This window comes from Myotis yumanensis, unplaced genomic scaffold (assembly GCF_028538775.1).
Source record: "Myotis yumanensis isolate MYYU_CA2020_CCGP unplaced genomic scaffold, mMyoYum1.0.hap1 SCAF_23, whole genome shotgun sequence".
In the NCBI taxonomy this organism is placed as follows: Eukaryota; Metazoa; Chordata; class Mammalia; order Chiroptera; family Vespertilionidae; genus Myotis; species Myotis yumanensis.
This window is the reverse complement of record NW_027223774.1, coordinates 11007865-11293483: the sequence shown is the minus strand read 5'-3', so window position 1 is coordinate 11293483 and position 285619 is coordinate 11007865. Positions and strand designations below refer to the sequence as shown.

Below are 285619 nucleotides of genomic sequence, written 5' to 3'. Positions count from 1 at the left end.
GCCTGGTCACCCCCAACTGCCCCCACCCCGCTGGCCTAGTCATTCCTCACTGCCTCCCTGCCGGCCTAATTGCCCCCAACTGCCCCTGCCCCTGCTGGCCTGGTCACCCCCAACTGCCCCCCCCACCCCCCCCCCCCCCCCGCTGACCTGGTCACTCCACGCAGCCTGCTGTTCAGTCATTTGGTCGACCCTCACTAACCCCCCTGCTGGCCTGGTCATAGGCAGCCATCTTGTGAGGGCATGAGGGTCAGTTTGCGTATTCCCTCTTTATTAGATAGGACACCTAATTACTTCCTTAAACAATACAGGCCTAACTTTGGCATACCACCTGCCTCACTGCTTCCTAAAATGAGACATAAATATTTAACTGGTCATGGCTGGGTAGCTCAGTTGTTAGAGCATTATCCCAATACCCCAAGGTTGTGGGTTCGATCCTCAGTCAGGGCACATACAAGAAGCAACCAATGAATGCATAAACACATGGAACAACAAATCGATGTTTCTCTCTCTCCCTTCCTCTCTTTCTAACTCAATAATTTGTTGTTTTTGTTGTTAATCCTTACCCGAGGATATTTTTCCATTGATTTTTAGGGAGCGTGGAAGAGAGAGGGAAAGACAGAGAGAAACATCGATGTGAGAGGAACACATTGATTGGTTGCCTCTTGCACGACCCCCAAACAGGGCCAGGGCCAGGACCAGAGCCAGGGCCCTGAGGATTCTGCAACCAAGGTACACGCCCTTGACTGGAATCAAACCCAGGATCCTTTGGTCCACAGGCCGATGCTGTATCCACTGAGCGAAACCGGCCAGGGCTAAATCAATACATTAAAAAAAATTTTTTTTTAATCTTTAACTGAACTGACCTAGTCTCAGGCCTAAGAGGCTGATTCAATGAGATCTGGAGCAATCTGCCAACTCAGTACAGGTTCAAGCTTACACCAGGTAACGCACGATGTTAAAATACTCTGCAGTATCTCCTGAACCGCTGGCCGGGTCTCAGGCCCCTGAGATACCGACCTCGTTTCGTTAATGAACCCTTCAAGTTTGGGACGAAGGCTAAGGATTGGATTTCAATCTATTGCCTGGATTTCAATCTAGTGTCTGTATAATTATTATAGAATTTGCTACTATCATCCTATTTATTTTTTAAATTTTTTAAAATGTTTTTATTGAGCCCTGACCAGTTTGGCTCAGTGGATAGAGCATCGGCCTGCGGACTCAAGGGTCCCTGGTTCGATTCCGGTCAAGGGCGTATACCCTGGTTGTGGGCACATACCCAGTGGGGAGTGTGCAGGAGGCAACTGATCGATGTCTCTCTCTCATCGATGTTTCTGACTCTCTATCCCTCTCCCTTCCTCTCTGTAAGAAATCAATAAAATATATTTATAAAAAAGTTTTATTGATTTCAGAGAGGAAGGGAGAGATAGAAACATCAATAATGAGAAAGCTGCCTCCTGCACGCGCCCTAGAGGGGATTGAGCCTGCAAGCCAGGGATGTGCCCTGACCTGGAATCGAACTTCGACCTCCTGGTTCCTGGTTCCACGCTCAGCCACTGAACCACACCGGCCAGGCACTATCGTCCTATTTAGATGTGTGCTTTCTGGGTGACATTGTGCCCTGCCCTTGACTTTCAGCACATCAGCTACCCAGGCAAATAGTATCCTCACATTGGCTCCGGGGCCTTATCATCACAGGGTGAAGTGCAGTGTGAGCCCGTTTGTTACGTCTCGTTTTGGAATGCAAGTACCTGACTCAAGCGTCCATTTCAAAGACGGCGACCTCAGATGAACACACCGCCAGTCATGTGACTAGAGAAAGAGCCAGGCCACTCCCCCAGGGTCCCAGGGTCCTTTGTTTTATTTATTTATTTATTTATTTTTAAAAATATATTTTATTGTTGTTTTTTTTTTACAGAGAGGAAGGGAGAGGGATAGAGAGTCAGAAACATCCATGAGAGAGAAACATCCATCAGCTGCCTTCTGCACACCCCCCACTGGGGATGTGCCCGCAACCAAGGTACATGCCCTTGACCGGAATCGAACCCGGGACTCTTCAGTCCGCAGGCTGACGCTCTAGCCACTGAGCCAAACTGGTCAGGGCAGAGTCCTTTGTTTTAAAGACCTTGGTTGGCCCTAGCTGGTTTGACTCAGTGGATAGAGTATTGGCCTGTGGACTGAAGGGTTTGATTCTGGTCAAGGGCACATGCCTGGGTTGTGGGCTTGATCCCAAGTAGGGGGTGTGCAGGAAGCAGCTGATCAATGATTCCCTCTCATCATTGATGTTTCTCTCTCTCTCTCTCCCCTCTCCCTTCCTCTCTGAAATCAATAAAAATATATATATTTTTTAAAAAGACCTTGGTTGATTTCAATATCTGACCATTGGGGATACTTGTTTGTTTTCTCTTCCTGGGCTTTAGTTTTATTTTTTAAAATATGTTTTTATTGATTTGAGAGAAAGAGACAAACATTGACCGGTTGCCTCCCACACGCACCCCGACCAGGGATCCAGCCTGCAACCTGGGCGTGTGCCCTGACCCGGAATCGCATCGGTGACCCTTTGGCGCACCGGATGACGCTCCAAGCAACTGAGCCGCACCTGCTGGAACAAGGATTATGACAAATGGTCTGGTGGAAGGAAAGAGATGTTAGTTTGGATGAAGCACCCATCTTATGTAAAAACTGCTGTTTGACATTTTAACCCTGCTATTCCGGCTTCTGTAAACACTTGCCTGCTGAAATAATAAGGAAAAAAAAGACCACTCCCATCCAGAGAGGCGAACACTATGCCCCAGACAGAGCTGTCAGTGCTGGCGCCAGGCCAGGCCTTGAGATGGGGTCTCATGGCCCCTTCCCAGCACACAGGCCGTCTTTCTCAGAAGGCCCGGGGGTCTCGTTCCAAATCTGGGAGACAAAGGGCTAGAAAAAGTGTAAATAGAGAGAGCTTCCCCCATGTTGGGGGGCTCAGAATTTGAAAGACACATTCCCCTCTGGGCCTGCGCAGAATTTAATAATGAAATGTAACTCCCTTTCTCTAAGCGTGGCTTGGTTTTCTCCGGTCTTCTGTAACATGGAAGGTCGTCTAGTATACTAATATGGAGGCGATAAAGCATTTACCGTGTACAGAAACGGCTCAGCTTTGTGGGGTGAGAGTGAACCCGAGGGAGGTGACTGTGGTTTGGGAAAAGAGTGGATAAGGGGGTGTTTAGTAAGATGCCGTGTAGAGGGGAGGTGGCCCATGGCTGTGAGACTAGTCCATCAACCCCCATTGCCGGAGACCAATTCCAGCATGACAGCAGGGCTGCATCTGGGAATGGCTGAGGGCATTTCCCCAACCCCGAAAAGGGATTATCGCTTGGCTGCCAGACAGCTAAAAGGCATCTTAATCCACATGTTACTACCTCCTACTGGCCAAACACCTGAACAGCGGTAGGCTAACTCCCCCATTCAAACAATGTTTCCGTAGACCAGCGGTTCTCAACCTGCGGGTCACGACCCCTTTGGGGGTCGAACGACCCTTTCACAGGGGTCGCCTAAGACCAGGGGTCCTCAAACTTTTTAAGCAGGGGGCCAGTTCACTGTCCCTCAGACCATAGTAGGGCCGGACTATAGTTTAAAAAAAAAACTATGAACAAATTCCTATGCACACTGCACGTATCTTATTTTGAAGTAAAAAAACAAAACGGGAGCAAATACAATATTTGTATTTGCATGTGGCCCGTGGGCCGTAGTTTGAGGACCCCTGCCTAAGACCATCAGAAAACACATATATAATTTTATATTGTTTTTGTGATTAATCACTATGCTTTAATTATGTTCAATTTGTAACAATGAAATTGGGGGTCACCACAACACGAGGATCTGTATTAAAGGGCAGCGGCATTAGGAAGGTTGAGAACCACTGCACTGTATACCCTTTGAAGTGTATATCTCTGCCTCGCCTCAGGACAAGTTGTGTTAATAAAAAGCATGGGGTCCTGGGGACGAGGAGAACCTAAGGCCTTAGACTTAAGACCTGAGAACTTAGCTCCTTTAGCTAAGCTCCTCTGACCCCCAATGCCTTTCAAAATTATATTTCGTCTCCAGACTATTAGTCTCTGGACCAGGGGTGGGCAAACTTTTTGACTCGAGGGCCACAATGGGTTCTTAAACTGGACCGGAGGGCCGGAACAAAAGCATGGATGGAGTGTTTGTGTGAACTAATATAAATTCAAAGTAAACATCATTACATAAAAGGGTACGGTCTTTTTTTTTTTTTTAGTTTTATTCATTTCAAATGGGCCGGATCCGGCCCGCGGGCAGTAGTTTGCCCACGGCTGCTCTGGACTCTTATTTAACATCTACGCACAGCCTTCTCCAGATTTCTGAACCCTTCTTGATGCTGGGACAAGAACCCCAGCACCCCATAATAGAGACGGAGGAGGGAACGAGGGTCCCAGCGAATTGGAGGAGGGCAGAATGAGTGGCCCCAGGGTCAGTTAAACAGGAGATCAGCTTACCTGCCACCACAGTCCTGGTGATAGAAGTCTGTGGGGCCCTGTCCAGGCCTGGGCGGCTTCAGTCTTCCGTGGCCAGTCCCAGGACGTCCAGAGAGTGGCCTCGCTGGGCTGACTGAGGTCCGACCTGGAGTGGCCAGACTGCAGTCCGATTCCCAGTGGCCTTCCCTCCCGCACCTTGGGCAGGGCCCAGGCTGGGGTCTCGGGTTTGGGCAGGACTTGGCTGTGTCCTTCCTTGTTGCAGTTGAGGCACGGGCCCGGAGGAGGCTTAGCCTCGGTTGGAGGGCCGGCACTTCGTTTGGGGTTCATGAGGGTGGGGCTGGGAGCTGGAAGGCCTCCTTCTGGGCCTCCGCCGTGGCCTGATCTCGCCTGTGCTTTTGGATTTGGGTCTCCTGGCCTCTATTATTAAAGGCCTGAAAGGCCAGGTTAGCAAGGTCTTTTCGAGGGGTTTGTGGACCTGTGTCTAGTTTTCAAAGTTTATGGCCCATGTCGGGGGCTGATTGGGATAAAAAATGAGTGTTCGGCCGAAACCGGTTTGGCTCAATGGGTAGAGCGTCGGCCTTCGGACTGGAAGGTCCCAGGTTTGAATCCGGTCAGGGGCATGTACCTGGGTTTCGGGCACAGCCCCAGTAGGAGATGTGCAGGAAGCAGCTGATCCATGTTTCTCTCTCATCAATGTTTCTAACTCTCTATCCCTCTCCCTTCCTCTCTGTAAAAAATCAATAAAATATACATATATAAAAAAAAAATGAGTGTTCGGAAGAAGGGCTCCCTCTGGGGAGAAGAGTCCAAGGTGGTAAGGTCCTAAGGCCTCCGTGAGGCGGGAGAGGAAGAGAGCTGGGTTCCATCAGGGCCTGAGTGATTCATCAAGTTTGTCAGAGTTGACCGCCTTATGGGCAGCGAGACAGGTGACCATGTGGCTACAGAGCCGGCGCCCTGGAGAACTGACCCGAGAGTCCCATCTCGGGTCAGTTTGGGGGACCATGTCAGCCCCAACCCAGCTGGCTGCCGGGTCCTGCCTATGGGGGGAATGGGCGTGGTCCTGGGCTGATAACCAGCCACGCTCCCCCTCTGGGGTGAGAGAGGAGGACAGGAGGACACAGATGTCGTTCCAGGTCAGGCCATAGGACGGGGTCTGGCACTCAGAGTCCTTAGTAAAAGGAATGGTGGGGTCAGTGGGGAGAGGTCAGACGTGGAAAATGGGATGTGCCCCCGGACTATACCCTCAGCCCGGGCACCTCTCGGAGGGGAAGGACGGGGGCTGGAGGCTGGGTGGGCGAGGAGGTGGAGTCTGAAGACAGGGGGGCAGTCGGAGGAGAGACATAAGGGGAGCTCCGGGGACCTCTAGGGGAACGGAGAATCGAGTGATGGGAAGAGTTGAAGGGAGCGTCTGAGGGACCTGGCGGGCGGGGGGGAGGACGGATCAGAAGGCTGAGGTGGGAAGGCCGGGGTTGGCAGCAGGATCTTTGAGTGGAGATGTAGGATTTGACAAGTAGAGCAAGTTTGACAGACAGAAGGAGGATTGCGGCTTGTAAAGAAGGCCTGGGCGCAGGGGACCGCTGACCACTTCCCATTGCGGTGACAGAAATAGTCGGGGTCCCAGAAAATGTAAAAACCGAAAGTTCCATTCTCAGGCAGGTGTGAATCATTGTCTGATTTTGTTTTCATTTAAATTCGTTATTGTTTAAAGTATTACGCAAGTCTCCTTTTTCCCCCATTGACCTCTCCCGGCTGCACGCCCCCCGCACCCCCATTGTCTAGTTTATAGTGTGGCCAGGCAGAATCAAAATAGAAGAGAAGGCGCTTTGGCTGGGCCTCCATGGAAAGGCCTAGAGCAGCGGTTATCAACCTGTGGGTCTCGACCCCTTTGGGGAAACACAGACCATCGGAAAACACATATATAATTACATATTGTTTTTGTGATGCATCACTATGCTTTAATTATGTTCAATTTGCAACAATGAAAATACATCCTGCATATCAGATATTTACATTACGATTCATAACAGTAGCAAAATTACAGTTATGAAGTAGCAACGAAAATAATTTTATGTTTGGGGGTCACCACAACATGAGGAACTGTATTAAAGGGTCGCGGCATTAGGAAGGTTGAGAACCACGGGCCTAGTGTGTTAAGATTACGAAGGAGCCGAACCGGTTTGGCTCAGTGGAAAGAGCGTCGGCCTGCGGACTGAAGGGTCCCAGGTTCGATTCCGGTCAAGGGCATGTATCTTGGTTGCGGGCACATCCCCACTGGGGGGCGTGCAGGAGGCAGCTGATCGATCTCTCTCATCGATGTTTCTAACTCTCTATCCCTCTCCCTTCCTCTCTGTAAAAAATCAATAAAAATATATTTAAAAAGATTACGAAGGAGACATCCCAGAGGTGTGTTGGGGGGCGGGGGGGGGGGGGCCGAAAAAGAATCCCCCATGGTGTAAGTTTGGAATAGGAATTACTAATTTAAGCAACAAAGGGAGGCCCGGGAAGCTAGACTAGAGGGAGGCCACCCCCACCATCCAGTCAGGCTCCAGAGGGAGGAAGACAGTCTGATCTTCGAGGACAGCGTCCCTGCGATGAGGGAGACCGTGGGACCTGGTCCCGGCCCGAGCCCGAGGCCAGACTGGAGAGGCTTTCTGACCCAGCGCCAGGTCTTTGACTGAGACGGAAAACGGCAAATCAGAAATCCCGAAGGCTGACCCCCGGGTCCCTCGCAGGAGCTGAAATGAGCCAGTGTTGAGTGCGGGGTTGGCAATGGGGAGGAGAGGTTCCTGACCCTGCACCCTCCCTGGCTGGGTCCGGAGGGCCCATAAGGGCGGGAGGCTTCATCGAGGCCGGAGATCCCGTCACCCAAGGAGGATTCAGAGGTCAGCCCAGGACGAGCTCCACTGCCTGCTGCTCTCTGAGTAGCGGACTCGGGGTGGCTGAAGACGGGGCAATGCTCCCCTTCCCTGTAGAACTGTCCCGGGTTTCGGCACCAAATGTTAGGGTGGCTGAAGGAGGTGTGCATGCGGCCGAGAGTGGTAAAGAATGATGAATTTATTAGGTCACCTGGAAGCCCCGAATGGCCCCAGCCCTGTTGCTATGATCTTGCCTCTTCTATCTTTTTAAAAAAATATATTTTATTGATTTTTTACAAAGAGGAAGGGAGAGGGATAGAGAGTTAGAAACATTGATGAGACAGAGACATCAATTCAGCTGGGGGTGTGCAGGAGGCAGCTGATGGATGTTTCTCTCTCATCGATGTTTCTAACTCTCTATTCCTCTCCCTTCGTCTCTGTAGAAAATCAATAAAATATATATTTTTAAAAATCTTTCACTTAAAGTAAATTTTAAAAATATATATATTTTATTGATTTTTTACAGAGAGGAAGGGAGAGGGATAGAGAGTTAGAAACATGGATGAGAGAGAAACATCGATCAGCTGCCTCCTGCACGCCCCCCACTGGGGATGTGCCCGCAACCAAAGTACATGCCCTTGACCGGAATCAAACCTGGGACCCTTGAGTCGGCAGGCCGACGCTCTGTCCACTGAGCCAAACCGGTTAGGGCAAGAAAGTGAATTTTTAAATTGATTTTTAGGGAGAGAGAGAAACATGGCTTTGTTGTCCCACACATTTCTGCCTTCATTGGTTGATTCTTGTATGGGCCCTGACCGGGGACCGAAGCCACAGCCTAGGGGTATCAGAACGCTCTGACAAACTGAGTCACTGGGCCAGGGCTCATCTAAAGGGAATTTCTAACTCTCTATCCCTCTCCCTTCCTCTCTGTAAAAAATCAATAAAATACATATTTTTTTAAAATTAATTTTCTTTAATTTACTGAAGGGTCCCAGGTTCGATTCCGGTCAAGGGCATGTACCTTGGTTTCGGGCACATCCCCAGTAGGGGGTGTGCAGGAGGCAGCTGATCGATGTTTCTCTCTCATCAATGTTTCTAACTCTCTATCCCTCTCCCTTCCTCTCTGTAAAAAAATCAATAAAATATATTTTTAAAATAAAGATAAAAAAAATAAAAAGGCAAGGCTGTGGGGAGCAGGGTGCCCTTGAAAGATGAGCTGAAGGAGGGGTGGGAGGGCGAGTTATGACGTTATCCAGGAGAAGAGAGGCCCCGAAGTGGGACAGCATGTGCAAAGGCCCTGGGGAGGAGCACATCTGCTGTCGAGGAAAGCGAGGCAGCCGGTATCCTTTCCTCTCTCTCTAAAAGGTACGATTTGGGACTGTGTTCCTCCCCTGCTCAAATCCCTGCCAAGGTCCCCGGCCCCGGGCCTGCCCTCCGTTGGCTGGGGAGACCTTCTTACCCTCCCTCCCTTGCTTTCTCACCCCTTTGTAGGGTGTCCTTCAAATCCAGCTCAGTTCTTTTTTTTTTTAAATATATTTTTTATTGATTTTTCACAGAGAGGAAGGGAGAGGGATAGAGAGTCAGAAACATCGATGAGAGAGAAACATCGATCAGCTGCCTCCTGCACACCCCCGACTGGGGATGTACCCGCAACCAAGGTACATGCCCCTGGCAGGAATTGAACCCGGGACCCTTCAGCCCGCAGGGTGACGCTCTATCCTCTGAGCCAAACTGGTCAGGGCCAGCTCAGTTCTGACACCACCAGCACGGAGACCGCCTCAGGCCACACAGGCTAAGGGCTCAGTCCCATGACTGTTCTCACCTCAGATGCCAACCACAAGTCCAGGTTGTCACCTGTGCTTCTGGCCGAGCAGCTATAACTCAGAGGTTCCCACCCCCTGCTTCAGTTTCCAGTGTTCCAGGAGAGCATGCTACTTTTTTTTTTCAATTCTCACCCCAAGAATATTTTTTCCATTGATTTCTAGAGAGAATGGAAGGGAGTGAGGAGAGGAGAAAGAAGGGGAGAGAGAGAGAGAGAGAGAGAGAGAGAGAGAGAGAGATCGACATGAGACACATCAATTGGTCGTCCCCTCCACCCCCCTACCCAGCACACACTCCTACCGGGTGGGGAACCTGCAAGCCAGGTACGTGCCCTTGACCTGGAATGGAACCCTTTGGACCGCAGGCCGACGCTCTAATCACTGAGAAAACCGGCCAGGGCTAGCCTGCTACTTTTTAAAAATATATATATTTTTATTGATTTCAGAGAGGAAGGAAGAGGGAGAGAGAGATAGAAACATCGATGATGAGAGAGAATCATTGATGGGCTGCCTCCTGCACGCCCCCCACTGGGGATCGAGCCCACAACCCGGGCATGTGCCCTTGACTGGAATCGGACCTGGGACTCTTCAGTTCGCAGGCCGATGCTCTATCCACTGAGCCAAACCAGCTAGGGCTGACATGCTACTTTTAATCACCAAAATGCTGTATTTCCTGTGCAGCAGTATTTTGTTGACAGTGTGAAACTCGGGTCATTTATGTCTCGAGCTGCACGCAGACAGCTGCCGGCTGCCTCCTGCTCTCCGCCGGAACCAGGCTCGCTCGTTCAGAAAGCTTTCTGCCCGCGGCCCTGGATGACGAAAGTCTTACCAGGATCTTTCCCGTGGATCGTGTCTCCTTTCCTGGCTCAGCCGGGGGGTGAGCACAGCTTCCTCTTTATTCAGTTAAGCTTTTTATTTTGAGATCATTGTGGGTTCACATGAAATTTTAAGAAATAATACAAAGAGATCTCGTGTGCTGTGGCTCGGATTCGCCCCCCGGAACCTCATAAAACCACAGTACAGTCAGTTCTCCTTATTCACATCAGTTCCTTTCTCTAAAGCCGCCGTGAACCCCCGAGTTCACGCATCCTGAGCCCCTGCTCCTGGGGAAGTACAGGTTAGGTTCCCGCTAGCTTCTGGTCACAGTTTGAGGAACCAATCAGTACATAACGCTGTTTCATAGGTGCCTAAAGACACCTTGTATAAAAACAATCCTCCATCTCACACCCAGCCACTCTGGAAGACAGTATGGAGTTTCCTCAAAAAACTAAAAATGGAACTCCCGTTTGACCCTGTGATCCCACTTCTAGGAATATATCCCAAGAAACCAGAAACACCAATCAGAAAGGATCTATGCACCCCTATGTTCATAGCAGCACCATTCACCATAGCTAGGATCTGGAAACAGCCTAAGTGCCCATCGGTAGATGAATGGATTAGAAAACTGTGGTACATCTACACGATGGAATACTATGCTGCTGTAAAAAAGAAGGAACTCTTACCATTTGCCACAGCATGGATGGAACTGGAGAGCATTATGCTAAGTGAAATAAGCCAGTCAATGAAGGAAAAATACCACATGATCTCACACATTTATGGATAACAAAGACCATTATAAACTTTTGGACAAAAATAGATACAGAGGCAGAGCTGCCTGGAACAGACTGTTGAACTACAGTGGGAAGGCCGGGGAGGGTTGGGGGGCAGGAGGGGGGTGGTAAGAGATCAACCGAAGGACTTGTATGCATGCATATAAGCATAACCAATGGACATAAGACACTGGGGGGTAGGGGAGGCCGGGGATTGTCAAGGGCAGGGGGGAAAATAAAGGAGACATATGTAATACTCTTTGTAATACTTTAAGCAATAAAAAACAAAACAAAACAAAACAAAACACAAAACAATCCTCACCCAAGGATATTTTTCCATTGATTTTTAAGGAAAGTGGAAGAGAGAGGGAAAGACAGAGAGAAACATCGATGTGAGAGAAACCCTTCGATTGGTTGCCTCCTGCACGAACCCCAACCAAAGCCCGGACCGGGGAGGATCCTGCAACCAAGTACCTGCCCTTGATGAGAATCGAACCTGGGAACCTTTGGTCCACAGGCTGACGCTCTATCCACTGAGCCACACCAGCCAGGGCTAACAACAGTGTTGCTCACTCCCTTGAATTCAGGCCAACCAGGCCATAACTTCTGCCTAAACCAAGCTCATCTAACACTTAAAAAACCATGTATGCCCTGGCTGGGCAGCTCAGTGGGTTAGGGGTTGTCCCAATAGACCAAGGTTGTGGGTTCCACCCCCGGTCAGGGCACATACAAGAATCCATCAGTGAATGCATACAGAAGTGGAACAACAAATCGCTGTCTCTCTCTCTCTCTCTCTTTCTCTCTCTCTCTCTCTCTCTCTCTCTCATGAATAAATACTATTTTTTTAAGTGTGTATTTTCTCGAGAAGGCACATCGCTCAGGAACGCCGGACACCACCTCCGCACGGCGCTTGTGGGCCATTTTTAACAGCGGTCACCAGCAAAACCCGCAGAAATGTGAAGCATGTGGCTCTAAACTAAACAGACCGTGAAAAGACACTTGTTTAGAGTCTGAGAGCTGGACGGAGAAGGCAGAGCTTCACCTTGGCCGACCCCAGCGGGGAATGTGTGCGTTGGGCAACGCGGATTCTTTTCCTGCCACTCTGTGCGCGTCGGGGAATGACGGATGACGTTCCGGTGCTGACAAAAGCACAGTATTTATTCTGGGATTTTTATGTGTTTGCCTCACAAATAGGGAATCGGCAAGTGATGCGGATCGGCTGTTTAACGTCAAAACCAGGATATTGACATTGATATGGTCAAGGCCGTTCCCATCCATCACCTTTCGTAGCCGCCCCCACTTTCTCTGCTCCCACCCCCTCAGTAGCCCCTGCGACCGCAGATCTGTTCTCCATTTCTAGGATTTTGTCATGTCAAGAATGTTATGTAAATGGAATCACATAGGCCCTGGCCGGGGAGCTCAGTAGGTTAGAGCATTGTCCTGATACAGCAAGGCTTCAGGTTTGATCCCTGGTCAGGGCACATACAAGAAGCAACCAGTGAGTGCGTAAATAAGTGGAACAGCAGCCCTAACCCATTTGGCTCAGTGACCAGAGCGTCAGCCTGTAGACTGAAGGGTCCCGGGTTCAATTCCGGTCAAGGGCACATGTCCAGGTTGTGGGCTCGATCCCCAGTAGGGGGCATGCAGGAGGCAGCCGATCAATGATTCTCTCTCATCACTGATGTTTCTATCTCTCTCTCCCTCTCCCTTCCTCTCTGAAATTAATAAAAAATATTTTTAAAAATAATAATAATATTCCATTGTACAGATGGACCACATTTTTTTTTATCCATTCATACATTGATGGATCAGGCTTGATTCTTCTTTCTTTTAACTTTTTATTTATTGATTTTAGAGAGGGGGGAGAGAGAGAGGAAGGGAAAAAGTGAGAGAGAGAGAGAGAGGGAGGGAGGGAGGGAGAGGATAAAACATGAATTCGTTGTTCCACTTATTTATGCATTCATTGATTGATTCTTGTCTGTGCCCTGACTGGGGATGAAACCCACACCTTAGTGTATTGGGACGACGCTCTAACCAACTGAGCTACCCAGCCAAGCTACCCAGCCAGGGCTAGGGCTTAACTCTTTTTTGAAAAATATTCATATTGATTTTTAGGGAGAGATGAAGGAGAGGGAGAGAGAGAAACATCAATGTGAGAACAAAACATCCATTGGTTGCTCCTGCACACCCCCCAGTGGGGATCAAGCCTGCAACCCGGGCATGTGCCCAGAGCAGAATCGAACCAGCAACCCCTTGGTGTTCAGGACAACACCTGAGCCATAGCCGCCAGAGCTAGGGCTTGACCCCTAAGGTCTGAAACAAAGCAGAGAGGATGAGGAAGATCAATCACCATCTTTCTGTCATACTAAAATATGCGTATTAATAATGACGTTTTTGCTTTTTTATTTTTTCAAAATATGTACCGAAATACTGGTGTAGTCAGCCTTGCTGGTAATGCCACTGCCGACTGTGCTCCGCTGTTTGTATGGTAAAACTCATCAGGAGTTTTCTAGCTCCAAGAAGCAAGGATCCGAAATCTCAAAGAGAAACATTTACTGATTCTCATTAAGTGCAGGTGCTGTTTTAAGTACTTGACTCATTTGACCCTCCCCCCCCCCCACAGCCCCATGAAGAGGGACGGCTACTATTGGCCCCATTTGACAGATGGGAAAACCGAGGCCCTCCCCAGAGGTCGGGCAGCCAGTGAGTAGGGAAGCTGAATTTGAACCCAGGCCCTCCGGCTTCAGCGGCCTCCTTGTGCTCACAACTCCAATAAATTCCACAAAGGGAGTCAGCCTCCGGGAGGTCATGCGTCACCACCAGAGGCTGACAAGTCTGTCATTTCATGTTCAAAGATTCGGCGATTCTAAGGCTTCCTGGATACCAAGGGACGTGTGGACGGGTGACATGGCATCTGGGTGGGCATTGGATGGGGTATGAGGGCTCAGGGCTAGCCAATAACAAACGAACAAACAGGAAATGAAATGAAATAAATGAAATGAAATGAAAGGAAAGGAAATGAAGAGGACACTCAGTCTTCCAGCTCAGGCTTTTGCACTGAGACTCTCGGGCCACTGAAGGCGAGAGGACGCGCTGGCTGCACACAGACCTGCTTGCTCCCTGGATCTGCCACTTCCTGGCTGTGTGGCCCCAGAGAAGTGACTTCGGCTCTCTGAGCCTCAGGCCCTCCACCTGCCCAGTGAGGGGAGACACCCCGACCTCCTTTGAGAGCCTGCGCATCCAGGGCGGAGTACAGAACCTGACCTGCAGCAAGAATTCAACAAAAGACAGCTGGATGGCCTTGGGGGGAGGGGCAGGGGTGCCTCAGTCTCCTCATCTGTAGAATGGGATACTCCTAACGCTACTTTTTATTGGGAGGATGCTTGCGAGGGCCCTAAGGCAGGACTGTGCCTGGTAATGTCACGGGAAGGGGACAGGCCCAGGGCAGGTCTGCCTCGGGCCGGCCTGTGGTGTGTGGGTTCTTGACCTCGTGCAGGAGAGATTTCACAACACGAGTCCAGGTGATGGTGAGAGTGTGTTCCTTAAAGCCGGGACAGTGACACAGGAAGGGCTTAGCATAGAACAGTGGTTCTCATCCTTGGCTGCACGTTAGAATCACCTGGGAATCTTTTTCAAATCCTGATTTCTGGGCCTCATCCTCGGGCAATTCTGTTTTTTTGTTACTAACGTTGTGGCCCCACCCCATCACAAAGAAACAGAATTTCCGGAGGACGAGGCCCAGAAATCAGGATTTTAAAAAGATTCCCAGGTGATTCTCATGTGCAGCCAAGGCTGAGAACCACTGGCATAGAAGAAGCTACAGGAGATGGGGCTGCTTTGGCTCACTGGGTAGTCAAAGTCACAGTGACAGGCGTGAGCCAAGGTGGGCTGCTGTCAGCTCACTGGGAAGTCCGAGAAAAGGGGGCCTGCTGAGTGAGGCGGGGGCCACTAGAGGAGCCGAGGAGGGTGTGGCATCACTCTCTACTCTAAAAATATTCTGCTGCCGCGGTGGGAACATCTGCTGGGGGCAAGGAGGCGACTGCTCGTCCAGGTAGCGGCCGGGCCAGGGTGGTAGCTGTGGGGGCGGGGCTTCTGAAGCATTTTGAAGGTTAAGCGAACAGGATTTCCTGCTGCCGGGGATGTGAATGGGAGAAACAAAGGAGACTCAGGCATCCTTTCAAAGTTTGACGTGCTTGGGCCCTCACCAGGTAGCCACACACAGGTGCCTGACCTGGGCTGTCAGCCAGGGCCAGGGTTGCATCACCAGGAAGGAAAGGCAGGCCAGGCCTGGCTCATCTTGACAAGACGCAGGCTCCGAGCCAGCCTCGTCTTTCGCCTCCCATTATCCCTCTGGGCTGGGCTGGCCTCCCTCCCCAGGCCAGAACAAAAGTAATCTCTCCCATCTCCACCTGAATCATTCTCAACCAGGTTGGTGAGGCTCCCACACCCTCCTCCAGGCCTGTCTGCCCTCAGGTCGCTGATCACTACTAACAGACGCTATCTCGAGATCTCGGCTGTTCTGTGCCCGATGTGAGATAGAGATCCAGTCTCCCACCCCGTGTGCACGTGTGGTATGTGAGAACATGGCCCCCTTCCCAAGCTCCGACTCCCTCTCCCGCCCGGTGGGAATAGAAGGGCCATCTGTAGGTGCATTATGGGCCCTTGGGAGTCTGGCCAGCTGTTTGGTCAAGGAACAGCCAAAAAGAAACTTCCCAGATCGTAAACAGCTGGTGTTTGGATGTTACACAGCTTGCACGCAAGCACACCCACCCTGCACGCCCGATTCATCACCCTATTTGCTTTGTTGTCTGGACGCTTTATAACTCTGTATTGAAAAAGCCTGTGTTACCCTAGCTGGTTTGGCTCAGTGGATAGAGCTCAGTCGGCCTGTGGACTGAAGGGTCCTGGGTTCGATTCCAGTCAAGGGCACATGCCTGGGTTGCAGGCTCGATCCCCAGTGTGGGGTGTGCAGGAGGCAGCTGATCATTGATTCTCTCTCATCATTGATATTTTTATCTCTCTGCCTCCCTTCCTCTCTGAAATCAATAAAATATATATTAAAAAAAAAAAAAAAGCCTGTGTTGTGGAGACTTCCCTGGCAGGCCGCCCCCGTGTGCACATAAGTCCTAATAAACTCATGTCTTTCGCAGTCAGTCCTCGGATTATTTCTTTGGAATCAGCAAGCAACATCCTGAGGCCTTCTCGGACCTCAGCTCTTTGCAAAAACAGTGCATAACCTGACTCCTTTCCCCATCTTCGAGGACTTCTGAAGCTGTTTCCCGTCCCTCTTTAGACCACTATCTCATTCAGTTGTTTGTATATATTTTTTTATGGATTTGCAGGCGTTCTTTACATATTGTGGCTAATGATCAGTGTTAGTTACATGTGTTGCGAATATCTTCTCACAACTCGTGGCTCCTGTTTTCATTTTGTTTGCGGTCTCTGCTGATGTCTTACTTGCTCTGCAGTCTTTTCTTTTATGGTTCGTATTTGTTGTATCCTAAGACACCTTTCTCTACAATACCACCATAAAGAGGGATAAGAAAGTTCTTGACATACTCCTTTGGAACCATCTCCAAGGTAAGAAAATTGTGTGATCAATATGCCGTCATTTGTATTAAAAAGTGGGAAGAGGAAGAAAGTGTGTGTGTGTGTGTGTGTGTGTGTGTGTTCATCATAATTTATCTCTGGAAAGATAAGAAGAAATTGATTATACAAGTTAATGGTTGGGGGATAAAGATTCAGGGGCACAGTTATTTTTTATATGTTTTTATTGATATTAGAGAGACAGGAAGGGAGAGGGAAAGAGAGAGAAAGAGAAAAACATCAATGTGAGGGAGAAACGTTGAATGGTTGCTTCTTCATTGATTGGTGTACGCCTCCACTGGGGATTGATTGAAACCAAAACCTAGGAATGTGCCCTGACCAGGAACTAAACCCAAGACCGTTCAGCTCACGGGATGATTCTCCAACCAACTGAGCCACGTGGGCCAGGGTAAGGGGCGCTGTTTTTTCACTGTATCCACTTTCGTAACTTTTGAACTTTGAAACCATGGAATAAATTACCTTTCAAAAACTGAACTAATTAAGATTATTTTTAATACAACAATCTTTCACAAAACTCTTTGCCCATGTTTCCCTCTCAACATTTTTTTTTAAATGTATTTTATTGATTTTTTACAGAGAGGAAGGGAGAGGGATAGCTCAGCTGGCTAGAAACATTGATGAGAGAGAAACATCCATCAGCTGCCTCCTGCACACCCCCTACTGGGGATGTGCCCGCAACCAAGGTACATGCCCTTGACCGGAATCGAACCCGGGACCCTTCAGTCCGCAGGCCGACGCTCTATCCACTGAGCCAAACCGGTTAGGGCCCTCTCAACATTTAAAAACATTTTTTTTTTTTTATTGATTTCAGAGAGAGGAAGGGAAAGGGAGAGAGAGATAGAAACATCAATGATGAGATAGAAACACCAATTGGCTGCCTCCTGCACATCCCCTACCGGGGATCGAGCCTGCAACCCCTACATGTGCCCTGACCAGGAATCGAACCGCCAACTTCTCAGTGCATGGGTCGGCATTCAACTACTGAGCCACATCGACTGGGTTCCTTTCAATATGTTGTTTTGTACCATGAGGTCTTCGGTCCCCTGGAGATGACTTTTGTGTGTGGTGTAAGGTAGAGCTTCCGTCTCCCACCCCATGTGGATAACCCACATCCTTCCCCCGTGATCCGAAGGGTGACTTCTGTCGCCCAGCACCTCTCCCTGGGGCGGTCCTGGCCAGGGAGCTGGGCTGGCTAGGGCATCGTCCTGATACGCCAAGGTTGACAATGCAAATGGCTACTTTGGTTATACAAAAACCTGAGGACCTGCTGGGCCTCGAGCAGGCGCTCCGCCACCCTTTCAGCAGCTTCCCTGTTGGGGGGGCTGTCTCAGGTCCCTCCCTGTCCCCCGCTTAATCACTGGGGTTCCTGCGAAGCCCGTGTTGTGGTCCAGGGGTGGCCAAGGCTCAATCCAGCCTCAGAATACGCTTCTTTGACAGCCACACGTTAAAAACAAATTCTTAAGAAAACAGTAAAACAGCAGAAGACTTCACGTTATAAAAATTCCAGCCCTGGCCGGGTAGCACACCAAGGCTTCAGGTTCAATCTCTGATCAGAATCAACCAGTGAATGCATACACACGTGGAACAACAAAATTCTCTCTAAAAATCAATAAATAAAAAATTAAAACAAACTCTACATTGTTAATGTCTCTCTTTTTAAAAAAATATATTTTATTGATTTTTCACAGAGAGGAAGGGAGAGCGATAGAGAGTTAAGAAACATTGATGAGAGAGAAACATCGATCAGCTGCCTCCTGCACACCCCCTACTGGGGATGTGCCCGAAACCAAGGTACATGTCCTTGACCAGAATCGAACCTGGGACCCTTGAGTCCACAGGCTGACGCTGTATCCACTGAGCCAAACCGGTTAGGGCAATCTCTCTCTTTTAATGTATTTTTATTGATTTCAGAGAGGAAGGGAGAGGAAGAGAGAGAAACATCAATGATGAGAGAGAATCATTGACCAGCTGCCTCCTGCACACCTCCTACTGGGGGTCGAGCCCGCAACCCGGGCATGTGCCCTTGACTGGAATCGAACCCTGGACCCTTCAGTCCGCAGGCTGATGCTCTAGCCACTGAGCCAAGCCGGCGAGGGCTCAATGTCTCTTGAAAAGTCAGAAGATCTAGCCACGCTGGGCGCACATTTGCACACGGACAGGCAGCTGCAGTGAGGGAAGCAGCAGGTGGGCTCCACCTTGCAGGCCCACCACCTGGCGAGGGCTCAGGGGTGCTGGGTGGTGCACCTGCCTTCTCCCTCCCAGCAGCCAGCAGCCTCGCTTCCCACAGTCCCTGAGGAGATGGACGCATCGGAAAAAGAATCGCCCTGAGCTCCCATCACCCCACCCGCCTGGGTGCCCACCACACTGCCTTCCCGTCATTCTTAGGAACGAGCCAGCAGCTCCTCGTGTCCCTGGGGCACCCCTCCCCCTTCCCCTCCCCCTCCCCTCCCCCCACCACGCTTTCCCGCATCTTCGGGTTTCCCCTCGTCTATGGCACCATTCCCATCAGCATAAAAATGCTGCGATATTGTCCATTTCAAACAAAAACACCTCCTTGCTCCCACACCCCACACCAGCTGCTGCCCTGTCTCTGCCTTTTCCCAGGGGCTTGTGGGGGCTGGCGCCCCGATCCTCGCCCCCGTTTCTGCAGAAGCCCCTCTGATCGGTTTCCCCCTCACCACTCCACCGGCCCTGCTGGGACCTTGCTGACCACCCTCTTAGGAAATCCATTGGCCAAAGGGTTAGCTGGGCCCCCAACCAGGGATCGATCCCAAAACCCAGGCATGTATCCTGACCAGGAGTTGAACCCGAAACCTTTCAGCGCGTGGGACAATGCCCAACCAACTGAGCCACACCGGCCAGAGCCAGAACTTCATTCCTCTTTGTGGCTGACGAGTAATTCCATTGTGTGGCTCTCGCCGATCTTCTTTATCCACCATCAGTGAATGGGTGTCCTTCCTGGCCTTTGCGACTGGTACTGCTATGAACATTCACATGTCAGGTTTTTGTGTGAAGACAAGTTTTTGTTTCCTTGGGCTCACATAGCGATTCTGTGCATAAATTTTATTTCTCTTGGCTAAGCAAGTCGAAGTGGGATTGCTGAGTCATAGAGGGAGTGTAATGTTTAACTTCATAAGAACCTGCCAGACTGTTTGCGGGAGAGGCTGCACCATTTTGCACGCCCATCTGCAACAGGAGAAGTCGGGGGGGGGGGGGGGGGGGGGGGGGGGGAGGGTGCCTCGCCAGTCGCACGGGTAGTTAAAGGGCCGTTCTAACAGAGCTCAGCGATCTCAACAGCAGTTAAGGTGCGAACACTCTCTCTTCCTGAGCTCTGCACCAGGCTGCTCCTTCTTGTCATTGTCTGAGGTCTCCTCTTTCGCCCCCACTCAGCCACCATCTTAGCTGACCTCATGGTGAGGGAAAGAGAGAAACATCAATAATGAGAGAGAATCATTGATTGTCTGCCTCCTGCACGACCCCTACTGGGGATCGAGCCCTTGACTTGATTGAACCCAGGACCCTTCAGTCCACAGGCCGATGCTCTATCCACTGAGCCAAATGAGGGAGGGCATTATTGCTGTTTCTATCTCTCCCTCTCCCTTCCTCTCTGAAATAAATTTAAATAAATAAATATATATATTTATTTATTTATTTATTTATTTATATATATGCATACACACACACACACATACACACACACTAGAGGCCCGGTGCATGGATTTGTGCACTGGTGGGGGGCATGGCCTGTGGGGATCAGCCTGCTGTGGGAGCGTGCTGAGCAGCTGTGGACCCGCCCTCTGAGCAGCTGCTGAATGAGGAAATTAGTTCTGAGCCGATATTTCGGGGTAATGTCTTGGGTAAAGGTGTGTTCTGTGTCCTGGAGGAACCTGGCAGAGAGCTTTGCACCCCAAAGCCACTCGGTGAATGTCCTTGATGTGTGATGCCAGGCCGGAGACACCATCGGGGATGTTCAGGACAGCTTCCCGGGGGGTCCACAGTCACGTACCCCCTTGCCATCCGCCTATGCCAGCTCCCCGCGCTCTTTCTAGAACACACCTTAGAGGGCCTGCATCAGCTGGTGGGGTCAGGCCAGTGTCTGGATTGTCTCAGGTATTTGATAGGTGCAGAGACTTGGCCTCACCCTGGGCCTGCTAGCGGCTGCTCCCCTGGGTCAGTGCACCTCATAGTGACTGGTCGACCGGTCGTTCTGGTCATTCTACCGTTCAGTCGCTGGGCTTTTATATATATAAATATATATACTAGAGACCAGTGAGCCTCGGAGGGAGCATGTCCCTGCCCACACCTTGACTTCAGACTTCCGGCCTCCAGGCCTGGAGGGAATCCATTTCTTCTGTCCTAAGCCACCCAGCGTGTGGTCGTTTGTTACAGCAGCCACAGGAAACGGATACAGTTCCCGTGTCCTAACGACCTCAGCATATTCCTCCACCTGCTCCTTCCCTGGGGCCCATCTCGGGGTGAGCTCACCTCCCACCCCATCACCTGGCTGCAGACCCGAGCCTCAGCTTGGACGCCTCCCCCGCCGCCGTGACCCGCCACAAGTGGTCGGTCTCAAAGCCCTGTTGCTTTAAGCCACGAAGTTTGTGGGCATTTGTACAGCAGCCATAAGAAACCAATACACTGTCACAGTGATCGTCTCTGTAAAGGACTCCCCCTCCGAGCCTCCATTCCCCTGTGTCATGATCATCAGAGCTAGCACTCCATGAGTGACTCATTCAATTCCCAAGCGCACCCTGTGAGATAGAAACTATTATCGATCCATTTTCCAGATGAAGAAACTGAGGCAGGCAGGAGAGGTGAAGTGACTTACCCAAAGGCCTCCCAGCAGGTATGTATGTGGTGGAGCTGGGAGACTGAGGGAGGCTGAGTCACATTCATAAGAGCTGCCAGGACGACTGGTATAGTTCTCAGCTTGCCAAGGGCGCCCGTCACGGATGCAGCCAGCGGCCATCACTGCTCTCAGTGGGCACGGGCTTGGGGGGAGGGGGGAAGCGGAGCACTGCCACCAGAGGGCACCAGACACACAGGCAGGGGTGTTTTCTCATCACAAGGGCCAGAAGGCCACTTGCTGGCATTTGGTGGAGGGGCCGACAGCCTGGCCATGCCCGGGACAGATGCCCACATGAAGAATTGTCCTCCCCGGGGCCAGCAGTGCCACTGCAGGAACCACTGAACACTGGGCCCAGCGCCTGCCCTTGCAACAACCGTCCAAGCTAGGTTAAAATAAAACAAGGATTCCGCAGCTGCCTGCCTGGGCTCAAAAGTAGCCAGAAGAGCCCAGCCGGCGTGGCTCAGTGGTTGAGCATCGACCTATGAACCAGGAGGTCATGGTTCGATTCCCAGTCAGGGCCCAGGTCCAGGTTATGGGCTCGATCCCCAGTGTGGTGTGTGCAGGAGACAGCTGATCAATGATTCTCATCATTGATGTTTCTGTCTTTCTCTCCCTTCCTCTCTCTGAAATCAATAAACACATATTTGAAAAAAATAATGCTTTAAAAAAAAACAGCCCTACCCAGTTTGGCTCAGTGGATAGAGCATCGGCCTGTGGATGAAGGGTCCCGGGATCGATTCCAGTCAAGGGCACGTACCTCGGTTGCAGGCTCCTCCCCAGCCCGGGCCCTGATCAGGGTGCCTGCAGGAGGCAGCCCATCAATGTTTCTCTCAAATCGATGTTTCTGTCTTTCCCCCTCTCTTCTACTCTCTCTGCAAATCAATGGGAAAAAAACTAGCTCAGAACAAGCCTGGCTCAGCCACTGACCAGCTCTGTGACCTCAGGCGAGTCTTTGAACCTTCCTGAGCGCGTCTGAAAAATGAGGGAGCATCTCTCCCTCGTAGCTGAGGAGTAAAGTACCACGTGTCAACGCCTAGAGCGACGCCTGGGAGGTACTCAGTGCTGTAAGTGTTCGCTGTGAATATTAGTATCTGAGTAGCACGTGCCCGGCTCTAAACCTGTCACCCCTTCCAGTCCGGGGTCCCTGTGGCAGGGGCAGGTGTGAACGTGCCTCTCGGCACAATCAGTGTTTGCGGACTAACCAGGGAGTCCCGAGTGCCCTGGCTCCCAGGGAAGACCGACACGGGGCCAGGAGGGGACCACAGGTTTATTGGGGGCTCCACACACGCACTCACGGTGTCACACGACAACGGCACGGTTACTCAATACACACGAGGTGGCCTCTGCCCGCAGCTGGGGCCCAGAGGCAGTGGGGTGCAGTCTCCTCCCTTGCGGCCCAGACCCAGCTGGGTGCTTCCTCCTGGGCAGCTGAGGGAGGGGCTCCGGGGTGGGCCCCGGGCCTGGAACGGGGAAGCGAGCAGGCAAGTCCATGGGAGGCTGGGGCGCAGGGGCCGCCGCTCACTCCAGGGACTGGAGCATCAGCAGCTGTTTCAGCACCTTCGTCTGGCTGGTCTCACGGATCTCGCCGGCCAGGAACATCTCGTCCACGACCGTGTAAACCTGAGTGGAGGGAGGTGACAGGGGAGCCGGCGTGAGGGAAGGGGCCCGGATGCTGGTCCCGACCTGGGAGCTGGGGGCTCCGAGGCCTGAGAGCTGGGAAATGGGCACCAGCAGAGGCATGGAGGTGCCAACGGGGGTTACGGCCCACCCCCTCCCCTGCCTGTGGCCCCCACGGCCTTGACGTCACCAGGAGCCCACCTTGTAAAAATTGAACACCAGGTCCAGTTCACAGACGTTGTGGAAATATTCGTTTAGGACCTGGGAGAGGGAGAGAGACGGTGAGAGACGGGCAGGGAGAGAGACACACAGACAGGAACAGAGGTCATCAGACAGAGATGGCAAAAGAGACCGAGCGGGAGGGAGAGGGAGACAAAGAGGGAGAGGGAGAGAAACAAGAACGAAGATCAGATGACGACAGAATGACATGGCAAAACGAGACAGACTGAGGGAGAGGGAGAAAGGAATGGGGAAAGTGACATGTGGGCACGGAGACAGACGGCTGCATAAAGGCGACAGTGGGCTGCAGCAGAAACAAGGACCAGAGAAAAGGGGAAAAGGCCATGGCTGGTTTGGCTCAGTGGATAGAGCGTTGGCCTGCAGACTGAAGAGTCCGGGGTTTGATTCCCGTCAAGGGCACATGCTCGGGATATAGGCTTGGTCCCCAGTGGGGGGCGTGCAGGAGGCAGCTGATCTATGGCTCTGTCTCATCATTGATGTTTCTATCTCTCCCCTCCTCTCTGAAATCAATAAAAATGTTACAAAAAAGGAAAAAAGGAGAGAAACACACAAAAAGCAGGGAGGTGGGTAGAGAAAGAGGGGGCTGTGGTCGAGGAGGGTCTGCGCAGCGGGACCAGGGACGGTCCCCGTACTGGAGGCCACCGGGGGCCCAGCCCGCCCCCAGGCACGCACCTCCACGAAGTTGTGGATGGCCTCCAGGTAGGCCAGGTTGTTGTCGTTGACGTCCACGCAGATGCAGAAGTAGAGGCCGGCGTAGCGTCGGTAAATGATCTTGAAGTTCCGGAACTGCGGGCAGAGAGACGGTCAGGGACGGGGTGCCCCAGAGCCCAACATGCTGGGCAGAGTGGGCCAGAACATCTCCTCCTTTCTCTCACGCCCCCTGAGGCCCTGCTCTGTGCCTGGCCCTGTGCTGGGGACACCGTGATGACGGACATGGGCCTGGCCCTCCCCTCCTGGCTCCCAGTGCAGTGATGAGAGACCCATCCTCAGACATCCTCAGAGAGGGCAGGGCTGGGCTGCAGGAGCCGAGAGGGGGCAGCTAACCCCGCCTGGTGGCCCAGAGGGCTTCCTGGAGGAGGGGGCGCCAGACCTGAGGTCTGGAGGATGAGCAGGAGTGAATGGGCAGGAGTGTTCCAGGCAGAGGGAACAGCCTGTAGAAAGGCCCAGAGCCCAGCAGGAGCCGGGCAGGTCCCACAGCACCCTCCCCACCTTTCCGTGGCTCCCCAATGCCTCTGGAGAGGCAGAGTCCTTCGCCTGGATGACTCATTCATTCATCCACAGACCCTGGCTGAGCACCGACGCGGGGCAGGCTCTGCCGGGCAGCAGTCACCACTTATAACCAAGCCTTGCTCCTAACTGAACTGTCACGGAAAGATTACTCCAGCAGCACACACAACCAGGCGTAAGTGCGCATGGACGGGGACACAGGCGCTAATTGTATGTGTAAGATGGAGAAACAGGCAGGGACAGACAGAGATGCGTCCTGGGTTGCAAGCACAAAGCCACCAGCCACCAGCTGAAACCCCAGCACCAGGCCTGGCAGGCGTCTGGTGCCACCTGGCGGCAGCTGCGAAGGCCAACGTTAGCCCTGGATGTTTATTCTTTCCAGCTCATCCTTTGGTTAGTTTCTGACCTCATTACAGTGCTGCCCGCACATAACCCACGGAATAACAAGCATGTGTCAGGGTGCGTACTCCACTTTCCTTTCTTTAAAAAATTTTAATTGATTTTTAGAGAGAGAGGAAGGGAGAGGGAGAGACAAAAGTATGGACGTGAGCCCTAACCGGTGTGGCTCAGTGGATGGAGCGTAGGCCTGCGGACTGAAGGGTCCCAGGTTCGATTCCGGTCAAGGGCATGTACCTGGGTTGCGGGCACATCCCCAGTAGGAGGTGTGCAGGAGGCAGCTGGTTGATGTTTCTCTCTCATCGATGTTTCTAACTCTCTACCCCTCTCCCTTCCTCTCTGTGAAAAATCAATAAAAAATAAAAAAAGTGACGTGAGAGAGGAAACACACGCCACACCCGGACTGAGCCTGCCACCCGGACACGAGCCCTGACCGGGCGTCAAACAGGACCTTTCGGGGCCTGGGAAGACGCCGAACCCGCTGAGCCACAGTGCCCAGGGTTACTTTTCCTTTAACTGACACAGATTGTGACTTTTTTTAAAAAAACGCTGGAGACCCCTGCTCTGTAGAGAGGGCTCCAGTCTCCCGGGCAGGAAGCTCTGCCTGTCAACCTGGCGGCCCGGGCAGAGCCTGACGCTGAGCAGCACTCTCTGAGCCTCCCTTCCCGGCTACCCCTTCCCCCTCCTTCCTGTGCCCGCGAACCCACTGCCAGGCTTCGCCGAGGTCGGCCGGACCCACGTCCTCTGCTACACACTCGGCTCGGTCTCCTCCTGCAGGCTGAGGGGGTCCCCTCTCTGAACGCCTTCGGCCACTGGGGCCTGTCCCAGCCCTGACCACTCCAGCTGTCAATCTAGGGACAGGGTCATCTCCCCACTGGACACTGAGCCCCCGGAGGGAAGGCGGGGCTGTCACCATGGTGTCCCCAGCCCTGGACACTGATAGGTGCTTCAGGAGATACAATAATGTCCGCCCTGCCCCCCCCCCCCCCCCCGCAGGGGTGTCCACCTGTGTCCTGCCAACCCCTCCCCCGGACTCTGACTCTGCTCCCTCCTGGACAGACAGACACCTCACTGCTGACCTGCACCTCAGCCTGCTCTTTCCGAAGCCGGTCCTGTCTTAAAGTGACGGTGCCATGCTACCGGTGGGCCGCTCTCTCTCCCGCTCCACATCTAACCATTGGTCCTTCCGCTGGCTCTACCTCCCGGTCTTCTCGCCACCCTCTGCTTCCACACCGGTTCCACTCACCTGCACCTGTCACCTGGACTCTGGCTGTCGCCTCCCGCGGCCTCCCTGCTTCTGCTCTTGCCCCCGTAGAGGGTCCCCACGTCGGCCCATGTCCCTCTTCTGCTCAAAACCTTCCATGGCTGCCACCTCACTCAGAGGAAGGGCCCACGTCCTCACCACAGCCCACAAGGCCCTGGCCATCTGCCCCTGTTATCTTTGTCCTCATCTCCTCCTGTCCTTCCCCGGCTGGCCTTCCTGCTATTCCAAGAATGCCCCAGTATGTTCCCGCCCCAGGGCCTTTGCACCTGCCAGTTCCAGGAGCTTGGAATGTTCCTCTCTCAGACAACATGTCCTTCCCATTCTTCAACCCCTTCAGGCAGGTCTTGGCTCAGATGTCACCTCTTCAATGAGGGTTCTCTGATCAAGCCATTTAAAGCCGCAATCCAGCCCCAGCGCACACACCCGGCCCTGGACACTCGCATCCCCCACGCGCATCCCGCCAGCGCTGCTTGATGCTCCGGGCCCCTGTCACCACCTGACACTGTATCTTTACCATCAGCTCTTAGGGCAGGGACTCAGTCATGTCTCTTACGTTCACTGCAGTATCCCAGCGGCCAGAGCAGCGCCTGGCACACAGCAGGCTCTCCATAAATATTTGCTGAATTCTTTAGGACACCCAGCCTGGTCTCTTGAACAGGCTAACACCATGGGAACTAAAGGTGGAGACTTCTCGATGAAAAGAGACCAAAGCAATGCAAGACTGACCGGCTTTTAACAACCAGTATTGATAATTTGGGGGAAATTTAAATATTCACCAAGTATTAGAGTAATATTTAAAAAGTATAGCCCTGGCCAGTTTCGCTCAGGACTGAAGGGTCCCAGGTTCAATTCCAGTCAAGGGCATGCGCCACAGTTGCAGGCTCAGTGCCCAGCCCTGGTTGGGATGCCTGCGAGAGGCAACCAATCGATGTTTCTCTCTCACATCCATGTTTCTCTTTCTCTCTGTCTCTCCCCATCCCTTCCACTCGCTCTAAAAATCAATGGAAAAATATCCTTGGGTGAGGATTAACAAACAAACAAATAAATAAAAAGTATGATGCATTTTATCAGGTCTGATAATACTATTGTGGAAATGTAAGGAAAGGCCTTTATTTTCTAAGTCATAACCTGAAATATCATGATGACCGTAACTTAATTGCACATGCTACTGTAAGGGATGGTTCGTTATACTCTCCTCTCTAGTTTTGTGAATCTGAACATTTTTATAGTAAGTTTGTAAAAGGCAACCCAGCCCTAGCTGGTTTGGCTCAGTGGACAGAGCGTAGGCCTGCAGACTGAAGGGTCCCAGGTTCGATTCCAGTCAAGGGCACATGCCCGGGTTGTGGGCTCGATCCCCAGTAGCGGGTGTGCAGGAGGGAGCCGATCAATGATTCTTTCTCATCATTGATGTTTCTATCTCTTGCTCCCCCTCCCTTCCTCTCTGAAACCAATAAAAAACTATATACAGTGTATATATATATACATACACACACACACACACACACACACACACACACACATATATACAGTGGGGCCTTGACTTACGAGTGTCCCAACTAATGAGTTTTTTGAGATACCAGCTGTCTCTCGGCCGGTTTTTTGCATTGAGTTGATAGAGTAATTTGAGTTAACGAGCTCCTAACGAGCTCGGTCTCGGAACGAATTAAACTCGTAAGTCAAGACCCCACTGTGTGTGTGTGTGTGTGTGTGTGTGTGTGTGTGTGTGTGTATAAAAGGCAACCCCCCCAAAATTCTTCAGCCCAAAAAAGAAAAAGGTAGAGCAAAAAGGCATAATATTAATACTGATTCAATCTGGGTAGTGGGTGCATGAACCTTCACTCAACTTCTCCCTCATTGTACGAATCTGTATGTTTGAAAAGTTTCACAATGCAAAGTATCTAAAAAAAAGGAAGACAGCAAGCTAACAGCCTGCTGAGTGAATGAACGTGGGAAGGGAGGAGGGTCTGGGGGGAGGGCCTGAAAGGAGGCATGGGGGCCCGGGGTCTGTCACCTCCACGAAGTTGGTGTGTTTGGCATCTCGGACCGTGACCACGGCGTGCACCTCCTCGATCAACTTCTGCTTCTCATCGTCATCAAACTGCATGTACCACTTGGCTAGGCGCGTCTTGCCCGCTCTGTTCTGGATGAGGATGAAGCGGATCTGGGGGCAGCAGGAGAAGGAAGTGAGAGAGGCAGGGGGAGAGGGCCGGCGCTACAAACACCCAACAGCCCCGCCCATCACCGCCAGGGAGAGAGGCCACCCCTCCCTGCCGCCTGCCTTCCCTGGGCCCAGCCAGGCCACTGGCCACACGCTCCCATCCCAGCTCCCTCCAGCCCCTGCGGAGAGATTTCTCCTCCGCAGAGCAGCGGGCTCTGCCCTCAGCTCCCGGGCCCTGAGTCCAAGCAAGGCCCCACCACCTCGTTTGCCTGGCCCTGGACACGAGACCTGCCTTCCTGAGCACCCATCTCCCCACCGGCAAGACAGGTTTCCTTCTCGGGCTATTTTGCAGGTTAAATCAGTTTGTAAAAACAGGTCAGTGGCTGGCACACAGCAGGCACTCAATAAATGTTTGCATTTCAGACGCCTTTGGTATAGGTCTTGGCAGTGCTAACTTCTTTTTTTCTTTTTACTTACTTTTTTTTTTTTTTACTTATTTAAAAAAATCCTATTATAATATAAAGATGTAATATGCAAATGGTTGTTACATAACGACCAACTGTATAATGACTGGATCACGGATCAGCAGGAGGGTGGGGCAGCAACAGCTACAGGAGGGGGCAGGGCAGCAAGCTACTGGCACACGGATTTGTGCGCAGGGCGACTAGTTGAGATATAATTCACATACCATAAAGCCCACCACACATGTATATAGCTCAATGGTTTTTAGTATATTCAGACAACTGTGCATACATCACCACTAATTCCAGAAACATGTTCATCAGCCCAGAAAGAAACCCCCCGCCCATTAGCAGCCACCCTCCCTCCGCCAGCCCTCAGCAGCCACGAATCTTTCCGCCTCCATGGATTTGCCTGTTCTGGACATTCCCTAGAAGTGGAATCGCACAGCGTGTGACTTGTGTCTGGCCTCTTCACTCGGCACGATGTTTCCAAAGTGCATCCATGTTGTGTCCCCCTCTGTGGATAGACTTCATTTCCTTTATCCACTCAGCAGTGGTTGGACACTTGGGTTGCTGACATTTCTGGGTGATTATGAACCATGCTGTTCTGAACATTCATGTGTACGTTTTTATGTGGATGTATGTTTGCATTTCTCTAGGGTGGAAACCTAGGAGTAGAATTGCTGGGTCATATGGTACCTCTATATCTAACTTTCAGGAACCGCTAAGCTATTTCCCAAAGCCTCTGCCACTTCTTCAGTGACACAACCGCTGGGTGCCTCAGTTTATCCACCTGGAAAATAGGGCCACATAAGGGTGTGATGAGGAGTAAACGATATAGGAGAAGTCCCCAGAACAGTGCTTGGCTCGGGTTATTAGTATGCACACCGGGTCAGCTATGAGTATCATCAGTGATGGCTAGAAATTGGGTTTTTATGATTAAAATTAGCTATTGTGATGACTGAGGGGCATTTGACCGAGTGGCTAAGAACTCAAACTCGACAGTCTGAATGAATCTCGGCACTGCTCGCCCTGAGTCCATGGGCAAGTCACTGAGCCTCTCTGGGCCTTAGTTTTCCCGTCTGTATAATGGACATAACGACAGTCCCTCCCTCGTAAGACTGCTGCACAGGTTACTAAACATAAGGGTCGTAGTACAGGGACTGGCACATACTAAGTGACACGTAAGTACAGTGGAACCTCCGTTCTCAAACTCAACTCATTCTGGAAGGCTGTTCAAGAAGTGCTATGTTCGAAAACCAAGTCATTTTTCCCATTTAGAAATCATGTAAATTGAATGAACCCATTCCAGACCCCCAAATGATTCCCTGTTTTAAACTTTCTCAGTTGCCTGTGATCGCTGTTCCAGGAGCACTTCCACGCCTGTAGCAACATCAGCACTCTTGGTGGCCTCCTTATGGTTTAAAATTGTACGAATCGTGGATTTCGCCGATCAGACGCCTGAACACCTCTATCACACTCTGCAATTTTTTCTTTTTTCAGCTCTATTGTTTGTTCTCACAACTTTCCTTTTCACTTTGCTGCTGCCACTAACCTTCTTAGAACCCAGGGAGACTTATGTGAACAGCGCGAGGTTTAGCGGTAAACTGACTCACACTGGAGCCTTCTCTCCGTTGTCGCCTGACTGATCACACAGGTAACAGTATGACAGGGGTATCGGGTCCAGAACCGAGGTCTGTTCGACAACCGAGACATTTTCCCATGAACAACTTGGTGGAGAACCAAATTGTTCAAGAGGGGAGACGTTTGGGAACCGAGGTTTGACTGTGTTAGTTCTTCGTAATATTATCATTCACCGTCGTCTGACTGAGAAAACTGCGGCCCAAGTTCACCCGGATAGGAAGCCTGCCTTTGGGCCCAGTTCTTTTTGAAACAGGCATGCTTATGCCCATTTTATAGATAAAGAAACTGAAGCTCAGAGAAGGGAGTCTCACAGCCAGCAAGCAGAGCTGGGAGTCCAATGGCTTTGCTCTGAGCTCCCTTACCCTGCGGGGGGGGGGTGGGGGGGGGTAGGAGGGAGGGAGAGGGGAGCCCCCGCCCTGTCGCAAGAGTCTACTCTTTCCTAAATCTCGCTCTCCACATATTCTATCCACTTCCCCCCAGCAATCCAGCTGGCTAGGACAGGCTCTTACTACCTCTTTCCAAGAATCCCTTCTGCTGAGCCAGGGAAAACCACTTCCCAGCAGGGCAGGGGTCAGGGGCCGGAAGGAAAGGCGCCTGCGTGGGGGTGGACCTCTAGAGGCGGAGACACTCGGGGCCTCCAGGAAGGAGAGCTAGAAGCAAACCTACAGAGTTGAGGGGGAGCTGTTCCGACACCCACCATTCTTCATCTCTTTTCCCAGCTCCTTGCCCAAAAAATCCTTTCTTACGATCCAAAAGCCCCAGCCCGGGGGTCAGGTGCCAAATCCCATACCCAGTCCTTGCTCCAAAGGCCCAATCTCTCACTTCCGTGCCTACTCCGACCCCCCACCCCACCCCGCCACTCACCTCCCCATTGGGAAGACCTGTCACATTGCACCCCATTTCATGTCTAGTATCCATTCCCTTCCGCCAAGCCTTCTTCCCCTCCGCAGCACGCTTTCCCGGACTCCAAAGGGCCATTCCCTACAGTGGTCCACTTCCCGCCTCCACGTCCCAGTCTCTCACCAACAGCATCCCGCCCGTTTCAGCACCCCCTTCCGCCTGCAAAGCCAGCTTCCTGCCTCCGGAGACCCTTTCTCTTTCATCCCGATGTCTCTCTCGTTCTCCCACGCTCCTGCCACGCTCCCAGAGGGCCCTCCTCTAGGGACGCCCCCTCCCTGCCTCCGATTCCTTCTTTCTACCCTCGAGACCCTGCTTCGGCAATTGCCTCCCGGTTTCAGAACCCCCCAGTCATCTCCAATGTCTCCCACTCTACAGCCCTCTCCCCTTGGCACCTTATCTCCAACGACCCGTAGCCTCCAGGCCCCCGATGTACCCCCAAGCCCAGAATCAGCGCTCAGTTCCCGGCTTCCCGGCCTTTGATCGGCCCCAATTCCGAGAGCTCGCGCCCGGCCCAGACCAACGCACCGCAGCGGGGGGGGCTTGTCAGTGCCCGACCCAGCCTCCAATCTGCACGTGGGCCCACTCTCCTCCCGTCCCCAACGCGAGCGCGCCCCAGTTACCATGGCGACCCCCGTCCGGACCCCAGCTGCCCCGGTCCCGCGGCGACTGGGCGGCTCCCGCTCTGCAAGGTGTTGGGGGATCCAGGGCTAGAGCGGACTTCCGGCAGAAGAATCCGCTCGCCCTCTAGCGCACAGCCCGCTGGGAATTGTAGTCACAAGAATGGGTTTGCGCGTCAGGGTGGCAAGGTGGGGAAAAGAGACGGTCCTTCTTCCCAACATCCTGAGAATTTGTCCGTTTTCCTTTGTCCGTGTTCCTCTGTCCGTGTTCCTCTCCCCGTTTCCTCATGCATGCTAGGAGTTGTGTCTTCGGAGGACTACAATTACCGAAACCCTCGGCGGTGAGCAAGCTGAGCGTTGCATTCTGGGAAAAGTAGTTCTCATGGCCCCTCCTTCAAGGCGGGATGGGCATGCTGGGAATAGTAGTTTTAAATAAGAAACGGCGTGTGGGACGCTGGAAATGTAACTGTGTTGCAGTGCTCACCCAGGGCTTTGTTTAAAATACGTTGAGTGTTTCCCTATGGGAGACGGAGAGTAGTATAAGAGCGTGAACTGTGTGTGTGCAAATTCTGCCGTTGCATTTCCTAGCCGTGAGACTCTGGGCCAACAACTTCACCTCTTAATTTCGTCTGTGAAATAGGAGAAATCAAGGGGCCGCCTCGGTAGGATTGTTTGAAAGCTTTGATAACTTCCAAAGTACCTAGCACAGTGCTTGACACATAGTAAGTGCTCAATAAATATTAGCTAACATCATGAATATTCATCGTTAACATCGGGTAATAGGGATCTTCTTACTTCCTGTCCAGAGGTACAGTCTTCTTTAAGCTACACAAATAGGCCAAGGGCTTTCCCTCCTCGTGCCTTTTGGAAGGCCTTCCCCCATTCATTCTAAGGCTGGCTTCTTTTCTTTTTTAAAATGTGTTTTTATTTATTTTAGAAAGAGAAAAACATCCATCGCCCCCTACTGGGGATGGAGCCCACCAGGAATAGAACTGATGACCTACCTCTGCCCATGGGACAATGCTCCGCGGAATGAGCCACACCGGCCAAGGAGAGACTGGCTTCTTTTCTCCCTTTAGTTAAAATACCACCTCCACAGACCTGTTTAGAGGCCCTACATATAAAGGTTCCCCTCTCATACCCCCAAAATTATGTAGGTAAGTAGTTAGTTTGATTTTTTTTTTCGCCAGAGCTTAATATATTTTATTGATTTTTTACAGAGAGGAAGGGAGAGGGATAGAGAGTTAGAAACATCGATGAGAGAGAAGCATTGATCAGCTGCCTCCTGCACACCCCCTACTGAGGATGTGCCCGCAACCGAGGTACATGCCCTTGACCGGAATCGAACCTGGGACCTTTCAGTCCTCAGGCTGATGCTTTATCCACTGAGCCAAACCGGTTAGGGTTAGTTTGATTTTTTTATAGCCTTTATTACAACTTTTTTCTTTATTACAACTCTCAGTGATTTTATTTGGTGTGTGTGTGGATCTCCCATTAGGTGGTAAGCTATTGAGGGTAGGGAGGCTGTCTGTTAACTGTATCTACCTTACCTAGAAGATGACGGCACATGGAAGCACTCACAAAGGTATTACCGTTGATACTGAACGGAGACTTGCCCTAATAAAAACAAAGCATATCCTAGAACAATGTCAATTTAAAGTGTAGTATTGGCAGAAGAACCAACACAAAACTATTGAATTAATCACCAAGGCAAAAAGAGGTCAGTGATGCCGGGCCGCTGTCGCTCAGTGGTTGAGTGTTAATCTATGAATCAGGAGGTCAGGGCACATACATGCCTGGGTTGTGAGCTCCATCCCCAGTAGGGAGCATGCAGGAGGCAGACAATCAATGATTCTCTTTCATCGTTGATGTTTCTCTCTCTCCCTCTCCCTTCCTCTCTGAAATCAATAAAAAATATATATTTTTCAAATATATTTTATTGATTTTTTACAGAGAGGAAGGAAGAGAGATAGAGAGTCAGAAACATCGATGAGAGAGAAACATTGATCAGCCGCCTCCTGCCCCCCCCCCCCCAATGGGGATGTGCCCACAACCAAGGTACATGCCCTTGACCAGAATCGAACCTGGGACCCTTCAGTCCGCAAGCCAACGCTCAATCCACTGAGCCAAACCGGTTAGGACAATAAAAAAACATTTTAAAAAAAGAAGAGGTCAGTGATCATTTCTGTCCTGTGCACTATGCAGTCTCCAACAGATTTGCGACCAGGATAAAGTAAGCAAGGTGTTCAGGGTGGAAACTTTTAAAAGACACTCCCACTGAGGTGCTGATCCAGCCCTCGCATGAGCTGAAAGTGAGCACCTCCTTGAAGTTCATTCTCTGGGCACTTTGCTTGCTCCACCTTAGACCCAGCCCTGATCTCCAGTGTTTAGCTTAGTGCTGGCACTAGTCTAGTATTCAAGAAACATTTTTCTGAATGAATGAATGAGTGAACAGGAAGCAGGAAAAGAGACACTGTCCCCACCCAGGCAGCCTTCAGGGGAAATTAAATGACATTATGCAAATAAAAAAGTTACTTAGGAAGCAACAGTTGACATTTTGTATCTCACACAGTTTCTAGCTTGGAGGCTCTCATGTGGTTGCTCACTCGTGGGGTTGGCTGCTTAATGCTGCCTATTGAAGGCCTCAGTTCCCCACCAGGGGGCCCTCTCCTCGAGGACATGAGTGTCCCCACGTGGCAGCTGTTCCCCCCAGAGTGAAGGAAGGATCCAAGACAGGGCAAGGCAGACGCTGCAATGGCTTCTCTGACCTAGGCTCAGAAGTCACCCTTCGTCATTTCCAGTGTCTTACTGGTACGTAGATCAGCTCTGTCTAACGTAGGAGGGGACACAAGCACCAGGTGTGAATCACTGTGGTTCACCCTGGAGGCTGGCTACCGCAGGTGCTTAGCAGTGGTTCTCAACCTTCCTAATGCCAGGACCCTTTAATACAGTTCCTCATGTTGTGGTGACCCCCAATTTCATTGTTACAAATTGAACATGATGAAAGCATAGTGATAAATCACAAAAACAATATGTCATTATATATGTGTTTTCCGATGGTCTTAGGCGACCCCTGTGAAAGGGTCGTTCGACCCCCAAAAAGGGGTCTCGACCCACAGGTTGAGAACCGCTGGCTTATAGGGAGGCCCCTGGACTAGCTGAGGTTGGGAACAGCATCCCAGAGGCAGTGGCATTTACCTGAAATTAGAAGATGAGTGGAGCTCTGGCCAGTGTGGCACAGTTGGTTGAGCATCATCCTGTACACCAAAAGGTTGCCTGTTTGATTCCCGGTCAGGGTTCGATCCCCAGTTGGGATACACAACGGAGGCAACCTATTGATGTTTCTCTCTCTCTCTCTCTCTCAAAGGAAGGAAGGAAGGAAGGGAGGGAGGGAGGGAGGGAGGGAGGGAGGAAGGAAGGAAGGAAGGAAGGAAGGAAGGAAGGAAGGGAGGGAGGGAGGGAGGGAGGGAGAAGTTAACCAAGCAATGATTAGTGTGTGTTGGGGGACAGAGTGCCCAAGCAGGCAAACAGACTTAGCCTCTATCCCCAGGAATCTCACAGCCGGGGCAGTTTGGAGTCTAAGGTGACATTCCACGGACATGGACAGAAAGGATCAATCCTAATAGTGTAGTATGGACTCTGGAAAGATTCTCTCCTTTGCAATGTCATTCAGCATGCTTGTCATTGGGGAATATTAGAAAAGACAACATATGCATCAATAGGGGAAAGGCGATTAGTCCAAATGCAGTCACATAAGATATTAGGCAGTGTAGATACAGAGGCAGAGCTGCCTCAAACTGATTGTCAAACTGCAGTGGGAAGGCCGGGGAGGGTTGGGGGGCAGGAGGGAGGGGGGTAAGAGATCAACCGAAGGACTTGTATGCAGGCATATAAGCATAACTAATGGACATAAGACACTGGGGGGTAAGGGAGGGCAGGGGATTGTCAAGGGCGGGGGGGGGGGGGAAGGACACATATGTAATACCCTTTGTAATACTTTTAGCAAAAAAAAAAAAAAAAAAAAGATATTAGGCAGTGGTTCGGTTGAGTGAGAGATCTCAGTGCGTCGACCTGGACGGTCCCCAGGACATGTTGTTGGAGAAACAGAGGTGTGGAGTGGTGCCTACACATTGTAGCATTTGATTTTTCCTTTTATTTATCTTCAACTTTATTTTATTTATTTGTATTTATTATTATTTTTTTAAATCCTCACCTGAGGATATATTTTTCCATTGACTTTTTAGAGAGAGTGGAAGAGAGAGGGAAAGACAGAGAGAAACATTGATGTGAGAGAAACACATCGATTGGTTGCCTCCTGCATGAGCCCTGACCAGGGCCCGTGCCAGGAAGGAGCCTGCAAACAAGGTACATGTCCTTGACAGGAATCGAACCTGGGACCCTTTGGTCCACAGGCCGACGCTCTAGCTACTGAGCCAAACTGGCTAGGGCTGTTTTTATTTTTATTTTTAATATATTTTTATTGACTTCGGTGAGGAAGGGAGAGGGAGAGAGAGATAGAAACATCAATAGTGAGAGAGAATCATTGGTTGGCTGCCTCCTGCACGCCCCCTACTGGGGATGGAGCCCACAACTCGGGCATGTGTCCTGACTGGGAATCGAACTGCGACCTCCTGGTTCATGGGTCCACGCTCAACCACTGAGCCAAGCCGGCTGGGCTTCAACTTTATGTTATATAGAAAATATTTATATCCACAAGTTGCAATATTAGTGCGATAAACTTCAATACATTATTCATCTTATATTCACTAATTGTTGACATCCTGCCACATTTACTCTCGCTCTCAAATCAATCAATTAAAAAAAGTCACTAAACATCTCAGCAATATTGTTACAGGTTTTTTTTCTGTCCCAAAATCCAATCTAGGATCACAGGTTGCATTTAATTGTCACATCCCTTTAGCCTCCTTGAATCTGGAACAGCCCCCTTATCTTGTCAGCATTTCAAGACGTTGGCATTTTTGAAGAGCCCACATCAGTTATTTTGCAAAATGTCCCTTAATTCGGATTTGTCTGATGTTTTCTCATGATTAGATCCAGGTTTGACATTTCTGACATTTTGGCAGAAATATCAAAGAAGTGATGCTGTGTCATTCTCAGAGCATGTCATGTTGGTTTGTCTCATTCTTGGTGATGTTAAGTTTGATCATTTGGCTAATGTCTGCCACATTATTCTTTTCAGAAGTTATCTATATATATGAAAGGCTAATATGCAAAGTGTCCCCTTGGGAGTTCGACGGAGAAACCGGGAGTTCGATCGCTCGCTATGATGTGCACTGACCATCAGGGGGCGGCACGGAATGAAGGAAGGCCCTGGCCAGCAGCTGGGGAAGAAAAGCCCCAGCCGGCAGCCAGACGGCCCCTATCGGCCCTGATTGCCGGCCAGGACTAGGGACCGCACCAGTGCCAGAATTTCATGCACCGGGCCTCTGGGATGATTTATTTCAGTGGTCACCAACCTTTCAGACCTCACAGACCACCAGTGGTCCACGGATCACCGGTTGGCGACCACTGCTCCAAAGTTTTCCTTAAACCAGTAGACGCCAACTTTTCAAACCTCATGGACCACCAGTGGTCCGCAGACCACTGGTTGGCGACCGCTGATTTATATACCAAAAGCATAAACAACAAAAGAAAAAATAAATTAAACGTTATGAAAACTTAAAACTTTTCTGCATCAAAGGACACTATTAGGAGATTGAAAGACATCCCATAGAATGGGATAAAATATTTGCAAAGCACATATCTGATAAGGGATTAATATCCAGAGTATATAAAGAACCACAATTTAAAAATGAGCAAAGGACTTGAATAGACCATTCCCCAGAGAAGATCTACAGATGGCCAATAAACACATGAAAAGACGCTCAACATCACTAGTCTTTGGCGAATTGCAAAATCAAAACCATAGTGAGATGCTACTTCACAACCATTAGGATGGCTATAATCACACACACACACACACACACACACACACACACACACACACCAAAACAGAAAAAGCAAGTGTTTGCGAGGATGTGGAGAAATTGGAACTCTCATCCATTTCTAGGGGGAATGTGTTATGGTGCAGCCACTGTGGAAAACAGTTTGGTGATTTCTAAAGAAAGGTTAAACATGGAATTACCATCTGATCCAGTAATTTTATTTCAAGGTATATAACCCAAAGAATTGAAAGCAGGGACTCAAACAGATATTTGTATGCCAATGTTCAAAGCAGTTTTATTCACAATAGCCAAAACCTAACTGTCCATCAAAAGCTAAATGGATAAACAAGATGTAGTATATATATATATACAATAGAATATTATTCAACTTTAAAAAGCAATTAAGTTATTTTTGAAAAATATATGTTTATTGATTTCAGAGAGGGAGAGAGAGAGAGAGATAGAAACATCAATGATGAGGGAGAATCATCGGTTGGCTGCCATCTGCACACCCCACACTGGGGATTGAGCCCACAACCCGGGCATGTGCCCTGACCAGGAATTGAACGGTGACCTCCTGGTTTATAGGTCGATGCTCAATTGCTGAGCTATGCCAGTCACGCAGCAATGAAGTTCTGATACATGCTACTACATAGATGAACTGTGTGTGTGTGTGTGTGTGTGTGTGTGTATTTGAGAGAGAGAGAGAGAAACATCAATGTGAGAGAGAAACATCCATTGGCTGTCTCCCATATGCATCCCAACTAGGGAATGAGCCTTGAACAGACAACCTAGGTATGTTCCCTGACCGGGAATCGAACCTGCAACCTTTTAGTATGGGACAAAGTTCCAACCAACTGAGCCACACCTGCCGGGCTGAACTTTGAAAACTACATGCTAAGTGTAATAAGATAGACACACAAACAAATGTTATATGATTTCATGTATATGAGGGACCTAGAACAGGCACATTTATAGGAAGAGAAAGTAGAACACAGGTTATCAGGGGCTGGGGCATGGGAGGGAGGCAGACAGGGAGTTACCGTTTCATGGATACAGTTTCAGTTTGGTCTCGTTAAAAAGTTCTGAAAATGGACAGCGGTAACGGTTGAACAACATTGTGAATGTACTTAATGCCACTGAATTGTACCCCTAAACGTGGTTAAAATAGTAAATTTTATGTTATTTACATTTCAACACAATAAACAATGTTACACAATTTATGTTAAACAAAAACCTTCACAACTCAGTAGTAGCTATCACCAATATAGTGCTTACTATGTTACAGACATGATTCTAAGCAAGTCATTCACTGAAACCTCAAAACAACTTTAGCCTGGCTGGCGTGGCTCAGTGGTTGAGCATCGACCTATGAACCAGGAGATCACAGTTTCTCAGTCATGGCACATGCCTGGGTGTGGGCTCAATCCCCAGTAGGGGGTGTGCAGGAGGCAGCTGATCAATGATTCTCTCTCCTCATTGATATTTCTATCTCTCTCTCCCTCTCCCTTCCTCTCTGAAATCAATAAAAATGTTTAAAAAAAACACAACTCTATAAGGCAGTACCAATATTATCAACACCATTTTACAGATGAGGGAATTGAGGTACAGAGAAGTTGAGTAACTTGCCCAAGGTCACACAGCTTGTAAATAAATGGTGGAGCTGAGATTCTAGTCCAGGCATTCTGCCTCCAGATATGGTGCCTCTATCCTCTATACTATGCTGCATTCATATAAGTGTATAGAGAGATCTGGAAGAAAGCACACTCTGGAGAGGCAAGTGGTACGGGCTTGGGTTGTCCAAAGAGACTGCATCTTTATATATATACTAGAGGCCCGGTGCACAAAATTCGTGCAAGAGTAGGCCTTCCTTCCTCCGGCTGTTGGCACTGACTTCCCTCTGGCATCCAGGACCTGGGCTTCCCTCCAGCACCTGAGACCCAGGCTTCCCTCGCAGCCCTGGCTTCGTCTGTAGGTTGTCCGGGAGGACATCTGGTCTAATTAGCGTATTATGCTTTTATTATTATAGATATGTATAAATTTATTTATTGATCAGAGAGGAAGAGAGAGGGAGAGAGAGATAGAATCATCAATGATGAGGGAGAATCATTGATCGGCTGCCTCCCGCACGCCACACACTGGGGATCCAGCCCACAACCCCGGCATGTGCCATGACCAGGAATTGAATCCTGACTGCAACCCTTGACCAGAATCAAACCCGGGACCCTTCAGTCTGCAGGCTGACACTCTATCCACTGAGCAACACCAGCTAGGGCAATTTATGCACTATTGTATAACTGGAAATAATTTAGCCCTGCCGGTGTGGCCCAGTGGTTGAGCGTGGACCTATGAACCATGAGATCATGGATATTTTCCGGTCAGTGTACGTGGTCAGGTTGCGGGCTCGGTCCCCAGTAGGAAGCATGCAGGAAGCAGCTGATCAATGATTCTCTCTTACCATGGATGTGTCTACCTCTCTCTCCTCTCCCCTCCTCTCTGAAAGCAATAAAAAAATATTTTTAAAAAGAATGTAATTGCTCTGGCCGATGTGCTAAGTGGTTAGAGCATTGCACCAAAGGTTTTCTGGTTTGGTTCCTGGTCAAGAGGTATGAGGTTGCAGGTTCACTCCCAGCCCCCATCAGGGCACATGCTGGAGGCAGCCAGTCGATGTGTCCCTCTTACATCTCTCTCTCTCTCTCTCTCTCTCTCCCTCTCTCCCTCCCTTCCTCCCTTCTACTCTCTCTGAAAAAACAATGGAAAAAGTGTCCTCAGGTGAGGATTAACAATGATGACAAAAAATTAAAGTAAAAATAAGAGATAAAAAAAGAAAAGAAAAAAACAAATATATAACAATAAAAAATGGGCAAAAGAGTTGAACAGCACCACAAAATGCTATTCAAATGGCATATATATATATATATATATATATATATATTCTATCTATCTATCCATCTAGATATGAAAAGGTGCTGCCTTGGCCGGTGTGGTTGGGTGTCCCAGGCACCAAAACTTTGTGGGTTTGATTCCCAGTCAGGGCACATGCCTGGGTTGCAGGTTTGATCCCTCGCAGCAGATGGATGTTTCACTCTCACATCGATGTTTCTCTCTTTCTCTCCCTCTCCCTTCCTTTCTCTCTAAAAATCAATTTTAAAGTCTTAAAAAAAATAAAAATACAGGCAATAGCAAGTGTTTAGGGAAATTCTAATGCATGGCCCCAGGGATGTAAATTGGTATATTCACTTTGGGAAACTGGTGAAAGAAAGTGAATGACACATGCCCACCCGGTGACCAGTAATTCCACTCTGAGATCCATACCTAGCAGAAATGATTGCGTATGTTTATTAAAAGACATGTTCTAGATTGCTCATAGCAGCACTACCCGTAATAGCTAAAATGTGGACACTACCCAGATGCTCACCAACAGTAGAATGGATAAATGCATTGTGGTTCATTCACACCGTAGAATACCACACAGCATTGAGAGTGAACGATCTCCATCTACACACAGTAATATGGATAAATCTAACAAAAAATGTTGGTCGAAAGAGGCCACTTAGTGTATAATTGCACTTATATAAAGTGTAAAAACAGGGGAAACTAATCTACGGTCATAGAAATCAGGGAAGTGATTTTCCTTCTTGGGAAGAGGGGAATGACTGGAAAGGAACAAGGTGGGGGAGAGCTTCTGAGGCATTTGTCATATTGTTTCTTTTCTCTTTTTAAAAAAATATATTTTATTGATTTTTTACAGAGAGGAAAAGGAGAGGGATAGAGAGTTAGAAACATCGATCAGCTGCCTCCTGCACACCCCCTACTGGGGATGTGCCCGCAACCAAGGTACATGCCTTTGACCAGAATCGAACCTGGGACCCTTCAGTCCGCAGGCTGCCGCTCTATCCACTGAGCCAAACCGGTTAGGGCATATTGTTTCTTTTTAAAAAAATATTTTTATTGATTTCAGAGAGGAAGGGAGAGAGATAGAAACATCAATGATGAGAGAGACTCATTGATTGGCTGCCTCCTGCCCACCCCCTACTGGGGGCGGGGGATCAAACCCACAACTCAGGCATGTGTCCTTGGCCGGAATCGAACTTGGGACCCTTTAGTCCACAGGCCAATGCTCTATCCACTGAGCCAAACCAGCGAGGGCTGTCATATTGTTTCTTTATTTTTTTAAAAAATATATATTTTATTGATTTTTTACAGAGAGGAAGGGAGACGGATAGAGAGTTAGAAACATCGATGAGAGAGAAACATCGATCAGCTGCCTCCTGCACACTCCCTGCCGGGGATGTGCCCGCAACCAAGGTACATGCCCTTGACCGGAATCGAACCTGGGACCCTTGAGTCAGCAGGCTGACGCTCTATCCACTGAGCCAAACCGGCCAGGGCCATACTGTTCCTTAATCTGGGTGCTGGTTATAGGCATGTGTTCTCTTTGTGAATAGCTGATTTGTGCACTTGTCAGTATGCATGTTATATTTCAGTTTAAAAACATTTTTATTTATTGATTTGAGAGATTTGTTGTTCCATTTATTGATATATTCATTGGTTGGTTCTTGTATGTGCCCTCACCAGGGATGGAATCCACAACATTGCCATATCAAGATGACGCTCTCACAATTGAGCTACCCAACCAGGATGAGTCAATTTTTTAAAAAAATGTTTTTATTGATTTGATAAAGGGAAAGAGAAACATCGATGGCTGCCTTCTACACGCCCCCTACTGGGGATGGATCCGGCAACCAAGGGCATGTACCCTGACGGAGAATCAAACCTGCGACCTTTTGGTGCATGGGACGAGGCTCAGGCAACTAAGCCACAGCGGGCAGGGCCGATATTTAAAGTTTATAGGAATTGAGAGGTTCATTATCAATTCTTGCATCATCTATCTAGCGCGTGCCCACTGCACTGGTCTTTAGGCGCTGAGATAATGCAGGGAGCCCGAGCATCTCCGCCTCCCATTTCTCCTCGGTGATTGGCTGACCTCCTGGCCAATGGCGGAAGACTACACCGCTCTCTGCGTCTCCCGCAGCATCAGCGAGCTGCAGCTACGCAATTCAGCTGGTAGGTGGCGCTGTGAGCACACCGACGCCTCCGTGGAGTGCAAACTTGGTCCCCACCCTCTCTGATTCCTTCTGATTCTGAGAAATGGAGAGAGACTATGCTCCAGCACCTCCAGCCTCTTTGCAAAATTCTTTTGTGGCTTTTTCCGCCTGTATATCTCTCCCATGCTGGTCCGGACTCCCAGGCCCCGCCTTGTACCTACTCTGGCTTTTGGGTCCCAGTCATTGGGGCCTCCGGGGCAGTGCCTAGCAAATCTTGACAGCAGCCCAGGCCGGCAGTCTGAACTTCTTTCTGTCGAATAATTGTTTACTGGGCTATTTATCCTGGAGTGGAGGCTAGCGGTGTGTACGCGGGCGGCTGCCCCAGGGAAGCCTGCTTCCTGTGGTTGGCTTGTTCAGCTGACACCCGCCCTCTTTAGCACGGGAAAGAATTGCAGAGCTGGGAGGACTTTCCTTGATGGTTCTATTAGGTCATCCAGGGAAACCCTGCCGGAGCCCCTGCCTTATGCCTGGATCTATACTGGGGACATCAGCGGTGACCGAGAGTCCCAGCCCTGTCCTCACGGGGCTCACAGTCTGGTGGGAGAGAAAAACCCATCACCAGACATGGACAATCCAGGGTGCTCAGGGCTTGGATGAAGGGCCCGAAGGGGCTGTGTTTGTGGGAATCAAGATGGGCAGTCTGGCCCAGCCTGGCAGATCAGGGAGGGCCTCCTGGAAGAGGGGACATCTGAGCTAGCACCTGAAAGAGGGGTAGGAGTTAGGCATGGGACAAGGACTGTCTTTTTAATTACCATGCATTTCCCCAGGGCCTGTCATCATCTTCTTTGTTTAACATTGGATTCTTTTATTTATTAACAAATATTTATTGTGGATTATTTGCCAGATGGAGGAACTAGCCAGAGTCCCTGGCGTCAAAGGGCTCACACATAAAATGGTGATACCAATACAGAACTTCAAACTCTGATGGAGTGCTATGAAGAATGACGAGAGTGCCCTTGCTGGTTTGGCTCAGTGGATAGAGCGTCGGCCTGTGGACTGCTGGGTCCCGGGTTCGATTCCGGTCAAGGGCACATGCCTGGGTTGCAGGCTCGATCCCCAGTAGGGGGCGTGCAGGAGGCAGCTAATCAATGATTCTCTCTCATCATTGATGTTTCTCTCTCTCCCTCTCCCTTCCTCTCTGAGACCAATAAAAATATATTTTTAAAAAAGAAAAGAATGATGAGAGTAATCTATCCACTTGTCTGGGTTTGAATCGCAAATCTGCCACTTAGCTGTGTAACCTCTCTGTGCCATAGTTTAGTAGAATAATAACTATAGTCTAAACATTAACTCACTTGATCCTTCACAACACCTTTTGAGTAAAGTGCTTCAGAATGTTGCCTAGCATAAAGTGCCTATTTTTATCAAAGAATGATGGGCCAGGACAAATATGGGAGGCCACCCTGAGGAAGTGACTTCAACTTGAGACTTGAAGGATAAGGAGATGATGGGCTTAAAAAGGGGGAGGGGCCAGGCTGGGGTGGCTCAGTGGTTCAGCATCAACCTGTGAACCAGGAGGTCACAGTTGGATTCACCGTCAGGGCACATGCCCGGGTTGTAGGCTTGAACCCCAGTAGAAGGCATGCAGGAGGCAGCCGATCAATGATTCTCTCTCATTATTGATGTTTTCCTCTCTCCATTTCCTTTCCTCTCTGAAATCAAGAAAAATATATTCTAAAAAAAAGAGAGGGGGTATCTAGGTTCAGTGAATGAACCTAGTCTTCTCTCTTCTCTAGGGGCTGCCAGTTCACAAATTTCCCAAGGTTAGAAAAAACTGGAACACTGCATTGGAGTTATAAAGACATTAATTGGAGAGAGGGGAATCTGGTGCCCGCTTCCTCCATTCTTTCTGGTGTTCCCTCAAGCAATTTCAAAATCACTTACAAACTAGGGTTGGCAGTAGTAGCCTAAAGAAAATCTAGCCCGCCCATGCACTTGGTTGGCTCCCAGTGCTTAAGACAAACTTCAAAAAAAAGGTCACTAACATCTAAGAATGAGATTTCATGCATTAAAAATGCTAAATTTTTGCCCGGATGGCATGGCTCAGTGGTTGAGCATTGCCCTATGAATCAGGTCATGATTCCCAGTCAGGGCACATGCCCAGGTTGTGCTTGCTCCTCAGTGTGGGGCGTGCAGGAGGCAGCCGATCCATAATTCTCTCATCAATGATGTTTCCGACTCTCTCTCTCCCTTCCTCTCTGAAATCACTACAAATATTTTAAGTGCTCATTTTCTTTTTTGAAAAAAAGGGGTCATGGAAACAACGCTGATCAGCAATCAGAAAACTTTAATTTAAATATGTTTTTATTTATTTACTTTTTTGGTAAGAGAGGGAGAAATAGAAACAGATCCCGGGCACGTTTGATGGGGAATCGAACTTACGGCAACCTCCTGCTGCATGAGAGGATGCTCAACCCACTGAGCCACACCGGGCCAGGCCATAAATCTTTCATTTAATGGGGTGTCTTAAAACTTGAGCGCATGTAATTTTTATCATCGCTTATAGAGCCAGGCATGATTTTCAGTGCTTTACAACTATAACTCAATTCTCACGACTCTACGAGGACGGTAAGATTATTATTCCATTTTATAGATGAAGAGACTGCGGAGAGAAACGCAAAGCGCAATGGGGAGCACAGCCTTTCTTCGTGCATTCCATAAATACTGACTCGGCGCCCGGAACGCTCATCGTCCGTGATCCGTATTTCCGGGGGGGGGAGAGGGGGGGGGGACACGGGACCCAGAGGAACCCCTCCTCAGTTCGGAGGAACTCCAGTGTTAAGGCGGGCAGCTTGCCGTCCCTACTATTTCCCCTCCGCTCGCCCACGCTGACAGTTGCTTTGCAGTCATCTGTGCAATGCTGGCCGGAAAGCCAGGGCTCCCCTCCCGGCTTTCTGGAGACCGCAGAAACCAGAACCAGTAGCCTGCATGCGAGCGTTGTCTGCAGATTTCCTTCACCGCCGGGGAAAGAGCACGCGCTCCCCAGCCCCGCCCCTTCGCCAGCGACGACCAATGGCGAGGCTCGGTTGGGCTGAGGCGGGCCAACCCCTCCTCGTGCTCCCCAGTCAACTTCTCGGCTGGGGTGCGCTCCCCCCTCCTTAGCCCCTCCTCACCGCCCCACGTTACGTCTTCCCCTCTCTCCTCCTCGGTTACCCCGGGAGCTGCAGCTCGCGCGGCCAACCCACCTCCCCTGGCCTCTCATTGGCTGGTCAGGTCCCGCGCGAGCGGAATCGCCCCCGCCCACGCAGGACGGGCCGTGCCTCCCTCCAGCTTTCTCCCGGAGCCGGCGCGAGGACGTGGGGGGGGGGGGGGGTCGACTGTATCTGAGGCGCGCACCTCCCGCCGGCCACTCCCTCCGCCTCGCGCCTGCAGCTGCGGCGGCCCGCAGCCCCGGCCGCGCACGCGCACTGGCCCACCCCACGCTGCCCGGCCGCGGGGCGCCTCGCGCTCCGTCTCGCGCGCCGCAGTCACTGCAGTAGCGGCATTTTGCTGGGGCGCACGCGCACTGCGCCCTCCGCCGCGGCCGTTCCCAGCGCCAGGCCGCGACGGCGGCAGGGACCCCTCGAGGGTGCACGCGCCCCCGCCTCTCACCCTACTCCGCGCCGGCCGTGCCCCCCGCGGCGCGCTCCCAGGGGCCGTTATCCTGCAACGGTCCCGGCGCCACGCACGCGCAGTAGCGAGGGGGGCGCGCGCGAGGGAGCGGTGGCCGCAGGAAAGAGGTGCCGCCGCCGCCGCCATTGCGAAGGAGGGAGGGAAGGAGCGAGCGAGCGAGGCCGGTCCGCCCTCCCCCTGGTTCCCGCCCCTCCCCCTTCCCCTCCCCGCCCCCCCGGCCCCGAGGGAGAGCCGCGCCGCGGCGGGAGCTGCAGGAGGCGGAGGAGGGAGTCCGCGAGGGAGGGTCCGCCCGGCCCCCCGCCGCCGGAGCCGCCGCCGCCGCCGGAGCCGCCGCTAGACGAGGAGCAGCAGAACATGGCGCCGGGGCCGCCGTCGACACAGCCGGGATCCCGGAGGCCGGGGACGCGCTGAGGGCGCCCCGCTGGTGAGTGCGCGAGCTCGTGGGCCCCGGCGGCGAGGCCGGGCGCCGCCCCGCTGCGGGGTCCTGTGGGAGGCGGGGACCGCGGGGCCCGAAGCCCGCGAACAATGGAGGATCTGGAGGGGGAGGGGAGGGAGCGGCCCCCCAGCGCCCCGGGCCCCGCCGGCCCCGCCGCTTCGTGCTGGGGCCCGGCTCGCGGCGCCCGCCGGCCCTGCGGACGTGCCCCTGACCGCCCCGCCTGGCCGTCCCCGAGTCCGCCTCCGCCCTCCGCCCGGGATCTCGGCATCTGCCTCGCCACCCCCTCCCCACACTCTGCTCCCCATTCCGCACCCCCTCCCCTCCCGCCTTGGCCCCTCCTGGACTCTGCAGTGCTCGTGGGACCCCCCTTCCGCAGTCACCCTTCTGCGCCCCTTCATTCTGGACCCCCCGCTTGGACATCCGTGACCTCCCTGCCTCTCCTCCGACCCCGCTCCCTCCTGCCCTCCTCGCTGACCTGCCTGCTCTTCCCCTTCTCGCAGGGTCGGTTGCCTCCCCAGGAGCTGTCCCTCTAGGACCCGCGGCCCCACCTCCTCGGAGAGCCTTCCGAGACCCTGTTCGTCTAGCCCTGCCGTCCCCGGGCCCTCTCCCTGGGCTTGATCTCTCCTCCGTCCTGGGCCCCGCTGCCCACTCGCAGCACCTGCTGCTCCCCCGGGGTGCCCCTGGCTCTGTGACCTTCCACACCTCAGCTCCGGCCCCGGCTCCCTCATGCTGTCCCCTCCCTCTCCTCCCATCTTTCTTCTTTTTTTTTGTTATTCAGACCCTTCCCTCTCTTCCAGACCTGTCTGCCTCCCGGTTCTTCTACCCCTTGCCCAATTCCAGCTCTTGCTGTGCCCCCTAACCTGCTTGCTTTTCGACTGACCCTGCCTTTCTGGAGGCAGCCTCCTCCCCATCTCTGACCCTGCAGAGCTCTCGTTTCTGCCATGCACGTCTCTGCCGACTCTCCCTAGCCCAGCCCGACTCTCCCTAGCCCAGCCCGACTCTCCCTAGCCCAGCCCGACTCTCCCTAGCCCAGCCTCGGTGCTGCCCCGAGGACTCAGTCTGCCCCAGGGTTCTTGAGGGTTTTCTCTTCCCACCTCGTCTTTGCCATTCTTGAGCCGTTCCATTCATTTGCTCCCCCTGTCTTTGACCTGTCTCCCCTTCAGTTCTTTCCTCTTTTTTTTTTTTTTGCTCCAAGTCCTCTCGTCTCCATTTTGGCCCTTTACCTCATTAAAGCACCGATAACTTCTCTCTGACCCATCACCCCCTTCCCTTCATCTCATAGACCGGCCCCCAAGTCCTTTTTGCACCTGCTCTTCCGTTTGTTCATTGCTGCCCCATCCTCTCCAATGTCTTCCTCCCAGCTCTGCCTCCTTGGAGCTGTCCACTTGCTCACCTATGGTTTTGGACCCGTTTCAACTTTCCCTACGGCTGTCCCTGCTTGCAGTGGTCCTCTGTAACCCCGGGCTTCTCCTAACCGCCTCCACCTCTGCGGCTTCTCAGCTCTGAGATGACCGCCTGACCTTCTCTCCCCCCACCATCTTGATTCAGCTCTCAACCTCCACTCTCTCCTTTCTGGTATTTGCCCTCCCCACTTTGCCCTGCCTCATACCTTCTTTTTGAGTCCTTCCCTGAATTCTGCCCAATATTAGAGCTGTCTTTTCAAGCATTCCTTCCCATCATCGCCTGCCTCCCCACCCCCAGAATCCCCTCTTGGAGCCTCCCGAGTTTTTGGATGGACCTTCCTCCCTTTGAAACCCCTCTCCCAGTTTTGTTCCTCATTGGTTTCTTTCCTCCCTTACCTTCTCTTTCCCCTAGTATCCTGCCGGGCTCTTCCCATTAAATGATCAGACTTGCTTCTCCTAGCTCCCCTCCCGGGCCCCACCCATTCCCCACTGGGTGCTCCCCGTCTTCAGGCATGTCTTCCTCTAGTTCCCATGCTCAGCTTTGGAGAGGAGGGGGCCGGGTTGGATCTGGGGTTCTCTAGGCTCTGATTTAGACTGCACGTTCCCTCCGCTCCCTGATCCTGAGGGTTTATCCTGAGGAATCCTGTGAGATCTGGGTACATCGGTGGGTGGCTGATTGGTCACTGCTCTCTGGAGTCTGGGAGTGTCCCCCCATCTCCCCATCCCCCGTTACTAAGGTTAGTGGTGGTAGGAGGGCAGATCTCTTTCCAGCGCCCCATTTCTTTTCCTCTCCCATTTTGATCCCCTGTCCCTTCAGTTCCCTGGGCTTTGATACTTTGTGTCCCTCAGAAAAGGAGAGTGCAGCTGCTCACAGGTCTTGCTTCTCTTTTTCCCTCCCCCCCTTTCTCTGAGCTACTGTAAAGAGACAGTTGTACCCTCTCCCCCTTCCACCTCCAAGCCAGCACCCTTTGGGAGAACTTAGAAGTGTGCTTTTTGTTTTGTTTTGTTATGCAGCTGACAAGTCGTATTTTTGTTTTACCCCTGTCTGGGGAAATGCCAGTTCTCAAGTTCTCCCCAATCTAACCAGGGGTTATGGACACACTTAGTATTTACTGCTCTGGGTCTGCAGAGGAGTCGTGCCTTCTCTAATGGCCTCTGGTTTGCAGTGTAACTTGTGGGAGGGGTAGGGGAGAGTGGGCTTATTTCTTTTTTACCTCTGCCCCAGGAAGGCTTCAACTTCCTGGTCTTGAAAATAGTGAGGGCCTGGGTTTGGAAAGCTCTTTGCGGTTGTTTGTTGAAAGAGAGTGCCAAGTGTCACTCAGATTTCTGCCCTCTGGTATTGCAGGCACTTCCACCCACAGGAGTTGAATGCCTCCGGGCAGATTCATGCTGGATTGTGGGGGGAAGGGGCTCACTGCTGTACAGGGTTATATCGGTGGGCCCTGACATGCCCCAAGCCTTTTAAGGGACCTGATTTGGTAGTGAGAAAGCGGTGCCAGAAACTGGCAGATTTGGTTGGATTTTTGGTCTTATTACCTGGGAAATGGAGCTTAGCCACCTTTCCTTGAGCTGTTTTCTTCAGTGATCTTATGTTGGGGGTGGGGTTTAGGAAATTCATTCAGAGGAAGAGGTGGTTTTTACAGAAAAGCCATCCAACTATTTTCCTTCCTTAACTTAGGAGAGGGAACCTTTTGCATGTCCTAGGTTTATTTATTTTACTTCTTAAGTAAATCAAAAGCCTGATTTCCCCCCTTAGGAATTAGCCTAGGGCAATTGCATATTAAAGCATCCATCCAGCTGTGAAGGAACATTTACTGGAAGGACTCTATTTCTTAACTGAGTTATGATCAAACTTTATTTACTTCAGCACTTATTTAAAAATAGTTTTATGTGAACACATTTGAAATAAAAAAACATTGACTGTCATCTACAAAATTGGACCATTGACCGACTGACTCATCACATGTTAGAGCATTTGTATGTAAGACAATGGGCAGGGCTGGCTGGGTAGTAGATCCATATGGCTCTTTTAGCTTCTAACTTCTTAGAACTTTAAATTTTCTGACAAGCAGAGGCTGGTAATTTTAATTATGTATGGCATGTATCTTCACCATTATTGACTTAAGAATTTTGATTCATTTCCCCTGGTTTCTGTTAATTTCTGAATTTTGGCCTTGTGAATTATGATTAATTCTCTGAATTTTATGGTCCCCATGTTGGTATAAATAGTTGTGTGTTTTGTGTGTGTGTGTGTGTGTGTGTTTTGGAGAAGAAGGGAGAGGGATAGAGAGAAACTTCCATGAGAAAGAAACATCATCGATCAGCTGCCTCCTGCACCCCCCCACTGGGGATCAAGCCCAAAACCAGGGCATGTGCCCTGACCTGGAATCGAACCCGTGACCTCTTGGTTCTAAGTCATTGCTCAACTGCTCAGCCACACCGGCTGGGCGGTATAAATAGGTTTTAAAAAATCTTAATGTGGAAATGGCAGCTAATTAAGAATACAAACAACTATGTGTGCAGTACTGCTCTGTGTGCCAGGGTGTTAGCACCACTGGCAGGATAGAAAATTTCTGCATGCCCAAAGCCCAAGTTTACATAATAGGAAGAGAGGAGACAGAAGAACAAAGAGCTGATTTTTCTTCCTCACTGGTAACTGATGTTCCAAAGACTGTCAGATTTCTCTGATGGTAGCAGAGGCTCTAACCCCAGTATCAGCATTTGCTCTCATGATGGAATTGGTGCTACAGAAATCCGAGGTGGTAGCCTTGGCCTTCTGGAACAGTTAATGTGCCAGGTGGGGGTAGGGTGTGGAGCAGGAGATGGTGGTAGACGACTGTTTTCAACCTAGTGACATGTCTTCAAGGGCTTTTGCCCTGCCTAGAATATCTTTGCAATACTGGCCTGCTCAAAGTTCTCTTCTTTTTTTTTAACCCTTTTTTCTGGTTATGTTTCCCGTCCCTTACATATCTCCCCTTTTTTTTCTTTGCACGATATATTTTTCTTGGCATGAAACATTTAAGACAATAAGGCGGGGGGAAATAGTCATTCCTTTTGATCCAGACACATGGAAGGAGTGGTCCACGTGTAGATCATGGGCCTGATGGTGGCTTTTGGCAAAGAACAGGCTGGGAGGAGTAAGAGTTGCACAAATGACTAAACCACAGCTTCAGCCCTAGCCTGTTTGGCTCAGTGGATAGAGCGTCGGCCTGCAGACTGAAGGGTCCCAGGTTCCATTCCGGCCAGGGGCACATGCCCAGGTTGCAGGCTCAATCCCCAGTGTGGGGCGTGCAGGAAGCAGTCGAGCGATGATTCTCTCTCATCATTGATGTTTCTCTCTCTCCCTCTCCCTTCCTCTCTGAAATCAATAAAAATACATTTAAAAAAATAAAATAAACCACAGCTTCATAGGTATTTATTTATTTAGTCAGTCTGTACGTGATGGGAAAACGTATGAGGTCAGTACAGTTGGAGATTGAAAAGGTGAGAGTGGTTTTTCCTCTAGTCTCCTCTGCTTTTCCATCATCGGTTTGTGGGGTTCTGAGGTGTTAGGCCTCTTGCAGGGCCTTCCTGTGACCTGCTGTATTGTCATTCACCACCTGGTGATCTGAACTGCCGTAATTTACCCAGTCAGTGGGACATTTTGTGGATCATCTAGTCCAGTTATTTACATTACCTTTTCTACACTTTATAAAATAGGTAAATTTGGAGATGCTCTGCTTGAAGTGGGAGGAAGTTGATTAGCAGAAATCCCTTGAGCTTGGAACAACACAGTTTGAAAATTAGTGCCTGGTCTGGCCTCCTGATTTACAGGTGGGGAAATGGAAGGCTTGCAAAAGGGGTATGGGGACAGGCTTCCTATCATAGTTGAAAGCGTACTAGACATACTGGTGGGAGACCTTCTGGTCCGGGCTTAACCCAATTAGTTGGAATGTTGGGCAGATCGCTTCACCTCTTCGGACTTCACATTTCCTAGTCTGAAGTGTACTGTTCCGTCTAGCTGATTGTAGATTCTTGTTCTGAGTCACATATCAGATTAGAGCTGGGACTGGACTCCTGGTGTGACTCTGACTACCTCTCTCCCAGATTATGTTCTGTAACCCAGAATTGGGGGTAGGGGCTCTTTCCTGGGGATGCAGTATAATGAACTGGATTACCTTTGTTGTATACTTTTTCAAATGTAAAATAAACATTGCCTCTCTTTCATCCATTTGCAAGAAAATTAGTTTCTAATTTAGGGGTAAAAGGGGCATCCAGATTGTATTAACTATAACTACATAACTAAAACCATATACCTCTTTAAAAAACAATATGGAATTTTTCAAGCTGAGTCATTGTTAACGTAGGCTCTCAAATAGCAATGGTCTGAATAGCACTTGAATTGCTGTCGTTAAGAAATGCAAACAAATCATTCGTGTTCATCTTCCTGAAAGTTTATTTCTATTTAAATTTTGATATAGTGCTTCATCTATGAAGAATTCTTGAAAATAACTTAATAACAGTCTAATTTTCATTTATTTGCTGCTCTGATAATTAAGAAACACCCTTAAGTTGGTAGATTAGCAGAGAACCAGGTACTTTCAGCCATGAAGCTGAAAAAGTAACACTTATTTTAGTTGAAAACAGCCAGACTTGCCTATCTCTTTCATCTTCCTTTATTTAAATGAACATTTTCATTTTATGAAATTTCCAACAGTTGTGACTGTGGCATTATGCATCTGTAGGTATTTCATACCTTTTTGCTCTCTTAGAGTCTCTGCATTCTTTTTGGAAAATGCCCTTTTGCTGGTCACTGTAGTAATATTTGTACTTGGTAATAGATTTCGAACTATTTTTTAAATATTTTTTTTATTGATTTCTCAGAGAAAGGGGGAGGGAGAGAGAGAGAGAAACATCAATGATGAGAATCATTTGATCGGCTGCCTCCTGCACACCCCCTACTGGGGATCGAACCCGCTAGCTGGGCATGTGTCCTTGACTGGAATAGAACCTGGGACCCTTCAGTCTGTAGGCCGATGCTCTATCCACTGAGCCAAACTGGCTAGGGCAGAATTTGAACTATTAAAAGGCAGCTTCCTATGGTGCAAAGAATGTTGAATTGATAATGAAGAAACCAGTGTCCCAGCCCTGGCTCTTATCGCTTACTGGCTGTGTGATTTTCATTTCTTTGGGCTGCAGTTACTTCATTTAAAACAGGTGGGGAACATCTGGCTGTGGACTGTATAAGGCCCACGAAATCAATTGGTCTGGCTCTGCCAAGGCATTAGGGGTGAGTTAGTTAAATGTGTAACCAAATATAGCAGGCTAATTTTTTAAAAAATATGTTTTTTATTGATTTGAGAGAGGAAGGGATTGGGAGAGAGAGAAACATGAATGATGAGAGAGAATCATTGATGGGTTGCCCCCAGCCTGCCCCCCACTGGGCATGTCCCTGACCAGGAATTGAATTGGGACTTCCTGGTTCATAGGTTGATGCTCAACCACTGAGCCACGCCAGTTGGGCTAGCAGGTTAATTTTTATGTTGATAATTTTGTGTGGCCCGTGAATGATATAAATATCCAAATGGCAGTTGTCAGAAAAAGGTTCCCTACCCCTGATTTAAAAAATAAAGGGATTATACTAGTTGGGTGCCTTTCCACCTTGTTTTATAGCGAATAATACTCAAATGTCTTCTTTCTTTTTGAGGAAGCGGACCCTCTCATATATCTTTCATTTTCCATCACATCTAGCAAAATACCTTGGACATAGTAGACCCCAGTGCATAATAGTGATTGAATTCACACAGGTGTCAAAGCCTTTTTTCTTTTGATGGGGGAGATGTGTATACTAACTATAAGATCATTTTTAGGCTTTAAATTCTTAGAGGGCAAGCCTTCCTGGTCAGTATTTAATCTTCATACATATGTACACACATGAATCCTAAGTGTCTTGTCCAGGGTTACACAGATACTAGGTGGTAGAGCTGTGTTATGAATCTATGTCTATCTGGTTCGAAAATTTGTGCTTATTTTATTAGACTGCCTTGTCTCTGGGATATAAGAAGAAGCTATAATTCATCCCCTTGAGGAGTTTATAGTTAGTTATAAACAATTAACTATATACAATACTAGAGGCCCGGTACTCGGCTTCGTGCACCAGTGGGGTCCCTCGGTCTGGCCAGCCCCTATTGGGGCCAGCTGGCAGGGGGAGGGAACGTGGGAGGTTGGCTGTGGAAAAACACTGACCACCAGGGGGCAGCTCCTGCACTGAGCACCTGCCCCCTGGTGGTCAGTGCGCATCATACGTTCGGTCAGCCGGTCATAATGGTCACTTAGGCTTTTATATATACCAGTATAGATAGGGTAGGGTGAGGGAAGTAAATGGTGTGTAATCCAATATGATTGGGGGGGGGGGCGGGGAAAAAACCCCAATATGATTAATTTCTGGTTCCTTGGGAGGCAATCCCGTAGTAATAAAGATTTTCATATTCAGAAACTGAGCACACGTAGGTTCTACATCATAATATTTTGAAAAGAATCTATAGCCACAAGTACCAGCTTGTCTTTCTAGCCAGCATATTTTAAAAGTTAAGCATTTTATTTCTGACCTGGATTCAAACCCATGTATAACAAAACTATATAAGTAAACTTATCTAACAGAAAGAAGATAGAAATGTTTGGTCCTGGAATGACTTTTAAATTTATGTTTTCTTTGGCAAATAGAAAAGTACCTGCGTAGCTCTGAACCGAGAGATTTTCTTCTTTGAAGAAAACTCTAGGCAACTAGAACTATATAGGTAAAAATAAACTTTGCCCCTTGACTTATTTATGTGGAGCTCACTATAATCTTTTTTTTTTTAACTGCAATTCAAAAGTTATTAAATAATGATGGTGGGCTGTTGGCCAGTTTCAGCTAATAGCCTCCTGAAGTGTAAAAAATCATACTTCTCCCCATCTCCATTTCAAGAAAGGTCAAAACTGTGGCTTCATCTATTGCAGCCTGCACTACTTAGGAATAAGACAAAGGAAAATGATTATCTTTAATTGCCACAGGCAATTAAAAAGGATTCTTTGTTCAGTAACAAATTGATTGTGTACAAATGAAAGCCAGCACTGCATTAATACAAGATTATTAGATTCTTGAAATCTGCATCTTCAGCCAGAGTGGCTTTCACTTTAAGGGAATGTTTTGCTGGGAATTGGGTACCTAAATGCATGGCCGTAAAAATAGCACCAGGTCTTTATTTTTCAAAAATGTTTATTAAATATGTAGATGCAAGGTTGGTGGATGCTATTTTTTTCCTTTCTGTTTTGTATTTTTATTTTATACATGCTATTTTTTTTGATACCAAATCATTGAATACTTTTTAAAATGTTGCAGGCCTGCCGAAACTGGTTTGGCTCAGTGGATAGAGCGTCGGCCTGAGGACTCAAGGGTCCCAGGTTCGATTCCGGTCAAGGGCATGTACCCGGGTTGCCGGCACATCCCCAGTGGGAGATGTGCAGGAGGCAGTTGATTGATGTTTCTCTCTCGTCGATGTTTCTAACTCTCTATCTCTCTCCCTTCCTCTCTGTAAAAATTCAATAAAATATATTAAAAAATAAAAATAAAATAAAATAAAATGTTGCAGGCCTATAGGAAATACCTTCCTCTGATTGGTCAGTCAGTTGAGGAATGTAGATAAAACCTTTGATAAATGAGGGAAAAGGGGAAAGGGCCCCTGACTGATTCAGGAGTGGGTCTCAGCTATTGGCATATGCCCAGAATTAATAAACAGTCACAAAAGCTTAAAAATGGCAAAATTAGCTAAAGCAATTGTGATTTGATGTTTTGTGTGTGTATCCAAGGAATACATATGTTTTCTTGTGTACAGATCCCCTTTTAACATTTTTTTCTTTTCTTTTTTGTTATTAATCCTCACCCAAAGATCTTTTTTCTATTGACTTTTAGAGAGAGCGGAAGGGAGGGAATGGTATGGAGGGAAGAGAGAGAGAGAAAGAGAGAGAGAGATAAACATTAATGTAGAGAGAGACACATTGATTGGTTGCTTATTGCAAGTGCATGCCCTACCCCCAGTGGGACCAGGGGTTGAACCTGCAACTCAGGTACATGCCCTTGACCAGAAAGTGAACCCAAGACCCTTTGGTGGGAGGGGGAGAGACAGAGAGAAACATGGATGTGAGAGAGACACATCAATTGGTTGCTTCCTGAATGGCCCCCCCCACCCCCCCCAGGGCTGGGGCCAGGGAGGAGTCTGTATCCAAGCAAGGTATGTGCCCTTGATCGGAATCGAATCCAGGACACTTCAGTCTGCAGGCCAACACTCTGTGCACTGAGCAAAACTGGCTAAGGCCTTTTTTTTTTTTTTTTAAATTAAGGTACTACTTACGTGTAGAAAAACACATAAATCTTAAGTGTACATATCTGAATTTTTTACATATTGTACAAACCCCTCTTTTATATGCTGGGGCATAATTTACTTTTCCACACAATTCTTAAGTTGAAAATGATTTGGGAGTCTCTATTTGAAAGGCACAAATATGAGTGTGTAAAATGATATTTATAACTTTTCCAAGTTTGTTTAAGGTCACATATCTGATAAAGAATGTGATGATACCTATCTGGTACAAATTACCACAAGTATTGGAAAGCATTCTTTTGATAACAGATCTTCCCTATCTGTGTTGTACTTCCAGATTTTTTGGTCACTGCTGATACTATCGTGATGGGTAAACTGTGGACTTTTTGAAAAGCAGTTTGGTAATGTTTTAAGAGACATACAGTCCTTGACCTACTTATCGGGATCTGTATGGACCAAGAAATAGAGCTGAGGATAAGGATTGTCTACAGAGATGTTAACTATAGTGATGTGCATAAAAAAGTAAAAGAAACAATCTAAATGTTTTAGCTCTAGGGCAGTGATTTTCAACTGGGGTGTCAAATTTTTTTTTAAACGTGCAATACCTGACGGATCTCTTTTCCTTTATATTGTCAAATTAAAAAATGACAATAGCCAACACAACAATAGCTGTCTGGCGTGAATGAATCAAAGTTATACCTATTTTTTTTGACAGATCAGTAACAAAGAAAAATTTATTTATTTTTTTAGTGTGCCACAGAATTTTAGTAAGTAGCTTATGTGTGCTATGAGATGAAAAAGGTTGAAAATTGTTGCCCTAGGGGAATGGTTGCTTTATGGAAAAGTACGAAGTCATTCAAATAGATTGTTTTAGAAAATTCTTGACATGGAAAGGTGCGTACAAAATAAAATTTTAAGTATGAGAAAAAAGCAGGGTATAGAACTATAAATAGTAAGATTTCAGTAACTTTAAAATATAAGTTGGAAAAAGTGGAAGAAATACGCTAAAGTGCTGTTAGTATTGATCTCTGTTCTGTTGAATTTTGAGTGAAGAAAATTTTTTTCTGAGTTTTCTACAATGATTTTATTATTTTGACTCAGAAAAAAAGGATATATATATTTTTTACAGTGTGGCTGTATTATGTTTGGTTTTTCTTATAAACACTTGAAGGAAAAATTGAGCTGAAAAGCAAGAAATTAACAATAGTGCGATCTGATGGACTCTAGTGCCATTGAAGGTGAGGTGATTACCCTTTCTTGGAACAATATTGAATTAATTATTAGCAATATGAATCAGTTAATAACAAAAATATGCTTATTGTGTACCACTACCGAGTGTTCCCTCATATCCTCCTAACAGTAATCCTCTGAGGGAGGTGGTATTTCATTTTCTTCTGGGGAACTGAGGCTTCAGAGAGGACTTGCCCGAGGCCACATGGCTAGTAGGTCCCTGAGGCAGTCCGGTTCCGAGGCTCTGCCCTGAGCACCGTTCTCTGTCACCTTCTCCCATGTGCTTTTCACTGTCAGAGGCGAGGAGAACGAAAGTCTACTTCATGTGTAATAGCTGCAGTTAAACCCTAAGTTCTCTTTTCAGAAAGGTAACCCTTCCCCCACCATATTTATTTTAAGAGAAAGGAGCTATTAGTTTATTACTTTTTCCTTTTCTTGGTGAAAATAAAAGAAATTTTGGCCATGAAATTAGTTATATCTTCCCTTTCATGAGCCAAAAGTCTTTAAATAGATGAGATTTAAATAGTTCTATTTATTTAATATGTTTAATTTTATTTAAATATTTAAATAATGAAGGGCTATGAAGCAGAAGAGGGAACAAATTAGTTCTTTGTAGCTTCAGAGGATAAATGTTTTCCTTTTTCTCCCCATTCAACCAGCGTTTGGGTGTCTGCACTGTTTAGAGTACCAGTTATACAAAACACGCCTCCTCCTCTCTCAGAGGGTTTATACACCACTTATAAAACAAAAGCAATTCTTTCCTTACAGGTAACACAAGGAACATCCTGTTTCTGTACCAGAAAGTAAAAAATTCAGAAGACCAGTGGCCTGATTTTTCCTCCTGATCTTATCTTAGAGAATTAAGTGTGACTAAACATTTCAACTGAAGAATGCATTGACTAGGACAGTGGTTGGCAAACTGCTGCTCACGAGCCACATGAGGCTCTTTGGCCCCTTGAGTGTGGCTCTTCCACAAAATACCACGTGCAGGCGCGCACGTACAGTGCAATTGAAACTTCATGGCCCATGCGCAGAAGTCGGTATTTTGCGGAAGAGCCACACAAGGGGCCAAAGAGCCACATGTGGCTCTCAAGGAGCAGTTTGCCAACCACTGGACTAGAATGATAGATTTCATCTTATTATGAGAAAGAACCTTTTAAGAAAGTGGTCCAAGTTCATATTCATGTTTTATCTTGAATAAGAAATAACTTGGAGACTTAAAAATTTACCTTCTTTGTTTTTATTATTGTTTAACAAGACATTTGCATACACATATACCTGTTTATTTACTGGTAATTTCTTTCATGAGGGAGAGTACCAGCAGACCTGACTTCAAGTGCAAAGTGAGGGGGTTTACATTCAGACATGAGGAAGAAATTGTGAAATCACTTTGGAAGCTCCACAGGACTTTTTTGTTTTGTTCCCACATTTATTCTGTGTACCTGTCACATTTATTCTAGAACATGTCAATAGGAGCACAATGTTAGTTGAAATAAAGGAATGAATTTTTTGGAGAAAGCAGGAGAAAATTAAGTCTCTGGAGTCTTGCAGCCCTTAGATTCTTGGAATTCCTCAAGCGATGTAAAATACCCTTTATGCTGTTAATACTCATTTTGCTTTTCACCATTTTTGTGACCTTGGACAAGTCATTTATTGTAATTTGAATTCTTGTCTATAAATAAGCCTAAATACCTACTCTGCCTGTCACAAGGCTTTTTGTGTTGCAATTCCAGATTTTTTTGAGAACTAGATGCCAAGAATGAGTGTGGAAACTCTGTGAAGCTGGAAAGCAGTTCAGTTTTCTGGGAGAACGAAAGAGAACAATTTGCTTGATTAAACTGTTTAGGTAAACCAGCGTGATGGAGTGCCACAAAGGCAGCAGCAGGGTGGAAGTCTGAGTCAATAGAGCAGCACATGCTATTGATCTGTTATCTTGTAACTTGCCCCCAGGTAGCAGTCACTTTTAGGATCTGATCAGTAAGTGTCTCACACATCTAAAGGTTAGAGGTCATAGGCCAAGTAGCAGTTGTTGGGATCTGTTTGGTATTCATAACGTTAGGACTGAGGCCTCAGTTACTTTTTCTCTCATCATGACACATGGCCACATTTTGAGTGCTCAATTGATAGGGATTGTTATTCTCAACTGGGAAGTTAAGTATTCATTGGGTGCCCGTTCAGTGAAATTCACTGCCACCTGCTGCTGGGAATTCCAAGAAGGCAGGTAGACTGATTGCCGAACTCTCTTATAATAGAGTTCTTTTCATCCTTTCATTTTTCTCTCTATAAGAAAAACCCTGATGTTGGCCCTGGCCAGTGGGCTCAGTGGTTAGAGCGTTGGCCTGTGCACCGAAGGGTTGTGGGTTTGATTCCCGGTCAAGGGTATGTACCTCGGTTGTGGGTTCACTCCCCACCCTGGTCTGGGTGAGTGCAGGAAGAAACCAGTCGACATGTCTCTCTCACATTGATGTTTCTCTCCCCCTCTTCTCCTCTTCCCCTCCCTCCCTCCCTTCTACTTTCTCTCTGAAAAGCAGTGGAAAAATATTCCTCAGGTGAGGAGTAACAAAAAACCAACAAACAAAACAGGACTGTTGCACTCCTCTGCTTGAAAATCTTTTGTGTTGCCCACAAGATAAAGTTCAGATCCTTAGTGTAGCTATAGAATCCTTAACAGCTTGGCCAGCCCTACCTTCCCAGCCCTACACTTACTGGTCTCTAGAACATGCTGTGCTCTTTTTTCTGCCTCTGTGTTTTTGATGAAGCTGCTTCCTCTCAAGAGGGCCCTTACCAATCCTTTTCAGATCGGTCCATTTCCTACTCATCCTTCAGCATCTCAAGTGTCTACTGTTCTCAGACCTTTCTTCCTGGATTCCCCTCAGCTCTGTTCCATTAGCACTTTGTTGGGGATGTTATGCTTAATGCTTGTTTTTGTGTAGCAATATGGTTCTGTGTCAGCAGTCACGAAACACCCATGCTGTTCCCTAACCCTGTCCCCCAGCCACCCAGTTGCCCGCCTCAGTGTTTTACCAGAGATATTTTTCCTTCCAGCAATACTTTGTGCACATACAAACAAGCAAATGTAAATACGTGTGGCCTCCGCACCCCTTTACAGGAACAGTAGTATACTATAATTACTGTTCTGTGTCTTCCTTTTTTTCACAGAATGTTTTGGGAGATCATTCCGTGCTAGCACAAAGGAAGCGTCATCATTCTTTTTGCAGCCTCACAGTGTTCCATTATACAGATATGCTGTAATTAGCCAGTCTCCTATTGATGGGCACTTGATTTGTTTCCAGTTCTTTGCTTTTGCAATCAGCGCTGTAAGGCAATCTTGAGTATGTATCATTTTGTACATGAGAGATTATACCTGTAGGAGAGATTCCTAGAAGTGCAGCTCTAGACTTTATGTGCCACAAGAGAGATTTTTCTTTTTCTCTCTCTTGTACTTTTTGAAATGGGAATTGTTGTTTTCTGTTTTCTACTTTGCCTAATAAGCTGCCTGATTTGGCATGGGTGCCTAATTAATGCCTGAATGGATAGAATAATCTAGTTGGGTAGACATGGCAGATTTTGGAAAAAATTGAATACTGATAATCCTAAATCCTGTATGGTCCTTGGCTAAACCATGGAGTTTACTGCAGATATTTCCATGGTGTTGGGCATTACAACAGCCCATAGGACATGATTGGAAGGGGTCTGCTAGCTCGCTCAGCTTGGGACAGTTTGGACTTTTCAAAATCCCTCTTCCAACATGACAGTCAACACAATCTCTCTCTCCCCTGTGAGCCCACCCTAGGGGAATCCTTTGACTCTCCATCAGTGAAACTAGGTCCTCAGAGACTTCTGCAGTAATAACAACCAATGCTTCCTTAGCCTTTTCTATATGCCAGGCACTGTTTTATGCACTGTACATGGGTTACCTTATACCTGTTTTGCAGATGAGGAAACTGAGGCAGCACATGTTAGGTAGTAGGCAGAGTAAGAGAAAAGATAGTGACTCTCTCCTCCACTCCCCCTCATTAGGAAGTACCAGACCGTTATACAGCTCTAACCAGGCTGGTTTTATATGTGTGCTCTCTCCTTTCTCTCGGGTTAACCACCTGTGATTTCATGTATTGACCTTATTATTGGGAAATGCTTCTTCCACTGACAGGTATTTGGATAAGCATAGTGCATTCTTTGGTTTGTCCCGTTGATCCCTAGTTTAGCTTACCTGTTAAAGATTTCCAGAATGATCTAGCAGTTAATTCCAATTTTCTTTCCCCCTCTTTTTTAGTGAGGTCCTAATTGGACTTTATAGTCTCGTTTGTTCATTTTAGGGTATTTTCATGTAAGCTTATCTCAGCAAAATATAATCAAAGCCTATTGCCCAATCCATTTCTGTAATGCCTCCTTGAAGTGTTTTGGTTTTGGGGAAATAGCACTGGAAGTTTTGGGATTGCATGATACTGAGGGGAGGGGCCACTGGCATGTGTTGGCTGTCATCAGCCACCCTGGAATGCTCACATTCATACCCATTTCAAATGCACGCCTTCCCAGACCACCCCTCTTTATTTCCAAGGTCTCAATTAATTGGCACCAGGGCCTCTTTTTTTAAAAAAAAAAAAAATTTTTATTGATTTAAAAAAGGAAGGGAGAGGGAAAGAGAAACATCAATGACGAGAGAGAAATCATTGAACGGCTGTCGTACTGGGGATTGAGCCTGCAACTCGGGCACGTGCCCTTGACTGGAATTGAACCTGGGACCCTTCGGTGTGTAGGCCCATGTTCTATCCACTGAGCCAAGCCAGCTAGGGCCAGGGCTTCTTCTTACTGTCCTTTACAGTAGCCACTGGCCACATGTTTCTAGTTGAAATGTAGCTCGTGGGACTAAGAGATGGAATTTCACATTTTATTTAATTTTGATTAAACTTTAAATGGCTGAAGTATTAAAGAGTGCAGCTCTAGACTTTTATGTGCCACAAGAGAGATTTTTCTTTTTCTGTATCTCCTAACTCTGGCACAGGACCGTGCTCTTTTTGTATTTGTTGGATGTCTGATAAATAGCCCTCAATGGCTGAAATAAGCAAAGTGAAAATACTCCTTAAATTCTGCTTCCCATTGTTAACAGTTTTGTTTTATTTTTTATTTTTTTAAATATGTTTTATTGATTTTTCACAGAGAGGAAGGGAGAGAGATAGTCAGAAACATCGATGGGAGAGAAACATCGATCAGCCGCCTCCTGCACATCCCCCACTGGGGATGTGCCCGCAACCCAGGTACATGCCCTTGACCGGAATCGAACCCGGAACCCTTCAGTCTGCAGGCCGACGCTCCATCCACTGAGCCAAACCGGTTTCGGCAACAATTTTATTTTAATGGTAGAAAAAATTTCCCATTTTTATTGACATTGCAATGATTTCTGCACAGGATTCATCCTTGATTCTAGAAATTGACATCAATCAAGGTGGTTGTGCGTTTGGGAGTTTTAGGAGATGGAGGCTTAGAATGCAGGTCATATATGTAGAAGCACTACTAGTATCACTCAAGTACCTTTATAAAGGTTGTTGTGACATAATGGAATTTTGTCCTAATGATTAGAGCCCTTAGAGAAAGTCTGGGAGAGGATAAATCATCCTCCTTCCCTCTTCCATATCCCAGATAAATTTTGCCAGCTTTTTTTGTTTTTTTGGTTTTTTTTGAGGATGAGTTGGGTGTTTTTGGCTTGACTCCTTCTTGGGGTGGTTAGGGTATTTGAAGAAAGAATAAAGAAGATTTATTACTTGCAGGCAAGACTGAAGAAGCAGAAATGGATCTGCTTAAATTTATTTTCTGTTCCATAGTGGAAGCAGTGCATAGGTTCTTTCTGTAAACTGTGTGTGTGCACGTGCACACATGCACATGTGAAAGCACGTGTGTGGAAGCTCATGTTTGTTTTTTGTTTTTTTTAAATATTTTTATTGATTTCAGAGAGGAAGGGAGAGGGAGAAAGATAGAAGATCAATGATGAGAGAGAATCATTGATTGGCTGCCTCCTGCCTGCCCCCCTCGGGATCGAGCCCAAAACCCAGGCATGTGCCCTTGACCTGGAATCAAACCTGGGACCCTTCAGTCAGCAGGCCGATGCTCTATCCACTGAGCAAAACCAGCTAGGGCTCATATTTGTTTTTAAAGATGTCACTGAATTCATTTTTTTTGTTAAATTTTCTTGAATACCTAATAGTTCTTGCTACTCCAAATTCTGTCTGTTTTGATAACTTCTATTCTGAAATGATGTGTTTGTTTACCTTTGAATAGGCTTATGAGGTTGGGAGATGGGGAGGCATCTATGGAGAGAGTGATGATAAATGATAAAACCGTGGTGCTCAAAAGTAAAGGAAAGAATTTTTTTTATAAGTCTTTGAGTTAAGTGGAATGTGGGATCTTGGATTGGATCCTGGAATAGAAAAGAAAATGAATGGAAAAAACAGCAAAATCAAAATAAAGTCTGTAGTAGTCTGTAGTTTAGTTTTTGTACCAAAGATAATTTCTTTGCTTTGACACTTATACCATGGTTACGTTAGCATTAGGGGAAGCTGGGTGAAGGGCCATATGGGGACTCTTGTAAGATCTGGAACTTTTCTGTCCATCTAAAGTTATTCCAAAATAAGTTAAAAAAAAAAAAAAGCCAAGAAGAGCAAGAGCATTCAAGGGCCGTGACTTCACCAAGGAGGGAGTGGTGTACATAAATTTGGATTATATAAGGGTCCTCCAGGAGCTCTGCCTGTCTGTCTACTTCCCTCCTTAAACTCAATGTTCCAGCCTTGTTGGATGATTGGAGCTCTCCCAGAGATCTTTGCTTCTGGGCCTTCTCATATAGTTTCCTTTTTTAGGGTATATTCTTCTGCCACCACCAAAAGAACCACTAAACGGGAAAAAAACACGCACACACAGGACGACTTAAAACCTTAACTAATACCTTTTAATCCTTTAGGTCTGGCTTAGATTTTTTTAAATCTTCACCTGAAGATACTTTTCCATTGATTTTTAGAGAGAGTAGAAGGGGCGGGGGAGGGAGAGAGACATCCATGTGAGAGAGACACATTGGTTGCCTCCCACAGGAATCCTGACTGGGGCTGGCCTTGGAGTCAAACCGGCCAGGGCTGGCTTAGATTTTGTTTTTTCTCAGAAAGACTTCCCTGACCCTCACTGGTCAGCCCCGTGCCTGACTTTGCCTCTGAATTTACCCCTAACGTGGTACTTACTGTGTTTGAATTGCCTGCGCTCTTTTCTCTTCTCCAACTGCATCTTAAGCTCCTTGAAGGCAGGGGCTGTGCTTTTCATTATTTTACCTCTAAGCATATAACTCAGGAATCTAGGCATCATTGATGCTCAAGAAATGTTTCTTGAATAAATAGCTCCACAAGAGCCCTAACTGGTTTGGCTCAGTGGATAGAGCGTCGGCCTGCGAACTGGAGGGTCCTGGGTTCGATTCCGGTCAGGGGCATGTGCCTTAGTTGCGGGCACATCCCCAGTGGGGGGGTGTGCAGGAGGCAGCTGATCGATGTTTCTCTCTCATTGATGTTTCTGACTTTCTATCTCTCTCCCTTCCTCTCCGTAAAAAGTCAATAAAATATATTTAAAAAAAAAATAGCTCCACAAGAAGATGCAAGACTCCTGCTCACAGCCTCTCGGGCTCCACTGGCAGTTTCCCTCATGCCCTTAGGCAATCGGGGCTATAGTACGCTATATATGAGCATGTGTGTGCTAGACGGCCAGATCCCTGCCATCGAGAGAGAAATCAGGACTGCAGAGATGAGAAAGCAATTGTTTTTTACAGGCTTTTCCCTATATTTCAAGCTCTCAGAGGCCCGATTTAGGAAAATACTTCAAAACCTGCTAGTCATGCCCTGACTGGTTTGGCTCAGTGGATAGAGCGTCGGCCTGCTGACTCAAGGGTCCCAGGTTCGATTCCGGTCAAGGGCATGTACCTTGGTTTCGGGCACATCCCCAGTAGGGGGTGTGCAGGAGGCAGCTGATTGATGTTTCTCTCTCATCGATGTTTCTGACTCCATCCCTCTCACTTCCTCTCTGTAAAAAATCAATAAAATATATTTAAAAAAACACACCCTGCTAGTCATGTAGCATTATCTTTTCCTGTACATGTGAATTTGTATCTTGTTTTACCATAAGAGATAAAGTGTAGGTTGTTTTCAGTCTGTTCTTTAGTAAACCTGTCAACAACGATTAATCATCTAGAATGTGTACAACCCTGTGTGGAATATATAATATCAGATATGGCCCCTGCTTTTTTATTGTTGTTAATCCTCACTTGAGGATATTTTTCCCATTCATTTTTAGAGAGAGTGGAAGGGACGGGGAGAGACAGAGAAAGAGAGAAACATGGATGTATGAGAGACACATCGATGGGTTGCCTTCCGCACAGTCAGGGATTGAGCCTGCAACCCTTCAACTGTGGCCGATGCTCTAACCACTGAGCGCTGGCTAGGGGATGGCCCTGCTTTTGCATTTCTTACATTCTACTTGGGGAAGATAAAATATTGTTGCCCCCACATGTTGTTACTGTGGCTTAACAGAATGAATTAGGTAGCAAGAGGGTGGTGAGACATTGCAAATACTAATGCCATCTTCTTTACCTTACATTTCCCTTAAAATCGGTATGCCTTCTAAAAAACAAAATGGTTGGCAAACTTGAGTTTCCTTCAGTTAGATGTGGCTGGAAGTGCAGATTCTAAGCAAAGGTTATGCACTTGAGCATCTTTGACCTTTAAGGGCTAGCGATGGGGGAGGTTCCATGACGCTGGCGAGTGTATGAGCCAAATTGTGGTTCTGTTTATTTTCTGTGAAGAGAGGATCTGTAGCTTCATTTAATTCTCAAAGGAATCCATGACCCAAAAAAGATGAGAACTGCTGGTTTAGAGTAACACTGAGACCCGTGGCCTCGTTTTGCCTCCCTTTTACTTCACCGATTTAGATGGGGTGCTGTGTTTTGTTTTTCCCCAATACTTGTTAGAAGTCCTTCGTGCAAAGAATCCTACTGTTGAACATCTAAGAAAGGAATGTGTAAATTTTTTGGAAGCTTAGTATTTTGGCTCTTAAGTCTTCATGTAATGGCTCATTGTGTAGCAAAAATATTTTTTTTGGTTCGATTTACAAATATTGTGAAATGATTACCATAATAGATTTACCTAACATCCACCTATTGATATAAATATCATAAAAATAAGAGAAAGGAAAAAATGTTTCTCCTTGTGATAAAAGCAAAATGTCTTTATCATGTTTGGCCCTGGCTGGTGTTGCTCAAGTTGGTTGAGCATCATCCCATGCACTGGGAGGTCCCTGGTTCAGTTCCTGGTCAGGGCACATGTCCAGGTTGTAGGCTCAGTCCCTAGTTGGGAAGGGTTGGGGAAGGGGGGTGCAGGAAGCAGCTGATTGATATTTCTCTCCCTCTCCCTCACTCAAATCAATAAAAATATGTTTTTTAAAATGACTTTAAACAAGTCTTTATATTTGAAATAATGATTACTGCTTTCCTAGATCCAGGTAGCTGAGCAGTGGTCATAGAAAGATGGAAATGACTAGGTCCTAGGCCAGTGATGGCGAACTCATTTTTTTGGTTGATTTTTCTTTGTTAAATGGCATTTAAATATATAAAATAAATATCAAAAATATAAGTCTTTGTTTTACTGTGGCTGCAAATATCAAAAAATGTCTATATGTGACACGGCACCAGAGTTAAGTTAGGGTTTTTCAAAATGCTGACACGCCGAGCTCAAAGGGCTCGCCATCACTGTCCTAGGCCCTAACTATGCTTTCGGTGATACGCATGTAAGTGTTCAGAAGGGTAGCTAGTAGTCTTATGGGGACAACTATCATGTAGTGTCATGACTGCAGTCTTGGAGATGTACAGGGGAGAATAGGAACATGAGGGAAGGTTATCTAGACTTTGTTTTATTGAAATATCACTGTTGATTTATCTCATCTCACTGATGTGTTGTAAACCTTTGCATCTGAGAGTGTAACATGTTAGGTACTTAGGGCCATTGCCAAGCTTGAGAAGTCCAATAAGAAACATGATAGACAGTAACTGAGGCCCAAGCCTCAGTCATGGGACTCTTTTTTTAAAGACTATTGACACCATTCCCCACCTCCACCCCTCCCACCCCCTTGGACAAGAGTACAGTCATGGGTTGCTTAATGATGGAGATACATTCTGAGAAATGCCTCGTTAGGTGATTTCATCACTGTGCAAATATCATCGAGTACACTCTATCCTTCTGCACACCTAGGCTCTGTGGTATAGCCTATTGCTCCTAGGCTACAAGCCTGTATAGTAGGTTATTATATGAATACTGTAGACAGTTGTAACTCAATGATAAGAATGTGTGTATATAAACATAGAAGTACAGTAAAAAGTCTGTATGAAAGATAAAAAATGATGCACTTAACCATGAATGGAGCTTGCAAAACTGGAAGCTGCTCTGAGTGAGTCAGTGAGTGGTCAGTGAATGTGAAGGCCTTGTATACCACTGTAGACTTTATAAGCACTACACACTTATGCTCCACTAAATCAATAAAAATATTTTTTTCAATAATTAACCTTAACTTACTATAATTTTTATTTTATAAACATTTAAATTTTTTAAACTTAAAAAAATTATCTTTAAAAGTTGCAAATATTACAGATACCTCCTTTATCCCCCCATTGACCCCTCCAGCCAGCTCCAGCCCCCTCCCCAGGCCTTCACCACTCTGTTGTCTGTCCATCTGTCCATGGGTTATACATATATGCATATAAGTTCTTTGGTTAATCTCTTCCTGCCCTCCACCCCCTTCCCTTTGAAGTATGTCAGTCTGTTGCATGCTTCAATGTCTCTGGATCTATTTTGTTTGCCTTTTTATTTTGTTCATTAGATTCCACATATAAGTGAGATCATGTGATACTTGTCTTTCTCTGACTGGCTTATTTTGCTTAGCATAATACCTCCAGGTCCCTCCATGCTGTTGCAAAGGATAAGAGATCCTTCTTTTTTATAATTGCATAGTATTCCATTGTGGAAAGGTACCACAGTTGTTTTTATCCATTCATCAACTGATGGGCACTTGGGTTGTTTTCAGATCTTAGTTATTGTAAATAATGCTGCTACGAACATAGGGGTGCATATATTCTTTCTGATTGGTGTTTCAGGCTTCTTAGGATATAGTCCTAGAAGTGTGGGAGCACTGGGTCAAATGGCAGTTCCATTTTTAATTTTTTGAGGAAACTCCACACTGTTTTTCATAGTGGTTGTACTAGTCTGCATTCCCACCAGCAGTGTACTAGGGCTCCTTTCTCTATATATCCTCTCCATCACTTGTTTGATGATTTATTGATGGTAGCCATTCTGGCAGGTGTGAGGTGGTACCTCATTGTCGTTTTAATTTGCATCTCTCTGATAATTAAGTGACATTGAGCATTTTTCAATTTTTAAAAACTTTCTGACTCTTAAAACAACACTTAGCTTAAAACACAAACGCATTGTACAGCTGTACAAAAAATATGTTCTTTCTTGCATGGCCAGAGTGGCTCAGTTGGTTGCTGGTTTGATCCCTAGTCAGGGTGTGTGCGGAGGGCATCTGATCCATGTTTCTCTCATCTCTCTCATATCCATGTTTCCCTCTCTCCTTCCTTCCTTCCCTCCCTTCCTTTCTTCCTCTCTCTAAGCATGTTCTCGGATGAGGATTAAGGGGGAAAAATACTTTCTTTTTTTATATCCTATTCCATAAGCTTTTTTCTGTTTTTAAAATTTTTAATTTTTCTTTTAAAACATTTTATTAAAAACTAAACATAGACACACTTTATTTCTTATTTTTAAATATATTTTTATTAATTTGAGAGAGGGGAGAGGGAGAGATAGAAACATCAGTGATGAGAGAATCTTGATCAGCTACTTCCTGTACACCCCCTATTGGGGATTGAGCCCGAAACCCAGGCATGTGCGGGCCGGAATCAAACCCAGGACACTTCAGTCCGCAGGCCGATACTCTATCCACCTAGCCAAACTGGCTAGGGCTAAACACACACTTTTAACTGATGCTTGCACAGTGTCAGGATCCTCAACATCACTGTCTTCCACCTCCACATCTGTCCCACTGGAAGACCTTTAGGGACAATAATGCCGGAGCTGTTTCTCCCAGTGTAACAATGCTTTCTTTCGGAATTCCTCCTGAAGAACTTGCCTGAGGCTCTTCTTGAGAAGGTGCCACTCTTTTTTTTTTTTTTTTTTTAATTGTTTTTATTGATTTCAGAGAGAGGAAGGGAGAGGGAGAGAGATGCACCCCTCTTCTGGGGATCAAGACCGCTACGCAGACATGTGCCCCAACTGGGAATCAAACCATGATATCATGGTTCATAGGTCAGTGCTCAACCACTGAGCCGAGAAGGTGTCATTCTTGAGAAATATGTCCATAGTGGTTTTTTTCTTGTGGTTTTTTAAAAATATGTTTTTATTGATTTCAGAGCGGAAGGGATAGGGAGAGATATAAACATCAATGATGAGAGAGAATCATTGATCGGCTGCTTCTAGCACACCCAACACTGGGGATCAATCCTGCAACCAGGATATATGGCCTGACTGGGAATCGAACCATGACCTCCTGGTTCATAGGTCGATGCTCAACCACTGAGCCACACAGCAGGTCATGTCTATAGTGGTTTGCTTGTGTTTTTTGGTTGGTGTTTTTTTCATCATACATTTGCTTGTAAGCAAATAGTGCACCATGAACAATTTTGTATTAATGAAAACCTTTTAGTGTTAGGGTCCGTGTTTTCAAAGTTTTTAAGGAGCTTCTGCTTAACCCTTTACTGTGAATATTCTTGGGGGTTCTTTTTCTTCTGCAGTTTCCTCTTGCTTCTTCTTTAGCTGTGTGTTCCCATTCCAGTTCCAGCAACTCCTCATTAGTCATTTCCTCAGGAACCACCTCTAGGAGCTTCTCAGTGTCATCCTCATCCACACCCAGGTCAGCGTCGTTTGCCACCTTAACTGCAGCCTTGTTGAGTTTTGTGTCCTCTTCTTCCTTGGGAAATCCATTGAAGTCATGGGCTACGGCATCACCAGTGATAGGAATTTTTTTAGCTTCGTTATAATCTTATGGAACGTCCATAATGTATGTGGTTTGTCATGAACCAAAATGTCATTATGCAATGCATGACCTTTTTGCCCTTTGTCCCTCAGCAAGTATTTATGGGACACCCAGAGGGTGTGTAATTCTGGACTGGACCCTTGTACCGGACTGTTTACTTCCTACGAGACAGCAATATCTTTTGATCTCTCCCAGTAATCAGTATGGTCACAAGATCCCCTCTGCTGAGAGGTAGTATAGATGGGCTTTGGAAGTCACAGTGCCTGAGTTCCAAACCCAGCTCTGCCGTTTTTCCAGCCGGTAGCCTTGAGTCAGGTCAGTTGATCCCTTTGAGCTTCAGTTTTCTCACTGAATGGGGATATAACTGTTTCCTGCCACACAGGAATTTTGCATTATATTCTGCATACCAACTGCTTTGCAGAAGGCCTGTTACATAGTAGGGCCCAATACATGGAAGCCATATTGTTACTTATGGGTGAGGATTATAAATCTTGGAGAAATTCCTCATTTTATTTATTCACTAAAGATAATTACTGTCACTCAGAAGAAAGTATTGAACTTATGTGAATGGGGGAAATGGGCATTCCTGGTTAGTGTTAGAAACAGTTGGCTAAGTCTTTTGCGGGGGAGGTATTCTTCCATAATTATTGCTAGGGCAAAAGTTCTTAATATGGGGTTCCTAAATTTTTGTGTAAGTACATTTTTCTGAGGGGGAGATTCCACAATTTCATCTGATTGTCAAAGGGATCCTTAACTGCCAAAAAATGAGGAGTTGACCGCTTGTGTGTAGAGCCACAGTTAGTACCTTGGATCCTGAAATTGTCCATCATAATAATATTACTGAAAAAACTTCTCCAAATAAAAAATATAATGAGGATATAGCGTGAATACTCAAAAGCTTTTGTGTCTGTGTTTTTTGATTGTTTGTTTTGTGTGGGGGTTTTTTGCAGGGAGGATGTGGGACAAGGAGGGAAGAAAGAGAGGTATCAGGAAGATATAAGAAACTGCCTAAAAAATAAATGCCAGCTTCTAATCCTAATACGCAGTTCTTTCCAGAATTTGATTCCAGGTTGTCACTCAGCCTCCTCTTCTCTGCATCATACTTCCAGCAGACTGGACCACTTGCTTTCTTCTGAACCACCTGTGCAGGTTTTGTCAGTTCATGTTGGTTCCTCTGCCTAGATCTAGACCAGCCATGGGCAAACTATGGCCCGCGGGCCGGATTCGGCCCGTTTGAAATGAGTAAAACTAAAAAAAAAAAAAGACCGTACCCTTTTATGTAGTGATGTTTACTTTGAATTTATATTAGTTCACACAAACACTCCATCCATGCTTTTGTTCCGGCCCTCCGGTCCAGTTTAAGAACCCATTGTGGCCCTCGAGTCAAAAAGTTTGCCCACCCCTGATCTAGACTGTCTCTTCTTCCATAATTTGCAGGTCTAGTTCTCTGTGCTCCAAAGGTCCTTCCTGATGCCGCCTTTCTTTCCTTTTTTATTTTTTTAATGTTGCCCTTTCTTGTCATTGGCTTGTTAAGTCCTTGAGAGTACTGACTCCCATTCATCTTTTATCCTCCACAGGCACTGTCCTTTGTAAGGCGTTAGGCACTAAATAAAGGGTTATGGAACTAAAATGAAGAATGATGCATGAGCCCTGGCCCGTATGGCTCAATTGGTTGGGCATCATCCGTGCACCGATAGATTGCTGGTTCGATTCCCAGTCAGGGCACATGCCATGGTTGCAGGCACTGTTCCCTAGTAAGTGGCGTGCAGGAAGCAGCTGGCCGACATTTCTCTCTCACATCAATGTTTCTCTCCCCCTCTTTCCCTTTCCCTTCCTCTCTCTCTAAACATCAATTTTAAAAATCTTAAAAAAAAAAAAAAAGAGTGATGTATGAGAAGGAAATAAATACCTACTTAAGGGAGGGAAAGAATATAGGTTAAAATTACTAAAAATATAAAAAATGATCAGATCCAGTGTGAGTTCTGAGTTTTGGGAGGTAGTTTAGAAACCCTTTTATAGCCTCAGTGGCAGCCTGGATTTGGGGAAGAACCCACCCTGAATTAGGAGGCAGGAATGTGGGGGACATGTAGCCAGGATTATGGCCTTAGCCACGTCCTATCACTTCCGGACTGGGGTTACCTTCTCTGGAAAGTGGGTTGGACTTTTTTGGACATATAGTAGCAGTGCTATTGAGCATCTACCAGGTTCAGGTACCATTCTATGTCCTGAGAATACAGTAGGAAACAACCACATAAGACCCCTTGCTTCTGTTCTAGTGGAATGTGCTAGGTGGGAGTTAGTCCCTTCACCAGCCTTAAAATTCTGTGATCTGGAGAATGAGCACCAAGCTCTGCTTGTGATTGTTGTGACAATGAAATGAGAAAGCACTTTAAAGATTATAACGTGATCTTCTCTTATTTATTATGAGTACTGCCACCCTCCTTCCTTTTGACTTATAACTTAAAACAGATTAAAAATGTACACCAAGGTCACTGCCAGCATTTTTACATTAGCAGGTCCCCAATGAGGTTTTCATACTACATTGTAAGCTAATTAGCGTAGGAAGATTGGATAGAGCTTTTTACACCAATAGGAGTATGAAGTAATGATCCCAGGGTTTAGATAGATTTAGGGATTTAATTCTTTCCATTGTAGGTGAATCCATCAACAGGATTGGCATATAGATTTGCAGTACCACCTTATTAACTAAAAATGTATTTGAGGAGAGTACATTTACTTACTAGTATTTTCAATCTGTTTCTATAATTGGGTTTGTTTCTGCCTTTCTATTGAGAGCTCTCTGTGTGCCCCTCCTCCTTTTTTAAAAATTTCAGACCAGCTCTTAGATTTTTAAAAATATATATTTTTATTGATTTCAGAGAGGAAGGGAGAGGGAGAGTTAGAAACATCAATGATGAGAGAGAATCATTGATTGGCTGCCTCCTGCAAACCTCCCACTGGGGATGTGCCTGAAACCAAGGTACATGCCCTTGTCCGGAATCGAACCTGGGACCCTTCAGTCCTCAGGCCGATGCTCTATCCACTGAGCCAAACCAGTTAGGGCAGCTCTTAGATTCTTAAATTCAACTTCACTTTGGTGAAAGCTGCATGTGGGGAAAACCAATTTTCTATTGATTTGGGATATTTTTTACCATAAATTTAAGATACAGTTGTTATCCAAGTGCTTCCATTTGTGATTAGGCTGGGGTTTTTCTTTTGTTGTTGTTGTTTTTTTCACCCTCACCCAAGGATATATTTTAAAAAAATATTTTTATTGATTTCAGAGAGGAAGGGAAAGGGAGAGAGAAATAGAAACATCAATGATGAGAGAGAATCATTGATAGGCTGCCTCCTGCACGCCCCTGCTGGGGATCAAGCCCACAACCTGGGCATGTGTCCTTGGCGGGAATCTAACCGGGAACCTTCAGTTTGCTGGCCGACATACTCTATCCACTGAGCCAAACCGGCTAGGGCCAAGGATAGTTTTCTAGAGAGAGTGGAAGGGAAGGAAGAGAGCCGGGAGGGAGGAGGGATATCCACGTGAGAGAGCGAGACATCAGTGGTTGCCTCCCGCACATGCCCCCCCTACCGGGGCTGAGGAATCTGCAACCCAGGTATGTGCCTGGGAATCGAACCCGCAGCCCTTTGATCCGAGGGCCGATGCTATAACTACTGAGGCAAACCAGCCAGAGTAGGCTGAGTATTTTTAAGCACAATTCCCTTGCTCTTACAGTTGTCCCCAGTACCCTCAAAACAAAGAGCAAATGATGCAATTAGGATGCAATCCAATGCCTGTGTATTTCAAGGAAAATTACTTTCCAAACAACTCAGAAGCTCATGGACAAAGTTAAGCTTCCTTTTAGATCTAGCAAATTTATCAAAAACAACCTGATAGAGTGAGATTCTTACCTGAGGTTGTTTTTGAGTGTGAAGCAATGACATGAAATTTCTAGGGTGGCTTTAATTTATGAATGAAATGTCATTCCTGAGTCATTCCTTGAACTGTTTATTCTTGGAAATTTTAAATGGAATGGATGTTGTTTACATTGTATCCTGGTGGTTTTCCCTTCTAATGAAAGGAAGGACCCACTGTCTCCTGTCACATCTGACTACCGTTTTGTGAGTTTGAGATTTGAGACAAAAGAAATGGATTTTCACCTGTCCACTGACTTTTGGTATAGACATTTTAATCCCTTTAAATTGGAGACTGATTTTCTTCCAGTAGTAATTTTATGAATGTTCTTGAGGGGCCAGCCCCTTCAGGATTCATATGACAGTGCTGTCTGATCAATAAGAAAGATAATTTTTCTAGAGCCTTGAAACAGTATTTCCAAATAATTAATTTTTTTGGTGATTTTTTTCAGGTGTACTTTCTGTGTGAGTAGGAATGAATTTTTGCAATGGGATGAGAAAAATGAGGTTAAATTTAAGGGCAAAAACTTATAGCATCTTCTCCCTTCCACAGTTTGAGAAATGAAGAAAGATGCAAATGAATTTTTTCTCAGACAACTGAAGTTATATTAATTCTTAATTACAAATTACTAAAGTTTAAAGACAACCATTTTTCATCAGATTTCACTTTGGAAATAGTCTTTGTTGTTAAAGCTATGTAGATACTCTGTTTCTTCTGAGTCTTGGGTGACATCAGTGTTCCCGTTGAGGAGATAGCCTATTGAATCTTCTGACCCTGGGTGAGTCATTTGATCTTGTCTCAGTGCTCTTATCTATGAAATGAGGAGAATACCTAGCTTCTCAGGTGGGTTTAAGAATCTGTAAGGCAAGCCCTGGCTGGGTACTTCAGTTGGTTGAGTGTCATCCCAATGCACCAAGGTTGTGGGTTTGATCCCCAGTCAGGGCACATACAAGAGACAACCAATGGGTTCATGGATGGGTGGAGCAGCGAATCAATGTTTCTCTCCTCCCTCCCTCCCACTCTCCTTCCCTCCCTTTCTCCCTCTTTCTCTCTCTCTCTCTCTCGCCCCCCCCCCCCCCTCAAATCAATAATATAAAAAAGAAAAAGAAAAATAGCCCTGGCTGATGTGGCTCAATTGCTTGGGCTTTGTCCCATGCACTGAAAAGCTGTCCGTTTGATTTCCAGTCAGGGCACATGCCTGCGTTGTGGGCTTGATTTCCGGTGGGGGGCGGAGGGGGGGGGCGGGGGGCATGTGGAAGGCAGCCAATATTTTGCTCTCTCTCCCCTTTCTTTCTAAAAATCAATAAACTATTAAAAAATAAATAAATAAAAATAAATCTATAAGGCAAGGTATATAATAATACTTTGAACAACATAAGGCACACATTGTGGGGAGTATATTATTAAAGTTTTGCTTCTGGGTAGGTGAGAGACTACTTGCCCCCCACCCCTACCCCCCAGTGCAGAACTTTGTTAAATGCAAGGGGATTATAGCAATAGTAGCTTCTAGGTGCATAGGCTTCAGAGGCAGGCAGCTATAAGGCACACAAAGCTGGATGATCTAGAGCAGCGGTTCTCAACCTGTGGGTCACGACCCCTTTGGGGGTCAACGACCCTTTCACAGGGGTCTCCTAAGACCATCGGAAAACACATATATAATTACATATTGTTTTTGTAATTAATCACTATGCTTTAATTATGTTCAATTTGGGTTTTTTAAAAATACATTTTATTGATTTTAGAGAGGAAGGGAGAGGGAGAGAGAGAGATAGAAACATCAATGATGAGAATCGTTGATTGGCTGCCTCCTACATGCCCCCTACTGGGGATCACGGTTGCAACCCAGGCATGTGCTCTTGGCTGGAATCAAACCTGGGACCCTTCAGTCTGCAGGCCGACGCTCTATCCACTGAGCCAAACCAGCTAGGGCATAATTATGTTCAATTTGTAACAATGAAATTGGGGGTCACCACAACATAAGGAACTGTATTAAAGGGTTGCGGCATTAGGAAGGTTGAGAACCACTGATCTAGAGTCACTTGACCTCTTTGAGCCTTTCTCATCTGTAAATGGGGGTTATAATAGTACTTGCTTTTTTCGGTTATTGTGGAAAATAAAGTGAAATCAATGTGCATATTGTTTATTTGGTACTGTGCCTGGCTCGTGAATATTTGTTAGTCTATAAAAGAGAAGTGACCAAAAAGGAAAGCAACTGGGGTGTGTGTGTGTGTGTGTGCGCGCGCGCGTGCAGAGCCAGTTCTAGGGTATCCTCTGTTCCTTCACTTACCCCACTTACCATGAGAGGACTTCACATTGGCTTGGTACTCCTCTTTGATTGTCTTTATTTTTTTCCTGGTCCCCTCAGTAAGTATAAAATAAATGATGAACCTGAGGCCCCATCATTGTGAATTATTGGAGAAAGATGTGATTGTCTATGGCAGTGGTCAGCAAACTCATTAGTCAACAGAGCCAAATATCAACAGTACAACGACTGAAATTTCTTTTGAGAGCCAAATTTTTTAAACTTAAGCTGTATAGGTAGGTACATTGTTATTAACTTCATTAGGGTACTCCTAAGCTGGCCTTTGCTAAAAACGTCCTCAATCTGATTGAGGTCCATTCGCTGAGGCCGACCCCTTCCAACTCTCCCATCCACACTCGTCTTGTATACTTGTTTCGTCTATCTCCTTTCTGAAAACTGACTTCTGTGCATGGGCCACGAAGTTTCAATCGCACTGTATGTGTGCGCCCACACGTGGTATTTTGTGGAAGAGCCACATTCAAGGGGCCAAAGAGCCGCATGTGGCTCGCGAGCCTCGGTTTGCCGACCACTGGTCTATGGTAATTGCTAAATTTTTGTGTACTCCAATTTGTTGGGTTGATTATGTATGAAACATTCAGTAACTCCCATTTTACCAGACCTTTTCATTTGCCAGTTTGTTTGCTCTTTTATTCTCACCTCAGGATGTTTCCATTGATTTCCAGAGAGAGAAGGGAGAGAGAGAGAGAAATGTCCATCAGCTGCCCTCCCGTACACTCCCCCATCAGGAATCAAACCCACAGCCTTTGGTGCACAGGACGATGCTTCAACTAACTAAGCCACCCGGCCTGAGTTCCTCCCCCCCACCCCCAATTTTGCGGCGGGGGAGGGAGAGAGAGAAACACTGGTTGTTGTTTTCCTTATTTATGCATTCATTGGTTGCTTCTTGTATGTGCCCTGACTGGGGATTGAATCCACAACCTTGGTGTATTGGAAAGATAATTCTAACCAATTAAACTTCCTGGTCAGGACTCATTTGCCAGTTTCTGAAAGAAGTTTATTATGCCTAATACTTGGGCATGATTTCCTACGGTAAAGTTATTAGAGGTAATACTAGACCAGTTACAAATGTTCAGGCACTTATTTATTAGGCATTTTGGCAAAATATGAAAATGACAGCGGCTGATGGCCCACTTTCCTTCGTCTGGAGATGGGTGATAGTCAAGCTCCTTGTGCTCTTGCTCGGGTTTACATCTTCTCTAAGGTTTCCATTTCATAAGCATATTCTGTGAATGGAAAAGAAAACTGGGTCGACAGATGGCGTGATGAAGGGCCATAGAGGTATGGTTTTTTAATAGTTGTTAACCTCCGGAGTTAGCAGTTTTTATTTAGTCTTTTTAAAAATGTAGGTCCTCCCACACTTCTTACCTTTATCTTGGTTTAATTTAATACTGGAAAATGAATTTAAGGGAAAACTTACAGATGCCTAATTGCTCTTGGAGTTTTGGAGTTGGAAGTTTGAATCTGCATTAGATGGACTCAGTTCTTCATTCGTCTAAGAAAGGGAAATTGTGTTCTGGACAGGTTTTTTTTTGTAATGGGGTTTTTAGACTAGATTGAAAAGTAGAGGCCCTCATCAGAAGTGTATCGATGCCCTGGCTGGGTAGTTCAGTTGGTTAGAGTGTCATTCTGCGGTTCAATCCCTGATCAGGGCACATGCAAAAAGAAACCAATGAATGCATCAGTAAGTGGAACAACAAACCAATGTTTCCCTCTCCCTCCATCCCCCCCCCCCCCCCATCTCCAAAAATCAATAAAACAGAAAGAAAGGGGAAAAAGAAGTATTTTGATAGCCTTTATAGGTTCAAGGGTGGCTTCGGCAAGGAAGAGGCAAAAATCCCTGCCCCATGTGCCAATTGAACTCTTCCTCAGTGGAGCTTTGGAATCCTTAGTGAATGGTTTGGGTGAGATTTTTTCCAAGTTGCTTTTTAGAACTAGTGACTATTTTCTTGGCTTTCACTCCCAATCTCTCTGAATTACAAAGCTTTATAATAGTCATAATCCAGACACCAGTTATCTAAGAAGTACCTACTGACTATTCAGGAGGTTCTGGGGACACATTGAAGGAAACACATATAAATGGATTCTCCCTACTCTATACAAACTCAGTCAAGATATGTGAAACTGACTTTCTATTTAAAAATGTACAGCTAGCCCTAGCTGGTTTGGCTCAGTGGATAGAGCGTCAGTCTTTGGACTGAAGGGCCCCAGGTTCGATTCCGGTCAAGGGCACATGCCCAGGCTGTGGGCTTGATCCCCTGTAGGGGGCATGCAGGGAGTGGCCCATCAATGATTCTCTCTCATCACTGATGTTTCTATCTCTCTCTCCCTCTCCCTTTCTCTCTGGGATCAATAAAAGTATATTTTTAAAAAAATGTACAGCTAAACATATTGTAAATATACAGCTAAACTAGCTTCATAGGTTCTAGAACTCAAAAAAATTACATGGGAATATACCTAGGGAGATGTTTTCTAGTTTTTTGTTTTATGGGATATTTCTTAAAAATCGGTGTTCTTCATGCTCCATCTTAGTTGATATTGCTATTTTTATTTCCTCATCATTACTGTTGTACCAGTTATTGTCCAATCAGGAAAGTAGAAACCACTCTGTGGATACTTCAAGCAGAAAGGGATTTAAATGCAAGAGGTTTGTTACAGAGGTGTTGGAAGGGCTGGAAGCACAAAAGGAGGGAAAGAGGGTGTCTGTGGAGGAGCAAGAAGGAGAAAGGAGTTTGTTACCCAAAGATCAGGAAGCTGCCTTCGGGCTGGAGCCCAGGAGTCTGCACTCACAGGCATCTGCGGATGTGGCTGCTACTGCTGGAGCCATATTGCAGGAACCCAGAAGCCAGCACTCCGCTGGTGCTGCTAGAGCCCATGGTGTGTGCAGTTGCCTGCAGTCCTTCACAGTTGCTCACTGCTGCTGCAGACAGACCCGAAGCAGGAAAAAAATGTTGTGTGTCTCTTCCTGCCACCAGTCTCCAGCCTTGGACAGAACCTTAATGGGAGGCCAGCTGGCAAAGGAGTCTGGGAAATATATACAGTAGTTTGGAGGCCTTCAGTTCTGGTGATACAGAGAGGAGTATAAGAAGTGCATGTGTGGCCAAAGAAATGGTGTCGTTGCTTGGGGATGATGAATTTGCCATAGTGGGGATGGGCAGGGAAGGCGTCATTTTAAACTGATGACTTTCAGACAGGTGGAGATGAGGAATGGCATTCCAGATAAGGGGTAGAGCCTGTGTGCGTGTGGTAAGCAGGAATGCACAAGGCATGTCCAGGGAAGTGTGTCGGGAGCATGGACTTCTTGTTGAAGGATAGTTGGAAATAAGGTTGGAAAGGTAGATTGGAGTTAAATTGGGGTGTAAGTGTTATAACAAAAACTTTTAAAATTAACTTGGAGCACAGTACACAGTGATTTGGTGTGGGAAAGGCCTATGCAGCAATTCATGGTATTCCAAGCTTTGGAATGAAACGGGCACAACTAAGGCCGTAGTAGTGGAGGTGGAGAGGAACACTTCATTCAAGGTAGGCTTGTAGTTGGTAGAGCTGTCAGTGGGTGGGGCAAGCCATTGAAATAAATACATTTTTCTACATCAGTTGAATGTATTGGTTATTTTATGATCTTTGAAGGTATTCTCTACTTTTCATGGTTTGGCCTCTCTCTGGGTTGATGTCCTGGTGACTAAGACTCATCATGATATTGTCAGAATCTCTCCTGAAGTGGTACTAAATTCACTTTGATTATAAACTGTATTAATAAATCTGAAACCTGTGTAATCTCTGCAGGGGCCTTGATAACTTGAGACAACACTTATTACTCGGAGATGCCTTTTTAGCTTTTTCTTTAAACACAAATTCACTTAACTCATTTAGCAGGTAATTACTGAGCCAGGTATTATGTTTGGTGCTGAGGTAGGATGGAATTGACAATTAAACAAGAAACACATTGCCTACCCAGTGTTGCTCAGTGGTTGAGCGTCGACCTATGAACCAGGAAGTCATGGTTTGATTCCCAGTCAGGGCATATGCTCCAGTTGCAGGCTCGATCCCCTGTTCAGGAAGCAGCCAATCAATGATTCTCTCTCATCATTGATGTTTCTCTCTCTCCCTCTCCCTTCCTCTCTGAAATAAAACAAACAAACAAACAAAAAACAAGAAACACATTAAAGGAAGAATATTATTCGGCTTAGAGCCTTTGCCAGTTGCTCTTTACTCTGCCTGGAAGACTCTCCTTCCAGATTCCCATATTACTGATCCCCTCACCTCCTCTTTTGTTGTTGCCCCTTGCTAGATTGTGAGCTCTCTGAGGACAAGGACCTTTGTCTCTTGTTCATCGCTGTGTTCACAGTGCCTAGCACAGTGCCTGGCACAGTTGTAGGTAATTTACAAAAACAATGTAATGAGTTTTTTACTGAGTGAGAATAAATGAGTGGGACATTCAGAGAACGGAGGGAAGGACACAGTGGCTAGAGTCTAGAGAGAAAAATAATGGTGGAGATGTGATCACATAGGGACATGTAAGATTTTGGGTTTTAGTACAAGGATGGAAGCTCTAAGCAGTGGTTCTCAACCTTCCTAATGCCACGACCCTTTAATAACAGTTCCTCATGTGGTGACCCCCAACCATAAAAGTATTTTCGTTGCTACTTCATAACTGTAATTTTGCTACTGTTATGAATCGTAATGTAAATATCTGATATGCTATGGGTGTTTTCCGATGGTCGCGACCCACAGGTTGAGAACCGCTGCTCTAAGGGGTTGTAAGCAGGGGATTGACAAGATCAGATCTTTACTTTAAAATGCTAATTTGCTGCTCTGCAAAGTATGGATTGCAGAGGGCAAAAGTAGACATAGGAAGGAACACAGGAGGCTGTTGGGGTCCAGGTGATCTAGCTTCCCTAGCAGCAGATATGCTTGCTTTCTCAGCCATTGAATTTGAGTGTCCGTTCCAAGGGCAGGAATTGATTGTATCAGTCCAGTTATAATTGCATGGGCTTAGGTTATCATTAGCCCCAGGAGACCTACCTGTCTCCTTGAAGAACATCATTGTTTAGTGATCCTGCTGACGGATGAAAGCTGTCAAGATAGCTTGGCTGTGAGATGCCATTTAACTAGTCTGTATCTGTGTGCCTCCCTGCCTCCTGTAAGGTTTAATGACCTAGTTAGGGAGAAAGTCCAGACCTCTTGGCTGCTCTCCAGGTGTCCTACCACTAAAATGTTAGTATTACCTTTCTCAGACTTCTTCTGAATCATTTCCTGGCACTGAAAGTGGCTTTTTAAACTTTGATTTTGTCATTTTTGAGACTGTTTGTACTAGTACTTTTCGCTGTCGGAATTTGAGTTCTTTGGTTATTGGAAGAAGCCTTTTCAGTGGGCTTTGCTTTTTAAAACAGAGTTGAGGAGCCTGTGGTAGGAGGAATGGTTCAGCCTCCTGACATGTTAGTTGGCAAAGTAGTAGAGGCAGCCTTAATAAAGGTCACTTTGGAAGAATATTAGTTGGGTACTTAGCATTCTTGGCATTCTTGTGGAATGATACAGGTTTATGGGCTTTTTATTAAGTTCTTAAAATTGAATGGTCTTTAATTAGAAGCAAGCACATATAAAACTTTGTGACTCCAGACAACACTGGTCTTACTGTACTAGATTATAGAGTGAGGTTTGCGCCTGTAGGAATACGGATTTTGGAGGGAATGGAGAATGGATGTGAGAAGGCTGTATCAAACACATCTAGCTCCGTCCATGCCATCTGTTCACTGCACCTTAACAGTGTGGAATGTGGACATGCAGCTTTTAAGCTCAGTTGCCTTTTGATTGCTCTTGACTAGGCTTTTAGCTGTCATGATTCAACTGGTTGAGCTGAGCTTTCTGTTAAATAGTCAATCTGGAAAATGGAGTTCAGTAGCCTAAGATTTTTGAACTCATCTATAATAATAAAAGCATAATATGCAAATTGACCAAATGGCCGAACAACAGAACGACCTTCCGGACAACCATGCTATGACTCCCTCTGGCGCCAGGCCAGCCAAAGCGGGTGTGATGCGATTGGTTGGGGACCCAGCCATTGCCCCATGATCGCCCTGCAGAGGGAGGCCCAGATCACTGACCAGTGGGCTGCAGCAGGTGGGTGGGGCCTCCCTCTGCCGGGTGATAGATTGCAGGGCTCCCAGACTGAGAGGGCTCAGGCCGGGCTGAGGGGACCCTCCCTCCCCACCCCCACCCCCGGGCACGAATTTCATGCACCAGGCCTCTAGTGTATTTATAAGACTTGACAAGCCATGGTACATAGATTTTAATCGCCATCTTTGAAATGGCCCACTCTTATGTTTTAAATAAGACAGTGGAGGAATATATAAATTCAAGGGCCAACAAGTTATTGCACCCCCTCAATTAAGAAAAAACAACCAACAGTGAGAGAAACCCCACCCTACTCTATTGTATATGATTCTTCTTTTTAAAAAAAATATATTTTATTGATTTTTTACAGAGAGGAAGGGAGAGAGATAGAGTGTTAGAAACATCGATGAGAGAGAAACATCAATCAGCTGCCTCCTGCACACTCCCTACTGGGGAAGTGCCCACAACCAAGGTACACGCCCTTGACTGGAATTGAACCTGGGACCCTTTAGTCCACAGGCCGATGCTCTATCCACTGAGCCAAAAAGAAGTTAGGGCTTCTTCTCTTTTTTTTCGGGGGGGGGGGGGGGTGTTAATCCTAACCTGGGGATAATTTTCCATTGATTTTTAGGGAGAGGAAAAGACAGAGAGAAACATCGATGTGAAAGAAACCCATCGATTGGTTGCCTCCTGTACGAGCCGACCAGGGCCCGGGCTGGGGAGGAGCCTGCAACCAAGGTACGTGCCCTTGACGGATTTGAACCTGAGACCTTTGGTCTGCAGGCCAACGCTCTATCCACTGAGCCAAACAGGCTAGGGCTGTGAATGATTCTTCACTGGGCAGAAGGGGCTCGGGGGAGTGTGTATCATCTCTTCAGCCTAGAGTGTAACCCAGGATGTCTTTAATGAAGAAGACTGAAGGGGTGGTGTGTTTGCTACCATTTTGGTGTAAACAAGTTACATAAGTTTACATGGTGACACCTGTGCTCTTGAGGGTAACTAGAGGGATTATCCTGTTAGGAATAGCAAAATTAAGCCCAATAGGCTCCCTTACACTATTCACTAATCGGGTTTTCTGAGCAGAAAGTCAAAATAATCGATGAATGCAAGAGCAGGTGAGTGGTCTGAGGAGTAGAAGTAAGGGAGCTGGGTTGAATAACTCTGTTCATCACCATTTTTTTTTTCCTGCACACTGTAGTAGTCCCATTAGCCATGCTAGAAAAGTTCTCATTTAAGGTTCTTAAATAGTTGATGCTGTGGGTGGTCAAAGTCAGTCTGCTGATCAGGTTTAATAATGGTGGTTTACTTTACTATTCCATTCTGCACTAGAAATTAGCAGTAGCTATTTCTTGTACATTGATTTCAAGACTTTTTGAAAGAAAGTAGCTGTGGTAAGTCCTCAGGGCCATGTGTGACCAGGGGAGTGATAGAGAGGTGAGGTCACTGAGGGAAACACTCAGTGGGTTTATGTTGGGATGAAACAGTGTGGGGGCATTCTGTGCATATGTGACTGAGAAAGGTATGTTCTATCCTAATGAGAGTATATTTTTGATCATCTGAACCCAGACAGGGTTTTCTGAATAGCAGCCCAATACACGAGGTCCAGGTGATTTCCTCTAGTAGAGAGGACAGCTATCATGAAAGAGGAGGCTAGACCTGTTTTCCTTCGAAGTCTGAGAGCTAAAGTGTAGTGATAAGAAGTTAACTCTGATCTTCATGAACATTACTGGCCAAGAACTTTCAAGGAATGGTGGTTGATAAGGAAGGAAGAACTGGTTTCTATTTTGGTCTGTTATCTTAGGGAAAATCATGAAGCTAGCATTTTATAGAAAATGCCATTTGTTCTAAATTCCTTATATGATCGCAAGTGTTTTCTTAGTTATTTTTGGATTCCCCAGCAGGACATGCTACTTGCATAGTTTGAAATTTATCTTGAAGTAGTGGGTGGCAGATAGGTATTATATAGAACATGTAGCAGAAGCTCATGAAAGTGTGCATATGGTGTGGATTGTCACGGTAACAAATGGTACTGGCTGAATGTCACTCCTTTTTGTCACCTTCCCAGTCATTTGGATTCTAGGATCTTGATTAATCTTATCATCTCTTCCCCAGGTGGGGGTAGGGTGGGAGAGGCCTAGTTAGAGCATCGGTCTCACAGCAGCTTCCCTTCTCTTCAGCTTCACATCTGTTACCTGAAGGAGCTGGCTGCCAGCTCTCCTCAGCTCCGCCTTCAAGGGGCAACAGAGCAGTTCATCTGCAAGTTCTTTTAGTTGTTAATTCCAAGAAGAATCTTAGGAATTTTTTTTTCTAATTGACCTATTTTCTTCAGATTTTGCTTCTTATTTATCTGCCCTTTCCCCTTGGCAGACTCCCTTGACAGTAAGACACAGGGTCATCCGTTTAAGTATGGGAAGGAAATTATGCCCTTGAGCACAGTCAGAAAGAATCTGGCTCTCCCGGCGTTTCCTGTGAGCCACCGCTAAATTACAAAGACGGAGCCCTGACAAGGCTTTTCAAAGGGGCATTTTACACCACCACTGTGTCAGTGTTTCCATCATAAGCAGTTGTTTTTCATGGTGCTTATTATGACTAGGTTTGAAGTAGCCTTTGCATGGGAAACATTTGCCTACTGGGGTGAGCATAAAATAGCAGACAGCCAGTGTGGCTCAGTGGTAGAGCATCGACCTATGAACCAGGAGGTCATGGTTTGATTCCTGGGTTGCGGGCTTAATCCCTGGTAGGGGGCATGCAGGAGGCGGCTGATCAGTGATTCCTCTCATCATTGATGTTTCTTTCTCTCCCTCTCCTTTCCTATCTGAAATCAATTAAAATATATTTTAAAAATAAAATAGCAGGAGAGGGGGGTGAGAACACAAGGGTAATTTTCAGAAGTCCCCTTCTCAACCCAGACCTGACCATGCTATTCTTGCTCAGAATCCTGAGGGTTTCTCAGGTGATGACGTCCAGATTCTCCTCAGTGTGACAGGGCTCTCCACAGATTTGTCCCCAACCTCTCCCTCTGTACCTGCCTTCTGCTCTCTTTTCCAGTTCTCTGGCCAGGACAGCACGGTAGAATGGGAAGACCTTACTGGAGGCGTGAATGGCTGGGGGTGGTGCCAGGGGACCTGGGTTCGGGACCATGCTCCATCTCACTTGCTGAGTCATTTCCTTTCTGTCTCAGCAGGCATTGATCTGGGCAAGTTTCCTGAGTGAGGGGAGAAGAGTCTGGGGACAGACTGGGAGGCTCTATTTGACTCTTGTCTCTTGGCAGAATCTTAGGAATCAGATCACCAAATGTCTTACTATTAAACGGCTTTTTGAACCATGATGTTTTTGAGCTTTCAAAACTATAGATATTAAAAAAAATTTTTTTCTTTTTATGTGGGATCCCAGTATATAAAACAGATCAAATTGAATCACTCTGTTTTAAGGCTGGAAGGTCTGATGCCTTAGTACTGAAAAACTGCCAGTTACATCTGGGACCAGGGTATTGCTTTTCAATGTTTCTTCTCACTTGTTCCAGGGAGGGTTAGAGTCACCTGTTTGATAAGACCCCAGGCAGGGGTCTAGTATAGGGGGAAGAAGAGTGGATCTCTGTGGGTGATCCCTAGAGGTTGAGAGAGGGCCATGTTCAAGCCCTAGCTCTGCTTGCTAGCCATGTGAGCTTGGGTTTCTTCATTTTTCTGAATTCTATCCTTTTAAAAAACTGTAAAGTGTGTAAAGCATGTACAGTATGAAAACTTATGAGGTGAAAACTCATGTAACCAACCTAAGTCAAAAAAATAGAAGGAAAACTCGACTTGTTCTTTTTTTTTTTTTTTTTAATCATATCTCCTTTCCTAGCTTCACAGTAGGAACCTGAAATATGTTTTTAAAACATCAAGGTGATTGGCCGGCCGACTGGCCAGCATGGCTCAGTGGCTAGGCATCAACCCTTGCACCAGGAGGTCTGGTTCAATTCCCAGTCGGGGCACATGCCCAGGTTGTGGGCTCGATCTCTAGTGGGGGGGGGGGGGGCCACATACAGGAGGCATCCCATCTCATCCAAAGTTTCTCTCTCATCTATGTTTTTCTCTCTCCCTTCTTCTCTCTTTTTTTTTTTTTTTAAAATATATTTTATTGATTTTTTACAGAGAGGAAGGGAGAGGGACAGAGAGTCAGAAACATCGATGAGAGAGAAGCATCGATCAGCTGCCTCCTGCACACCCCCGACTGGGGATGTGCCTGCAACCAAGGTACATGCCCTTGACCGGAACCGAACCTGGGACTCTTCAGTCCCCAGGCCAGCGCTCTATCCAGTGAGCCAAACCGGCTAGGACTCCTTTCTTCTCTCTAAAATCAGTAAAAACATATTTTTCAAAATCAAGGTGATAAATATTTGATTAAGAAATATTTTTCATAATAATTTTTGTTAAGAGTGCCTACATACACTGTCTTTTCATCCAGAAAAATCTAGCTTGTTAATCTAGTTAGCTATATTAACTTATATATTCATCTCCTCAGTTATACATACCTCAATTTGCAGATTTTCACATATGATTAATTTGGCCTGGTGCACAATTTAGTGCTGATCCTTGTCCCTTTCCATGTTCTGTCTTGTAGTATTCTTTTTTTTTCTTCTTCATTTCTCTCAGACTTCTGTTTTTAAATTCATTTCAAGCAAGGCAAGTGTAAGTAAATGTGGAGGCCAGAAAATGGAAAGGAGAAATCTGAGTATTGATTTGGCTTGTGTGAATCCTGAATTGTTTAATCTGTGGCTCCAAATTGTTCCCTACTAAAATTTGCTGGATTTAGAAGTTGCCTTTGTTTGTTCTGTTTCTGTATGACCATTATTCTTATCATCAATACAGATGGAATAACTTTTATTACTTACTAGAGGCCCGGTGCATGAAATTCATGCACTCGGGGGCAGGGGCGGGTCCCTCAGCCCGGCCTGCGCCCTCTTGCAGTCCATGAGCCCTCGGGGGATGTCCAACTGACGGCTTAGGTCCGCTCTCCACAGGGAGCACGCCTAAGCTGTCAGTTGGATATCTTTAGTGCTGCTGCGGAGACAGGAGAGTCTCCCGCCGCTACACTCGCTAGCTGTGAGTCCAGCTTCTGGCTGAGCGGTGCTCCCCCTTTGGGAGCACACTGACCACCAGGGGCAGCTCCTGAGTTGAGCATCTGCCCTGGTGGTCAGTGCATGTCATAGTGACTGGTCATTCCGCCATTGGGCTGAAACCGGCTCTCTGACATCCCCCGAGGGGGGTCCCAGATTGCAAGAGGGCACAGGCCAGCCTGAGCGACCCCACCGGTGCACAATCAGGGCTGGGGAGGGACATGGGAGGTTGGCCAGCCAGGGAGGGACTGCAGGAGGGCTCCAGGGCATGCCTGGCTCGTCTTGCTCAGTCCCGATCTGCCGGACCCCAACAGCAAGCTAACCTACCGGTTGGAGCCTCTGCCCCCTTGTGGTCATTGCACATCATATCGACTGGTCGACCAGTCGACTGTCTGCCCCCTGGTGGTCAGTGCATGTTATAGCGAGCAGTTGAGCGGCCTTAGCACCTCATTAGCATATTATGCTTTGATTGGTTGAATGGCCAACTGGACGACTGGACACTTAGCATAATTGGATTTTATTATATAGGATAGTTGCCTGTTTTAGAACTGGCAATTTATAGAATAATGCAAATGAGTAATGAGGAATAATTAGAAATAATGGGCTAAAATCCTCATGCCATCTTAGAATGCCATTGGGGATTAGAATAGTAAGGCTTACTGTTGGACTTGAAAATAACCTGACCTATTTTTCCCAATTGACAGAAATGCCTGTTTCTTCAGCGCTGTCCTCTGCAAAGCACATTTAGCTGGACAGTGCCACCACTCTTGCATATTCAGAGAAATTTTTTTGGTGAACATTCTTTGAAAAACTATTTTTCTACTGAGAAGTTAAAAAAAACTGAGTAGATCATAAGTGCTCAGAAATAACAGCTGAAATAATTTTATGTTTTCTTTACCATTTCAAAAATCAATATAAAATTGATCTGAATACCAGGAAATTCAAAGGTAAGACCTGGCTGTATTGTGTGTGTGTGTGTGTGTGTGTGTGTGTGTGTGTGTGTGTGTGTTTAATCCTCACATTTTTACCATTGGTTTTTAGAGAGAGTGGAAGGGGGGGGGGGAGAGAGAGAGAGAGAGAGAGAGAGGGAGGGAGAGAGAGAAAGAGAGAGGGACATCGATATGAGAGAGACACATCAATTGGTTGCCTCCCGCACAGGACCCCGGGGGTTGAGCCTGCAACTGAGGTATGTGCCCTTGACTGGAATTGAACCTTGGACCCTTCAGTCCACAGGTGGACGCTCTATCCACTGAGGCAAACTGGCTAGGGCCCGGCTGTGGTTTGTATATTGGTTTGGTAAGAATCTTAGCTCACAGTATTAATGGTACACAGCCCGTGAGACTGAGGTTTATTGGAGTGCCTTCAGTTTCAAATTGGCTTTGGTTTTGCATTTTCTTTGCTGTGGAATATTTTTACAGCTTATCAGAAATCCTGTTTCCTTGTTGTTTTTCTTAATATAAGTAACCCAGAGAAATTGTGCTGCATCACTGAGAAAGATTTCTCAGCGTTTGGTTTTGTCTTTGTTTCTAGTTGCTTTGATCAGGTAGCTTGATTAGAACTCCAGAGCTACCTGGTAGAAAGCTGGTGAGGATAAAGTTCAAGGAAGTGCTTTTGCTGAAAGCAGCCCCCTTCATTCATCAGGGGAATTTGATTTCATGCTGTGAATAACTTGGCTTAGAAATTGTGTTTCTTTGGGACCGGCTTGTAGAGTTCTGCACACCTCAGAGCATGAGAACTGTGTCAGGGTGAAGAGTGGGCTGCTTGCTTTGTTCCGTGGGGCTGGCTAGGTGGTAAGATGGCTGCAGAGTTCTGTTTTTCTGCGCTGGAATTGAGAGGTGACTTTTCCAGGGCTTGGGGATGGGGGCAAATGAATCCCAAGGAGCAGGAAATGACATTTGCAAAAATGACAAATGGCATGTAAAGAGTCAGAGACTCTTTTCTAGTTGCTTTTTTAAAAAACTAACTGTAGCCCTAACTGGTTTGGCTCAGTGGATAGAGCATCGGCCTGAGGACTGAAGGGTCCCAGGTTCAATTCCGGTCAAGGGCATGTACCTTGGTTGCGGGCACATCCCCAGTAGGAGGTGTGCAGGAGGCAGCCAATCGATGTTTCTAACTCTCTATCCCTCTCCCTTCCTCCTCTCTGTAAAAAAATCAATAGAATATATTTTTTTAAAAACAACTAACTGTAAGCCATCCCTGGCTGGTGTTTGTTAGAGTGTCAGCCCGCCCACCAAAGGATCACAGGTTCAATTTCCAGTCAAGGGCACATACTTGCATTGCAGGTTCATTCCCAGCCCAGTCAGGGCAGGTGTGGGAGGTAGTCAGTCGTTTCTCAGTCTTTCTCTCCTCTCTCCCTCTCTTCCACTCTCTCTAAAAATCAATGGAAAAAGTATCTTCAGGTGAGGATTAACAAAAAAATATTTTTAAAAAACTAACCATGTCAGATTATTTTCAAACTAAACATCTGAGTTATCAGTCCTTGAAAATTGTTTTTGAGCCCTTGTGTTTGCCTCATTGGGCTCTCTGGAGAGTGCTGTCCATTGAGTTGGCAGAAGGTATAGTGAGAGCTGAATGCATACATATACCCAGTGTCCAAGAATAGCCCATCTGTTGTGTGAGATTCCGTGTTTCAATACCAGATGGTTAAATACTTAAATCAGTCTTTCCAAAGATCCAGATGACCCATTTCAGAGATTTCCTGTAACCCGAGCCCTAGGGATAGAGTGAGATTCTTGGGTTCTGAGGAAAGCTTCCCTCCTACACTAAACAGCAGTAGGTGTGCTCTGCTTCCTTTGTAAATCCATAGTTTTCTGCCCCATTCCCCGTGTTGTTACTTTAATTTGCATTGGACTGGAAGGTAAAAATGTAACTGCCATATTCAAATGGAGCTTCCTTTATTTTTAAATATATTTTTATTGATTTCAGAGAGGAAGGGAGAGGGAGAGAGAGAGAAACATCAATGATGAGAGAGAATCATTGATCCGCTGTCTCCTGCACTCCCCCTACTGGGAATCAAGCCCGCAAGTCAGGCATATGCCCTTGACTGGATTGAATCTGGGACCCTTCAGTCCACAGGCCTATGCTCGATCTACTGAACCAACCGGCTAGGGCTAGAGCTTTCTTTTATGTAAAATGATCCACTTAAACAAGTGATGGTGAACCTTTTGAGCTCGGCGTGTCAGCATTTTGAAAAACCCTAACTTAACCCTGGTGCCGTGTCACATATAGAAATTTTTTGATATTTGCAACCATAGTAAAACAAAGACTTACATTTTTGATATTTATTTTATATATTTAAATGCCACTTAACAAAGAAAAATCAACCAAAAAAATGAGTTCGCATGTCACCTCTGACACGTGTGTCATAGGTTTGCCATCACTGTCTTAGACTATGTTGATTTGTTGGGTGAAGAGTTGAGATAGCAGTGTTAATACAGTAAATAACACTGGTGGGATAAAAGATTATTTTCATATTCAATTCTCACAGGTAAAAGTACAGCCCTGGCTGCCCTTCTCATCTTCTACCTCCCATGCATGAAAACTAGTTTACTCAGTCCCAAACCATATTTGTTGCTTTTCCATTTTGGTCACCATTATCCATGCCCTTTCACATTTTTAGACTTGGGCCATCTCTCCAAGCCCTGCCAATCTTTTACGTACCAATTCTAATTTTACTTCAGCTCTGTCTGATACCTTCCCCAACCACCCAGAGCTGAATCTCTTCCTTTCTCTGGGCCCCAGGAAATGGTCTATGCCATCTATTGTCTTGTGGTTTAGTTATAGTTGAGTGAAAGTATTACATCTCAAGTACACTGTAAGATTCTCATCAGCAAGTACAGTGTTCCATTCATTCTTTGTTTCAACACATCATCTTAGCTCTATAAATCTGTTTTTGATTTGGTTGATGGACAGCTCAGTTCTCAATTCTAAAGATTAGAGACTAGAATAATCCAAAAACACTTAACTCCTTTGAAATATCATGAAGGAAGGAGAAGATTTAGCTGCTCTGTAATTGGGGTCATCAGTTCTCTTCTATTCAGTAGTAGAGTTTGTTGAGTTTGATGTCCTTTCATAAGACACTTTTCATGTGGTGAAGAGATGAGCAGAATAAGGGCATTGCTTCACAGAAGTCACACAGAGGAAATGAAGACTACATAGGTTAGGTTCACGAAGATGATAATTTCTATTTACAGCTAAGTACCCTAAAATGTCATTTGTGCACATCACTCACTTAAAGGTTTTATAAATTCATCTTGATTTCACAGATGAATGAATTGGGTGAATAAGGACCTTGAACTCCACTTCCAAAAACCTTAAGAAAATTTACTTTAATGCTTATTGATATGAAAATGAAAATGTTGGGACTTTAGAGAATATTTTGTTTAAATTGAGTGGTTCAGTAGACCACAGAGTAATGTTCTCTTACTCGAGCTTCTATATTCAATCCTTCCTGGCTCATTTGGAAAATAAATTAGTCTACAAAATTCTCCTTTAGGAGTCTCTTACAGAGAAGATGTTTCCTAGTTAGAGCCCTTTCTTTTCTCCTGTAGCTCTGAGTCTTATCATGTATCAACTTACTGCAAACATTTTAACCAACTGCTGAGGGTAATTCATAGCTTTGAAAACCCATTCAGAAATTTAAGGTGTTGCCCTGGCCGATGGGCTCAGTGGTTAGAGCACCAGCCCATGCACTGAAGGGTCTTGGGTTCCAATCCCTATTAAGGGAACGTACTTGGGTTTCAGGTTCGTTTCCGAGCCCCAATGTTGGAATGGCCAATTGATGTGTTTTCTCTCGCATCGATGGCCCCGTCTCAAAAAATTAATGGAAAATGTATCCTTGTGTGAGGATTAATTTTTTAAAAAAATTATGGTAACAAGTATTTTCTTTTCTTTGCTAACAGCTCCCTATGAAATTATTTCATATTATATTATTATATATTATTATATAGCTATAATAATACTTTATTTATAACATTTGTATTTTGTTTACAAATACTTATGATTATTATTATATAATATTATAGTATTATTAGTTTGGTGGTATTCTATATATGTTGTTTGGAAATAAATGCATTTTCAGAATTTGTTGACCAAACTCATAGGGAGAGGTGGTAGTTTGGTTAAGGACCTGTGTGTGTATCATGGAGCATTCCAGATCACAGAGCCCAGAAACATTTCCTCTTGGGCTGGGTGGTGGACATGGGGTTACAGAGTAGAGGGTGAAACACTGATAGAGTTGTTGACAGTATATATGCACTTTAGCAGCCATAGTAATGCTGGATCACAGGCATTTCTGTGTCCTGTGAAATGTGTACTATGTTGGGAATGTTACCACTTCTTGCCCTGGGTGTTTTATAGAGGTGTAAAAAACACCCTCCTCCTACCTTCCAGTTGAGGTGCCCTTTGGGGAATTGGTGTCTTGGTTAAACACATCAAATAAACACCTCTGGGAATCTGGTGGCAGGTTCTAAAAAGTTCTCATATGTTTGTATTATGTTTTCATGACATATATTTGTGACAAAGAATTGAAAATACTCTAGAATTATTTTTCTTTCTGAAGTAGTTGACTTATGGCATAAAATTAAATGTTAAGTTCTGTGTTTTTTATTTTTCTGATACAAGTAGCTCTGTAAATCTGAAAAATAAAAGGAGTTACTGTTTTAAAGAATATTTTTGCCCCCTCTGCAGTAACTCTTCGGTTTTAAAAGGATTAGCATTGGCAGATTATTAGAATAGACATTCAGATTTTGCTGTTGGAGAAACTTAGTTGCCCACTAAGAACACCAGTTCCCATCAGATTAAAATTAAAGACATGCGTTGTCTTCTACTTTCTCTTTCTTTGTGGCGGTCAGATCATTAAATTTAGTGACTCAGCTAATTTTTTTTTTACCCACCTCTTAGAAAAGTTGAATGTGTTTGTGACCAAGCACTTAAGGTTATTTCCTTTAAACCAAGTGTTTAAGACGTTTTTAGATTTATAACAGTCTTTGTTTACTGTGTAATTCAGTCCAATTGAGGAACTAGTAAAACTGCATTATCCAGACATCAAAGACAGACATGTAAGAAGAGCATACTTATACCAGGAAACCTATTAGGTTTCTAACAAGTGGAAAGTTACCAGGTGTCCAAAAATTAACCACTCCCATGCCAGTTTTTTCTTTTCTCTCTATCTCTATCTCTATCTCTATCTCTTTTTGGTGTGGCTTTTTAAAAGTTCGTTAGCATTATGGGTTTAAAATATCAGTTGCTACATTCTTGAGTTGAGAATGTTTTTTTCTTTAGCTTCCTTCAGATAACTGAGACTAACTTGAATGGACTAAATAAAGTAACATGCCATTAAAAAATTGTAACTAAGCAGGTATTGAATGGATGATAGTTCAAAATTGAGACAATATCTTTATTTCTTGAGGTTTAAGAGCAGATCAGGGTGTGTTTTCCTTAGATTCCTGTGAAGGGAGATTATTTGGCCACTTGACAGAGAATACGTGGACTGATTTGCCAGGTGCATGCAGCAGTCACTTGAAGTAGGACCTGTGTCACCAAGTTGTGTTTCAAGATTGGTCAAATGGGTGGCCTTGACTCCTGCTAGTCCCTGGGATTAGGAATTGATAGAGAAGGGCCCTGTATTGGGAGCAGCACCCTTGAAACCTTCATCAACATTCCCATCTGAGTCTCCGTTTTAAGAACCCAGGCCTCCTCATGGGTTGAAACAAAATTGTATATGTGCGCTACAGAGTCATGTGCAAAAGCACTTAGATTTCCCAGCTTTCCTTTTCAGGTATTTCAGAGGATGTGTGTAAACATACTTTATTTAGGTATTCATAAACATCTCATAATTTTACTTAGGTAAGCAATTCCCCAGGGAGGTGGGGTGAGGCTGGGGGTGGGGCTCGGGAAGATTTATTTTGTCTTGTCTCTCCCATGGGTGCCTGCTGGAGTCTGGAACTTAGCTTCTTTAGGAGCACGCCACTAAGGTTATCTGGAGGCCATTGCTTGCAGTGGCTGAGATTTCTCTTTTGAAAATAGTCACGAGTTTTACATACCACATCAGCCACGTTTTGTTTCCATAGGGGGTTTGACTTTCTGGGTATCAGAGGAAGATATGGGTGTTTTGGAAAGGTCTGAGAAGTTATCATAGGGGACAGCTGTGCTCTCCCATTCATTGCCCCCTAGTCTCAGCCAGAATAACGTTTGGTGGTCTCACTTCCGGCAACATTTCTTATGAGATAGGCCACAAAAACATAGTAAGGTTGTGGAAATATTGGGTACCTACCAGACATAAATGAGATTCAAGAGAAAATTGCTCTGTTTATTTTAAATTCTCCTCTTTGGGTGCTCTCAGGAGACCGTCTATTTGGTTGCAGGTTTTGCAAAGTCTTATTTGTGCATCTAAGTATATGGCAGTGCAACATAAACAGTAGTAGTCAGAAGACCATTTCTGTAGAGGCAGCCAGAGACTACACATCTGACTTATTTAGCTGGAAAGTTTCTAAAGAATTTGTAAGACATCATAACATTGTATTACTTCATCTGTTCAAACTCTAAGTCCTGTACGGTGCCACTTTTCAGCCACAGTCTGTGCTTCCACAACCTTCAGGAAAAAAAGCTAAGCTCTCTGAAAGTGGCTTGATCTGGCTCCTGCTCACCAGCTAGTGCATTTCTCCCATCTCTTCCCCACTCACACTTGGTTTCAGTTGGTTCCCCCATTGCCCATGCTTTTTTTTCTGGAGAGAGAGGGTCTTTGCTCATTTCATTCCGTCAACTTCAGGTCTCACCTGAGATGGAACTTCTTTCACAAAGGTTTTCCTAAATCTAAAAGACTGGATTTGAAGACTCTTTAATATGCTCTCATAGTCATTCATTTATCCACTTTTTCAGTAAATATTTGTGTCGAGCACTGTATCATAACTGAGGACGCAGAAGTGAACAAGATAGGCCCTAGCAGGTTTGGCTCAGTGGATAGAGCGTCGGCCTATGGACCAAAGGCTCCTGGGTTCGATTCCAGTCAAGGGCACGTACCTTGTTTGCAGGCTTCTTCCTGGCCCGGGCCCTGGTCAGGGTGCATGCAGGAGGCAACCAATTGATGTGTTTCTCTCACATCGATATTTCTCTCTGACTTTCCCTCTCTTCCATTCTGTCTGAAAATCAATGGAAAAATATCCTTGGCTGAGGATCAAAAAAAAAAGAATTGAACAAGACAGTTGGGACTTGTCCTCACAGAGCTTATGTTCTTTTTTTCCTTCTTAACCGTTTGAGTCCCAAGCAGCGTGATCGCGCTGCTGAGATTTTATGTCGAGAAAACATACGATTGCGTTTGAGTCCCAGGGGGTATTGAAAAAACACTGTCGAAGAATCCCAAACAGCGCAACCGCGCTTTCTCTAAATGAGTACGAAAAGACCCAAACAGTGTGATAGCGCTTGTTTTATTTTATGTCGAGAAATACCAAGCAGTGCGATTGCGCTGCTTGGGACTCAAACGGTTAATATATTTTTATTGATTTCAGAGAGAAAGGGAGAGGGAGAGAGCAAAACATCAATGATGAGAGAAAATCATTGATTGGCTGCACACCTCCCACTGGGGATGGAGCCTGCAACCTGGGCATGTGCCCTTACTGGAATTGAACCATGACCTCCTGGTTTTAGGTCAGTGCTCAACCACTGAGCCATACTGGCCGGGTGAGCTTATGTTCTTGTCAGGGAAACCACACCATATTCACACATTATAAAACTTTTTATGCTGTAGCTGGTTTGGCTCAGTGGATAGAGCGTCAACCTGTGGACTAAAGGGTCCCGGGTTTGATTCTGGCCAAGGGCACATGTCCGGGTTGCGGGCTCATTCCCCAGTGAGGGGCGTGCAGGAGGCAGCCAATCAATGATTCTCTCTCATCGTTGAAATTTCTCTCTCTCTCTCCGTTCCTCCCTGAAACCAATAAAAAACTATGTTAATAAATAAATAAATAAATAACTTTTTATTTGGAAATAATTACAGACTTGTAGAAAGTTGCAAAATTAAAATAGCACAAAGGAATATCCTATATACTTTGCCCACATTCATCTATTATTGATATTTTACCTCATTTGCATTCTTACTCTCTATATAAACTTAGTGAGGGTTTTTTTCTGGACCAGTAACATACATTATGACCTTTCCCCCCAAAATATTTCAGAGTGTATTTCCTAAGAGCATGGCTGTTCTCTCAGATGATTGTTAAATCAACTTCATAAATTTACATAAGTAAAATTCTTTTATTTAATATTCTGTTATAGTCCAGTGTTGTTAATTGATCTAATAATGTCCTGTATAGCATCACCCTTTACCCCTCTCTGGTGCACAATTCAGTCTAGGGTCAGGTAATTGCATTTAGTTAGGATGTCTCTTTTTAGCCTCCCTTAATCTGTAATGTTTACATAACCATTGTTTGTCAATTATGATGTTGCTATTTTTTTTAAAGTATAGGGTGCCCCCCTCCCCCATTTTTAAACAGAATCTGGCTCATTTTGTGTTTTTCTGATGTTTCCTTGTGATTAGGATGAGGTAATGGATTCTAGGCCATCATACTGCAGAGTGATGTATCCTCCCGGGGGATCACATTTGAGGCTCATGATGTTCTTCTCGCCCTCTTTGGTGATGATAATTTTCATTACCCAAAGTGTTGCCCAGTTTCTCCACTGTATAATTAGTGTTGTTGTTTTTATTTTTTCCTTTGCAACTAGTAAGTAGCCTTTCAGAGGACACCTCAATTACGTACAAATACGCTGCTTGCTCCTCATCAAAATCCCCCCCTAGATTTAGCATCAAGTGGTGATTCTTGTCTGATCCAGTAGTACGACCTGAAGGTTTCTTTATTTTGCAATGGCTTATAATTCCTTACTGTACTTAGTTTGGTGCTCAGACTGTCTCAGATTTGACCTGTGGGAGCCCCTTTGACTGGCTCCTGTATCCTTATGAAGCATTCTATCATTTTTTCTAGCACTTCCTTTCTTGCACAACAAGATGTTCCAGGCTCATCTTGTACTAATCCTGCCCTATCCTTGGAATCAGCAGTTTTTCCAAGCAGCCCTCAAACCCTTGTTTTAGCACTTAGCACATTGCTTACTATATGTCTTCCTCTGTTAGAGGACTTTGTACCTCTCTGAGGGTACATTTATGGCATTCTTATTCACTCTTACATCTTCAACCAGTATTAGGTCTGGAACATTCATTGTTTACTGTATTTGTTGAATAAGAATATCGATTTCTGCTGTAGTTCAGTGATTATAATTGAATTCCAAAATGATGATACTGATGGGTTTTCTTTTTTTCTCCATCTAGGAAGAAATGTTGGCTATTTGGCGATGAGAAGTGGCAAAAACTGACCTTGCACTGGTACACAAGCACTACAGGACCTGACACTGCTGCATGGACAGCCAGCCCCTGCTGATAATGTTGGGAAGCCATCGGGTCCACTGGAAAACACTAATCTGATCTCGGAAGTGGCTGATTGTGGCAGGATGTGTCGACGATGATGATGGCAAGAAAGCAAGATGTCCGCATTCCCACCTACAACATCAGTGTGGTGGGATTGTCTGGGACCGAGAAGGAGAAGGGCCAGTGCGGCATTGGGAAGTCTTGTCTGTGCAACCGCTTCGTGCGCCCAAGTGCTGATGAGTTTCACTTGGACCATACCTCTGTCCTCAGCACCAGTGACTTTGGTGGGCGAGTGGTCAATAATGACCACTTTCTCTACTGGGGAGAAGTTAGCCGATCCCTGGAGGATTGCGTGGAATGTAAGATGCACATTGTGGAGCAGACTGAATTCATTGATGATCAGACTTTTCAACCTCATCGAAGCACGGCCCTACAGCCCTATATCAAGAGAGCTGCTGCGACCAAGCTCGCATCTGCTGAGAAACTCATGTACTTTTGCACTGACCAGCTGGGGCTGGAGCAGGACTTTGAGCAGAAACAAATGTCAGATGGAAAGCTGCTAATTGATGGTTTTCTTCTGGGTATTGACGTTAGCAGGGGCATGAATAGGAACTTTGATGACCAGCTCAAGTTTGTCTCCAATCTCTACAATCAGCTTGCAAAAACAAAAAAACCCATAGTGGTGGTCCTGACTAAGTGTGACGAAGGCGTTGAGCGGTACATTAGAGATGCACATACTTTTGCCTTAAGCAAAAAGAACCTCCAGGTTGTGGAGACCTCTGCAAGATCCAACGTAAACGTGGACTTGGCTTTCAGCACCTTAGTGCAGCTCATTGATAAAAATCGGGGAAAGACGAAAATCATTCCTTACTTTGAAGCTCTCAAGCAGCAGAGTCAGCAGATAGCGACGGCAAAAGACAAATATGAGTGGCTGGTGAGTCGCATTGTGAAAAACCACAATGAGAACTGGCTAAGTGTCAGCCGAAAGATGCAGGCCTCTCCTGAGTACCAGGACTATGTCTACCTGGAAGGGACTCAGAAAGCCAGGAAGCTGTTTCTCCAGCACATCCACCGCCTCAAGCACGAGCATATTGAGCGCAGAAGGAAGCTGTACCTGGCAGCCCTGCCATTAGCTTTTGAAGCTCTTATACCCAATCTAGATGAAATAGACCACCTAAGCTGCATAAAAGCCAAAAAGCTCTTGGAGACCAAGTCAGAATTCTTGAAGTGGTTTGTTGTGCTTGAGGAGACCCCATGGGATGCCACCAGCCACATTGACAACATGGAGAATGAGCGGATTCCCTTTGATTTAATGGATACGGGCCCCGCAGAGCAGCTGTATGAAGCCCACTTAGAGAAACTACGGAACGAGAGGAAAAGAGCTGAGATGAGAAGGGCATTTAAAGAAAACCTGGAGACCTCGCCTTTCATAACTCCTGGGAAACCTTGGGAAGAGGCCCGTAGTTTCATCATGAATGAAGATTTCTACCAGTGGCTGGAAGAATCTGTATACATGGATATCTATGGGAAACACCAAAAACAAATTATAGACAGAGCAAAGGAAGAGTTTCAGGAGCTGCTTGTAGAATATTCAGAATTGTTCTATGAGCTAGAGCTGGATGCAAAGCCCAGCAAGGAGAAGATGGGGGTCATTCAGGATGTTCTGGGGGAGGAACAGCGATTTAAAGCATTACAGAAGCTCCAAGCAGAGCGCGATGCCCTTATTCTGAAGCACATTCATTTTGTGTACCACCCAACAAAAGAAACGTGCCCTAGCTGCCCGGCTTGTGTGGATGCTAAGATTGAGCACCTGATTAGTTCTTGGTTTATCCGGCCATCTGACCGGAATCAGAAAAATTCACTTTCTGACCCCAACATTGATAGAATCAACTTGGTTATCTTGGGCAAAGATGGTCTTGCCCGAGAGTTGGCCAATGAGATTCGAGCTCTTTGTACAAATGATGACAAGTATGTGATAGATGGTAAAATGTATGAGCTTTCCCTGAGGCCAATAGAAGGCAACGTCAGGCTTCCTGTGAACTCTTTCCAAACGCCAACATTTCAGCCCCACGGATGTCTCTGCCTTTACAATTCAAAGGAATCTCTGTCCTATGTGGTGGAGAGTATAGAGAAGAGTAGAGAGTCCACACTTGGTAGGCGAGATAATCATTTAGTCCATCTCCCACTGACACTGATTTTGGTTAACAAGAGAGGAGACACCAGTGGGGAGACCCTGCATAGCTTAATACAACAAGGTCAGCAGATTGCTAGCAAACTTCAGTGTGTCTTTGTGGACCCTGCTTCTGCTGGCATTAGTTACGGCCGCAACATTAACGAAAAGCACATCAGTCAAGTTTTGAAAGGACTCCTGGACTCTAAGCGCAACTTAAACCTGGTCAGTTCTACTGCTAGCATCAAAGATCTGGCTGATGTTGACCTGCGAATTGTCATGTGTTTGATGTGTGGAGATCCTTTTAGTGCAGACGACATACTCTTGCCTGTCCTTCAGTCCCAAACCTGTAAATCTTCCCATTGTGGGAGCAACAACTCTGTTTTACTTGAACTACCAATCGGACTACACAAGAAGCGCATTGAACTGTCTATTCTTTCATACCATTCCTCGTTTAGCATCAGGAAAAGCCGGTTAGTCCATGGGTACATTGTTTTTTATTCAGCCAAACGTAAGGCCTCCCTGGCTATGCTACGTGCCTTTCTTTGTGAAGTGCAGGACATTATCCCCATCCAGCTGGTCGCACTCACTGATGGCGCTATAGATGTCCTGGACAACGACTTAAGTCGGGAACAGCTGACTGAGGGGGAGGAGATTGCTCAAGAAATTGATGGCAGATTCACAAGCATTCCCTGTAGCCAGCCCCAGCATAAACTTGAGCTCTTCCACCCGTTTTTTAAAGATGTGGTGGAGAAAAAGAACATCATTGAGGCTACTCATATGTACGATAACGCTGCCGAGGCCTGTAGCACCACGGAGGAGGTGTTTAACTCTCCTCGGGCGGGCTCTCCGCTCTGCAACTCAAACCTGCAGGATTCAGAAGAGGATATCGAGCCCCCTTCTTACAGCCTATTTCGAGAAGACACATCACTGCCCTCCCTGTCCAAAGATCATTCTAAGTTCTCTATGGAACTGGAGGGAAATGATGGGCTGTCTTTGTTCATGAGCAACTTTGAGAGTAAAACAACTTTGAACAACAAAGTACCTCCACCAGTCAAACCAAAGCCTCCTGTCCATTTTGAAATTACAAAGGGGGATCTGTCTTACTTAGAACAAGGCCATAGAGATGGACAGAGGAAGTCTATGTCTTGTAGCACCTGGCTACCTCCAGATGGGTTCGATCCTTCTGATTACGCCGAACCCATGGATGCTGTGGTCAAGCCAAGGAATGAAGAAGAAAACATATACTCAGTGCCCCACGACAGCACCCAAGGCAAGATCATCACCATTCGGAATATCAACAAAGCCCAATCTAATGGCAGTGGGAATGGTTCTGATAGTGAAATGGACACTAGCTCTCTAGAGCGAGGTCGCAAAGTTTCCATTGTGAGCAAGCCAGTGCTATACAGGACAAGATGCAGCCGCCTAGGGAGGTTTGCTAGTTATCGAACCAGCTTCAGCGTGGGGAGCGATGATGAGCTGGGACCCATCCGGAAGAAAGAGGAGGACCAGGCATCCCAAGGTTATAAAGGGGACAATGCTGTCATTCCATATGAAACAGATGAAGATCCAAGGAGGAGAAATATTCTTCGCAGTCTAAGAAGGAACACTAAGGTAAGACACCAGTTTAGAAATGAGTCATAGAAGTAGCTTGCACAGACAGTATCTTGGTGAGAGTTTACTGATGATGATTTTCAAGGACAGCTTCCTCTGGTAAAAATCTCTGTGTGTGTGTGTGTTTACGCTTTGTTTGACTTAGCATATAAAAGTAAGCAGTGTTGCCTGGCTGGTGTTGCTCAGTGGTTGAGCTTTGACCTGTGAACCAGGAAGTCACTGTTTGATTCCTGGTCATGGCACATGCCCTGGTTGCTGGCTCGATCCTTAGTAAGGGGCATGCAGGAGGCAGCTGATCAATGATTCTCTCTCATCATTGATGTTTCTATCTCTCTCTCCCGCTCCCTTCCTCTCTGAAATCAATAAAAATATATTTAATACAAAAAAGTAGGCAGTGTTTTTGATAGCTATTGCTGGTGTTCTCAATAGGAAGGACCTTGAATAGACAGCTTGACTTGTCTTTGTTCAAAATGATAATTACCAAAATGAGCAGAAAGTGTTGAACTTGTCAGTATTCTGACAAGTTGCCAAGCTAGTGACGATATGCTTGTTCTTCCTTCACTTAAATACCAGAATCCAAAATTGTGTGCCTCAGTCTTACTGCTAAACAAACAGCTCACTCATACATGTCTTACTGGCTCCTCTTCCCGATAACATTTTAGGTTAGAAAAAGTGATGATTATTTTATTGGCACAAATCAGTAAAGGGTATTCAAGTACGTAAATGAAAAATAAGGATCTTACCACCGTGACTTCTAAACCTGTCCCATATTTACAGTGTCAGAAAGGGGCAAGGCTGTATCATTTTTGTTCTGTTCCTCTCCCACTCTGAGCTGATATTAATAAATATCATAGGCATTCTTTTCCTATCTGTTTTTCCCTCGGTTTGTTTTTCTGCTTGGATGCCTTTATCTGCCTTTTGTATTTTGTTCTCCAAAGGTTGGTAGTGAACAGACCCATTGAAAGCATGAAGCCAGAAAGTAGCCTGACCTACGTCCCAGTATTTCCTTAAAGGTCCTGTTTAATGATACTGGGATCCAAACATTTTGAACGTTTTGTCTTCTCTTCCTCCTCCACTCCCCGTGTTGCCAGAACAGCTTCTCTAAATGCTGACGGGATTCAGATTTGTGGGGGTGTTTGCACACCTGGGAATTAGGAAAGTGGCATAATAGCACACTGCGAATTATAACTGTTTTTCTGACTTCTGTTTTTAATACCTGTTGAAAATAATGCTTTTAAAACACAATTCCCAAACAAACCATGCTTTAAACTGTAAAGAGCACACACTGTGTAGGCTCAGCAGAAAACGGCTGGATAGGGTGAGCACCTGAGGTCGCTGCATCCATGTTGGTAATGAGCACTTTTTACCTAAGAACTTCTTTTTTTAAATACATTTTTATTTTAAATATATTTTAATTGATTTTAGAAAGAAAGGGAGAGGGAGAGAGAGATAGAAACATCAATGAGAATCGTTGATCGGCTATCTCCTGCACCCCCCACACTGGGGATTGAGCCCACAACTGGGGCATGTGCCTTGACCGGGAATCAAACCATGACCTCCTGGTTCATAGGTCAACGTTCTACCACTGAGCCACGCCAGCCCGGCTACCTAAGAACTTCCTTATTCTGGGTTGCTGGGTCAGCATGCAAGAAAGTGATTGACCTCCCATCTATCTTAGTTATGTGGGCCACACCTCTTCAAGTCCAATAAAAATGATATCTCTGGCGCAAGAGCAATAGCGTGCCAGAAGTCAGTTTAAGAGTATCCTTTGGAAAGAGTGAGTAAAAGGTGAAATTGTCTTTTCCTGCCTTGGAAAATGGTGCTTTGAAATGAGTGTATCTGCTTTGTCATCTTAATGCAGAGATAAGCAAAGCCTTGATTCTCTTCCCGTTTGGAGCAAACTTGCAATTAAAATTGCTGCCATTAATGCAGACTGACACTTGTCTTACTGGAAAAGCAAGATACCATGGGCCAGAGGATGTCATGCCAGCCCCTACATGGGGGATTTGGCCTTTGATTTTTACTGTCATGACAAAGCAATAAGTTTATTTTAAGTGAGGGGGGAACCAGTTGGTAATGGAAAACACACTTAGTGCCTCCTGCCAGACACCACTGGGGAAATGGCACAGACCTATGCACCCAGTCGAGGCAGCAAAACCCATGCACGTTGTGAAAATAGGTGCTCTGCTGGCGGGTAGAGGGGCTAAGTAGGGATGGGCTGTGTTGGGGCAGAGCAGAAATCCCATGTTGGGAGTAGTTAAGGTAGTATAGTATGTGGTTAGCTCAGGCTCTGGGAAGGGGGACGCTAAATCCCAACTCCTCAACTTCCTCACTGGGACTTTGGGCATATGATTCACCTCTCCACATCGCTTCTGCAAAAGGGGAGAACATAGTAGTACTGTCCTCATATGGTTGTGGGGAATGGAATGAGCACACTGCATGCTGGGAGCATTAGTTATGATATTTAACTAGACCTTAAGGAATGAGGTATGAAAAGGCTGGAAGGTGAAAAAAATGCATGTTGTATTCAAAGAAAGGATAAAAGTGGTCAGGTCTAGCTGTGGGCTTGGGGGACCAACATTTTCCCTCCCTTTTGTGCAAATTTTAACCCTATGCATTACTTAGCTACTTTTTCAGCCCTTACCCTAGCAACAGCCCCAACAACAACAAAAAAGCTATGCTCTGGGTACTGAAGTGATGTGGAGAAGAGAAATTGCTCAGCCTCTTGGCTCATTTGCTGGATTAGCTCTTTACTGTAAAATTGGACTTGGAGTGAGGGACTCGCTTTCATTTCTGCTAATGAAAGTGCAGACTGTAGAGCTGACTCTCATTCTGGGTCCTTTTCCCAGCTGAACCATTTAGCAACCCACCCTCATAGTGGGAGTCTTCCGCACTCAGCTGAATGAAATTGAAAATCTACGATTGCACTTGAGTGGGGTCTATGAATAGATGCTTTGTCTGTAAAGAGCTGTTGTTGCACATGGTCTCTGTCTCCCAGTGCCATGCGTTTGCAAAGAGGAGATCAGGACTGGCAGGGTCTTATTTTAAAGCAAAAACACAGGATGGGGTGCCTTGCTCCACAAAATGTGCCTTTTGGGCAAGCTCAAATTGCTGAATTTGGTGTGTTTGACCACAAATTAAAGAGAAGCCATTATTAGTTATTTACCCTTCTATCTTATGTGCTCTTATTTTTGTGGTTTTTTTTTTAAAAAAAGACAAAACAGAATGATAAAGAAAATCTTTCACTCACTGGAGCCTACCACATGACAAGACAACCTATTGAAAAGCAAACCAATTCAATCACGCATTGTTTGGTCTATAAGGCACCAAGTACCCAGTTTGACAGTTTGTGTTCCCCCCAGTGAATTGGCTTATTTCATCGGATTCAGTGAATTGGCTAGTTGTTGTGGCTTTGTGTGGACACAGCTCTCATTTTGTGAGGCCTAGAACGGAGTTAAAGTTTCTAGTGTGAATAAAAACCAGCTGGGGGATTGGGCTGCTCCCTCCCCAGGGAGGGATGTTGCATTTGACAGACAGGCTGAATGGTATGGAATAAGATTTTTTTGACCTGCTCAGAAAAGACTCTCAGTGTGTGCTTCCAAAGGGCTGGTCCTACTCAGTGAGCTGTGAGGCCAAATAAATATCCTGGTCTTAAAAATGGGGTGGGGGCACTGACCTGACCTTGGATTTTCTAGTTTTTGAATGAATTGTATTTTTTAAGAGCAATACTTTTGCTCCAAAGCTCATGCTTATTCATTATTTTAGGAAGGAGACAATGCAGTGCATAGGCGTTTAATGAGCACTTGTGCTGATCTAGCTCAAGTCACAGGGATGATAGATGTTAAGCATGAACTCACATGCATTTTGAATGTTACCAGAAGGGAGGTACAGGGTACTGTGGAATTGTGTAGCAAGTATATCTGGGAAAGCTCTCCAAAGAAATGATACATAAAGCTGAGACTTCTAGGGTGAGGCAGGCAGAGTCAGTGAAGATGGGGGTTTCATGAGGGGAGCTTTCAAGAAAACAGTATGAAACTTGGAGCTGCAAAAACATGGCATGTTCAAAGAGTTGAAAGAAACCTAGAGTGGCTACTGCAAAAAGTGAGGTAGAACCAGGCCAAGTAGCAGGGCTGTGCATACCATACAAAGGGTTTTGTACTTTGCTACCTTTTTAAATACCTACCTATTGTGTACCAGGTACTTACCAGGCATTTTCATAATAGTTTTCATCTATTTCTCTTATCAGTGATTTTTTAAAATTTTGGGTTTTGGAGATGAGAAAATAGGCTCAGAGAGATTAAATACCCTGCCCAAGTTAGTCAAGAGGAGGAGCTGAGATTTTCGAAGCCTGGTCCACTGACTTCCACTTCCGGTGGGTTTTTAGAATCCAGTCTACTAGAAAGATGGTACTATTCAGTAGCCAGGCACACATTTGGACCACTCAGTCAGTCAGTCGAGTCAATTTGTTCCTTTTAAACAAATTATCTGAAAAAAGTCCATTTCCCCACACTGCCTCCTAAGAACAGCATGGTGCTGTTTGTTTCTAGCTTCAGAGTCTAGTTGAGTAGAAGACAAAAAAGGCATGGAGACACTGAAATAGCAGCTGGAACTCTGAGAAATTATTTTGAACTGGTGTCATTCGTTTCTCAGTTTATTTTAAGCCTAAAGCACTGCTGTAGTGTGTTTTTGGTAATAAAAATAGACTATCTTTAACTATTTGCCTTTAGCTTACAGCACACCTGCTCTATATATATATATTACAGTAGGCAACCCAAATCTCTTTTCAAAGAACAGGGGATTGCTCTGATCTTCACCGAGTCAACTTATTCCCTCCAACACCTAGTGATACTGAAACATCTTTGTAAGGTCCAGATTATTTCCGCTCTGGTCAGGAATCACCTCCACTTCCCTAGAGAAAGGCCTTCGGAATTTGTTTTCTCCAATGTTGGAGAGCAGGGAAGCAGGTAAAGACTGGCGTGTAGCTCTGGGAAGTCCACATTCAGTGAGTATTGAGTCAAGAAGGATGTTTGTAAAAATGTTCCTGGGCCCTGGCCAGGGTGGCTCAGTTGGTTGAGCATCGCTCTGTGCACCAAAGGATCACCAATCCGATTCCCGGTCAGAGGATATGCCTGAGTTGAAGGTTCATTACCCTCCTGGGATGCATACAGGAGGTAACTGATTGATGTCAATGTTTCTGTCTTTCTCTCTCTCAAATCAATAAAAACATATTTTTTAAAAAACTTTCCTGGAACTAGTATACCCTGACACCCCCCCCCCCCCCAACTCAGCCCCATATTGCGTTGGCCTTTCAGTCTGAAACAGCAACAGGGATTGACTCATATTTGCTAGACGTCATGCCTTTATTTCATTTTATTTTATTTTATTTTAACCCTCACCAGAGGGTATTTTTTTCATTGATTTCAAGAGAGAGTGAAAGGGAGGGAGAAAGAGAGAAACATGGATTTGAGAGAGACACATCAATTGGTTGTCTTCTATATGTCCCCCGACCAGGGCTCGAGAACCTCCAATCAAGGTATAGGCCCTTAACCGGAAATTGAACCACGACCCTTTGGTCCATGGGCCTACGCTCTAACCACTGAGTAAACGGGCCAGTGGTTAGAGCCTTTAATAGAGCAAAAAATTATTGGTCTCAGTTTATTTGGGGCACTGAGGGGACAACCTGCCTTTCTTTTCCCATCATGCGAGGGGATTAGGGATGCTAGGAAAGCTGAGACTTAGTGATACTTCCTGTTCCCTCCCTAAATACAGATGCCCTGAGATGGTGAGTGACCCCATCCTAGTACTGACTGTCAGCTTGAAGGAGACAAGTCTGAGCACTTGTGCTTTCATAATAGACTTTGCCAGTAAGAACAAATCCACCCTCGGGTTTTCTCTTAAACTTGGGCTTTGATTTGATCAGAGACAGAAGGTGGAGCACCAGTTAACCAAGAATGCATTTGGGGCATGAGCAAATAGCTTCATTGGAGAGGTCTTTTTGAGCCCTAGCCGGTTTAGTTCAGTGGATAGAGCATCGGCCTAAGGACTGAATGGTCCCAGATTTTGTTCTGTCAAGGGCACGTACCTCAGTTGCAGGCTCCTCCCAGCCTGAGCCATCACATCCGATATTTCTCTCTGTCTTTCCCTCTCTCTTCCACTCTCTCTGAAAATCAGTGGGAAAATATCCTTGAGTGAGGATTTTTTAAAAAGAAAAGAAAAGGTCTTTTTGAAGCTCTATGGGAAATGTGAGAGAATCATAGCCAATCAGAACTCGGTCATGTGAATGTGGAATGCAAGAAAGTGCTTTGAGTAAACCTGTAGTGACAGTGACACAGTTGATGGAATCTTTCTTTTATTTTTTTAATATATTTTTATTAATTTCAGAGAGGAAGGGAGAGAGAAAAAGAGATAGAAACATCAATGATGAAAGAGAATAATTGATTGGCTGCCTCCTGCACGCCCCACACTAGGGATCTAGCCCACACCCGCACATGTGCCCTGACCAGGAATCAAACTGTGGCCTCCTGGTTCATAGGTCAACGCTCAACCACTGAGCCATGCCAGCTGGCCAATGAAGGAATCTTTCGATTTTTTTATCGTACCGGCTACAGTTAGTCCAGGGTGTGCCATCACATAACTTGACAAACCATGCAACCATGTGTGGGACCTTCTAGGACTTTGCTTATATCAGTTTCACTTGGAAAAGGGAGAATTGTCCCCACTCAGAGGTCACTGTCCCTGTTCCTCCTTTAAAAAAAAAAAAAGAGAGAGAGAGAGAGAGAGAGAGAGAGAGAATGTTTTTTTATTTCCTTTATTAGAGATGTTACCAATCATTTAAAAGGCTGGGCTAGGTGGTACAACTCTAGCGGCCGTATTTTCTCACCCTAAAATCTGGATAACTAATTTGACATGGAGACCAGGAGAGAATGTCTGAGGTTGACTGTTCAGCATCACTACATAGCTATACGTGCTGCTCCCACAGAAGGTAGAATCCTCTTTATCCAGTAAGGGTGACTGACCTCTCCATTGGCACCATGAGAGACTCTTCTTTGTGGCTCAGTTGGTACTTAACTCATCTGATACCTGGATCAGCTTTGTTTACTGTGGATATATGTCTTTTCTTTTCCAATTAGATTGTAAGTTCATTGAAGGTGAGAGATGACTTTAGTCCTCGTGTTAGCTCTGCTGCTAGTTTGCTATGTGACCTGGGCTATAATTCATTCAAAAAGAAAAATGCCAAGATTCTTGCCCTCTAGAAACTTAGCCCAGTAGGAAAATGGCCGTACGTGTATCTAAAGTACTATCCCTGTTTGGTGCCCTCAGAGTCATACAGGGAATTGATTGTCTGTGATACAGTACTGTCTGTGTGAACAAGACCTCTGAACCTCACCTCTTCACATCCTAGTGAGAACAGCACAGTGTGAGAAGAAAAACCTCTGTACCCACAGTGATAGGTCTCATCTAAACCTGAAAAGCTATCAAGAGACATTAGCCCCATGCATTCTTAGAAACTGGTTTTGTTCAGGAAATGTATAAGTGCCTATTACATGTCAGACTCTGGAACCCAGGTATTGTATAGTTTGATAGAAGGGGCCCTTCTCCAGCCTGTTTGTTATTCCTGGGCTTGAATTCTAGTCTTTTTCTTGCCCTTGTGGACATGGAGGGGCAAGCGACAGACGTCTTCCCGCTCTGGCAAAGTTGGGACTTTCCTGTTAATGCTCTTTTCTCATTTCGGAAATGCCAAGAGGCCAGAGGCAAATTCCAATCCCCGTTTCTTTGCAGTACACTGCCATAAACTAGTGGTTCATTGCTATTTCCTTTGCCACCTGATAAGTATCAAGACTAAGAATCAGCCGAAACTGGTTTGGCTCAGTGGATAGAGCGTAGGCCTGCAGACTGACAGGTCCCAGGTTCGATTCTGGTCAAGGGCATGTACCTGGATTGCGGGCACATCCCCAGTGGGAGATGTGCAGGAGGCAGCTGATCGATGTTTCTCTCTCATCGATGTTTCTAACTCTCTATCTCTCTCCCTTCCTCTCTGTAAAAAATCAATAAAATATATTTTTTTAAAAAAAGACTAAGAATCAGGCACAGTGTTCTTAAGGAAACTGAAGTAAAAACAGTGGACTGTCATTCATTCAGAAAATATTTATCCAAAAAGGCAAGGTGTGGATGATTCAAGTGGACCCAGTCCTTTGTTTATGTCAGTGGCATTTCGTCATGAATCTAGTCCCTGTTAGGGAAAGAACCGTGGGGCTTTGGCATTCATCGATCACTAGCCTCTGCGTCCTGCATCCTGGCTGTCTCAGTGCTGGGGCTGAGTCTCTCTGGGCCTGTTTTCTCATCTGTAAAATGAGGCTAATAACCCTCACTTGAAGGCTGGCTGTGAAGTTCAGTTAATTGCGCAGAGCACCTAGCACAGTGTTCTGCACATGACTGCTCCTAATGAATCACTATTATTTTCCGGTTTTGACTCAGTCAGACTCTAAACTTGGAGACACAGATGTGTAGATTATTCTCAGGGCTTGGTTTCCTCTGGCTAGATTCTTTTTCTCAATTTAGCCTGCTAAGTGAGTGCTCCCAAAAGAAGATGGATGTTAGCATGCTGTTACTTTCTGCTCTCCAAGGACCTGCTGCTGAAAGGGCTCTAGTGACTCCTAATGAGTGACACATGTCTGACCGGGGACTGAGACATCTGGCAGGCCACTCAGAAGAATGGCATTTCCATCTTCCATTTGCCCAGGACTCTTCAGATACCTGATGTGGTGCTTGTTGTATCAGCAGTCTGGCCCAACTCTTGGCATGCACCACAGTCTGATTTGCTTACTAAGAAGGTTTAGAATTAGTTGCACAAGAATTCCTTACCTTATTTTGTAACACCCTCCAGAGCCTTCATTTATTTCAAGGGGGTATGTGACAGTGTAAATCAGAGTTTGCTTAAACAAGAGAGAGAGAGACAGAGACAGAGAGAATGAATCCATGTCATTCAGTAAGGGGAGTTGACGCTGTTAAAGCTTACTCTCTGTTTCTGTATTTGTAAGTTGAAGTGCTAAACTAGATCTCGACCCTTCAAGGTGAGGGGGCTATCTATGAGACGTCTCATTTTAAAGCCTTCCATCCGATGGCAGAATCTCCTTGACGGGTATGGCAGGTGGGTTGCGGCCTCTGCTTTGAATACTTACACAGCAATTCCCATCCTTTTTAAACAGCTGGGGTTTTCTTGTTTTTTAACTTTCTGTTTATATTGGCCAAAATTGCCTTTCTGTGTATTCCTCTTCTCTTTCCCAGCATGACCCTTGGAAATCGTGTAAACTCTGTTCTCTTTCCATGAGATCGTCCTATAGCTATTTGAAATAGTTGTCATAGTGCCCAGTCTTCCCTTTCTCCAAAGTCCATGCTCATAAATATTGTTGATATATTTGCTCCAAAATAATTCAATCCCTGTATTTTGAAGCACACATAAGGAAAAAATGATCTAAAATATGGGAAATTTCCTAAAACCACAGAAATATAACTGAGATTTTGGCCTTTGTTAAAACACCATCTAAAGAGGTGGGTAGCCCTAACCGGTTTGGCTCAGTGGGTAGAGCGTCAGCCTGCAGACTGAAGGGTCCCAGGTTCAATTCCGGTCAAGGGCATGTACCTTGGTTGTGGGCACATCCCCAGTCGGGGGCATGCAGGAGGCAGCTGAATCGATGTTTCTCTCTCATCGATGTTTCTAACTCTCTATCCCTCTCCCTTCCTCTCTGTAAAAAATAAATAAAATATATTTTAAAAAATAATAAAAATAAAGAGGGGGGTAACAAAATAGGATCAAGGTAAATGGACCCAGGTGTAACTTCAGTGATTCAGTTCATTTCCAAGTTAATAAGACCAATTTAGAAGGGCAGGTTACTTACAAATTTGTACAACCTGTAAACTTAAAAGTAGGGGTCTCTACATAAAAGCCACTAAACTAGCTTCTAGGTCTGAGTCAACTGTTCCCTTTCCTTATCCTGCCCATTCTCATTCCTTCTGATACCCTTTATAGAGAAAACAGATCACTTCCTGTTTAGTCTGAGATTCTTTGAGGACTTCCTGTGCAAACAAGTGGCAAGAAAAAAGAACAGCAGCGGATAAAATATATATGAAAGAAGGAACAAGCCCATTTCTAGGCTGCGGGCTGACATTACCTGAAGTGACAACCCAAAGGGAAAGACAGTCCAGTCTCTATTTCATACAACCTGCTATCAGCTAACTGATTCAGTATGGAGGAATGTGAATGGATCCTTAGGACCCAGAGAAGAGCCACACACTCCACAAGCCTGGCCCTGGCCCAGGCCCACTGCAGTATGCCCATTCCTTGTGAGACCAGTGACATAGCCTCTCAGGTTGTGGGGAGTAGCTGCCGATATCTCCCCGTATAGACTGCCAAGGCAAGCAGGCTCTGACTTCACACTTTTTACAAAGAAATAAGGAAAAACAAATAAATGATTTATGATGTATCTTTACATGAAAGAACCAATCTAGACTGTCTCCCTAGCATCCTCTACTTATGTGAGGTGCAACATAAAGAATTTAAGCTTTTGCCCTAACCGGTTTGGCTCAGTGGATAGAGCGTCGGCCTTCCGACTCAAGGATCCCGGGTTCGATTCCAGTCAGGAGCATGTACCTTGGTTGCGGGCGCATCCCCAGTGGGGAGTGTGCAGGAGGCAGCTGATCGATGTTTCTCTCTCATCGATGTTTCTAGCTCTCTGTCCCTCTCCCTTCCTCTCTGTAAAAAATCAATTAAATATATATATATTTTTAAAAAGAATTTAAGCTTTAGAATCTAACAGACCTAGGTTTGAACCCTGACAGACAAGTTCTGTGACTTTGGTTAAGTGACTTAGCATCTCAGGGACAGCAACCTGCTCACAAGACGGACGTGAGGGTGAAATGATATGATGGAAGGGAAGTGGCTCAGCACCCAGTATCCAGTAGTTGCCCAACAATGTGAGTTCTTACTAAAGGGAAGATGGGCTGAGAGCTTCTATCTGTATACATGTTTGAAGCCAGATCACAATGAATCAAACAATATTCTCTCCATTCTGTTTAGCCTATTAGCTCTAGAATCTGAAAATACAAAGAAGACTCTGGATTTCGGTGATTCTTTTTACCAATCTCAATTTGGCAGAATTTTGCTCTCAAAACTAATAGCAGCACTGTTCTTCAATAAAACTGAGACTTCCAAATTAGTTGGTCTTAAGGAATTTTAAAAATGGAACTTTTAACCTGCAAGGAAGCTATTTCTAATCACCATAAAGCCTTCTAACCATAGTACTAGTACCTAGACAATAAATTTTAATCTTATACTCCCCTCTCCCCCAATATTAGAACAAGATGAGGAGGTGTCTTCTAACAATCTAAGTTAGCTAAATAATTGAGCCTCCATCAATTGAATACTTACTATGCAGCAGACACATGCTTAAGTGCTTTCTATGAATTATTTCACTCCAGACTCACAGCAGATCTGTGGGTTTGGGTGTTAGGAACCCCATTCTACAGATGAAGCTGAGTCCTAGAAAAATTCAGTTACCTACCCAAGTCTGGCTAACTGCAAAACCTGTGCTCTTGACCAATGGGTTCATTGTGTTTTTTCAAAAGTTCTTGGGCTAGGCAGACGATGACTGTATGGTTGGATAAATGATTAAAGATACACTACAATCTGGGTAACTCCTAACAGTAATAACTACTGACAGGATCTTTGGAGACAGACCCTCCTGTGTTCGAATCCTAGCACTGCCGCTTACTAGTTGTGTCATTTAGGTATGTGACATTTTTCCTTGGTAAAATGGAATATCATGAGGTTTAAAAGGAATAATATTTGGGACTTGCTTAGTACATAGTAAGCTCTCAAGTAGTTGCAGCTGCTACTCCTACTGTTTGAGGAAGGTTACTGCTGAGAAAGAAAAGACAGAGTTATCTTTGATGAGTTCGTTTTTGCCCTTTTCAAATGCAGAAGCCATTTATACCAGGTGATGTATCTAAGGGAATTCTCACTGGGGGCTTTCAGCCTTAGCAGAATACATGGTCTATCTCTGTTCTGGAAAGAGTAAGTTATTAGTTTTCAATTCCATCTTTTATCTTTTTAAGAGTTTAGTCATCTTTGAGTGTATAACATCTATTGCCATTCGGGATGTTTGGAAAACTTCCTGTTTATGCCAGTGCACCCCTGATAAAGGCTGTGGATAGTCATTTCATTGTTATTAAATAAACATGGCCTGCTTCTTATAAACACCTTTGTTCTGGCACTGCAGTCTCTTGCTCAAGGTGTGATTATGAGGGAGCTTGCTGGCAGCTTGTGTGATACTTGGAGGCTAGAAAATGCAAACTTAGTGAGATGAACAAGTGGGTGTCTCTATCCTGCTTGGAACCTTTCCAGCAGTTTCCGCACCACTGTGAGTTCTCCCCGGGAAGCCTTCCTGATGTGTAGGTGCATGATGAGACTCACTTTATTTTTCTGCTTTCTTTTCTCTTTCTTGGACAGAAACCAAAGCCTAAACCCCGGCCATCCATCACAAAGGCAACCTGGGAGAGTAACTATTTTGGGGTCCCCTTAACAACCGTCGTGACTCCCGAGAAGCCAATTCCTGTTTTTATTGAGAGATGCATTGAGTACATTGAAGCCACAGGTAAGTGTGTTACCTCAGAGCCAATTACAGCTTTCACTGTCTACACAGCATGCTTTCCAGAGGCTAAGCCCTCTAGAGATTCTGGAATCAGCTCTCGCTTAGTGTGAGATGCGTTCTGAGAAGGAGCTGAGCAGTCCTGACAGCTGTCGGGTTCCTCCCTCCATCTCCATAGTTGTGAGGCTGTGGTGCCAGGTCCAGTAGAGCCTTCAAAACACGGGAGCTGTCCTGTTCTCAAGGCTGCAGTTGTGGCCCATCTAGGTGTCTTCTCTGTGTCCCCCCAGCTCCTTGTCATAGCATGCAGCCTGCCTGCCTGTCAGCTTCTTGAGGGCAGGGAAAGGGTCTTATTTCTCATTGTGTCCTCAGTACTAGACTAGACACAAAAGGTAATACATTTTGGTTTAATAAAATGAATGACTAGTTGTAACTGTTATAGTGTCTGAGATTCATGTTTTGAGAGATTTTAAAAAAAAATTTTTTTTTTTAAATGGAGATTAAAAAAACCCCAGCTTGGGTATCTTCTATCAAGCAACTACATTTCAACTCCACTGACAACTTGGTGTTATGTGAAAGCCAACTGTCTTAAAATTTTTTCTTCTTTGTTCTTGAAATGACACAATTTTACCTGTGTTAAAACATACATTTCATTCACTTAGAATTCCTACAACATGTCTTTTGGCCTCTCTTTTGAAACCCCTGGAGCTTCTAGTTTCATGCTGTTTCCCTTGTTCTTCTCCTGGATGCTTTCAAAGCTGATGAGCTTTGGGGAGAAGGAGGTACAGTGGGCACAGGATTACATGAATTCTTGAGCATTAGTAGTTGAGCTCAAGAATATAGGCTTAAACTGATTTGAAACCAAGGTGAGGATTATGGTCTCCCTCTGTGTTCTTCCTGATTCCGGTGTTATCTGTAGTGACATTAAGTATTGTGTGGTGTGGACACGCTGCCAGGCTCTGCTGATAATTTAAGCAGCATCATATTAAGTTGGGTGACTGGTTTTAATATTTCCTCAGGATGTGCAGAATCAGGGAATGTAAGTTTCAAATGGAAGCCCGCTAAAGACTTTGTCATTATTTCCAGGGTTTTCTCTGCAGCACACCAGGCTTAGCGTTGAAACAGCAAGCACTTTGCATAATCACAGCAGACCTGCAGCTTTGTTTAGTCCATTCTGTAACCAAGGCTTTTTCTGAGTGTCCATGGTTTTGTTTTTGTTTTTTAATCCTCACCAGGGGATATGTTTATAGGTTTTAGAGAGAGGGAGGGAGAGAGAAACATCAATGTGATAAACATTGATCGGTTGCCTCCTGTACTGGCCCTGACTGGGGATCAAACCACAACCCAGGTATGTGCCATGGTGGGTAATCAAAGCCCCGACTTTCCAGTTCATGGAACAAGGCTCCAACCAACTGAGCCACACTGGCCAGGGCTAGACACTGGTCTTGTATCTGTTTCTTCCTGGCACCTCTCCCTTTGGCCAGGAGGAATCTACACAAAGCAATTGGGTGATTAAATTCTCTCTAGTTGCACCAATGTTTCAGCGAGATAGTTTGTGGCATTGGAAGGAGGGGGTGGGCTCTTTTTCCCTTTATTTTTTAACTTATTTCAGATTTATAGGAAAATCATAAGTTGTAACAATTTGAAAGTAACAAAAAATTCCATAAATGTTAACATTTTACCATATTCCCTGTATCATTCTTTCTCTACATATTTGTATCTTTTTTTCTGAAATATTTGTTACAGATAAGATACAGCTTTACTCCTAAATACTTCAGTGGATATTTCCTAAAAAACATTCTCTTACATCACCATGTAATTTTAAAAACTAGGACATTAACACTGATGCAGTACTAACCTATATAATCTATAGACATTTTCATTTCATTAGTTCCATTAAAATGTCCTGTGTAGTAAAAGATAATTTTTTTGTGAGAGATTACATACAATTGTCAGGTCTCTTAAGTCTTCTTTAATCTAAAACCATTTAGACTATCTGTTTTTAATGGCCTTGAGAGTTTTTTAAAGAGTACAGATCAGTTATTTTGTAGGATGTTCCTCAACGTGGCTGTTTTTTAGTTTTGTTTTGTTTTGTTGATGTTTCCTCATGATTAGGTTCAGGAGTGTGCTTTTGGCAGAAATAGCAGGGAAGCAATGCTGTGGCCTCACTGCCTCACCCCAGGTGGCCTGTGATGCCAGTTTGCCCCATCACTGGAGATGTCTTGATCCCTTGATTGAGGTGGTGGTGCCTGCCAGGCTTCTCCACTGTAAAGCTGCTATTTGCCCCTTTGTAATGAGTAAGGATTTTGTAGGGAGGTGATTTGAGACTCTAATGTCTGGTTTCTCCTAACACTTTCGCCCACTAGTTTTAGTATCCATTGATGGTTCTTGCCTGAGACCCTGCTCACCATAGTTCTAACTCTAATTCCTTCTGCACTTACTAGTTTGGATTTTCCTGTCTGGGAGAGCTTCCCCTTCTCAGGAGGAGCCTTTTTGTGAGTGGCCTCCTCCAGTGGCTCCCCTTTGGTAGTACGAGGTGCTTGAATGTTGTCCGCACGCCCTCTAGCTTTTCTTTACACCCAGTGACAAAATTATACCTCTCCTTGCTCTTCTACTTGTGAAACCTTTCAGATATGAAGACCTCCTCCACCCAGCCCACAGTCTGCCACCAAGCTGCTGCTTCTCTGAAAGCTCTGTTAGACTGCACCACTGTCCCCTCTCACCAAAAAGCGGAGCTTCAGGGACATCTCTGACTTAGCTAATCAATTCCCAAGTCCATCGCTTCTACTTGGTCATCTCTTAGCTCTGTCCCCTCCACTTGAGTTCCACTGCCCCACCATCACACCCCTTCTCAGTCCATCCTGAGTATGTGACAGTTCTACTGAAAACCTCTTCCTGGCTCCTCGTTGCCTGCCAGCTGCCAGCCACACTCTTGACTCCTCCCTCTCATACCCAGTGCTATCATGCTGTCATTGTCTGCCTGCCTTCACCCCCTCTTCTCCTCTCCCCTCCCTTTATCCTTCCTTTTCTCTCTTCTGCCCCCACCCCCTTCTTTCTGTTTTATACTACGGTGGGCATTGATTTTAGAATTGTTTTACATGAATAAAAACAATATTTTAGAAGAACATGGACCAAGCAGACTTTCTTGGTATTACTCTGCTTTGCATATGCCCTTCGTATGTCTGAAATGTCCCACATTCCTCCTGCCTCTGAGACTTGTCCTCACTCTTCCAGACTCCCCCACCCCAGCAGCACTTTGATGTCATCTTCCTGGTAGTTCTTCTCAGGCGCAATTCCACTTCCTGAGAACAGGATCTCTGTACTCCTGTCTCCCTAGAGCCTGGCACCCGGTATACACTCATTGTTGATTGAGTGAGTGGGTTTTAATCTGGGATATCTGAATTCTGTTGTTTTCTTCTTTGTCTTTTTTAGTTTTGGTCATATAATTCCCTTCATTGGCATTAGTTTGTACTTTTGTAGAATTTTAAGGAGAAAATTCAACATAGTATCTATGAGCTTAGTCTGCATGTTCAGGGATGGACCTTGTGTACTCTATTTCCTAAAAGAACTTTTTCCTATTTATATAATTAAAATATGTTTATTTTTAGAAATTCAACAAAAGAATATGAAAAAGAATTTAAAGATTAGTTGATCTTCACTTAGTGAAAACCTCTGTTAATGGTTTAATATATTTCCTTATAATCTTATTTCTCTGCATATGTGTATTACCTTTACATAATTCAAAATATGTCATGTGATAGTTCTCAAAATTTTTTAAGCATAACTTAGATGAAGTAAAAAAGTCCTGAATTCACCCACCAGTTTACCTACTCCTGTTTTCTGCAGAAAAAGAATTTAGTAACCAAGAGTTGAGTTGGAGAACCATTTTTTGATAACCACTTTTTATTATTATTACTTTTTCTGATTTTGGGGAGAGGAATGGGGGGAGAGACAGTGAGAGAGGGGTTGAGAGAGAAATATCAATTGATTGTCTCTTGCTCCCGCCCTGACCAGGGATCCAACCCACAACCTAGGTATGTGCCCTGACCAGGAGTCGAACTGGCCACCTCATGGTGTAATGGATGACACTCCAACCAACTGAACCACACCAGCCAGGGCAAGAACAACTGCTTTTTAAACCAGACAAAACATGACTTTTATTGTTGTAAATCCTCACCCAAGGGCATTTTTCCATTGATTTTTAGAGCGAGAGGGAGGGAAATAGAAATACTGATGTGAGGAAGACACGTTGATTGGTTACCTTCCTCGTGTGCCCCTGGGACCAGAAATGAACCTGCAGTCCTGCAAGGTTCGTGCCCTTGACCAGAAATTGAACCCATGACTCTTAGGTATGTGGACTGATGCTCTACCACTGAGCAACACTGGCCAGGACTGCAAACATGACTTTTAATTGCTGGATCTTGTTCCATTAAATGGCTGTATCACAGATTATTTAAACCATTCCCCCGTTGTTGGGCCCATGTAGCATTTTTCCCTGGTATTCTTAAAATAAATAAACAGATTAGCTAGGGAGGCATTTTAGTGATACAGAGCTTCAGAGCTAGGTAGACTGGGGTTAGAATCTTTGTTCTGCCATTTGCTCATCTATAAACTGAACGAGATGACAGACCTGCCTCCCAGGGCTGCTGTGAAGGTGCAGGAAGACTTGTCTGTGAGGTGCTGAGCAAGGTGCCTGGCACACAGGAGTGAGTGCTCAGTGTGTGCTAGTCGTTGCTCTAAGCTTCACCCTCCAGGCATTTGGTCTTCCTACCGGGGTAGAAGGGGCAGACACCTCGGGATTGGGCGTGCCATCTGCTACCAGGGGAGCGGGCCTAAGCCAGCAGGTGGTTATCTCCCGAGGGGTCCCAAACTGTGAGAGGGCACAGGTTGGGCTGAGGGACCCCCCACCCCCCGCCAGTGCACAAATTTTTGTGCACGGGGCTTCTAGTCTATATAATAAAAGCCTAAATGACCAGTTTCTATGGTGGTCAGTGCACTCCCACGGGGGGAGCACCACTCAGCCAGAAGCCGGGCTCATGGCTGGCGAGCGCAGCGGAGGTGGCAGGAGCCTCTCCCATCTCTGTGGCAGTGCTAAGGAGCAGCAAGCCAAGCGGTAAAGAGCAGCGAGCAGGCAGGCGGTAAGGAGCGAGGGATCCTGGATTGCGAGAGGGATGTCTGACTGCCAGCTATGCCCCGAGGGGTCCCGGACTGTGAGAGGGCACAGGCCAGGCTGAGGGACCCACTCCCACTCCCCCGCCCCCCAATGCACAAATTTTGTGTACCAGGCCTCTAGTTTTATATAAATAGTGTGTGTTTAAATTTACTCATTTGTCTTAAAACTGAATTTTTTGTTCTAGGAGCCAATCAATATTCACAGTGTGTTTGGCTATTGCTTCCTCATCTCTTATAGTCCAGAGCAGTTCTGCCTGCCCTTTTTAAAATTAAAAAAAAAAATTATAAGAGTCTAGACAGTTGTCTTATAAAATGTCCCTTTGTGTGGTGTGACTGTCTATGCCTCTCCATCAACCACAGCCCCTTCTGACACCACCCATAGCCACTTCATCAGGTGGCTCCTGTCTGAGACGAGGGCTGGGACGAACGGCACCGTGTCCCTCCCTAGACAGAGCACCCCTGTGAGTTGGGCGTGGAGGCACTATAGGATTTCACTGAGTGAGGGAGTAAATTATGGATTAGGTTTTTTTCCCAGCTCCCACTTACATTGAACTTGTACTTTTCTTAGGGAAAGTCTGTGCTGCCACCTGACCTCCCCATCCCATCTCTCCCTCTTATTCTTGGTAGGAATTGCCATTGATCCCATGGTAGTTCAGGCAGTCCCTTCTGGCCAGTTGGAAATGATACTCCAAATGAAGCTTGTTTGCCAGGCCCGCCCCAAGCAGTTCAAAGTCAAAAGTCCTGTGCCTGCCTCTTTTGTGTTTGTCTCATACAACTTGTCACTTGCTTGTCCTGGCAAATGACATACTGCATCATCACTTTCAAGAGCAGTGCTTGGGGGTTTACCCTCCTGCAGGTGGTAGTGGGAAAGAAACCCACCCCTCTCCTTTTGTGCCTCAGGGCCTGCCTTGCTACCCACCTGCCTCTTCCTACCAGCATCACAGCCAGCGAGCGCGCTGTAGAAAACAAAGCAAACCAAAACCTTGTGGTGGAGCGGGAGTGGTATGACCTTTATGATTTGAACAACTTGAACCATTCCATCACATTACAAATATTTTTTCTCATTACAAGAGAAGTAAACATGCTCACTATTAAAAATTGAATCATCATAAATATCCATAGATGTTTTATAGGTATATAACAGAAAACGCAAGTCCCTTTTAATCCCAATCTCCAGAAGTAATCAGTAATAATTGTATTTTTTCTGCTAATACTGCCCCCCCCCCCACCCAAAGTTTAAAAACATGAAATTGTGTACATATTATCCTGCAGCTTATTTTCTGTTTGACTTAACACTGTACCTTGGGCATCGTTTTTTAATTTCATCTCTCAGTCAGCTGCATTCTAATCTTTGATCTGAGAAGAGGACAAAATTTGGTGCCAAGAGGGAGAGAAGCTTTGTTTGCAGGCAGCTCCTAGGTCCAGGGTGGCCCCTGGCAGGGTTCTGTGAGTGCCATCTCCCCTGCCCATAGTTTGTGAGTCAGTTGCTAACTTCTCCTAAACAGGTGACAAGAAAAGGACCACTGCCTTGTTTGAAAGTTTGCGCTCCTGTGCTCTCTTGCCAGGACTCTACATCAGAGCGCTCCCCACATTCTGAGGTTAGCCCAGAACCTGTGGGTGAAGATTGGCTCTGGTTTGCACCTGTCTTTTTCCCTGAGCTCTTGGACCCTTGTTTCGTATTTCCTAACATTGGAATGTGTTCAACAAATGGCCAGTAGGTAGAGCAGCTTCCAGATTGATTTGCAGATGCTTTTAGCCCCAGCCCAGGTACAGCCTCAGCGCCTGCTGTGCTAATAAGGTATTCGATTTTATTCTCGCAGCTCTGGTGACATGGGAGGGCTGGGAGAGGGCATGGAGCTCCTGCAGCTGCTCTGAGGTCACCACGGGGAGGGGTTTGCTGGGGATCAGATAGACTACATTTCTGGCTGGAATGCTTTTTCTTCCAGTTTTCACCCACATGGAAAAGTGGTCAGGGCCATGGAGTCACTGCTCCTTTCTATAGCAGGCTGAGTCCTGAGAGAGAATGTTGGCCCCGCTAATCTAAGCTCTCTGTGCGTGGCAGGAAGTAGGAATATTCAGTTCGGTCCAGAATTTATCTCCCTGGAGTTGGGGTGAGTACTACTTTTAGAGCCTGCTCACAGTCCTGAGAAGAATTTCTCAGGATAAATACACTGTGTTCCCACCTCACTGTGGTCACACAACTAAGGATTCAAATCCCGGATCTCTGGACCAATTTTGAGTCAAGGCTTTTTTCCCACAGTTGGGGAAAATATTCTTGTCCACCAGTGGAGAAACCCCCTGAGGCAGCTTCCAGTGTCACCCTCTCCATCCCAGGAGGGCTAGTACCCTGGAGGCAGAGTGCCTAGTGCAGTGTGGGCAAACTACGGCCTGCGTGCCGGATCCGGCCCGTTTGAAATGAATAAAACTAAAAAAAAAAGACCATACCCTTTTATGTAATGATGTTTACTTTGAATTTATATTAGTTCACACAAACACTCCATCCATGCTTTTGTTCCGGCCCTCCGGTCCAGTTTAAGAACCCATTGTGGCCCTCGAGTCAAAAAGTTTGCCCACCCCTGGCCTAGTGCCTGCTCATCTGGGCTCTGCCGCATATATTCCCCAGGCCCAGGCCTCACTTGTCAGTCATTGAACTAAAAACAGCACTCCCTAGGAGCGATTCCTTTGAATAATGTGTGAGACCGAACCTCCTCTCCCTCTTTCTGTGATTTAAAAAAAACACAACTTTTTCTGTTAGTAGTGGGAGGAGGCAGGGCAAGAGGGGCAGTCCTTTCCTTAATGGCTTTGCTTCCTGAGCAGTGACCAATCCAGCACCCCTAGCAAGCACTGCCGAGGGCGGAGGAAGCAGCCCAGGCAGAAGCAGCTTCATTTGGGCATAAGGCCCCTCCTTTTCCATCTCAACTTATAATGTATTCAGGCCATACCATATAAATAGCTGTAGACCACAGTTTTGTTAGAGCATCTTACTTTCAGTTAGTCCCTGTGGAATGGGAAATCCCCTGTAGTCAAGGAAGCCCAGCAGCTGATTAAAATAATAATGCCAAAGATGGCCTTCATCACGGCCACTCTCCCATTTTCTCTTTCGGACACGTTAACTGTGTGCTTGCTATGGCCCAGGCACTTGACATAAGTGCTCTCATTTCACAAGAGATTCTGTTGCTCTAAGATACCAGATGTGGTGGGAAGCTGGCCCTTGGGAAGGGATCAGAGTACATCGCTGTAGGGAGGGTCTTGGCTGGAGAGAATGTGGCAGCACTTATATTCTCTTCCCCACTCTTTTAGGAGGAAACCTTCACAAAACCTGGTGACAGAACCAGGGCTCAGTCTTCGGGTCATCGCAGCACCTACATGGGCACAATATTACAACTGACATTTACTATTTTTAAAGCCCTTTGCTGGAGGGCATAAGATTGAGCCACACAACCCTGCCTTGGGGCTTTGGTGCCTGCACTTAGCGGCCTTTTTATACTTGCCTCTCTTGAGGGGCAGCAGAATCAGGTCAAGTTTGAGTCTCATCTCTGGTTGAGTGGGAAAATGCAGGGTAATGCACAAAATGGTTGTAGACAGAAACTTCCCGATAAGTCACTTATTAGCTTTAAAAATATTTAGCTTACCATCTTTTTATTGGAGGAGTAATAGATTTTATTCATTCTACAGATATTTATTGAATATGTATATTAAGCATCTACTATATGCTAGGCACTGTGTTGAACTAAAGTTCTCCCCCATAAGGTCCAGGGATGGTGGAGATAGACATAATCATACAAATGCATAACAAATTCAGGCAAAAAACATTACTGGATTTTAAAATCACTGGGGCCCGGCCAGTGTGGGTCAGTGGTTGAGCGTCAACCTATGAACCAGGAAGTCACGGTTCGATTCCAGGTCAGGGCTCATGCCCTGGTTTCCGGCTTGATCCCTGATGGGGATATGCAGGAGGCAGCCAATCAATGATTCTCATCATTAATGTTTCTCTCTCTCTCTCTCTCTCTCTCCCTATCCCTTCCTCTCTCTGAAATCAATAAAAACATATTAAAGTCCTAGCTAGTTTGGCTCAGTGGACTGAAGGGTCCTGGGTTTGATTCCATTCAAGGGCACATGCCCAGGTTTCGGGCTCAATCCCCAGTAGGGAGCATGCAGGAGGCAGCCGATGAATGATTCTCTCTCATCATTGATGTTTCTCTCTCTCTCCCCCTTTCCCTTCCTCTCTGAAATCAATAAAAATATGTTTTTAAAAAACATTAAAAATGAAATTAAAATCACTGGGAAATGAAATGACTGACAAGGAGGACCAAGTGTGACAATCTCGGGCAGTTAGAACCCTTACCGGCTGCTGCTGGGAATATAAAAGGGTATATAAACTGACCTTGGAAATCTCTTGGATAGTTTATTAAAGGTTAAACATACACTTACTATTCCACTCATGGGTATTAGTCCAAAAGAAATGAAGACATGTTCAGCTGTTTTCAGCAGCTTTGTTCATGAAATCCCAAACTGGAAACCACCCATCCACAGGTTAGTAAATGAGCTGGTCCATTCATCCACTGGAATACTACTCAGGGGCCAAAAGAAATAAATTCCTGCAACATGCAGCAACGTGTTTGAATCTCAAATCATTAAAAGCTGTGCGGGATAGAAGCCAGATACAAAAGACTACAAGTTATGATTCCAGTTATACCCAACTCTGGAAAATGCAAACTAATCTATGGTGACAGCAGGCAGATCAGCCTGGGAGCCAGCAGTGCAAGAATGGATTACAAAGGGACATGGAAAACCTTTTGGGGGTGATGGAAACGTTTTGTATCTTGGTTGTGGTGATGATTTCACTCCTGTATTCATATTTCAAAATTATTAAATTATATACTTTTAAATAAGTTTATTGTATATAAATTATGCCTCAGTAGTTGATTTTTAAAAAGTAAAAAAGCCCTAACCGGTTTGGCTCACTGGATAGAGCATCAGCCTTCGGACTCAAGGGTCCCAGGTTCGATTCCGGTCAAGGGCATGTACCTTGGTTGCGGGCACATCCCCAGTAGGGGGTGTGCAGGAGGCAGCTGATCGATATTTCTCTCTCATCGATGTTTCTAACTCTCTATATCTCTCCCTTCCTCTCTGTAAAAAATCAATAAAATATTTTTTTTTAAAAAATCACTATGAAATGGCTTTCAGGGAACTTGATAGTTACATGGTTTCAGAATATCAACCAACACATTAATTACCAGTTATAAAAGGGAAATAGCCCTAGCTGGTTTGCCTCAGTGGGTAGAGTGTCAGCCCTCGGACTGAAAGGGTCCCAGTTTGATTCTGGTCAAGGGCACGTACCTAACCAATCGATGTGTCTCTCTCACATCGATGTTTCTCTCTGTGTGTCTCTCCCCCTCTCTTCTACTCTCTCTAAAAATCAATGGAAAAATATCCTTGGGTAAGGATTAACAAAAAAAGGGGGGGTGTACTTTTATAATGGAGAGATCTGGAGTTTACTATCTTAAAATCATTAGCCCTGGCACCCCCACTAGCAGTTCAGGCTAACATTGTGTGCCTCCTTGACTAAAATACTTAATCTGAATCTTATAAGGAAACAATCAGAAAACTCTAGAATGTGATACACTTTACAAGACAGCTGGCCTAGACTCAATATAAAAGTCAGGGTCATGAAAAAGTTTGGGAGCCTAATGCAACTTCTATGTTTATAGCATGAACCCATTTCTCATTTAGATACCCAGGTGTTAAGTCCGTGAGCTTTGGGGTCACCCTGATATCCTGACTTTCTCATATAGTAGCTAACCTTAAACTGTCTAAGCTTCATTTTCCTATTCCTTCAAATTGGGAACAAAAATAATAGCTCCTTCGAAAGAATTTTTTTTAGAATTAAATGAACTCCTATTTGTAATGTTCTTAGCTTAATGTCTGGACCATAGTGATCACCCAGTCAGTGTTAGCCATCATTTGGTGGCTCCTATCACTGACTTGATAAGGCTGCGGAAATCCAAGCAGCAGTTCTCTACCTATGGGTCTCGAACAATGAAAATACATCCTGCATATCAGATATTTACATTACGATTCATAACAGTAGCAAAATTACAGTTATGAAGTAGCAACGAAAATAATTGTATGGTTGGGGGTCACCACAACATGAGGAACTGTATTAAAGGGTCGCAGCATTAGGAAGGTTGAGAACTACTGTAGTGGGGCATTTTCAGTAATGGACAATATCTGTAGGACAATGTCTGTAGTTTTTAAAAACTTCTCATTGAAGTTGTAGCATCATTAAGAAAGTACACTTAGCCCTGGCCGGTTGGCCCAGTTGGTTAAAATGCCCTCCAGTGCACCAGGCAGGTTCAATTCCTGGTTAGGGTACAAACCTAGGTTTTGGGTTTGATCCCTTGTCAGAGCCTGTACAGGAGGCAACCAATCGATGTTTCTCTCTCACGTAGATGTTTCTCTCTCTCTCTCTAAAAATTAATAAAAGCATATCCTCAGATGCGGATTTAAAAATAAAAAAAGTAAAGTATAGTCCTCATGAGTATAGCTCAATGAATAGCCACAAATGGAACACACTTGTATGTCAGTACCCAGATCAAGAAACGGAAGATGACCAGCCCCACATGTCCCTCCCTCCCTGCCCTGGACTCCTCTTACCAGGCATAACCACTATCCTAGTTTCTGAGAGTTACAGAATAGTTTGCCGCTTTTGTTTATTTATTTAATCAATTAATTTTTTTTATTGCTTTTGTTCTTTTAAAATGGACTCAGGCCAAATGCAGTTTTGGTCTGGCTTCCATTACTTAGCATTATGTCTGGGTTCATCTGTGGTTCATTCCATAAATTTTTTTAAAAATATGTTTTTATTGATTTCAGAGAGGAAGGGAGAGGAGAGAGATAGAAACAAAAACAATGAGAGAGAATCATTGATCGGCTGCCTCCTGCATGCCCCACACTGGGGATCGAGCCAGCAACCCAGGCATGTGCCCTGACAGGGAATTGAACCGTGACCTTCTGGTTCATAGGTCGAAGCTCAACCACAGAGCATGCCAGCCGGGCTCATTCCATAAATTTATCCATGCTTGCGTATGGTTATAGATCGTTCATTCTCATTGCTGTATACTATTCCATTGCGTGAATAACCCACAGTTTATTCATTCTAACTCTTCATGGAAATTTGGGCACTTTACATTTTGGCACTATTATGAATAGTGCTGCTATGAACATTCTTTTTTTTTTTTTTTTTTTTTTTTTTTTAGTGTATTTTATTGATTTTTACGGAAAGGAAGGGAGAGGAATAGAGAGTTAGAAACATCAATAAGAGAGAAACATTGATCAGCTGCCTCCTGCCTCCTGCACACCCCCAACTGGGGATGTGCCCACCACCAAGGTACATGCCCTTGACCGGAATCGAACCTGGGACCCTTCAATCCGCAGGCCAATGCTCTATCCACTGAGCCAAACCGAATAGGGCTATGAACATTCTTTTTTTTCTTTTTTAATATATTTTACCGGTTAGGGCGGGCTATGAACATTCTTATGCATGAATTTGGGTGCATTTGTGTGCACTCATGCTTCAGATATATAACCAGGAGGAGACAGTTCGTGTGGGTGTTGTTGTTTTTTTCAATCGGCACCCCAGGATATGTTTTTATTGATTTTAAAGGGGGGGAAGTAGAGAGAGGAACATCAGTGTGGGAGAAAAACATTGATCGGTTGCCTCTTGTATGTGCTCTGACCTTGAATCGAACCCGAAACATTCTGGTGCACTGGACGACACTCCAACCAACTGAGCCACCCAGCCAGAGTGGAATGAGACATTTTTTAATAATTAATTTTTGAATATGTTTTTATTGATTTTAGAGAGAGAGAAACATCAGTGAAAAAGAAACATCGATTGGCTGTCCCTGCATGTCCCCTACTGGGGATGGATTGAGCCTGCAACTCAGGCATGTGCCCTGCCCAGAAATGGAACCAGGGACCTCTTGGTTCATGGGTTCATGCTCAACCACTGCGCCACACAGGCCGGACTTAATAATTAATTTTAGCATGTTGAACAGGATCGTTTAAAAGATGTCTTGAAGCACATATCAGTCCCTGAGGCATAATAATCTATGAGGCGGAGAGCTAAACCAGTAAGGGGATCTCTGCTAGCTATTTGTGGCTTTGTATTTGCTATCTTTAGATAAGGGGGCTCTTGGCAAGGGGTGGGTACACAGAGCTGTCTAACCCATTTTTTGAGCAGCTGGATTTTTCCCATTTGCAGTGTGCCTGGCTGGAATAATCTTGAATCCTTCAGCTCTTTTCTTCGATGGGGCTCTCCCTGTGGTTTCAAGTTGAGACTGTGGTTAGCACAGATCTTGATAACTCCATGGTTTTTACTTGCCCAGCCATCAAAGGGCATTGCTCTCTGATTAACTTTTGACCATTGGTAGCACAGATAAGTTGGTGGTGTTATTGACACCTACCAGTGAGACTCCAAAATGAAAGGTTAAGCCCTGCGGGCATTTGGAGGGGAGGAAAAATGAGGCAGAGCCCAGAAGCAGGCTCTTACTCCCATATCTCTGAGGGTGATCTCCAAGCCCTGCAGCCATGACTTACGGCTGTGGCTGCAGATCAGCTTGTCTGCATTGTTTGCAGGTCAGAGGTGGCCCTGGGCTCCTCTGCAAATGGAAGCCCTCTATAAAAATGGCCTTTGACAGAATACTTAGAGCTGTGACCTTCCTTCTGGTTTAGCTCATTTGCCTGGGTAAGTGAGCAGAGTGCTTTCTGCGTGGCAGATTTAAATTTCACCACTAATTGAGGGTAACATCTTTAGGGAAAAATGCTCGCCATTAGATCAGAGGCCTTTGGGAGACAGCCAGGCAACAAACACATCAGGGCAGATGAAAGCAGGAGGTGGGGATGGGGAGAGGACAGAGTGCAAGTGTTACTGGTAACGTGGGACGGCCTTGGAGAAGCCAAGTGAGGACTTTTGCCCCGTGCCTGTGGCGACCGTGCGCCTGTGCACGTACCACTGCATATTACATATGTTTTGGTGGCCTGCCACCCTTATTTTCTTGCCACTGAATAATCTATTCAGGATGAACCTGGAGCCAAACTGCCTGGGTTCAGATCTTCGCTCTGCTGCTTCCGAACAAATGTTTAACCTCTCTGTGACTCAGTTTCCTTGACTGTCAAATGAAAATAAAGATAGTGCTTTTAGCCATTGAGATGACTCAGCATGTTAAAGACCTTATAATAGTACTTAGCAGGTTCTAAGTGATCAGTTAGCATTTGCTGCTGTTACCATTCTTGGCACTGTCTCAGATGCATCTTCCACTCGAGTTGGGCCTCTCAACTTGCTGGGGCCCCCATCTGCCAAGCCCTCCTGGCCACTGGGCTTTGTCCTCCTCCCCTGTGCAGAGGCCCGAGCTCTCCTCCAAGGTCCAGCCCAGGCTTCTCCCTTCGGGAGAGTGGCTCACACTCCCCTTCCTGAGTTCCTTCGGGGCCTAGAGCAGGGTGGGTTCAAGCATGGACTCTGGAACCGGTGACCTTCCATTTAAAATCCCAGCTCTGCTACTTCTCTCAGCTAAACTGCTTTCCTCTGTAAGACACAGCTACTGGTGGCAGCCACCTTATTAGCACTATGAGATTGAATGAGATCGTGTGCCTGATTATGCCGGGCACATAGTAAACACTCAGAAAAGGGGAGGGAGCTTATTATTTCAAGGCGAAATTTTCAGCATTAATATCTTGCCTGTCCTCTGATTATCTCATGGGTTGGTTTTAAATCCCTATTTAGACAGTTCACTCCTTACTGTCAGAGATCTTTGTTTCCTGTTGTTTTAGATCTTCTCCATGCTTACTCAGCCTGTGTTAAAGACTTGGGAATGTTTTTTTTGCCACAGAGCTATCTCCAAGCTATCTCTCACTCTTTAGATAAGTAGTCCTTTGTGCATTTATTTCTCTGCCTAGTTCCAGAGGGCAGAGGACTGAAGGGCCTAGAACCATAAGGATGCTGTCATTGATTCAGCACATAGATATTGAGTGCCAGGTCAGATATAAAGAATCTCAGTGATGCCTGGTTGGTGTTGTTCAGTGATTAGAGTATCAACCCATGCACCAAAGGGTCACAGGTTCGACTCCTGGTCAAGGTCACGTACCTAGGTTGCAGGTTTGACCCCTGATCGGGGCACGTGCAGGAGGCAACCAATTGATGTATCTCCCCACATTGGTGTTTCTCTCTCTCTCTCTCTCTCTCTCTCTCCCCCTCCCTCCCTCCCTCCCTTCTGCTCTCTCTAAAAAGCAATGGAAAAAAATATCCTGGGGTGAGGATTAATAAAACAAAAAGGAAGAATCTCAGTGATCACTGTTCTGGAGGAATAAATGAAGCAGGATAGTGGATGTGAAATGTCTGGGGTGTTGAAGTTTTAGATAAGGAGGGCTGGAGGCCTGAAGGAAATGAGAGAGGGAGCCATGCCATTTCCTGGGAAAGAACTTTCCAGACAGAGAACAGAACAGTGAGTCTAAAATTCCCGAGACTAGAACATTCTTGGTGAAACCTTGGCTTTTACTCAGAGAGAAGTTAGAAGCCAATGAAGGGGTTATGAATGGAGGGACCATATTTGGCCTTTGTTTAATAAAATTACTGGCCATTGTGTGGAAAACAGTCTTGACCCGTGAGGACTTGAATGCCCTTGATCTAGCTGCCTTTTTGCAAATCTTCCTCCATTCTGCCCTTCGTTTCTCTGGATATATACCCAGTTTCCCATATTGTTGGCATGGGTTTACCTAGACCCGTGGTTGGCAAACCTCGGCTCGTGAGCCACATGCGGCTCTTTGGCCCCTTGAGTGTGGCTCTTCCACAAAATACCACGTGCAGGTACGCACGTACAGTGCGATTGAAACTTTGTGGCCCATGCGCAGAAGTCGGTATTTTGTGGAAGAGCTGGTATTTTGTGGAAGAGCCACACTCGAGGGGCCCAAGAGCCACATGTGGCTCGCAAGCCTCGGTTTGCCGGGCCACAGTTTGCCAACCACTGTTAGACCATTGGTTTAGAACTGAAAGGATGGAGGGGTATAAATCAGCATGGTGAGCAGATGAGCCAAAACTGGGAGAATGCCAAAAACGGTAAGCAGGGTGTCAGCGCGCAGTACTGGCTGGCCTTTCAAGCCTCATCTTTCTTTTGTAATCCTCACCCGAACATATGTTTTTATTGATACTTAGAGTGGGGGGGGGGGGACATCAATGTGAGAGAGAAACATTAATTAGTTGCCCTCCCATACGTGCCCTGATCGGGGGTTTGAACCCGAAATCTATGTATATGCCCTGACTGGAAATCGAACCCACATCCTTTTGGTGTACAGGACATTCCAACTAACTGAGCCACCCGGCCAGGGCAAACCTCATCTTTCTTTATACTTTTCAGCTTCATGCCTCCCAGTCTTTGCTCATCACTGTTCTTACTGCCTCACATGTAGTTTTCCCATCTCATCTGACAAATCCCTCTTTAAAAAAAAAAATTTATTGATTTTAGAGAGAGAGGAAGGAAGAGGGATAGAGAGATATAGAAACATCTATGAGAGAAAGAAACATCAATTGGCTGATTCCTGCATGCCCCTTTCTGGGAATCCAGCCAGCAACCTGGGCGCATGTAGCCTGACCAGGAATCAAACCAGTAACCTCTTGGTTCATGGGGTCTATGCTCAACCACTGAGCGAAACCAGCTGAGAGGTTTCCCACTGTTGACATGCCTCTACTATAGCATTTTTTCACTTGTATTGGGGTTAAATGAGGTCATAAGGGTGGGGCCATGATCTGATAGAATTAGTGTCCTTAAAAGAACAGAGCTCTCTAGGGGAGGGTGGGGGTAAGGAGGAGAGATCAACCAAAGGACTTGTATGCATGCATATAAGCCTAACCAATGGACACAGACAACAGGGGGGTGAGGGCATGAGTGGGGAAGGGGGGGCAATGGGGCGATAAGGACACATGAGTAATACCTTAATAAAGAAAAAAAAAATTTTTTTTAATTAAAAAAGAACAGCTCTCACCAGAAACCAAATTGGCCAGCACCTTGATTTTGGACTTCCCAGCCTCTAGAAATTTGAGAAAATAAATTTCTGTTGTTCAAGCCACCCAGTCTATGGTATTTTGTCATGGCAACCCCAGCAAATAAATACAGATGGCAAGGTGCCTGTTGTGGGCATCAGAACTGAGATCCTTAAGGTGGGGTCTGAGCCTTTCTGCATTTATGTGTCCCCATGGGACCTGGCTCTTCAGATACCTCGTTCAGGTATCTTTGTGTTCACATGACCAGAACAGAACAATTGGGTCAGTAGGAATGGGAATTGAGGCAACAGAGTCAAAAGGACTGAGACTGATGGAAGAAGACGTGGAAGACTAACACTTGAGAATCCTGGTCTAAAAAGATAAGATCACTCTTTTGTGTAGTACCTGGCTCTCAGGTGGTTTATTTGTTTGAAATGTAAGATGACTTGGGTATCAGGCAATTCAGTCCCACTTTTTCAAACAGAGATGCAAGGCCTTGTGATTTCACCCCAGTTACGTTCTTTCACTCTTGGCTAGAAACCTTTGGCTATTTAAATTTAGTGGCCTCCCAAAAGCTTTTTGTGTGTGTTTTGTTTTTTTAAACAACAAACACAATTTATCTTTTCATGTAAGCTGCAATTTGGTTGAAATAAGACCTTTGTAGTATGTAGTCCAGAGCTCCTGATAACTGGAACTACAATCAGTGTTTCTGTTTTGTGATCTATTTTTTGTGTTTCAAAAGCCACAACAGAAAAACTCCTTCTTCTGTTGTGGTTGTCAGGAGCCGGCATTTGGGCCATGGCAGCAAGAGAGGCTTCTGTAGAAACTCAAACTATAAGGAGGTATTTCACTTCCTGGGCTGGGCTCTCCACATATTCTTCCTATAACGGGTGAAGGGAGTGAAGGACCTCAAATCTTAATTGAAAACTTTCCTGAGCCTTGAAAAATGTGGGTTACGTATTTGTTGTTGGTGTTTTAATATCACTAGGTCTAGAGGTAGAAAAATAAAGTGGAAACACCTAGCCTGAATTGAACTAAATATAGCAATTCTTGATTCTAAGAAGCCCCTTGGTTCTAAGTGGCCCCCATCTTTGTGATAACAGCTACTGGGAAAGGGGTTGTGGGCAGCACAGTAAGTATAGGTATTAATGATCAGTTAGCCTCGTTTGGAAAAATGGGCTGAGATGTACCTCATCGGATGGAAGGAATGTGGTAGTAGCTGTTTTAACAACAATAATGATGAGGATAATTAACATTTAGGAGGCCTCGTCCTAAGCTCTTGATAAGCATGATTTTCATTCCATCCTCACCGTGAGAGACAGAGCGCCAGAGGAGTCGTCCCGTGCCCACACACAGCTAGCCTTTCAACTGCCTTCTTGGCAGCAGTTATGGAAGGCCAACAATATCGCTCTAATCTGAATATCGCTACTTCATATTTCCTGTATTTGGGGAAAGGAAGCTTTAGCTTCAGTAATCTTTGAAGGGAAGGACTTACGCAGCATTTAAATAATATAAGCAAGAAACCCCTTAAGCCATTTAAGAAAAAAATGCGTGTCTGTTTTACAAAATGGAAATTGCTGTATTATTGACATACTTTTCTTCTTGAAAGATATGAAGAAGAAAGTAAAAAGGAGCCTTAATCCTGCCACCCAGTTATAAGCATTGTTTCCCAAGTGAGAGAATTCAGCAAAGCTGTGAAGAACAATCAATCCACTGGGGTCAGTCTGCTTGGATGCCAGGCTAGTTCTGCAGCCTCATTAGCTCTGTGATATTGGGCAAGTGACTTACTCTAGCTAAGCCTCAGTTTCCTCGTCTGTTAAAGTGGATGATGACAAAAACAATATATTGACATGTCCATATGTCCTTCTAGATTTAACCAACTACTACTTTCTTTCTTTTTTAATCCTCTTTTGATATTTTCTCATTGATTTTTTTTTTTTTTTTTTTAAGAGAGAGTGGAAGAGAGAGGGAAAGACAGAGAGAAAAATGTGAGAGAGACACATCGATTGGTTGCCTTCTGCACGCACCCTGACCAGGGCCGGGGATCGAGCCTGTACGTGCCCTTGACTGGAATCAAACTCAGGACCCTTCATTCCACTGTATCCACTGAGCCAAACTGGCTAGGGCAGTGGTTGGCAAACTGCGGCTCGCAAGCCACATGTGGCTCTTTGGCCCCTTGAGTGTGGCTCTTCCACAAAATACCGACTTCTGCGCATGGGCCACGAAGTTTCAGTCGCACTGTACATGCGCGCCCGCACGTGGTATTTTGTGGAAGAGCCACACTCAAGGGGCCAAAGAGCCGCGTGTGGCTCGCGAGCCGCAGTTTGCCGACCACTGGGCTAGGGCAACCAGCTACTTCAAAGCATTTGAAAAATACTTGCTCTCAGCAAACTAATTACAAATGATTCTTAGCTATTCTTAAAGCAAACCTTCTAACATTGCTAGTCAGATGGTACTGTCCTTTTCATCTTTTTTTAAAAGTCTATTTTGAACTATTAATGTATGGCTAAGCTATTAGATGATTTGTGCATCCAAATGGGTTTTTTTCAGTTATTCACGTTTGTGAAGTTGGGCATGATGACCATTTGCTGTGGTGGCACAGTGATTAATGCAGACACCTGAACATCTGACTCAGGCAATGAGGATGTTTACTGAGCATCTTCAGTAGTCCAGAAGACAATTATAGGACATGATCCCTGCCCTTCGAAGTTAGGAAATGAGAATGGGGAAATAGGTATAAGAGGAAGGATTTGCCTGTGTTCAAACGAGACTGAGAACAGAGCCAATTTATCTCTCATATCCTTCATTTCTTTTCTTTTCTTTTTTTTTTTTTTTATATATTTTATTGATTTTTTACAGAGAGGAAGGGAGAGAGATAGAGAGTTAGAAACATCGATGAGAGAGAAACATCGATCAGCTGCCTCCTGCACATCTCCCAGATGTGCCCGCAACCCAGATACATGCCCTTGACCGGAATCGAACCTGGGACCTTTCAGTCCGCAGGCCGACGCTCTATCCACTGAGCCAAACCGGTTTCAGCCATTTCTTTTTTTTAAAAAAAAAAAAAAAAAGTTTTTTTAATTGATTTTAGAAGAGAAAGGAAGGGAGAGGGAGAGAGAAAGAAACATCGATTGGCTGCCTCCTGCACATCCCCACCGAGCCCGCAACCCAGGCATGTGCCCTGACTGGGAATCAAACCGGGGACCTCTCAGTGCCTGGGACGATGCTTAACCAACTGAACCACACCAGCCAGGGCTCCTTAATTTCTTCAATGCAGAGCAAAGATCACATGCCTTATCTATGTTTGCTATGGGATGAGTGATATTAAAGATCAAAAGACAGACACATGGAAATGTAAATTATAAAACTTTTTTGCAGCTATAATTGTCTTGCGGTATGTTGGTCTCATAATTTGAAAAGTAGAAGTAAGGCCTTCAGCTACTCTTGAATAGGTATGTCTTAGGTGCTGTTCCTCATCTAGTCTTGACAACAATCCTGCGAGGGAGGACTAATAATGCTATAAAGATTAGAGGTGATGTCCTAGCTGGTTTGGCTCTGTGGATGGAGCATCAGTCTGCAGACTGAAGAGTCCCAGGTTCAATTCCAGTCAAGGGCACATGCCCGGGTTGTGGGCTCGGTCTCCAGTGCAGGGTGTGCAGGAGGCAGCCAATCAATGATTTCCTCTCATCATTGATGTTTCTGTCTCTCTCTTCCTCTCCCTTCCTCTCTGAAATCAATAAAAATATATTTAAAAAGAAAAAAAGATTAGAGGTGATTGACAGCCATGCTTTCCCAGATCAGGAGCTGGATTATCATAACTTTGGTCTTATTCTTGCATATCTTGTCTGTTAAAAGGTTGTCAGTTTAATCTTGACCTGCACTATGGGCCTCGTAGACTTTGATTTTAGTAGGCCACTACAGTTACCCTTAGCATTTTGGGGGTGACAGAGGAGTGCCAGCTTTTGTTCTGCCACACAAGGACATTAATTGAAATATATATATATATTTTTAAACTTATTTCACAAAAGAGAATACTTATTGACTCCAAAGTAGTAGGAAAGATGACTTCAGACAAAATACAAGCCCACCCACTATTTTATTTTTAATCATGTGTTTGTTAAAAATTCAGAACAGTATGCAGTGGAAAAGTATGTCTCCCCTCTTAGCCTTTTATCCCAGTCCCCTAAACTACAAGCTCCCTTGTCTGTACGTAAGTTTCACATAGCTTAGTTTGTTGCTTGACTTTATTTATAACCTTTCTTCCATATAGAATTTATTCCTTTGTTTGTTTTTACAGTTGAATTTTCCATTATTTCTTTTGGCTTCTGGACTTTTGATATATTTAGAAAGGGTTACCCCACTCCAAGATTATTTATGAAAGTCTCCCATAGTTTTTTTCCTAGGACTTTTATGGCTTTATTTTTATCTGTAATTTATTCTGTGGAAGATGCAACATTATTTCACTTGTGACAACAGTGTTTATTGCATGATTTGTCTTCCTGCCACTAATCTGAAAGCCACTTATATACCAACTTCCTTTATGTATTGGGGTGTCTTTCTGAACCCTCTAATTTCATTTATCTAGAATCTAGATAGTGAACCACCCATCCATCCATTTGCAGAACTACACTGAACCACCAGTTTTACTAATTTTAAGTGTACACTCGGTGAGTTTTGACAAATGAATATAGTTGTATAACCATCACCATAGTCAAGATACAGAGTTTCTTGGGTTTTTAAATTTAGATAAATAGTTTTTAACATTTGTAAATAATTATTGCTTACTTCCTTTTCCTCATCTTTATTTTCTGGTATTTTTTTCTCTGGATTCTTTATATTGCTTAATAGTACCTCCAGGGCAATAGTAAATAATGCTAGTAATAGTGGAACTTCTTATCTTGCTTCTTATTAGCTTTGGGGAGGAGATAAATATAGTATTTTCATTTTAAGGATTTATTTATCCTTTTTTACTAAGAATTATTTTTGTTTTATCAAGAATGGAGTTAAATAATATCAAATATCTTTTGAGCTTTTATGAAGATGCCATCATAATTTTTTTATCTATATAAGTATACATTAAATTACTAATTTTCTACTATTGACCCACCCTAGCAGTCGTGTAATAAACCATACTTGCTGTGGTATAATGGGAAATAGATATTTGGTCTTCCTCCCCATGTTCAGGCACAGAGTTCCTAAAACCCTTGGAATCTCTGAGGTGGTGAGTTTTGTTGTGTGTGTGTGTGTGTGTGTGTGTGTGTGTTTTGTTTTTGTTGTTGTTGTTGTTAATCCTCACCCAAGGATATTTACTTCATTGATTTTTTTAGAGAATGAAAGGAAGAGGGGCGGGCAGAGAGAGATACCAGTTGGTTGCCTCCTGCACAAGCCCTTACCAGGCCAGGATCTAACATGAAACCCAGGTACGTGCCCTTAACTATGAATCAAACCATGACCCTTCAGTGTGCAGGCCGGTGCTCTGACCACTGACCCAGACCAGCCAGGGCAGGTGATGAGAATTATGTAAGCTAACGAGATGACTGGTTACTGGGGGCCTCTAGATAGCTTCAGGATCGGGGCTGGTCACTGGGACCTAAGGCATGATGATTCGAGAATTGGAACTTTTAGTTCCGCCTCCAACCTAACAGAAGGGACAAGAGGCTGAAGACTGAGCTCAAACACCAGTGGCCACGTGATTTAACAGCCATGCCTGGGTAATGAGACCTCCATTAAAACCCCTAAATTGTGTTTGCCTTGGCAGCACGTACACTAATATTGGAACGATACAGAGAAGATTAGCATAGCCCCTGCACAAGGATGACATGCAAATTCCTGAAGTGTTCCATATTTTAAAAAAAACAAAAACACCTAAATGTTGGTGTTCAAAAGAGTTCCTGGTTGAGATGCTGGGAGGGTGGCACACTTGGAGAGGACATGGAAGCTCCATGCCTCTTCCCCAGTACCTTGCCCTAGCATCTCTTCCATTTGGCTGTTTCTGAGTTTTAAGCTTTATAATAAACCGGAAGTAATAGTAATTAAAATGTGTTCCTGAAGAGAAGTGCGGGAACCCCCGACTTCTAGTCTATCAGTCAGAAGAAGTACAGGAGGCTGGGACTTGTGACTGGCATCTGAATTGAGGCCAGTCTTGTGATCTGAGCCCCTAACCCAGTGAGATGACATGCGAACTCATTTTTTTGGTTGATTTTTCTTTGTTAAATGGCATCTAAATATATAAAATAAATATCAAAAATATAAATCTTTGTTTTACTATGGTAGCAAATATCAAAAAATTTCTGTATGTGACACAGCACCAGAGTTAAGTTAGGGTTTTTCAAAATGCTGACATGCCGAGCTCAAAAGGTTCGCCATCACTGCCCTAACCTGTAAGTTCTGTCCTAACTCCAGATAGTTAGTGTCAGAATTGAATTGAATTGAACACCCAGCTGCTATTCAGAACATTGGAGAACTGGTTGATGTGAGGGAAAAACCCACACACATTTGCTGTCACAAGTGTTGTGAATAAAAACAGATCACTTGGTCATAGAGTATTATTTTTAAACTAGTGGCCTGGTGCATGAAATTTGTGCACATTAAAAGGGGATTAATTACAGGAAATATTTTAATATTGCTATTTGCTCTTTATAATAGAAGTGTCAGAGATAAAAGAAAATTAGTAAAATATATACAAAAATCTTTCTCCTGTCAGAGTCTGGGGCACGCTGCAGGACCCAGAGTCAAGTCTACACCCACCCGCGGCACCTCAAAATTGTGCGAGACCCAGACCCAGCCAGCCCCAGCTCCATTGGGCGAGATCCAAACCTGGCCGGCCCCACCCTTGTCAAGCCCTGCCGGGCGGGGGGCACAGCCACAGGTCCCCCAGTGCACCCTCAAGTCCCCCGGCCCAGTGCCAGGGCGGGGGGGCGCGGCCTGAGGTCCCTCGGCCCAGTGCCAGGGTGAGCAGCACAGCCTGAGTTCCCCAGTGCCAGGGTGGGGGGCACGGCCTGAGATCCCCCATCAATCCCCACTGGATGTGGGGCACAGCCTCAGGGCCCCCATCAAGCCCCGCCTGGTGGGGGGGATGCAGCCTCAGGTCCCCCAGGGCGGGGGGAGCAGCCTGAGGTCCCCCGGCCCAGCACCGGGACGGGGAGCGCACCTTGAGGTCCCCCGTCAAGCCCCACTAGGCAGGGGGCATGGCCTCAGATCCCTGGCCCTGTGCCGAGGCCGGGGGTGCAGCCTCAGGTCCCCTGTCCCGGCCCAGCGCCACGCAGCCTCGGGTGCCTGCTGATTGCTCGTTACGGCTCGTTATGGGAACTCAGCCTCTGCTGTGGGTGCAGCATCTTGTGTTACAGAAACTCCATCTCAGCTGTGGGCGCCGCCATCTTTTGTGATGGTGTGATGGTCAATTTGCATATTCCCTCTTTATTAGCTAGGATGTGCTGCTGAATACTCTGCTAATAGTTTTTACCCGGTATTCATAAGCATGGTTACTCTGTAGAGATTTTTCCTCTTAAATGTTCAAGTGTTAGCCCTGATCGGTTTGGCTCAGTGGATAGAGCATTGGCCTGTGGGGTCCCAGGTTCGATTCCAGTCAAGGGCATGTACCTTGGTTGCAGGCACATCCTCAGTGGGAGGTGTGCAGGAAGCAGCTGATCAATGTTTGTCTCTCATTGATGTTTCAAACTCTCTATCCCTCTCCCTTCCTCTCTGTAAAAAATCAATAAAATATATATATTTTTTAAAAAGCCATTCTTCAGAAGGAGGGTGGAATTTATTTTTTTTAAAAATAAATAAAAAATGTTCAAGTGTTAGTCAAATGGCTTTTTGGCCGGATGTGAATTTATTGGGTTAGCCTTTCTTTCCTCGAGGTTGTTATGGGCACAATTCTGATGTCTTTTAGCATGGACTGTGAATTTTAGACATCTGAGAACAGTCAGTGTTTTGCCTAAATGCCCCAAAGGTTTCTTTTAAGTTAATAAGTCTACCAGGACATGTTTTTCCTGGAACATGGTGTGAGCCCTTTCATCTGTACATTCCAGTCATCCTAACTTCGGTTCTGCATGTCTCTTACTGGGTTTTCAGCAGTGTCTTGTCTTTTTCCATGTAGTGTTGTGTGTGTTTTTTCCTATAATGGAAAAAATACCATTTTTCTCTTTTATTTCTCTGAGCTCCTAAATGTTTTATCTACTTTTGTCATTTAATATCATTTCTAAGTGATCACGTCTCTGCTTTGCACATTTTGTTTCATAGAGGGGATTGCACTTGTCATTTGTTTTTAATTCATGGGAATATATTTTCATTTACTACATGGCAGCATTTTTGGTGACTGTTCTTTGCAGTTGGGTTTTTCTTGTACCTTCCCTCTTTGCTGGTAGTCTTCCTGGAAATGTTGAACATTAAATTTAAATGTACCACAAAATTTAAATGTATAGTCCATCGAAAGATAAATATAATATAAGAATGTTCATAGTGATTCCTTCTATAAGAGCTAAAATGAGCAAGTCAAATGTCAAAAACAGTAAATCAATGAATAGTGCATTTATACAATGGAATATACTTTATGGCAATGGAAATGAACAAACCTTAGCTATACACACGCTACACTATAGATGCATTTCACATAACACTGAACAAAAGACTCCAGGTGAAGGTTGGCTACATAATTTGCAGGTTCCTGTGCAAATTGAAAGTGGAAGATCCATGTTTAAAATGAGGGAAAAAGCATTCTAAAGGCACATATAAAAGCCTTTCTCCCTTTTTTCTACTGTCTCTTAACTTGTCATGCAATTTTTTATGCAGTATTCTTGTTGGCTATATACTATACCTCGAAGTGATATGTAAGATATGTGTCTATTCAACATTATTGGATAACAACAAATAATTTTCCAAAATGGTCATAACAATTTATACTCCAGAAGTATGAGATTACTATTACTCTACATTCTTACCAACACTGATATTGTGAGGGTTTGTTTTTTTTAATTGCAGCTTGCGTGTATTTTGTATTTTCCTAGACACTAAAGCAGCTGAGTAGCTTTTCATATGCTTATTGGGTGTTTTAATATAGCTTTTTTGTGAAGAGTCTAATAGATTGTTCATTTTTCTAATAGATTGTGTGTTTTTCTCCTTGTCATTTTGAAGTAGTTCTCTTTGTATTCTGGATCAGAATACTTTGATTCTAAATGTTGAAAAATCTTCCCCTTATCTGAATCTTGATTTTTAAGAGTCTTTGTAGTATCTTTTGAAGAATAGAAATTTCCTCAGTAATTAGAGTGGGCAATAGAAATGGATGAAAAGTTCATTTTTATTGTACAAATCAATGTGAGTTACTTTTTATTATTTAACCTACAGAAACAAGTCTAATGTCATTTTAATGGACAAAGATTACTTATCTGTGAATACCAATTTTCCTAACTTAGATTATATAATAAACTGGACCAAAATGGCAAAAAATAATAAAATAAATAAATGTATAGTTCAATATGTACTGCATCCTTTTAAAACTGTCATTCATCTTTGAATAAGGTGATTCCTTTCTAGTCTTAGAATTTGCAGAAAATTTTTTTGGTGAGAGGCTAGCTTAGCAGAAGTTTTCCTAAAATATTCCATGTGTGAATGGTGCTACTAGCCTTTCTTGTCCTCAGACATGTGGCGTTGGCCATTGTAATACCCCGGCAGTCTCTCTCTGTCACCCTACCTCCTTGATAGACTGCTTCCTGTAGGATTGACTTGTGTGTATTATTCTTCATGCCAGGCTGATCCAGAGGAAGCCTCAGTCACCAGTCCCTGAGCCAGTTCCCACTGTTTTGAACAATGGGTTGCTGGTGTTCTCCCCTTGGAGTGAAACATTTACTTTGTAGAAATGGACTCGCACGTTTTGTCTGACATCTATACCAACAGCCATTCTCTTTCATTCTTTCCCAAAACACCCTATTTGACCTTTATAGCATTTAGCAGTTCTTACTCATCACATATTGGGGTTTGAGGTCACAGATGTCTCTGGTTTTGTCAAAGATAGGATGTTTCTGATTCAAGAAATTCTCCTGGCTGCTTTTGTGTGGTTCTCCAAAGGATAAGGGGTAAAGTCGTTTTTATTCTACCACTTTAAAACTAAGTACAGTCTTCTAACTGTAATAAATTTAGCATTCTGAAATCCATCCCCCCCCCTTTTTTTTTTTTTTTTTTGGCCTATGATGAGAACTTCTTACTGGTTGGGAAATTGCTGCTTTTGTTTAAAGGTAACCCGATCTTGTCTCTTGTCTTGGGAGTGGCTTGAGGGTTTAGTGAGGAGGATGTGCTTAGATGCCTTCCTGCCTTCTCTCCATTAGCCGGCTATTTCTGTCTCCCTCTGATTTTATTAGCATGTCAGTTAGAGCCATGTGCTCTGGTACCCATATCTTGTGTGTGGATATTACTCTGCTGAGAAACTTGAGGAAGATGTGTTTCCTCTATTACCAGGTAGAGTGTGCTGCAGGAGTAAATGCAGACCAGTCTAATCCCCAGGACAGGAAGCCATTAGTGAGCTGGTGGGTAACAGACCTACAGATCCCTGTGGCTCCCTTGGATCATGTATGATGGAGAACTCATAGGTTTTCATTTTTGAGACTACATAAAAAGAACAAAGTTCCTTTTTAGACTATTTTTTTAAAACCACAACTGTAATAATGACTATCATTATTTTGTTTCTTTTTTTTTAATTAACCCTCTCTAGAGGATACTTTTTTCATTGCTTTTTAGAGAGAATGAACAGGAGGGAGGGGGATAGAAAGAACGCGAAACATCAATGTGAGAGAGACACGTCAGTTGGTTGTTTCCCGCATGAGCCCCAACCAGGGCCGGGAATTGAACCCTCAACCCTTTGGTGCGTGAGCCTATGCTCTCACCACTTAGCACACTGGCCAGGGCTTACTATCATTTCTTTAGCTAAATTTTTTTTCTCTACATTAGGCCAGGTTAAAATTTCAGTGACTTAAAAGAGCAAAGATTTCTTTCTAACCCATGATATTTGTCCTCGGGCCTCTGCTCTTCATTGTCCTCACTCAGGGACCCAGCTGACAAGCAGCCCCCCCTCTCGCCCCCTCTTTTGAATGATGCTAAGTGCAGAGGGAGAGAGACCTCTGGAGGGTCTCATTCCAGCAATTAAATGCTTCAGCCTCACTTCACTTCTGCTCATAAGTCATTGGTTAGAACTGGTCACATGGCTTAGCGCAAGCACGGGGGGACAAGGGAATTCATTCTTCTTTGTTCCCTGGAAAGGAGACTGGGACAGTGGGACAACCACAGCCACCTGTCAGTTGTCTCAGCAGAATAGGCAAGTGTTTCATTTAGAATTTCTTGTGTTGGGATTTGTACATTTTTCTGTTAGCATACCAGTGGCTTGGAATGCCTGTGTCTGACTGCATAGACTTTCTGGGTGATCTTACAGAGAGAGCAAGTTATAAACTAATCCCTCTTCTCTTTTCTTACTTAATCCCTATATAGCGCTTTGAAGTAGACACTACTGTTTTCCTGTTTTAAAGATGAGCTGCTATTGAGGAAAATTAAACCATTTAATCAAAAATGGCTTAAATAACCCAGCCGGTGTGGCTTAGTGGTTGAGCGTCAACCCATGTACCACAGAGGTCACCAGTTCGATTCCTGGTCAGGGCACATGCCTGGGTTTCAAGCTTGATCCCCAGTAGGAGGCAGCCGATTGATGTTTCTATCTCTCCCTCTCCCTCTCACTTCCTCTCTGAAACCAATAAAAACTTTTTTTTTTAAGTGTCTTAGCCTGGCCAGTGTGGCTCAGTTAGTTGGTTGAGCTTCATCCTGTGCACAGAAAGGTTGCCAGTTCAATTCCCAGTCAGGGCATACAGTATACCAGGGGTCCTCAAACTTTTTAAACAGGGGGCCATTTCACTGTCCCTCAGACCGTTGGAGGGCCGGACTATAGTTTAAAAAAAACTATGAACAAATTCCTATGCACACTGCACATATCTTATTTTGAAGTAAAAAAACAAAACGGGAACAAATACAATATTTGTATTTGCATGTGGCCCTCGGGCCGTAGTTTGAGGACCCCTGCAGTATACCTAGGTTTCGGGTTTGATCCCCAGTCAGGGTGTGATCGGAAGACAAGCAGTTGATGTTTCTCCCCCAACCCCTCCTATCTCTAAACATGTCCTCGGGTGAGAATTTTTTTTTTTTTTAATTTTTTTAACTGGCTTAACTAATAAGTAACAGAGTCAGCTCAAATGTCCATCCAATCTGAAGCTCAAACTCTTAACCTTATTTATTTATACCTTAAGGTCTGAGTGTCCCCAATTTTAAAATGAGAAGCAGCTTAGACTAGCTCATCCACAAGGGCCTTGCTGACTTAAAAGTCTGCCCCGCTTCCTGTAACTAGCAGCTCTGGTTGTCTGTGCTGTGCTAGCCCTTATGAGATTTGGCCTTTCCTAGAAGCTGGGAACCAGGTTTTGCAACTGAATAATTTAAAATGGAAGTTTTCATATGGCAGAAAAACATGAGTCATGGCAGCAGGAGCTTTACGTCTCATGCCTGATTGTAACATAGACCTCGGCAGCCAGCAGTCAGAGTAGGTTGATTGCTTCTGATCAGAATGTCCGGAGCCAGCATTCTTTGTGGTGGGGACATGTGCACAGCAATAAGTCAGATCTTCCTTGGCCTTCTCGGTAAATCTGGCCATTGGGACTAGTTTTTAAAATAGTCCCCAGCTGTTAACTTAAAACTGGATTTTTTGCTAGGTCTTTAGGTTTCAAACTACTTTTTGTTGTTGTTGTTAATCCTCACCCGAGGATATTTTTTCCATTGATTTTGAGAGAGTGGAGGGGAGAGAAATACATAAATGTTAAAGAGACATATCGATTGGCCGCCTCCCACTCATGCTCCAACCCAGGCACGTGCCCTGGACCAGGAATTGAACCCTCAGGCCAACACTCTGACCATTGGACATGCCAGCCAGGGTTCAAACTTCTCTTTAAATCTTCTGTTGTTCTTGTAAAATAGTACTCCTTATTTAAAATAACCAGAGGCAAGACCTGGCTGGTTTGGCTCAGTGGATGGAGCGTAGGCCTGTGTGCCATGTGTGAAAATGCATGCTGTACCTACACTTCTCTATAAACTTACTAGTGTGTGTTGTACTTCAATAAAAGTTGGTACTTTTTTTTAGCATCTAGTCCCACACTTTCATTTTGCAGATAAGACCCCAAGAGTTGAAGGGCTTTCCTCCCCTCCCACCATATGCAGCTGAGGTTTCCTGAGAGCCTTATGCTGGAAATCGGAGTCCTGGCCTGTCTTGCCCAGATTGGACTAGTGATGCTGTTGGCACTCAGAAAGGCTGTGAATGTGTGACAGTGTCTCTCACCTTGAGGCCCTTGAAAAATAATGATGTGTCTGGGAGCCAGCTGATGTGTCAATGGGGTTTCTGGTTTTCTGGCTCTGTGTTTGGGGAAATCCCAGCACCAGCCCTCACACCCAGTCAGTAGACAGGCTTGAGAAGCTTTACTGCTGAGGAAGAGTCCAGCTCTGTGTTGTTTGAGCCTCCTCGTTCATGATTTCTTTTCCTCGAGCTTTCTTCTCACTGCGTCCTAATCTCTACTCTCTGCTGCTGCTTCCTAGTCGTTTTCAAGCCAGTCCCTGTTTCAGATAATTGTATCTTTTACAGTAAAATTGTTTGCTCCGAATAAAAAGGAAACATGCCTGTTTTTATCTTTCCTGGCCCGCTCTGGGAAGGTAGGGGAATGGGGATTCCAAGGAATTGTTTGCCTGGCGGTGTTACTCCACGGTGGGAAATTTTCAGCAGCCAGGATTCCTTTATTTTGCTGTGAAGGTTCTTTCTGGAAACTTTGTGTGAGTCAAAGCATAGTTGGATGTTTGAACATTTCCTCTGGTCAGAAATTGTCGACTTTGCCCAGCTGGGTGTGGCTCAGTGGTTGAGTGTAGACCTATAAGCCAGGAGGTCACTGGTTGACTCCTAGTCAGGGCACCTGCCTGGGTTGTGGACTTGATTCCCAGTAGGGGGCGTGCAGGAGGCAATTGGTCAGTGATTCTCTCTCATAGTTTATGTTTCTATCTCTCCTCCCTCTCTGAAATCAATAAATTTATGTTTTTTAAAAATTGTCACCTTTGACTAGGGATTGAGATGTAGTCTGTTCACTTGCTGGCATGCACACACTATCGACCTTGCTAGTGCTAATAGCATATTTGTGTGGGATGCTTTGTTTTATCATGACTTAGAAATAATGGCTAAGTTACAAAAGCCAGCCTTCTTAATATAAGACAACCTCTCATTTGTTCCATGTCTTTTTTTTTTTTTTTTAATATATTTCTTTATTGATTTCAGAGAGGAAGGAAGAGGGGGAGATAGAAACATCAATGGTAAGAGAGAATCATCGATTGGCTGCCTCCTGCACGCACCCTACTGGGGATCGAGCCCGCAACCCGGGCTTGTGCCCTTGTCTGGAATTGAACCCAGGACCCTTCAGTCCACAGGCCGACGCTCTATCCACTGAGCCAAACGGGCTAGGGCTTGTTCCATGTCTTGACAATACCATGAGATTTGTGTAAACTTCAGGTGAGTATGCAGAGGCCTCCTCTTAAATCTTACACATCTTTAACACGTGGAGGAAATATTAAAGAAAGTACCAGTCTGTTCTAAGGGGACACTGGTAAATATAGCACTGTGGGGAGACGTTCAAGATAGGAAATTGAAAAAACACCAAATTGGTAAGTCCTTATTTTGAACCAGATTGGGCCTTCTATATGTGGGCACTCTAACTAAAAATTCCTGCAGCCCGTCTCATCATTCTTCCCTTTTGTGTCCCTTCACCCTCTGCCTTCCTCTTCCACTCTGGTTTCAGCAAATCCAGCTGGGTCTTTGATGACAGATGGATTTGTGACTGACTGACCATCCTTATACTTGAATTGACCTCGCCTTCCCTCCTCAGGTTTCTGTGTCAGTTATGGTCTGTGTACTCTGCTTAGCCATCACTGTGTTCTACCTTGTGGCTTACCTTTTATTATGTTTTAAGTATGATTTCACTCTTCACATGTTTACCTTACTGTCTCCCTAAGTGATCACCTCCTGAAAGGATATGACAGTGCTGTTAAGTTTTGTATCCCCACTATACATGGGATTTAGTATAGTGTCACGCAGGTAATATGCTTTTAGTAATGATTTATTGCTGTGACACTCTTGCCCCAGTGCCACCAGATGTCCTACCATATCATCAGAGTGAGATTGTTAGAAATTGAATTTTTAATTTCTAGTTAGTTTTGTGAACTTGAACAGGTGACATCTTTCTTTGTCTTCCTTTACACCAGTGATTTCCAACCTTTTTCATCTCATGGCACACATACACTAATTACTAGAATTCTGTGGTATACGAAGGAATATATTTTTTGCCAATCTGACAAAAAAAATAGGTATAATTTTGATTCATTTATATCAGATAGCTATTGTTGTCTTGGTTGTTGTTATTTTCTTACTTGACAATCTAAGGCAGTGGTTCTCAACCTTCCTAATGCCGCGACCCTTTAATACAGTTCCTCATGTTGTGGTGACCCTCAAACATAAAATTATTTTCATTGCTACTTCATAACTGTAATTTTGCTACTGTTATGAATCGTAATGTAAATATATGATATGCAGGATGTATTTTCATTGTTACACATTGAACATAATTAAAGCATAGTGATTAATCACAAAAACAATATGTAATTATATATGTGTTTTCCGATGGTCTTAGGCGACCCGTGTGAAAGGGTCGTTCGACCCCAAAGGGGTCACGCCCCACAGGTTGAGAACCGTTGATATAAGGGGAAAGAGGTCTGTTCCCCTGACTAACTAGTCAGGTATTGACTATTTTATTTATTTATTTTTTTAAATAAATCTTTATTGTTCAGATTATTACAGTTGTTCCTCTTTTTTCCCCCATAACTCCCCTCCACCCAGTTCCCACCCCAACCCTCTGCCCTTACCCGCCCCCACTGTCCTCATCCATAGGTGTACGAGTTTTGTCCAGTCTCTTCCCCCACCCCCCACACCCCTTTCCCCCCCGAGAATTGTCAGTCCACTCCCTTTCTATGCCCCTGATTCTATTATATTCACCAGTTTACTCTGTTCATCAAATTTTTTATTCACTTGATTTTTAGATTCACTTGTTGATAGATATGTAATTGTTGTTCATAATTTTTATCTTTACCTTTTTTCTTCTTCTTCCTCTTCTTAAAGGATACCTTTCAGCATTTCATATAATACTGGTTTGGTGGTGATGAACTCCTTTAGCTTTTTCTTATCAGTGAAGCTCTTTATCTGCCCTTCAATTCTGAATGATGGCTTTGCTGGATAAAGTAGTCTTGGTTGTAGGTTATTGGTATTCATCACTTTGAATATTTCTTGCCACTCCCTTCTGGCCTGCATAGTTTCTGTTGAGAAATCAGCTGACAATCGTATGGGCACTCCCTTGTAGGTAACTGACTTTTTTTCTCTTGCTGCTTTTAAGATTCTCTCTTTGTCTTTTGCTCTTGGCATTTTAATGATGTGTCTTGGTGTAGTCCTCTTTGGATTCCTTTTATTTGGGGTTCTCTGCGCTTCCTGGGCTTGTAAGTCTATTTCTTTCACCAGGTAGGGGAAGTTTTCTGTCATTATTTCTTCAAATAGGTTTTCAATATCTTGCTCTCTCTCTTCTTCTGGCACCCCTAGAATTCGGTTGTTGGTACGCTTGAAGTTATCCCAGAGGCTCCTTACACTATCTTGATATTTTTGGATTCTTTTTTTCTTTTTGCTTTTCCAGTTGGGTATTTTTTGCTTCTTCATATTTCAAATCTTTGACTTGATTCTGGGATCCTCTTGTCTGCTGTTGGATCTCTGTATATTATTCTTTATTTCAGTCAGTGCATGCTTAATTTCTAGTTGGTCCTTTTTCATATCCTCGAGGGTCTCACTAAATTTATCGGCGGTTTCTAGAAAATTCTTGAAAAACCTTATAACCGTGGTTTTGAACTCTATATCCAGTAGTTTGCTTTCCTCCATTTCTGTCATTTGTGATGTGTTTCTTTGTCTCCGCATTTTGGCTGCTTCCCTGTGTTGATAGAGTGGCTTTGTGTGCTAGGTATCCTATAGGGCTCAGTGGCTCAGCCTCCCCAATTACCTGAGGTGGACACTCTTGGTGCACCCCTTTGTGGGCTGTGTGCACAGTCTTGTTGTAGTTAAGCCTTGATTGTTGTTGGTATCACTGGCAGGAATTGACCTCCAGGCCAATTGTCTGTGAGAATCATCTGTGTCTACAGTGGGCAAACTTCTGAGCTGAAAACACCCTTCTGGGGCAAGACTTGCTTCAGTGGGGCTTTGGTGCTCACTGAGTCTGCCCCCTGAGTGTGTCCCTTATGGATCTGAGGAGCTGTAATCTGGATGGTCCCACTCTGACCACTAGGTACACGGGCTCTTGGATCTCTAAGGAGGTGCAAATTTAGCCTCTGCCTGAGCCTACCCAGCAGGAGCTACGGATAGATCTGCAGATTCCTCTTCCTTGTTTGGGGTTTGGAGGTGCTCAGATGAGGCCCAGCTGTGAAGCAATGCAAGCTGGTGTGGGGCCTTGAGCCTTCTTTTGGATGTTCTGGTTCTCTCTGACCCAGCTGCAGTTTGTTAGGTAATTTTAGATCTCAAAGGGCCAGCCCATTCATATGCAAAAGCCTCTGCTAGTAGCTTGGGTGGGGCGGGGTCTCAGGGAATCAAGAGGGCGGAGCAAGCATCTATGGCTGATCCTCAGCCCTGCCCTAAGAGGCCCCGAGTCTCAGTGTCCGGGTAATCGCTGCAAGCACCTCTGAGAAAACTGCCCTCAAGTTCCGCCCGCTGCCAGACAGTCCAGTTTCTCCCCATATGAGTCTGGGTCCCCATAGACTCGCCCAGAACTGGAGTTCAGAGCAGTCGGGAGCTTGAGACTTCCTCCTGATTGAAAAAGACAACCGTGTCCTCAGTTGCCAGCCCTTTCCACGTGCGCCTCCGTAGCTCTGCACTTTACTCCCGCACCTCCTCTGAGTCTCAGTGTGCTTTTCTCTTTCCTTCTAGTTGTAGAATTTCCACTCAGCCAGCCTTCCTGTGGTTCTGGGTGATGTCTGTTTTATCTTTAGTTGTAGTTTTGAAGTGGTTATGGGAGGCAGCAATTTCCGGTGTTTACCTATGCCGCCATCTCGGTTTCTCTCCCAGGTATTGACTATTTTAAAAATTCTTGCAGCACACCAGTTGAAAATCACTGCTTTACACTATAAGTCACTCACCTCCATTGAAAAACTGTAACAGAATAATTTTCAAGTTCCAACTGACTCAGCTGACCCTCTGAATTTGGGATAGTATTTGCTTGTCAGGGCAGTTTCGGTGCAGCAGAGGGGTTGACATGGCTTGTTAGAGCTTAGTGGAAGATTTTACCTGGGTTTATGGTCAATATGTGAATTCTTTGAGAAGAATAGGCATAAGCCAACATGGACCCAGGGTGAGACTAAACGTCTCAAAAACTTGCAGAAATGAACAGTCCTGATAAGTCTTTGGTAACCTGTGCAGTATATACAGCATGGCTCCAAAGTGATGGGAGGAGGGACAAAGCCTCAGAAAACCTTCAAACCCCACCTTTCTGTTTCCTCTTTATATTTGTATTCAGTTATCATAATACCACTTTTGATATTCTCTCCCTATACTTTGTGACAATTACTTTATCAGCTACTGAATCCTAAAAATTGGGTCTTTTCTAATTTTTTTGTGTTTTACAGATTTCAGTTTTTTGTTTTTATACCAAAATCATGTTTCTTAAATTCTTAGAGCTAGTAGAATTCATCTTTTTTAAGTCTACTTTCCATCCCCCTAATTGTTCTCTTTACCAGAATATTCTATAGCTTCACAATGCTTAGGTTTTACTATCCTAAAAGAGTAATTAATGTGCCAGTTTTCTTAGGTTCTAGAGGTTCATAATGAATAGGGCAGTTCATATTGGCCTAGAAGGGCACTCAGCCTAGTGAGGATTATAGTCAAGAGTAATTGGTTGGAACCTTCCTCTTTCTGTAGCCCCAGGGCCCAGCTTCATTTATACACCCAGCAGCCCCAAGGTCCACTGGGCAATCTTCCAACCTCCCCCTTTTTTTTTCTTTCTTGCAAAATATCTATGTGATCATTTTAAAAATTTATTTTGTTTAGTGATTTTAACCACTCCATTAAGATTTTTATTTGGTTTATGTTTAAAGTGCAGTTGTGCCCTAACCGGTGTGGCTCAGTGGATAGAGCGTCGGCCTGTGGACTGAAGGGTCTCAGGTTCGATTCGGGTCAAAGGCATGTACCTTGGTTTCGGGCACATCCCCAATAGGGGGTATGCAGGAGGCAGCTGATTGATGTTTCTCTCATCGATGTTTCTAACTCTCTATCCCTCTCCTCTTCCTTCCTCTCTGTAAAAAATCAATAAAATATATTTTTTTAAAAATAATTATAAAGTGCAGTTGAAAAAAGACCCAAAAAATGCAGTTGAACATCTTTGTAATGTATCAATTGAATGTTTTAATTCAAGATCATGATTACTTTTCTCATACTTAGTCATTCATGGGAGGGAGAGCGTGTAATAAATGAGCTTGCCAGTCTGTAAGTATTTCTGGGCTTGTTACAAGTACAAGGTGTTTTCAATGCTGAGGAGATCCTGAGGAAGCCTAAGCCCAGGTCCCATGAGAGAGACGGCCACGTGGAAGAGAAAATGAACAATTAGTAGCTCATAGCTGTGAGCTTGCCCGGTGTCCGCAAGGCCAAGGCATTAGGTGGGAGTCTGGGAAGGAAGGAAATCCCTTGAGTTGACTTTGTACATGCCTGGGTGGGGGCTGGGGCTGGAAGGTAAGTTGGATTCTGTAGCAGGATGCGCAAGAATCTTCTAGGTAGGGGAAGTGGACTGAACAAGAGCAGGTGTGGAGGTGAGAGGCACTGTTGAGCACATGGCTGTATTGCCCTAGAATCCTTTGGATATCAGGATCCGGCATTTGGACTTGGCCAGGGGGTTTCAGACCCTCTCGTGGATCCCTAGATTCTAAGTAAGTGCTTCTGCATGGGACAGGGAAGGCAGGCCACCAGGACTCCGGGCCTTCTCCCTTAAGGTTCAGTTTATGATTTTATTTGGAAAAAGGATGTCACTCCTGAGAATGCTGGCCAGCCCTTGCTATCATCAGTAGAAAGGTGGGGTCTGAAGGTCTTGTCCCTCCTCCCATCAAGCTAGCTAATAAGTCCTGTTGTTTTTACTACCTAATGGGTCTTGAATCTGGCCCCTACCATTGTACTTAGTCTCTCCCTCTTCCTGTTTACGGTCATAGCCTCTTGGTAATTGGTCTTTCTGCTTCTGGTCTCATGTCCTTTCCGTCCCTTATTCACACTGCTGCAAATACCTTTCTAAAACAAATGAGATCACATCACCTTCCCTGGTTTAAAATTCTTCCGCTGCTCTCCATCACCTCCAGGAAGAAGTTTAATGCTGTTGCCAGCCCATTGTCTAGCCTCACTCCTCACCATTTCCTTCACCCAGGATGACAAACTTCAGCCACACAGATCAGAACTACGTATAGTACCTTGAGCTTTCATGATATTGCTCACCCACAGTGTCTTTACTTGCTGTTCCATTTCAGGAGTCCTTCTCTGACCTACCCTCTGAGCAAGCCCCCCGCCCACCACTACCCAACTCCAAAATCCCTCCCTTTCCCCCCCCCCCCCCGCCCCCCACTCTGTAGTTCCCTGTGCAGTCCTCTGTGAACACTTAGCACACTGGACTCTGATTATCTTCCTTCCTCAATGGAGCCTAAGTTCCTTGAAGGAAGGGACTGAGTCTTCATCATTGTATCCTCCAAACCAAGGACACAGGGCTCTGATAAATGACTGTGAATGACTAAATGGTATAGAGACATTCAAAAGACCTCATCCCTCAAAAGTTCCATTCAGTGGAAAACAGAAAAGAAGTAAAAAGATGCATATAATAATAAGGTCTTGAGCAGGATTGCAACATCTGAGTGGGAACAAATTTCCCTGTGTTCTTAGTGTGAGGGGGTACAGGGTGTCTTGCTAACAGTTCAGGGAATGTGTGTGAAACGTTTGAGGAAGGATATTTAAATAGGGGCTGGAAGGGAAGGAGCTGCGAGTCAGCAGAGCAGAGGGAGTGAACCAGGATGTCAGGGCTAGGGGGAGACTTGGTGTCCCGAGGGTGGAGTTGGCTACAAAGTGTCATATGCATCTTTCCCAAGTTGGGGGGGGTGTTTGTCAATCACTTTAGGATTTAGGGTTCAACATAATATGGAGAGGCAGCATTATTCATAATAGGCAAAGGGCGGTAACAGCCCAAATGACCAACTGATGATGGCCTATCCATACATGCCATCTGCCCATACAATGCAATATTATTCATCTATGAAAAGGAACAAAGAACCTCAACCGTTGGCGTCCATGTTCATGGGTTCTGCATCCTCAGATTCAACCAACCACAGAACAAAAAAAAATGTTACCTTGTTGCTGACATGTACTGTGTAATTAGGCCTATGACGGTACGTCTACTGAACATGTACAGGCTTTTTCCTTGTCATTCTTCCCTAAACAATACAGTATAACAACTATTTACATTGTACTAGGTATTATAAGTAATCTAGAGATGATTTAAAGTATATGGGAGGATGTGTATTGGTTATATGAAAGTACTACACCATCTTCTATAACAGGGGTGGGCAAACTTTTTGACTCGAGGGCCACAATGGGTTCTTAAACTGGACCGGAGGGCCGGAACAAAAGCATGGATGGAGTGTTTGTGTGAACTAATATAAATTCAAAGTAAACATCATTACATAAAAGGGTACAGTCTTTTTTTTTTAGTTTTATTCATTTCAAACAGGCCGGATCCGGCCCTCGGGCCGTAGTTTGCCCACTGCTGTTCTATAATAATGAAAGGGTAATATGCTAATTAGACCAGACGTCCTTCCAGACGAAGCCGGGGCCAGAGGGAAGCCACCCGGGTCCAGGTGCCTGCCAGCAGCCGGAGGAGGAAAGCCAGTGCCACCGGTGCCGGCAGCTGGGGAAGGAAGGCCTACTCTTGCACGAATTTTCGTGCATCGGGCCTCTAGTTTTATATAAGGAACTTGAGCATCCATGGAGTTTGGTATCTGGGGGTTTCCTGGCACCAATCCCAGTAGATACCAAGGGACAACTGTGCATGCTACACTGTGGAAGATTCTTGAAAACATGCTAAGTTGAAAGATGCCAGTCACATAAGATTACATATTGTAAGGATTCCATTTATTCAAAATGTCCAAAATAGCCAAATCCATTAAGACAGAAAGTAGAGTAGAGGCTTTGAGGCAGGAGGAATTTGGAGTGGTTGCTAATGGTTACAGAGTTTCTTTTCAGGTTGATGAAGATGTAATACTTACAGGATTCTGTACGTTTACTTTAAAAACTATTGAATTGTATGCTTTCAGTGGGTGAATTGTATGGCATCAATAAAGCTGTCTGATGATGATAATAGTAATTGGCGGATAGATAAATAGATGTTCTTATTCCAGGTTTGGTACTTAAAATTTTTCAGTACACACCAGCCTGTATTAATTCAGGGGGAGATGCTTAGAGAAGAAACCTACTCTGACAAAGATTCCTCATTGTCTGGTGATTTCACTTTTCTCGCAGGCACCTTGGGACTGCTTGAGGCTTTGAGGCGCTTGTTCAGCCATCAGGAACAAGCAGGGGCTGGGTGGAGACAGCGTTTTTTTGAGTTTTAGTTTCTCGAAGTGAATATACATCTGGGCTAAGCTGAGCACAATGGGCAGACGATTAGAGAACATGATTAGAGAACTCTCTTCCTTCGAGGGTCTGAAGCCATCCTGTCCTAAATAACTGCTGAATGAATTGTTGTTTGTGGGGTGTAACTGGCCTCAGAGAAGCAGTAATTTTCTCTCCTAGTGAACTGAAAGAGATCCACTCACCCCTTGTTAGACCTCTCTGCTACAAGTATTCCTGGGTTAGATTCGGCTTCTAGGTTTATCTCTACCTGTATTTCTTTGTCCTCTCTTTCCCTGAGTACCTCTTCCCTCCCATCTGCCCAAGGCAAAGTAAGGTGTGGCCACCAGAATAATCCTGGGTTCTCTACTGGCACACACCCTGTGGGAATGTCGCCACTCGGCATTTGCTGCTTTGCTTCTCTGTTTCCTGCTACACTGTAAGGAACTCCGGGGCAGGGGCTGGCTCTTCTTTGCCATCAACTGGCATAGCAACTGGCCAAATAGGCACTCAGGTATTTTTCGAAGGTGTAAGTGATTTATTCTTCCTCTGGACTAAATCAGCTGAGGGCAGATAAGGAAGTACAGTCACTAGATACAAGATGATAATTTAGAGATCCCCTGTTGGCTAGAACCTGCCTCCACTTTGGCTTTTCTTTTTCCTTGCCCAGGCTCTTAGATTACAGACAAGGCTTGTTTCACCTTTGAAAGCTGCAGTGTTCCCCGCACGAGGGCTGTCTTTGGAGTTGGCTTGAAGAGTTGGCTCAGTGGTTGAGCATCAACATACAAACCAAGAGGTTGCGGGCTCTTCCCCAGTGTGGGGAATGCAGGAGGCAGCCAGTCAATGATTCTCTCTCATCTCTGATGTTTCTGTCTCTCCCTCTCCCTTCCTCTCTGAAATCAATAAAAATATATTTTTAAAAGAGTTGTTTGAGCCCTAACCAGTTTGGCTCAGTGGATAGAGCATCAGCCTGCGGACTCAAGGGTCCCATGTTCGATTCTGGTCAAGGGCATGTAGCTTGGTTGCGGGCACATCCCCAGTAGGAGATGTGCAGGAGGCAGCTGATAGATGTTTCTCTCATCGATGTTTCTAACTCTCTATCCCTCTCCCTTCCTCTCTGTAAAAAATGAAAATAAAAATAAATAAAAAAATAAAGAGTTGTTTGAGGGACTTGGTTAGAGTAACTTGGAGAAAAGCAGATTCTCAGACCCTGGGAGTCTCTGATTTGAAGGGTTGTGCAAGCAGGTAGACTCACTTAGGGTTGCTTAATCTAGAGTCCTTGGGTGGGCTTTGGAGGTCTCTGAACCCCTGGAGATTAGTGCAGAGACTTTGTGTATGTGTGTGCACCCATACTCTGTGGAGAGAGCAAAATGTACAGCCTTTGTGAGGTTGTCAGAGTGAGGGGAGTCCTTTCCTCCTAAGTTAAAGACTGCTGTGCAGCCCAGTGTTTATGGAATAAACCAGTGATTCAGAGCAAGGATGGCGGCACACCCTTGTCCTCAAGGAGTTTATGATCCAATAAAGGTGAAATGATTTGGCTCTAAACCACTTAGAACAGTGGTTCTCAACCTTGGCTGCACATTAGAATCACCTGGGAATCTTTTTAAAATCCTGATTTCTGGGCCTCATCCTCCGGAAATTCTGTTTCTTTGTTACTAATGTTGTGGCCTCACCCCATAACAAAGAAACAGAATTTCCGAGGATGAGGCCCAGAAATCAGGATTTTAAAAAGATTCCCAGGTGATTCTAATGTGCAGCCAAGGTTGAGAACCACTAATTAGAGCTTGCAAAAGAGAGATTGGTGAAGGCTGGGAGGAAGAGTTGTTGGAACTTAAAGGATGAATAAGATTGAAGTGACTGAGCCTACATCAAATAATTTGCTCTTCCCAGCAATCCAGTCAGGAGACCTCATAGCTTCAGGGCGATTCTGTGCGCCAGTAGCCCAATGTGGTTATAGTCCACCTGCAGCTTCACTGGGTGCCCATCCCGTCCCCTTGGGTCCTTTCCAAGGTGCAGAGTCACTGATCACGGATACTAATGACAAACAGCAGTAACAGCAGCTAATAAACCTGTTTTAATGTGGTGATGTTAGCTCCTGGCTTTATTTCCATTATCTCACCTCCGGATTATAGATTGAAAAGAGACAGCCTTCAGGGGTGCCAGAGTTTAATGGCTCCCTCAGTTTTCTCCCTCCCTACAGAGAGATGGCCGAGCACACGTCTGTCTCCCTTGTGTTTTCACAGTAATCACAAGAAACAGGCGCCCCGCATCAGGGAACACTTGGATGGGTGGTGTGCAGTTCTTCAGAAAACACCAACCCAGTCTTCCTTGGAACTGCCCTCCCAAAACCCCACCAAACTAGTAAATGGAAAATGGCTGCAAAGTGTTTGGAATTAGTAACATGCATATATTTCTCAGCTTCGTAACTAACTGAGAGCAAATTATAATGTCGCCCTGATTGGAGACAGCAGGACAAAAGGCCAAACTATTCCTCAAGCTGATTTCCTACAGCTGTCAGTGAACTCCCAGCTTGCTTCATCTCATTGGCAAGGCTCTTTATTAGCCCTAGAGTGCAGCGCAGCCTTTCCCAGGCCGGAGCCGCATCTGCGGGCAGCGTGGCAGGTTCTTCATCTCTCTGAGCCTCGGTTCCCTTGACTGTAAGATGAAGATGAAAATAGCTCTTGCAGGGTAGTTGTGTGTATTAAGGGAGACAATGTGTACTGAGTGTCAATCAGGCTCACATTGCTCCTCTGCGCAGTGTTTCCACGAATCTCGTTTCATCCGCATAGCAATGCTCTGAGATAGGTGTAACTTCCAGTTTCTGAAGAAGAAAGTGGGGTTCCCAAAGATGAAGATAGGAGCTAGCATTTTAACCCAGAGCCATTACCATCTTGGCCATATTGCCTCCTTTCACTGAGGTCATTTGGAGCCCAAAGAAGACAGATCAAGTGGGGCCCTGGCAACTCATGAAGCAGTGGAGCGAAGCCAGCTAATACTGGACTATAGCTTTCTCTCTCTCTAACTGCATGGGAGGGTTCGGTTTTTCCTTTTGACACCAGATATCGGGGGTCTTTTCCAACACTGCTTCTACTCTAACACCAACCAGGTGTCTTACGACCCAAAGTTATCGTCACAGTCTACAAGACTCAGTCCCACAAGACAGCCCTCACTTTAGACACCAGTTGCAAGTATTGGGTTCCCAGGTTACCCACACTTCTGTCTGACTTGGCCACAAAGTCGGGGGTTCATGTTGTGAAATCTTTCCTGCACAAAATCAAGAACCCACACACTAAAAAAAGAAAGAAGAAGTTTACTAAGTTCCTTCCCATGCGGTGAGCAGCTGCCCTAAATAAAAGCCTCCATATTTTCATCCACATTCATCATAGGCACTTTCTAGAGCTGCTGTGGAGATTTGGTGCGATTGGAGCTGCTGGATCCAGTCAGTTATTTCCCTGCAGTCAGCCTCGATCTCTGTAATTCTTCCTTTCAGAGAAGGCAGCTAATTTCAGGATAGATACTCCCATCTATCACTGTAACAGTTTAATAGGTGCAGTTACAGCTTGAATACAGCAACAGGCTTTATGTAATTGCCATATTTATAATGCTTTGAATTGATGACAAAGTACTAAAATATGAGGTGTGTGGTTTCATTTGCTGTGATTTTTATGGGGGTTCTATGTTACTTAATCTCTCCCTCCCCTATAATTCCAGGTTTGTTAGTGAGTGGCTTTCCCATTATCCAAATACTTTTAAAACAAAGCTTTCTTTACTGTTTTTGACTACCTCCCATGTGCCCATTTCTCACCACCCTCCCGTTCTCTGCTTGTTTGTACGATAAACACAAGTCACTTGCCTTCCAGAAATGCCCCCGTGCCATCAGAGTGGGCGGGCAGCTCCAACTGTGCCTCTCGCAGATAAGCAGAGTTCATGGAGCTTGTGTCTCGGCACTGCTAGCGGATTTCCTCAGGACCCGGTGCCCTGATCGGAACAGCATGGCCTGGCAAGCTGCCTGGAGAGCCCAGCAGCCAAAGAGAAGGAGAGCTTCTTCCACAGAGGAATCCTGCCCTTCCAGCCAAGACAGAAATAGTCTGGGGGCAGCCCAGATCCCTGAGAGTTCCGACAGGCCTCCTGCCTGGTTGTTCCACGTGCACTTTCCCTCGGCAGCAGTGAGCTCAGTGAGACAGGCCGCTCGCCCTTGGCCAGCTGAGGGCAGAGGAGACTGTGGCCGCGCCACACGCAGGGCAGCGGGCTGTCCGAGAAGAGTGGCCAGGGAACAGTAGTACCCATGGTCCGCTGCCGGTTCTTCCCTGGGTCTTCATGGAGTTGGCCTGATTGTGCCATTGAATTGTTGCCTGGGAGAGCTCCTTTGGCCTGATCTCCTCCCTCCCTCTTGTGTGTGGGAGAGGCGGGGTGCAGATCTCCACCAAAGCCAAACCATGTCCCTGCCCTATAGGAGTGAACGGCCCGATGGGGAGAGCACACATAGCAGAGGACTGACCCTGGTGAATTACGACGCCCCTGTGACTTCACTAGGGAGTAGCTGGGGCAGTGAAAGCAGACTTAACCAGTCCCTAAAGCAGGGGTGGGGAACCTTTTTCTGCCAGGGGCCATTTGGATATTTATAACATCATCTGTGGGCCATACAAAATTATCAACTTAAAAATTAGCCTGTTATATTTGGTCAAACATTTAATTAACTCACCCCTTGTGCCTTGGCAGAGCCAGACTAAATGATTTGGGGGGGGGGTCTCATATGGCCCGAGGGCTGGATGTTCCCCATCCCTGCCCTAAAGGAAGGTGAGAAGCGAGGTGGGTACACTTACTGATGTAGTTTTCCCTGTGCGGGCCAGGCCCTGAAGACCTGCCCGCATGCCTTGAGGCACTAGGCTAGTTGAGGACAAACTCCTTCAGTCCACTCCCTCCCTCTCTTCAACGAGAGAAACTGCACTTATATTTTCAGGCATAAGTCCCTCCTTCCCTCCTTTGCATTGATAGTTACTGAATGGCTTCTCCAGGAGTGAGTTACTATGCCAAGTCCAGGTACATAGAGGGGCAATGGGAAACCACTGCCTGCTCTCAGGCCTGCTGGGGTCCAGCATTCAGCAGATAAGCACACAGACGTATGGTGATTTTCACATTTTGCCCAGTGCTATATAGGACAGGTATGGAGGTGGTGGAGGGTGGTGATTAAACACAGGCTCTGGAGTCAGGCTGCTTGGGTTTGGATACCAGCCCTGCCTTTGGCTTGCCGTGTGGCTCAGTTTTCTTCCGTTGTAAAATGGGAATAACATACTGGTGGTATACAACTACCACCAGTATGAGATAAGGCAGGCGGAATGCTTATCACTATGCCTACCCATAGTACAGCAGTTCTCAACCTGTGGGTCACGACCCCTTTGGGGGTCGAACGACCCTTTCACAGGGGTCACCTAAGACCATTGGAAAACACATATAATTACATATTGTTTTTGTGATTAATCACTATGCTTTAATTATGTTCAATTTGTAACAATGAAATTGGGGGTCACCACAACATGAGGAACTGTATTAAAGTGTCGCGGCATTAGGAAGGTTAAGAACCACTGCCATAGTATAAGCACTGCATAAATCTACGCAGTTATTGTTATAACAGACTTTATTTAGATCAGGGGGTCACGGGAGACCACTTTGAAGGAGCAGTGTTTAGCCAGCCAAAAAAATGGAGGTAAAAGTAGAAGGAACAACCTGTAGGAAGACCCTGAGGCAGGAAGGGGTCAGTGCTTTGAGTCCCTGGAAGGCCAGGCCATGTGTGGAGAAGTGGGTATTTTATCCTAGAGTGGGAGAATTATAGGCCAGGGGGGACCACGATCAGCTTTTCTGCCAGAGGATTGCAGGTTTCTAACCTATAAAAAATGCTCTTTCTTAGTGAGGGAAGAGAGAGACCAGGAAAGGAAGGACACTGGGCTGTCCTTGGTGACATCATTGTTCCTTTCGTGGTTTTTTGGATGTCAGGAACTGAAAAAAGTTAACCTTTGCCCTCATTAATGCTTGGGAGGGATCTTCCCTGACCTCAAGGAGCTTCTGTATAAGTTTTTTTACTTTCGGAAGAGAAGTTAGCATTGTGTGCGTGGAGATGGTGGTGATGGTGGCGACATACTATACCTGTGTGCTAGTTAGGACTGTTTCTTTGTTGGTAGTTCTTTGTTTAGCCGATGAGACCCCTCACTGTAGTGTCACCAGCTCCACGTCCAGAGTCACACTGCCATTCCTGGGCTTGCACTTGGGAAGTCACACTCAGAGCCCAAAAGACGCTGGCCCTCTTGACAGGAGGGCCCCCAGCTGCTCGTGGCTTTGAACATTTGTGGCTGCTTTGCGGAGTGCAGCCTGCTCACCTCGATTATGGGTCACACTCCTCTATTCTCCATGCTGGGCTGCCCGGAACAGGCAGCATCAACTCTGGGCTGCTGGTGTGAAGTTCACTTGGTCATTGTGGTCTCTTAAACACATCTATTGGGCTGTGCATTTTCTTGAAAGTCGGGGAAAAAATAGAGCCCCTTGTTAGGCTCAGCAGGGTCCAGAAGCCCGCTTTCACAGTTAATGACAGTAAGTACATGGGGAGCTTATAAAGGATCAGCCAGATGCTAGAGCCATATGATGCCCCAGACCTGGTGTGATATTTTCATCTCTTCCCCTCCAGATCTCTCTCCCTTCCTCCCCAGCCCGGAGATTGATGACACGGCTGTGTGTACATACAATGGCGTTGGAAATTTACAAAGCCGCAGTGCCTAGTTGTGGGGCTAACACCCGGTCAGGCAGTCATAATAGAGTGTTAGTGGCATTCTGTCGTGGGGAGAAAGGAGGTCTGGCATCGCCAGAAACAGATCTTGATTGACGAGGGAATTACTGAGGAAAGACAGCTAACAAAGGGGCACTGGAGGGGGCAGAGTGACCCTAGTGTTCAAGGAATAGAAGAGCCAGAAAATCATTCTGAGCACATCCAAAACAGGAAGGCAACAGGGAGATCTGGTGGGGACTCTGTAATGTTATCAATAGTAGAACTTTATTGTAGGAATAAAGCCAGGACACTTTCCATTGGCTGCTTTCTATGTGGAGAGGAGGCCGCATTTTTCCTTCGGCTCTTCCTACTCAATCCTCCAATTGACAGATGAGAACACTGAACGGGGTGTGAATGAAGACATGAATGCATATGAGTAAACAAGGGAGGAATGGAAAATTCTTATAACCCATAATGAATCTGGCATTTATGGGATGTACCCTACATACAGTATTTAAGGGAAAAGGGTACAGGGAATTAACATTGAGTTTGTAGTATGTTTAAATGCACGATCATTCAGGCAGAGACTTGAGTGAGCCGGTTTAAATCCTGCCCCCACTACTTACCAGCTCTGTGGCCTTGAGTAAACAGCTTAGCCTCTCGGAGCTCTATTGCTGTCTGTAAAAAGGGAATAAAGCCCAGCTGGCATGGCTCAGTGGTTGAGCATCGACCTATGAACCAGGAGGTCACTAATATCTACCTCAAGGAATTATTGGGTGGATTCACTGTGATAATTCTAGTGAAGAGCTTAGAAAAGTGCCTGGCCTTTTTAAATTATTATTATTTCAGTGTTCGGCCTTTTATATTACTCCCTTCCCTATGCGTAATCTCTGTATTCACATCGCAACAAAGTCATTAACCATCTGATGTTTGATGAGGAGCCCAGGCTCTGAGAGGTGGAGTGGTTTGTCCCCAGTCACTCAGCCACCATAAGACAGGACCAGAATCAGAACTGAGGTCATGTGGATGTTGAAGCCCATGCATTTTTTAAATATTTTTCTGTAGACTGGCCTGTTTTGGCTGAGCCCTAGGCATAGGCCATGCCTACAGGCAGGTGCTGCTCTTGAAGCTTGTTAAGAGTTTAGAGCAAAGAAAAGGAAATGGCAGGCGTTATGCTGTGGGCTTTGCTTAGGTTATCTCATTCATTCCTGCAGCAGTCTAAGAAAGTAGGTGTTAATCCATTGTCTAGTCAGATGAGCGGAAGTTAGGGTCAAGATTCAAACCCATGTCTCCCTGACAGCAAAATTCCTCCACTTGCTAACTTCCTTTCCACTTAGGTCATTAGCATAATATTTACTCCCTCAGCCCTTTGCTAAGGTCTCCTAAATGCACACCAGCAGGTATGAAATGGGCACTCTTCTCTCTGTTGTGCAGAAAAGGAAATTGAGACACAGTTGCTCAGGGTCTTACATCCAACAAGTGGCTTCTGCGCTCGACCTAAATACTCGACCGTTCCCTTGTCCTCTCATCTCCCATGGAGGCGGGGGCGCTGCAGTGTGGGCCTCAGAAGGCGGTGGGCTATATAGACACACAGTTGGCATTTGACCCAAAAGGAGAGCCTCTTACTCTGGGGTTCAGTCCTCGCCAAGACAGTTTGGATATTTTTATGCTCGAGGGAGTTTCCTTCTCTCCCTCAGTTCTCAGCACCCCTCTAGCCTTGAAATCTGGCCTGCCTGAGACTTTCCTCTTAGAGAAGGACATGGGCTATTACATGTGTTTCTTTCCACAAAAGTTGTTGGTAGTTAAGACCTATCTGGTGTGGGACACTTTAGAGCACTGGCAGCTCCAATTAAGTTTCTTTAAAGGACTAAAGTGCTGAGTTTTTATATCTAAATATAGAAGGTAAAAAAAAAAAAAAAAAAACAAGTCAGAGTGTGACTTGGAGGAAGAGTGATTTGTACTAGGAAGGAAATGGGGGAAACTGAGTCCTGGTGTGACTGAGCAGAGGTGCGGTCTGGCCTGGGCTGACTCGGAAAGATTCTGGCCAAGAGCACAGGTGCTGAGACATGGTGCTTGCGATCCAGGAATAAAAACTTGTTTGGACGTTTCAGAAAACCAGACACATACCAGGGTAGGAGGCGATTCTCCCCTTGATTTCCAAGCTCCTGCTGGTCGCCCATCCATTTTCCTAATGCCTCTAGTCTGCCAAGTAAGTGCCACAGGCATCTCTCAGGAGCCAGGGCCCTGAGAATTAGGTCTCTGCTTTTCTCTTGACTATTTTTAAACATTTTTATAGAAGTCATACCTGGCCAAGGTTAAAAATTTCAATAATGCATAAGGGCTTGCTTAAAAATAAAAGCAGCTCTGGCTGGCATGGCTCGATGGTTAGAGTGGAATTGAACCTGGGACCCTTCAGTCCGCAGGCCGACGCTCTATCCACTGAGCCAAACCGGTCAGGGCAGTTGCGGCAATTTTAATACTTTTTGGAAATGCTTTGTTCCTAAAGTATCTGGTATTTCTTTTTCCTTGTGTATCACCCCCCCTCTTTCCCTCACCCCCCCCCCCCCCAATTTTATTGAATGATAGAATTCAGGAGTCAGAGAGACCTTAGAGGCCTGAGCCATGTTCTAGAGTGGTGGTTCTCAAAGTGTAGCTCCATGACCAGCCAGGATCTACATCACCCAGAATATGTGAAATGCAGAGTCTCGGGCCAGAGAGAGAGAGAATCAGAAACTTCTACGGGTGGAACCTGTGTTATAACAAGCCCTTCAGGAGATTTGGATTCATGTGCGATTTTGAGAACCAATGATTTCAAACATAAAAGTAAAAAAAAATGAAGGCTCTAGGATGGAATGAGATTCACATCTCAATCCACTCTGATCTTATGCATGTTACTTACCCCTTAGCTTCTGCATTCCCATCTCTAAAATGGGGTTAGTAATAACCTCTCTGGGGCTGGGGTGCGAGTTAATGTAAAATGTACAGTAAGCACTTAGCATTATGTGCCTCCCACATAGGAAGCAGTCAGTAAATGGTTTGTTATTGTTCTTACTATCTTCTTAGACCAGATACTATCTTTTTAAACAGCATTCCAGACAGATGGCTATCCGTGAGGAGGGAGTTCAAAAGCTCTGGCCCATTCCAAGGAGTGACAGCTGTAGCTATGCATAATTTCATATACTGAGAGAGCTGCCTTCCTATCATTTCCATTCTTAGTTGGAGCTCTGCTCTCTCGAGCCTTTGGAACAAAATGGTTCTACATGGCAGTTCAGATATTTGATGATAGTGACCTTGGCCATTCTGAACTTTGTCTTGTTCTTTTCCCAAAGATTAACTTAAACATAAAACAGAGTAGATATTTGAAACCATTAAGGCTTTTTTTTTTTTTTTTTTTTTTTTTTTAAGGAAGTAAAAAGGCCTCTCTCCGAGACTGCTTGGGTAGTGGGGTCTTTGGCGATTTCTGTGTGTAGACATGCCCCACAGTTTAAGGTTAAAGCTCTCCCAGGTGGACTTGTGGGCATGGAACAGACATTGTGGTTGGGGCTACTGTTGGTAAGGCCTGTGCTTTCTGCTGGCAGGTGTGAGCCAGTCACCCCTAGAGTGTTTCTGTGTGGGCCCGTGCGTCCCAGGACACCCCCCCTTAGAATCCAGCCCCTCTGCCTGCAGCACCCCAGCCCTTTCCTGCTCTGGTCTGGGCTCCTTGGCTGCCCATGCCTGTCAGGTGTCCTGGTTCTCACCTGCATCCTCACCCATGTCACTTGATGGCACTAGCCCTCCGTTTCACTAACAGCCTTCACGGCATTCAAAGTCTGCTCTGCAATTTTTGTTTTTATTTAATTGATGTCTAATTAGTAGTTGTGAAAAGTTGTACTGGCCAAGCAAATAATAGCTTTTCTAAATTATGTTATGGTGTTGTGTAGGGCAGCGGTGGAATTACTATTTTAAAATGGGATTTCGTAAAGTAAACATGCATCCGCATTACAGGAAATACTAAGTTGATGATTAATTGATGCTGTGGAGCTGGCCTTGCACTTTCAAATGCTTCCCTTTTGGTTATCATGGATCTAGGGAGGTTTCGGCAGCCCATACCTCTGAAAATCTCCAGATAACTTATTTGCACTTGTTTCTGCCCTGTGGTGCTGGGCAAGTGGCCATTAGGAGACAGTGCAGAGGACTGCTCTGTCTGAGCTGAAGGTCAGGGTTGCAGAGATGATGGAATGGCCTGAGGCTGTGAGGGTCTGAAGTTTAGAGAGTGCCTCTCCACACTGGGGCTCCGGGAGGGCAGTGTGACATTGTCAAGGACTTCGGAAGCTCCTGCTGCTCGTTTTCTTTGTATTGGAGAGGGATGATAGGTCAAGAGAAGACTACCTAGGAAATAGTTTTTTCAACCCAGTGGTGAAGCCTTGAGCCTGCTGACACATACCCACCCAGGGCTTGCCCAAATGTGGATGGTTTCATGTATAAGCATGTGATATGCGTCACTCGAGATGTGAAATAAGTAGGAAGTTTAAATACATCTGTGAACAGTTTAGAGAAGTCACTGAGGAAAGAGACCATTGTAAAATTACTAACTAGGGATGGAGCACAAGGTCCAGCCCCTGGCCTCTGACCTTTGGGTTGACGGCAGGAGGGGATGTACCATCTACAAAGCTACCAGAATGCCGAGGGCCAGTGGACTTTACTCAAGTGTGGTATTTCTGGGAGGAAAGACTGGTCTGGACTTCAGCCTGGTGGATAAATGTCAAGTGACTTCCGGAACAGTGTGGACACAGAGGGTGGGAAAGGCCCTGGACTTAGACCAGTCTACCTCTTCCCCGCTGTGAGTGTGGGCCAAGACCTTTCTGAACCTCATTTTTCTCGTTTGTTATCCCTTCATTTAGTAGCTCCTACTATTGGGGACTGAGGAGTCAATGGTATTATCATTCTTTAATAAATGAATGAGGGTGGGTGGATGCAGGAAAGCATTTTCATTCCAAAAGGGGGCGCGGGGCAGTGGGAAAGGTCACCACTGAGCCGGGGTGCATCTGGAGCCTCAGGTTAGAAAGTGTCCGCACCTCTCTCACCGAGTGCCGTGATGGCAGCTCCTTCATAAGCTAGATATTGCACCATAGGGTGTCCTTGGGACCGATCCACTAACCCCCTTTTCTCTGTGGTGAAAGACCGGTCTTCAGTTAACAGCTTTTAAGCCAGGGAATTGGTGACTTTTGCTTCTGTGTTCTTCAAAGTTCACCTGTCACTAACCTGGGGCCCCAGGAACAGGCAGACTGGCTGCTTTTATCTCACCTGATGGGTCCCTCTTCAGGGCCTGGCCCTCCCTCCACTGCCTACACTGCCTTCTGGTGTGTGTGCAGTGGTAGCTCAGGGCACTGCCTCAGTGCCCCATCAGCCGGCCAGAGCTGCTCGAAGCCAGTCTTCAGAAGGGACCGGGATTGGTTTGGCCCTGAGACCCCGTCTTGGTTTTCACAGGGATTTAATTGTCCTTTAGACGGTGATGTAAGGAGGCCACAGTGGACTTTCCTTCCCTGGAAGGGGAGATGGAGTCGGTGGACAGTGCTTAGAATCTACTCTGCCAAGGGGTGAGAGTGAAGGGTGGAGGCCAGTTGCTCGGTTGATGCTTTATATTCTTCTTTACTATTTAATTGAATTTTTAAAAAGTATAAAAGAAGGAAGAAATAGAAACTAAACTAAGAATAGAAAAACCCGTATTAGGCATAAAAACAAAGGAAGACATCATAAAGAAAATGACTGGTCTTGGAAACCTAAAATTTTTAAATTATGTACTTTTAAAAATGTAATACACAAATGTAAGAGACCAATAACAAAAAGGCAAAAAATGTAAATGTTTATAACATTAACACAGGCAATTGCTTAATATTCTAAGACTTCTTTCAAGTGCAAAATGAGAAGAACCACTCTTACAGGAAAATAAACAAGAATGTGAATAGGAAATTCACAAAGTGAGAAATACACACTGCCAAGAATCTGTTATACTTACTAGCTATCCAAAAAAACATAATTGTGGGTTATTTCTAACAGTGAAAACTTGGGAAAACCTAAATGATTAACAATAGGACTATTTTTAAAGTTATTATATCCTTTGATGTCTTTAAAATCATATTGTAAAAAAAAATAAGAATAGTTAATGACTAGAGTAAGTTCACAACATACTAGTAGTTGGTAAGTGAAAAGGGTGGGTTAAGAGAATATTATCTCCCTTTTGTTAAAAAAAATTTTAATTCAAGAGTATACGTCAAACTGTGGACAAAGTTATCTTTGGCTGGTGTATTTCTGTATTATTTTTATTTTTTTCAAAATCAAGTATTTTAAATTTTTAAGTGAAAAAGAATATGGGGACCCTGGCTGGTGTTGCTCAGTGGTTAGAGCGTCGCCCCGCGCACTGAAGGGTCAAGGGTTCGATTCCCAGTCAAGAGCATGTACCTGGGTTGCAGGTTTGATCCCTGGCCCCGGTTGGGGGGTGTACAGGAGGTAACCGATCAGTGTGTCTCTCACATTGGTGTTTTCTCTTCCCTACTCTCTCCCCCTTCCTTCCTCTCTTACACTCTCTAAAACTCAGTGGGGAATAAAAAGAATATGGGGGAAATAGGTTGAAGCATCTAGGAAATTGCTTTAGCCCTTTCCCCTCTCATGGAAGGTGCCTCATGCTCTCCCCTTCTCTCCTCGAGTCTGTCCCCTCAGTCTCTGCTCTCCACTGCCTGCCCCTAAGACACCTGCTTGTTTCTCCTCAGGACTGAGCACTGAAGGCATCTACCGGGTCAGCGGGAACAAGTCAGAGATGGAGAGTCTGCAGAGACAGTTTGATCAAGGTAAGGCCACAGCCTGCTGAGCATCGGAGGCCGGAGGCCGGAGCCAGTCAAGGCGACCACGACAGCCAAACTGCCAGTGGAGCCCCTTGAGGGAGCTGCAGTTCAGCCCTGGGGGTGCTCCTGCCACACACAGCGCCAGAGCAAGAGGTGCTGGCTTGGTGACTGAGAAACAGAAAGCATTTGGCCCCAGTTAGGATCGCCTCCATGGTCACACTGCCACAGAGGAGGAACAGGCCCTGTCAGCAAACGGAAACATCCCCCTGCCAAGCCTGTGTCAGCCCATCACCTCCCACAGACACTGTTCGGGTCACCCTGGCACATGCCTCCTTCACCACTGGAGGGCCTTGCCTCCCTGGGACTGGGCCATGCAGGCGTAATTACATGCACATGATGTAAAGTTGGGTTGAGAAGACAAATTTATTTTGCCAGGGCCCCTTCCCACAAAGGAGTGCCCCTCTCACAAAGTCCCTGCATGAGAGAGAAAGCAAGGAAACATTTTGTGCTTAGCTGAGCCCTAGGACTCAGGCTTCTAAAGCTGAGCTCTCGTGAATTAGACTTGCTCTTAGCGGGACTCCCGTCTCCTGAGCTAGGGCAGCTCTGAGAGGCCAAATCTCTTTCACCCCAACGCTCGGCCAAACTCTGCCTCTTAGCACTGAGCGTTCTGTGGGATGAGAAGTCTCACCCACCGGTGCCAGAGCAGATGAGCCAAAGCCATCAAAGTTCTCAGATGTCACTGGCCAGGGAGGGAGGTAACCTAAGGATCAAAGTGGGGTCAGACTAAACACACGGCTGGGCCTGAGGGGACCAAGCCAGGCTCAGAAGCCAGGCAGCCTGTGCGGGCTGCGTGACAGAGCAGCTGCCAGTGCACAGCCGGGAGCAGGCTCCCTGCCCAAGCACCAGGGCCATCGCACTGCAGCGCCACAGTAGGTCTCTGCTAGCGGCCCGTGGGGAGAGGTGACACGAGAGAAGGGACGCACGTTCATCTTTTGGGCTCGGAAGCATGAGGTCCACATGAGGGTGTTGCCACGCCCTTGGGTATGCACGTGTACCGTATATACAAGAATCTGTAACAGCTTATCCCCCCAAAATGGGACCAGCTAATGACTCTCAGTCGATGATTTCTTACAAATCAGGAGTGCAGTCAAGTCTGAAAAGAAAAAATTAGAGACCGAGGTCAGTGGTGTCATAAGCTGAGGGGCCAGAGGGAAAAGAACAAGTCTGTCCTACATCATAAGGGATGAAGATGGGGACAGCAATCAAGACTGTTGCAGGGTATTTTTTTTCTTTTTTATTGAATTTCTTGGGGTGACAATAGTCAAGATTGTTGGTAATGTGTTTGCAACCCACCATGAAAAGTGAGCCAGCTTTTTAGGAAAGCCCCTTCCTTTCTTCCCGTGGAGGGATGGGTGTCAGGAAAAGGGAGCAGCACGTCCAGGCGGACAGAGGGAGCTCACTGGATGGCACAGAGGAGGGGGTGCGGCTCCTCACAGGGTGACCTTGGAAGGAGGTGTTGGCTGTCGGCCTCTACGAATCTGAGAACCTTCTTTTAGCAGCACCAGGGCTGCTCCTGTCCAGTCTGTGGTCATCCTAAGGCCCTGCCCAGGCTCCAGGCCAGCCCTGGGCAGCACCCCAGGGTCCTCGAGGTCTCCCTGACTTCCCCCAAGCACAGGGTTTTCCTTTTGCTTCTGCACAGCTTAGATCGACCTGGCCTCACTCTTCCAACTTCCTTTCAGACCACAACCTGGACTTGGCAGAGAAAGACTTCACAGTGAATACCGTGGCTGGTGCCATGAAGAGCTTTTTCTCAGAGCTGCCTGACCCCCTGGTCCCCTACAACATGCAGATTGATCTGGTGGAGGCGCACAGTGAGTACCGGCACCCAAGCCTGACTGCATTGGGCACCCTGAGAGGGGAGGAGGCAGCACCATAAGAATGGGTCCTGCCCTCGGGGGCGGGCACTGTGGCTCTTGGAGCTGAGACTTAAAGGACATAAGGAAAGGGAACTAGATGACACCAAAGGGACTTGGAAATGAGGCTCCTGCCTTTGAGGACCAGAGGTTCTTCTCTGGGCCCCCCAAACTCCATGAGTTAAGAGCCCAGTTTGGGTGTCAAATTCGGATTGAATCCGTGCTCCTTTGCTAGTGCATATTGTGATGTTCTCTGACCCTTCGTTTTCTATGTTGCTGTCCCTACTCCTGTTTATGAAATGAGATTAGGAAAGTTATAGAGGCGGGGCTACAACAGGCCCTGTTAAGAGGTAGATGTTACTTTCCTTTCCCTGCCTCTCCCTCACGCCTCTCCTCCTATCAGCCAGCCTCTGAGGGAAAGGGACAGGCCAGTGGCCCCAGGTAGATGATCACTTGGGGCTACAGCAACTTAGCACCTTGTTTTAAGGGCCATCTTCGCCTGCTCCCCCCGCCTGCCCTTACAGCTCTTCCTGCCCCGGCCTGCCTCTCTCAGGCCGGCCTTCCCCCGGGGCAGCCTTTCCTGGACTTGGTGTAGTTCTGAGGAGGGGACCTGACCTCTTGGAGCTTCCCACATGTAGCACTTTCTACTCTTTTTAGCCAAAGGCAGCCTTCCTAACTTGTACTTCTGGTAGACCAAGCCCAGAAGCAGCCATTGCTCTGCAGCAGAAGGAAGTGTCTGCCAGTGACCAAGGGGTGCCATGTTCCTCAGACCCCAGGACGTTAGTCTCATCTTGTCACTGCCCAACTCAAAGGAGGGAGGATGTTGTTGTTGTTGTTTTGGGGTGTTTTTTTTTCATTGATTTTAGAGAGAGAGGAAGGGGGTGGAATAGAGCAATAGAAACATTGATGAGAGAGAATCATTGACCGGCTGCCTCCTGCACACCCCCTACTGGGAATCAAACCGGTGACCTCTCGGCTTATGGGTCAGCACTCAACCACTGAGCCCCACTAGCGGGACTGAGAAGAGGGAGTTCTAAGCAAGCACAATTTACTCACAAGGCTGGTATGACAGAAATTTGAGGGAGGTCTCAAACCAGCAGAGCTTTAAGTTCTGGGTCACGGACTCCTAGTGGCTTCAGTGACTAGAGGTGCTGGCGGAAGGCCACCCCTGCGCTGCGGAGGTGCCCCTGTCAGGACCTGACTGCTGCAGGCCCAGGGCCCTGCATCACCTTCCCATGGTCTGCGTGCCCGTGATGTTTGTTTCCACCATATTTTATCCACATGGTCCTGCCAGATTAAAGTTGTTTATAGCTCCTAATCCTGCCCAAGCCCACCAGGGATGGGGCAGAGTTCTGGGATGTCATAGCTCATCTGGCCTTCTTTCCCATCTGCCTTCTCAGGACAGGAGTCGGGTTTCTCCAGATGACTTAGGGGTGGGGACAGGTGTCTGCTTCTTCTTTGATCCTGCATCCTGATAGAGGTCCTCCCAGCAATCCCTGCTCCAGCAGACTCCAGGCTGGCCCTGATGTGAAACACATAGGAAATCTCCACTGGAGCCAGCTTTCTTTCAGCCTGGGCTTGTCTCTCGGCTGAAGTTAGGGAGAGGAGGCATGGGCTGGTACCCAGCTTGCTAGGAGCTAGGGGGATTCCTGTCAGCATTTGTCTTGACCTGGCGCCATCTAGAGGCTAGTAGAGTCCTGGCACCCAACAGAATCCCATTGTTTCTGTGGGAATTGCTGACATAGCATTTTTTTGTTTTGGGGGGGGCGGTTGGGAGCAGGAGAGGGAGGTGTTATTGATAGGCAATCAGCTGCCCTTCCTACAGCAGCTTCCGCAACTTCCAGTGCTGAGGAAGGGCGCTTCTTGCTGCCACTGCGGCCTGGAAAAGGGTGGAGATTTTCTGCTTCCTCTTCCTATTGTGTTTCCTGTGCCCCCAGCTAGTCAGCTGGGTCTCTGTCTTGAACCTGGTTGGGGGGAGTGACGTGACACCTCTGACAGCCAAAGCTAGCTGAGTGAAGAGTGGGGCTGTGAGTGTCAGGGGTGGGTAACTGAGCCAGAGACAGCACCCAGGCAGTACCAGGGTGAGTGTTCAGGGACATGGAACAAAGATTCTTAAGCCCAAAAGTAGCTGTTCCCAGCCTGGCTGGGTTTCCATGGCAACATCAACTTGACCAGCTCTTTCCACTTAATACCTAAGAACTGTTGTGTCTGTGTGTATTCAGGGCTTGGAAATGGTTTCAGATCCCATCACAACAAATACCAAGGTCACTATCAAATTGTTTTGTTAGCTCCATAATTTCACAATATTGGACATGCTGAAAATGTGCCCACAAAATAGAGATTTTTGTAATTATTCACCAGTCATCTTTCTACCACGTTCAAGGTGATGTGTGGGAGATTGAGAAATGAAGAACAGCATACCGCTAGGGAGTGGCAAGCTGAGGCTTGACCTTCGGTGCTGAGACATTGTCCCTGCCCTCCCCGCGTGCACATGTGAGCTGTTTGCCAGACAGAATGAAGCTAGCTGAGCTGGAAATGCAGAGAAGGCAGTGGTGGAGGAAGTAAGGAGAGGGCTTCATGGAAGAGGTGGCATGAGGCAGAGAAAACAGCTTTGACTTCCCCATTCCATCTCCTCCTCACACCTCACCTCAGCATTCAAAAAGTGTCATCAATTATTCTTGCTCCACACTTTCTCCTTGACCTCCCACAATACCCGTGGCCCCACCACCTGTCTGGTCCACCCAGTGCCACACAAGCACTGACCTATGGCTCAGTCTCAGTGCAGAGGTTCTAAGAACCTTTGACTCCAGGAACCTATAACTACAAGTGAGATCCGTGTGCACATTTTAGTCCATAGAGAAGACCAGTAGCTTTCATCAGATTGTCAAAGGGATGTGTGACCCAAAATGGTTCAGGATGCAGCTCACCATCTTACCATCCCACTTACAGGTGAAACCGCATAGGGCCACAGATTCTAACCGACAGACTGGCCCGGTCACAGGCGGACCAGCCTCACTGCTCACTGGGCTCTTATTCACATGCTGCCTTGTGATGTTCTCATCCTGGGATCCTGCTTCCTCCTGTCTGTCCACATAGCTGCTTAAGAGCGTGGGGTTGTCCCTCACCTCCTAGCACGTGCCAGTCCCTGCCTCGGTCTGGTGGGACACTGAGCAGGCTACTGCGGGTTGTGCCTCCAGGAGGACACCCTGGAGTCATTTCCTACCTGCGGGAAAGGTGGGGACTGCACACGGGTGTGCCTGCATGCCTCACCGAGGGGTGTGGCCCTGAGCTGGGTGTTGTCCTCTTCTGGTGGTGCCAGTGTGCCAGGTGGTCAAAGGTCACCAAGGATTTGCCTCTAGGCCAGTGGTTCTCAACCTTCTGGCCCTTTAAATACAGTTCCTCATGTTGTGACCCAACCATAAAATTACTTTCGTTGCTACTTCATAACTGTAATGTTGCTACTGTTCTGAATCATAATGTAAATATCTGATATGCAGGATGGTCTTAGGCGACCCCTGTGAAAGGGTCGTTTGACTGCCAAAGGGGTCGCGACCCACAGATTGAGAACCGCTGCTCTAGGCACTGTTGGGCACAGCAGATCCAAGCCTAGAGCCTGTTGGCAGCCTGGATGCCAAAGATGGCAGCAGAGTGGCACAACCAAAGCAAGACTGGTGTTTGAGATCAGCGCCCCTGGCACCAACTTATGTGACCTTAAACCAGTATTTTTACTTCTTTGAGCCTGGGGTTATCTGTCTAGCGTGAGGGATGCGATGAGCTAGTCTCTGAGGTCCACGGTGGCGTCCCGCAGTCCCCTCTTCTTCCTCCAGAGTTCTGTGGTCTCAGTTGTTGTAAGTTGCCTGGTCTGTGTCCAGACTTTGTCTTGCCTCTCCTAGAGTGTCTTGCTTTCACCTGACACCTGGAGAGGGCGCTGCAGTGTGGTGGAAGGCAGGTGCTCCAGAGCAGGTGTGCTGGCCCGGGAGACAGCCTGTGGGGTAAACCCAGCCCCACCTTCACTCAGGTGGTGGTGAGGGCTGCACCAAAAGCGACTAAAATACTCGGCCAGCACTCCAGCATACCCGGCACTGAGTGAGAAATCCCTGGTGCCGGGCTGGCCTGGCGAGGCTGCCAGTGTGAGCCCGGAGTGGATCCCTTGGCGCTGGTGGGGCTTTGCTTGCCTGAGGGAAGTGAACAAGGTCGAGTCAGCAGGACATCAGCACGATGGGCCTTGCTTTTCATGTGGCAGATACAGGGCCAGGCTTTGCCCTGGGAGGCTTCCTGGTGCTCTCCTTCATGGCCTCCCTCCTCCTCCCCCCACTCGCCTGATGCTCCTCCGAGTCATGGACGCCTATGCCATGAAGCCAGTGGGAGAAAGGGAGCGGGAGCACAGGAGGTGGCCATGGAGGTCCCTGTCGGGCACCTCACTGTGTCAGGAAGGAGGGTGGCATTCCTGGGTGTGGTCCATAATTACTATCAAAGCAGGCTCCGTAAGCCCCACCCTGCCCCTCCTTTTCCCCAAGGAAGAGAGAGGAAGCAACCCTCCTTGTTGCTCAGCGGATAGGAAGGGGGGGCATCCAGGGCAGACGGAGGCCTGGCCAGCCCCGTTTCCTGCCTCCAGCCAGGGGGGCGGGTGAGGCTGCCTGTAGGTGAAGGTGCTGTGGCTGTGGGAGCGCCTCACTACAGCACACACGGCTCCGAGGGTGACCTGTGCTGAGCTCACATCTCGAAGGGCACGATGGTTTTACTGAGACAGCCCTGCACACGCTCCTCCTCTGGGAGCTGCTTACTGCTTTTAAGTAAACTTTTTCTTGAAACTTAACAGGAAAGGGTTCTGAAACTCAAGGCCAGAGACAAAGTGTGCCCTTGAGGTTGAACCCTTAAAATAAATCTTGGGTTCAGAGAAATGAAGCCGATAGTGGCCCCACATAATTAGTTTCTGTGGTTTTGGGGGGGGGTTATTGTTGTTGTTGTTGTTTGTTTGTTTTTGGTCATTTCCTAACAAGCAAATGTTCCCAAAATACATATTTTTATCAAGTCACTTGCAGGTCAAAAAGTTTACCCAGTTTCATGCTCGTTGGCCTGCCAGCGAGAGCTCTCCACAGCTCGTCCTGCCCATCTCCGCAGCTTCCGTTAACTGGTTTTCTGAAAGTCAGAGTAGCTCCCAGGTGCTTCTTGTCTGAGCTCTTCACGGGGATGTCTTCGCCAAGGGAGGGAGGCACTGTCATCAGCCCTTTACACACAAGTGACTCAGATGTGTCACTTCCCCAAAGTCACACAGCTGTTTGGTGTCAGAGGCAGAATTCGCACCCAGGACCATGTGGGTCAGTACTTCCCAGCAGATTCTCTCTGCACCTCCCGCCCTCCCAGCCGGCTGTTTCTGTTCCATCTGTTCTTCCAAGTCTAGCTTGAGCCAGACTTGTCTGCACTGCCCCAGACCGACCCTCTGGCACACCCGCTACTGCACAAGCTTCCTAAAGAACCCCGGGGTTTGGGGAGTCCGCCAGCCTCCAGGTGCAGGCAGACGTGTGCGTGGCTTATTTGTGGGGAAAGGGGCTTGTGCCCCCAAACCAACGAGGAACCATCATATTTCTTAATGACCCCTATCCAGCCACCCCCCAGTCCTCAGTGTGGGGTCGCTGCCGTTCTTCCTGGGACGACCCTGCTGTAGGAGCTGAGTCCTGGAGTCCTGGAGTGAGCCTTCACTTCTGAGCAGAGCCATCGGGATACCTCCCACGCTCAGAGCACCTGTCCTGGCTGCCTGGCCCCAGATGGCTCTCCAGCTGAGATGGCCCAGCCCAGAGAGCGAGTGGTCTCCACTTAGGTTCTGCAACCGCTCTGGGCCTTCGATTCCTCATGCTTGACATGGGGGACAGCCCTGCCTCATGGCTTGTGAGGGCACTGAGGCAGGCCTGGCGTGGGCCAAGCGTTTCCTCCTAGTGAGCTTGTGTTCTCTCCTAGCACGTTAGGGTTTCATGATGGGCAAAGGGGGCGGGGGTGTAGACCCTTCGATGGACTGCATGAGAAGCCCCCACTGTTTCCATCGGCTCTTCCTATAGGGAGATGTGTGGAGGGTCCTGTGGCTCCAGGAAAAGGACAGAGCCCTGCTTTTGTGACAAACTCCCTCCCTAGACAGTCGGTTGGCGTGGGTGGGTGGCAGCACTCACCCGTCTGGTCAGGAAGCAAGCGGGCTTTCTGCGTTGAGATGCCTGTCTCCAGGGGCAACCAGATGAGCAAAGAATGGTGTTCTTTATGGTGGAGCCTCTTTGGATCCTTGAGTCTCGGGTGGTGGGGGCCAGGAAGCTCCAGGCGCACAGTGCTCCCCTTCAGCAGGCGCCTGGGACCCAGAGGTGGGCCTGGCCCCGGGGCCCAAGCCACTGCCAGGTGTGCCTTGGCACAGGCTCTCGGGGGAGAAAGAGGCTGGGCTTCCCTTAGAGAAGGTCCGACACAGCACGCCTTGGTGGCCGCCAGCTGTCCGGGACCAGGGTCTGCTCTGAGCCCCGGAACACCCCAGCCTCAGCCATGGAAGTCTCTGGTTTTCTCTTTCCTCAGAAATCAACGACCGAGAGCAAAAGCTGCATGCCCTCAAGGAAGTCCTCAAGAAGTTTCCAAAGGAAAACCACGAAGTCTTCAAATACGTCATCTCCCACCTAAACAAGTATGTCGCAGGGCTTGCTGTTTGGTCTTTTCTCCGCAGGAATCACCAGTCAGGGCCAGGGAGCAGCAGAATGAGGCTGAGCGAGGCTCCCTCTGTCCCTCCCCAGCCTGCAGGGGTGCTGGTCCGCCTCCCCAGGGGGCGCTTCTGGCTCAGGCCCACCCTGGTTCGGTCTGAGAGAGGCCCTCGTGGCCCCAAGTGTGCCAACGTCCTCTCTCCAGTGTTCGTGTCCGTGGTGTGTGACACCTCGCCAACCCAGGCACTGGGAAAGCCGCCACCCGTCCAGTGAGGGCAGGAGCTGCGGTCAGGAAACCTGGTAACGGCACAGGTCCCAGTTTACCCGCACGGACTGTCTGTTCCCAGACAGACCTGGTTTCATCTCGGCCCTGGTATTCTGGGAGCTCTGGCTGGACACACACTCCCCATCTTGCACAGCCAGAGCATTGTCACCCACTTCGGTGGTCTGGGCAAGAGTCCTGGAGGCAGTCTGTTCACCCCAAGGCTTGTGGGGGCCTCCCATGGGCCAGGGCCTCAGAGCTACCCCGGGGCTTGCCGTGTGGGGACACCGGAGCAGAGGACAGGGCACAGAGGGCTGTGCTTGCGCCTTTCCGTTCCCTGCTGTGGTGGGCAGGCAGAAGGACAGCCAGGTGACAGTGACCAGGGCACAGAGCGCAGGTGGGCCCCCTGTCCCTCAGAGTCTGACCGTGAATTTGGTGTCACCTACAGAGTCAGCCACAACAACAAGGTGAATCTCATGACCAGTGAGAACCTCTCCATCTGCTTCTGGCCCACCTTGATGAGGCCCGACTTCAGCACCATGGACGCGCTCACGGCCACGCGGACCTATCAGACAATCATCGAGCTCTTCATCCAGCAGTGCCCTTTCTTCTTCTACAATCGGCCCATCAGCGAGCCTCCCGGCGCCACGCCCAGCTCCCCCTCTGCCGTGGCTTCCACCGTACCCTTTCTCACCTCCACACCCATCACCAGCCAGCCATCGCCCCCCCAGTCGCCTCCACCCACCCCCCAGTCCCCGATGCAGCCACTGCTTCCCTCCCAGCTTCAAGCTGAGCACACGCTGTGAGTCACCAAGTTCTGGGGCAAAAGGAAACCGTCTTCTCTCTTCGGTAAGGTGGGCTTTGGCCTGTACACAGCCAGGCCCGCTGGGCAGGGGCGGGGAGGGTGTCCCCTCTGCCCTGTCACCTTCTCAAAACCTCAGCGGTAGCACCAGCCAACAGTCCACCATAGGCTGGGCTGTCAGATGCCCCAAGCCCAGCTCTCAGGCCTGGGGCTGGCTACAGCAGAGGCCCGGTGGGCCCTACCCTCTGTCATGGACCCTTGGAGGACTGAACTTGTCAGGCAGCAGCCCCAGTGGCCCTCATCCGTTCACTGCTCCCTGACCCGCCTGCCCGCACACACTGGCCTCGGTGCATCGCCCACTGCTTGGACAGCCCTGGCCTTGGACAGCGGAAGGAGGAGGTTCCGCGATGCGGGCCACCCCAGGGCAGGGCTAGCAACCCCAGGGAACACTTCCCGTCTGTCCCTTCCCACCTTCTCTACGCCTGTCTAGCGTCCTCCTCGGGAACGTGTGGGACGGGGCTCTGCCACCCCGAGGTGCAGTGCTGAGGGAGCTTTGTGGCTGGATCAAGGGAGCACAGCTTTCCCCTCCTGCCCCACGCCCTCCCCTCACGGGCTTTGGGATACATTCCCTTTGCAGCCAAGGAACACTGGAAGGAAAATGGGAAAATCCAATAATTTTTAAAAAGAAAAAGGAAGACACTACCAGAAGAAAACTGCAGACCTCAAGATTCAGCTCTTCTCCCACCCCTCGGAGAGGCAGACAGGTGGAAGGTGGCCCTTCTCTGTGACAGCAAAGCCAGGAGGCCGGGGGCTGATTGCCTGAGAGCCTGTTGGGGTCTCACTGTCACCAGGTCCCCCTTCCCCCAAAAGATGGTTTGAGCCCTTAGTGGGCAGCGCGGGGAGACCAGCGGACCAGCCTGGAATTGGTCTGCCTTTGGACACACTACAGTACTATGGAAACACTACTTTGTGTGTGCGTGTGCGTGTGCGTGGGGGGAGTGGTACGCCTGTGAGGGGGGGACAGCTGAGGGTGCAGGGGTGCACCTGGGGGTTGGTTTAGTGTGTTTGGAGTTAGAGTCATTTTCGTCCTGGGCCATAGAGTGCCGCCAGCAGCGCTGCTTGTGGGGAGTGGGCAGGGTATGATTTGCCGCCCACACTCATCCTTCATGCTCCCAGGCCAGCAGGCCGAGGAGCCACAGGCACAAAAGCCATCAGTCACCAGAGCACCGTGCCTGCCTGTCACACCACCGCCACCCCTTCCCCTCAGCTTCCTGGCCCCTGGGAGAACCCTTCTCACACCCACCTCTGCCCCACAACACGCAGTCCGCTAAGGCTGCCACCGATATGGCTGCCCCCACTCTGCAGTGGAGAAGCCTGACACTAAGGTACCCGAGTGTGCGGTAGAGGCCCCGCCCCGCATGCCACCCAGTCCTCCGGGTCTCTTTGCACTTTAAGCAGCACCTGTGGTCAATTCGAGGATGCCCTGGGTCACCTCAGCTGGGGGGGCTGACAAAGGGGTGCCTCGGAACAGTGTCTAGCCACCCAGCCCCAAGCGCTCCCTGTTGGCAGCGGAGGGAGGGCCGGCCCTGGCTCCCTGACTTCCTCTGGATACGCTGGACGCTTCTGCTTTAGTTCTTGTGCGGCTGACTAGGTGCTGGGGATGGCTGGCTGGCCCCTGCGAGTTTACCCCTCCAGGAACACAAGTCAAAAAGCAAACCCCAGGTACCCGCCTGCACTGTGTAAGTGGTGGAGGGCGGTGTGTCCTCTCCTGGTTGGGGGTGCGGTGCCCGTGCTTCAGGTCGGGTGGGCAGGAAGGCGATGGCAGTGTCTGGTTTTCCCCCTGATCGGCAGGCCAGGCCCCGGGCAAGTGGGAATCCTCCGTGGAGTTAACGTCTCCCTTTTCCTAGGGCATCTCGCCTGCTCCCAGTCAGCCCTTCAAGGTATTAGATGCAGTTAAAGGGAAACCCTGAGGGTGACCTGGAGCCACTGTGCCCTGTGTGAACTAACAGAAGGAGCTTGGTTCCCTCCCATTGCCACACTGCCACCTCCCCTGCTGACACTCCCCACTCCGCCACCTGCAGCCTCGGTTCTGCACCAGGACTCACCAGCCCCCACACCTGCCTTCCCACGCCACCCCATTCCTGAGACCTCAGGAGGAGCCTCTGGCCCTGCAGCGCCCCCTGGCAGCCGCTGGAGCAGCTGCAGGGCCCCTTCACGGTTGCCTCTGTCCAGCCAGGGCTCTGAAGGTGTGCAGGCGGCTGGTGTTGCCCCACTGAGCCACCGTGGGCAGGAGACTCCATGGGTTTCCTTTGTTTCTATTTGCTCTGCTAGCCCTGTAGCTCCTCTTGTCTGCTTCTCCGGGCCGACTTGGGCTCGAGGACATTTCTTGGTGGTTCTAACTTCCAGTCGGAGGTCTGCCTTCACACCAAATGGGCACCCTGGCGGGCGGGGGCGGCCAGGGGGGAGAGCTGGGGTGCATGTTGGGAACTGCCTTGAATGGATTGCAACCCACAGCTCTCGGAATTGAGGGAGCGGCAGGCAGGAATTGGCCGAAAGGTCGGCCAGGGACATCTTGCTCCATGCCCCCAGCAGAGTAGCCATGTGCCCAGTAGCTCTCCCCCCAGCCAGTCCACAAGAGTGTAGGTGCCATTCAGGGAGTGGACAGCCCTTGGTCTGCGGCAGCAGTGCCGCCGGAGGGAGGGAGGGAGGGAGGAAGAGGTGGTCCACGGTTAGGAGAGTGGCTGTGGGTCTGCCTGAGTTGTTGGCTGTGCTGCACATCAGGGATCAGCATCTGTCCAGCCAGCATGCCCATCACTTGGCGTGAGGAGGGATGCTGAGAGAAGTCCCCAGTACTGTTTCTGTGCACTCTGCACCCCACCGCCACCTTGCTCTCCCTGCTTAAGACAGGAAGCATGCTTCTGGGAGAGTCTAGCAGAACGTGAGTGCCAGGTGGGCAGCAGGTGGCATCCTAGCAGCATGCTGGCCGGGGGCCCAGGAGAGCACACCTTTCCCTGTCCCTGTCCCTCCGCTCCGGAGGGGATGGGAGGCTGGAGGGAGACCTTCCCCTAGGTCACGGGGTTCCAGCCTCAGCCCTGAAACTTGAATACAACCTGCAGCATTTGTAACCTAAAGTCCTCTCCATTGCGCCCTGCCCACCCTCTCCTGTGAGAACACACTGCTGGGGGGTGGGGGGATTCGAGGGAGAGCGTGGGCATCAGGATGGCCCAGAGCCAAGGCTTTGACTTGTCTCTGGAGGTGGTCACAGCGCTGCGCAGACAGTTGCCCTCCTGTTGCTTGGCAGGTTCAAGCCGCTTATTGCCTCTTAGGTGAGAGGACAGCCTGAGTCCCGTGTGCCAGAAACCTAAGTCACATCTGGGGGTGGCGCCAGGGCGGGGCTGGTGTGAGGGCGAAGGCCACTCGGCTCTTCCCTCCGGGGCCACCTTTCAGCCGGCCGCCTGCCAGCTCCCCGAGGCCAGCGGCGGCCGCCCCCGCTCGCCCAGCAACCGACCCTGGCCGGCGCTCAGACAGCCGTGATGTTACACTTTCGATGTAGTGGAGCCGGCGTAAGTTATTGTTTGCATAAGAAGAATCATGTTCCCTGTGTACATTCACAAAAAGGAAATGTCTGGATTTTATGGGAATAAACCTTGTTTGAAAATTTGGAACAGTGCTGCTGCCAGCTTATTTTTCTGGTACTTGTATTTTCACATGTTAAATGATCTTTATATATGTTGAATTAACAAATATTTTGAGTTTCCTGAGAAAAACAAAAACATTAATGGTATTGAAATGTGTTAGTAGTCTGGCCGTGTGCCCAAAATTCTGTTTTGCAGCAAAGTGGAGAACTGTATGTAAAGAAAGTATAACAGTTATTTCTTTGTACTTTAGGGGCTTTAACCAAGACATCCTCTAGCTGGTGTTAGGAATGTTTGCTTAATTCCCAGACTTTTTTTGAACACGTGGGTATGTTGAGGCTCCGGCCCAACTAGTGCATGGTCAGCCGCCACCCAAGGCTGAGGCATCTCGGACTGAGGTGTTTTTGTTTGGTTTTGTTTTTTAAAATCATGTATTTGCTACAAAGTATTGTACTTGTCTCAATGGGAATGGTGTAAAAAACTGAAAAGGCCTTATGTGATATGTATCATAGTTAATAAATCAGTCTTGTAAAACCCGGCCTGAGAGACGTGAAGGCGGCCCCGCCCTGGCCCTGCAGCGCCCGCCGGCTGGGCGGGACCTGGCTCCGCCTCCGCGGCAGCGGCGCTCCGGCCCCGAGCGCAGGGGCCAGGGCTCGGGCCCACGGGGCACCGGGTCCACCCCCTCCGCCCGGGGCTGTCCCGGCACCTGCCTGCATCGTCTGTAGCGGAGTGGCTGCTTCCCAAACGCGACCTGTTGTTGCCGTTTATTCCGGGTGACTATCCCAAGCCCCGCCCACAGCCCCTCTGGCTGCGGGGAAGGAGAGGGAGCCTCTGTCCCCACCCTCACTCAGGACCGCAGGACCGGCCTCCCGGGGTGGGGCTCGGCTGCCCAGTCTGCCTGGAATTCCCTGTCCACACCCCCACACCCCGCCCGCCCCCCACAGCTCTGCCAGCCGCTCAGTCCTCAAAGCTGCCTTCCTCTGGGAAGTCTTCCCTGACCCTCTCACACATTAATTCAATTTGTGGTTTTTAATCACTACAGTATACAGCTGGCACTCATTATGGGTGCTGACATGAGCCTGTCTTTTTCTCTAGTTCTTGATGTCTGAGTTGTGTGGATTTGTATGCGTGTATATCTCTCAGCCACAGCCACCCAAATCAAGAATGGGGGGGGGGGGCAGGCCTGTGGCTCCCCCATATGATGTCCCAGGATGCCCAACAGAGTGCCCTCAGTTTGTAGAACGCAGTGGTCTCAACCTTAACCTTGACTGGGGTCTCCGTCTACCAGCCGACCTCTCCCGTGTGACTCCAGCCCAGACCTCCACTCCAAGGCCGCCCTGATATCCACCTGCTGGTGACACTCCGCCTGGTGACCAGTGTGACACCCACAGCCTAGTCGTGGCCCCTGACTCCCAACCTGTTCATCCCCCACAAGCCAGACCCTGGAGCCCTCCACCCTTCCCTCCTCATTCCCCGCCACCTGATGGAATCTCACCTGAACATCTGCCTCCTCCTCCTCCTCCTCCTCCTCCTCCTCCTCCTCTTCCTCCTCCTCCTCGGCCTCCTCCCTGGCTCCCTCCTTCCCTTTTAGCTCCTTGTGGCAGCCAAAGGGAGCTTTTCCAATCGGACCTGGCTGTCACCCCTCCCTCATCTCCTTCCAGGGCTCCACGGACCTCCCAGGGAGCGGAGCCTCACCCCGCACCCTGCCTCCCTGCCTCCGGGGGGCACGCCCACCTCAGGCCTTCGGACTCTTCCTCAGGGAGGCCCTGCCTGACCCCAGACCAAGATGGACTCCTTTGCTCTCGAAGAAAAAGAAATGTTCTCGTTCAAGAGCATTTTCTCAGTTTGTTACTCCTTCAGATCGTATTAGCTCACTTAACACTTATTTCAGGAGCTGACATCTAGGGGGAAAGACAGGAAACAGGCAAAACAATGACCGTGTATCAGTGTCAGGGCAGATAGGGGTGAGGAAGGATGCGGTTCTGGGGGAGCAGGGGTGCTATTTAGGCTGCTCAGGAGGGGACATTGCAGCAGAAAAGGGGACACAAAACAACTCAGTGACCAAGAAAAAATATTCCAATGCAATGTTTTTAAAAATCAAGGTTAAAAAACATGAAATGTTTAGATTAAAAACAGAACCAGCAACTGTGCTGAGCCATATTGAAGCCTGAGGCAAAAGGAGAAATCGGTGAGACTGAGCCTGGAATCGATCGGAGGGAAGTGCTGGTGGATGAGACCAGAGCTGGGACCGTGGCAGTGGAGGCAGGAGGTCAGACTTGGGATATCATGAAGGTCAAGGAGACACTTTGCTCAAAATTGCACGTAGAGGATGATGCCAGGGTTTACACACTAGTGCGTCCGCTTGCCATCTGTCTCCCCCACTCCCTGTGAACCCCCAACCCCACCCACCCACCCTCACCCCCCGGGGCCGGAGCTGCGTTCCCCCAGCTACAGCCAGCACGTAGGTCCTTAGGGGCTCGGGAGCGCCAGGCCGAATGCTCGGGATGCGGTGTTACTCTCTACAGCCACCAGGGGTCAGCAGAGCGCCGCCCTGCCCAGCCCTTGGGCCGCCGGGGAAGTGCTGGGAGCCGGGTTGGTGGGGTTTTTAGGGATGGGGAACAGGAAAGCAAGATTAGAAGAAGCCGCCAGGACTGGGGAAGAGGCAGGTTCTGAGAAATGAGGTTGGAAGAGTCCCGGGAGCAGGCTAAGAAGCAAGGAGATGTCCATCCATCCATCCATTTATTCATTCGGTCACAGAAGGTCAGGAACCAAGCCACCTAGCGCTTTATAGGGCACTGGGGAGCCATGGGGGCGGTTAGAGCCAGGGAGAGACAGTCAGTGCAGGAGCTGAGAGGAGGGAGAAGAAAGTGGGGATTAATAGCTACAGGCTCACCCGGCCCAGTGGATCAACATCGACCCATGAACTAGCAGGTCACAGTTTGATTCCTAGTCGGGGCACCTGCCCAGGTTGGAGCTCGATCCCCAGAAAGGGGGTGTGCAGGAGGCAGCTGATGGATGATGATTCTCTCTCATTATGGATGTTTCTCTCTTCCTCTCCCTCTCCCTCTCTGAAATCAATTTTAAAAATCTTCTTTTAAAGAGAGCCCTAGCCAGTTTGGCTCAGTGGATAGAACGTCAGTCTGCAGACTGAAAGGTCCCAGGTTCGATTCCGGTCAAGGGCACATGCCCAGGTTGCGGGCTCGATCCCCAGTAGAGGGCGTGCAGGAGGCAGCCAATCCATGATTCTCTCTCATCATTGATGTTTCTATCTCTCTCTCCCTCTCCCTTCCTCTCTGAAATCAATAAAAAAAATTTTTAAGTACAATAAATTTTTAAAAAGAATAAAGAAAAGGGAGAGCGATACAGGCTCACCGGAACTCTGCTTCCCAGGTAGGGACGAGAGAGCAGTTGACATGAGTGTTAGCCAGGCAAATATGAATAAGCGCTGACAGTTCTCGGCCCTGTTTTCATCATTTTTTTTTAGGTATCCACTCAATTTTTCACATAAACTCCAGGAGAGTCAGTGTTATCATTATCCCCATCTTCCAGGTGAGGAAAGCGAGGCCCAAAGGCCCAAGTCATTTGTCCAGCATCACAGACTGGCAAGTGGGAGCCAGGATTTGAACCCCAGCATCTGACTGCAAAGCTCAAGGCTCTCTCTGTGGCTACTGTACAAATGACCACACACACACACACACACACACACACACACACACGGCTGGCTCACGCCGCCACAAACGTGTTCTCTCTCGCACAGGCCTGGGGACCAGACACCCAGGTGTTCCCTGCCTCTTCCAGCTCCCAGTGGCTCCAGGGGTCCTTGGATTGGGGCTGCATCACTCCAATCTCTGTCTCCGTTTTCTTTTCTTTTTAAAAATGTTTTTATTGATTTCAGAGAAAATGGAAGAGGGAGAGAGAGAGAGAAACATCATGATGAGAGAGAATCATTGATCAGCTGCCTTCTGCACACCCCACAACCTGGGCATGTGCCCTGAGGGGAATCGGACCTGGGACTTTTCAGTCCGCAGGCTGCTCTATCCACTGAGCCATACCGGCTAGGGCTCTGCCTCCGTTTTACATGGCCTTCTCTATTGCCCAGTAAATTTCTCCTGTCTTCTCTTCTGTCTCTCTCTCTCTCTCTCTTTTTTAAAAAAATATATTTTATTGATTTTTTACAGAGAGGAAGGGAGAGGAATAGAGAGTTAGAAACATCGATGAGACAGAAACATCGATCAGCTGCCTCCTGCACACCTCCCACTGGGGATGTGCCTGCAACCAAGGTACATGCCCTTGACTGGAATCGAACCCGGGACCTTTCAGGCCGCAGGCCGATGCTCTATCCACTGAGCCAAACCAGTCATGGCTCTCTCTCTTTTTTTTAAGTTTCTCTTTTTTATATATTTTTATTGATTTAGAGAGGAAGGGAGAGGAAGAGAGAGATAGAAACATCAATGATGAGAGGGAATCATCAATTGGCTGCCTCCTGCACGCCCCCTACTGGGGATCGAGCCCGCAACCCGGGCATGTGCCCTTGACCAGAATCAAACCTGGGACCCTTGAGTCCACAGGCCAACACTCTGTCCACTGAGCCAAACGGGCCAGGGCCTGTCACTCTCTTTTTAAGTGATTGATGAGACAGAGAGACAGAGATCAATTTGTTGCTCCACTTATTTGTGTATTCATTGGTTGATTCTAGCATCAACCTGGGATCAAACCCACAACCTTGGTGTATCAGGACAATGCTCTAACCAGCTGGGCTCCCAGCCAGGGCTCTTCTGTCTCTCATATGAACACTTGTCTCCGGAGTTAGGACCCATCCGGGTAACCCAGGATGATCTCATCTCGAGATCCTTCATTTAACTCCATCTGCAAAGACCCTTTTTCCAAAGGTCACATTTCCAGAGTTAGGATGTGGGTATATCTTTTGGAGGCCACTGCTCAACCCCCACCACTCTTCTCTGCGGCCCTGTTATCATCACTGCTGTCATTAGTACTATTCTTATTACCTCCACGGGCAGCTCGGCGGGGGGGAAGTGAGCGCCCCCAGTGGGAGAGTCTGCAGACTGTCCAGCGAAGGCAGGAGGGGGCGGAGCAGTGAGCAGCTCCTCCTGGCCTCACCTTCCCAGCCAGTGTTCGCCCTCCTCCCTCCTGGGGGCGGGCGGTGGGGGGGTCGGGCGGGGGACTCTGCAGGGCCCTGGCGTTCCCTTTCTCTCGAAGAGCAGCCCTTGGGTTGGGAGAGGAGGGGGCCCAGTGTCCTGAGGCCCCACAAGTCCCCCCTGAACCCACAAGGCCTCACAGTCCCTGACTCGGCCATCTCTGCAGCTGGAGCCTGGGCCAGGGTCAAGGTGACAGCAGAGTGACCAGGGGAGTGGACTGGCTTGTTTGCTGCTCGCTACCAATATTAGTGTCCCACCCGGCGTCACGTGTGGGCAGAGGCCGGCCTGATGATGCCCAGGCTGAGCCGCGCCCTGTGCTGTACCGAGCACAGTCTTCTTCTTCCGGCCGCTGTGGGCAGGTGACAGGTCCTCTATGAGGTTCGAGTTCTCCCTGACACCTTGGGTGGCCTAAAGGGGAGATGGAAGGCGGAGTGAGCAGCAGGAGGGGTGGGGCTGGGGTCGGGCAGAAGCAGGCACCGGGGACCACACCCAGGTGTCGAGTGACACTTAGGTGCGGGGCCTATTGAGTGGGGGGTGGGTTCTGTTTTTCTCTTATGACCCCAACTCCTTTACTCTTCCCAGTTCCCCGGCTCGGCCAGCCTCCCACAGTCGCACCTGCGCGTGGCACACACACCTGCTTGCTTGCTTTCTCCAGCACCTGGCTCCATCTGACACATCTTTTTTCTTGTTGTGTCTATTGTCTGACACCCCCACTGGCATGCCAGCTCGAGTGACGGGAGTCTCTGCCTGCCTCATACCTGCTGGATCTCTAGAGCCTCTGGCACACAGTAGGTGCTCAATAAATGTTGTTGGCTACATGGATGAAAACAGGACAACTCTGGGGCCAAACTGGACGGCCCAGGTCTCCAGTGACCCCCTCACCATCCATTTAGTGCTGTAGGTAAAGCTTCACTCTCAGAACTGATTCTGAGTCTGACCTCTCAAGCAATGCATTCCTGGGGTGCTGCACCCCAGTAACACCCCGGGGTGAAGGGAGACATCACCCTGACAGCTTGGCTCTCAGAACCCTGGCCTTGAAGCAGGCCTGCCCCTGGGACCCTCGCTTCACTAAGCGCAGGAGTGAAAGCAGGAGGGATTCAGATCAGACACGCTGTAGGACTTCCTGGGCAGCGAGTCTGTCTGTCGCAGGAGGCTCCAGGAGAAGGAGACAGCTCTGAGGCGCTTCGCCTGCTACTGGGACAAATACTCCCTTGGGAGCTCAGACGGGACACCTGCTCGCCTAACGTTCCTGCCTGGTCCCATTGAAGGGCTTTTTACAGATGACAGTGAGGCACACAGAGAGGACGGAAGTGGCCCAAACTCATACAAGTGGGGCCGGAAGTAGAATGTCAGCCGGCTGAGTCACCTCCTTAAGACTATGCTCTCCACCTCCCAATAGGGAAGAATGAAATGTGTAAGTAGAAGTCATTAGAATCTCCCAAACACACACACACACACACACACACACACACACATGCACACACACACGCTCTCAGTGCCTACAAAAATCCTTGACCCTCTCCTTGATTTCCCCTGATGACAGGGAGCTCACTACCTACCGAGGGCACATAATGTCATTCCCATCCCTCCCACCCGGGCTGCTCTGGAAGTAGTGGGGTATCAGAGCTTTGATGGGAAATGTCTCCAAGGCAGGGGAAGGGCCGGATAGCTGAGTGCAGCGGAGAGGTTGGGGAGCCAGGCCAGGGCAGGAGGGGTTGGATCTACGACCATGGTGGTCTCTGCTACCACACTCTCAGCTCCCCTAACAGCTCCCTCCCTCCCTTCAGACCCTGAGTGATAACTGCTCACTGCTTTGCCTGCCCGGTGCTGCACCAGCCCTCCGGGACTCCCCAAACTTTTGGCAAGAGGTTTTTGCTTGTTTAATGTTTTAACTGATTTGAGAGAGAGAAATATTGGTGGGTTTCCTCCTGCACGTCCCCTACTTGGAATTGAGCCTGAACCTGGGCATGTGCCCTGACCCAGAATCGAACCAGCGACCTCTGGGTGCCTGGGCGATGCTCAACCAACTGAGCCGCACCGGCCAGGGCTGTGGGTTCTTATGACAGGCTCCTGGGTGCCCAGCTGGAAGGCCCCAACCTCTTCCCACCTGCACCACCAGGGGGCGCAGACATCACAGGGCAGCCCCCCACGCCCCAGATGGGAACCTGAGACCCCAAATGATGTGTGTGTAAGTTTGTCAGGGATTTTGCATGGGTCTCTAGGTAAGAGGGTTTGCATCCGCGCCCTTGAGGGTGTATGTGTCTTTGGATGTATAGACGTTTGATCCAGCATATTTAATGCCCAGCTCTATTCTCAGTTTTTAGTGGCTTAACAGTGGATCTCAAACTTTCTTTTTAATCTCAGGACTTTTTTTTTATTCTTAGGGAAGACCAAAGAACTTCTTGTGTTTTGTAAGCCATATCAGAAATTAAAACAGAATTTTAAAGATAACGCTCGCTTTAAATAACAATAATAAACATCGTTACGGGTTAACACGGATTCGGTCTGTTTCACTATCACCTGCCACGCGGCTTCTGGAGAACTCCACGCACACGCCTGGGGAATGAGGTGCCAGGGGCAGAAAACGTCCCAGCGTGAGACTGTGACCGAGCAGACCCCCCCACCCCCGAGAGGGCCTGGGAACCGGGCCCGGGTCCCACTCCGCCAACCGCGGGGCCGGCTGGTTTCCGGCCCGCGATGGCGCGGGGAGGTGGTGCTGTAATGAGGTGAACCATCCACCCGCCGGGCGGCACCGGAAGCGGTGCCAGGAGCAGGGACAGCCCCCGGAGCTGGAATCCCTACCCTGACCCTAACGCGTCTCTCTGGGGGGAAACAGGGAACAATCATTGGCTGACAGGCCATCACCATCCGGCTAGACGGCCTCTCCAGGCCTCAGTGTCCCTGGCTGTAAGGTGGGCTCAGGAACAGAGCCCAGCTCAGAGCCTGGCCGTGGAGAGAGGATTAGCAGGACACAAGCGCTCGCTCCCAAGTCAACTCGGGTTACCGTGAGCGCGTTTAAGGGGGATCCCATCAGCCAGGGTTCGAGGTGCGTGCCCCGTTCTCCATCTGCCCAGCGGGGGAAAGGCCCCTGCTCAGGGCGAGCCCCCGCCTGCCTCTCCTAAGACTCCCGCCCCATTGTATTCGTTGCACTGGGGTCTCCTGGGAGCGTTTAAGTGCCTGGAGCCCCGAGCCAGGCTGCTGAAGGGGCGTGGGAGGGAAGGACGTGGACTCTCCTACCCGAGTGGAGAGGGCCTGCCTCGGACCGGAGTTCCCACTTATGATCCAATGCGGAGCTCGGATGTGGGGGTTCCCATCCCGTGGCGAGGGTGGGTGGTAGAGAGGGGACCCCAGGATCCTGAACTCTGACGTCCCTCTGTGTCCCAGTCCTGGTCCCTGAGAGGCCCGGTGCCAAGCCTGGCCCTAGAAGAGGAGGGTGGGCTGGGGTGCCGGGGTGCTGACACCCTGAAGTCCCCTCCTGGGAAATGAGGGTATCAAAGGCCTGGGTGTGCGTCCTGGAGGGGGCACTGACGCCTGGGTCTCCACACCTGCAGGGGGCTCGGGTGCGGGTGCCCGCCTTGTCAGAGGAGGTTGCTGGGGCCCCGGGTTCGCCTTGGGGGGCTCGGGCGCTAGCTCCTCCCGTGGAGTCTATAGATAGCGCCTGGACTACGATGTCCCCCCCACTGACTCGGGGTTCTCGTTCAGGTGGGAGGGGGCCGAACCCCCCATGGCTGGCAACCCCCACCCTGGAAAGGCCAGAGGGGCTGGCGCTGGGCTGGACCAGGGGGCGGGGCCTCGATGGGCGGGGCTCTGTCTGGCCCCGCCCCGCCCTCGGCGCTGTCCCCGCGTCTCCAAGTCTGCGAGGCCGCGGTGGGCGCCGAGAGCCGAGAGCCACAGCCCGCGCCCGCCGGGCCCGCCCCGGGGTCTATGGGGCCACCCCGCTGCGCCGCCGGGCCGGCCCCACGCCGCGCCCGGAACCCGCCCCGCAGCCAGGTAACGAGGCTGGGGTCCTGCGGGTGGGGAACGCCGCTGGCTGGCGCGAGGGGACGGGGAACACCTGGGTCCTGGAGGGACCGGAGGGACCGGAGGCCGGAACTCCAGCGTCCGGGGTGATCCGAACGCCCGTATCCCGGGGTTGGGGGAAGGGGCACACGATGTTTGTGGGTCCCGAGAAGTGGGGGGGGGGGGTATGGACACCTGGCTGCGGAGGCCCGGGCGCGCGGGTGCCGGGTGGGTAGGGGAATCCCGGACGCCAGACCTGGAGGGATTGATACCTAATTGAACGCGCGCCCGGTTCTCGGGGATCTGGGTCCAGGACCCCCGGGCCCGAGCGCTGGGTCTGCCCTGGGTGCGTCCTCGGCGGAGGCGCCGGCCCCTGCGTCGGGGGCCGGGTCCGCGCGCTCGGGTTCAGGGAGGAAGTTGTGGTGGCGGAGATTCGGTGGCCCGGACACAGGGTGCCACCCCAGGGGCTGGGGGAGGTCCCTGGGCAGACCATGGGGTGGGGGCCCCGCCCTGTGCCCCTACCTTCTGAGCCCAGCCCGGGAGATAGGCACGCCGCAACTCGGGGAACAGGACTCCGGGGTGGGCTTGGGGGCGGGTCCCCGGGCCGGAGGGGGCTCCGGGGGCTGGCAGCCCGCGCGCCCGGGCCTGGCCGCGCCCGCCCCCCGCCGGGCTTGGGCATGCCTGGCACGCAGCGCGCGGGCCGGTCGGATCCGTATGCGCGCCGCGTGCGCCCATTGGTATGCGGGAGCCGGCCCGGCGCGGGCGTGAGGCGGGCGCGCTGGCGGGCGGCGCGGGGGAGGTGGCGGCGGGGCACGTCCTCGCCCTGAGCTTCTCCCGGGCCCGGCGGGGCGAGAGCCGCGGGCTCCGTGGCGGGGCCCTCGCGGGGGGGAGACTGAGGCACCATCCGGCGGCAGCTCCTGGCTGGGACCCTGCGCCCCGCGCGGACCTCAGTTTCCCCAGCAGCTCTCCCGGGGTCCCCCTCGGACGCAGCGCTGCCTCGGGTTCCTTCCCGCCGCAGGAGACGCGGATCTCGAGTCCCGCCGGCTGCTCGGAGCCCGCCTGAGCGAGGCCCCGCGGCGATGGCGGCCCCCTGCCCCGGCGGCGGCGGCGGCGGCGAGGTCAGATGCGGGGCAGGACGCGGGGGCGGCGTCCCGTGGGACTTTCTGCCGGGGCTCACGGTCAAGGCCCCGCCCGGACCCTGGTGAGCGAAGCCCCGCCCCTCGGCCTGGCCCCGCCCCCAGCCGGCGCCCGAGTAGAATTCACACTCGCGTCCGCCCCATCCCGCGGGGCTAGAATTTCTTACCCGGAGTTGCTCCCCCGTCGTCCCGTAACCCACCCTCCCGCGTGGCGTTCCCAGCCCCTTCCTCAGTCCATACCCAACACTCCTCACCCCCCGTCCTTCCCCCCGACCCACCCTCACGTCGGTCCCCACCGCCGCTGGTGGAACTTCACACGCGGGTTCTGCCCCCACCTCCAGAGTCGAATCCGCTTCCAACGTCCCACCCCGTCCCCCAGGCCCCAGAGGCGGGGCTCCCCTCCCCCAGGCCCCGCATCCCCGAACCCCGGGCCCGGCTGAGACTCCCCGCGCGCCTCCCGCACAGCCTGCAGGCGCAACGCAAGGAGAAGTCCCGCAACGCGGCGCGCTCGCGGCGCGGGAAGGAGAACCTGGAGTTCTTCGAGCTGGCCAAGCTGCTCCCGCTGCCCGGGGCCATCTCCAGCCAGCTGGACAAGGCGTCGGTCGTGCGGCTCTGTGTCACCTACCTCCGCCTGCGCCGCTTCGCTGCGCTCGGGGCGCCGCCCTGGGGGCTGCGAGCCACCGGGCCCCCCGCCGGCCTCGGTGAGTGCGCACGCGCGGGGGTGGCGCGCGGAGGACCCGGGGTCCCAGGCGCCCGCCCGCCTTCGCCCAGCTCCTTGATACAGAGGGTGCATAGAGTTTGGAGTCAGACCTTTTGTGGGGTCCCTATCGGGTGTCTTACTCTCCAAGCCTCAGTGTATTCATCTGTGAAATGGGCACCCGGGGAGGAAAGATTTCAGGAATTCTGGCCTCATCAAGGGCTTGGTGACACCAGGGGTCATACTAGCGAATGCTGTTGCTTTTAGTAGCGGAGATGAATCATTGTTATCGCAAAGGAGACCCGCAGCTGCAGCTGCAGGAGTGGGTCAGAGGGGACCCGGCCTGGGCCTCCCACCCAGACCTGAGGGGACCCGGGGGGAACACATTTTGAAAGCGGCAGGGAAACAGCTCACGGGACACGACCCCGCATGTGACCCGGGCAGGCCACCGCATCTCTCTGTGCCTCATTTGTGAAATGCAATCATTATGAAACGTCTCCCTGAGGGCTAAGGAGAGGACCAACCAGGTAATATGTGTAAAGACCCCACATCACCGTAGCACAGAGTAAACAATCAATATGTGGCCACTGTTGCTGTCGGAGTGCCTGCAGGGCTGTTGGGAGCCTGTGCTTTACTGAGCACCTACTGTGTGCCTGCTGCTGTTCTGAGCTCTGGGATCCGGCAGGAAACAGACTAGATAGTCCCTGCGCTGGACAAGCTGACACCCTAGTGTCCAAGACACGATAACAAGTAATCAAAGAAACAGAATCTAGAATGCATAAATAGAGACGATGTAAAATACAGGTATATAGATGCCTACTTTTAAAAAAAACACATTTTTTTTTATTGATTTCAGAGAGGAAGGGAGAGGTGAGAGAGAGAGAGAAACATCAATGATGAGAGGGAATAATTGATCGGCTGCCTCCTGCACGCCCCCTACTGGGGACCGAGCCCATAACCCAGGCATGTACCCTTGACTGCAATCGAACCCGGGACCCTTCAGTCTGCAGGCCGACGCTCTATCCACTGAGCCAAACCAGCCAGGGCTAGATGCCTACTTTTATTATTATGCAGACTTTATTGACAGATACCTACAAGTGTATGTTATTACTCCTTTTTATGCATTACTGCTTTACTCTTATTCCTAGAAGATAGTGAATCGTATTAATCTAAGGTCACAGGGACAGGGCACCCCAGGCTACTCTCCCACTCCACAATAAGAGGTGTCCTTAGGGTGGGGTTGGGGGGGCTCCAATTCCCCTCCTGCCCCGGCCCCAGGGAGGAGGGGGGAGAGAAAATAGCATTGATTAAGTTCGCAATAAATCACCATTTAAATTTAAATAATCCGGCTTCCCAGGCGGTAATTAGGCGAATTGACTGGCACCGAGAGAATGCGGCATTAGAGCCTCTGATTACTGTCATTACCGCGAACAACATGTGTGCCCTGGGGATAAACATCTTGCCTATTGTCCCCGAGCCCAGGGAGAGAAGCGGGGAGAGAGCCCCACGGAAGCCCAGCACCTCCCCCCACACACACAATTACCTGGGTGGTGGGCAAGTCGGGGCCGGGGCTCGCTGAGTTCACAGCACTGAGGAGGCAGAGCTCCGACTTCATCAGCCCCTGCCTGTCCCCCAGAGCTGGTGGGGGAGAAACTGCAGGACGCCCTCTCATACCCCAACATTAGGAAGTTGGGGGCGTCTCTGGCTCTAAAGGTCTCCCAACAAGAGGCCACGTGCCTGCTTCCGTAGTTCAGATGGGTAACTGAGGACAGCATGTTAGCAGGAGTCAGAGAGCAAAGCATTGAGCCTCCCATTCTCCAAAGGAGGGGGATCCCATGACCTCCTCAATCACAGAAATAGTAACAGTAATAATACAGCAGCCCTGGCGGGTTTGGCTCAGTGGATAGAGCGACGGCCTGCGGACTGAAGGGCCCCAGGTTCGATTCTGGTCAAGGGCACATGCCTGGTTTGCGGGCTTGATTCCCAGTAGGGGGCGTGCAAGAGGCAGCCAATCAATGATTCTCATCATTGATATTTCTATCTCTTTCTCCCTCTCCCTTTCTCTCTGAAATCAATAAAGATATACTTTAAAATAATAATAATACAGCCCAGGTCAGATACTGCGCCCAGCACTGTATGTAAATTAGCTCGCTCAATCCTCTCAGAGGCCTGAGGAGGGAGGCCATGCTGATTCCCATTTCACAGAAGTAGGAAGCGGCCCAGCGGAAAGTCCAACTCGAGTAGCCTGGCTCCTCAGTTTACCTTCTCAACCACCATACTGGGCGTGGTTGTAGGTCTCCAGGGATGAGTACTCTCCTGCAGCTCTCTGCCTCTCTCTGGGCCTCAGTCTACCACAGTGATGGCGAACTTTTTGAGCTCGGCGTGTCGGCATTTTGAAAAACCCTAACTTAACTCTGGTGCTGTGTCACATATAGAAATTTTTTGATATTTGCAACCACAGTAAAACAAAGACTTATATTTTTGATATTTATTTTATATATTTAAATGCCATTTAACAAAGAAAAATTAACCAAAAAAATGAGTTCGTGTGTCACCTCTGACACGCGTGTCATAGGTTCGCCATCACTGGTCTACCATCTGTAAAATGAGACAACAGAGGTTAAAGTCTAGTTCTGTGCCTCGGAGTCTGGGGAGAAGACAGCCTTGATTTCAAACCAGCATTGCTCGTTTGTTCAACAAACACCATTGAACACCTCCCCTGTGCCAGGCACTGTTCTAGGTGCCGGAGACACAGCAGGGAACAGGACAAAGTCCCTGCCCTCAAGGGTCGGCCTATAGTTCCTGCGAGGTGGGCCCCCTGGCCCCCACCCCCTGACCTCACCTCCCCCTCTCACCTTTTCAACCCCCACTCTCAGCCCCAACACACACACTGGCTGTTCTTCAGAGAAGCTCGTACTCACCTCAGGGCCTTTGCACTTGCTGTGCCCGCCACCAGGGACTCCCTTCCCTCTGAATGTCCGCTCCTCAGTCAGGTCTTCCCTGATCATTCTTTTTTGTTTTTTGAAATATATTTTTATTGATTTCAGAGAGGAAGGGAGAGGGAGAGATAGAAACATCAATCATGGATTGGCTGCCTCCTGCATGCCTCCTACTGAGGATCAAGCCCACAACCCCGGCATGTTCCCTTGACCGGAATCACACCCGGGACCCTTCAGTCCGCAGGCCGATGCTCTATGCACTGAGCCAAACCAACTAGGGCTCCTTGACCATTCTACTAAAAATGGCCGCGGCCCAGCATTCCCTGTCTCCCTTTCCTGCCTTCTCTTTTCATAGCGCTATCATCTGACACTATGCATTTCTTTTGTTTATTGTGTGTCTCTCCCTCACGGCACCTTGTTCCCTGCGTCTGGGACACAGCAGACTCATCCCACAGCTGGGTGACTGGAATGGAATGAGGGGAGAAAGAGTGAATCTTAATTCACAAGCCAGGCTTGACCTCTCTGAGGACGTGACCTTTGGGCTGAGCGGAAAAGGAGGTGAGGGAGGAAGCTATGAGAAAGCTGGGCGGGCTTCCAGGCGGAGGGAGCGGCAGTGCAAAGGCGCGGAGGCCGCTGGACTCGGCTTGCTGGTTGGAGGGAGTCTGGAGAGGAGAAGTGAGGCAGGGAGTGGTCAGCAGGGGCCTGGGCCTACAGGGCCCCATGGGCTGTGGTGAGGACTTTGTCTGTTACCCCGAGCGAGATGGGAGCCATGGTGATGGGGGGGTGTGAGTGGGAGCAGGGAGCCCCTTAAGGAGGTGAGTGCAGTGATCTGGCTGGGAGGCGGGGCAGCTGGGCCAGGGTGGGGGCTACGGGATGACAGGTGGTTGGATTCAGCTGATGCCGTGAGGGTATAGCCCATAGGACTTACAGAAAATGGATACAGGTGTGAGAGACAGAGAGGGGTCAAGGTGCAGGGCAAGGAACCACCCGAAGGGTAGAGGTACCCCAGGTTATCCATAGTAACACTGCTAAGAACAGTGGCAGGACTCAGGGATTAGGCACCTACTGTGTGCCTGGCTCTGTGCTACTTACATGCACAAACCCATTCTGCTCGCTCACTGGCCCCATTTTACAGATGAGGCTGAGGACAAGTAGAGGCAGAAATGCCCCCTCCAGCCCTCAGGCCCACACCCCCTGATTGTGGTGGGGTGGTTCCTTCTCTCCGGCCTTGGCCTTCATAGGTAATGAAGTTCCAGCCCTTCTTCCCTTCCTCCACCCCACCTCCCACAGCAATCCCTCCGGACAATTGGGATGGGAAGTGGAGGGGGGCTCCTAAGGCCTGGGAGAGGCCTTCAGGCCCCAATCTGTAAGGGATGGTGGCAACTGGGACCGTTTTTTCTTCTCCAGCAGAATCAGGCTCCAACAGCCCTAACCGGTTTGGCTCAGTGGATAGAGCGTTGGCCTGTGGACTCAAGGGTCCCAGGTTCGATTCCGGTCACGGGCACCAAAAAAAAAAAAAAAAAAAGAATCAGGCTCCAACAAAAAACAGCAAATGTTTGTTGAATGAGTGAGTGATTGGTTGAGGTTTGGACGTGAGGAGAGGGCACATCTAGGAGTAATGAGGGGGGCAAATCTGGGAGTAACTACCTTGGGGACAGAGAAATTGAGGTGTGTGGGGAGGAGAGGAGGAGACACAGGGCCGGGGGTTGGGAAACTGGAGGGTTTGGGGTGGGAGAGCCTGGGGGCAGGGAGGCGCACCGGGCTGTGATGGGACAGCCCCCCGCGCTCCCCATCCCAGGGGACCGCCCGGTGTTTTGGGGGGAACAGCCAGTGGCTGAGCCCTCCCCACACGCCCGCCCGGGCCCCACGCGCCCATTAACGCTGTTAATTGCAGCCGTTCAGTCTGACCTGGGCTGATCCTCTGAGAGGGAAAATGAAGGAATTAGCAAAAATGACAGGGGAAAATTGCAACAATTAGCAGGCAGCATTGTTCCCGCCTGTCACCCGGCTTGTTCGCGCTGCATCTCGGGGGAGGGGTCCCCGTGAACCACCCCACTCCCCGCTCCCAGTTATTGTTCCTGGAGCTCCCGGCGAGGGTGGAAGAAGGATGTAACGGCGCGGGGTTGGGAGAGCGCCGGGAGGAGGGGGCGTGGCCTATCCATCAGGGGGCGGGGCTGGCGGGGGGCTGCGCCCTGATTGGCGGAGGGGCGGGTCTTCGCCGCCGGGTGTTTTGATGGTCGGGAAACAACAATAGTAATCACACTATTAATACGCATTGTGGCTCCGCATTTCCCCGCACCTGCTGTGGGTCGGGCCGTGCGAGGCCCTTTCTAGAAGCTCCTTGAGCTGCCTGAATGCTCAGCCAGCCTGGGAGGGCTGCGCTCTCGGCGAACCCACTTGGCAGAGGAGGAAACTGAGGCACGGAGAGGTGAAGGGACTGGCCCCAGGGCAGGCACACAGCCAGAGAGGGACAGCCTGCGCCTGGACGCCGGACCTGGACCCAGCCCTGCGAGAGCCAGGCGCCTGAGGACCCTGGAGGTCACCGAACCCTTCACCTGGCGCCCCAGTCTGGGCCTGGGGGCCTTGGGGGGTCGTTCTCCACAGGGTCAGGGAGGGGGTCACCCCCACAGGGGTCTGGGCCCTCAGCTCCTGCCTGGGGGGCCGGGCCGGGCCTCCTCTCTCTGCCTCATTGGCCATGGCTCTTTCTGCCCTTTCCCTGTCTCTCTCTGTGGCCTCGTTTCCTGGGCCTCTCCATCTCTTTGTCTCTCTTCCTCAGTTTCTATGTCTGTGTATGTCTCTGTCCCTATCTTTTTTTTTTTAACTTTTTAAAAATGTTTTTATTGACTCTTATTTATTTATTTATTTATTTATTTTTTTTTTAACATATTTTATTGATTTTTTACAGAGAGGAAGGGAGAGGGATAGAGAGTTAGAAACATCGATGAGAGAGAAACATCGATCAGCTGCCTCCTGCACATCCCCCACCGGGGATGTGCCCGCAACCCAGGTACATGCCCTTGACCGGAATCGAACCTGGGACCTTTCAGTCCGCAGACCGACGCTCTATCCACTGAGCCAAACCGGTTTCGGCTGTTTTTATTGACTTTTAGAGAAAGAAGAAGGGAGAGGGAGCGAGAGATAGAAACATTGATGAGAGAGAGGCATAGATCGGCTGCCTCCTGCACGCCCCATACTGGGGATTGAGCCCACAACCAGGCATCAAACCAGGGATCTCTTGGTTCTTGGTTCTTGGCTCAACCACTGAGCCACAATGGCCAGGCCCTACCTCTTAAAAATTTTTTTTTATTGAGGTAAAATTTATAACATGAAACTCATCATTTTAAAATGTACCATTTAGTGTGACATTTAGTACATTCACAATGTTGGGCAACCATCACTTCTGTCTAGTTCCAAAACATCTTCATCATCGCCCTAAAACCCTGTACCCCTCAGCAGTCACGCCCCTCCCCCTCCCCCAACTCCAGCCCTGGCAGCCACCAATCTGCTTTCTGTCTCTAGGGATTTGTCTATTCTGGACATTTCATATAAGTGCAGTCATCCTATATAATAAAGAGCTAATATGCTAATTAAACCGGATGGTGGAACGACCTTCTGGAATGACCAGTGGGTGGGGCCGCGAGGGCCGAGCTCCTGGCACAACTTTGGTGCATTGGGTCTCTAATACAAATATATGTCCTCTCAGGCTTGGCTTGTCTCGCTTAGCACAATGTGTTCAAAGTTCACCGAAGTCGTAGCTAGGATCACTGCTTCATTCCTTTTTATTGCTGAATAATATTCCATGGTCTGAATACAGCACGTTCTGTTTACTCATCAGTTAATGGACATTTGTTTCCCCCTTGGGCTGTGGGGAATACTGCTGCGGTGAACATTTATGTACAAGTACTTGCTAGGGCATGTGTTTGATGCTTTGGGGCACATGCCCACAAGCGGAATTGCTGGGTCAGATGGTAATTCCATGTTGAACTTACTGAGGACCCACCGCACTGTTTTCCAGAGCAGCTGTGCCATTAGCATTCCCACCAGCAATGCACGGGCGAGGGTGTGGGTGTGCAATTTCTGCACAGCCTCGCCTGGCACCTATTTTCTGTGTGTGTGTGCGTGTGCGTGTGTGTGTGTGTGTGTGTGTGTGTCTAGCTCTCCTAGTGGGTGTGAAGTGGTCTCTCATTGTGGTTTTGATTTGCATTTTGCTAATGACTAGTGAGTTTAAGCATCTTTTCATGGGCTTATTAACCGTTTGTAGATCTTGTTTGGAGAAATGTCTATTCAGGTCCTTTGCTCATTTTTCAATTGGGTTGTTGTCGAGCTCTCATGTCCTTATCTCTTTCTCTGTTCCTTTGGATCTCTCTGTACGGTTCTCTGCCCTTTTAGTTGTCTCTCTGTGCCTTTGTCTCTCAATCTCTGCGTGTGCTCTGTCTCTGCGTGTGTGTCTCTTTCTCCTTTTCAGTCTCCTCTCTGCCTCCTTCTCATCCTGCCGGTCTCAGCTCAGCTACCCCCTGCCCCCTTCAACAGGCCTCACCACCTTCCTCCTAATTTCACATAATCTATTTCTTTCTTTATTCTTTAATCCTCACCTGAGGATATTTTTCCATTTATTTTAGAGAGAGTAGAAGAGAGAGGGAAAGACAGAGAGGAATATCGATGTGAGAGAAACACATCGATTGGTTGCCTCTTGCAAGAGCCCCGACCAGGGCCCGGGCCCGGAGGGTGCCTGCAACCAAGGAATGTGCCCTTGACCAGACTCAAACCCAGGACCCTTCAGTCCACAGGCCAATGCTCTACCCACTGAGCCAAACCGGCTAGGGCCACATCATCTATTTGATTCTTCAGAGCACAAATGATAATTCCTTGTTCATTTTTTACTTGTTTATGTGCCATGGCCTGGGTGTCTGTGAGGGTAGGACCAGGCTGTGTGGGTCACCGCGGTGTTCCCAACACAGAGCCTGGCCACAGGAGCTGGGGAGAGTTTGCTGAATGAATGAATGAATGGATGGATGGATGGATGGATGGATGAACGGATGAATGAATGAATGAATGAATGAATCCCTTTCTGTATCCTCTGGTGTCTGTCTGTCTCTCTGTTTGTCCAGCCTACCTCTGCCCCTCTCACTCCTCCCCACATCCCAGGTCTCTCCCCCGCAGGGCCTGGGGCCCCTCAATACCCCATGATGGCTCAGGACTGGGAGGAAGAGAGGAAACTGGTAGCCTGGTTCCCTGGGGTCCTTCCCCAAAAGGCCAGGGTCGGCCAGACCGCAGGCCCCGGCCTCACCGGTCCCTCTGTCCCCAGCCCCAGGCCGAAGGGGCCCCGTGGCACTGGTCTCCGAAATCTTCGAGCAGCACCTGGGAGGACACATCTTGCAGGTGAGGCCCCTTCCCTACCTGCTGCTCAATGCTGCCACCTGGTGGCCTCCTCGGAGAACAGCACCCTCTCTCCCGCATCCATCGCAGGAGAGCGCCAGGCCTGGGAGGCGCATGCTGGGGGCCCCCTTCCTGCCTGCCCCTTCCCAGGGCCAGTGAGGCCCCGTCCTCCTCTCCCCAAAATAATCCATCCTGGCAGAGATAAGGTTTCAGAACCTCTTACAGACGCCAGGCCCTCCTCTCCCCGCCCTGTCTCTCCCACTCTAGTCCCTGGATGGCTTTGTGTTTGCCTTGAGCCAGGAGGGGAAGTTCCTCTACATCTCAGAGACCGTCTCCATTTACCTGGGTCTCTCACAGGTAAGGACCTCAGAAGGCTGCCTGGACTGGCGCCACCGCCACCTCCCTGGGCGGCCCAGGCATCCCCCTCCTCTCTCCTGACCTCACCATCCCAGCGTGAAAAAGGGACTGGATCCGTGGTTCCCAAAGTGCATTCCTTGGAACCCCACATGGCATCCAACATGGCTCCTCCTCGCGGTCAGAGCAGGGTTATCGAAGTCACAGGTCAAAGAAAAAATAATTTAAAAACAAAACAAACCCTAGCTGGTTTGGCTCAGTGGATAGAGCATCGGCCTGCAGACTGAAGGGTCCCGGGTTTGATTCTGGTCAAGGGCACATGCCCAGGTTTCAGACTCGATCCCCAGTAGGGGGTGTGCTGGAGGCAGCCAATCAATGATTCTCATAATTGGTGTTTCTATCTCTCTTCCTTCCTCTCTGAAGCCAAAAAAAATATTTAAAAACAAAACAAAAAAGCCGAAACCGGTTTGGCTCAGTGGATAGAGCGTCGGCCTGCGGACTGAAGGGTCCCAGGTTCGATTCCGGTCAGGGGCATGTACCTGGGTTGGGGGACATCCCCAGTGGGAGATGTGCAGGAGGCAGCTGGTCGATGTTTCTCTCTCATCGATGTTTCTAACTCTCTATCTCTCTCCCTTCCTCTCTGTAAAAAATCAATAAAATATATTTTAAAAAAATAAAAAATAAAAACAAAATAAAAACAAAACAAAAAGTAACAGGTCAATTTGAAAGAAGCAAATTAGCAGAAAGACCAGTTTGCCCATGAGTGGTGGCCAAATACACCATATTTACCCAAACGTGTTTCTTCTTAACAGTTTTAAAAGATCACAACAATTTGTACAGGTGGGGCTTGGGATCTTCGAGCGCTGGAAGGTTTTCTGTGGCGTTTGAAAGCCCCTGTGTCCGGAGTCCTGGCTCCGTGTGGCATCGTAGGCCTTGCTATTGGATCAATATACAGTATTGATCCAGTCAATGCCAATTGCCAGCAACTTTTATCGTTTTTAGAAAGATTTCGGCGGTTGGTAAATTTCGACAATTCAGTGCCTTGGCCTCTGTGAGCAGCTTTTAGTGAGTTGCTGATTTCTGGAGGAGGATGAACCTGAAGGGAGGGAGGGAGAGGGAGGGGAGGCTTGAAGCTGGTGTGGGAAGGGCTGGATGAGGGGAGGAGTTCAGGGGATGACCCCAAGCCCTGGGGTGGTGGGAGCTGTGGGAGGTCTTTTTTTTCTTTTGAATTGTTGACATTATTACAGATGTCTCTCACCCCCCCCCCCTTCCCCTTCCCCACCTCCACCAGCTCTGGGAGATGTCTGAGGGAGGAGGGCCATGGCCAGATGAGAAACCTCTGGAGGCTCCCCATTTGAGTGGGGACTGAAGGCCAGATGATCAGAGAGGATGCTGGGGCAGGAACACAGTGGGGAGAATACGGGGCCTGGATAGGGGAGATGTGGGACTGCTGCAAGACTGGGGGCGGGGGATTGAATTCAAAAGTCTGCCTGACTGAAATGTCCTAATTCCACCGTTTGTATCTTGAATCCCATTCCTGCTGGGAAATCCTGTGGTTCATTTCAGGGCACAGCTGTTTGCTGTGAGGCTATGGCACCTCCCCATCCCAACTCCCTACACAGCTTCTTGTTTTAATAAAATATATTTGTACTGATTTCAGAGAGGAAGGGAGAGGGAGAGAGAGAGATAGAAACATCAGTGATGAGAGAGAATCATTGATCGGCTGCCTCCTGCACGCTCCCCACTGAGGATCGAGCCCGCAACCCGGGCATGTGCCCTTGACTGGAATCGAACCTGGGACCCTTCAGTCCACAGGCCGACGCTCTATCACTGAGCCAAACCGGCTAGGGCCCTACACAGCTTCTTAGCAGAGTAGGCGGGGCAGAAAATCCTTAATGATCACTGGCTTTGACGTGGGAGGACAGAGGAAGAGCCCAGGTTAGCCTCCTCCTTTACAGATGTTCCTTTTGTCCTGGCCCCAGCAGGGATAGAGCTGGGCCTGCGCACTGAAGGGTCCAGGTCCATTCCGATTCCCAGTCAAGGGCACATACCCGGGTTGCTCGATTCAATGCAGCCTTCGGGAAGCAACCAAGCAATGTAACTCTCTCACACACATTGATGTCTCTCTCTCTCTCTCCTCCCCTCCCACTCTCTCTAAAAAAAAAAAAACCAATGGGAAAAAATATCCTCAGGTGAGAAAGTTTAAAAAAACTTTTAAAAAAATTCTAATAAAAACACAAGACTGGCACTAAGTACTCCTGCCTGTAAGCCAGTGGTTCTCAACCTTCCTAATGCTGCGACCCTTTCATACAGTTCCTCATGTTGTGGTGACCCCGTTTCATTGTTACAAATTGAACATAATTAAAGCATAGTGACTAATCACAAAAACAATATGTAATTATATATGTGTTTTCCGATGGTCTTAGGCAACCCCTGTGAAAGGGTCGTTCGACCCCGGAAGGGGTCGCGCCCACAGGTTGACAACCGCTGCTAAGCTTATGAACAGTTGGCCAAACGGGAGGGCGGGTGGCTGCGCGCACCTTACCCGCCTGTATTCCTCCCCTTCGCCGGCAGGTGGAGCTGACGGGCAGCAGCGTCTTCGATTACATCCATCCCGGGGACCACTCAGAGGTCCTGGAGCAGCTGGGACTGCGGACCCGGACCTCCGGGCCCCCCACCCCGCCCTCCATCCCCTCCTCTTCCTCCTCTTCCTCATCGCTTGCCGATACTCCTGAGATCGGTAATTCCAAAGGCCCCCAAAGAATGAGGCCTGATGCAGGGACAACCGGTACATTGTATCCAGCGATGTTACATGTAAACCAAACCCATTCTCCTTAGGGTTGTGCAAAACAAGCTTTTAGAGTCTAAATTGGAGCAGGAAGACTTGGCCCCCTAAGATTGCCTGAATCCCCAAGTTTTGAGCTTTAGAAAGATCCCTCTGGCAGCCTGTGGGTGACAGGTAAATAGCGGTGCACGCTCACTGGGCATTCATTTACATGTGCTGAGCCTGTAACTACACAATTTCATGGAATCCTAACCACCATCCCACAGAGCAGGGCCCGTTATTCTCGTCGTTTTACAGGGGGGAAACTGAGGCCCAGCACAGCGAGGTTAAGTTACCTGTCCGAGGTCACAGCTGTAAGTGGAGCTGGATTCCAACCCCGGCTGGTCTGGCTCCGGGATCTAGTGTGCTCCTCACCCTTCTTTCCAATGGAAAATTCCGTGGAAAATTCCACTCCATGCGGAGGAGGCGGGTGTTAGATTACCCGACAGTTCCTTTTAGCTCCCAGGTGTGGAGGGGGCTGTGAGGTCAACTTTCCTGTAAATAAGTTTTTCTTACATGGGGTTTGCTTTGCACCAAAACCATCTGAGTTGTCAGCAGTGATTGCAAGTTTGGGGAGACGTGTGGGGCTGTGATGATGTCTGCACCTGAATTTGAGGCCCAGGGTCATCTGGGTGTGAGCACATTTATGACTGTACCAGGGGCTTATAGACCAGTCGCTATTTGCGAGTCTTCTCTGTTGCTACACCCTGATGCCCTGCTCTGCGCCCGGCTCTGTGCTGGGCAGGGCTGGGGACACAGTAGTGACGACAGCCCCAACCCCACCCTCCCAGGGCCTAGGCCCAGCTGGGGCAGGTGTGGTGAAGACCCCAGAGGGGCTCCGACCCAGCTGGGCGTCCTCGCCAGGGTCCCGGAGTCAGAGCTGAGCCTGAGAAAGGCCGCTGCATGGAGGGGGGTCAATGTAGACGCCAATGAGCTCGTAGAACCGTCAGGTGGGTGGGCCTCTGGCTCGCTCTGAAGGGGGCGGGGAGGGGGCGCCTCTGTGTGTTTCCTCCCCAGGAGCCCACAACTCTCCTTCACTCCGCCCAGAGGCCAGCCCCACCGAGGTGCCCCCCTCCTCCCGGGCCCAGGAGCGCTCCTTCTTCGTCCGCATGAAATCCACCCTCACCAAGCGCGGTCTGCACGTCAAGGCCTCGGGGTACAAGGTGGGCGTGAGCTCCCTGCACAGCCTCTGACCCCGCGTCCTCGCCGCCCCGGGAGCTCCCGCACTCCTGCCGGCCCTGCCCCACGCCCAGCCCGCCCCCCCCCCCGCCCCTCCTCCAAGCGCACCCACCGCCCGCAGGTCATCCACGTGACCGGCCGCCTCCGGGCCCGCGCCCTGGGCCTCGTGGCCCTCGGCCACACGCTGCCCCCGGCCCCGCTGGCTGAGCTGCCTCTGCACGGCCACACGATCGTCTTCCGGCTCAGCCTGGGGCTCACCATCCTCGCCTGTGAGAGCAGGTACCGGGGCGGGGCGCACCCGCACCGCGAGGCTGGGCACTGGGGGCCGCGGGAGGCGGGAGAGCAGCGGAGGGAGAGGGTAGACTGGGGGTGGGGGGCGGCTCTGAGGACGAGGGCTGTGCCTCCGGAGGTCCGCGCGCTCCCTCGGGGGCGCCCTCCGCAGAGCTTCGCCGCTCCTGGCCCGTCTCTGTCCTGCACCCGCGATGGGGAAAAGGGACAGTGAGATGGGACCCTCGCCCGGTGCCACCTGCCGGTTGCCTGGAGCCAGGCCAGGAGAGACGCGATTGCAGCTTATAGAGGGGAAACCGAGGCTCCAGAGTGAGTGGCGACCCGAGGGGACGGCAGAGCCGATCTCCCCCTCCCCCTCTTGTCTCCCCCTCCCCCAGGGTCAGCGAGCACATGGACCTGGGGCCCGCCGAGCTGGTGGGCCGAAGCTGCTACCAGTTTGTCCACGGACAGGACGCAGCCAGGATCCGCCAGAGCCACCTGGACCGTGAGGACCTCCCCCGGCTGGGCCGCCCCAGGCCTCAGCCCCCGCTCCCCGAAGTCCTACTCAGGGGGTGACCAGCCCCTCCTGTTACCAACCCCAGGGCTCAGCTCAGCACAGAGAGCAGCAGGGAGCCCTGAGCGGGGAGGGCGCGGATGGGAGCCGGGTTGGCTGTGGGCCTCTGACCCACCCGACGCCAGGTGCTGCCTTCTGACTGGCTCCGTCTCCCTCTGTATGTTGCCTTTCTCTTCTCCCACCACCTCATCCTTCCTGTCTCCCCTGTCCCTCTCCGCACCTGCCTCCCCATCTTTCCTGCCCCATCTGTCTCCTCTGCCCACCTGTCTCCTCTCCCTCCGCCTGTCCTCCTGTCTGTCTCCCCATCCCTTCTGGCCGCCCTGCCCCTGCTGGGCCCAGTGCTGGACAAGGGCCAGGTGGTGACCGGGTACTACCGCTGGCTGCAGCGCGCGGGGGGCTTTGTGTGGCTGCAGTCCGTGGCCACCGTGGCTATGAATGGGAAGAGCCCCGGGGAGCGCCACGTGCTCTGGGTCAGCTACGTGCTCAGGTGAGGGCTGCACCCGCCCGTCCCACGGGGGCTGGGCCCACAGAGAGGGCTCTAGCAGGGGACAAGCTGGGAGCAGGAAGGGGACGGGGACAGAGCAAAGGCCCGGAAGCAGAGTGTCCTTGCTGCAGGAGACAGAGGAATGGGGAGCGGATGACAGTATCGGCCAGTGAGGCCGGTCTGCGGCGGCCTCAGGCCCAGGCTGAGAGACTGGACCCGATCCTGGGGCACTGGGGAGCCATGGCGGAGTTTAGAGGTGGAGAGGGTCACAGTCAAACCTGCTTTGGGAAAGCGTCCGTCCGTGTGTCCCGCCCCCCCCGCCCCCCCCCCCCCCCGCCTTGCTGTGAAGAGGGAGGAAGCTGGGGCAGGTCCTGGGGAACACCAGGCCACGCAGGGGAAAAGAGGTAGCCACGCCTCTGTCCTTGCTGGGCCTGGACCCCGCCCCAGAGGGGCAGCAGTTTGGAAGGAAGACACTGGCACCAGTTGAGCAGCAGGAGCCTGGGGACACCTCAGGGTGACATCCAGGGCCACACCGGTGTGGCCTCGGGGTGGGGCCAAGCTGGGCGACAAGCCAGCTTGGAGTCTGGGGTCCAGTCATGAGGCCTGAGTGCTTTGGGGTGGAGACGCTATGCTCGCTGGGGCGGGGCTGTTCTGCACTCAGATGGGGAGGGGGAGTCTACACCCACAGCCTGGGGGGACAAAGGGAGTCCATCCTCACCCAGGAACCTGGCCCCAACCCCACCTGTCTCGTCTCAGCCAAGCGGAGGGCGGCCACACACCTCTGGACGCCTTCCAGCTTCCAGCCAGCGCAGCCCGCGAGGACGTGTCCAGCCCAGAGCCGGAACCCGCAGGTGAGCCCCCTCCCACCGACCCTGGAGGCTCCCAGTGACCCCTGGCCCCTGGGCTGTCCAGAAGCCACTAGCCACAGAGGGCTGCTGCTTACGTTAAAACCAAAAATTCAGGTTCAGTCAGACTCGCCACACTTCAGGCATCTGTAGCCATACGTGGCCAGCGGCCCAGGCGTTGTATGGCGTAGACACGGCGCATCCTGGTATCCTGGAAAATTCTGTTAGCCCCGGGCGAGGCCAGGGTTTCTCAGTCTCCGCTCCACTGCGTTGGGGACCAGGCGACCCTTTGCTTGGGGGCTGCCCTGTGATTGGGGGGTCCTCAGCAGCATCCCTGGCCTCTCTCCACTGGATGCCAGGAGTCCATCCCCTGGGGGAACCCACCCCAGCAGAGACCCACTGAGTCACGCCACAGATGGCCAGCCTGAGGGCTGGGCACGCGCACACACAGCGCCCTTCAAATCTTCTTCCAGAGCCAGCGCCCCCAGTGCAAGGGAAGCAGGCTGCCCCCCCAGACAAGGAGGAGGCCCCCCAGACCCAGGGCAAGTGCATCAAAGTGGAGCCTGGCCGTGGGGACACGAAAGACCCGGAGGACAGCGGAGACGAGGAGCCAGCTGGCCACGCAGCCCCGCCACGGCGCGAGTTCGCGTCCGTCATCCGGGCAGGGGCCCAGAAGCAGGACCTCGTGCGGCCGTGGGGCCTGGTGCCTCCTGGGGACGCCTCCCCTGCCCTGCTCCAGGCCGGCTTCCTGCCCCCGGTCGTGCGGGGCCTGTGCACGCCTAGCACCATCCGCTACGGCCCCACGGAGCTGGGCCTCATGTACCCACATCTGCAGAGGCTGGGCCCAGGCGCCCCCTTCCCAGAGGCCTTCTACCCACCCCTGGGCCTGCCCTACCCGGGGCCCACGGGCACCAGGGTGCAGCGGAAGGGGGACTGAGGACTAGGAGAGCCTCCGACAGAGCTGGACCCTGAGGGGAGGGGGTTGCCGGCCCTCAGCGGGCGGGGGACAGGGCTCCAGCCCATCAGCGCTCTTTAAGAATTAAAGACCTGCTCCCCATCTGTGGCTTGGTCTCTGGGGGCTGTGGCGCCCCTCTCTCCTTCCTCCCACCCCTTCCCTCCTCCCTCCACCCCGCTGCAGGCCCAGCCTTCCCGTCGCAGGAACCACCACTTGGAGGGAGGGAAGGGTCAGGTTTTAATGTCCTGGTCCTTGGACCCTGGCCAGGCTGAAGCGGCCTCAGGCCTCAGGTCCTTGGTCCTTCCCCTGGGCCCGGCTGCTCACTCCGGCGGTGGTCGCCCCGCTTCGTCCGGGCCTTCCGCAGCGGCCGAGCCATCGTCCTCAGGCACCAGTTCCACGTCCAGCTCCAGCTGGCCCATGTACAGGCCGACAGCACAGGCCCAGAGCAGGCCCGCGGCCAGCACGGCACCCACGCCCGCAGCCGCACCCCCCAGCGAGAGCTGCATAGGTCCCCGCAGCGATGCCAGGCCCACCATGTAGGAGGCGCCGCCCCACACCACGCACAGGCCACCCAGCAGGAAGAAGCCTGTGGGAGAGGGCGGAAGCCAGGATCAATGGAGGGGAGGCCTGGGGTCCCAGGGGGCGGGGGGGCTTGGGAGGAAGGCTGTTGGGGAGGCAGATCCTGGAGACGGGCGTCAGGGGACTGAGGTGGACTCGGAGTGGGATGGGGCAAACTCAAGGGCAGAGCAGGGGTCAGGGGTCATACAGAGCCACGGCGCTGGGCACGAGACAGTAGCAGAGGGGTGTCAAGGACTTGGAAGTGGGGTCCAGGATCAGAGGAAGGGTGGGGGTCTGAGAGCAAAGACAGAGTTGGAGGGGCAGGGGCTGGGACTAGGACCCTCATCTTTGTTGAGAAGTCAGACTGGAGGGCAGACCCACAACCATGCCCTGGACCACCCCCTCTGATGGGCAGTGGGTGCATGGGAGGTGGACACAAGGGAGGGTGACATGGCTTCTGGTGGGGGAAGAACGAGGGGTTCTACACTTACTTTTGGGGGGATGGGGCAGGAGGGAATCTACACTCACCGGTGTCGAGGGGGCATCCACACTCCCTGGTGGGAGCAAGAGTGGGTGGGGGTCTGCACTCACCATAGGCAGCTTCCCGACCCATGTCACTCTGCATGAAGGAGATGACCCCGATGCCGGATGCCAGGAGGCCATTTCGAAACCAGGAGAGGAAGGCTTGGAGGGACAGGGGAGATGGGAGAGAATCAGCACCAGCCCAAACCCTGCCCCCAAAGGGCCTCGGCCCAGACGGTCCAACTGAGGGGCTTGTCATCCCACCACCCCATCCTGCTCCACATTCCCACCATGTCTTGGCAGCCCCCACCCCCTGCAATAACCCTAATCCACCAAACCCTCTATTGCAGCGGTTCTCAACCTGTGGGTCGCGACCCCTTTGGCGGTCAAACGACCCTTTCACAGGGGTCGCCTAAGACCATCCTGCATATCAGATATTTACATTACGATTCACAACAGTAGCAACATGACAGTTATGAAGTAGCAACAAAAATAATTTTATGGTTGGGTCACCACATGAGGAACTGTATTTAAAGGGCCAGAAGGTTGAGAACCACTGCTCTATTGTCTCCATCTCTGAGCCCCGCTCCCCCAAACTCTGCAATACCGAATATTCAAGACAGTCTGCAAAACCTGGAGGATCTGGAACCAAAACTGCAGAACCTAAATCTGAGGACAGGAAGACCCCAAGATGTCATCTTGGTCAGCCAGCCCCCACCCATGGGCCGCCCTCTCTTCTTTCTCAGACCTCCTGACACAAACTGCTCCGGGACCCAGGCCTGATGGCTTTCGCGTCCCTGTGCAGTGCTTGCTAACAGGCTAGTTGGGTTACAAACTCCCCATCCCGACCTCAGCCTAGCCCAGTCCTCTCCCAGCGGGCGTGAGGCCCCGCCCCCTGCAGCCTGGATCACCTCGCCCTCCAATCAACCCATAGCTTTCTTTCTATTGGTTGTCCCCTCCTCCAATCAGGAACTTCCCCCTCTTCGCTATCGATCCACACTCCCGCCTTAGCGGGGTGGTCGCCTCTTCAATGCGAGCTGGCCCCTGCATCGCGGACCCCTGTGTAGATACCCCCCCACCCGCCCTCAGCCTTCTCTGGCAGCCTCTCTCGTCCCGACAGCACCAGCCCATCGGATGCCCGTCCTAGCCCGCCCGGCCTCCCCGATCCCCACTGCACCCCACTGCCCCGTCCCACCCACAAGCCCTTCTCCGCTGCGGACACACTGCGCTCTGCAGCCAGCGCTTCCCTGCGCGCACACGGAAGCCTTCTCCCTCCGGAGGCCGGGCCCGGGTCCCGGCAGAAGCCCCACCCCACTCCCACTCGCGCGCGCGGACAGCTCGTCCATCCCGACCCCCGTCCGTCTGCAGCCGGCCGACCCTCGCCCCAGCCCCACACCTGTCTCGTGAGCCTTCCGGAGGAGCCAGGCGTCCGCGCGGTCCAGCTCGGACACGGGGGGCGGCGAAGCCCCGGCGCGGGGGGCGAAGGACCCCCGGGCGCCCCCGCTCCGGGGCCGCGGAGGAGGCAGCGGCAGCCCCCGGAAGTGTATTCGGGCCAGGCGGGCGGCCCGAGCCCACCACCAGCCGCCTCCCATGGTTCGCACTACGACCGCCGCGCAGCGCTCCGCCTCACAAGCCGCCCGTAGGCTGAAATACACGTCAATCACACGTAGGCGTTCATCCATTCGCTGCTGGCACGTCACTGAGGCCCAGTGCGCACCGTCTATTGGTCAGAATGGCAGCAATTCCCTCCTCTCTCATCTGTGCCGGTACTAGGCGTCCCACCCTGCTTCAGCTGCTGGACTAGGAATCCCAGCGATCACTGTGCCCGGGAAGGTGGGTCTTCAGAAGCTGGAGGCGCGGTGTCTGCCGGGACTTGTAGTTTTTGTTAATAATTTTAATTCCAGTAGCCAAAATCCCAAAACAAACCAAAACTCTTAATATAGAACTTTTGCAAAATTTCGAAGAGCCCAGAGGAGAAAGTGAAATTCACCATAAATCCCACCAATGAGCGGTTACCGCTATATTTTGATATAGTCCTATCCTGTCTTTTTTCTATATAGATGTATAATAAGATGCACTTCGATAAATAAATTTTTTTCACATAACAATAAATCAGTGGATGGATTATTTTTCCACAGCGTAATTTTAAAAGACATATTTTTTTTGAATATGGGACAAGATGCAGAAGTTACCGAAACGTCTGATGAAAAGTAATTAGCCCCTGGCCAGGTAGCTCAGTTGGTTAGAGTGTCCTCGCCATACATTAAGGTTGAGGGTTTGATCCCGGGCCAGGGCATATACAGGAATCAACCACTGAATGTGTAAGTAAGTGGAACAACAAATCGATGTTTCTCTCTCTTACGTCAATAATTTTTTTTTTTTTTAAAAAGTAATTCCCAGCCTGTGCCCCACCGTGTCCCACAAAATCAAGTTTAATGGTTCATACTGATGCATTATAAGTGATCCCAGGGCCAAGGCTGTTTCCAAACTTCCCTGCCATAAGCCACTGTAGTTTCCTTGTAGGTGTAAGCCTATGCCTGAGTCAGGAGGGACCGGCTCTCACTGTCAAACTTCAGCCTCCAGCTTCCGGCTCTCACTGTCAAACTTCAGCCTCCAGCTTCTGCCTCTGGGTCCACACATGTTTTTATATATCCCCTGTTGACCTTAAAAATAAAACAGTCGTTTTTGTTTTGTTTTGTTTTACCTGCAAAAAATGGGTTTATCCTGGAATAGCAAAGAATTGCAATTTGCAAGCTATACAAAAAGCATAAGCAAGTCCAACAAAGGAGAGAAACGTTATTTAAGAGAAAAAGGAAGACGTTGGGAAACCTACTGCAGAAAAAGGAGAGTTCAGGGAGATGACGGTTTCTCATTGGCTGAGCTGATGGGGTAGTTAATTTCTCCTAGGAGATGCAAATGTACATCTTTTCCTATTGGGGCTTATAACTGACTAGAGGCTCAGCGCACGAAATCAGGTAGGATCCCTAGGTTTGGCTTGCGATCAGGGCCGCACGTCCTCCGCCACCCACCCCCGGTTCCCAGTTCCCCATCGGGCAATCAGGGCCTGTGGGCTGGAGGCAGCTCCTGCATTGAGCATCTGCCCCCTGGTGGTCAGTGCACATCATAGCCAACCGGTTGTTCCAGTTGATTTGCATATTATGCTTTTATATATATACTAGAGGCCCGGTGCACAAAAATTTGTGCACTCGGGGCGGGGGGCGGGGGGGTCCCCAGCCCGGCCTGTGCCCTCTCGAAATCTGGGACCCCTCGGGAGATAACGACCTGCTGGCTTAGGCCTGCTCCCGGGTGGCAGAGGGCAGGCCCAATTCCTAAGTGCAGCCCCTGGTCAGGCTCAGAGCAGGGCCGATTGGGGAGTTGGGGCGCCACCCCATCATGCACAGAGCAGGGCGGATCGGGAGGTTGCAATGCCACCCTCAGTCACGCTCAGGGTAGGGCCAATTGGGGGGTTGGGGCACCGCCCCCTGTCACACTCAAGGCAGGGTCGATGGGGAGGTTGCGGCGCCACCCCCTGAAACGCACAGAGCAGGGCCCATCAGGGGGTTGGGGTGCTGTCCCCTGTCACGCACAGAGCAGGGCCCATCAGGGGTGTTGGGGCTCCGTACCCTGTCACACACAGAGCAGGGCTGATCAGGGGATTGAGGAGCTCCCCGCTGTCACTCACAGAGTAGGGCCGATAGGGGAGTTGGGGCACCGTCCCCTGTCACACACAGAGCAGGGTGGATCAGGGGGTTGGGGCGCTGCACCCTGTCACACTCAGGGCAGGGCCAATGGGGAGGTTATGGCTCTACCCTGTCACACACACAGCAAGGCCCGTGGAGGGGGGTTGGGGCGCCACCCTCTATCACCCACAGAGCAGGGCCGATCAAGGGGTTGGGGTGCTGCCACTGTCACACTCGGGGCAGGGCCGATGGAGAGGTTATGGCTCTACCCTGTCACACACAGAGCAGGGCCCGTGGGGGGACGGGGTTTTGGGGCGCCGCACCCTGTCACACACAGAGCAGGGCGGATCAGGGGGTTGGTGCGCTGCACCCTGTCAAACACAGAGCTGCAGGGCAATCAGAGGATTGGGGAGCTCCCCCCTATCAGGCACAGAGCAGGGCAGATAGGGAGGTTGGGGCCCCGCCCCCTCTCACACACAGAGCCACAGGGCAATCAGGGGGTTGGTGTGCTGCACCCTGTCACACACAGAGCCGCAGGGCAATCGGGGGATTGGGGAGCTCCCCCCTATCAGGCACAGAGCAGGGCTGATCAGGGGGTTTGGGCGCTGCCCCCTGGCACGCTGATCCCAGTGCCGGGAGCCTCGCTGCTCCGCTGATCCCGGTGCCGGGAGGCATGTTACCCTTTTACTATATAGGATAGAGGCCTGGTGCATGGGTGGGGGCCGGCTGGTTTGCCTTGAAGGGTGTCCTGGATCAGGGTGGGGGTCCCCACTGGGGTGCCTGGCCAGTCTGGGTGAGGGGCTGAGGGCTGTTTTCCAGAAGCGAGTGACTGACGCTCCCAACCGCTCCTTGTTTTCTTTTTTTTTTTTTATTCTGGGCCAGCTTTAGCTCTGAGGCCTCGCCGCTGAAAACACCGATACAATGTTGCTAAAGCCCGGCTGACTGAAAGCCAGTTTCTGGGCTTTTGTTTAGCTTCTTATTTGCAACATAGTAGATAGTTGCTTAGAGTTGCAACTGAGAGGCCGGAAAGTGAGGTGGGGAACGTCCGTAGTCACTGGAGCAAGCCTCATGTTTGCTTCCAGCTGCCTGGCTGCCGGCCGCCATCTTGGCTGACAGTTAATTTGCATATACTCACTGATTAGCCAATGAAAAGGGTAGCGGTCGTACGCTAATTACCATGTTTCTCTTTTATTAGTGTAGATATAGATGATTCTTTCCTGTTGACTTTTTTTCTCTGCTTGGTCCTGTCTGTAATTGACCATTCTTCCTGTAATTGACATTAAGTGATACTGTGTGAGAGCTCCCCCTTCTGGCCTCCCAACTTAATTTTACTTAGGTTTTCCTTTACTAATTTTCATAGTCCTTGCTACACTGTCATAATGATCACTATACTTACCAGTCTCTGCCATCAGTCTATCAGCTTCCGATGGACATAGTTCTTTTAAAAAAAAAAATTTTTTTTGCCGTAGCCGGTTTGGCTCAGTTGATGGAGCGTCGGCCTGCAGACTGAAGGGTCCCGGGTTCGATTCTGGTCAAGGGCATGTACCTTGGTTGTGGGCACATCTCCAGTAGGAAGTGTGCAGGAGGCAGCTGATCGATGTTTCTCTCTCATCGATGTTTCTAACTATCTCTCTCCCTTCCTCTCTGTAAAAAATCAATAAAATATATTTTAAAAAAATAAAAATAAAAATATATATTTGTATTGATTTCAGAGAGGAAGGGAAAGGGAGAGAGATAGAGACATCAATGATGAGAAAGAATCATCGATCGGCTGCCTCCTACACACCCCACACTGGAGATTGAGCCCACAACCCGGGCACGTGCCCTGACCAGGAATTGAACTGCAACCTCCTGGTTCATAGGTCGACGCTCAACCACTGAGCCACACCTGCTGAGCTGGACTTAGTTTTTGATTGACCATCTCCATGTCTCCCAACTCAATAGGTAGGGGACCTGGACATTCACTAATGGTTTGTGGTTTTGTGTGCCAGGAATTGTGCTGGGCACGCTATACGCATAATGTCATTTAATCCTCATTGTAACTCTAGGAGTTAAGATTAGAATATTCTCTCTGTTACAGAGGAAAACGAGGTTCCGAGAAGTGAGATAATAAAAGTTAATGTTTACTGAGCACTAGCCAAGTGTCGGACTCTGTGCTTTTGGTTTACATGGTGCTCTCATTAAGTGATATGCACTATTCTTACCCCCATTTTACAGAGGAGGAAGACAAAGGGTAGACCGACTGCCTTAGATCACACTGCTAATTAGATAAGCCCGATGCTGCCTTACTAGCCACCATGCCGTGCAGCTTAAACTCATACATTCCTTTTTTTTTTTAATATAGATGAATCTTTTTTAAAATTTTATTTTATGTTCTTCTTGATTTCAGAGAGGAAGGGAGAGGGGGAGAGAGAGAGAAACATCAATGATAAGAGAGAATCATTGATCGGCTGCCTCTTGCATGCCCCCTACTGGGGATCGAGCCCACAACCCAGGAATGTACCCTTGACCGGACTCGAACCCAAAACCCTTCTATTCACTGAGCCAAACTAGCTAGGGCTCCTTCATTCTTTCATTCAACAAATATTTACTGAGTACTTGCTTCCTGTCTGCATTATGCTACACATTAGGTATGAATCAGTAAACAAAACAGACAACCTTCTCCTCCCTAAAGTTCCTCAATGTGATAAAGAGCATTTACAAAAAAGTCTACGGCTAGTATCATTCTTAGTGATGAAGTATTGACTGCTTTCCCCTTAAGTCCGGAAACAAAGCAAGGATTTCCACGCTCATAATTTCTAATCAACCATGTGCCCTGACCGGGAATCGAACTGGCAACCTTCGGTGCATGGGACAACACCCAACCAACTGAGCCACACCGGCCAGGGCTGGCGCTGATAATCTCGACTCTCCATTCAGTTCCTGGGCCACTTTTAACTCCTGATCCCGTGCAGAGGGAGCCTGAAGAACGTGAGTGGGAAGGGCAAGGGGCAGGCAATGTTCAATTTATCTGTTAAGGTCACTCTGCCGCCCTGGGGACGGTGGTGGTAGCAGGGACAGATGGGAAACTTGAAAATGAGCAGGTGACCCTGTCAACAGCTCTCTCTCTCTCCATTCCCAGCCCAGATCCTGCTGTCTTTCCCTGGGCAGCTGAAGCCACCCCCTCATCCCAGACGCCCTCAGACTAGCTTCTCTGTTACTAATTCAGGAAATGTTTACTGAGTATCTACAATGTACCGACCTCTGCTTGACACCACGGATACAGCAGTGAGCAAAACGCACAGGCAAAATGATGTCCGCACAGCCTACGGACGTGACACTATTGGGGAAGAGGGACAAAGAAGAATTAATGTAAACATCCGGGCCCTGGCAGATGGCTCCGTGGTTAGAGCGTCGTCCCAAGGATGCGGGTTCTATCCCTGGTCCAGGAACAAACAAGAAGCAACCAATGAATGCGTAAATCAGTAGAACAACAAGCCGATCTCTCCCTCTCTCTTTTTCTGTCCATTTCTCGCTCTAAAATCCATAAATAACAATAAGCCCTAGACGGTTTGGCTCAGTGGATGGAGCATCAGCCTGCGGACTGAAGGGTCCCGGGTTCTATTTCAGTCAAGGGCATGTACCTTGGTTGCGGGCACATCTGCAGTAGGGGGTGTGCAGGAGGCAGCTGATCGCTGTTTCCCTCTCATTGATGTTTCTAACTCTCTATCCCTCTCCCTTCCTCCCTGTTAAAAAAAAAATCAATAAAAATATATTTTAAAAATAAGTAAATACATAAATAAATAATAAAAAATCTGTAAAGTGTTAAGTCCATAAAGAAAATAAAGTAAGGCCCTAGTTGGTGTGGCTCAATGGATAGAGCATCGACCTGAGGACTGAAGGGTTCCGAGTTCGATTCTGGTCAAGGGCACGTACCTTGGTTGCAGGTTCCCCAACCCTGGTCCTGCTTCGGGCAGGAGGCAACCAATCGATGTGTCTCTCTCACATCGCTGTTTCTCTCTGTCTCTCCCTCTCCCTCCCACTCTCTCTAAAATCAATGGGAAAATACCCTCTGTGAAGATTAACAAACAACAACAAAAAAAAAAAAAAGGAAAAGAAAAGAAAGTGCGATGATGAAGAAGAGAATAAGAAAGCGAGACAGCCCTAGCCAGTGTGGCTCAGTGGATAGAGCGCCGGCCTGCGGACTCAAGGGTCCCGGGTTCGATTCCAGTCAACGGCATGTACCTCAGTTGTGGGCACATCCCCAGTAGGGAGTGTGCAGGAGGCAGCTGACCGATGTTTCTCCCTCATCGATGTTTCTAACTCTCTATCCCTCTCCCTTCCTCTCTGTAAAAAAAAATCAATAAAATATATATTTAAAAAAAAAAAAAAAGCGAGCCAGCCAGCCCGAGATGGTCCCCGTGCTGCTCACCCCGGGTGCCTCTCCCCCCGAGCGGTCAGGCGGGTCAGGGTGCGCGGTGACTGCTGCGGGAGTGACAGAGCGCGGCCCCCGGCCCCTGTCACGTCTTCAGGTGATTGCTGCCCGGCCCACACCTCATGAGCGACCCAGAGGCGGAGGCACTCGCGAAGCCGCTCCTGGGGGACTCCTGACCCACACAAACGGTGACAACACTGACTCGTGTTTGTTGTTTTGAGCCACTAGGCTTGGAGGGCGTGACACATGAGTAGGAACCTGGGTGACAAGGACCTGTCAGTCCCCAGGCCGACGCTCTATCCACTGAGCCAAACCGGCCAGGGCTGATGTCTCTCTTTAGAACATGGTGCTGACTGCTCCGTGGAAAACTAGCAGCCACGGGATGTTTTTTGTTTGTTTTTTGATATATTTTTATTGATTTCAGAGAGAAAGGGAGAGGGAGAGAGAGGTAGATGAGAGAATCATTGATTGGCTGCCTCCTGCACGCCCCCTACTGGGGATCGAGCCCATAACCCAAGCATGTGCCCTTGACCGGAATCGAACCCAGGACCCTTCAGTCCTCAGGCCGAAGCTCTACCCACTGAGCAAAACCAGCCAGGGCAAGCACGGGATGTTTTAAATGAGTATCCAGTGATGTCTCCCCCTAAACCAGTGGTTCTCAACCTTGGCCACACATTAGAATCACCTGGGAATCTTGATTTCTGGGCCTCATCCTCAGGAAATTCTGTTTCTTTGTTATGGAGTGGGGCCACAACATTAGTAACAAAGAAACAGAATTTCCGGAGGATGCGGCCCAGAAATCAGGATTTTAAAAAGATTCCCAGGTGATTCTCATGTGCAGCCAAGGTTGAGAACCACTGCCCTAAACCCTTCAGCAGCTCTCCACCCTGCAGGCCCGGCTCCGGCCCCCTGCCCCTTCCTCTCCTGCGGAGAGCTTGCATTTCACGGAGGGGGCTACAGCTTGGAGAGCTATGGAGGGGTTACACTGGGGAGGGAGTTCAGTGGACTGTGGTGGACGATCGCCTGCCTGCTGGCCACGAATGCTGAGCATTAAATGAGATTAAACGGAAACTGAAAATATTTGAGACGCATTGTTCACATTCTTGGCTGGTGAGATGGTGTAGCTGAGCGGAGGGGGGAAATGGGATGCCAGAGAGGGTCAGGGCAGAGCAAACGAATCCTCCTTAAAGAGCCAGATCGTACCGCCGGCTGGATGCCTGAGCGAATCAGCCCCGTGCCAGGCCAACACACTCAGCACTGACCAGGCATTGGCATTCTTTTCCAATGAATCTGTTTTAATGATTTGCCGCGAGAAAGCAATGATAATGATGGAGATGCTAGCTAAAGCTACGGTGGTAATCATGTTGCAATACATAACTGGAATTACGTACATCAACGTGGATCAAATCGACACATAGTACAGCTTAAACTTATACAATTTTATAGGTCAACTATATCTCAATTTTAAAAATATTAAAATACACACATATATATATGTATATATATATATATATTCCAGCTGGCATGGCTCAGTGGTTGAGCACCGACCTGTGAACCTTAATTCCCGGTCAGGGCACATGTCCGGGTCGCGAGCTCGATCCCCACTGGGAGGCGTGCAGGAGGCAGCAGATCAATGATTTTCTTTCATCATTGATGTTTCTGTCTCTCTCTCTTCCTCTATGAAATCAATAATATATGTACACTAGAGGCCCGGTTCCCTAGGGGATATCCCCCAAGGGGTCCTGGATTGGGAGAGGGTGCAAGCCAGGCCGAGGGACCCCACTGGTGCACGATCGGGACCACGGAGAGACCGTGAGAGGGCTCCAGGGCATGTCCGGCCCGTGCCACTCAGTCCCAATCCTCAGGACCCCAGCAGCAAGCTAACCTACCAGGCGGAGTGTCTGCCCCCTGGTGGTCAGTGCATGTCACAGCTACCGATCAAACAGTCACTTAGGCTTTTATATATATAGATATTATTGTTACTCTGGCCACCTTTTTTTAAAAAAAGAATATATACATACATATTTAAAATTTTTTAGTTACTGATTTGAGAAAGAGAAACATCGACGTGTTGTTCCACTTATTTATGCATTCATTGGTTGATTCTTGTATGTGTCCTGACCGGGAGATTGAACCTGTAACCTTGGCATCGAATGATGTTCTAACCAACTGACCTACCCGGCCAGGGCCTAAAAGAATATATTTTTATCAAGAGCTCACCAGGTGTCAGGATGCTTCCAACAACTGTGAACACAACAAAGAGATCAACGAGCAGCTTCTGTGGCGGACACTTTGGAGTCTGACGGGAAGGACAACGTCAAGTTGTCACCCACGGATCAGGCCTTCGTTCAGGCTGTCCTTTTACTCCTTAACCGGAAGTCTGACGTTTTCTCCGGAAAGGTGCTCAGGGTCCCTCGTTCCTCAGCCTGTTTGACCCTGAACAAACTGTGCTGGGCTGCTCTCCTCCCCAGCCTGGGCCAGGCGGCTCCCCCAACTCCTAACCAGCCCTGAACAGAAACCTGCCGGGTCAGTTTCTCCAGAGGGAGTTTCCTGTGAACCACACTAGTCAGTTACTTAACTTCCCCAACTTGCTCTCCCTGCAAACCCCTCTTACCACAGAGCAGCAAGGCCTGTTTCTGTTTGATTGTGAGATGCTTGCAGATATCTGAGCAGGAGCCTGCTCCCCATGCAATGGCCTTTTTGCATCAAGTTTCTCTTTATCTTAGTCTGGATCTGTTGGTTGTGTTTTTTTTAATGTTTTTATTGGTTTTATAGAGAGAGGGAGAGCGAGAGAGAAACATCAATGAGAGAGAATCTCTCCTACACGCCCCCTACTGGGGATTGAGTCTACAACCCGGAGGATATGCTCTGACTAGGAATCTACCAGTGACACTCAACCACTTGGCCACACCGGCTGGGCTGGGTGTGTTTTAATTTTTTTATTTTTTTATTTTTTATTTATTATTTTTTAAAAAATATATTTTATTGATTTTTTTACAGAGAGGAAGGGGGAGAAATAGAGAGTTAGAAACATCGATGAGAGAGAAACATCGATCAGCTGCCTCCTGCACACCTCCTACTGGGGATGTGCCCGCAGCCAAGGTACACGCCCTTGACCAGAATTGAACCTGGGACCCTTCAGTCCGCAGGCCGACGCTCTATCCACTGAGCCAAACCGGTTATGGCGGGTGTGTTTTTATTTGCCATCTCCATGAAGTTCTCGTAGGTTTTTCACTAGGTTACATCCTAGATTCCTTATAACTTTGATCACTTTGGGGAAGACTATCTGATTTTCTGTTAACTTCCCAGTTGGTTATACTAGGACCGTGGTTGGCAAACTGCGGCTCTCGAGCCACATGGGGCTCTTTGGCCCCTTGAGTGTGGCTCTTCCTAAGCCTTAGGAGCACCCTAATTAAGTTAATAACAATGTACCTACCTATATAGTTTAAGTTTAAAAAATTTGGCTCTCAAGAGAAATTTCAGTTTTGCTGTTGATATTTGGCTCTGTTGACTGATGAGTTTGCCGACCAATGTCCTAGTAGAAGAATGCTATTGATTTTTTAATTAGTTAATTAATTAAAAATACATTTTTGTTGATTTCAGAGAGGAAGGGAGAGGGAGAGAGAGATAAGAACACCAATGATGAGAGAATCATTCATCGGTTGCCTCCTGCACACCCTCCACTGGGGATTTTGCCTGCAACTCGGGCATGTGCCCTGATGGGAAATTGAACCGTGACCTCCTGGTTCATAGGCCAACGCTCAACCATTGATTTTTTAAATCGAGATAAAATTCACATACTATAAAATCCATCCTTTTAAATTCGATGGTTTTTAGTGTATTTGCGAGGCTGTGCAACCATCATCACTAACTCCAGAACATCTCATGGTCCCCATACTTGCTCCCCTCCCCCAGGCCCTGGCAACCACTCATTTCTTTTCTGTCTGCGGATTTGCTGATTCTGGGCATTTCAGAGGGAAATGGAATCATAAAGTACGCGGCGTTTGTGTCTTTTCTCGTTCGGTATACTGTTTTCAAGGGTTACCTGTGTTGTAGCATAGATCAGCACCTCATTCCTTTGTGTGACTAAGATGCCGTTGTCTGGATGGACCACATTTTATTTACCCATTCACCGGTTGATGGACATTCACCCTCCCCCACCTTTGTCCGTATTCCTGAGAAACGGGAGGAGCAGGGCCCTGCCAGGCAGACACAGCCCCATGTGCGGGCTCAGGACTTGCTGAGCCTGACGGAAGCTGGATGTCAGCCCACACTTGCTCACTCCGTTGCTCCTGAGCAGTGCACAACCTCCCCAGCTGGACATGGCATTCCTGCTACTGAGTTTCCTGAAAAGATGTTGGGCGGTCCAGGAAGTGTTTCCTGGCTCATAAAGAGATACAGGAGGACCAAGCTGGTTTGGCTCAGTGGATGGAGCGTCAGCCTGTGGTCTGAAGGGGCCTATGCTCTGTTTTCGGGCTTGATCCCCAGTCGGGGGAGTGTAGGAAGCAGCCAATCAATGATTCTTTCTCATCATTGATGTTTCTATCTTTCTCTCCCTCTCCCTTCCTCTCTGAAGTCAACTAAAGGACAGAGAGAGAGAGAGAGAGAGAGAGAGAGAGAGAGATACAGGAGGAGCCGTGACCAGTGCGGCTCCATTGGTTGGGCGTGTCCCATGCACCAAAAGGTTGCTAGTCCGATTCCTGGTCAGGGCACATCCCAGGCCTGCAGACTGGATCCCCAGTGGGGGGCGTGCCTCAGCTAATTGATGCTGATGTAGCTCTCACATCGATGTCTCTCTTTCCTCTCTTCTTCTAGCTCTAAAAATCAATTTAAAAATCTTAAGGGGAGCCCTAACCGGTTTGGCTCAGTGGATAGAGCGTCGGCCTGCGGACTCAAGGGTCCCAGGTTCGATTCTGGTCAAGGGCATGTACCTGGGTTGCGGGCACATCCCCAGTGGGAGTGTGCAGGAGGCAGCTGATAGATGTTTCTCTCTCATCGATGTTTCTGACTCTCTATCCCTCTCCCTTCCTCTCTGTAAAAAATCAATAAAATAAAAAAATCAATAAAAAAAAAATCTTAAGGGGAAACAAAGAGCGAGATACAGGAGGAGAGTTCCATTCCTGTGTCTGCCCTTCGCTGCGGGAGGGGAAGGCTGGCAGGGGCTCCAGCCACATTGCCATCCGGGCTGCTGCCACAGTGCCCAGGCCAGCAGTGTGGAAAGACGGCCCAAACCGGTGAACCTGGAGCCCTCGGCCCTCTCTGCCCACCCGGGAGCTGCCCCGTGGGCATTCTTGCCTGAGATGGCGGACTCCTGGCTGCGAAAGCCAGCTGAGCCGGAGTTCCGAGGTTCAGGTGAAATCACCCTTACGGATGAGTTAGAAGGAATTCTGAGACAGCCCTCTGAATTTCTGACATAAACCTGGAGCTCGCCGGTTTAGACCAGCCGTCAGGGTCAAGGCAAGGAGAACTCTTTCTGGAGAAATGTTTGGGGATCCCCAATAAAGGGCAGAATGGCCTTGGCCGGTGCTGCTCAGGGGTTAGAGCGCCGGCCTGTGCAACGAAAGGTCTAGGGCAGCGGTTCTCAACCTGTGGGTCGCAACCCCTTTGGGGGTTGAACGACCCTTTCAAAGGGGTTGCCTAAGACCATCGGAAAGCACATATATAATTACATATTTTTTTTGTGATTAATCAATATGCTTTAATTATGTTCAATTTGTAACAATGAAAATACATCCTGCATATCAGATATTTAGATTACGATTCATAACAGTAGCAAAATTACAGTTATGAAGTAGCAACGAAAATAATTTTATGGCTGGGGGCCACCACATCATGAGGAACTGTATTAAAGGGTCGAGGCATTAGGAAGGATGAGAACCACTGGTCTAAGGTTTGATTCCTGGTGAAGGGCACGTGCTGGAGGCAACCAATCAGTGTGTGTCTCTCTCACATCGATATTTCTCCCCCCCTCCCCCCCTCCTTCCCTCTCTCCCTTCCTCTCTCTCTAAAAATCAATGGAAAAAATATCCTAGGGTGAGAATTTTTTTAAAAAAGGCCCCTCAAAGGTGTCCATGTCTCAATTCCCAGACCCCATGACTATGTAATTCCCACGGCAAGTGGGGCTTTGCAGATGTGACTCCAGATGTGCAGATGGGAAGATCACCCACTCTCACCACATGGGCCGTGATGAGCAGAGAACCTGGCCCGGCTGTGGTCAGGGCTGTGGTCAGAGCTGTGCTGAGGGAGGAGGGTCAGAGCTGAGGTGGAGGAAGAGGGCCCTGGCCTAGGAGGGAAGGAGGCCTGAGGAGCTGGAAAAGCCAGGAAGCACAATCTCCGTCCTCCCAGAAAGGAGAGCAGCCCCGGGAACAGTTTGATTTTAGCCCAGGGAGACCCATGTCACACTTGTGACCTCCAGGATGGCAACAAATGTGATTTTCAAGCCACTAAGTTTGTCTAATTTGTACAGCAGCTGTGGAAAAATGATAGGCCCGTTGAGACACAGAAACCAAAGTATGTCCAGAGGAGATATGGCTCAGTCCCGCTCGCCCTCAGCCCCCGCAGTGGCGTCCTCAGATAAGGCCCGGCTGACGAGGTGGTGTCTGAGTGGGTTTGGGCCGCTGAGTCACAGATGGCCCTATCTAGCTGTGTCCTCTCAGGGCTGGCGGGCTGAGGACACGGCCAAGACAGCTCTGTGAGTCTCTACTAAGGGCACCAATCCCATCCATGAGGGCCCCATCCTCCTGATCACCTCCTACCACCACCATCCTGGATCCCAGGTTGCAGCATATTAATTTTGAGGGGACACAGACGTTCTGTCTATAGTAGTTAGGGTCCCAGTTTCTTCTCATCCCTACAAGCCCGGCTGTCCCAGGGGTGGTGTGCAGGCAGGACTGGGCCTGTGTGTGTCACCGTGTATCTCTGTGAGACTGGCCCACAGCGGGAGCAAGGGAACTGGGATGAAGTCACTCAGGTGTCTGGAGGCACCATTCCCACGGTGTCATCACGAATGTCACGCTGGGGCGGCACCAGGGACACAGATGCAGGCTCACCCCCACCCTGAGACTGTCTCCCATCCTCCTGGTTATCCCCAGACACAGCATGGCAGGAGCAGGAGGGACACGAGACTGCAGACTTTTTAAAATAACTGCATCCTTTAATGGCAGTAATACAATTATTGGGTTAAGAGACCACAGGAGAAAGGGCAGGGGATGTTTCTGGAAGACAGATACAGAGTACAAAAAGGGGGTGGAATAGAGGCATGCGACGATCATTGTAAAAATACAGTACGTTATATACATATTTGCACCATCAACTTTCTGAAATAGTATTTACACTTTTGTTACAATCCTGGTTAGAGAACAAATTTTTTTTAAAAGCTTGGCCTGATGGCAAATGAAAATTTGGGGTAAATTCATAGTCCCATGAGGTTCTTAGGCTGAATATCCAACGAGGGCTCCAGCTTCTAATTCATCCACAAATTTGTTTTAAAAAATTATTTAATTTGCTTTTACAAAAGAAAATCCTCAGAGAAGGAAACAAACCCACAGCCACGCTGTGTATTCTTACTTATTGTACAAACACCACGGGCTGCGGCCCTCTGCTCAAGGCCAACACTGGCGGCTGAAGAAAAATATCACTAATGTTTAAAAAAATGAAACAAAAAGACAAAGACAAACCAAACCAACCTGATCACGGCGCACTGACCCTGTGGGGCTGCCTCTCTGGCCTTCGCTTCTGGCCCCAAACACAACTATTTTTTTTCCGGGGAGAGGGGTTTGGTATAGCAGCCTTGTTCACCTCCCACCCCAAGGTGCAGGGAGGGGAACCCTTTGGCTGGGTCACCAGGTTTCCTCATTATTAGCAAGGGAGAGACAGGGGCCTTAAGCGAGGTGGCTGAGGCGGCGGGACGAGGAGGCAGAAGCTGGCAAGGACAAACACAGGTGGGAGGGACCCCTGGCGGTATAGGCCTTGCCCAGCTTCCCCAGGCCGTGTCCATGGGGGCTCGTCTGGAGCTGTGGACAAGGCTGGACCCAAGCCAGGTGCTGGGAGAAGCCGGTGCAGATGTCTGCTCCCTTCCCGGCTCAGCTGATCAGGGGAGCAGGACACGGGTCTCGGGTTCCACACCCTCACCAGCAGGGGGGGTCCTGGTGCCTCTCCCGGGGGAGGCCCAGCAGCCCCCCTCCAGCCATGGCTACTCTCCAGCCTGCCCTCAGGCCCTTCTTAGGGGAGTGCCCAACCCCACACCCACATGCCTCTGAACTTGTGCACCTGTTGCTTAGAAGAAACCCAAACACACTGAGACCACGGCCCCACAGATATGGCGCAAAGAGGGGCAAAGGGAGCAGAGACAGAAACACTGCCCAGAACCAGCCAGGACTCCTCCTCAGGGGCCTGGTGGGCGGCCATGCCACGGATCCTTGAGCCGTCCCCAGGGGCACCAGGGCCAGCACTGGGCACTCTGGCTTCTGAGGAGCAGGACAGCCCCTGGCACGAGGGGAGAAGGGCATGGCCGACAGGACAGGACAGGATGGGCTAATACTGACGGAAAACGCCATCTGCAGCGCTGCCGCCCGGAAGCAGCACGGGCCCTGCCCCAGCCTCTCACCCTGGTGTCTGCGGTCGAGGCCTGAGGTGTGGGCTCAGGGTGAACTCTGGGCTGAGGCTGGCGAGGGACCAGGCGCGAATCCAGAGGGGATGCGATGCGGCAGGAAGGGGTTTTGCCTCTTCCAGGGCAGCTCCCAGGGCTCTTTTCCTTTCCTGGATAATCTTTCGCCTCCCACTGGCCCCTAAGCGGGTCCTGCCTCGGTCCCGGCTACATCTCGCCGCGCCTCATGCAACACGTAAGCAGTGCTCAGGGCCTTCTCAACACCTACTTTGTCCTGCAAGGAGGGGGGAGGAGGGGCCAAGCTGTGTCCAGAAAACCCCCTGGACCCCCAGTCTTCAAGGAGTCCCTGAAAATTGGGCCGGCCAGGCAGAGCACCAGCTGGTGACTTGCAAACTGTTCATGTGCACAAGTAGGTTTTCTTGGTGGGAGCCCGGAGCCCTGCAGCACTGACGAGAACTGAAGGTGGTTATATACAATTTATATGTTTTAAAAAGGAAGTATTACTTAAAAAAAGGGGGGGGGGGCAAGAGTGAGAAAGAGCATAGAGCAAAAGAAAAAAGAAAAAGAGGGAAAAGTAAAGAAAGAATACCCAGGCGCCCCCTCCCCCCAAGTTCCCAACTCTGGACGCTGCACTTAAATATTGCCCTAGGAAGGGTGGGTGTAGGGACAGCTCCGCCCCGACCTCACACTACTGGCAAAAGGGGGAGGCGGTGGGGTCAAAGCCTTTAAAAACATCCTTCAGGGACCCCGCGTCCTGCTCGCCCTCTCGGGTGGGGCTGTTGCCAGCGAACGGGCTACTGGAGCCCGTCTTAGGCGCCTGCTTCACGGTCCCGAAGAGGGTGGGCACTGGCAGGTTGTGCACGCCGGGCTGGGGTGGCGCGCCCTCTGGAGGGGGGGTGCCGGTGGTGGTGGTGGCCGGGGTGGCAGCAGCCTTGGGCCGGGGCCGGTTGTAGCTGTTGTATCTGTCCGTGGCTGTGGTGGAGCCCCCGTCCGCACCGGCCTTCCCTGGTTCGGGCTGTTCCAGGGCAGACTTTCGGACAAAGGGGGGCTCCTTGGCCTTGGCCGCCGAGCCCTTGCCATTGCCCTCGGCGCCCTTGGGCTGGGCAGCCCCGTCAGCAGCAGGCTCTGCAGCTTTCCCACCTGCATTGGGAGTCCTGGGGTCGTAGAGGCTGATGCCGCTCAGCACGCTGCTCTGCCCGCTCCCACTGCCCTGGCCCAGCCCACCAGCCGCCAGTACTCGGGGGTCATAGGGGGCGGTGGCTGGGGGAGAGGACTCCCCACTGGGGCTGGCAGCTGGAGAGGGCGCTTCGGCAGAGCCAGGCTTGGCAGCGCGGGAGGAGGCAGCAGAGTCTGCGGATTTCTGCAGCCGAGGGTCAGTGGGCGCCTTCCGCACCCGGGGGTCGCTGGGCTTGTCGCTGGGGCTGGGGGCAGCAGAGGGGCCAGTGGCACTGACAGTCTTGAGGATTCGAGAGAGGAGCTCGAAGTCAGGCAGGCTGGAGCCGGATGAGCCGGGGTCTGTGGAGGTGCCCGAGCGCTGTCGGGGGTTGGAGGGACCCACAGTGGAGGCCCGATGCAGCCTGGGGTCCAGGGCAGGCATGGACTGCAAGGCAGCAGGGACGGGGGGCACGATATCCTGCTTGGGGATGGGCAGGGGGATCAGGTCCTCGGGGTTCCACAGCACGGTGCGGGCGAAGCTCGGCTTGCTCAGGGTCACATCCTTCTTGATGTGGCTGAACTGCTGCAGCTGCGACCGCGGGTCCCGCAGCGGGTGCCCGGGAAGGGGGTCCAGGGGAATGTTCACGGCCTTCTCCCGCAGGGCCCGCTCCCCTTCCTCCTCCTCTGCAGGGGGTGGCCCAGACCCCTTGGAGCCGCTGGGGCCCGCGGGGCTGGAGTGAAGGCCGCCTTCGGGCTTAGGGGCAGGCAGGGAGCGAGCCAGCCGAGGGTCGGAGGGCCCCGTGTCGCCGGGGCCTGACCCGCTGGAGGCCTCAGTGTGGCGGGTGAGCCTGGGGTCCCGGCTGAGGCGGGGGTCAGCCAGCCGGCCTCCGGTGGGGTGTCCCTTCTGGAGGCGGGGATCCCCCAGCCCACTGCTGCTCAGCTCCCCGACAGAAGCCTGGGGTCGGTTGGACGTCTGCTGCCTCAGGGTCTTAAGGATGGAGGTGACGCTGCTCCCACCGTCGTCCTCGTCACTTGAGTACCAGTTTCCAGTGTCACCTGAGAAAGAGCAGAGGAGCAGGGAGGGAGTGAGTGGCCACCACATCCACCCGCTCGACCCCCGGCAGCCCGCTGGGTGAACACCTCTGCCTCTTACCTCTCAGAACCTCACCTCTCCTCCCTGAAGAACCCCGTCCCCTGCCACGAACAGCCCGTGAGCTCAGGCCAGTGAAGTGCTGACCCTGGAGGCCGCTGGCTGACATTTCTGCACCCTCCCTCGTGTGCGGGCACTGAGCTAAACGATTTGTCTTATTAATTCTCACAAACACCCGGGAAGCAGTGTTATTGACCCATTTGACAGATGAGAAAAGGGAGGTGTGAACTGGGCCCTGAGATGGGGGCAGAGCTCAGACTGAGCTCAGGCTCCAAGCCTAGGGTGCCGCCACCTCGTCACCCCTGGGCAGGCTCAGGCCCCACTGACTCAGCTCCCACTATGCCTGGGGCTCACAGACACTTGTCCCCAGGCCCCCAAGATTACCACATCCCAGGGAAGGGCAGCCACAGGCTAAGAGGCGAGGCCAGGTGGGCAGACACGGAAACTAGCCCAAGTACAACCTCCTAAGCAGATAAAACTGGAGCCACCAGAGGAGGGCGCTGCCCCCTCACCCCACGGTCCCCACTTGCTCCCGGGCTCCTGTCATGGCCACCTAAACACAATTTGTCCTCCCCACTTCACCCTGGGGGTGCCACCAGCTCACTGCACAGCCCCGTGTAACTTGGCAGCTGTGTGTGACTGATCATTACTGGTTATGTCGGCCAGCTCTCATCTGCTGGCTTCCTGAGAACAAGGGGCAAGGGGGGTGTGTGAACATCTTTCTATAGCCTCCTCGGTAAGGGTGCAGGGGGTAAATTGAGCCAGCTACTGTCTCCTCTAGGGACCAGGTCTCTCCCGACCCCCAAGGCACAGAGGGCAGCCCTGACTTCCGATTTCCTGAGGGACGTGCATCAGCCCGAGCCTGGTTTCCAGCCTGAGGCGGGGTCCTCCCTGGCCACAGGCTCCCTTTCAGTGCAACCCCATCTAAGCGTTCCCGGTCTTTCCCCTGCACGGTGACCGGGCCTGCGCCCTCAGGGAAAGCCCTGCCCCTGGGGAGGACACATGCCTTCCTCATTCTCCCGGTCCTGCTTGCTGCTCTCAGCCAGCCTCCTCGCTCTCTCCTCCTCCTCCTGCTGCTTCTGCTGGATCCTCAGGTACAGGGCCCTCTGGGCTGAGGGCAGGAAGTCGGGGACACCGGCGCCCGGCTTCGGCCGGCCTGCGGGCCCTCCCTCAGAGAAGCTGTCGGGCTCCAGAGGGTGCTCGGGGAAGAGGTGCTCCCCAGGCTCCCCCGGCAGCTCTTCGTAGTGCCCGTAGTCCTCTGTGGCAGGGAAGAACCGAGGGTTCGTGTCGGGAAGGGCCTTGAGATGGCAACTCCAACCCACCCATGCCCTCAACTGAGACCTCCCCTGATGGCGATGGCGATGGGTGAGATGTGCAGCCCGTCCCTTCCTACCAGCCCAGGACGTCCCCACAGAAAGCCCACAGCGAGGACCGGAGCGGCCAACCTAGCATGCAGCCAGGGTGCCCACGGGGTTCACAGTGAGGCTTGGTGACATGGCAAACGCTCATGACGTGAAAACAGGACGGAACGTCATACAGATGTTTGCAAAATGCAAAGAAAAGGCTCTAGAAAGACAGGAAACAGTCTCTTGGAAATGAGATTCCGGAGGCGGGCTAAGGGGTCTCTTCACTTTTCACTCCACACGCTCTGACCTGCGTGTTTATTTGCCGCGAGCACCAGTTTTAGGGTTTGTTTGTAATAATCAATAAAGAAGAACACGATCACATTGTGAGGTCAAAACATGAGCTTAACAACTGGGAATGAGGCTCGTAAAGAAAAGAAGGGAAATACACCAAAGGATGCTGAGTGAAGTAAGCCTGTCAGAGAAAGACAAATGTCACATGGCCTCACTTATGCGTGGAATCGAATGAACAAAATAAACTGACGAACAAAATAGGTCCAGAGACAGGAAGCATGGGACAGACTGACGGATCTCAGAAGTGGAAGGGGTTACAGAAGAGATTAACCAAAGAACATATACACTCATATGCACAGCCCATGGACAAAGACAATAGTGGGGTGAAGGCCTTGGGGTGGGACAGGGGCTGGGTGGACGGGGACAAAGGTGGGAGGAAATGGGGAACATCTATAATACTCTCAACAATAAAAAACCAAACAATATGTTGCTATGGACACTGTCAACCCAGAAGCTCCTGCTGCTTCCTCTTCCTGCTTCCTGCACTCCATGAACATGGATGAGGTGCTGCATTTAAGGAGGGGGCGCAGCATGGTGGGCTGGGGGACGATACACCTGGGGGCTGTGTGTGTGTGTGTGTGTGTGTGTGTAATTCTCTCCGAGATGGATTATGTCCAGTGAGCGCTGCCCACGAATGTTGTACAATGATGAACGTGCTGTACACCCACCACTGTCCTCATGGGGCTAGTGAGCAACTGAAGTGGGGCCAGTAAAAGACAGTGAAGCTGTAATTTAATTTTATATACAGAATAATTTCATGCATGTGCAGAAAGCAAAAGGCCACCTTGTTCTGGCCACTGAACTTTGTCACATGTGAACTTGATCGGCAAACCTGATCTGTGCCACACCCTGGCTCGGGGTGAGCAGTCCCAGTCCCCCCTGCTTGTAATTTTCACCAAGAGTGACTCACTGCCTGGCCAGCGAGGCTCGGGTCAACAGATGAACCAGGAAGTCACGGTTCAATGCCTGGTCAGGGCACATGCCTGGGTTTCAGGCTCAATCCCCAGAAGGGGGTGTGCAGGAGGCGGCCGAGCAATGATTCTCTCTCATCATTGATGTTTCTCTCTCTCCCTCCTCCTTCCTCTCTGAAATTCATAAAAAATGTATATTTTTAAGAAGATGGTTGTGCACCTGTGAACACAGTAAGGACTCACTTAACGTTGTCGACAGGCTCTATAACAAACCAATGTCACCAGAGGCTAATGGATACAAACAAGAGCTAAGTTCCCAGGCACCACCAACGCTCTACGGGAAGGCCGTGGAGCGCAACCTCCCTGGAGGCCCTGCCGTGCCTGAAGCCACTGCGCAGCACCCTCGGTAGGACTTCCTGACCTGGGGATTTAAGCCAGTTCCCCTCTGTGCTGTTCACAGCTTGACAGACTTGCTTTCCTCCCACCCCCGACCTCTGGCCCTGCAGTTTATATACATGTTTACAGGTGGGAGGGGCTGTGGGAACATCACCTCTCACGCAACCTGTTTTTCTCACTTGAGAACCTGTCACATCTTTCTAAAGCCCCTGCTCCTCACCCCAAACACCTGCTCTCGCCGCTTCGAACACCATCTGGACACCAATGACGCACATCGACCTCCAGCCTGCCTGTCTGATCCGCCTCAACGTGTCCGAGGCGTGGCTGTCAAATGGGCATCTCACCCTTAGTGCTGCCCCACCCACCTCAGCTCTCCAGCAGGGCTTCCTGGTCAGGGCGGCGTCAGCACCCATGGAGGCTGCCCCCCGGCCAGCGCCCTATCCACGCCTGTCCATCTTGTAACGCATATATGAGGGGTCACGCTGGCCCATGGCATCGTCTCCAAACTGAGAAGCCAAGCCCTGCTGCTCCCTGCTACCTCCAGCTGCCGCCTGGCTCGCCTCTGCCCAGGAGGATCCCACGCCAGTCCTTCCACCCACTGCCCTCTCACTCCTCTGCTTGTCCCTGTCACTCTTCCAACGAGGTCACCTCGCCAGGGTGACAGGTTCCTACTGCGCTGGGACTCCTTTCCCTTGTCCTCCCTTTCCAAAGCACTCGCTGCTTTTGCTTTTCTTAAGCCAGCTGACCGGCTGGGGCCTCTGCCCTGGCTGTCCTCCCGTGTGGGCTGTGCCCCGTAGCTGCCGCCTCCGCTTCCTGTCCCAGCTCACTCCCAGTTACTCCTCAGAGAGGCCTCTGCCCACTGACCTCACTGTGTCCAGACCCTCCTGGCCCACCCCCCACCGCCACTCTCCCCCAGCACCGTTACTTCTAGCCACGATCAATGCTGGAACGAGCTTGTGTACGTATGTACACATGTCCTGCCTGGTTCCCTCCACTCCAATGAAGCTAAGGCCAGGACCGGGGCTGTTTCGCTGGCTCTGACCCCAGGACTGGAGCAGCCGCACAGGCCGCAGTGAGCACCCCCCTTCCTACTGAAGGCTGCACGCTACCTCCTATGGCCACGCGGCTGTCGTTGCCAATGTGTGTTGTTGTTTTAATAGGAAGGAAGGAGAGACGGAAGGAGGATGGTCAGACGTGGGGACAGAACAAGCAGAAGCACGAGGCTGACGCTGGTGGCTCCAACCCAAGAAGCGCCTGGAAGGAGGCTGCTCTGGTGAGGCCACTTCAGCCCCTCAGCCCCACCCCCTCCCACACCTGCCCCTCGATGTTCCCGTGCGCCTGATTCCAGGAGCACCAGGCCAAGTGTCTGAGAGGCTAAGTTACAGGGCTAATAACCACAATATCCCTTCAGCCTCAACAGGATAGCGACTCTCACGAAAAACATTCAACCACTCATGGGACAGAGATGGGGTTGGATTCATGCTTCCAAAGGCCGGGAGAAGAGAGATCGAATTTTCCTGACTATGTTCCACTGTGTAAGCCCAGCAACCCCACCGGGCCCACAGGCCCCGCCTACCTGCATCCCCCATGAGTCCCGGCTCCATCTCCATGCCTTCCTGCTGCTGGTAAAAGTTTTCATAGAAGTTCTGGGCTGGTGGGATGGGGGGCATCATTCCAGAATGTGGGGAGTCTCCAGGGCCATAAGGCATCATTGGGGGGCCACCAGGTCCCATGGGCGGGCCAGGGTTCATGCCAGGGCCCATCGGCATGTCGGGGTGCATGTCCGGGTGCATGTCGGGGTGCATGTCCGGGTGCATGTCAGGATGCATGTCGGGATGCATTGGGCCCCCCATTGGCCCCGGGGGTCCCATATTGGGCCCAGGGCCCATCGGCCCGGGGGGTCCTCCAGGTCCAGGGAACCTAGAAGGAGGAAATGGTGTCTATGAGAGGGGTGCAGAGAAAGGGGGGGGGGGGTTACACCCCTGAGATGTGGAGGCCTCCACATGGTGCGCAGCGGATGGCTCTAGACCAGGGTCGCCAACCGGTGGTCTGTGGACCACTGGTGGTCTGGGAGGTCCGAAAGGTTGGTGACCGCTGGTTTAAGGAACCCTTTGGAGCAGCAGCCGTGGACCACTGGTGGTCTGGGAGGTCTGAAAGGTTGGTGACCGCTGGTTTAAGGAACCCTGTGGAGTAGCGGCCGTGGACCACTGGTGGTCTGGGAGGTCTGAAAGGTTGGCGACCACTGCTCTAGACCAGGCCTCCAACAGTTTTTGGAGGCAAGCTGCCCTGACCAGGCTCACAGTGACAGGTCCCAGCACTCACCTCACACCCAGCTTCTCAGCCAACTGTCCTGTGGGCCGTACCACAATCTCAAACAAGGAGGGGATCTTCTTGTTGTACATGTCCTGCTGCTGCTGCAGCTGCTGGGGGGACAGCGGCTCGTGCACTGGCATGGGCATCTGCGGAGGTCCGGGGGGCGGAGGAGGGGGTGGGGGTGGGGGAGGGGGGCCGCCCTGCATGGGCCTGCCGTTGGGAGAGGTCGGGGCGGGGGGGCCAGGGGGCCGAGGCGGGGTGGGCAGGAGGCCCACACCGGGGGGTGGTTTGGGCAGGGGGTTGATGCCCTGCTTCTTCAGCTCCTCAACTTCCTTCTCGTCCTCGGCGCCTGCTTCCGCATCGTCAGCCAACATCTGCGGGTGGAAGGATAAAAGGGGGTGCAGTCAGGACAGGAGTCGGGTGCAGGGACCCCTCCAGGGTTGAGAGCTAGATTTACTGAGGAAAACCGAATCCCAGGGACCCTGAGGAAGCCTTACAGCATAAGGCCAATGACCACGAAGCCTCTTTGGCACATAAACCACCCCCTCACCACTGCTGGTCCCGTGACCAGTGGACAGGGGAGCCACTCCTGTCCCGCAGCAAAATACAGTACAGTAAACGTGCAATTTCACCTGTTTAAAGTGTACATTTCAGTGGCATTAAGTACCTTCATGAAGTTGTCCATCCATCAGCTGTCTAGTCCTAGAACTTTCCATCACCCAAAAGAAGCCCCTTACCCACAAGCAGTCACTCCCCACTCCCCTCCTCCCCAGTCCGTGGCAGCCACTAATCTGCTCTCTGTCTCTAGAGATTTCCTGATTCTGGACATTTTATAGAAATGAAATCCTACAATACGGGGTCTTTTGTGACTGGCTTCTTCCACTCAGCATGAGTTTGCGGTCCGTGTGCAGCGTGAGTCATGTATATGGCTGGCTGATGGGCCACCATCCTATCTGGATTTTAAAAGCCTCTCACTGCGCTTGCCATCAAACCCCCACGGGGCCTGGCAGCAAGACTGGGTGCTGGGGGGGCAGCTTCATTTCCTTCCCTGGTGCCCCCGACTCAACCCTAGCGCCCGGCCCCGTGGCAGTCTGCTGACAGCCAAGCTCTGCCCTGCAGGCCGTCCTGAACCAGGCTCCCCCCCAGGCATTTGTGCTTCCCTCTATTCCCCTGTGGCCCCATGTCCCCCATGGATGGTCTTATTAAAGGTCAACGGTGACTGTCCAGGTCCCTGCAGTCACCACCGGAACATCATTAGCTCCCTCCCAAGCACTGCCCAAGCTCGGCAAGATCACGTTTTACTGCATCCTTGTGTGTTCCTGGCTCGACACAGACTGTCAGCTCCATGAAGGCAGGACTGTTCTACACCCCGAGGGACCCAGGGCCCGGCAGAGGCCTGACAGGGCAGACAAACAATGTCAGAGTCTGGATTGGAGCAGAATGTCTCCCCGGTGAGGCTCCTGTGCAGCAGGACAGCAGGCCTGACCGCTCTCCCTGGAAGGCCTCGCAGTGCTGGCCTTTGGCTGGTGTCCGGGAACCTGACGGTAAGAGGGCTCCCTGCGCCTGACCTCTACAATGTGCTTCCTGCTGGACACCCCCTTCCTTCTGGGAGTCTGGAATCTGGGCACATGCCAGGCAGAGGCTGCATACATTACCAGCCCCCAATAAAGACCCTGCGCACCGAGCCCTAACGTGCCTCCACCCAGGGACGGCGGGGATGCAGGACCTCTTGGCAGGTGCCAGGCAGTTCTTGGCTTTTCTCTCCCCTTATGATCAACGGTATCTGGGCCCCTGGCTTCAAGGGGGATGGAAAACTGATCAGTGGAAAACATTTGTCCCTCAAGTCCTGCTACTCAAGGTGTGGCCTGTGTGTGGACCAGCAGCACAGGGGACCTACTGAATCAGAGCCACACTTTAACACGGGCCCCTGCAGTGTGGGGCACACTGCCCACGACTAGCCGTGCTGGGGAGCGCCCAGGACCGTGGGGCCGGGGCCTGTCCGCTTCACTGCCCCCACCTTCTGCTCACTTCCCTTCCTCCCAACGAGTGGCCCCTTTCAGTTCCTCCACCAAGAGTGCAACCGTTGCTCGTGCAGTGTCCCCTGCCTGCCACTCACCGAGGGCTGGCACAGTGTCAACTCCCCTGGCCTCCTGAGTGCCAGCCGCTGGAGGGCCTCTGGGCTCCCTGCACATTGTATCCAATGCCCGATCCTGCCCCTCATCACTGTCCCCCCAGTGCCCAGGGCAGTGCCTGCAGCAACTAGGCACTGCCACACGTTTGCTGGATGATCAAGGAAAACACAGCATGGGAGCAGTGGGGGAGGCAGGGCGCAGGTGTAATAGAGTTAAGGCTTTGCCTGGACAACTTTGCAGTTTGGTGTTGCTCTCTGATGGGTTTTGCCTGTCTGCACACCACCTTCCTGCCCTGGCCCCGGGGCCCTGCGGTTACCGCCACTCTCTGGTCTGAGTCACAGGTACCACCTCCATCTGGTCATACCTGATGCACAAGCTCCGCCTCCCCAGCTCAGCAAGGATCTGGGGTACTACCCCTGACTCCCACCTTTTCTTATCCTCACTCTGAAATACTGGAGCTGCTGCCCGGCCCTCCTGAGTGGCTCACCTGCTCATCTCACCCTGGGGCCGCACTGTCTCTGCCCAGCCTCCTGTCTAGTCTCCCCACCATTGTCTGCACATGAGCACAATAGCATTCAGCCACAAAGATGGCCGTGCCCCTGTACCGCCAGATCCTTTCAATGGCAACTCAACGTCCTCAGGTTAAAGACAAAATTTAACAAGGTCGCACCTCACTAAACAGGAACAAACTTGACCACACCTCCTTCATGAAGGTGCCATACTCCCTTCGCCTCTCAAGGTCCCACTCAGAATGCCCCATTCACTCCCTCCTGGTCACGCCACCTCCCCCACCTAATGCCCGACCTTCCTTCAGGTCCCCTCCTGACACCAGCCTCCCGAGGAGCCTCCCCCTCCCCAGATCAGGTGTGCCCGTGGGGAACACGCTGCCTTTCTCGGAGGTACCAATCAGCACATGAACACTGGCCGACGTCCCCTTCTCCGTCCGACCACCTGCCCTGGGATCGCCTGCCCTGGGACCGAGGCTGTGCTGATCTTTTCCCTGCCATTTGCCAGCACTGAGCACAGTGCTCAGCACACAGTGGGCACTCAATAAACTCATGGTTAACAGAACAAACAGAAGCTCTCACCACAAGACGCCCTCTGCATGGGAGCATTGCCAAGTGCTCACCCTTGGGCCTGCCTGCCCTGCAGTCGGGGCTTCCGTCTCCCATCCTGCTCGGTAGGAATCGTGCCTCGAACGCAGCCTACTGGCCGCTGGGGAACCCTGCTCCCGTGCCAGGACTTAGCCTCTCCCACCTTCTAGTTCAGGCCCCACAATATCCTGATAAGGACTCTTCTCGGGACACAGACCAGCCCTCTGCTGTGCCCATTTACTGGCTCCCACCCTGGGTCTCGAGTGCTGCCTCAAAAGCTGGAGCTGCCCTGCCCCGGTGGCTCAGTTGTTTGGAATATCGTCCCATATCCAAAAGGTTTCGGGTTCCCCCTAACGGGTTTGGCTCGGTGGGTAGAGCGTCAGCCTGCGGACTGAAATGTCCCAAGTTCGATTCCGGTCAAGGGCATGTACCTTGGTTGCGGGCACATCCCCGGTGGGGGGTGTGCAGGAGGCAGCTGATCGATGTTTCTCTCTCATTGATGTTTCTAACTCTCTATCCCTCTCCCTGCCTCTAAAAAGTCAATAAAATTAAAATATATATTTTTTTAAAGAAGGTTTCGGGTTTGATTCCCAGTTAGGACACATACCTAGGTTGCAGGTGTGATCTCCAGTCAGGGCATATATGGGAGGCAACTGATCAATGTTTTTTTTCTCTCCCCCTCCCCCCGCCCCCAACCTCTGGCTGTGGAGGGGCCTCTCCGTCAGTAAGGACAAGGGCTCCCGGGACCCTCTCAGGGGATGAAACCACCAGGGCCTTGCTGAGTCCCACACCTCCCCTACCAGGACTGATTCAGAGCGATCCCAGGGCTTTCCAAAAGTCAAAAGCATCCTCAGCAGAAAGGACTGACACCTGCGGACACACAGAGGCACATGGGCCAAGGTCTGTCAGGCTCAAGAGGTAAACTCACATCTGTTGGTTAAGAAATGTTTGCCCCAAACTGGAAACAACCCAAATGTTCTTCAATTGATGGCGGAATAAAAAACCGAAATCATCCATACAATGGAGTAGCGCTCAGCAGCAATCCATAACGAGCTACCACTATATTCGCAACGCTGTGGATGAACCTCACGTGGATTATGCCCAGTTAAAGAAGCTAGAGTCAAAAGGCTGTATGAACACATATATAAAAGCTACATAGTGTAAATCTACTTATATGACATTCTTGCAAAGTCAAACTATAGGGATGGAAAACAGATCAGTGGAAGCCAGGGGCTGGAGACTGGGAAGGCGATGACTACAAAGGGGCAACAGAAGAGTTTTGGGTGATGGGCTGAATTTCTTCCACCTAAATTTCTGGGTGGCTCTATCTTTGTCAAAACTCATGGATATAAACTAAAATGAGAACAAGTGATAAAGCAAGTGGGGCAAAAAATATTGTTTAACAGTTAAATCTGGCAGAGGGAATTCTCTGTGTTATTCTTGCCAACTGTTCCTGCATAAAAGTCACTGCCAACCCCAAAGGCAGGCATGCTTCCAAACTAGAGTGGACAGCTGGAAATCAGTGTCTGGACAGACAGAAGTGTCACTGAGAAATGGGAAAATAAAGCAGGACAACAGCACAGACATTTTGGGGGGGGGGGGGACGCGAAGTCCCGGTCATGAGAGGCATCACAGCTCGAACCCCAGGCCCAGCCCTGGTGGACCAGCTGCAGCTCCGTCTGGGCAGGAGGGAGACGGCTGACCCCACACCTTCAGCAGGGTCAGTCTAGGCCAGTGATGGCGAACCTATGACACGCGTGTCAGAGGTGACACACGAACTCATTTTTTTGGTTGATTTTTCTTTGTTAAATGGCATTTAAATATATAAAATAAATATCAAAAATATAAGTCTTTGTTTTACTATGGTTGCAAATATCACAAAATTTCTATATGTGACACGGCACCAGAGTTAAGTTAGGGTTTTTCAAAATGCTGACACGCCGAGCTCAAAAGGTTCGCCATCACTGGGCTAGGCCCATCCTAAGGCATGTTGCGAGTTTTGCTTCCTGACCACACAAATTCGATTCTAGAATGGTTTTTCTAGGTTCTACACTCATTTTTAACCCACTGAGACTTAGCCTTATATAGGGGATGTTATCAATGCTTTCAAAATGTTTGTGGGAGCTCAAATGGGACACCTTGTTTTCTTGGGTTTTTATTAGGGCGTCTAGAGCTTTGCTGTCCAATATGGTGGTCACTGGCCTTGTGTGACTATTGAGTACTTGAAATGTGGCCATAAGTACCAGATTCTGAAGACATTGTAGTCTCCCAAAAAACTTTTTCCCATCACTTATTATTTGCCAAAATGATTATTTTGAACATGGATACATTGAGCTATGTTGTAAAAGTTAAATTCATCTGTTTTTTACTTTTCTAATATGGCTACTAGAAAATTTAAAATTAAGTATGTGTAGTCTGACCCTGCTCTCTGGTTAGAGTGTCAGCCCTCGCACCAAAGGGTTGAGGGTTCGATTCTGGGTCAGGGGCACGTACCTGGGTTGTAGAGTTCGGTCCTGGCCCTGATCGGGGCATGTGTGGCGTCACGTCTCTCTCACATTAATGTTTCTCTGCCCATCCCCCCTGCTGTCCCTCCCTCCCTTCTAATCTCTCTAAAAATCAACGGAAAATGTGTAGCCTGTGATTTACAAGACTGGCCAACTTACAGTCATTCTTTATATTTCTCTGCCCACATCATATAAATTGTGCAATTATCAGTAAAACCTTCATACTAAAACTGAACTAGTAGGTAATTAAAAAAGGAAAAATTAAACCTGTGGCTCGGACATGTTTCCTATTAGACAGCACTGGTCTAGAACACAAACTCTGAACCTCCAGCAGGGGGCAGTCCTCAGTCAGATATTGTTCAAATGAGGAATGAAGTCACCATGACTTCCCACTTACTTTCCCTGTGAAAAACTCATAGACTCTAGATCTAGATGACAAAGCCCTAGTGCTAGGTTATTAGGCTCCACAAAGGGCCTGGCCAAATAAGACCTTTCTCCAACTTTTCCCACGCCTCTGCCAACGAGGAGCGGTGTGCTCTTGCTTTGCCTGTGCCCGGCTTCCCCTCAACTCCTCAGGGTGCCAGCAGCCACTTAAACTGGGCAGTCATCCGGGGATGGCTGATGAGCACGGCCCTTTCCATTCTTAAAACAAACAGCCAACTCCTCAAACCATCTGAGAACCAGAAGGCAGGAAAGCCTTCATTTCAAAGGCTACATTCTCTTGCTCATCCCTCGGATGCATTAGGAAACCGAGGGCAGGACCTTGGGACTCCCCAAGGCCTAATGACTCCTCAGGGACAAGACGATACTAGGGTGAGTTTCAAATGTCACCTGATGACTCAAAAAGCCCCGACACCTCACCCGAGGGAACAAGTCTGCAACAGGCCCGAACCTCTAATTTCCCTGTGGGTTTTTTTTTTTTTACTTCTTAATAGACTCCTTAAAAATTTTAAGTAAACATTTGACATTTCCATAAAAATATAAACCATCCCAAGTCTCCTCTCCTCGTTGTGTACCATGACTCTCTCTAAAGGACAACTGAGAAATCACAAGGTATGTTTGCAGACACACCAGGCAACACTCCTTTCATGCAGCCACCCCAGTGACAACTGCCCCGGCGTGACCTCCTCCACTCTCTCTGTAGGCAAGAACACAGTCCCCGTGTCTTCCTTAAAACGGCCCCGCTCCACACCAATGCAACGGGGAATTCTGGTCCTGCAGAGGCCAGCGGGCGGCTGTAGAGCCAAGTCCACAGAAGGCACAGCTCCTGGTTCCTGTCAGCTGTGGTGGCCGACCCCCCAGACCTTACCTTGTCCAAGAGCTCTCTCGTCTCCTCGGTCAGGGGGTCGTGGGAAAACATGCAGTCGTCACCATTGATGCAGTTCCCAGTCGTGTGGTATAACTTACACGGAAAATCGCGTTCATGGCAAATTAAGGCAAATGCTTCACCTCATGGAACCCACCCGAGGGCAGAACCCGACCCGTGTTTTGGAGATGAGGAAACTGGAGCCCGGAGAGGTGAGGGGACTTGCTCAGGGTGGCACAGCGGGCAGGCGGCAAACCCAAAATGAGACCCCAGTTCTCAGACTCTTGCTCCAGAGTGCTTCCCGCCCCACCATGCTGGCCTTGGGGCTGTGTCCTCAAATCCTCACTCAACAGGAATAGGGAAGTTCAATGATGTGCCCAAGGTTACACAGCCAGTTGGAAAGTCTCAGAAAGATAACAGGCAATGGCATAGGCCAGTCCCCAGAGTATATGTAAAGAGAACATATTAACGTGTGTGCCTCGGTTTACTCATCTGTAGAATGGGAACAGCAGGCCCGTCATAGGACAGATGTGAGGGTTAAGTGAGATGCAGATGCACTGACAGCTCGACACTGCACTGGCAGGGCGAGAGGAAGCGCAGTGGAGGTCAGCTGTGACTACCGACAAGGAGAGCTCCGCCCTCAATCAGAGCAGATGTGGGCGCCAAAGGATATCGTGCATGTAGGGGCAGTTCTCGGCTTTGGCACAAAACCCGGTGATGTAAAACTTGCACAGTTCTCGCTTCTTTGGTAGCTCGATGTCATGGCTGAAGTTACAGTGGTCTCCCTGGAAGAGAAGCAATGGAAAGGTCAGGCGGTGGTACGGGAAGCCCTTGCTGATCCTTCTCCAAGAAAACGCTACTCTGTCACCGCTGAAGCAGAGGGACCAACGACAGAACGAAGCCCCCTTCCCTCAGGGACAGGCAGGCTTCCCACCAACCTCATACTTCTGACCACGTGTGCGCTCCCCTGGGGCCCCTGCCTCCCTCTCCCACCGCCTCCTTCCTCCCGTCTCTATTCCTTGCCTTTCACTGCCTCCTTCTTTTTTTTTTTTTTTTAATATATTTTATTGATTTTTTACAGAGAGGAAGGGAGAGAGATAGAGAGCTAGAAACATCGATGAGAGAGAAACATCGATCAGCTGCCTCCTGCACATCTCCTATTGGGGATGTGCCTGCAACCCAGGTACATGCCCTTGACCGGAATCGAACCTGGGACCCTTCAGTCCGCAGGCCGACGCTCTATCCACTGAGCCAAACCGGTTTCGGCTCACTGCCTCCTTCTAACGCTTCTCTTTCCTTCCCTTCTTTCTCTTATCTACTATTTTTCACTATTTACTGCATGACAACCAGTGTCCAGTCCCCTGCTCTCTCCTAACAGAACCCCAGTTCTGTTTGAGGAAGAATGTGCCCGGCTAAAAATATTCCACTTCCCAGTTTCCCGTAAAGTTCTGGCCGCAGGTGTAGGCAAAAGTCCCTACGAGGACAACACTGCCTCAATTTTTTAAAAATCCCACCACCTATTTTTCTTCCTCTAGCCTTTAGATGTGATGCCTGGAGAACATCAGCCACCGTGCAATCATGAAGACAAAAGCCACAGGCTCGAGCACGGCAAAATTAGGCCGAGGAAGGAGCGTGGTCCCGCCGCGTGCCGACCTCTGCACAAGCCTTGTACACTATTCTGAGGGGTAAACACCTACGTGCTTGAGCTAGTGGGGTTGCGTTTTCGTTACTTGCACTATGACACAATCCAAACAAAACAACACCAAGGTAAACTAAAGGTAGAAATGGTTGTACACTTGTTTCAGAAGACTTATTCTCAGGAATGCCTATTCATTTTTGTTTATATGTATTACGAGCTTCTAAAAATAGTATGAATTGACTGTAATAAGGAATATTTTACATAAGCACGCACACTTATTGGAAGTACACATTTTTCTAGCCACACACAGAGGTGCAGTATTTCCTGGGTGCATGTTTCCCAATATCTGTCCACTGATGCTAAATGTGAATAAAAAGCTGGCTGACAGCCTTGGCAGTTTGGCTCAGTAGATAGAGCATTGGCCTGGGGACTGAAGGGTCCTGGGTTCCATTCCAGCAAGGGCACATGCCCGGGTTGTGGGCTTGATCCCCAGTAGGGGGCGAGCAGGAGGCAGTCAATCAGTGATTCTCTCTCATCATTGATGTTTCTATCTCTCTCTTCCCTCTCCCTTCCTCTCTCAATAAAAATATATTTAAAAAATTAAAAGAAAAAAAAGCTGGCTGACTAACATTGGGTTATATTGTTTCCTTCAGAATTCTGTGGCCACTGGTCCATCTTGTGGCATTCAATTCTGCTGTGAAGTTCAAGGCTGGCCTGACTCCTGCTCCTTCTTTCCTATGGATGTCTTAAAGCTCAGTAAATAACCAGAATATGTACATCTCTGCATTAGCATCAATCTTAATACAACATTTGAGGCTGTACAGATTTGTTGAGAACTTTGGCCAAAAATATCCTCCCCAAACCAGAAAAACCCAGATGTCCTGTTGCTCCGGCCCTTCGGTCCCTCTGAGAAGAGAACTGAGTCTTCCCGGCCCCGGAGGCACCTCACCTCTCGGTAGCCAACCACTCCCACCAACACCGGCCCTGCCCGACGAGGTGGCCTCCAGAGCATGCCCGGGGCCCGTGTCCTCTGGGAGGTTGCTACACTGCTCAGCACCCCGATCCTCTGACCCCTTACCCATGTGCACCGCCCCTCCACGAAGTATTTGCAGATGACTTTGCCTTTCTTGTCAGACTGTTGATGGGGCTTGTCATGGTCACGGCTCCGGTAGCTTCCACCGCCATCCTGTTAGGGACACAGAACACAGAGTGTGAATGTAACTAACGGGGAATGAAAAGCGAGGGCAGTGAGGGCCCCGCGGGTCAGGTGGAGACCATCTGTGTGAAGAAGAGTAATAGGAGTTGTCTAGCAGCCAGTGACATCTGACACCGAGGCCACAGGAGTCCGAGCCCACAGTATGGAGTGCTGCTTGGATAAGCAAAGCTCTGGCACTTGGAGCTGTTGGCCATGAAGACTCGCGCACACACACTTGTGCAGGAACACATCCACCTCCTGGAAGCAGAGGCACGTGCCTTCCTGTAACACTCTCCAGGGATAACTGAGTGGGTCACCTAGAACCTTCCAAGTCTTAGAGACTTGTTCGGGGTGACTGCAGGTGCCACAAAGACGTGGTTTTAAAAAACAGAGGGTCTTACCCTGGCCAGTGATGCTCAATGGTTGGAGCGTTGACCAGCACACCGAAAGGTCGCCAGTTTGATTCCCAGTCAAGGGCATGTACTAGGGTTGCAGGTTCAATCCCCAGGCCTGGTTGGGGTGCGTGTGGGAGGCAACCAACCAATATGTCTCTCTCACATCGATGTTTCTCCCCCCACCTTTCTAAAAATTAATGGGGAAAAAAATATCCTCGGGTGAGATTAACATTAAAAACACACACACACACACACACACACACACACACAACAACAAAACACAAAAGAGAGGGTCTCACTAGCAGTGCATCCCTGTGAGAGACGATTAGTGCTTATTGGCCCTATGGGGAATGGCTACTGGGAGCAGGGGGCCAGGGTCAGCCTCAGAGGACAACTCATTAAAGAGAAAAAAAATATCCAAGGAAGGGCCTTGGGTAAACACATCAGATCAGAATGAAGAGTTGACTCACGCCCATGTCATCATCATAGAAGTCTTCATCATCGTTCATCCCACCCTTGTTCATCCCTCCTCGGCTGCCACCTCGACCTCGGCCACGGCCCATCCCTTTGCCTCGGCCTCGGGAACCCCGGCCACGGCCTCGATTTAACCCTGCAGAGGAGAGAAATGGCATCAACCACTGCCTGTCCCCAGAACCCAACTCTAACAGCGGCCAGAGGGAGCCCCACCAACTCGTCAACTTCTGGGCCCCCTGCCCACCTCGTCCTCGGCTATCCTTGGACCGGCGGTACTGGTTTAGCTCCTTGGAATAGTCGTCATAATCCTCGTCTCCCATTGGTTCCTCACTTTCTCCATACTGGAATTTCAGAAAGAAGAAAGGTGTCACATGGGGAACAATGAACACAGTCCCCAACTATACATGTTGCCCCCTTTGCCTTTTGGTTTCAAGGACAACCTCAGACTCAGAATAGCAGGTGAGAAATCTGGGCCTCAGGCCTGTGTCCCCTCCTCACATGACCCAGCCTGAGCATGGGTGGTCTTAATCCTTTCTGTGCAGTCGTCAGTCTTAAAACTCCCACCCCCTGGGCAAATCCATTAGGGCACCTCTGTACACAATGGACAGCTGTGCCGCTGGAACAAGACTGCACAGAAAGGTCTCGGCAGGGACACGGCAGTGAGTGTGGCAGTTCTCTGCGAGAGGAGTGAGTGCCCGCGCGCAAGCACACAGCACAGTGAGTAAATAAGCCCCCAGCTGCAAAGGCCTAAAACGTTTTCAGAGCCACTCGGGAACCCTGTCTCCAGGGACGGGAATTAAGTCGCTGGAAGAAGATGTAATTTTCACAGCTCACCCTTTGGTATCTGTTCAGTTTGAATCATATGAAAGTTTTTTCAATTTCAAAATCATACATGAACATTTAAAACACATAAGCCTGCCTGATGCTTGCTTTCCTTAGCCTTACAGGCCACCCCCCACAGTACATGCAGCCCACCAGCCATTCCCCCATTCCCCGGGCAGTAGAAAGCCTTACATCCATCTCATCTTCATAAAAGTCATCTTCATCTTCTGGGTGGTCTCCCATGGAGCCTCTGCCCCTGCCTCGGCCGCCCCGGCCCATGCCTCGGCCCCGAGACCCTCCGCGGCTTCCTCGGCCCCGGTAGCCCCTGCCACGGCCTCGACTGCCTGCACGGTGATTCAGAAAGTGAACGCCTGAGCGGGAGTAGACCCCACCAACAAGAGAGATGTTAACCCATTGTCTGCCCCTGAGGTCAATCATTTCACCCTCCTCTCCTCCTCCAAGAAGCCTTCCCAGCTTCCCCAGGCAGACTAATGGTTCCCCTGGTCCCCTCGATGAGGTGCCTCAGCATTGCAGGCACATGACTGCCACAGCACTCACTACACTGAAAGCTGCACTGTACGATATGGTAGCCACCAGCCTCATGTGGCTTCTGAGCACCGGAAACGGGGCTGACCAAACCAGAGAGATGCTGTGAGTGTAAGTACATCTGGACTGCAAAGACTCAGTGGGGAAAAAAAGAGGGAATGTAAAATATCACATCTGCCTAGTTTGCAAACGTGTTGAAATAAGCTTTTGAATGTATAAGGTAAATAAAATATATTGTTAAAATTCATTTCATCTATTTGCTTTTACTTTTTAACGGTGACTACTAGAAAACTAAGTCACATGGTGGCTTGCATTCTGCTTCTACAGGACAGCACTAATCTAGAATCTCTCCAAAGAGCAAGGCCTGTCCAGGGAGGTGTCCGTGAAAGACAGCTGAAAAAAAGAAGAGATAGCCAGGACCGGTTTGGCTCAGTGGATAGAGCGTCGGCCTGCGGACTTAAAGGTCCCGGGTTCGATTCCGGTCAAGGGCATATACCTGGGTTGCGGGCACATCCCCAGTGGGAGATGTGCAGGAGGCAGCTGGTCGATGTTTCTCTCCCATCGATGTTTCTAACTATCTATCTCTCTCCCTTCCTCTCTGTAAAAAATCAATAAAATATATTTAAAAAAAAAAAAAAAAGAAGAAGAGATAGACGGCCACTCAAACAACAAGCTGGGCCTTAGGCGGGGACACGAACCTTTGAGCTAGAAGGTTCTGGAAGCCCCTTTGGGGTGGAAAATCTCACTGGCAGGAGATGGTTCTAAGAGGGGAGGCTGGGCCTCTGGTGCTCTGCCCTCCCCTACAATCCTTCTAACTGCCAGAGTTCAAGGTTCAGAGGTGTGGCAGGCCCACAGGCTGCAGTCACACCTTGTCAGGTGATATGAGCTGAGGATGGGGGAGGGGGTTACTGAGGGTTGTGGCAGCCAACTGCCAGTCACCCTGGCCCAGATGTGAGAAGCTGTCCCTTTTCTTTCCCCTCGCTGCGGACCAGGAAGTGAATTTTCCCTCTCCCTGCCTCATACCAGCCTGGCTCCATCCCAACCAGGGCCTCAGCACTGGTCTTCTGCTCACATGGCTAACTCCCCCAAACCTTTCCTTCCGTACTTATCTCAGCCCTTAATGACTGCCGTCTCTTCTCCTGGACTGGAGGCTCCGTGAGCACAGAGACAACCGGGCCTGGCCCACTCTGCACCGCCCCTCCAGCCCCCTGCCCCAGGTCTGCTCGGACACCCTGAAGCAGAAGCTTGGGGTCTCACCTCGGCCCCGACTGCTGCCCTCCTTGGCGCGCCGGTACTGGTTCAGCTCTTTGGTGAAGTCGTCGTAGTCCTCCTTGCCCAGATCCTCTTCCTCGTCGCCCTCATACTCCCCGTACTGCTCGTTATCGTAGTCGTCATACATGCCGTAGCCTTTGCTGTCCATCTTAGAGTAGGACTTCTTGGGCAGGGACGTGCTGTGTGACGGGGGGTACTGCTGGTGGGACTGCCAGGGAGAGGAGGGTGAGCAGGCCCCAGGGCCTCGGGTGCAGACCACCAAGACCCTCACTATCCCTGGGAGATATACCATCCTCGAGCTACTGGGGGACTGGTCCCCTCCTAAGTGAGATCTAGGCAGTAGGCCCAGATGTTTCTGTTCTTCAGAAAGGGTCACAGCTTGAAAGAAAATGGAGAACAGACCCCACAATCCCTGAAGAACAAGGGAGAAAGTGTGTGTGTTGGGGGGGGGGGGGGGGGGGATAGGGGTTATTTCCCAGGGCTATAGAGCAATCTCATTTGGGGAGGAGGCCTGGTAGGCAGAAGGAGTGCTTCCTGGTCAAAAGTTTCCTGGGGTCTTGGAATTCAATTAATTACCTGCTTGGCAACCAAACTAGAAAGCCATTTCAAATGATGCTTTCCAAAGTGTGCTGGTGCCAGGAGATACTGGATCAAGTTAAATATATATTTTACATATCACACACACACAAATGGAAGCCACCAAAATATCCTCAGGCAATGAATGGATAAACTAACTGTGGCACATCCAGACAATGGAGCATTTATTATTCAGCAATTTAAAAAAAAAGGACTATGGAGCTATGAAAAACAGAGGAACTGTAAACTATGCTGCTAATTGAAAAAAGCCAACCTGAAAAGGCTACAAACTGTATGAGCCTGACTGACATTCTGGGAAAGGCAAAACTCTAGAGACTGTAAAAACACTGGTGGTTGCTAGGGGCTCAGGGAGGAGGAAAGCAGAGAGGATTTAGGGAGTTGAGACTATTTTATATGATAGTGCATGGTGAATACATACTCTATACATTTGTTAAAACCCAAAGAACTATAAAACCCTAATGTAAAGGTATGAACTCTAATAATGAGTCAATATTGGCTCCTCAATTACAACAAATCTATCAACCACATTAATGCAAGATGTTAAAAACAGGAGAAACGGGGTGGAATAAGGAGGGAGTTGTACTATCTGCTTAATTTTCTATGAACCTAAAACTGCTTTAAAAAACAGCCTATTAATTTAAATAACCCACACTCATTATAAAAGAGAGAGAAAATACAAAACATAGGTAGATAGACATACACAACTACTTCAGCAGATCTTAAAATGCCCCCAACACCAGTTCCCAATTAAAGCTCAGTGTTTCCTCCCTTCCCTGCCTCCCTCAGGTTTACAGTCTGAATCTCCGTTAGATCAATGTCAACTATGCCTTACAATAAATTATCTGTAATAATGGATGGTGCTGAGTCATATGATAACTGGGGCATCTTTAAGAGCTACTAGCTTTAAAAGTATTTTTAAAACTCAAAAAGCTATGCTAATGTTTTTTCTTATCAGTTTTGCTGGGGGAGGGGGTGGATAGCATACTAACTGAATAGATCATTTAACTTTGTTTGCTTAAGGTCAGAGATATAATTTATTCCTATAACCATTTCATTCTCTTGCTAATTTTCCACAAAAGTCATTTCTGAACAGTGTCAAACAGTCAGCTATGACAGGGACAAGTCAGCATCTTTCCCGGGGATAGGGGATAGGAGACACACGGCAAAGGCCACAGGAAAAGGTGGCATCGAGAAGTGCTAAACAGCATGGCTCATAGAGATCAGTCACGAACTGGGTTCAAACCCCCATTCCTGCACTTCAGGGCTGTGAAACCTGGCTGAAGTTTTCTAAGTCTCGGTTTTCTCACCTGTAAAATGGGGATAAAGACAACACCTAATCTGCCCAGCTGGTGTGGCTCAGTGGTTGAGCGTCAACCTATAAACCAGGAGGTCACAGTTCAAATCCAGGTCAGAGCACATGCCTGGGTTGCAGGCTTGATCCCCAGAAGGGGATGTGCAGGAGGCAGCCAATCGATAATTCTCTCTCATTATTGATGATTCTATCTCTTTCACTTTCCCTTCCTCTCTAAAATCAATAAAAATACATTAAATATATATATATATATAGACAACACCTAATCTTGCAAGGTTAAAATCCATGTCAAGTGCCATGCAAGAATGCCCAGCATAGGGCAAGGTGCTCAGTAAAGCACAGTTTTACTCCATGTAGCCCCTGACCAGCAGTCACTCACCGGCACGTACGGGGGGCTGTACTCTCTGTACTTGCGGTGCCCCTTCTCGCTGGGGCTGAAATCTGAGTCATCGGAGAAGTCGGAGAAATCATCGCTGGAAGATGCGTGGCGCTGCAATGACAGGGGAAGTGGACTTAGCGATTCTGCTGCAGGCAGGTCACTCTGGCAGTCAGCCCCGGGGAAAGCACTGCTGGAATGTGCCAGAAGGGCTCTGTGCTCTCCGTGAAACACCTTACCTACGGGCATTTAGCAGCAATGGAGCATGAGCTATTGATCCAATTTGAGGAAGGAAAAAACAACACTATTAGGAGTGCTCTTTGGCCTGACGAGAGAAGCTCGGCCCCGGGGCTCTCCGCCAGGCCCAGGCCCGTGACCCTCCGGACCTACCTTGTGCTTAGATTTCCTCCTCTTTTTCGATCTTCTCTTCTCTTTCTCCCGCTCTTTCTTCCGCTTCCGTTTCAGCCTCCTGTGAGACTTTTCCTCATCAGAATCGCTGTGGTGCTTCTCCCCTTTTTCTTTCCGGCTCCTCTCAGGGCCTCCAGGGGTGTCCTGGGTCTCCTCTGCCCCGTCATCCTCCAGTTCACCTTCTTCCAACTCACCATCTTCCCTACAAACCAACCCCAAAGCCAGCATGAACACCGGTTTGAGAGGAACACAGGCCCGAGGGCTCTGGGCTGGCCAAGGCTGGCAGGAATGGAGGGCCTGACCGCTGTGAAAGAGACCTGGAATCCCTGCCAGAGGCCTTGGCGGGACCTGGGGTCCACTGCCCCCCATCCCACCCCGCCCTCCTCCTAAAGGACCGCATCTGCTCTCAGCTGTCCTGGCTAGGGCTGGGGCTGCGGCTGGGGGAGGGGACAGGGACCGCGCGGTAGGAGCAGTATTTCCCAAACTGCTCCCTAGGACTAGAATTCTAAGAAGAAAAGTGACAAGGTTCTGTGGTCAAGTTAGTTGAGGGAATCCCCACCTTGGGGAACCACAATGCTTAACGCTGTAACAGAAGTTCCCGCAAGTCCTACAGTCAAGAAACTTGTACATCTTGGCTTCAGGGCACTTCTGAGATGCACCTGACCACAGAGGCTGCTTCTCTCACGGAACACGACCAGCATCCCTCCCAGGTGCAGTGGCCTGGGGTCGCCACTGGGCCCCAGAGCTATGGATGTGCCCTGTGAGCTGAGGGTGGTAGCTGTGCACAGTGGAGAGAAGGCCATGCTTCTGATCCAGGGGTGGCCTGCAGATTCCTGGGCCCTACCCACACGCAGGCCCGAGGAAACACTAGTGAACAGGCTCTGGGGTCTGACCCACACCCTCAGCTCCATGACTCTGGACTGGAGGTAGGGGGGGATTGAGTGACTAAAAGGTGTGAGGGGAAGGGTCCCAGGCCCCAGACCCCCTGTGAGGTCCTCACATGACAGCAGTCAGAGTGCCTGCAGAGGGGTCAGCCCCCACCTGCAGCTCACCCTGTTTCCCACCTGACTTGCCTCACTTCTGGGTATCCCTTCTGGCCCCCCAGTCTAGATTTTCTAACTTTTCCACTCCCCCCAATACCACCCTACCCCTAGTTATTAAAAAAGCGCTCTCATGACATGACAGATGCTGCGAACAGGACTCTGAATGTCTAAATATCTATGGGGTATGGGGTGGGAGGGTTGGGGATAAACAGGGTTAAGAAAGGAATAGCTAGGAAAAGAATCCAGTTTTTGAGCCAAACCCACAGACACAGTACTCACAAGCACAGAAGCTGGTTTTAAAAAAATAAATAAAAATTTAAAAATGTTTCCAAAGTTCCTCATGCATGACATGGAAAAGTATGTATGAGGGCATAAAAAAATGACTTCTTTATCAATGAAACAGGACCCAAACCAAATGAAGATAACAGAGTAATGTAATGAAGAGACCCAAAAGGCTACCAAAGGGAACTAATCTGGGCAGAAAAGGCCTCGGCCGCTCAGATGGGCCCAGGGTCGGGGTGGATACAAGCTCATCAGGCAGCTGGCCCGGGAGCGCCCGGCTCTCTCAGGCTTTGCGGGGAAACAACGAACTGACGACTTCACAGACCTTCCACTGTGTCGCTCCCTTTGTCTGCCTTGGTGCTGCTCCCTAAACATCACGCCTTCAAGAGGGGCTGTGTACCCTCTCATTCCCAGTTCAGAGGGGTCAGATCAGCTTAAAACAAGTGGCCCAGCCCCACCAGATACCCCAGCAGAGTCAGGGGCAGCTCTCGAACAGAATGCTACACACAAAACCTGAATGTTTCAAAGGAAACAACACAGAGAGATGACCCATGTGCTTCTCATGTTGTTTCCCTGTAATGGGCCAGGTTGCCCTGGGCTGGCCCCACAGGAAGACGCCCAGTAAACTTTGGAGAAGGAAGCATTCCTGACAAGTGAGGCACCTTCCGGCTGGGGTGTGGCCCACAGAACGAGGGGTGGCACCAAGCAAAGCTCTCCTGGGACGAAGGCAATTCTGCTGGAATGGCCTCACCCACAGCAAAAGTGCCACTTGACTGGGGAAACTGGTTTTGGCCAGCTCACCAACCCAAGGGAGACGCTGTTATTCAACGGCATGGCCAATTCCTGCTGTCTGGAGTTGGGGAAGTCACTGGGAGGGTGGTTTCTGGAGACAAGCAGATGTGTGCCTGAGGGGAACACTGGGGCGGGCCAGGTGACCACACCTCAGGAGAAATACCGGGAGAGCCAGACAGACTAGACAGGCAGACACACAGGGAGCTGGGGAAGGCCCAGAGACAGATCGGGAGAGGTAGAGGCTGGTATCCACAAAGAAAAGCTATAAAGAGCACCCCTCCCAACACTTTAGTCTGGAAAGGAAAAAGCTGAGAGAAACACGGGATAAAGTACCCAGAATCCCAGGACAGGGATGGGGGGAACACAGTTTGAGAGGAACTGCCCAGGCTCCTAGAAGTCCAGATAAAAGACATAAAGCCCAAGACTGCCAACAGCAAAAGAGCTTTCTGGCACCAGGAGAAAGCCCGCAGAGCAGAAGGGATAGTGGGACGCCATCACCCTTTCATTTCAAACAGGAGGGAGAGTAGGTGAGGGGGGACTAGTCGAGGTCAGACAGCCGGGGTGACACGAAAAGCACCAGAACGGACTTGTTTCACGCCCCTAAGCCCACTGTCCTTCCTGCTCAGTGAGGCGGAAGGGGAGACCTCTCATCACCGCCTACTTAGTGCCACAAACATTCCTGAGCATCTTCTCTGTGCCAGGTCCTTGAGCACCTCCTTCTCTGCATTCTCCAAATAGGAAAAGATACAAATTACAAGAAATCCAGTCCACAAGGAAGCCTCTGTGATACAGGTCTCTGGCAGCTGAGCCAGGGTGGCTGGCACCTCCTGACACTCTTGCACCCGTGCCCGCTCCTGGGCAAGGACCCCGGGCACAGCAGGCGAAGGTCTTGCCCAGGGTCAGCTTAGGCCTCCATTCCTATCCTGCTGCTGCACACTGATTTAGACCAAGGCACAGGCTGCTCTACATCTGACACCTGCGGGTGAGACCACAAAAGACCACCCAAGCAACTCCAAAGCCTTTGCCATCATCAGGAATGATTGCAGAAGCAAGCCTTCCAAATGCCAAAGGACTTACCAAGACAGGTCCACGCCACAAAGACTTTCAGCCAGAGTTCTCTGCATTACCTATATTAACAGCCCCCATCATATCTGGGCTGAGAAACTACCATAGGACTTTATCACACAATGTTTTACAAAACGGGTTAGTGAATACTGGAAACTTTGTTTTCTTAGATTTGGGAGAAGCTGAAAAATAAATAGGATTTTAAAAAATCTCTGGTGATCTGTGAAGGGGAACAGGATACTGGAGGGGACACTGGGACAATCACATTCGATTGACCACTGCGCATTCTCAGTGCCATCTGGCCGCCCCATGCTCTCAAAACTCCTCAGAGCCCTAGGCAAACTTCTGTTCACCTGAGAGGATGCCCTCTGCTAACAATGGGGAGTCCCAGCTAAATGTCCTGCATGAATACGGGGTCTATTTCCTTCGGACTGTCCAACAGAAAGAAAATCAAACTAAGTGGGACAGGTAGACACCCTGAGGGCCACCGAAAGGACTGCACAGAGGCAGTCTCCACAAAACAGCAACCAGGTTTAAGCAGCGCCACTTCACAGGCTGCCAGCAAAATCCATGTCAGAGCGGGATTAAATACCGAGGGAGCACGCTTAATAGACTGTGACATAATCCCCCAAGAAAAGTGGGAGACGCCCCGCTGCGCTAATCATTTCAATCAAGCTCTCTTGAGACCAGCATGCAGGAGAAACCCTGCAGCGTTCGGCCTGGGCAGAGACCACCTTATTCCCAGAGCAATGCCCCAGGACGGCTGCAGCAGGGCCGACCTGCCGAGCCATCAGGGACAGGAAACCAGCCGGAAACCAGCCGTGCCTGCAACAGGCACCTGGGAGGCACTGGGAAAAAGTCACCACCTTGCCTAGAGTGAGATCTGCCTTTCAACTCCTAGACTAAACTTCCGGGGCATTTTAAGTTTCCATTAGCAGAGCTGGTGACAGCCAGCTCCTCCTCTCAGGTCAAAGAATATATCTGGATGCCCATTCAGCCACAGGACAGACAAGCATGTTGGGTTCAATCACATACCATGGGCTTGGCAAAGACAGTACTTTTTCTGAGTTTCAAAGTAGGCTGGCCCCACCTACCAGCCTACAGATTTGGGCATCTGGCTTTTTTTCTGCAGACCAAGTAACTCAACTAGCTCTTCCTCTTCCCCAGAGTATGCTCTTGGTATACATAACCCCAGCCTTGGTTTTCTCATCTGTAGAATGGGATAACTATAGTACCCAACTCAAGGGGTTAAAGGAGATAAGATGGACAAAGCCCTTGACATGGAGGCAGGCACAGAGTAAGTATTAGACAAACAGTAGCTACTGGTTTTAAGAACCAGCTAGCATGAATGTACCTCTGCATAGATTAACTCTCCATTACTGGCTGAATGCTCACTGGGAAGCATTTCTCTAAGGAAAAGCTACAGACAACTTCCCTTTGGGACCACTGCTAACTGCTGGCCAACAAGGTCCCAACTTCTCTTGATCCAATGCCATCCTCTCCTAACAAATCCTAGTGAAACTAACAAATGGACATCTCCCCTTTCTCAGCTCTAATCTAGGCGCTACCAGAGAGTAATAACCAAGTGGCTGACCAGGAAGGAAAGGCACAGGGAGAGCTGAGCCCTAGGGAGAAGGGACAAAGGTGCCTCACACAAAGCTTGGCAACATGGAAATTCTCTAGACAAGAGAGAGGGATGGAAGTTCAAAGGGGCTTGGGCTTGTGAATCCACTTGGCTTACAGAGAGGGGGGGGAGGGGGGAGAGAGGGGGGGGGGAGAGAGAGAGAGAGAGAGAGAGAGAGAGAGAACAACAAAGATGGAAACTCATGGGAGCAGTGGCTATTACCTGAAGATCATGAGAGCCCTTGACAAGAGACGGCTAGGTTAATGTGAAGGTCAGGGTTATGATCATTAACTGCCCAAACTCTCAACAAATTGCCTGGGTAGGCTCTGAATGACCCATTAACTAGGGACAAAATTACGAAAATTACAAGGAAGCTCTGCCTCTTCAAATGTTTAAGGAACCCCAAATCCGACCCTGTGGGACAGTCGTTTACTAGGATCGAAGGCTTCCTTTTAGAAAATTGGCTCAGGGCTCGTGCCTGAGACCTCAGAAGGCCGAGACCTTCCCTTGATTTAAGACATGAAAGAGCCCTTGGGAGGAGAACCTCACTGAGGGATTTTCAGAGGCAGGAAATTCTTGAAATAAACCTTTGGGTCTTGCACATGTTTTTCAGTGTCCTTACAACCTAGGTTCATCGACCAGAAATCAAGAGCAAATGGGCTCTGTTCCTCTCTCTCCTTCAACATTCCCAGTTGTGGTCATAACTGGCTCTGTGACATCGCACTATTTCCATGGTAACATGCTCACATCACGGATGCCCCCGGGGCTGCAAGCACAGACCAATGACAGAAGAGGAGCCCAACCACCAGCAACCCGGGTCACCAGCTCGCTGAACGCCTCACTTCAACAAGAGCAGGACAGCCTGCCCGGACCCAGACAGGAACACACCTACTGCCAAAAGTCAATGTGGGGGAAATTGGAGAAATCCGACCCCGGACTGGGTAGTTGAAATATTAATTAATGTTAATTTTGTTAGCAATGATTATGGTGAAACGAGGTAAGATCTGGGAACTGCTTTAAACTATGCAAGGGAGATGGAGGTAGGTGAGATGAACCAAAACTGGCAGGATGTATATCATCGGTCAAACTGGGTGGTGGGTATATGGTGATCTATGATACTATGTTATTTTCTCTTGATTGTTAGAAAATTTCCATAATAAAAAGCTTTAAAAGGTGCCGTAAGTAGGGACAATCTCAGCAAGGTCCTAGGAAGTTAAATTTCCAGCAGAGTCCTGGGTGGGGGGCCTCACCTCGCTGCCCTGGTTTCCTTAACTACAACACCTGCCTGGGTACCTCAGAGTCTTATAAAGTCCAGTGCCTAAACCCTACCTAATACATGACAGAATGTGGGTAAACATTTGTTGAATGAATGCCTGAATGCATTAGTGCAGCAGGAAGTATTCATTCCAAACATTCTGTAGCAGCAACTTCCATGCAGGCACCAGGCGGCTGAACTCTCTCCCCTTTACCGAGCTCGCTCTGAAACCCGTTAACAAACCTATACCACAGTGATTCATTTAGTTTGTCCAGTTTACAGAAAAGCTAACTGAGGCTCAGAGATGGGAAGAAATTTCACCCATAGGATCAAAGCAGGAAGAAGCAGAACCGGAGCCAGAATCTAGGACTTTCTAACTCCAGGCCCAGTTCTTAACTGCTACCCTTGAAACAATTAGAAATTACCTGAGGAAGAGTAATTTACTAATCAGGCCAACAACTCCTCCCCTAAATTTTATAATTGAGTTGGAAAAAATAAGACAGAAAACATCCTAAATAAAAGTGTTCCAAGAAATGCCAAAGGGAGGTACTAGTAAGACACTGGACAAGTTCCTTAGACACTCTGTTGCTCCCCTTCCAACTGTGAAGGGAAGGCGGTGGTGGGGCCCCAGGATGGATGGAATTCCTGTGGGAAGAATTCCCTGAGACCACGTGAGTCAAGTGCTTACCACCAACCTAGCCCAGAACAAATGCTTCAGAGTAAAATCTATCCCTACGCAAAGACATGAGGCCAATGTGGTCCTTGCAACCATCAAGTGCGGGGAATTGGGACATTAAAAACTCTGACCAAAGACACTGGAATAGTTAAGGGAATAAGAAGTACACAGAAAGGCCCAAGGAATCCTAGTGAAAAACCAATGGAAGCCTAACCAATGGACACAGACAACAGGGGGGTGAGGGCAAGAATGGGGGGATGGAGGGCAATGGGGGGGATAAGGACACAATATGTAATGCCTTAATCAATAAAGAAATTTTTTAAAAATGGGACTTATCCAAAGACAGACAGAAAGCAATGAGAATCCAAGGGAAAGAAATTCAAAGTCCCCTAAATGCTAGAAGGAATGCTTCACCCCCAAGTGAGTGTCCGCACTGGGGTTCATCAGAGCACACAACCCACTTAAACAGAACATTTCTGCAGAGCTTCAAACAAGCTGGCCAAGGAAAAGCCCGGCCTGCTACAAGGATCTTAGAGTCAGTGTCATAGTCTTTGCCTGAGTAGCTATTTTTCCACTCCCACTCGTTCTCTCGTTCTGAAAACAGCTCATGTGCTTGATAAAGGTCTCTCTCTGATCCAAGTTTCTCCAGACAATCAACCTCTGAAATCTGCTTCTCAGCAACAAAGAGTTTCTTAACCTTCTCACGCCAACGATGCTTCAGATTGCTTAAAGCTGGAAAGATGCTGGTTGGCGTCCAAGGACAAGCGATGTCTATCATTCCAGAGAGGAAAATCTCACCAGTTAACTTGTGAACTAGGACTTCTCCTTGTTTATAATCTTTTCAGAGGAATCAATGTGGTTTCATTCAACCAAGACAAAGTATTAACATTTTTCTATTAAAAAATACCTGGCCTATGACTTCATACACCACTAAAGAATTTCTTAGGAAGGACTGCAATTGGTTCTTTGCAAGGGTACTTGATGCGAATTTCCAACAACCCCCAGCTGCAGTTCTGACAGCTTCACGATGATTCTATTGGCCAAAAATGCACTAAGTCGTCTCCCAGTTCGAAGCATTCAGCAGATAATGGCAAGGCAGAGCCACCAGAAATGAATACCAGATTTCCATGACAAATATGGTAATGACGTGTTAGCTAGTGGAGCCACTTTCTGTACTGCTACATGGACATATACAGCCACACAAATTGGAATAGAATGGAACCTGTCCCTGTTGGCAGAGTCACCCCAAAGAAATGGAGGCATCTGTAATCATCCCAGCTGGTGTAATAATGAATTGTCTCAAAACCAACTCCTAATTGATGCCAAGTGAAAGCACTGTGTGCCATTAAAATATGGGATGATTAAAGAGATTTAGTACATTTGAAACCGTTAAAAAACTTTTTAACTGCAATTATCTGTATACAGCTATTAACTTCTGGTCACCTGTGGGCTCCTGGAGGGCTGAGAAGAAAGAGGCTGGCAGTCACTCCCAAGTTTCCTAAGCCCAGCACAGGGCCAGGTACAGACTGGGCAGGTGCTGGGAATAGATTCTAGACACACACAGCATCAATCTCAGCATCCCACACCCTCTTTGTCAATGTCATCAACACAGACACTGGGTCATGTCTCAGGCAGCAACCTGGATCACTTAAAACTCTCACGAAGTCATTGAGGGGTTGTCTTTAGTTGCAAACTCATTCACCAAGTGTTAGTGGAGCTTCCTGATAGGCCAGAGAGTGAGTAATGATAAACCATCCATGATGGGTGTTATCAAGGGAACGGATAAAAGTGGCCACCAGTGGCCCCTCCACCCCAGGGATCCGGCCCGCCTCTGTTGCCGAGGCTGCGGTTCCCAGGTTGTTTTGGTGTCCTGAGCAATGGCAGGGCCTGGAATCCCAAGAAAACCTAAGCCCTGGTGTCTGCTAGGAAAATGAGGAGGGCAATTCTCCAAGCCACCTGCAACAGACATTTAGCCAAGTGACACGCGTCTGGGCCCAGCTCCCTTGGGTCAGGCTATGTGGGAATGTTAGCTGCGATCCACTTCTACACTGGGCCTCAAGAGTCTCCAGTTACTTCTAATGAATGAAAATCCCTTCAATTTAAAGGCTCGAAAGCCCAGGCCTGGGTGTCTACATCCATTGGGAGGAGTGGAACGTGGATTCGGGAACCACAGGAGGTCCCAGAAGGGCAGTAGCACACCCCATTGTCTCTGGGGCCAATTTTAAAGGCAATACCTATATTCCTTCCCATTCTTTTCCACCACCTCCACCACCACAACAAAAGTGAGGACCACAGCTGCTGTGCAGATGTACCAGGCACTAGGCACATTATACCAGCACAGGGGCCAGAGATTAAATAAATACTTTAGGTTTGGCAGTTTCTGTCCCAACTACTCAATTCTGCTGTTTAGCACAAAAGCAGACACAGAAGATAGAAACGAATAGGTGTAGCTGTGTTCCAATAAAACTTTCCTTACAACAGGGTGGGTGGGCTGGCTTTGGCCAGAGAGCCACAGTTTGCCCCATCCTATTCTATGTGCAGTGGTTCTCAAACCTTGACTTTGACCCACATCTCCTCTACATTTCTCTCAAAAGTTTCACGAAGTCACCTTGAACCTTTGCTGTACTCTGCTTTTTCTACCCTCTTCCACTTCATTTTTCAAAAGTAGGAGACAAATCAACAAATGGACATCACATCCCACTGATGGCTGCATGCTGCAGTTGGAAAAATACCATACAAGATCCAGGACAGCATATTCGGTACAGAGCTCAGTACAGGCTGCAGGGTTCTAACTCTGCCCCCACACCCACTAGCTCTGTGACCTTGGACAAGTGACTTCAGCTCTGTTTCAGTTTCTCAGCAGACAGCTGACGTGGCCAATGCAGACACACTCAGAGGGCCCCCGGCAGGACATGAGGATCTTCACGTGACAGTTCGGCACTGTCACACCTTTGGGAGGGCCAGGAAACTGACAGACTGAGGAGTCTCTTCCCGTCTGGGTCCCACATTCCCGGCCTTTCACCAGTTCCCACCCTCCCTCCACCAGAAGAGGATGGCGTGAGCAGGCAGCAGCCATGCTGTATTTGGCTTTATGGCCTTGGGAGTTTCTGGGACAAGGGAACCAGGTGCTGAGCTTGCTGCTGAGTCAAGGTTTCTCTGATGGACCTGCCCGTGACCTAGCCACATAGTGTCTGACCTTACAACTCATTTCTAAGGCATTTACCTTGAAGCTGGGTACTGGGAGCTACAGAAATAGCAGCCACTCCTTACTGTGGCCAGAAGCCGCAGAAGGTAGGTCAGGCACGGCAAGGAAATATGAGGCCTGTTAAAGGCAGTACCAACCTCCGCCCAACTCTAAATAAAGTCCAAAGGAGAGAAGAGCTCCTTGCACCTGCCAAAAACTTCTCTGCTCCAAGAAAAGCACGGGACAAGCCTGGCTGCAGAATGGACGAACAAAACCTTAACTGACTCAGCCGAGTGACCGTGGGGTGGACGAATCCGAGAGCTGGGACAGTCCTGGCTCGTTTCTCTAAGAGGCCCTGGAGAGGGTAAAGGACTTGCTCAAGGTGATGTGACTTCCTAGCTGTGGGGGAGGCGCTAGAGGCCTACCAAGGTTGTAGCAGACTCAGATCCTAACAGCAAAGGATGAACACAGGAAGGTAGTCAGCATAAGCTTAAGACAGCATGACTGTTCTAGCATCTGCAATAAGGACATGATGCAAGCCAGAAATGCCCTAAGATGGCTCCCACTTAGTTTCAACCCCGATCAGCTCCTTGCAATGGAATAAGCTGACCAGAAACCTACAAAGAGGAAGACAAGACTTCCCTCAAGAACACAGATGTTATTCTGACTTCTGTTTACCCACCGGCCTGCAAATTCTATTGACAATTTTTCTCTAGTAGGGACAGCAGGGAGACAAAGAAACCAAGACTCACTGAATGCCAGGCATTGCCTGGGTGTCCTGCATATGCCCATTTGACTGACCCGAGAAGTGGGCGTTATCTGTGCCCACCATACACTGCAGGCAGGGCTTATCTGCCTCCAAAGCCCACACTGTTCTTTCATATCCTGCTGCCCCTCGATGTTTGGAAGATGTCACCGCTTGCCTTACAAATAAGAGAGCTGAGTCACCAACAGACACATATGAAATGACAAAAAAAAACACACAAGATCCTCTATCCAGAGCAATTTGGCCAAGAGAAGGCCAAATAACCTCTGTTCTGCTAAAAAATTATTCCAGCAGCAGGATGTGACTACGTTCATCTTGCCATCAACTGAATCAGAAATGTATTTAAAAACAGCCCATGTAACCTCATCTCGTTACTAAATGGGAAAAACAACAACACACCGCAGTCGTCAAAACGGCATCTTTGTGAACTACCAAAAGCAAAACAGGTCTGCAGCGAAGACTAGGCCGACATTTAGAAACCCAAATCCATGAAACCTGGCTCCCCCGACGTCTTACCTTAATTTATCCAAATGAACCTCATATGCAGCCCAGACAATGAGGCAGCTTTTCCGCTTCTTTCCATTAGGTTTTAATTATGAAACCAGCCTCAAACCACTCATTCTGACAGGATCCCCTCCACCTACAAGCAGACGGCTGCTACGGGTCCTTGAATCAGCTTATTAAATACCAACTGCCAGAAATCTCAGAATCCATCCTTTTCTCTCCCTCTTAGGTCAGAAACGTTGCCACGGTACACGCAAATGCCTTGCTCGTTTAGAAACTTAGCGATTTCATTATTTGCTCTGAATTATTTTCTGTCACTCTACCTCCTAACCTGGGTCAGAACCACTCCCTCTGGTCCGAGAAGGTATCCACAGGCACCAGAATTAGGTTGTCTGGAATAGGGTATTCACAGAGGCCTGGCAATAGTTTCAAGTAGCAATTTTCACCATCGACGTATTGACTGCATCTGGATCTGGCCTATACAAGATGGTTCTGGGACGCAACAGCCACAAAAATGTTAACGGAATAAGGCAACCCTGAGACATCCATTTCCCTTCTAGCAGCAAAGGGAAAAGATCTAAGAGAAAGCAGCAGAGGTCGAGACATTATTAAAGATAAACCGGCCCAATACAGAAATTGTCCCTGTTCAACTGGACAGGAGCAAACAAATTCAGAGTCAACCATTCATCTCTAACTTGCCAGGTACGCAACACCTGGGAAAGCCTTCATTTCCCCAGGTGCCAAGTTTTCCCTGGGGAACAGCCTTCCTGGCGAAGGAAAGGCCAAATTTGTGGCTTCAGAAAGTAGCTCTATGTAAAAACAAAATGCTGGCTTCTCAAGATCAAAAAATTCAATGAAACCCTATCTGGGAGACAGGACAGAATGTGAAATAGAAAGCCCTTTTGGGGGGAATCCTATTATTTTCTTTTGAAGAGCAAATTTGAGGGGAATAAGAAAAATAGGGGCTTTAAGGACCAGAATATCCATGTTTTCCTGGTCACAATGATTTTTATCCTACTGGGAGATTTTTAACTGCTTTCGGAGTAAACCTCTCCCCAGAGAATACAAAATTTTACAAGTGTATGAGAGTTGCCGTTAAATCAGGTATTCTGAGTGACACCCTTTTCTTTTTCTTTTTTTTTTGCAACATCCATTAATTTGAATTTTAACTAATACCGGTACATCAGTTTTGGGAAGAAAAAAGGCAGTAGTACTGTGACATTTCAAAAACAAAGGCTACCCAAACAGTCTGGCATAATTACTGGGGTTTCTTGGGTTTGATACATGAGATTCCTTTGAGAATGTAAAAACAACAAACCCTTGTGTGGATATGCCTGAGCGCTTTTTAAATGTTTAGGGAAATGTTTTTAAATGCGATATAGGATTGCTCAACTTCTGAGAAAAGAAATCCTATTTCCTTAACATTTCAAAGTAAAGTTACATTAGCATCCCTCCGAAACTTAGTAGCTCCTGAACCCTGGAAGGTTCATCGATAGCACCGGGTTTCTGCACTTGGCTCCTGGAGGAGGAATTTCACAAAGGAGGGGAAACTTTAAATGCAATTCATTTTCGGCCGACCTTGCGCCCTGGAGAGTGTGTTCAGTTTGTGCTTCAGACATCTTTTTTTTTTTTTTTTTTTTTTTTTTGCAGGACACTGTACTGTGTGGACATTTCTTTCTCCCACAATAGACTTTACACACCTAAGGTCATCACTTCCCAGCGGTTAGGTTGTGAACACAATGCGAGGAAGAACAAGTGGCCCACGGAATTTGCAATTTACAGGTTTCCTCATCTGAAGGCGGTGAACTTTCTCTTCTCCCAAGAACGGAAAAAAAGGAAACCTGATCTTTGGGAGTGGAAGAGGGCTGTGTGTGCAAAAGCTTTCTCGACCCAAGTATGTCGGGGACCAAAAGTGGACAGGAGGGAAAAGAGAACTTCAACGTGTTTTGTCTTTTAACGGGAGAACTTATGCTTGTAAAACACATCAGAAGTACAGTGTTTGGTTCTGCAAGTCATTTCTGTCGCGGTTTGTTCCTTGTACATGTAGAGACGGGGGACTGGGGCTGAGGGAAGCGTTCTCTCCACCATGACTGGGCGTGTAACACGTTTGCATCAACTTTTCACGATCAGGCATGTGCTTTCGAACAAAGAACAGTGGAGACAAGGAGGGGAGACTGGGTATTGACACTTTACAGATTTGGTGCTTCAACAGTACTTTACAAATGACTTGCTTAATTTCAACGTCCATCACCATAAGAGACATTGGAGTAAAATGAGAAAATGGGGTCTACTTGAACCACAATCTTTTGGGGGGGACGTGGGGCAAAGGGGAGGGAGAGCATTAACTTGAATGCAGGTATCATAAACCAGATTCAGTAACTTTGTCTCCTACAAATGGACTTGAAGTATCCACTTTCTTCAAAGATGAGGGCTGGAGACAAAGCAATGAAGTGAAATGACAAGAAGGTATACCATACCAAGGGCTTGGAAACATACATAGGGGCCTTTTACTTAGGTTTTTGTCATGTTACAGTAGCACTTTTTTTTTTCTTCTTTTTTTAGAAAACTGTGTACGTCATATTTTTAAAAATTAAACATCGAAAGGATGTGCAACTATAAAAGGGCTCAACCGGGCTAGAATCCTGATTTGAACATACCAATTCACTCTCTCAAGCATCACTTTGATCTAAAGGCGAGGAGGAAGGCAGGCAGGAGAGGGACGGAAAAAGAGGGAGATAATTGAATTACTCAATAAAAGAGGCTACTTACCATCCCAACCCATTGTAAGACATACACTTCTGACATAAGAGAACTCCTGAGAGGTCGAGTAAAGCGTGTGAGCACCTCTGAGTAATGCACCTGCACCCCGCGAGGGGGGCCCCCCGGAAGCCCAGCGCGGGCTGAGCTGAGCGGAACAGACCTTTGCTAATCTATTTCCTGGAACTGGAGTCAGGCTGCGATGGGCTGCGGTTCCCAGGACGATACATTTAATTAGAACAAAACAGAACAAAACCAAAAAACAAAACCAAAAAAAAAAAAAAAAAAAACATGGTTGTAAAAGCTCACCAAACTGCTGCACTTGTGTCTCTGAATGTGGGTGGCATTTCTTTTAAAAGGCAAAGTGTGGTCTGTGAAGGAGAAAGGGGGGGTGGGGGGGTGGGAGTGGGGGGCAGGGAAGCCCTCGCTGAGACCCCTGCCTGCGGGAGGGGGGGGGGGGGTAGGGTGCCCGCGGGCCCGGCCGGGCAGCGCCTGCACAGCATCTGCCAGGGCGCCTCTTCCCTCCCACCCCCCCCCCGCACCCCCAGACTCGCTGCAGCCCTCCTTCCATCTCCAACCCACTCTCTACCCCGCTCCCCACCCTGCGCTGGGGCGGGGGGTCCGGGGCGCCGGCCTCGCCCCGGGGCGCGCGGCGCTGGCCCGGGGTCCCCCTCCAGGGAAGGGCGCGGGGCGAGCCCCCTTCGCACTCAACACACGGGAGGGGGGCGCCCCCTTCGCCCCGAGCCACGGCCCCGGGGACCCTCCTTTCGGCTCCCGGAAGGGAGGGCGCCGCTTTTCAGCCCCAAAGAAGGAGAGAACCCCGGAGAGCAAGAGGGGGCCGACTTCCTCTTCCCCTCCAAGGCAGGGAAGCCAAACCTCTCCCACTGCCCCCCAAAAAGCCCGCATCACCTACCTAAAAAAGAGGAAAAAAAGGCGAGAGGAGCCCTCCCTTTAGAGAAAAAACATGGGGCAGGGTCTTCTTCCCCCCAAAACGGACAGGGACTTCCATCCAAGGGGCTAGAGGTCCCCCCACCTTTTTTGCCCTCCAGGGAACACCTAGGAAACACCTCCCGCCAAAAAGGGGGAAAAAACAGTGCAAGGGGCCCCCCATGTCAGGACCCCCAGGAGGAGGGTGGGAAAGGGACTGGACGAACCCCCACTTTCTGCCTCCTACGAACGCTAAGCTACCTCTCCAAGCAGGACGGGGCGCGCCTCCCCCGGGAGAAAGGATACCGCCGGGGGCTGGGGGGCCCCCAACTCCACACCCCTCCGCGCGGGGCTGCGGCTCGAGGTCTCCCCCGAAAGAGGGTCCGGGGGGCCCCTCCCCCATCCCCTTCCCTGAAGCCAGGCGGCCGGCAGGCGGGCCCGGGGCTGCCAGCTCCGGGCGCAAGGGCAGCCCGGACCCCCCGTGGGCCTCCGGCGCCCCCTCCCCGGGAAGGGCGGGCGCGAGGGGTCCGGGGGGCGCCTCCTCACCTTCCCCTCAGCATGGCGCCCAAAAAAGACAGAGCGAGAGCGAGGGAGAGCGGGCGAACGCCGCGAGGGGGGGGACACGCATGAGGCCGGGAGAGAAAGCAAGCGAGAAAGAGCGAGCGAGCGAGAGACACCCACCGACCCCGCCCTTCCTCCTCCTCCTCCTCCTCCTCCGCGGCCCGGCCCAACATGGCGGCCGCCCCCCTTCCTCCTCCTCCTCCTCCTCCCCCCGGGGACGCTGCCCCGGCCGGGCCGGGGGCCTGACCTGTCGTCAGGGAGCGGGAGGCGGTGGAGGAGGTGCGGGGCGGCCGGGCAGGCGTCGGGGGAACACGGAGGAGGCGAAGGCGTTGATGGCGGCGATGGCGGCGGCGGCGATTCTGATGGCGGCGGCGGGGGGGTCCCGGGCGCGGCCTCCATCGTTCCTTTGGGGGGAGGGGGTGTTAATGCACGAAAAAGGACTGCTTGGGCTTGGGCGTGGCGGGAGGGGGCACACTTCAGCTCTGCGGGCTCCTGACGGGAACGGGGATAGTATTTTTTTCGATTTCGGAATCACCTCTGCGCCGACCTCCGCGTCAGCCGCGCGGCCTAGGCCTCGGCGGGCCGCTCGCCGCCTGCTTTCTCCGCAGTCCGTCCCCGGGGTCACTCGCTCACGGGCGCTGGGCCCTCATCTGGGCGAGACGCCCCCCCCCCCCGCGCCCCCCAACACACACACACACACACACCCCCGCGGGCCCGGGAGTGGGACCCCGGAGTACAAGGAGACTGGTGGGTGGTTGGGTGTAATTAGCGCGGGCCGCGCGCGATTGAGCAAGCGAGGGGGAAGGGGGGAAGAGGAGAGCGAGCGAGGGGGGGTTAAGAAGAGAAGGGGTTTTAGGGAGAAGAGAAACGGGCCGCGGAGACGGGCCGACTGTCTGTCTGTCTGTCTGCCCGCCCTCGGTGCCCCGGCTGTCCGGCCCCCGCCGCAGTCAGAAATTCACACAAAATGGCGGCGTGGCCGGGACAGACTGGGCGGCTGAGGCGGGAGGAAGGGCGAGGTGGGAGGGGGAACTGAGAGGCGGAGGCCGCATCACGTGGCGGAGAGGGGGGCGGTACAGGCCACTTTCCCGAAAGGGCGGCGGAAAGAGCCGAGAGGCCGAGGGAAGGCGGAAAGAGCCGAAAGGAGCTGAGCGGGAGACGGGGAGAGGCGGAAAGTGTCGAAGATGATTATTGGGGTGGGGCTAGAGGTAAAAATGGGAGGTCCCTGAGAGCCGGAAATAGCCGAAGCGGATCGGGACTGGGAAACAAGGAACTGAGGCGATCCGGAAAGAGCCGAAGGCAGCGTCGGGGTGGGTGGCAGGAGACGGAAACAGCCGAAAGAGGCGGTGCGCGGGTAATGAGATTTAGAAGGAAGGAGCTGAAGGGATGGCTAGGGAGGCGATTAATTAAGAGAGTAAACGATTTCTGAGTAATTCGCCCGAGAAGCAGCAGGAAGAACCGAAAATTGCTAGCTTGAGGGAAAGCGGGAAGAGTAGAAAGTTTTAGGTGGGAGGATGGGAGGGGAGAAAATCGGGCTACGGAGAGGAAAAAAATAACCTAAAGCCGGAGGTCGGGTGCTGGAGTTGTAGGTTTCCGGAGAATGGGAAGATGGAGCCAGGCAAGCCGGGAGATGATGTCATTAGGGACCTCGGTCAATGACGTCATCCCTGGGCGGTGCAAGAGGGGCGGGCTTTGGTGGAGTTTTACAACCTAATTAGTAGATAGAAGGCTCTCAAATGCTGGACTTGGAAGTACTAAACGGATTCGGAACAGTATAACGTAAAATTCTTTAACCCTCATAACTATACTCAGGATAGATAATATTATTCCCATTTAATGGATACAGACTGAACCTGGCTCAAGGTTATAGGATTAGGCATAAGCATCACAATTTTTTTTTTAAATCAGCGCTGGCATTCCATTGCCTCTTACGGGCTTACAGGTAGTCTATGGACTTCTGGTAAACAATAGGAAGCATACACCCTGGGGATTTATAGAAAGCCAAGACCTCTTGTTCTGAGAATTAGCTCTTGGATTATGCGTGGATTCTATGAAGACTGGATGACGGGCCACAATCCCAGGTGATGATGCACTATGGGACACACCAAGTGATGAAGGGGGCAGACCCAGCTTCAATTCATCACCATGTGGAAATGGTATTTGAGACTGAACTCAGGCAGGCACTGTGGATAAGGTCCACATATCCAGTGTCCCACTTCCCAACCACTGGTGGTAGATTGATTACAATGGATCCTTTTCATGGGAAAGGTCACCAATTCACCTTCATTAAAATAATACTTTGTTGGGAATCGGTGTTATTCCCACCCCCCTGCCCTATTTCTGCCAGTAATTACATCCCTGGACTTAACTATTTTCATGGTATAACTTTTTAAAAGTTAAAAAATGTGCCCTTCACACAAAAACATGGTTAGCATGCATCAATGATGTTATTTCCATTAGTGAGAGAACCAGCAGAAAAATAAAGCTTGTTCACGGGAGGACCTTGAGGAATGAGTATGTATAGACTGGGGAAAAGAATGCAGGAGTTAGGTTGGAAAGTTTGATACAAAACTGGTTAATGTCCTTCAAGGTTGTGTTTTCTGCCAGACAAAAATCATTTGAAACTTGAAAATCTCCCATAACTCTACCAAATCTAAATCCTAATCAACAATTAAATGGTAAGTCAAAGTAACGTCTAGAACTGCAGTTCTCAACCTGTGGGTCGCGACCCCTTTGAGGGCCGAACGACCCTTTCACAGGGGTCACCTAAGACCATCGGAAAACACATTTATAATTACATATTGTTTTTGCGATTAATCATTATGCTTTAATTACGTTCAATTTGTAACAATGAAATTGGGGGTCACCACAACATGAGGAACTGTATTAAAGGGTCGTGGCATTAGGAAGGTTGAGAACCACTGGTCTAGAATGTCAGAAGGACTTGGTATTATCAAAGCATTGAAGAAATCTTGCCTAATGGGATTTGCTGGTCTTTTCATTTTCCTCATTACCTAAAAGCAGGTGGCCCTCCAGAATTGTAGGATTGCCTGTTGAAACTTTAGAGATGTTGCCCTCTGGAAACCACATCTTGAAAAGGATAGGGTGCTGTCCTCATAGATGTAGTCTATGGTCTCAATCAGTGTTGTTGGGTCCATAACTAGAATACATGGGGTTCAGAAATCATAGAAAGCATAGAATGGCAACTTTTACAATTATCCATAATGACCCATTTACAGTATTTTTCCTTTCTATTCCCATAACCCTCCTCTACTAGCTCTTGGTGTGTTAAAGAAACCTTTTTTGGACAATTTAGTTATGAGCCAACATTTTATTATAATCATGCATGCAAAAAAGAAAAGGTCTCTCTCATAGGCTAATTAAAAGATTCCCTTTTATCTGGCAGGTGTCGCTCAGTGGTTGAGCGTTGGCCTATGCACCAAAAAGTCAATGGTTTAATTCCCTGTCAGGGCACATGCCTGGGTTTCAGACTCAATCCCCAGTAGGGGGTGTGTAGAAGGCAGCCAAATCGATGTTTTCCTCGCATCCATGTTTCTATCTCTCTCTCCCTTCTTTTCTCTCTAAAAATAAATAAAAACATTAAAAAAGAAAAAGATTTCCTCTTACTCTGGCTAGGTAGCTCAGTTGCTTGGAGCATCATCCTACATACCAAAAGTCTGCAGATTCAATTCACAGTTTAAAAAAAAAGAAGAGCCGAAACCGGTTTGGCTCAGTGGATAGAGCGTCGGCCTGCGGACTGAAAGGTCCCAGGTTCGATTCCGGTCAAGGGCATGTACCTGGGTTGCAGGCACATCCCCAGTAGGAGATGTGCAGGAGGCAGCTGATCGATGTTTCTCTCTCATCTATGTTTCTAACTCTCTCTCTCCCTTCCTCTCTGTAAAAAATCAATAAAATATATTTTAAAAAAAATAAAAAAAGAAGGGTCTTGGCCAGTTGCTCAGTGGTTAGAGCTTTGGCCCATGGAACAAAGGGTCAAGGGTTTGATTCCCAGTCAAGGTTCAATCCCCAGCCCCAGTGGGGGCACCAGCAGAAGGAAACCAATCAATGTGTCTATCTCAAGAAAAAATTTCCAAGATGTCTTATCCTATATAATAAAAAGCTAATATGCAAATCGACCGAACAGTGGAACGACTGGTCGCTATGATGCGCACTGACCACCAGGGGGCAGATGCTCAATGCAGGAGCTGCCCCCTGGTGGTCAGTGTGCTCCCACAGGGGAAGCGCCACTCAGCCAGAAGCCAAGCTCATGGCTGGTGAGCACAGCAGCCCTAAGGACCCCTCGGGGGACCCCGGACTGCAAGAGGACACAGGCCGGGCTGAGGGACACCCCCCTCCCCCCCCTAGTGCGTGAATGTCCTGCACCGAGCCTCTAGTATTAAAATAAGCAGGCCAGAGGATGGAAGGAAGAGATAAGAGGGTTAATCAGCTAACAACTACAGGGCAAAACCAACACAAGACTGCTTCTATTCGCAAATGTACGGTGAAATTTTGAATTAACTTCCAGGGGGCTATTTCCAAGTTTATTTAGAATAGCCAAGGCTGGTATCTGCCAGTTGGAGAATTGCCTGGTACGGGAGGAAAGTGACCAGAGCAGAGATGAAACACGGAAATTCCCTTAGAACCACTTTGGAAAATAGCCTGGCCACATAAACTACAGCTGAACATATATCTACACCAGTGGTTCTCAACCTTCTGGCCCTTTAAATACAGTTCCTCATGTTGTGACCCAAACATCAAATTATTTTCGTTGCTACTTCATAACTGTAATGTTGCTACTGTTATGAATCATAATGTAAATATCTGATATGCAGGATGGTCTTAGGCGACCCCTGTGAAAGGGTCGTTCGACCACCAAAGGGGTCGTGACCCACAGGTTGAGAACCGCTGATCTACACTGATTCAACAATTCCACCCCAAATGCATACCTAACAGAAATGCATATGAAGACATGATAAGAATATAATATATATACATATATTCTCATCATTGATGTTTCTCTTTCTCCCTCTCCCTTCCTCTCTGAAATCAGTTATATATATAGAGAGAATCATTGATCAGCTACCTCCTGCACGCCCCCTAACTGTGGATCGAGCCTGCAATCCAGGCATGTGCCCTTGACCAGAATCGAACCCGGGACCCTCGAGTCTGTAGGCCGATGCTCTATTCACTGAGCCATACCAGTTAGGGCAAGAATGTTCTTTTTAAAAAATATATTTTTTTATTGATTTTAGAGAGGAGAGAGAGAGAGAGAAACATCAATGATGAGAATCATTGATCGGCTGCCTCCTGCATGCCCCTTCTAGGGATCAAGCTCACATCCTGGGCATGTGCCCTTGGCTGGAATTCGAACCCGGGGCCCTTCAGTCTGCAGGCCGATGCTCTCTTCACTGAGCCAAACTGGCTAGGGCCGTGGGCGGCAAACCGCGGCTCGTGAGCCACATGCAGCTCTTTGGCCCCTTGAGTATGGCTCTTCCACAAAATACTGGCTCTTCCACAAAATACTGACTTCTGCGCATGGGCCACGAAGTTTCAATCGCTCTGTACATGCGCGCCTGCACGTGGTATTTTGTGGAAGAGCCACACTCAAGGGGCCAAAGAGACACATGTGGCTCGAGAGCCACGGTTTTCCGAGCCGCAGTTTGCCGACCACTGGCTAGGGCGACAATGATGTTCTTAGCAGCACTATTTAAAATAGCCCTTGCCCTGGCCGGTTTGGCTCAGCGGATAGAGCGTCGGCCTGTGGACTGAAGGGTCCCAGGTTCGATTCCGGTCAAGGGCATGTACCTTGGTTGCGGGCACATCCCCAGTGGGGAGTGTGCGGGAGGCAGCTGATCGATGTTTCTCTCTCATCAATGTTTCTAACTCTCTATCCCTCTCCCTTCCTCTCTGTAAAAAATCAATAAAATATATTTCTTAAAAAATAAAATAAAATAGCCCTTGAGGCCTTTTGGCTCTCTGAGCAGCACTATGGCAATTGGCAAGAACAAGCAAGCACCTTGCCCGCCGGTGTGACTCAGTGGTTGAGCATCAACCTATGAACAAGGAGGTCACTCACAGTTCAATTCCTGGTCAGGGCACATGTCTGGGTTGCGGGCTTAATCCCCAGGAAGGGGTGTGCCGGAAGCAACCAATCAATGATTCTCTCTCATCATGATGTTTCTATCTCCCCCTTTCCCTTCCTCTCTGAAATCAATAAAAATACGTACAGTGGGGCCTTGACCTACGAGTTTAATTCGTTCCGTGATGGAGCTCGTAACTCAAATTACTCGTATGTCACATCAATTTTCACCATTACAATGATACTTGATTCTGGGCTGATGTTGTGGCGTTCACTGTGACGTTCGCTGCGCCAACTAGCGGTGGGGTATCTGAAGCTGGCTCTTAACCCGAATTTTAGCTGGCAACTCAAAGCAAAAAATTGGCCGAGAGAGTGCTCGTTTGTATCTTGAAAAACTCCTTAGTCGGGACACTCCTAAGTCAAGGCCCCACTGTATATTTAAAAAAGAAGAAGAACAAGCACCTTACAAAAGATGGCAAAAAAGGAGCCAGGAAGAAAGCGGTTGATCCATTTTCTAAGAAAGAGTGGTATGATGTGAAAACACCAGCTATGTTCAATGTGAGAAATGTTGGAAAAACACTAGTCATGAGAATTCGAGGAAGCAAAATTGCATCAAGGGTTGTGTTTTTGAGGTGAGCCTGCTGATCTGCAGAATGATGGAATTGCATTTAGAAAATGCAAGCTCATGCCGAAACCAGTTTGGCTCAGTGGATAGAGGGTCGGCCTGAGGACTGAAGGGTCCCAGGTTCGATTCCGATCAAGGGCATGTACCTGGGTTGCGGGCACATCCCCGGTGGGAGATGTGCAGGAGGCAGCTGGTCGATGTTTCTCTCTCATCTATGTTTCTAACTCTCTATCTCTCTCTCCCTTCCTCTCTGTAAAAAATCAATAAAATATATTTTGAAAAAAAAAAGAAAATGCAAGCTCTTAACTAAAGATGGTCAGTGCAAAAATTGCCTAGTTTCCATGGTATGGGTCTTACCCTTGACAAAATATACCCCAGAGTTAAAAAATGGCTGTATCTTGTCCCCACTAGACTATAGTTAAGCTCATGTTGAGGTCAAGACTACTGATGGTTATTAGCTGTCTATTCTGTATGGGTTTGGCTGAAAAATGCAACAATCAGATTTGGAGGACCTCTTTTGCTCAGCATCAACAGTTCCCAAATCCTGAAGAAAAGTTATAGATCATGACCCAAGAGGTGGAGACAAATGATTGGAAAGAAAGGGTTGATATCACCTCTCGGCCTTTAGGCTAAGCTAAGTGTAGAAATGGTCAATAAATTGATTCCAGATAGCATTGAAAAAGACATGGGAAAAGCTTGCCAATCTATTTATCTGCTCCATGGAGTCTTGTTAGAAAAGTCAAAATGCTGCCCTTGGGAAACCAAGATGGCGGCATAGGTTAACGCTGGAGTTTGCTGCCTCGAACAACCACTTCAAAAATACAACTAAAAGACGGAACGGACATCACCCAGAACCACCGGAAGGCTGGCTGAGTGGAAATCCTACAACTAGAAGGAAAGAGAAATCCATACCGAGTCTCAGAGGAGGCGCAGTGTGGAAGTGAAATACTAAGGTGCGGAGTGCATGTGGAGCGGGCCGGTGGCGGAGGGCTCGGTTGTTGTTTTCAATCAGGAGGGAGTTTCAGACTCTGAGCTCCAGATCCGGGCGAGTCTCTAGGGACCCAGACTCAAACAGGAGGAGCGGGACTGTCTGGCTTTGGTCGGAACTCCAATGCAGCTTCCTCTCCGGGACTCTGAGAGGCAGAGCCCCTGGGGACGGATCTGAGAGCAGCCATAACTGCTCGCTCCGCCCACCCTGTAGATCCCCCAGGAACCCACCCTGCCCAAGCCCTGCACAGAGGCATTTGCCGGATAGCCTTAGGCAAACGCTAGACTAGCACCGCCCTAGAGATCCAGCACAGAAGCTCTCCCACTGCAGACACAGCTGACTCTCATAGCCAGTTAGCCTGGAGGTCAATTCACCCCCAGTATTGCCGACAACAATCAAGGCTTAACTACAACAAGACTGCGCACAAAGACCACAAGGGGGTGCACCAAGAAAGCATAAAAAATTCGGAGACAAAGAAACATGACAGAAATGGAGGATATAGAGCTAAAAGACGCACTTTTAAGGTCTTTCAATAATTTTCTAGAAACTGCCGATAAACTTGATAAGATCCTCAAGAAATCTAATGAGACCCTCGATGCTGTGATAAAGAACCAACTAGAAATTAAGCATACACTGACTGAAATAAAGAATATTATACAGACACCCAACAGCAGACCAGAGGAGCGGAAGAACCAAGTCAAAGATTTGAAATGCGAAGAAGCAAAAAACACCCAACCGGAAAAGCAAAATGAAAAAAGAATCCGAAAATATGAAGATAGTGTAAGGAGCCTCTGGGACAGTTTCAAGCATACCAACATACGAATTATAGGGGTGCCAGAAGATGAGAGACAGCAAGATATTGAAAACCTATTTGAAGAAATAATGACAGAAAACTTCCCCCACCTGGTGAGAGAAATGGACTTACAGGTCTAAGAAGTGCAGAGAACCCCAAACAAAAGGAATCCAAAGAGGACCACACCAAGACACATCATAATTAAAATGCCAAGAGCAAAAGACAAAGAGAGAATCTTAAAAGCAGCAAGAGAAAGAAACTCAATTACCTACAAGGGAATACCCATATGACTGTCAGCTGATTTCTCAACAGAAACTTTGCAGGCCAGAAGGGAATGGCAAGAAATATTCAAAGTGATGAATACCAAGAACCTACAACCAAGATTACTTTATCCAGCAAAGCTATCATTCAGAATTGAAGGTCAGATAAAGAGCTTCACAGATAAGGAAAAGCTAAAGGAGTTCACCACCACTAAACCAGTATTATACGAAATGCTGAAAGGTATCCTTTAAGAAGAGGAAGAAGAAGAAAAAGGTAAAGATACAAATTATGAACAACAAACATGCATCTATCAACAAGTGAATCTAAGAATCAAGTGAATAAATAACCTGATGTACAGAATGAATTGGTTATTACAATAGAATCAGGGACATAGAAAGGGAATGGACTGACTATTCTTGGGGGGGAAAGGGGAGTGGAGTGCGGGAAGAGACTGGACAAAAATCGTGCACCTATGGATGAGGACAGTGGGTGGGGAATGAGGGCGGAGGGTGGGGCGGGAACTGGGAGGAGGGGAGTTATGGGGGGAAAAAAGAGGAACAAATGTAATAATCTGAACAATAAAGATTTAACTAAAAAAAAAAAAAAGAAATGCTGCCCTAGGCAGCTTTGTTCAGTGGTTAGAGCCTCGGCCCATGGAAAGGAGACCCTTGGCCAAAGAGAAGCATTATGGTGTGTTGCATCCTGCTGACTGCCAACCCAATAACTCTCTCCCTTTCTTCCTTGCTGATCCAATGTACTGGGGAGTTAGGGAGTGATGAAGTTCAGCCGTGGGCAAACTACAGGCCGGATGCGGCCCATTTGAAATGAATAAAACTAAAAAAAAAAAAGACCGTACCGTTTTATGTAATGATGTTTACTTTGAATTTATATTAGTTCACACAAACACTCCATCCATGCTTTTGTTCCGGCCCTCTGGTCCAGTTTAAGAACCCATTGTGGCCCTCGAGTCAAAAAGTTTGCCCAACCCTGGCTAGGAGATGATCCTTTTACCTGATTCTTTTTTTTTTTTTTAATATATTCCTTTTGTTTGGGGTTCTCTGATTTACAGAGAGGAAGGGAGAGAAATAGAGAGTTAGAAACATCGATCAGAGAGAAACATCCACCAGCTGCCTCCTGCACATCTCCTACTGGGGATGTGCCCGCAACCCAGGTACATGCCCTTGACTGGAATCGAACCTGGGACCTTTCAGTCTGCAGGCCAAGGCTCTATCCACTGAGCCAAACCGGTTTTGGCCTACCTGATTCTTTTTTTTTTTTTTTTTTTTTAATATATTTTATTGATTTTTTTTACAGAGAGGAAGGGAGAGAGACAGAGAGTTAGAAACATCGATGAGAGAGAAACATCGATCAGCTGCCTCCTGCACACCCCCCACCGGGGATGTGCCCGCAACCCAGGTACATGCCCTTGACTGGAATCGAACCTGGGACCTTTCAGTCCGCAGGCCGACGCTCTATCCACTGAGCCAAACCGGTTCGGCAGCCTACCTGATTCTTAAGGAGATGATGTTGCCCCCTAGAGTCCATTCTGGAAATTATTGAGGGAAATGAGTTTTGGTTATCAACTGGTTCTCAAGGGGGACAGTACCGCTTCCCTCGGGGTGTTTAGGAAATTTCAGGGGAGTTTTCTGGGCATCACAATAATGTGTGGGTTGTCATTGGCACTAGAGAACAGGCACCTGGAATAATAGAGTGTCGTGCAACATGACGATGGTATTTAATGATCACCTAATGACCGAAGTTAATGGTAGTTCTTTTTTTTAAAAAAATATATTTTATTGATTTTTTACAGAGAGGAAGGGAGAGAGAGATAGAGAGTTAGAAACATCGATGAGAGAGAAACATCGACCAGCTGCCTCCTGCACATCTCCTACTGGGGATTTTCCCGCAACCCAGGTACATGCCCCCGACCGGAATCGAACCCAGGACCTTCCAGTCCGCAGGCCGACGCTCTATCCACTGAGCCAAACCGGTTTTGGCATAATGGTAGTTCTTAAATAATGGAAATAGCTGTTTATACGAAGTTAGATTAATTTGTAATGCTGAACTTTTTCAGTTCTTTTGGAATTGGGTGCATAGTAAAGTCATGGTCAGATTCTTGGGAATCTACAAATGTATATCATCACCTTTGGGGGTGGAATGTTCTGGAACTAGATAGAGGTGGTGGTTGCCCATGGTGAGTGTACTAAATGCCACTGAATTGTTCGTTTTATTTATTTATTTATTTATTTTTAAATATATTTTTATTGATTTCAGAGAGGAAGGGAGAGGGAGAGAGAGAAACATCAATGATGAGAGAGAATCACTTCACTGACTGGCTGCCTCCTGCATGCCCCCTACTGGGGATGGAGCCCGCAAACCAGGCATGTGCCCTTTGCTGGAATCGAACCTGGGACCCTTCAGTCCGCAGGCTGACGCTCTATCCATTGAGCAAACCAGCTGGGGCTGAATTGTTCATTTTAAAGTGGTTAATTTTATGTCACATGACTTTCAACCCAATAAAGAAGTTTAAAAACATATCTACTCCCAAACTTTCCATTATACCAGTGGTAGGCAAACTCATTAGTCCACAGAGCCAAATATCAACAGGACAACGATTGAAATTTCTTTTTTTTTTTGAAATTTCTTTTGAGAGCCAAATTTTTTAAACTTAAACTATATAGGTAGGTACATTTTTATTAACTTAATTAGGGTACTCCTAAGCTGGCCTTTGCTAAAAACGTCCTCAATCTGATTGAGGTACATTCGCTGAGGTCGACCCCTTCCAACTCTCCCATCCACACTCGTCTATCTGAAGCAAGTATACAAGACGAGTGTGATTAGAGAGTTGGAAGGGGTCGACCTCAGCGAAGGTACCTCAAAACAATGTACCTCCCCCGCGCTGCGTATCTCGTGGCCCCACCGACCAACACCCCCCACTTTTTCTAACGCCACTTCTTCAAAATAGACTCCGACTTCTGCACTTGGGCCATGAAGTTTCAATCGCACTGTACGTGCGCACCCGCACGTGGTATTTTGTGGAAGAGCCACACTCAAGGGGCCAAAGAGCCGCATGTGGCTCGCGAGCCGCGGTTTACCGACCACTGCATTATACCATTACATTACATTTTTCCTATAAGCTTTAGAAAAGCATAAGGGGGAAGAGAGAAAGGACACTTTTATTGGTTTATTTTTATTTACTTATTTTATTGTTTTTTAGAGCACATTTACTTACAAAATTACAGAGGTGGAGGAAGTAATTTGTAGATGAAATGGGCTGAGGAAACAAGGTATACAGGCAAAAAGGAAGGACCCTTGGAGCTAGGGAGAGAGGAGGGTAATGGTGAGGTGCCTGGAGGGAAGGGGGAGGAGAGGGGAGGAGGGAAGGTGGAAGAATGCGCCCGGGAGGAAGAAAGGACTCTTTTAGATGTTTAATGAGCTAGACGTGCAGGAGAAAATACTTTCCAGAGCAGGGAGCTATATTTTCAGGGCCCTTTCACAGAGTGATCATTTCACATGAATTACTGCATACTGACGAGAAGTGCCTCAGGTCACTCCCTAACCAATTACAGGTGACGACCTGCCCTGGATCTTCAGGGTCACTTTCAAGGTCAATCTATTAATTAATCATTTAATGCTTCGGGTCTATTTTAGCTCTTCAAAATAGTTAGACCTCCTTTATTTTTTTTTTTCTATGTTCCATGTACACGTCACTGTAATAACTCAGCCTAAGTGTTCATTTCCAAAGGCTTATGCAAAAGATATTTCATATAACCCTCTGCTGCCCGGTCATTTCATGACTTCTAAACATCTTTCCTGCCCAAAGAGGTTATCTGATCTTGTCATTGGCCTTTCCCCCTGAGATCAGGAAGTATCACAGCATAGCACAACAGCTTTGGATCCAGAACTTTAAAATGAGAATTTAATAAAGTGAACCTTCATGTCCCCGTCACCCAACTTCAGCAATTATAAACCCACAGCCAGACCCAGTTCCTTACTGCCACCCACCAACCTCCTGGTTCAACCACTGAGCCACACCGGCCGGGCTCATTATATATTTATTTATTTTTTTAAAAATACATATATATTGTCGAGTAACACTTCCTCCACATTCTGCGTGGAGTAGGGTTCGGTATCTGAAAGCGGAGCCGCACAACAAACGAGAGAAAAAGACACAAGATAATTTTGCAATATTGGGGGACCAGGCGGGCAAGTCCCGAAGGACTTCCACCGATCTCAGGCCGGAATCGAACCTGGGGCCCTTCAGTTCGCAGGTCGACGCTCTATCCACTGAGCCAAACCGGTTAGGCTCATTATATATTTAAAATATACCCTTGCACCTGTACTGGGTTGAATAGTGTCTCCTTCCCACAAATTCATGGCCTTCCTGGAACCTCAGAATGTGACCTTACTTGGAAATAGAAGCACTGAAGAGATCACTAATTAGACTAAGATGAGGTCACAGTGAAGTAGGCTGGGCCCGGCCCGTAATCCAATACGACTAGTGTCATCAGACAAGGAGGTACACACATGGGGAGAACACCATGTGACAACAGAGGCTGAGTTTGGAGTGATGCATGTACGAGCCAAGGAATGCCAAGATTGTTGGCAACCACCAGAAGCTAGAAGAGGCGGGGCGTGATTCCTACCCCGGGGCCTTCAGAGAGCTCAGACCTTCATCTCTCAGCCCCCAGACCTCAGACAATAAATTTATGTTGTTTTAAACCCCCTTGCTTCTGGAACTTCGTTATTTCAGCCCTAGGAAACTAAGACATACTCATAACTAATTCCAACAGAATACCACAGGATTCATTCTAGCCGCCACCTTTTCTATATTTGTCCCTTTTCCAACACTAGGACAACCTGACATCCATTATTCTTCATCCATGAATTAATCTATTCCAACGACATACTGAAAGTACTACAAACAGGGTGGCTTAAAACAAGTTCCGTGTTGTCTCACCGTTTTGGAGACTAGAAGTCCAAGATGGAGGTGTTGGCAAGGTTGGTTCCTTCTGAGGGCTGGAAGGGAAAATCTATTCCATGCCCCTCTCCCCTAGCTTCTGGAAAGCCTTGGCATTCTTTACCTTGTAGATCTACCATTCCAGTCGGTACCTTCACTTTCACATGGCCTTCTCCCTGTGTGTCTGCATCGCAATTTCCCTTTTCTTATAAACACACCAGTCATGGCCAGCCAATGTTGCTCAATAGTTGAGCATTGACCCATGAACCAGGAGGTCACGATTCCATTCCTGGTGAGGGCACATGCCTGAGTTGTGGGCTCACTCCCCAATAGGGGCTGTGAAGGAGGCAGCCGATCAATGATTCTCTCTCATCATTGATGTTTCTATCTCTCTCTCCCTCTCCCTACTCTCTGAAATCAATTAAAAAAAAAAAAGACACCACTGGGTACCAATTAAAGATATAATGCCATCCCTATTACCTAGCTCCCCTTCTCAGCCCTTGGTTTATATTGTTTTAACTCATCTTTAACCATTTTTTTAAATATATTTTATTGATTTTTCACAGAGAGGAAGGGAGAGAGATAGAGAGTTAGAAACATCAATGAGAGAGAAACATTGACCAGCTGCCTCCTGCACATCTCCTACTGGGGATGTGCCCGCAACCCAGGTACATGCCCTTGACCAGAATCGAACCCGGGACCTTTCAGTCCTCAGGCCAACGCTCTATCCACTGAGCCAAACCGGTTTTGGCACCATTTCTTAATGTTTCATATCCTCCCATTTCGAAGCCCTAAAGCTACAAATGGTCCTTCACATAGAAACGCAGACAAAGGCTGCTGCATCCATCCTCGGTGGACCCTTAGTTAGCCCACTTCCGATGGGACCCTGACTGCCACCTGCCCCCCCAAACTGCAACCCCTTTGCCAGCAGGAAGCAGCCAGATAGATCAGTGTCCATTGTCCCCAAACGCAGTTGGGGTTTCCTAATTGGAGGGGGGACTGAAACAGGAATTTTAGGGGAATATAGGCAGGTTTAGGGAATTTTTATAACTGGGGTCCAGGGAAAAAAAACCACAGGGCTACAGACTGGGAGAAGGTACGTTTCGGTAACACAAGGAAGCCTGGTGAAGTTACATTTCCACAAGACAAGGGAACTGGAAGTAGCCAGAAAAGGTCTATAGCTACAATATAAAGAAGAAGGAAGAAAGCACAGAAGGAATAGGAGGATAATGAGGGAGGAGGGCCTCAGGAGTCACTATAGTAACCAATTCAAAAGGGAATATTGACCAATCAGAGGGGATGTCAGGACATAGGAACTGCAGCCTTTATAAACCATGGAAACAGGAAGTCAGTGGGACTCTTCCCCTCTCCCCATGTGGGAGTCTGTACTTATTCTTCAATAAATTTCCACCTTCACTATAAAAAAAAACAAAAACAAACAAACACCAGTCATGCCCTGGATGGGGAGCTCAGTTGATTAGAGTGTCATCCTCATACCTCAAGGTTGCAGGTTTGATCCGGTTTCAGGGCACATACAAGAACATATTAATTGCCCTAACTGGTTTGGCTCAGTGGATAGAGCATTGGCCTGTGGACTGAAGGGTCTCAGGTTCGATTCTGGTCAAGGGCATGTACCTTGGTTGCAGGCACATCCCCAGTGGGATGTGTGCAGGAGGCAGCTGATGGATGTTTCTAACTCTCTATCCTTCTCCCTTCCTCTCTGTAAAATATCAATAAAATGCATTAAAAAAAAGAACATATTAATTAATGCATAAATAAGTGGAACAACAAATCAATGTTTCTCTCTCTCTCTTCCTCTCTAAAATCAATCAATAAATTTTTAAAAAGATACCAGTCATATTGGATTAAGGCCCACCCTAATGATTTCATCTTAACTTGATTACATTTGCAAAGACTTTATTTCTGAATAAGGTCACATTCATAGGCAGCAGAGATTAGAACTGGAACATATTTTTTTTTGCGGGGGGCACAGTTCTACCTTTAACACCTTGTATGGGTGAAAACCCATCTATCTGTGTAATGAAATATATTTTACCAAAGGTATTGCATTTTTATTAAAAAGGATTAGTTTTTAAATCTCCATTTGTCAATTGTATGATTTCATTAATATGAGGTATCTAGAATAGTGAAACTCATGGAAGCAGAAGTAGAATGGTGGTTTCCAGGGCTGGGTGAAGGGTGAAATGGGGAGTTGTTTAGTGGGTATAGAGTTTCAGTTTTGCAAGATGAAAATGTTCTAGACATTGGTCTCACAACCATCAAAGTAAATATACTTCACATAAGCCCCTACTCTAACTGGGAGCCCGTGTCTACAGAATGACTTAGAAAGTGTGATTAGGCCCTAGCCCAGTAGGTCAGAGCATCGTCCTGATACCCCAAGGTTACAGGTTCAATCCATGGTCAGGGCTCATACAAGAATCAAACAATCAGTGCATAACTAAGTGGAACAACAAACCGACTTGTGTGTGTGTGTCTCTCTCTCTCTCAAAATCAACAACAACAAAAAAAGAAAGTGTGCGCCCTAGCTGGTGTGGCTCAGTGGATAGAGCGTTGGCCTGAGGACTGAAGGGTCCCAGGCTCGAATCCTGTCAAGGGCACATGCCAGGTTGCAGGCTCTATCCCCAGTGGGGGGCGTGCAGGAGGCAGCCAATCAATGACTCTCTCATCATTGATGTTTCTATCTCCCTCACCTTCTCCCTTCCTCTCTGAAATCAATAAAAATATATATATATTAAAAAAAATAAAGAAAGTGTGACTAAAAGTGGTACAGAGGCATCTAGAGCTCAATCTGGTATCTTTTAAGCAGCCCTAAGAATTCTGTGGCCCTAACAGAAAGAACAGGAAAAGATTTGAGACTAGAATGAAGTAGCACACAGATATTTGCTCCATGGTTCTCCCCCCGGGTGCATTTTAGAATCATCTGGGGAGCATTTTATAAAAATCCCAATGTCTCAGCTCCACCCCAGACCAATTAATCAGAGTCTCTGAAGGTGGGGCCTATCACCATATTTACTGAATAGCTCCCCAGATAATTCTAATGCGCAGGTGGGATGGAGAGCCGCTGCCTTGGCTAATGGCGAGCAGGCACCGGGTGGAGGTAATTATGTAATCCTTAAACCCAGGAGCCTCATCTACGAAACAACTGCTTTCCACCCCTTTTGAGTTCCAAGGTGTCACTTTCGGCAGCTGTTCTGATCAGCTGTTGCTGAAAAATGAACTGGCCCATGGCTACATACTCAAGAGAATTGATACAGGATCTCAACGAGATATTGGTACACTCGTGTTCATAGCATTATTGATGATGGTCAAAGGTAGAGACAACCCAGATGCCTACCGATGGATGAACAGAAACAAAATGTGGTCTCTACTTACAATGGAATATATTCAGCCTTAAAAAGGAAGGAAGTATCTGATACATGCTACACATGAATGAGCCTTGTGGACATGATGTTAAGTGAAATAAGACAGTCACAAAAAGACAAATACTGTATGATTTCACTAATGTGAAGTATCTAGAATAGTGAAACTCATGGAAGCAGAAGTAGAATGGTGGTTTCCAGGGCTGGGTGAAGGGTGAAATGGGGAGTTGTTTAGTGGGCAAAGAGGTTCAGTTTTGCAAGATGAAAATGTTCTAGAGATTGGTCTCACAACCATCTAAATAGGTATACTTCACACTTCCCTAGCTGGTTTGGCTTAGCGGATAGAGCATAGGCCTGCGGTCTGAAGGGTCCCGGGATTCAATTCTGGTCAAGGGCACATGCCTGGGTTGTAGGCTCGATCCCCAGTAGGGGGCATGCAGGAGGCAGCCGATCAATGATTCCCTCTCATCATTGATGTTTCCATCTCTCTCTCCCTCTCCCTTCCTCTCTGAAATCAATAAAAAAAAATATATATTTTTTAAAATGCCCTGAAATTTAGTGGCTTGAAGCAGCGGCAATGATTCCATTACTTTTTCTTCTCTTTAAAAAATATTATTAATTTATTGGAGAAACATTGGTTAATTTATTGGAGAAACATTGGTTAATAACATTACATAAATTTCATATGACATCTGTAGACTCCATCGTGTACTCACCACCTGAAGTCTAATCTCCTTGCGTCACCATGTACTTGGAGCTCGCATTTCGTTATCTTTCACATTTTGTTATCATTTCGTTATCTTCCTGGGAGGCCTCACTGGCTGGGTCTGGCCTGGGACATCTCATGAGGTTGGAAGTGGGATAGTGAAAGGCTGGAGAGCTAGGGGCTGGTCGGGTGTCCTCCCAACATGCAGCCTCAGCCCAGTGGGACTGCTTCCCCTCTGTCAGGGCTCAAAGTCACGTGTTCCCATTGAACAGAGGGAAAACAGCCTCCCCTTCACTGACTTAGCTCGGAAGTTAGGCAGTGCCCCTTCTGCCACATGCTTTTTTCTTTTTTTAAATATATTTTATTGATTTTTTACAGAGAGGAAGGGAGAGGGATAGAGAGTTAGAAACATTGATCAGCTGCCTCCTGCACACTCCCCACTGGGGATGTGCCCTCAACCAAGGTACATGCCCTTGACCGAAATCGAACCTGGTACCCTTCAATCTGCAGTCCAACGCTCTATCCACCGAGCCAAACCGGTTAGGGCTCTTTTTTCTTTTTTAACTCTTAGGATATTTATTAAATGGATGATTTATAAGAAGGATGCTGTTGAATAAAGGCAAAAAATGTTCACTTTCGCCCTGGCCGGTTTGGCTTGGTGGATAGAGCATCGGCCTGCACTCTGAAGGGTCCCAGGTTCGATTCCGGTCAAGGGCACATGCCTGGGTTGCGGGCTCCAACCCCAGTGGGGCGCGTGCAGGAGGCAGCCGATCAATGATTCTCTCTCATCATTGATGTTTCTATCTCTCTTCCTCTCTGAAATCCATAAAAATATTTTAAAAAATATTCACTTTCAGTGAGCCTGAAACTTTTAAGTGGGTAAGGTTTACATTCATTTTCTAAAAGAATATCTGTGCCTTTAAGATTATATCTTAATATAATGTCCTGGGATAGAGGACGCATCAGATATTAAATTGATAAGAACAGATACTGCACATGAGGCCGAGAAGCCATTGCCACATTCTTTTGGTCAGTCACCAAAGCCAGTCCAATTTCAAGGAAAGGCAATGAACATAGACCCACCCATCCCCTCAATGGGAGAAGTTTCAAAGGAATGTTACAAGAGTATGTAGGATGGGAGATATTGTCTTAGCCATTTTTTGTTGTTGTTAATCCTCACCTGAGGCTATTTTTCCATTGATTTTTAGAGAGAGTGGAAGGGAGGGAGAGAGGGAAAGAGAGAGAGAGAGAGGGTGAGAGAGAGAGAGAGAGAGAGAGAGAGAGAAGCATTGATGTGATGTGAGAGAGACACATTCATATGGTTGCCTTCCTGCATGTGCTCTGACCAGGGCTGGGGATGGAGCCTGCAACCTAGGTACGTGCCCTAACTGGAATCGAACGTCGGACCCTTCAGTCTGAAGGCCAACACTCTACCCACTGAGTCAAACCAGCTAGGGCTGTCATAGCCATTCTTGCAAAATGCAATCAGCCACAGTGATGATCAAGAGAACTTAGTGAGCCCTGGCGGGTGTGGCTCAGTTGGTTGGGCATTGTCCCATGCACTGGAGAGGTTGCTGGTTCCCTGTTGTGGGCTTGATCCCCAGTAGGGGGCGTGCAGGAGGTAGCTAATTCATGTTTCCCTCTCACATTGATGTTTCTTTCTCTCCCTCTCCCTTTCTCTCTCTCTCAAAATCAATTTTAAAATCTTTTAAAACTAAAAAAAATGTAGTAAGAAATATATAACATAAATGGGGACATATGTAATACTTTCAACAATAAAGATTTATGAAAAATAAAAAAATTTAAAAATATATATATAACATAAAACCCACTATTTTAACCACTTTCAAGTGTACAATTCATTAACATTAAGTACATTCACAATGTTATGCAACCATCATCACTACCTATTTCTTTTCTTGTCACCTATTGTGTCTGGGCTTTTCACTTAACATATGTTTTGAAGGGTCATCCATGCTGCAGCATGTGTCAGTGCTCCCTTCCTCTTTATGGCTGAATAACAGTCCATTGTCTGGATAGATCACATTTTGCTTATTCATTCATCAGTTGATGAATGGCTTGGGTTATTCCACCTTGGGCTATTGTGGATAATGCTGCCATGAAGATTGGCATACCAGTATCTGTTTAGGTCCCTGT

The 285619-nt window shown here is 48.5% G+C and overlaps 5 protein-coding genes, 1 non-coding gene and 2 pseudogenes across 14 annotated transcripts; 4 read left to right on the top strand and 4 right to left on the bottom strand.

Annotated features, from left to right (window-relative positions):
• Positions 1–22444: 22444 nt before the first annotated feature.
• AP2S1 (adaptor related protein complex 2 subunit sigma 1) lies at positions 22445–31832 on the bottom strand. Its single transcript, XM_070402132.1, has 5 exons — positions 31723–31832; positions 27951–28100; positions 23725–23838; positions 23014–23073; positions 22445–22815 (listed from the first exon to the last, which is right to left on the bottom strand). The coding sequence occupies exons 1-5, from the start codon at positions 31723–31725 to the stop codon at positions 22714–22716; spliced, it is 429 nt and encodes a 142-aa protein (XP_070258233.1). The 5' UTR covers positions 31726–31832; the 3' UTR covers positions 22445–22713.
• A 14682-nt stretch (positions 31833–46514) lies between these two features.
• ARHGAP35 (Rho GTPase activating protein 35) lies at positions 46515–178434 on the top strand. The gene is made up of 7 exons (XM_070402347.1): positions 46515–46808; positions 98645–102524; positions 115030–115174; positions 168631–168708; positions 170442–170573; positions 177162–177267; positions 177991–178434. The coding sequence occupies exons 2-7, from the start codon at positions 98835–98837 to the stop codon at positions 178346–178348; spliced, it is 4509 nt and encodes a 1502-aa protein (XP_070258448.1). The 5' UTR covers positions 46515–46808; positions 98645–98834; the 3' UTR covers positions 178349–178434.
• On the top strand, positions 138114–138220 carry LOC139000408 (U6 spliceosomal RNA). Its single transcript, XR_011469584.1, has one exon. It is a non-coding gene; the product is annotated as a U6 spliceosomal RNA (small nuclear RNA).
• Positions 178435–192213: 13779 nt separating the features above from the next.
• NPAS1 (neuronal PAS domain protein 1) lies at positions 192214–208766 on the top strand. Its single transcript, XM_070401665.1, has 11 exons — positions 192214–192335; positions 192736–192971; positions 201212–201285; positions 201550–201639; positions 204211–204376; positions 205508–205623; positions 205761–205918; positions 206305–206411; positions 206820–206967; positions 207721–207815; positions 208283–208766. The coding sequence occupies exons 1-11, from the start codon at positions 192214–192216 to the stop codon at positions 208744–208746; spliced, it is 1776 nt and encodes a 591-aa protein (XP_070257766.1). The 3' UTR covers positions 208747–208766.
• Positions 208767–208982: 216 nt separating this feature from the next.
• Positions 208983–211472, bottom strand: TMEM160 (transmembrane protein 160). The gene is made up of 3 exons (XM_070401653.1): positions 211241–211472; positions 209914–210006; positions 208983–209350 (listed from the first exon to the last, which is right to left on the bottom strand). The coding sequence occupies exons 1-3, from the start codon at positions 211434–211436 to the stop codon at positions 209085–209087; spliced, it is 555 nt and encodes a 184-aa protein (XP_070257754.1). The 5' UTR covers positions 211437–211472; the 3' UTR covers positions 208983–209084.
• Positions 211473–225070: 13598 nt separating this feature from the next.
• Positions 225071–268734, bottom strand: ZC3H4 (zinc finger CCCH-type containing 4). 9 transcript variants are annotated; one of them, XM_070402351.1, is made up of 15 exons: positions 268685–268734; positions 265921–266077; positions 250220–250439; positions 249833–249943; positions 247530–247752; positions 245919–246097; positions 245149–245245; positions 244901–245040; positions 243919–244026; positions 241875–241986; positions 241205–241314; positions 234175–234539; positions 233429–233772; positions 229855–230106; positions 225071–228754 (listed from the first exon to the last, which is right to left on the bottom strand). In XM_070402351.1, the coding sequence occupies exons 2-15, from the start codon at positions 266070–266072 to the stop codon at positions 227232–227234; spliced, it is 3936 nt and encodes a 1311-aa protein (XP_070258452.1). In that variant the 5' UTR covers positions 266073–266077; positions 268685–268734; the 3' UTR covers positions 225071–227231. The 9 variants fall into 9 exon arrangements, with proteins under 9 accessions (XP_070258452.1, XP_070258451.1, XP_070258450.1 ...); XM_070402350.1 differs by lacking the exon at positions 268685–268734 and adding an exon at positions 267228–267314; XM_070402349.1 differs by lacking the exon at positions 268685–268734 and adding an exon at positions 266209–266640.
• On the top strand, positions 258002–258243 carry LOC139000184 (cytochrome c oxidase subunit 7B, mitochondrial pseudogene; annotated as a pseudogene).
• Positions 268735–284302: 15568 nt separating the features above from the next.
• On the bottom strand, positions 284303–284476 carry LOC139000401 (U2 spliceosomal RNA; annotated as a pseudogene).
• Between the last annotated feature and the right edge of the window lie 1143 nt (positions 284477–285619).

Excerpts from the sequence above, each read along its gene's own strand:
- NPAS1 (XM_070401665.1), top strand. The coding sequence starts at position 192,214 with ATGGCGGCCCCCTGCCCCGGCGGCGGCGGCGGCGGCGAGGTCAGATGC. Across the intron at positions 204,377-205,507 it reads TGCCGATACTCCTGAGATCG|AGGCCAGCCCCACCGAGGTG; the intron begins GTAATTCCAAAG and ends CACTCCGCCCAG. Across the intron at positions 206,412-206,819 it reads CCGCCAGAGCCACCTGGACC|TGCTGGACAAGGGCCAGGTG; the intron begins GTGAGGACCTCC and ends TGCTGGGCCCAG.
- ARHGAP35 (XM_070402347.1), top strand. The coding sequence starts at position 98,835 with ATGATGATGGCAAGAAAGCAAGATGTCCGCATTCCCACCTACAACATC. Across the intron at positions 170,574-177,161 it reads TGATCTGGTGGAGGCGCACA|AAATCAACGACCGAGAGCAA; the intron begins GTGAGTACCGGC and ends CTCTTTCCTCAG. Across the intron at positions 177,268-177,990 it reads GTCATCTCCCACCTAAACAA|AGTCAGCCACAACAACAAGG; the intron begins GTATGTCGCAGG and ends TGTCACCTACAG.
- ZC3H4 (XM_070402351.1), bottom strand. The coding sequence starts at position 266,072 with ATGGAGGCCGCGCCCGGGACCCCCCCGCCGCCGCCATCAGAATCGCCG. Across the intron at positions 245,246-245,918 it reads TTTATGAAGATGAGATGGAT|TATGGAGAAAGTGAGGAACC; the intron begins GTAAGGCTTTCT and ends CTGAAATTCCAG. Across the intron at positions 228,755-229,854 it reads GGACCGGGAGAATGAGGAAG|GTGACACTGGAAACTGGTAC; the intron begins GCATGTGTCCTC and ends GCTCTTTCTCAG.
- TMEM160 (XM_070401653.1), bottom strand. The coding sequence starts at position 211,436 with ATGGGAGGCGGCTGGTGGTGGGCTCGGGCCGCCCGCCTGGCCCGAATA. Across the intron at positions 210,007-211,240 it reads CCGGAAGGCTCACGAGACAG|CCTTCCTCTCCTGGTTTCGA; the intron begins GTGTGGGGCTGG and ends TGTCCCTCCAAG. Across the intron at positions 209,351-209,913 it reads GGGTCGGGAAGCTGCCTATG|GCTTCTTCCTGCTGGGTGGC; the intron begins GTGAGTGCAGAC and ends CCTCTCCCACAG.
- AP2S1 (XM_070402132.1), bottom strand. Across the intron at positions 23,839-27,950 it reads AACACACCAACTTCGTGGAG|TTCCGGAACTTCAAGATCAT; the intron begins GTGACAGACCCC and ends CTCTGCCCGCAG. Across the intron at positions 23,074-23,724 it reads CCATCCACAACTTCGTGGAG|GTCCTAAACGAATATTTCCA; the intron begins GTGCGTGCCTGG and ends TCCCTCTCCCAG.